General features: G+C 36.2%; 4 protein-coding genes across 7 annotated transcripts; 3 read left to right on the forward strand and 1 right to left on the reverse strand.

The window, feature by feature from the left end:
* Positions 1-427: 427 nt before the first annotated feature.
* LOC121323021 (myosin light chain kinase, smooth muscle-like) lies at positions 428-97,338 on the forward strand. The gene is made up of 32 exons (XM_041263738.1): positions 428-660; positions 21,383-21,564; positions 45,403-45,610; positions 47,032-47,080; positions 48,262-48,427; positions 48,793-48,958; positions 51,146-51,167; positions 51,702-52,249; positions 53,764-53,967; positions 58,098-58,232; positions 61,457-61,609; positions 72,228-72,362; positions 73,597-73,794; positions 74,560-74,806; positions 75,433-75,513; positions 75,804-76,645; positions 78,199-78,435; positions 78,826-78,909; positions 83,088-83,138; positions 84,255-84,382; positions 85,098-85,251; positions 88,705-89,007; positions 89,329-89,364; positions 89,461-89,557; positions 89,665-89,868; positions 91,156-91,373; positions 92,051-92,174; positions 93,351-93,503; positions 93,920-94,043; positions 94,774-94,897; positions 95,133-95,264; positions 95,624-97,338. Exons 2-32 carry the CDS (start codon positions 21,397-21,399, stop codon positions 95,881-95,883), a joined length of 5,751 nt encoding a protein of 1,916 aa, XP_041119672.1. The 5' UTR covers positions 428-660; positions 21,383-21,396; the 3' UTR covers positions 95,884-97,338.
* A 13,177-nt stretch (positions 97,339-110,515) lies between these two features.
* LOC121323257 (formin-like protein 2) lies at positions 110,516-178,455 on the forward strand. The gene is given in 28 exon segments (XM_041264209.1): positions 110,516-111,156; positions 144,889-144,972; positions 146,601-146,681; positions 150,501-150,577; positions 152,064-152,147; positions 153,068-153,220; positions 156,073-156,181; positions 156,774-156,850; positions 157,614-157,707; positions 159,400-159,474; positions 160,508-160,618; positions 161,310-161,459; positions 164,698-164,799; positions 165,103-165,400; positions 165,657-165,709; positions 165,712-165,754; positions 165,757-165,834; positions 167,600-167,724; positions 168,307-168,506; positions 169,545-169,779; positions 169,982-170,050; positions 170,357-170,437; positions 170,537-170,666; positions 171,196-171,359; positions 171,451-171,552; positions 173,213-173,311; positions 173,482-173,605; positions 176,526-178,455. Coding segments are annotated over 28 exon segments (3,222 nt in total). The 5' UTR covers positions 110,516-111,039; the 3' UTR covers positions 176,633-178,455.
* Positions 178,456-179,768: 1,313 nt separating this feature from the next.
* On the reverse strand, positions 179,769-200,890 carry LOC121323259 (pre-mRNA-processing factor 40 homolog A-like). Of its 4 annotated transcripts, XM_041264211.1 has the most exons (27): positions 200,822-200,844; positions 199,454-199,516; positions 199,218-199,355; positions 198,935-199,018; positions 195,869-195,899; positions 195,741-195,763; positions 195,295-195,369; positions 193,530-193,640; positions 193,122-193,242; positions 192,891-192,915; positions 192,103-192,306; positions 191,352-191,469; positions 190,649-190,713; positions 190,356-190,520; positions 188,207-188,315; positions 187,948-188,098; positions 187,145-187,278; positions 186,589-186,703; positions 185,879-185,991; positions 185,130-185,246; positions 184,579-184,716; positions 184,240-184,335; positions 184,063-184,149; positions 183,861-183,954; positions 183,487-183,548; positions 181,524-181,703; positions 179,769-180,421 (listed from the first exon to the last, which is right to left on the reverse strand). In XM_041264211.1, exons 1-27 carry the CDS (start codon positions 200,822-200,824, stop codon positions 180,332-180,334), a joined length of 2,712 nt encoding a protein of 903 aa, XP_041120145.1. In that variant the 5' UTR covers positions 200,825-200,844; the 3' UTR covers positions 179,769-180,331. The 4 variants fall into 4 exon arrangements, with proteins under 4 accessions (XP_041120145.1, XP_041120146.1, XP_041120144.1 ...); XM_041264212.1 differs by lacking the exon at positions 199,454-199,516 and having other exon boundaries at positions 185,879-185,970; positions 200,822-200,890; XM_041264210.1 differs by lacking the exon at positions 199,454-199,516 and having other exon boundaries at positions 200,822-200,890.
* A 414-nt stretch (positions 200,891-201,304) lies between these two features.
* LOC121323022 (ADP-ribosylation factor-like protein 6-interacting protein 6) lies at positions 201,305-213,840 on the forward strand. Its single transcript, XM_041263739.1, has 5 exons — positions 201,305-201,409; positions 201,514-201,637; positions 202,141-202,194; positions 202,746-202,878; positions 212,948-213,840. The coding sequence occupies exons 1-5, from the start codon at positions 201,305-201,307 to the stop codon at positions 213,039-213,041; spliced, it is 510 nt and encodes a 169-aa protein (XP_041119673.1). The 3' UTR covers positions 213,042-213,840.
* Positions 213,841-272,560: the final 58,720 nt, after the last annotated feature.

The raw sequence follows: 272,560 nt of genomic DNA on the forward strand, positions 1-272,560 counted from the left end.
AGATATCACAGATGGGAATAACCCTACGATTTGTCTGACATTTGACATGCCTGCTTCGTTATACTACCCTGTCCTAGTTTGTGGGGGTTACTGTAGAGATATACAATACAAATAAAAACCAAACAAACAAAACACACACAAAAGAGAACATACACATTTAAAACATGCATTCTATTTTTTTTTTAATGTAATATACCAAATTGTCCCAGGGGGTCCCCCCCCCCCCCCACCCCTCCCAGGGTGGGTGCATAGGTCACCCTGTGCACTGTGTTATACAGTAGGTGAGATTCCTGCAAACCTCCGAATTTCCTCCTTCACTTGGTTCGCGTTAACCGAGCTCTGATAGGTCACAAGTGTTTGTTGTCAAAATAGTTTCACGCCAGCCAGCTTTGAAACTTAGCAGCAAAAAAAAAAAAAAAAAAAAAAAAAGAGGATCAAAACATTTCCTAATAAGGTCGATGGTAACGCAAACACGAAATCGTGCATATTTCTGTCGTGGGGGCAAAAGATCCCAAAAATGTTTTTTTTTTTTTTTTTTTTTTTTCCCCCTCCTTGGGCTGCACGGTTTTAGAGTGAAGCGCAGTTTATGACCAGAGAAGCAGTTGCAGTAGCTGAAAGACGTTGGACTTTTGCAGAACAGCGTGTGCGCTCACAGTTTGGGTAAGTTAAATAAAACTTTATTGTGTCACATAAAATGTTTTATAATAGAGCCATGGGACGTAATTGTATTTCTTCAAATGTACTAACATTTACAATCAATGAGTAAATGCAGCATTCTCAGCATTCAGATTAGAGCTGACTGCAGCACCACCAGTTAGTTGAGTTGGTGATGCGTTGCAGTTCATGAGACTAGTAATAAAGCCAATATCCAGCATAATAGACAAAATCTCTGATAAAATACTTTATTTATCATGCTTTATGAAGAATTTTAAACAACGAAGATGTTTTTGTTTGTTTGTTTATTTGTTCTTGCAGTGTCATTCAAAGCACGTTTAATTAAATGCAACCTTTTTATTTTTTGCAGTAAAAACGGCTGGTGTTTATAGCAGATATAAAATTGATTTACACGTTGTCTAAATTAAAACGCCTCTGCTGCTTATTACATTTACGAGTTATCTAAACTAAGTGAACAACAATGAGCCGAATGTCATGTCAAGTATTTGCCAGACAAACAGCTCCTAAGTAGATTGTTATAGTAACTTTCCATTAACGTTTATTTTGTACACAGTAGCAACGTGATGTCAGGCAATTAAACACGTAGTACATTCTGAACGTTAATGAAAAGTTACTACAACAAGTTCTGTGAATGTAATACGTGTTTAATTGACTGACAGCACATCTTACCGTTGCTGCTGTGTACAAAATAAACTTTATGTGCATGTAGCAGTCTACACAACTTATTTTAATAGATTGATTCAAACCTGCCATGTATGTTATAATTGTGAATGACAAGAGCTTTACCTAAGCCAATTGTGATTAAATAAATAAAAACCAAATTGTACATTAATGTATGTATTATACTGTACATCAGTGAGTCCAGTATGTATTAACTTTCAATTGACCCAAGTAAGTTAAGCCTCCCTTCCTTTTTTGTATGTTTGGGGAGCTGCCTGTACAATATAATATAACCTATATTATATTTGAGAAGTATGCATGTCTTCAGCCTTCTGCTACACTGTGTATTCCTGGTACAATAGGACATAGTAGCCATCCATTAAGACTTGTGCAGCAGAAGTGAGGCAAGGTCTGGAGTCCTGCAGACAATCATAATTCCTGGACATTTCCTTCATATACCCAATTAGTCCATATCATACAAAATAAACCACCCATCCATTATGGAATAAACCACAGGAAAAAGCGAGTTGCTTTGTACATTTTCTGTTTTGTGTAAATGTTTTTGTAATTGGTTTAACTAATGGAAGGCAAGGACCATAACAATTATGATCTGCAAAACATGTCCAGCTTGTCATTGTAACTCTGATCTTAGTGGGTCACCAATTCAAATCAAAGTAAAGCCTGAAGAGGCTTTAACCCCATTTGCATCAGAAGGCTTGTTCTCTGTTACACTGTACTTGCTACAGTAGGTCTGCTTTACAGGGATGTTCATAGGGGTGTTCATCCAGGTCTGGGTGATTTATTTAAGTCAGAATTTCCTTGATATGTTCGGGAATGTATACTAAGTTCATTCCCCCGTTGCTCAATACTAGGCTTTGCAGGATTCATGACTTACGGTAAAGTGTGTGTGCATATGTGTGTTTGCACATGTGAAAGTTCCTCACATGAATGTATTTTGTTTTTTTTGTTTTTTCTTTTTTATCATAAGAAATAAATCAAAACCAAGCTCAAAATCTTATATTTATAAAGTATAAAGAAAGAAAAGGAAGTACACTTCTTGTTTTTTATGGCTTAATTAGCATATACCGGTACTGTAATTATATTTAGGAATTTTTATTTTAAAAAAAAAAAAGCTGCATTTAATTCACTTCACATTAAAATCATTTGTTAGTAGTTCTAAAGGCAATTAAATAAAGATGGCTTAACTGGTAGCACTCAATAGTAGGAAAAAAAAAATCCCTTTCTTCCAGCTGTGTGCTGGCAGACAGCTGCTTTGCTGGCATCCATTTCTTAAAACAGCCCTGAACATTGCTCAGTTTCACTGCAGTGTGTCAGACCTCAGTGTGCTGTTTCTTTTCCAAACTCTTCAGAACTATGCTGAATCAGCATCAATCAATGAATTCAGTGGTGTGAATTTCTAGAATACCAGTACTGATTTATGTTACAATAATTTTTGTAATGTTCTTTTTGCAAAAATTACTTTTAAAAAGTTGCAGTCAGGGTTATATAAAATGAATGCTGATGTTTTTACAGTTGCTGAAGGTTTTTTTTTTTTTTTTTTTTTTTTTTTTTTTTTTTTTTTTTTTTTTTTTTTTTTTTCCAATCAAATACAATTAATGGTAGAATTATTAGAATTATTGCTGGCAGTGTTTGGTAAGTTAAAAAACAGGCCATACTGTTAAATCGCTAAGGCTGTGTTTGCTGTAAAAGTAATTTATTGTGCTGTATGATCTTTTTTTCCACCATTTGATGTTGTTAATGTATTTCAACAACCTTCAGATTTCCACTGTAAATGAGAAGTAGCATGTCAATAATGTTAAACTGTGTGTTATAACTTGGAGTTATATCAGCAGGCCACATAGCAAGGTAGATGAGACAGCTATAAGGAAATTAGCTCCCCTCCAATACAAATTGAAGTGCCTTTTCAATTTCAGGAAATGTACATACAAGGAGACACCATGGTTCCTACCTTATTGCCTGGGTACCATAGTGGCCTCTAGCCTGGACCAAAACTTGGGCATAAAAAATTGACTAAGTGCATCTGACCCAGCATGTGTGCTAAAGGACACTTTAAATAATGTAAAGCTGTGACAGTGGAACATTTATTACAGGATGCATAGAGATTACTGCAAATGATGAGGGATGACCAAGTCATTTCCACAGGCACGCAGCAGGTGAGGTAAACAGGCAACATACACAACACCACAGTGCAGTGTCAGTAACAGAAACATGGTTTAAATCAGTAGACTTGGACCGTAGATTCGTTGCTTTGGTTGTGAGTATAAAACCATTGCTTAGGGCCACTAATACTCTACTATCACAGCAATGTGATACACTGGATCATTCAAAACAAAATACAAAGCTGTGCCTGGTGTTTCCTAATAAAATGTGAATCTATGAACTATGATCTGTGCTTCTTCCCTGGAGGGAAGATAATTATGACTTTCCTGGCACCATATTCAAATTGATGGTAACTTGAGCATTGGATATTCTAACATTTGTATGGCTACATTAGCATGCTATGCCTCTAAACAATATTGGCACAGTAATCATAACAGTAAAATAAGTTATGGAAACAGACATGAATAAACTAATATCTAAAAGCTGTCTGGTAACTTTAACACAGTACATTATGTAAAGGCTGGGAACGAAAATAAGAGAAGGAAGATTTTGAAGAAGACCTATCCACCATACTGAACCAGTATAGGCATGCACTGTAGCTTCTCCACAGCTTTTCACTATATGTGTCACTTTTGAGGTAATAAACTACTTTCATGTGCTGCCTTATAGGATGGTTTGTGAGCTGAACCCATAAAATCGCTTATATTTTACCTGAGTAAATGCATTTGTTAACAGAAGCTACTTTGCTATGCCAGTGCTGCTATTGTTTAAATGTTATGTTTACCATACCTTTAATGCTAGCTCAGGAAGACAATAATGCATTTAAAAATCAATGTTAGATTTCAGTCTTTTTGTATACCTGTGAAATCAAAGTATTCTTATACAGTGCACGCTCGCTGTTTCGCTATTTAGTAGTTCACAAATTCAGTTAATTCAGATAGACCATGCCAACAGTAAATTGTCATGTGCAATACTTTACTGTAAAAGGGCCCTTCACTAATTCAGTTTTCAATATTTCACACTTTTTTCATGTGATGGCAAAATGAAAAGGGAGAGCTTTACTATGTTTGAAGCTTAAATAACTGAATACATTAATGCGCAGTATGTGAGAACTGTTTTTCTCATTATTACTTGTTAATTCAAATGTTAAAGAGGAATTAGCGGGTTTCTGAAAATATAACGTCACACGTGCCCACGTGTTGCTACAACTGTTTAAATAACATACCTTTCATTTTTCTTTTCATTGTTAAAATCCTGACAACTTTTTACACTTATAACTATAGTCTATTTCAAAGCTTTTTTTCAAAATGTTAGTTCTAGTGCACTGGAGTTTGAGATCTGTCTTCTAAATCACTGCAGGAAGAGTGATAAACAAAAACAAAAACATCACAGCAAGTGCTCTGGCTTCTCTGTTCCATACCACATCATGGATCGTTATTGCTGTGTTATCTGCTTGACAATATAGGCAATAATGCTTAACAGTGCACTAGAGTGGACATTTTGAAAAGAGCTTTGAAACCGACTTTAAAGTTGTAAGTGTAAAAAGTTGTCAGGATGTTAACAATACAAAGAACAATTACAAGTACGTTATTTAAACAGTTGTTGCAACACATTGGGACGTGTATGGCTATATTTTTAAGTCCCATGCCAGAGCCACATTTACAGCAGGATGTCTTACGGAAAAACCTGGCAGACATAACTACCCTTATTAACCACCAAATTTAGGAGTGTTTCACAGTGTCTTGTAGAAAGATGAATAAAACTACTTTCACCATAGGGAACAGCAATGCTGTGGGACATAATGGTGGTCAGCACCCCTAGTGTACAATACAACTTCTTTCAACAAAGTCCTCATTCAGTGGCTTTTCTCTTTTTACATACAAAGACTGCACGAAGAGACATTCTACTGGAAGAAAAACAGGACTTCATGTTCTGTTTTCTGACTATGCTATCCTCTCTGTAATATGACCTTTCGTCTTTTGTCCTGAAGACAAAGAACTGCCAGAAAACAGACTTCAATCTAAGCTATGGCAGACATATATATATATATATATATATATATATATATATATATATATATATATATATATATATATATATATATATATATATATATATGTTGGTTTTGTTGACTTGATACAATGTGATGACTCCATACTAATTAATTTGTTTTGTCTACTAGTGATAGGGACCTGGACTATCACAGTGTTTCACTGATTACACACACACACACACACACACACACACACGAAACTGCTTTTCTTTTTTTTGCTGCTTTAAATTCCACCCACTGCTGGTAAAGCTGCAATGACCTGTAAGAATCGAATCAAAACTTGTTTATTGGTTTCTTATTGAACCCAGCTAGCCTGTTAAAAAAAAAAAAAAAAACTGCAAAGGCTTACAGCAACTAGATCAATGTCCTCTTGAACCAGAGACCAGCCCAGTGCTGGCTATATGATTTTGCATACATGCTATTCACTGTTTTACTTTCTGTTCTTAGAATAACACAATTTGGGTTCCTACTGTACAGTAAGCATCATTTTCATATACCGTTAAGTCTCCACAAATGCATAGCACAGTGCTAGCTTCTCTACGGTTCGTTTGCTTTTCAAATATATAAAGTTATTGCTAATTTCATTAATTCATTTAACTTCCAGCACTCATTTATGAATTCAAATAGATTAACAATTTTGGGTAATTCCTTAAAAAAAACAAAAAAAAACAATCTGCGCTTCTAATAAATATATAGTATACTGTAATAGAAAATACTTAATATAGTCTGCTGACCTTGACCAAACTAACAAACAATTTCTACTTGTATAGCAACCTTTAAGGATAGGGATTGCACACACAGTGTAACAGTAGTTTCTGTTATCAGTAACAACACAGAATAACTCTATACTTGGGTAACTCCATGTACAGACAGCACATAGTACAAGTACTAATTAAAATACAGTGATTTCTATTAACTGTCATATCACTGAAAACGCTGTCATGCCAGTCATACGTTTCATTGTTAGTTTAAAGATTGCCTAAAGCTTTACAACTGAGAATATGATATTTTGGCTCTACAGTTACTTCAGTATCTAATGCAATTTCATTTTTGGGAAGTTAGGAAGTGTATGGGTCTAACTGTTACAAAGCAACAAACACACCACTTTCCACACTCCATTTCTGATATTACACTGCTATGGATATACCTACAACTTCTTCTTTGTAAATATCAAGAAATGTGGAAAACATTTAAACATTTGAATATGGTATTTTCAGCTACATCACCAAATATCATTCTTATTCTTTCACTAGACTCCATATACTGGACATGAATATTGCACATGTGCATTACTGGTAATTCTTCCCTTTTTCAGACCTCACGTATTGTTTAGGAATGTTTTAAATGTGACATTTTCCTTGGCTCTTTGCAGAAGAAGCTCTCCTGGTAAAAAAATAAATAAATAAAAATACTCTGAAACTGCTGGTTTATTTTATACCCCAGTCCATTTAAATTCAATCTGGTACATATTACTTGCATATTAGTAATGTGAACTTAATGGAACAATCATCAACTGTCTGCATTGTCTTTTAAGTTGTGTTGTCTGCAAATCATCAGTGGGTGTGTAATAAAGAGGATACCATGGAAATACATGTAGGAAGAATTGCTTTGGGATATTCAAGATCCCACCAGTGATTGTGTTCTGATGTGAGGACATATCTCAGCCCCTTCCTTGTGTGATCTATCATGGGTTGCATGTAATAGAAAGACCATAGAGAAAAAATTACAGGGGGACATGTATCAAGCGTTTGCGACGGCGTTAAGTCCTTAGCGCTGAGTTTACACCGGCCTTAAATTGCCTCGTATGTGTCATGACTCTTTTGGCATGTAAAGGCCGTGTTAGCACCGCCAAAATGTGCTCCGCTGTGCAATGTGCTCCGCCGCTCATTAGCCATGCATTTTAAGGCATGTCAAGCCTTAATTATATATAGGACTTCTGATTTTCAGTTTTAACTGATAAAATACCTCCGATACAAAAAAAATTTAATCGGTGGCTAGCCAATAAACAAAAAAAAAACTAACAAAAACCTGTGGAAATTGTCACGAAATGTACAAAAATACACACAAAAATCACAGAAGAATGTGCCCGTGAACATAGGGATTTCGTTGTGGAAGAAAGCAGAGAAAAGAAGGTACAAATTAAGTGTGCAAGTACTGTCGCATTACAACTATACATATTTTGAAATTAAAAAAAAAAAAAAAAAAACACTGAAGCATTTTGGAAAGTAACTGAAATCACTAAGTTCATACAGTGTATCAGAAACAAAAGCTCCAAAAAACAATTTACATAAAACTTGCAAATAGCTAAAAATAAACACCAAAAAATACAATTAATAAAACCTGAAAAACAGAAATCCTAATTATATGCATGTGAAATTTGTAGGTGGGACTCATTTGTAAATTAAGTCTGTGATATTAAAATGAGATTTATGAAGCAGCAGAACAGCAGCGATAGCCGGCCCTAAAAGGGTCCACAAATAAAATCGATTTCAAATTAGTCTTATTTGGGAGCAAAGAAAAAGTCAAAAAACAGCTGATGGGAAAGAGCATTATGGCAGCAGTCATAGGGACCCAGAAAATTCACAATATTTTTTAAATAAATTTATAAATGACAATTAAAAAAAAAACAAAAAAACAACGAATGTCAGGAAACCGACATTTTATTTAAAAAAAACAAAAAAAACCCCAAAACATTACATTATATTCTACAGATGTAAATTGCCTAAAATGTGTTATCATTGATAGTTCACCAAAAACATCATCCAAAAATGAAGGCTGAAACATTTTAAGATTTAGCCTAGCTACTGAGTCAACGCTTTAAAAGTATACACTGTAAGTCGATTCACTATTGAAACAATATAAATGTAACAAACTTCTGCAGCAAACATGACGTTTAAAATGGTCTGTGTTTGCTGCAAAATAAAGGAACAAAAATATATTTATTAAAAACAACCTTGAATGACAAATTCAGCAACATTTTTGAGTTTTGTAAACCTTTAAAACTTATGTTAAGACATCAATTAAAATGATTAATTTATAGCCTATTTTGCTGCTTCTAATCCCAAAATATTAAACACGGAAGAAACGTTAACTGCAAACCTGAAATGACAAAACTGAAGCCTTTGTGTTTTTTCTTTTGGCACTATACACTGTACATTAGTAGTATGTAGAACTATCACTGACAAATACCAATTATGAAGCCAGTATTTGTTTGACCCTGTTGCTTTTGTAAGCAAATGTACGGCATTGAACCGGATCGTGTACAGCTACTGTAGCGTTGCTTCTACTTGATACAAGTATGACATGAACAGAGGAAGTGAAGAGTACAGTAATGTAAAATACTTTAAAGAAAATAAAATCCATATTTTTAATGGTATGCAGTCAACATGATTTTCGTGAAATTCATGATATCGTGAATTTTCTGGGGGCATTTCTTACAACAGAGAGTTCACCAGAGACTCATTTCATAAAAGCTATCGCAGTGAGGTCGCAAGTGAAGGTGAGGTTGGTGTTTCACGAAGCAACCGCAAGTGCCTGTTTTCATCGCAAAATGAGAGTTAGCATAGAGAAAAAGAGAACATTTGCAATGGCGTTGATTTTACTTGCTCGTCATTGTTACAGTAGGGAGATTAGATGGGATTGGGTGTTAAGGGGTCACTCGAACCCCTTTGATCTATACACCGATGCTGCATTGATAGGGAAGTATAGGCTGCCTAGATTAGAAATTACAACTATGCAATTTGCTGGAATAAAATTTAAGGCACGAAACCAGACAAAGTATGTCACTTTCCGCGCCACTGCAAGTGCTAACAACATTATGGTTTTATGCCTGTGGCAGTTTTCAGGAGATGGTGGGGGGTTGTCATGGCATAAGTAAAGCTACCATGGCAAGGTGCATAACTAAAGTGTCTAATGCTTTGTGTGACCTCGTCACACAATACATTAAATTCCCTACAGCAAGTGGAAGGAGCAAGGTTATTAATGACATAGCTGAAAGATTTGGTGAAATAAGCAGTGGGTGGCTCTTGGGAGACAGTGGGTAAGCTGGTTTTATTGTGTTGTTTTATCGTGTTTATTTCTGCTCTTTCGAAAAGCATTCCGTTACCTGAGGCAGAAGATACCCCAGCAGATGGCGAAGATGATGAAAAGTGACACTTTGCCAGGATTAGATCTTACATCTACCCTCATTCGACAAAGATTTGGTGCAAATTAAAAAACAAACAAATAAAAAAAAAACATTGAATTTGCAATTATATCCCAACACTTTGTTATTTCTGTTATTATTATTATTATTATTATTATTATTATTATTAGTTGTTGTAATGGTAATGTTGTTCTTCCTGTTTTATAGTAAAATTTGTGTTTCTAATCATTAAGTTTAATGTGTTAATTTGTTGAATCTTTCTTTGTATTGCATACAGAAGTTGAAATTAATGTTTCCAGTTTATGGAATGTTTTTATTATTATTAAAATAAATGTACATACAGTTCAAAACATACCACAATACATAATAAATTGCAATAACTTACACTGGAACAAATTAAATAAAATGTGCAATTAAACAGTAAAATCATACAACTAAAAAGTGCAAATAAACGGTCAAACAGGGAAATATAAATGCAACCAGAGTAAAAAACAGAACGTAATACCTAACAGCAAGTACTTATATCAAACCTTATAAGTTATAATAAACTAAACTTTATTTTTGCTGGCAACTCTGCCCTTCACAAAGATAAACTTAATTTCATCTAACTCGAGTCTTCTCTCCACCTACAAACGCTTCTTCTCCACAGCCAGGCGACTCTTCTCCACCTCCAAATGTGCGGCTTCTAATTGAAAAAGGTCTTCGTCAGAAACTCTTTTCTGTAGTTAATTCTTCCAATGCCGATGTTGTCAGACTTCTGTAGAATGTAAACTCGGGGCTGCTGAGGGGTCCCTCGCTGGTATATATAGTATTTTATATACACACACACACACACACACACACACACACACACACACACACACACTATTTTACAGAGTTTATTATGTTATTATATTTTCATTTATGTGCGTATATTATAGTATAGCAGGATATTTACTTACTCGACATGGATGACATTCTAACTTCCATGAAACTTTGTATTGTGCTTCAACTGCTTACATCCAATCCCTCTTGAACTCCTTCAACTGCCACTTTGCCGATAACTTCCAAAACCATCTTTTCTTCTTCTGTCAGATCTTTTGGCTGCCCGCCTCCTCCTGTATTTCTCGACTCCTTTCTTTTAGCCTCCTTCGGCTTTGTCCGGCTACCGAGGTCTGTCCAGTTTCTCCGCACATCACTAACGCTTCTCTTGTTCTCCCAAAAGCATTCACTTTGTCTGTGATCATTTGCCACAATCTTTTCTTGTCTTTGTTGGTTAAATTGGTAGTAAATTTAACAAATAAGGTTTGTTTGTTTTGTCTCACCATTTGAATTAAAACTTCAGTCTCATCCTCCGAAAAGTTGCTCTTCCTTGTTACGCCGGCCATGTTTTCTAGCGTTAACACTGACTTTCTAGCCAATCACGCTGCTTCCTGAAACACTTGCATCGCAGTCCTGTGTGCTCTAGCAAGCAGGTCGCAGGTACCTCGCAGTCGTGCAGCGTTGATGAAACGAGCCCCTCTTAACCTTCCTGAATAACCCAGGAAGAGAGGGGCAGTGCTGAGAAGAAGGGAGAGTATTTAGGGCCTGCTTTACCCTTTCTGATCATCCTGAGGGTGACATTATAGCTTGATACAGACTATTTCTTTATTTACCATTGTTTGAATTGGTCGTATGATATCATATCCTTTTCATTATGTATATTTGGTTTTATCCATCTGTGGCAGGCTGGCGAGTGGAAAGAGGCCCAGAGACAGACTGCAGTTCAAAAAAAATACTAATTTTATTATCAATAACACAAAATAAACACGCACAAGGGCAAAATAAAAATCTTTAAACACAAAAAGAAAGACAACAAAACAAAACTTACAAAATTAAGGTTTCCAGGCTGGGCAATGCCTTCACTGGATCAAAAAATTCAGAACCAAGAACCAAGAACCAAGAACCAAGAACCAAGAACCAAGAACCAAGAACCAAGAACCAAGAACCAAGAACCTACTTCCTCAGCTTCCCTCCTCCTAATGGGAAGCAGAGGCCTCCTTTTATGTCAGGTGGCTGGGCGCTGATTGATCGTTAATTAAACTAATCATCTAATCAACTAATCAACCCCAGCCAACTGAACATAATAAACCCAGGCAGGAAGGGGAAATTAACCCCATCCCTGCCAATTTAAAAAGGGCAGAGTTTTGCTCTGCCACACCGTCGTATAATAATAAATAATAATAATAATAATAATAATAATATAAAGTCAAGACACTTAGTCAGCACGGGTTGCCTCTCCAAATGACTTACCTATTGTTCAATTGAGGTAGCCCATTTGGAGGGGAGGCGCTATTTTTCAGATTAGTCTGTTAGTCTGTGCTACCGTATCTCATTTTTTAGGGTTTCAGAACACTGGTGCAGCAGAATTTGCACATTTAAATATGGCAGCTTACACTGTGCCTCATTTATTTTGGGCCAGTGAATACATTGAGGATTGGGTAAAGTTTTTTCCATGTGCAGAGCACTACTTTTCACTCCGCCAATTTCATTTAGCAATTTAATCTTGGTGCGTGTCCCCCACAGTGTATTCTACAGGTTGAATTCTACTTACATTGACTTTGTCACATGAGGAATAGGCCATTAGCATTCCTACTGGACATCGAATCAGGGTTTAGACAAGGTTAACCTGTGAATATGAAGGCATGCCATTTTAATGACATAACTGATGTTGCTACATTCCTTTGCAGGTAAATGACCCCTTTGCAACACAACACAGCTTTCTTTGTTTGTATAACAGTAACTAAGCTAACACAACACAGGTACAAAGTGTCAGGCGTTGTTTAATCAATTTAAAACCGTTTTGAAGATGGTTGACATCACTGAATAGTGAACTCTTTTCTGGCCTTGAATGGTAGGGAATTAAACATCAATCACTTTAACTAGGCTGTTTAACTATAAAGTGAAATTCTACCATATGTACGAACATCAGGGTGCATAATATTCCATTAAACATTCTGTAAACTTTTCACTGGGTAGATTGTGGGTATGAGACTTGTGTTTATAAAACTAAATTCAGTGTTACAGTTGTGGAATGGATTTACATTGATTGGTTTGGCCAAAATAATAGGTAATTTAAAGCCAATCAGTTTAGCGTTTTGGCCATAATTAACACCCTCATCTATATTTGTGATGACCAGCATCCATGGTTTTAGTGCTTCAGGACAATCTCGTGTAACCCTAATTAAACTGTTTTTACATTACATTGAGTGGAGTAAATGGGTGCCAGATGTTTCATTAGCCAACACTTGATTAAAGTCTTTATTTCTGAATGATGAACTAGAGCTGACCTTGTTTTAACTGTGCAACTGCAAAATCAAAGCATCACAACGTATTCTGTATAAACAAGGCAGGTAATGTTATGTTAAAGGACTGAATTGTAAAGGTGGACATATTTTTTTGTATTCTAAAGACAACCCCTATGAAGTCTGAGTAACCAAAAAGTCCGCTTGATTTTGGTAGAGTTTTTAACTCAGAGTTGTCAACAAACTCACATAGGAGTAGATGTTACACAACTGTTTGCTTGGAGTAAACCTGAGTTCTATTCTTCAGCAATCATCTCTGGAATAGCACTTTTCTTCTGAAGACATTGGGAAAGACTTATATAAAGACATATCATTTTATAATTCTCTTTTAGTACACTACTGTTCAGTGTTTTATAGTCATGGGTGGTCAGTTTTTCAGGTTTGAGGAGGATGTGCTCAAGAAAGTACTTTAGATGTAGGGGAAATTATGTATAGGCTTGTAATGCCTCCAACTTAATGAGTCACACCTCAATTGCCAGCTGCAATGAAGACACAAAACCTAATGGGAATATTGTTGAATCTAAAATGGATGAGGTTTACACATTTTTGGATGAAATATATATATATTTTTTTAATTGGGTTGGGGTACTTAGTATCAAGTAATTCGGCTTTTCTATCTGTTTGGGCCATATTTAATTAACAGTAACTCGCAAATGTAATTTACACATTACATTACTACACTGTGTTATGCTCCAACTACAAGCACACTTTTATAAGCTGCTTGTCTTCCTTATCTTCTATTGTTTTGGCTCAGGTCTGAGGAAAGTCTGACACTGCAACTTTCCCATATAATATAATAATGTAAAGATTGTTTTGTTAGAATGAAAAGCAACTTTTGGAAGCTGCAAATCAGATTTCCTGTCAGAATTATCTGAACATCTTCTATAAATCTGGAAAGTCTTTTTAGTTTATATACTTTCGGCTGTTAAGATATTTCTGATGTGTTTAGATAACAGATGTGTTTAATATGCACAATACAGGTCATGTGGACACATGAAGACGTGTTCTTTCTTGTACACCCTGAATTAAGGCCAGAAAAACAATACATTTCCAGTCTAGAGTATGCTTGTGAAAGTCTCAACGTGGAAGATAGACTGAGTTATGCATGTCGTATTTAACTAACAGGAAAATGCTAAAGGTAACATATCTTTGAAATAACATCTACAACGCCAAAGAAAGGAAGCCAAATTCAAAGCTAGGTCCAAAACAGGTGTTAGGTGTTAACTTGAGGTTAAAGGACTGGAATAACCATACACTACAGTACTTGATTTATGTGTCTGGTTGACTATGAACTGCATACCCCTATGGAAAGGAATGATATAATACCCAGGTGCGCTCATATAAAACAGAATGTGCTTTAATGTATTATTTTATGAAAGCCTGTGGCTGATGTCTAACGCTTTCATGTTCTATTCTGTTGGCTGAAATACACTGATGAGTAAATGCACTTTTTTAAATCATAACATTCAAGGACAAGAGAGAATAGACACTTCAAAGAAAGCTTGACAATTTTATAAGTTATTTTTAAAAAAAAGTATAAAACCAAGTATGGTTGACTTATGCCTTTTAAGAACTGTTTGGGACTTTCCATGAGGTAGCCAGTTAAGATGCAATTATTATATGTGCATGCAGGAAATCGGTACTAGTCTATAACAAACTGGCAAAGTGCCCGCCCCTGTGTGTATTTTGTGTTGTATGTTGTGTGTTAGTGTTGTTGTATGGTCATTGGTACATGGGATATAAACGGGTCTGTTTAACAGACACGAGGATTGCACAGCACTTCACGTGCAAGTAAAAAGTAATAGTATGTGAGCACAGGGAATTGCACTTTATTAATTCATGTGCAGTTGTACCGCGACTCCAATTGAATGATTGATTAGCAATCGAGTCTCGGTACAGCTGCATAAAAGCAGCGTGTTTACACTCACTCGGGGTTGTGTGTTCGGTGAGTGGGGAACGGGATTGGAGACGGAGGTAATAAGAATAATTATAATAATAATAGTAATAGTTAAAATATCTGCTCACCGTATTTTGTTTAGTGTTAGTCCGTTTTGTGTGTCTGTTTATTTTGGCTACAAGTGCCGTGTCCTGTGTTTTTGTTTGTCTTACAACCGTTTATTTTCTGACTGTTTATTTATTAAATGCTGAGCAAGACCATTCGCTCAGCTCCATCAAACTCCACCTCTCTGTCGTTTATTTCCTGGTTCCTGTTTCTGGTCTGATGTCCCCTACTCTGGCCGTCTTTGTGACACAAACCTACAGATCTAACACACACACACACACACACACACACACATGTGCCTCATAACAAGAGTTAAAGTAAGACTTGATCAATCTCAGTTAAGATTGTGGACTGACCAAACTCGATCACCCAACTTGCTCTGTTGTAGGAAGTCACTAATGAGTGCCCAAACTGTCTTTTATACATTTTTTTTTTTTTTGATGTTTGGGTGTTTGTTTATTTCAATGAAGCTTGTGAGGCTTATAACTTCGGAACATCTGAACATTTTTATACAGTTTCATAATGGTGGCAGAACCACACACCCACAGACTAGCTATTAATAGATCTATGAGCATAAAAATTTGCGAACGTGATGTGATTTGCCATGTTAAGAAGAGAATAGTTAGCAAGTTAATGAAGATCATCTGAAATACCCCTGGTAAGAAGTATATTTTCCTTCCAATTAATCCTAGGAATGTTTAGTGTATCAGAAGATATTTGACCAGGAAAGTTCCACTAAGATGCGGAATCTCCTTCATGATAAGTCCTGGCCTTGTGTACAGGAACTGAAAAATTTCAACCTTGCTTACGAGAATTAGGCAAGAGGGAATTTACCAAGCCAGAGTTTTCTTGACGTGTACTGGAACGTATTCATGACACACCGGTGACCTGCTCTTGAAAATATGTCAATGGCATCTTAAACAAAAGACTGGACTTAAGTTTAACATCCAAAAGATGTGTTTTTATTATTTGTACTATGTTCTGTTTATGTACTGTTCTATGTACTGTTTGTTTATCAGATGGGAGTTGGCAATTTTAATGTTGCTTGGCACCAGAAAGTATGCTGGTACTGCAAGAAAGTAAAACCAGCTTAACTTTAACTTTTAAACCCTACCAATTAATATAATTGGCTCTATTCCCTAAAATCTTTTTTCTATAAAAACCTTTGTTTATGGGTTAATGTATGTCAAAAGAAAGTTCACAACTAACTCCCAGTCTACAGTTGACACTCACTGATAGCCAATAACATTTAACCCTTCAATAACCCCCCCCCCCCCCCCCCCCCCCCCCCCCCCCCCCCCCAAATCCCCCCCCCCCCCCCCCCCCCGGTCAAATCTTTGTTTTGTCAACAGTAATAAGAAAGTTCAAACAAAATTTTTTTTTTAAGGGTGGAACACAACAAAACATTCTGTCTATAATCAGTCGTTTTTATTTTTAAACACCTTCAGAATCCACCTAGTGCATCTGAAAAATGTATCACTGGTATTCTGTTGCTGGAATCTTGTTTGGGCTGCCCGTATTTTGTTTCTTCCTTTAAAAGAAAAGTTTCTGATAATCACAATTGAAATCTACTGTATGTAGGTGTTTCATTTCATACTCCTGATATAGGGACATTAGACATAACATTGATACTATTCTCTTTATGACACTTGTGATTATTGATGGAGTGTTATCATTCTGTACTCCTCTGATCAACATCAAGGCTACAAGTCATCAGTAACTTATCTATCCTTATATCCAATGCTGGTTGTGTGCCTTGTTTTATTCCTGCAAGATCTGCTCAATAACAATTTGGACCAGTAATGTGGCGTTTTTATCCAGATTTACAATTTACAATTTTTTATCATGATTTACAATTCTAAAGTTAACAAGAAAAACTTTTTTTTTTCCTCACAAATCCTTAAATGTAATGTCTGAGTTGATTATTTCTGATTTGGTAAATGTATTGTGTGCGTTGATGCTACACGCTGACCATGTTTTAGACTAAATACTGTAGCTTTAAGAATCTACCCGTATGCGTCTTGTGTGATCGCTGAAGTAAAACATTTTTAGAGACTGGGGCTAAAAAAGATATTAATTTATAACGACGTGTGTGACAGGCTTTCAAAATGTGTGGTATTTGAAAAAATAATACCACATGCTTAACATTTATTTTATGATTCATAACACATTATTCTTATCGATTTCTTCATAAATTAATTCAGTAATAGGGACAGTTTTTTCTTTTTATTTACCTAAACTAATTAGAGTGTATAGTTGTGTACACCATTATTTAATTTTTTTAAGAACAGTTGTTGACCTGTTGGGTCTGGAGACATCTTTTACCTGAGCGAAGCACTTCCGAAGGCCGAAAATAAGTATTTTCCCATTGACAAGCCGCCTTGGATAAATAACTTCTGTGTCTTTGGTCAGCCTCTCAGTAAACATCTGGTCTTACAAACGGAAGATAAAAAAGACTAGCACTGAAAAAGACAGCTGTTTTAGTAAAGACAGTCTATGCTACGTGTAACTTTTAAGCATATTGATATTTTGGCCTTTTTAAAGAATGCTTCTGTCAAGAGGAGAACGTCCACCTTTTGAACTCTCTTTACTGTCATTATCAATCTACTACCTATAATATTCTTTACTGTGTACATCAGTAAACACATTGCTGTAGAACTGTAAACGTTAGGTTATGGACTCGATTACAAAAACATTCTTAAAAAAAAAAAACTGTTTCAAAGAAGTAGAATTATAATTGAAGGATTATTTAGATTTTGGAACTTTTGATTATTTAAAAAAATGATTTACATTTCCTGGAAAGATTAATCAAGTAACTAGTCTTGCTGTAATAACAAACAGGAATGATATTATAGTCAGGTTTCTATCCTGTTTCTCGGTTGATACACTCTAGGGATAGGGTTTCTATTCCAAAAAGTGAATGACTGAAGCATTTATGTTTGATGCAGTGACCACAGCAATAGTTAGGGTTTCAGAGCTAAAGCTTCATGGATGATGGGGTCCAGTGAATATTAACAGTTTTAGTGACAAATTTCTTTAACCTTTGGCCTTTACAAAGATACAGATCTTTTTCACATATACATTTTACTTCGTACAAACCATTTGATCTCATATGACATTGCCTTTAAATTATTCTTGCAGGGATAGTTTGTTATGGTTCACAAAAACTCACATTTCTAGCTTAGTTAAAACTGTATGTCATGCTTGGTTAGATGTATTTGTCCAACTCTCATTATTCTGTGAGGCAGTTACTACTGATTACTGTTTTTAGACACTTTTCAGGGTATTTTCTGTAGATTCTCAACAGTAATTATTTCAACTAAAACTCACTTTAGGTACTGGTTATAGAGCTTATATATATATATATATATATATATATATATATATATATATATATATATATATATATATATATATACACACAAACACACACACACACACACACACACACACACACACACACACACACACACACACAGGGGCTTGCGAAAGTATTCACCCCCCTTGGCATTTTTCCTATTTTGTTGCCTTACAAGCTGGAATTAAAATGGATTTTTTGGGGGGTTTGTATCATTTGATTTACACAACATGCCTACCACTTTGAAGATGCAAAGTATTTTTTATTGTGAAACAAACAAGAAATAAGACAAAAAAACAGAAAACTTGAGCGTGCATAACTATTCCCCCCCCCCAAGTCAATACTTTGTAGAGCCACCTTTTGCAGCAATTACAGCTGCAAGTCTCTTGGGGTATGTATCTATAAGCTTCGCACATCTAGCCACTGGGATTTTTGCCCATTCTTCAAGGCAAAACTGCTCCATCTCCTTCAAGTTGGATGGGTTCCGCTGGTGTACAGCAATCTTTAAGTCATACCACAGATTCTCAATTGGATTGAGGTCTGGGCTTTGACTAGGCCATTCCAAGACATTTAAATGTTTCCCCTTAAACCACTTGAGTGTTGCTTTAGCAGTATGCTTAGGGTCATTGTCCTGCTGGAAGGTGAAACTCCGTCCCAGTCTCAAATCTCTGGAAGACTGAAACAGGTTTCCCTCAAGAATTTCCCTGTATTTAGCGCCATCCATCATTCCTTCAATTCTGACCAGTTTCCCAGTCCCTGCCGATGAAAAGCATCCCCACAGCATGATGCTGCCACCACCGTGCTTCACTGTGGGGATGGTGTTCTCGGGGTGATGAGAGGTGTTGGGTTTGCGCCAGACATAGCGTTTTCCTTGATGGCCAAAAAGCTCAATTTTAGTCTCATCTGACCAGAGTACCTTCTTTCACATGTTTGGGGAGTCTCCCACATGCCTTTTGGCGAACACCGAACCTGTTTGCTTATTTTTTTTCTTTAAGCAATGGCTTTTTTCTGGCCACTCTTCCATATAGTCCAGCTCTGTGGAGTGTACGGCTTAAAGTGGTCCTATGGACAGATACTCCAATCTCTGCTGTGTAGCTTTGCAGCTCCATCTGGGTTATCTTTGGTCTCTTTGTTGCCTCTCTGATTAATGCCCTCCTTGCCTGGTCCGTGAGTTTTGGTGGGCGGCCCTCTCTTGCCAGGTTTGTTGTGGTGCCATATTCTTTCCATTTTTTAATAATGGCTTTAATGGTGCTCCGTGGGATGTTCAAAGTTTCAGATATTTTTTTATAACCCAACCCTGATCTGTACTTCTCCACAACTTTATCCCTGACCTGTTTGGAGGGCTCCTTGGTCTTCATGGTGCCAATTGTTTGGTGGTGCCCCTTGCTTAGTGGTGTTGCAGACTCTGGGGCCTTTCAGAACAGGTGTATATATACTGAGATCGTGTGACATATCATGTGACACTTAGATTGCACACAGGTGGACTTTATTTAACTAATTATGTGACTTCTGAAGGTAATTGGTTGCACCAGATCTTATTTAGAGGCTTAATAGCAAAGGGGGTGAATACATTTGCATGCACCACTTTTCCGTTATTTTCTTCATTTCACTTCACCAATTTGGACTATTTTGTGTATGTCCATTGCATGAAATCCAAATAAAAATCCATTTTAATTCCAGGTTGTAAGGCAACAAAATAGGAAAAATGCCAAGGGGGGTGAATCTTTCACAAGCCACTGTATATATATATATATATATATATATATATATATATATATATATATATATATATATATATATATATATATATATATATATACATCATGTTAGAGTACACCCAAAAAGCTGGTAGTAATGGCTCTTTGTGTTTCTGAAGAAAACCTTACATTGAAATTTAAGACCACTTCCGTTGCACCCACTTGCAGATAGCAATTTGTTTTTGCGCATTAGTCAGTGCATTTTTCAGTGACATTGTTTATTAAACATCTGATATCTGAGGTTTGCTGCAGTAGGTGGAATCTGGAAGTCATCTTTATAAAAGCATTAAAGAGTGAGTAGAGCGGTTCCGAAAAATATAGCTTTACATGTCCCTACATGTTGCTACAACTGTTTAAATAACATACCTGTAATGTTTCTTTTCATTGTTAACATCCTGACAACTTTTTACACTTATAAGTGTGAAGTCAGTTTTAAAAGGTCTTTTCAAAATGTCTGCTCTAGTGCACTGGGGTTTGAGCTGCAGGACGAGCGATAAAATAAAATGTAACAACAAGTGCTTGCAACAACTCTTCCATATCATCACATCCACATCATGGATAGTTATTGCTGTGTTACTTGTTTGACAATGTGGGCAATAATCCTTACACTGTCGGTCCACTAGAGCACTGTCATCATTCCTTAAAACACATTACCTTGGTATGCATTATTTTCTTAGGTTATAATATTTCTATCCTTCACTCATGGGCTGTCAATCAAAAAGTAACTGCAGCCTTTGAATTTTTGCTTAGCTGGTTGTCTAAAAAGTCTAAAAGAAGTTTTACTGTCAAAAACAAAACACTTACAGTAGGTAAAATAGTAGAAAACAACAGCCCCACAACCTTGAGTTGTACACCTTGTCTTTCTAATAGCGTTTGACAGAAGGATTTAGCAAACTTTATCCACAGTGTTGTCTAAAGGTCATTCAACAAAATCCATTTACATTTGCAAAGTGTCACAGGAGTAACATTTAAACATGTAATCAACTAGGAATAAGTGAAGTATGGACAGGAAAGAAGATAATGTGTTGGCATGACTTATTTATTTACTATGTAACTGTTGTGAGGATTTCAAGGTTTAGTCAGAACAAGCTTAACATACCATTAACATCTGCATCTGCAAAAGAACATTTCGATTTCAGATTAAACTAAAATCAGACAAGTCATTAGCTGTAGGAATGGTATTGAATCGAGGTCCTGTCTGCATTGTTTTAAACAGGGATGCATGGTATCAGGCAAACTTTTTATTATTATTATTTTTTTTTAATAATTTTTTTTTCTACTTTTATCAGTGGAAAAAGGAACCATGGGGGATGTTGAACTTGTAACTTCTACTCGAGTCTCAAAGACCACCCTTACCCTGGGGAGACCATCTCCAAGCAGCAGTGCTCTCCCCACTGAACCTCCAGCCTTCACTCTTCCTCCGAGGAACGCCAGCATTGCCCTTGGAGGGACAGCCAGGCTTGATGGAAAGGTTAGAAATGCCCAGCTACTATATTGTTGACACTGGCTTTTTTTAGCATAGAATATTCTCAGTGGATGTCACTTTAATAGTTTGTAATTGACCAGTTTTTCTTCATTTGGTTGTCTTCCGATTACTGGTGACACAATGGAGTTTTTAACTCTTTAATCTTGGATGTCACTGTTCATTTTGAACAATGTTGTCTTGAAATGGTGTGACATCATGATAACAGAGCTACAACTACACATTATACTGCTTGAAAGCACCAAACATATGCCAAAAATGTTCCAAAGCGAAATGTATGCAAAAATTATGCACTAGGGCTGGGACCAAATCAAAACTTCGACAACCTGCTAATCGCACTTAACAAAACTGTCTTTGATAGACTTTTCTTTTTTTTTTTTATAAGTATCTTATTTCTTCTACTCATAAAAAGAAGACACTATTAAATACAGTTTTGTTAAGTGCGATTAGCGGGTTGTCAAAGTCTTGATTTGTTCCCAGCCTAGGTTTCATTCCATCTCTGACAATCTTTTAATGGGGTAGGTGTCAATTTGCAGTACATTTTATTTCTTCCTTTTCTGCCTTGAGGAACACCCCAGCTAACAAAGAAACTTTTAACCACTTAACACTGAATATGCCATTGGAATGTACCAATTTTTCAGCTAGTGTAACACAGGGGTGGCATGAGAAGGTGTGGGGTTGATATTACATGCATCTCAACAATTCCGCTGTAGTACATTGTGTAAATATACAATGGGAGAATTATCAAGAAGAGCAGAGAGCTCATTAACATCTGTAGCTCCTGTATATGTGTAGACAAATATTAACCGATAAGTAATTGATGAATTAATTGGAGTTAATATACAGTACAGTTCAAAACAGTATTCACAAACATTGACCTCCAAACAGGTTACGAGTATAACATTTAAGTAATATATAACCGAATATATATATATATATATATATATATATATTATATATATATATATGATATATTATATATTATATTTATCTATATTAATATATATATATCTAATATATATAGTCTAACTTTAACTTTACTTTCTGTAGATTCAGATTGAAACTGAAAGACATACTGTATGTCTTCACTTGCTAAATGAGATTATAAAGCAGAAAAGTAAACAACAATGTAAGTAATACATGAACTAAGAGCCATTAATTTACCACCTTATCTGATCATGACCATTACAATGGTTGCTTTATTATCTCAGTAAAATGAAAAAAAAAATCACAGCAGATTCAAACACTTTATCTTCTGTCAGTTTTTTCCCCCCCAGGACATATCAGATCTGATTAACAAAAAAAAGAATGCATTTTAACATATTTCTGTATCCTGTTCCCATTGTTGTGTTACATACTGCACTTACATTTTTTCGTGCATCAGAGCTGATTCATTCTAAACAATTTACTAGCTACTTAGAGTGACCTTTAAGCTGTTGTTAGCTGTGTTTTTGCTTCATATTTGTTATCTGTAAATCATTACCAGTAAGCGATCATTTGTTCAGTCTTATGTCCTTTTGTTTTCTCAAGATATTTTTTATTTAAAAAAAGTTTATTTTCTATCAAATGAAAGTGGAAAGATAGAATGCTGTTATACACCATCGCTTTATAGAAAAGTACATTAACACATGGATTAAATAATAATTCTATAATCAATTCTGAATATAACACCCAACTTCTGTATAATGTTGTATATGATCTGCCTTGTGTAATATATTTTTTATAATGTACACCTCTTGTATACTATGTTGAATCATAATACTGGAGTATACTGTGCATACAGTGTTTCATTGGATAGGAGCAAGGGCTGCATGGAGGAATAACCTCAGGAATTGAAAGGGAAGGAAAGTAACTTGTGACCTGGCTCGTGGCCTCCAAGGCTGGGAAGGGAGTTTTGCTTGCCGCAAGTGGAATACGAAAAATAGGATAGCAGGAGAATCGAAAACCTAAAGAAGTCTAGACATCCTCTTTAACTAAAACAAGCTAAGAAAATTTTGGTTGGGGGTCCCCTTTAGGTGAGGGAGAACCTTCCCCTCAGAAGACAAGGCCAGCGTGGCCATAAGGTTGGGAAGTGAGCCTCACTTGCCCCTAGAGGGAGATACCCCTTCCCCCCTGAACCACACTTTAGGATACAAAAATTGCTTTATGACAATGCCATGAATGCTAGATGAAAAAGAGTAGGTAAATTCAGCAATTATTATATCGGGATTCTTATGCTGTGTTGATTTTATTTGAAAAGACAGACGCTAACTTGACAGTTCAGAGAAATGGATCAGAACTAAGTCATACACTGTGGGCTGTATAAATCAGGATCTTGGCAGAGGTCTTGTTTACAGTCCAGTACTTAAAGAAACTGCCTTTGGTTACCAGCTGTGAAGTTCTGACTGAGCAATAAAAATTGCCTGCTACAAGTAACAGCAGAATCCTATATGCTAAAAACCCATCATGCTGATTGTAGCAGGCTGGTGAGTGGATAGAGGCCCAGAGACAGTCTGGAGTTCAAAAAAATAACTATTTTATTATAAACACAAAAATGAAAGGGCACAAGGGCCAAAACAAAGCAATTTTAACACAAATAAAGCAAAAATACACTCACAAAAATAAAGGTTTCCAGGCTGGGCAATGCCTTCACTGGATTCAAAACATTCAAAAATCACAAACACCAAAACACCAGCCTGCTTCCTCAGCTCCCTCCTCCTAAATGAGAAGCAGAGGTCTCCTTTTATGTCAGGTGGCTGGGTGCTGATTGATCGTTAATTAAACTAATCACCTAATCAACCCCAGCCACCTGAACACAATGAATTTAACCCCATCCCTGCCAATTTCTAAAGAACAGAGCTGTGCTTAACTGAAGATCAGCCAGCAAAGTGAAATGCACATTTAACAAACAGATGAAAATCCAAACCCTCTTCAATATGTTTTTCATATGGTTTTAAGTTTAAACACCCAATGTGGTTATCTGTAATGAAATGGAATTTGTATATGCATATGGGAATCCCTAATACTTTTATTCTGCATTAATGTCAGCAACATTATGTTTTTACAGTGCATCGTAGTAATGTTATTCAAACCACAATAATGGCACTTATTTTGACCAGTGAGAAAACAGGATGAAGAAGTTGGGAGGGACTAGAACTAGGCAAGTAGATTTCTTAGCAATTATGTTGTAGTGAAAGTAAGAAAAAAATCCTGATTTGTTAATTCGAGAATGGCAATAGATTGTATATATCACTCATGTAAATCCTTTTGAGGGTTTGTGGTTTTCAATGTCCTGTAGCTGTTTTGCAAATATTTGGAATCCATCAAGAGTCCTCCTTCAAACATTGCTTTTTGAGACCACCCTCACAAGATCCCTAAAAGGGAATACAAGCAAATATCAGGGATAGCCCATGGTAAACATTGACCCCTTCCCTAGTCCCTGACAAATGCAGCAAACTGATTAACAAAGAACCACTAGCAACGCACATAAGAAATGTCCCACCATACAAACAAGATCCATATGGTCACTCCCATCTGCTTTTAGATTCTCTGTTTATACTTCCCCACTTGAAAACATTCCTTTGTATGATGTGGAACAGGCTGTGGCAGCAGATTTAATTATTTGTATTCAATTGATTTGGTATTATGCAAATTATCCATATTGTTTTTATTATGAAAAACTCAAGTCATCAAATAGAGGGGTTGTTTACTGCTGTAAACGACAACATTTTGCTTCTTCTGGGAATGTTTTAGATGCTGTATCCCTAGCCTGCTGCTCATATAAGGAGAGCTCTGGGGCTTAGAAGGAACCAGAGGTTATTGAAGATCACCAAATACCCTATGTCTTGTGGTAGACCTATTAGTTTGAGAAGAGAATGCTTTGATGCCAAAAGAGGAAACAAACTGAAGGCTGTAAAACCTGGGTAGGAACAGCAAACTGCTTAATGCAGGGGTCATGCTCTTCAAAAACAAACATGGGGATTGATTACCTTGGTCTGGCCATCTTTTAACCCTAATTAAAGAGCTCTATTCTGATACAAGGTGTTTTCTTTTAAAAGCCACTCTGATAAGCTAGTTAACCTTTGAACCCATTTTAAAATGATGCAGAGAATAATCCGTTTCAGATACATAGCTGTTAATGGTAAAGACAAGCTCTTCAAATAATTTATGAAAGTGTATTAGATATTTGAAACTATTTGGAATTCATAGTAAAAAAAAAAATGTATGTACACTTTTAAAAGCTGATGTCTGACATTTAATTCATTAAAATAGACTATAAAGTTATGCTGATATATACAGACTTCTAGGGTGCTAAACTTTCTTATTATTTTGTATAATGGTATACATTTCAACTCTTAAAATGTAACATGTACTGTAATATAATTAAGGAAAACTATATGGTTTAAGATTACTGTAAACCTATCTTGCTGCCCTCTCAAGGGTTATGACATAATTGTAAGTTCTCAATTATATTACTGATACTTCAAGCATCCATTACAATATAGATGACTGGGGTGGATTTCAAATAATTCAATCAAAATATTGAGGTGATGTCAGGCACTTTGTAGTCATCTGAAACCTCTGAAAATTGAATGCAAATTACTGCAGTAGTCAACTGTTACAGTTTAAACAGATCATGTCAGAATAATGTGAACACCCAATGCTGAAGACACTGAAGACATACATCTATTGTGGCTGCTAATGCTGGTACAGAACTTGAAAAGGACCACATGTTTTGCTGTGCTTAGTTTTGGGTTGACCCCTGTCACACCTTGGTTCAGGTTTTACCAAGTGTACAGAAGAACATTCCATTCCAAGCTGAAACTCGGAGCAGCTGATTCAAATTCAGCGCCGTTTTGAGACACGGGCGAGGGGAGGAGCCAACAGCACAGCAGAACAACGCAGTTAAACGAGGCAGTCTTCCCAGCGACAGCGAGTGGAAGAAGTACAGGCGTGGAAAAGTACAGAGCAGTTTCGAAGCAGAAAGGAGAAATTGCATCTTGAATTGCTTTAATCAGAAAACAGAGGACATTGGGGAAACACAGCAGCAGCTCAAAGTCAAACAGCCGCGTGTGTTTTTCTGATAACAAACAAGCTGAAACTCGGAGCAGCTGATTCAAATTCAGCGCCGTTTTGAGACACGGGCGAGGGGAGGAGCCAACAGCAGAGCAGAACAACGCAGTTAAACGAGGCAGTCTTCCCAGCGACAGCGAGTGGGAGAAGTACAGGCGTCGAAAAGTACAGAGCAGTTTTGAAGCAGTTTGAAAGCAGGTTGACGGCTGCAGAAGAAACTAAACTTAAAAAAAAAAAAAAACTCAACATGGTCTTCAAGCCAGTAATCTGTGACACCTGCTTGATGTGGGAAATCCGAGAAAACCCAGCGGAGCTAAACCAAGTGTGCATAAAGTGCCGCGTAATCCAGGATTTGCATAAACTAGTAAGTATGCTAGAAATGGAGCTGGAAGAAGTGAGACAGCAACAGGATCTTGAGGAACTGGCACACCCACAATTCATGGAAGTCTGCATCACCCCTAACAGACTGAAAGCCACCAGGGAGATAGAAGGTCAGAACAGCTGGGTTCAGGTAGGCAGAAGCAGGGAAAAAAAGAAACTTCGTCAAACACAACCACCAGAAATCAAAACAACCAACAGATTTGAGTCACTTCAGAATTTTGATGAGCAGAACCAACAACAAGAGAATGAAAGGAACAACATCCAGGACCCTATTGACAGTGGTGACCAGACAGCAAAAAGAAGGGAGGTCATGATTGTTGGGGACTCCATATTGAGAAACACAGCAAGTTCAATTCGCAGTTTGGACCCCCTTACTACAACAGTGTGCTTGCCTTCCGGGAGCCTCTGTCAAGCACATCACTGAAAACGTGGACAGGCTCCTAGAACGAACAGGAGACGACCCGGTAGTAGTCGTCCACATCGGTACAAACAACATTGGAAGAGACAGACCAAAATCCCTGCAAAACAAATTCAGAGAGCTAGGAAGGAAATTAAAAGAGAAAACCAAAACTGTGGTATTTTCTGGTATACTACCCGCACCTTGCAAAGGACCATATGGACAGCTGGAAATAATTAATCAAAACGCATGGCTGAAGATGTGGTGCACACGGGAAGGCTTCACCTATCTTGATCATTGGACCACATTCTACAACGAGGACTATCTGTATAGACGGGATGGACTGCATTTAAATAACAAGGGAACTAGTCTACTCGGAGAAAAGATCCTCGAGCAGGTTCGGAAGCATTTAAACTAGAAAGGAAGGGAGGAGAAATCAACAAAAAAACAGAAGGGAGACCGCATCAAAACAAGAACAACAACTCAGGTAAGACAACCATTAAATGTATTTATCTAAATGCTAGAAGTATCAGAAACAAAATTCTAGAACTTGAAGCTACTGCACTAACAGGTAACTATGATGTGATAGGTGTTACAGAAACGTGGTTGTCTGAGAGTGATGGGGACGAATATAATATTTGTGGGTATACACTGTATAGGAAAGACAGGCAGGACAGAAGAGGAGGAGGGGTAGCGCTATACATAAGAAACAGTCTTGAAGCCCAGGTGTTAAACCTGGACAAAGAAAATAAAACCGAATCAATATGGGTCAGAATAACAGACAAAAATTCAAAAGGCATAATAATAGGAGCATGCTATAGACCGCCAGATTCAGACGGTGAGCACAATAATCTGTTATACAATGACATTAGAAATGTGTGTAGCAAAGGAGAAGCCATACTAATGGGGGATTTCAACTTCCCCCAAATAAAATGGGAAAACCCGGTGGGTAGCGCGAAGGATGAAATAGAAATGGTGGAAATGACAAATGACTGCTTCCTAACACAATTTGTCAAGGCACCGACTAGAGGGGAGGCATGCCTTGATTTAGTCTTTTCAAATAACGAAGATAGAATAACTAAAACAGAGGTCAGAGAACCACTGGCAAACTCAGACCACAACATGGTCTCATTTGAAGTGTTTTTTAAATCCCCAAAAGTAAAGACTAAAGCTAAGGTTTACAATTTTAGAAAAGCAAACTATGAAGGTATGAAACAGAGACTAACAGAAGTAGATTGGAGTAAAATAGAGAAAACACCCACAGAAGAAGGATGGTTGTTCTTCAAAAATGTAGTACTAGAGGCGCAAAACAATTATATCCCTAAAGTAGACAAATCTAAATGTAAAACTAAATTGCCAAAATGGTTTAATAGATCAATTAAAAAAAATATTCAGCGAAAAAAGGCACTTTATAGAGCATTAAAAAAGGACCAAAAAGAAAGTACGCAGAAAGAGTACACAGAACTGCAAACACAAGTCAAAAAGGAAGTTAGAAAGGCCAAGAGAGAAATAGAAATGAACATTGCTAAGGGAGCTAAAACCAATTCCAAAATGTTTTTCCAATATTACAACAGCAAGAGAACATTCAAAGAGGAGATTAAATGTTTAAGAGATACAAATGGCAAAATCGTAGATGAAGAAAAAAAAATAGCAAATATGTTAAATGATTACTTTTCACAAGTTTTTACAAAGGAAGATACTGACAACATGCCCCACATGTCATCCAGTTCCTATCCAGTTTTAAATAACTTTAGCATAACTGAGGCAGAAGTGTTAAAGGGACTAGGAGCTCTTAAAATAAACAAATCCCCTGGGCCGGATGAGATCCTCCCAGTAGTACTCAAAGAAATGAAAGAAGTAATTTACAAACCGCTAACCAAGATCATGCAGCAGTCTCTTGACACAGGGGTGGTACCGACAGACTGGAAAATTGCAAACGTAATACCGATCCACAAAAAGGGAAACAAAACTGAACCAGGTAACTACAGACCAGTAAGCCTGACTTCTATTATATGCAAACTTATGGAAACTATAATAAGATCCAAAATGGAAAATTACCTATATGGTAACAGGGTACTGGGAGACAGTCAACATGGTTTTAGGAAAGGGAGATCGTGCCTAACTAACTTGCTTGATTTTTTTGAGGATGCAACATCGATAATGGATAATTGCAAAGCATATGACATGGTTTATTTAGATTTCCAGAAAGCTTTTGACAAAGTCCCGCACAAAAGATTAATTCTCAAACTGAACGCAGTTGGGATTCAAGGAAACACATGTACATGGATTAGGGAGTGGTTAACATGTAGAAAACAGAAAGTACTGATTAGAGGAAAAACCTCAGAATGGAGTGTGGTAACCAGCGGTGTACCACAGGGATCAGTATTAGGTCCTCTGCTATTCCTAATCTACATTAATGATTTAGATTCTGGTATAGTAAGCAAACTTGTTAAATTTGCAGACGACACAAAAGTAGGAGGAGTGGCAAACACTGTTGCAGCAGCAAAGGTCATTCAAAATGATCTAGACAAGATTCAGAACTGGGCAGACACATGGCAAATGACATTTAATAGAGAAAAGTGTAAGGTACTGCACGCAGGAAATAAAAATGTACATTATAAATATCATATGGGAGATACTGAAATTGGAGAAGGAATCTATGAAAAAGACCTAGGAGTTTTTGTTGACTCAGAAATGTCTTCATCTAGACAATGTGGGGAAGCTATAAAAAAGGTTAACAAGATGCTCGGATACATTGTGAAAAGTGTTGAATTTAAATCAAGGGAAGTAATGTTAAAACTGTACAATGCACTAGTAAGACCTCATCTTGAATATTGTGTTCAGTTCTGGTCACCTCGCTATAAAAAAGATATTGCTGCTCTAGAAAGAGTGCAAAGAAGAGCGACCAGAATTATTCCGGGCTTAAAAGGCATGTCATATGCAGACAGGCTAAAAGAATTGAATCTGTTCAGTCTTGAACAAAGAAGACTACGTGGCGACCTAATTCAAGCATTCAAAATTCTAAAAAGTATTGACAGTGTCGACCTGTGAGGAGAAGCATCTGGAAATCTGGAAGGCTGGCCTGACAGTTCGTTTCCGGGTCAGGGAAGTGGGTCAGCCTGGATGGAAGCGCGACTCTGTTGTAAGACCGTATTGATTTGAGAGATAAACGAGAGGCAGCTGCAAGTAATAAGGCAGCTGCAACCGTTTACCTAGATATCATGCGGGATTACATATAGGGGCCAGGGTAACGCTGGTCTTTTCCTTCGTTTGGGTAAACGTTTGGAGAGAGAAGGAGCGAGAGAGGAGCTCTCGTTGTTGCAGAGAATTACGTGTTGTGTTTTGTTGTGTTTGTTTTGTAATTGTCTGCGTTTTGCACCACCAGACAGTTAACTCACCTATCCGGAGCTGTCGACCAGGGTCAGCACAATCCGGATCACCACTGCACGGAACCGTCACGAAATACAGTGTCTTCACCCACCACAAGCACGTCTGCACTCACCCAGGACTGGTGACCGTGTGTTCGTTTTTGTTCGGGACTGTGTCCTGTTATTGCTATCCCCGTGCTTTACACATTGTTGTGTATAGCCGGGGATTTATTATTTAACGGTCACCAGACCTGGATTATAAATAAAAGCACCTTTTCACTGGAAACTGTTGTCTGCCTGTCACTCCTGCATCGCATCACCGTTATACCTGTTCCCCTCCACTAGCCACTTTGCCACACGTGGTGTCAGAACACGGGATTATGGACCGCAACGCGCTGGCGGAGTTGCTGCAGGCACTGGAGACCAGACGGGATGCAGAGGAGAGACGGAGGGAGGAGCGCTATACGGCGCTCATTGAACGGGTAGGGCTGATCGTTGCTGCAGGAGCGACCCCTACCGGAACATCATTGATGTCGGCCCCGAAGGCACGGGCCATGAAAATGACGGCGGAGGATGATCCGGAGGCATTTTTGGTGGCGTTCGAGCGGCTGGCAACCGCGGCGGGATGGCCTCGGGAGTTCTGGGCAAGCCAGCTAGGACCTTGCCTGATCGGGGAAGCGCAGGCAGCTTACCAAGCCCTGAGCGACCAGTACGCCACTGACTATGACCTAGTCAAGCAGGCTATCCTCCGTCGTCTCAACATCACCGCGGAGACCCACCGGACGCGGTTCCGCGAGTACCGGAGAGCCCCGGAGACACGCCCCAGGGTGGTGGCACAGCGGTTGTGCGACCACATGGTCCATTGGCTGACCCCAGAGAAGAAGACCGCTCAACAAATGGGGGAAGCCATTGTGGTGGAACAATTCTGCCATGTGGTCGGCGCCGAAACTCAGGCGTGGGTACGGCGCCACAACCCTGACACCCTGGAGGAGGCGGTCAAATTGGCCGAAGATTTTGAGGACTCTTTGACGTCAGCCCGGGTCGGGATCCTGTCAGCCCCTGCCCTGCTCAGGAACCAACCTCTCCCTCCCTCTCCTCCAACACCACCACCATCACCCTCGGTCCCGGCACCCAGACCTCCCAGACCGCCGACCCCGTTGGGCCCCCTTGCCTCCCCCCCATGGAGACCGAGGATGGCCCCCAGCTGGGGTAGAGGTGTTGCCCCTGCCCCGTTGCCCTACCAGCAGCGGGACAGATATTTAACCTATGCCCCCTCTGTCCCTCCACTCTGTTTTAGGTGTAACCAGCCAGGACATAGGGCCAGGTCATGCCCCGCTGCTATGGAGTGTGACGTGGCTGCATGCAACTGGACACCTGGAACGGGTAAGCAGGGGGAAAACGGTTGGGAGGGGCCCTGTCTGATTGACGTGGTTTTAGGGAATGTGAAAACCCACGCGTTAGTGGACACAGGGTGTGAGCAGACCTTGATCAGGACAGCTCTCTTGGGCGGTATGTCGTGGCGGCCACAAGGTCAGGTGGCCATCTCCTGTATCCATGGAGACACGGCGGCATACCCCACCCTAAAAGTATATTTATCGGTAGGACCGATAAAACGTCACCTTGTAGTCGGGGTGGCGGAAAGGTTGCCGCACCCAGTTATTCTGGGCCGAGACTGGCCAAAATTCAAAGAATTGGTGCAAATAATGGCAGTCTCAGCCACACACGTAAACGTGGCAGAAAAAGGGAAAAAGGAACGGATTGGTGATGTGTTTCCTTTTCATCCTGAAATGTTTTCCCCTCTGTTCCGTCCTAGAAAAACAAATAAGGAGAGACGGACCGCGAAATGGGAGGGAGCGTCTTTGAGACAAGGCTGGGGTCTGGTGGGAGAGTGCTGTAATGGGAACAAACGCCAGTCGAAGGGAGTGGGAACGCAGTGCGACCGAGAGAGCGAGGTTACTGGGCCGACTAGGGCAGAGGTTATTCCAGCCCCTCTCAATATACCGGACCCGTGGTACTCAAGCGCGGACCTAGTGTGGGGCCAAAAGAACGACCCGTCACTGGTGCACGCTTGGGGGCAGGTCCGGTCCATTGAAGGTAAGGATGTTGATGGCGCTGGGCCGCTAGTATATCCACATTTCAGTATAAAGGGGCAATTACTATATAGGGTAAACCTAGCCGCGGGCACAGGACAGCCTGTAACACAATTATTGGTTCCCCCGTCTTGTCGGACCGAGGTCATGAGGCTGGCGCATGATATCCCTTTTGCGGGGCACCTCGGAGCCGAGAAGACGAGGGAGCGAATATTGGCTCGATTCTATTGGCTCGGTCTTCATACTGATGTGTCGAAATATGTAGCCACATGCCCAGACTGCCAGCGAGTAGCGCCAGGTCGAGTGCGCCCCGCTCCTTTGGTCCCACTGCCGATTATTTCCACTCCGTTCGAGCGCATTGCAATGGACATAATGGGCCCGTTGCTACCTTCTGACTCTGGGTATACGCATATATTAGTAGTGGTGGATTATGCAACGCGATACCCAGAGGCAGTTCCATTGAGGTCCACTAGTGCAGCTGCAATAGCCACCGAGTTAGCGCAGATTATGGCTAGAGTAGGGATCCCCAAGGAGATTTTGACTGATCACGGAACCAATTTTTTGTCCAATACGTTACAGCAGGTGTACAAAATATTAAAAATACGTCCCATCAGGACGTCCGTTTATCATCCACAATCGGACGGTTTGGTTGAACGTTTTAATCAGACCTTAAAGTCGATGCTGAGGCGATTTGTAACACAGGAGCAGAAACATTGGGCATCGCTTCTTCCCTACCTCCTTTTTGCGGTGAGAGAAGTGCCGCAGAGTTCAACGGGGTTCTCCCCCTTTGAGCTCCTGTACGGCCGGCAGCCTCGCGGCATTCTCGACCTGCTGAGGGAGGGGTGGGAGGAGCACAAAGGCTCGTCTAAAAATGTAGTGAAGTATGTGCTCCTACTACGAGATCGCCTGGATTTGGTCGGTCGTTTGGCCCAAGACAACCTCAGATCGGCTCAGCACCGACAACAGCAGCATTACAACAAAAATGCACGGATTCGAACCTTTCGACCAGGGGACAAGGTAATGCTGCTACTTCCCTCATCTGAATCGAAACTGTGTGCTAAATGGCAGGGGCCGTATGAGGTGATTCGGGCTATAGGGAAAGTAAATTATGAAATTAGACAGCCCGATCGCCGAAATGAACGTGAAATTTATCATGTCAATTTATTAAAGCCCTGGCAGGCAAGGGAGGTCTTATTTATAGCCCCAGGCAATATGGAGGATGATTTAGGTCCCTGTCCAGAGACCCCGAGCACAAGAGCGATTTCTATGGGGGAACAATTGGTTCCGGATCAGCAAAGAGAGCTGCGTAAGCTTATTGAGGAGTTCAGCGATGTTTTTTCTGACGTGCCCGGCAGGACAAACTTAGTTGAATATGACATTATCTCTCCACCAGGTGTCACAGTGCGAGAGAGACCGTACCGGATCCCGGAAAGTCGACGAAGTGGCGTTCGCAAAGAGGTATGTGATATGCTCGAGCTTGGGGTGATTGAGCCTTCCAGGAGCGAGTGGTGCAGTCCGATCGTCATAGTGGCTAAGAAAGACGGCACCAACCGCTTCTGTGTGGATTTCAGAAAGGTGAACGCTATTGCTAAGTTCGATGCATATCCCATGCCTCGGGTCGACGAACTTTTAGACAGACTGGGAAAAGCGAGGTTTATTTCCACTCTGGACCTGACGAAGGGATATTGGCAAATCCCTTTAACCCGCAGCTCCAGAGAGAAAACCGCATTTTCAACACCAGAAGGGCTGTTCCACTTTAAAACCATGCCGTTTGGGCTACATGGTGCGCCCGCTGCCTTTCAGAGACTGATGGATCAGGTTTTACGCCCACATCATGAATATGCAGCAGCGTATATTGATGATGTGGTTATTTACAGCTCCACCTGGCGAGAGCATTTGGCTAGGGTTGCAGCCGTTCTTCAGTCTCTAAGGGCAGCCCGGCTGACAGCTAACTTGAGGAAATGTGCGTTTGCCAAAACAGAGACTCAATATTTGGGATTTTTAATGGGGAATGGAAGGGTGAGACCTGTAGTCACCAAAATCCAGGCTTTGGTTGATGCAGCGATCCCCAAAACCAAGACTCAGGTGAGGTCACTACTGGGCTTAGCCGGTTATTACCGCCGCTTCATCCCCGAGTACGCCACAGTGGTTAACCCGTTAGTCGACCTCACCAAAAAGAGTGCTCCAAATTTAATTAAATGGTCAGCTGAGTGTCAGGGAGCGTTTGATACTATTAAGCGTACACTTTGCCAGGCCCCCACTCTTATCACACCAGATTTCACCAAGAGATTCATCCTCCACACCGACGCATCGAATGTAGGTTTGGGTGCAGTCTTGTCCCAAAAAGTAGCTGGAGTAGAGCACCCGATATTATACCTCAGTAAAAAAATGTTACCTCGGGAACGCAACTACTCCGTAGTCGAAAAAGAGTGTTTGGCCATTAAATGGGCTACTCACTCTTTACGATACTACCTGCTGGGACACTCATTTGATCTGGTCACAGACCACGCCCCACTCAAGTGGTTAAGCACAATGAAGGACAGCAATGCCCGGATAACTCGGTGGTATCTGGCATTGCAGCCCTTCATGTACCACATGGTACACCGTGCGGGGAAAGACCACCAAAATGCGGATTATTTTTCCCGGGAGGGGGGAGTAATGGGAAAGGTAGATTTAGCCGAGTGTTCCTTCGGCTCCACTCTGAGCGGTGGGATATGTGACGGAACGATGAGTTCTGGTGATGAATCTTCCTCCCAACCTGTGAGGGCGCTAAAGAACGGGAGGAGAAGTATCTGGAAGGGCTGGCCTGACAGTTCGTTTCCGGGTCAGGGAAGTGGGTCAGCCTGGATGGAAGCGCGACTCTGTTGTAAGACCGTATTGATTTGAGAGATAAACGAGAGGCAGCTGCAAGTAATAAGGCAGCTGCAACCGTTTACCTAGATATCATGCGGGATTACATATAGGGGCCAGGGTAACGCTGGTCTTTTCCTTCGTTTGGGTAAATGTGCGGAGAGAGAAGGAGCGAGAGAGGAGCTCTCGTTGTTGCAGAGAATTACGTGTTGTGTATTGTTGTGTTTGTTTTGTAATTGTCTGCGTTTTGCACCACCAGACAGTTAACTCACCTATCCGGAGCTGTCGACCAGGGTCAGCACAATCCGGATCACCACTGCACGGAACCGTCACGAAATACAGTGTCTTCACCCACCACAAGCACGTCTGCACTCACCCAGGACTGGTGACCGTGTGTTCGTTTTGTTCGGGACTGTGTCTGTGTTATTGCTATCCCCGTGCTTTACACATTGTTGTGTATAGCCGGGGATTTATTATTTAACGGTCACCAGACCTGGATTATAAATAAAAGCACCTTTTCACTGGAAACTGTTGTCTGCCTGTCACTCCTGCATCGCATCACCGTTATACCTGTTCCCATGCCAACTAGGCCACTTTGCCGGTGTCGACCCAAGGGACTTTTTCAGCCTGAAAAAAGAAACAAGGACCAGGGGTCACAAATGGAGTTTAGAAAAAGGGGCATTCAGAACAGAAACTTTTTTACACAGAGAATTGTGAGGGTCTGGAATCAACTCCCCAGTAATGTTGTTGAAGCTGACACCCTGGGATTCTTCAAGAAGCTGCTTGATGAGATTTTGGGATCAATAAGCTACTAACAACCAAACGAGCAAGATGGGCCGAATGGCCTCCTCTCGTTTGTAAACTTTCTTATGTTCTTATGTTCTTATGTTCTTATGTAGATTGCTAGGGAATGGTTGCTAGGGACTGCATGTTCTAAGATGTTCATGTGGGGGACTGTGCAACTTTAAGATCTGAAAGCCATTCTTGAAAAATAAATGGTGCATCTTCCACCAGCTGGAGAAGCTGCTCAAACTCAATCTGGTGTAGGCTGGTCTCTAGGATGGATATTATCAAGCTTCATTTAGTCTTTGTTGATAAGCACAAGCTTGATTCTGCCAATATACCAAATGGATAACACATGAAAATATTAAGTAAAACATTATGCTGCTGGTCCCACAATATAAAAAGTATTTATCTCACAGAATTCTATCAGGACAGGTCAAGGTGAAGACAACGAACCGGCACACTGAATTAATAACACTGAGAACTAGTTGAAGAATACATAGTAGTTTCAGATTGTTGGTGATATCTGATAAACATAGAAAAGAAACAACCCAGGACAAACCAAATGAAACGCTGAGACTACAGTAAGGGTTCTGGCCTGTGCACGCAGTAGGTACTAAAGTACGCAAAGAAAACATACAAGGCACACTTCATTCTCCACTTTTATTTTTCTAACATTCAAACGATATCTAATTACATTGGAACCCCAGAAGGGTACTGTGGAAAATTGCTAAAAGAAAAAGGAAGTAAACAAACCATTTTTTGATTTAAAAAATGGCAAAACAAGAGAGCATTGTGAAGGAAGTATAAGAACAGCATTACCAATGTTCTCATAATGCCTTAAAGCCATTTAAATAACGCTGAGTATGCACTAATGCTAGTTTTTAAAAACCTCATAAAAAAAGACTATTTTGATTGAAATTAAGGCTGCTATTATTGTTCTAAAGAGTTGCATTTGTCCTGTCAAAGAAACGTGGCCTCATTTTGTTCTGGTCCATTTACTGTGTAGTTAAATACAAAATTATTTACAAGGTTCAAACATAGACAGCTGTGCCTCTTTTACTGACATTCTTGCAGTCAGATTCAGGCCAACAACAACATTACCTCCAGCTCCATGTTTTACTTTGTCTAGCTGTTTCTGTAATTAGTTACTGTCTGGAGCTTTTGTGCATTAACAGATGGTAAACAAAAATTAGGCTGTTCGTTATCAAATGAGCTATATTGCTGTTCTGTTTATGCAATATTATTTCTGAGGAATATAACAACTACGAAGGAGAAACTATTTCTTTATTTGACAATTAGACTTTTTATGGACTGATGTTGTAAAAACTAAGTAAACAAAGAGGTCATTTCGAAAACACAGCCATCTCCTAAAAATCTAACATGGAGTTTCTTCCTTCCCATGCAAGTAAGAAAACAATCCAAACAAAAAAAGTAGTGTAATTTACTAAACATATTGAGCACCCTGTTATACATTCTAGACGAACATCTGAGGTGCGCAGTACACATTTTTAATAGTATTTTATCTAGTTTATTTTTTATTTTATTGATAGAGCAATATATTTTATTAAATGACTAAATAGTTATTAATCAAAATATAATTATCAGCCCCAACACATACACACATGCACACACACGCACACACACACACATTTTACTTTATTAAAGAAAGATTTGAACCTGCTGATCCATTTATTTCACTAACATATCCCATGATTTAAAAATCATCTTGAGAGGACTTGACATTTTTAGGTGTTTTGGAGATTACATGTCCTGGCTAGACAGATGTTTTTAGAAATTGTTACATTTTTTTTGCAGTCTACCTCTTAACCTAGTCCTTTAGGTTTTTCCTTGTACTAATTCAACTCACAGTAAATTACATTCAGTGATAGCTTCCTCAGTTTCCTCCACATTGTTTTAATTCCACAAACCTTTACATCGATTAAATAGCAACAACACTTTTTGTACACACCAAATAAAGAGTTATCATTTTTTTTTTACTTGTATAAATGTGATATAGATGATAATTGCCATAAATATAATTGTAGTTACATTGTTATAAACAAGTTGATTACTTTTATCCCCCGACATGACCATGACCTACATCCACCAACAGCAGATCTAAAAATTGAAGAGTGACACGTTCCTCCATACATCCCCACATTCTTATACTGTAAATAACTTCTGGTGAGAAATGCCGTAACCAAGTTTTATCACAATTGATTAGTTCATTCTCTATGTATATGAAAAATGTACATTTGCTCGTACAAACGCTTCCACAATTATCCAGTCACTGGGGATAACCTTCCCAGAATAACTTGTGATGAAACAGCCTGAAGCAATTGCTAGCTAAATATTTGTTTTAATTAAAATGACCGTGATAGAACCAATGCATTTTCAAGCATCAACATTATTGTTTAAGATAGTGTCAATTAAACCTTTTTCTTAAAGTGTTGAGATGTACACTTGAGGTGAAGAAAGGTATAAGGTCTGTTTTTAGAGATCTCATAGTCAGTGCATGTTGTATTGAAATGTCTGCTTACATCATGCCACAAAATGGAAGCCAGGCAAGTTGCAGGCTAGGGTTAACACAAACTATTTCCAAAGGGCCCATTAAACAGTTGTACTGTAGACTGTAAATTTGGATGAACCAGGATAAACTTCTGAATTTTTATTTATAGCAAAGACTGCAGCAGTTCACGCAACAGTTCACGACCCCTGCTTGTTCTTTACGCACCAACAAAAGAATTCAAGCAATAAGTTATCTACTACAAATGAAATATGGATGATTTTCCATTGAGCGAAGATTAAATATGTTTGCAGTGCCATTGGGCCTTTAATTGCCTAATATGTTTCCAATTATTTAAAGCTGTTTTGAAGTAATTAAGGTTATTTGAGAGCGTAAAACATAACATTCTTCACAAGCCTTGAGCTTTGTTGCCTGCTCTTTGTTTAGTAGGTTCTACATATGCTATAAATGGTATTATAAGTGGTTTTATTAAGCTGTTTTTTTGAAGCACAATCCAGCGATTTAGTTATTAATGAGTAAAGTATAGTCTTTTTTTTCTGAAAACGGGTGCACCTTTGCAGGAAGACAGACATAGAGTATCACAGGCTTCAGCTGTTTGGATGTCTGTGTTTGCAATTACAGCATGAGAGAGGCTATCTAAGAGCCATAAACACTACTGTGTAGGAGCCTTAGGAAGATTAAGTATCTGCTAGCTAACTGAACATTTCAGTTTTAACTTTCTGTGTGAACACCAGTGCTGTAGAAATAGTCAGGGTAAGTGAAAAAACTACAACGTTGTGAGAAGAACTGCTAGCAAGAAAATCCATGCATGGTAGCTTCCCTTCATGCAGGGAAGGATGAATGAGCCTGTTATACTCTTGTGAGTAATTTTGTACACATTGATGGCTGGGAAATAAATCAAGCATAAAGTGATCCATTCTTTTAGTGAAATCAGTTTTATGATATTTTTTGTGATTTAAATAATTACCTTAAAAAAAAAAAACCTCTTATTTCTTCAAACAAACATTTTCACATTAATAAAGGAAGGTGAAATACCCAGAGCACTCCGTGAATTTCCTAATGTAAAATATAATGTATATAAAAAAAAGTTTAAACCTCTATGATTGATTTCACAGATCTTTCTTTTTCTTTAACTCATGCTCTGCATCTTCTTAGCAATGCTACGTAATTTGGAACTGTGCAATTCGGTCGGTCATTCTGTCGATGGATTTTAATGGACACAAGATGGATTCTAAAATAAGATCCAGTTAAAATAAAACCGAGGTCAAATACAAAATGCTGTTTCCCAATACCTTAATTCCATCTGCTCACAAGGCCTGTGGCCCAGCAGTTATCTAAAACCTTATCATTATAATAAAGCAGACCTGCTAGTAGCAGCTTCTACTGCATGACTTTTAAGTCGATCTAGGGTTCTGGATTTGTTTATTAAACTCCAAGGGCGTGTATTGAATGCAAGTTGTAGGAGAATGCAAGTTCAGGAATTTTTATTGTGCACAGGTATTCAGCAACGGTAGCATAATCTGGGCTGCAACAGTCTGTTTTCTGGTTTGCCAGGGTCAAAATATCATACATTTGCATTTTAAAATAAAAATATACATATATTACATAATTGTATGTTGGTTGGAAAATTAATGGAAAACGTTATTTGTGGTTTGTTCTGAACTTTTCATAAAGGTATACCAGAGACCTCACTGTAAGCGGAGTTTTATTGGAAACAGAAGATGAGCACAGCTAGCTAAACCACACTTGTCATTTTACCTGGGATTTTTGGGGTATTTTCTTTTCCCAGTGAAAGCCGCAATAACCCAATAGGGGAGGTTAAGCCATAGAATTAGCTGTGTTTCATTTTATTACTCTACCAATGTTTGTAGACTGTGAAAAAGATTTATCAAAGTAGAAAATGCCTCTATGGGTAGTCATGACGGCATAGATTCAAAATGAGTCTTCAAGATGTTTACATTGTTCCGGAGAGATTTGGGACTATTCCTCTGTGATTAGCACCGTGTTCTAGAATGGACTACAGAGTCTTTTCATTTCATTTTGTTTCTCTTAAATTTGTGTAGTCTCGGATACAGTATTATTTGCCAAAAATGCAAAATATGTCAACAGGGAGATGTTTTTCCGTATTACAAATATCATTTGCATAAGAAATTAATCTAATCTGAGTGAAAGGCTTGTAAGACTTTACAGAAGAACCACAAAAGTTAGGATGTTTGCTGTCCTGATGCTTGGCAGTTTAAGATAGGGGTATGCAAACCTCAAAATATTTGCGAACTTTGAACTTTGAACCAGGAAAAGTGTGGCAAAGTTCTCATGAATGTGAACTAGTTTGGCTCTGCTACTATTAATTCAGTGTAATGTTTTGTACTGTGAATGGTTCAGAAAACCATGGTTATCATGTTAAAATGTAGAAAAGCTTAGGCAAACATGTAAAAACACAGAGAAATGTGGTAAAGCATAGTTAATGCATTATATGTAATGTACTATACAAGGGAAAAGTAAACTTTGAGCCAAATCAGCAAGACTTAAACATGGAACTGTTGTCAAACGTTTTGCATGGACACCAGATATTTACCATATGGTACTAATGACACTGTTGACAAAACAGCTGGTTATACTTGTTTTTACTGCAGTACAGTTTATGTATATCAGAAATCACAGTTGTGGATTCAGTTGTAAACAGAGAAAAATCTTTCACCAGATGTATAACATAAACTAAAATAATTAAAACTAATTTATTTTTAAACTACTGGTATATATTTGCTCTGATTTTTCTAAAGATATTACCTATTTCAGCTGGTTATCATCAACACAAAGGATGAAACAGAAGGAAAAAAAATAATCTGGGCCTGTATTGGCAATTTCCCTGGCTGTGACGTTGACATTGATCTAGAAGGTCTCAAGTGCTGTGTGAGGCTGAATTATATTATAGAGAGGCAGGTTAAGTAGCATGCATTTATCCTAAGCAGTCCTTCTCTGCATGATGTTTTGGCAGTAAAGGTAATTCTTAAAGAATTCCAGTTTGAGGCCAACATGTGCATAGAGTAGGAAGTGTAATCATCACCAGATGTCGCAAGGCATGTGATAACAACAGACCACAGTTAAAAAAAAAATTCTTAAAAAAAAAATAAAAAAAATAAATAATAATAATTTGCAGCAGGATTTCTCTTTGAAATAGAATCCTTAATGTGGCTTACATTAACTGATGGCAATTTAATCTATTCTAAGACCAATGTTACTCCGAGCAATTTATGAACAGCCAAAGGGCATACAGAGAATGACACGTACATGTCTGTGTAAATAAGGTAACACTCACATGATTATTTGTCCAATAATGTACTTTGTTTGAAACACGATGTGAAAGAAGGCTGAAAGCGCGAGGTCAGGTGGCTTGTAGTTCCAAATCGAAAACTGCACAATTTACTATTGTTTTAGTCTTTAAAAAATAAGAGCTAATCTGGAGAACAGACTTTGCTGGAGATTTCAACCAGCAACTTCCTTGAAGGAATCAGAGTCACTAATCATTGTAGAATGGTCAAATACTGTATCACTTCAGCAAAATGTTTTGCAGGCTTTTTTGCTGAGTCAGTACTTTCCGGTCGGCCGTCCTTCACTCTTAACTGTATGTTCTTCCCTTGCACATAGAGCACATTTGCTTGTATACAACAATACTATTCTTGATCCTAAAAAAACAATGTGATGTAATTTACGACTTGTCTTTTTGCAATGATTTAATACTGGAAGCAATTGATAAACAAGGTAGTGCTTTTAAACAAAATGATGGATTGACATAATCGTAAAATCAGATGTGTATTTGTGACAGACTAATTGAACCTCTGTGATTTAGCGCTAATAAGGATCAATAAACTGTTTGCAGTGAGTTCTAAGGAAGTCAAATGTAAACCAACTGCAGGCCTGGAAATGCTCAACTGACATCAAAGGCATTTTAGAGAACTGCTCTTGCTGACTTGATATGTTCTTGGTATGTTCTGAGACAGAGCTGCAGAGTTATAGAGTCACACCTAAGACTAAAGAAAACAGCTGGGGTGTAATGACAGAAGTTATATATAGATTATAATAACTAAATGATAGCAGTACTTTTTTTTCTGGTAAGTTAAAATTCTGAGATCTTTTAGTTAACCACTATTTATTTATTTATTTTTTTAACAGCAGGTGGCGACATGCAATTACAAATCATCCTTATTTTGCCGTTTTTGTGGGACTGCTTCAAAAATTGCATTACTAGTGTTTTTTCCACTTCAGACTTTGCAACTGGTTTCACTGCCCTCGATTTTCAGTAATCATAAACTAACTTACCTACGGTAACATTGGGTAGTCCAAGACAAGTGTGCTAATTGGAGGCTATGAAACCGGACACCGCATTTTAGACAAGTGCATGCTTTTTTTGTTGACATTGCAGCGGAAGGGTTTTGCAGTTAAGTTACTGACCACAGTCATCGGATAGAAGAGGCTTTCTCTAAAGTGTCCCTTTCCTTTAAACACATATGCCAGTAAATAATGCATTTTAATTGCATAGGAAATACCAAAGAACATGTAATATTAATAAATACTTTTACTATTTCTGGGTAGGTCTTTTGTAATGTGACTTTCAGACCAATCTGTGATACAAGCAAAGATAGCTTGACAGGCTGGAATGTGTGACATACAGTACAAAGTATTATTCAGTTTTTACATTGCTGTCTCCGTATGGTATTAATCTTTTGTCTAAGAACTGTCAAGATGTGTTAATATTCTTGTGTTAAATTGAAAACTCAAAGCAGCTGCAATGATCAGTCTTCCTTTTTCTTCATAACTAGTTGATTTCTTAGTAAGTCTGCTGCATCTGCTCTATGGGTTCCATATTAGCCTTGCTCCTTTTATCCTTTGGAGTCTTTAGAATAGCAGTGTCAGGAAAGGGGAAACAATATTGGTGCTGGCATACCAGCAGTGGGAAGAAAGAGGTTCGTTTAGTCTCCTTCTTAGCTGTGGCTTCTGCTTTGAGATTTGTAATGCTTCAGAGATTTCTGAGAGAACAAGTGTTACCCTATTAACTAACTGACCCGGAACTCAAGGGAATAATGTGTAATAAAGGAATGCAACCTGCTTATAATTGAAATATGAATATCAAAATGGTAGAGTGAGAGTTTGTGGTAAAATGTATTTGTAATTCTTTTCCACACAGTAGTATTTTACCATTGCTTTCTAGCAGAATTCAAAGTGTTATGAGTGCAGGCAAGTTTATTTATTTATTTATTGTAATTTGAGTAGTGCTGGCCTGTGGTGCCCTCTTAAAGCAGAGAAGATTAGGAACAGAAAGAGCAAGACTTTAATTGCTGCAAAGTGTGATTGGGATTAAAGATGAAAGAACCCCTTAAAGATTTAGGAGTGTTTGAATTAGAAACAAGAGCATGGGGATTGGAACAACGAGAGGCCCAGGATTAGAGAAGACTTGGAGTGACAGGGTTCAGTGCATAGGTAGAAAATCAAATCTTTTGTATGGGCCTCACAGTAGAAAAAATGTTAGATCTGAAATGGAGAGAAGCTGCTTCTAATTAATATGCCTCTACTTGGCCATTTATGTTAAATGGATAATCCTTAAGTATAGGATAGCTCTGCCCTAGAAACATATTTATCGTTGTTATACCAAGTTTATAGATTGCAAGGTTACATTAGGTAATGCAAACTACCACTCCCAAACACAAGTCTAAGGCAGTCTTTTAACAAAACCAGCAAGCTGATTCAGATTGCAAAATAGCTTCCTTGTTGTGCCGTTCCTTGTTTTGTTTTTTTCATTTTTGATGACTGACATTTTTTGGACAGCAGCCAGATTATTATACCATTTCATACCTGTAATTTTCTGAGTAAAGGGAGTATTGGTTGGGGAATGCTTGAATGTTAGGTATGTATACTGGAGTTTTAGTATTCAAAATACTGTAGTGTATTAGAATATCAGAGTGCAGATATACAAGAGTAAGTTTGGTGGTCCAGAGGTTAAAGAAAGGTTCATTCCCAGCTCAGCCACTGACTCACTGTGTGTGACCCTTAACCACCTTGTGCTCAGTCCTTAGGATGAGATGTAAAACCGAGGTCCTATTGTGACTTTGAAGCAGCAGTTGTGATGCCTAGTTCACCCCCAAGTCTCTGTAAGTCGCTTTGGATAAAAGCATCTGCTAAATGACTAAATAACAAGGGATGTGACCCAGAGATCCTAAACCATGTGTTGTATACAGTGGATGTGACCTATACACGGATACATGTATTATATTTAGACAATTACAGTTTGCCATTTAAGATACAGGAGCAGTTTGCCTCCATTTCCACAGATGAGAATCTTTAAGTTATGCCTTAAAAGCTGTGCTGTGTTCTTTCTTTCAGGTCCGAGGGTATCCAGAACCTCAGATTACGTGGTACAAGAACGGTAAACCAGTGACTGCAGGAGACCGCAATGGGATTGAACAAAGTGCCAGGGGAACTTTCAGTCTGGTAATCAAAGACGTTCAAGAAGATGACGGTGGAAAATACACCTGTGAGGCCGTTAATGATGGGGGCGTTCGGCAAGTGACTGTTGAGCTGACAGTAGAAGGTAACCAAAAAAAACATGACCTGCAGTTATAAGAATAACTGCCTGCGTCAAAATAAAAGCTGATTTTTAGTATTGTAAAGCTTTTATGTAAAAACATTTAAAAAATGTTTGTTTTTTTTTCCCTTAATGCTCTTCAATGGGCTTTTTGATTTAGTTCTTGCTGTACAGTGATCTCTGTAGACGTGGCTAGCTGCAGTTTCTATAATTCTTTCTCTGGCTGCTGTTGGTCCAAGCCAGAGACATGGGACCACTGCTCTGGTCCTCCTCTCTTATTCCTATGGCAATAATGTGGGTCTGTGGAGGAAGAATAGTTTACAATTATTAGGGATTTATACCAGTGTAAAATAACAGCTTTTGATAATTTGAATACTATATAATATTTGTTAGGTTGGTACATTCTTATCTGTTTCAGCTATAATCTGAATAACAAGGCAAGCGGAAGCTAAATCAGAATATAATTATTAAAAAAATGCCAGACATTTTGACGTTTCCATGGATTTTTAGGGTGGCAGTTCAAAATCAGTTAATCCTCCTCAAGGTAAAGGAAGTAAATATTTATTTTATACAAACTGGGGTTGGAGTACATACTTGTCTAACTGAAAGTGATTTTACAGCATGTACTGTAAGTGTTCATTAGCTAGGTGAGCTCTGAATACTTGTTTAACTAGACCCTCCAGTTAGGTACACATCCATACAGTAAAAGGCCTTTAACACACTATTAGTATTGGAATGTGTTGTTTTGAAATGAGCTGAACAGCTCAAAGGACATATTAATATGACTGCTGTCCAACAAGCCTTTATTGCTGCACATACTATACTGCTTTTAGTTTTCTTTCCTTGAAGTGTTTATAAAAGAACATTTCGTTACACTGTTTATCATGTATAACTGTATTCCTTGCTGGCGAATGTGGCACATAATTAATCAGCCACATGATCTTATGATTGTAAACAATTATTAAAACCTTATAGAAACAAGACGGAATGCTAACAGTGCACACACAGCCCTATATAATGGTATTCATTAAGTAATTCGAGGAAATATTGCTTAAATGTAGCTTTTAGATAAATAAACATCCAGCCCTTGATGTTTAATTAGCAACAGTAAAGGTCATCTCCCACATCTCATTGGCATGCCAGTGTGTTGTCCCACAGTTCCTGACCCGGTAAATGATCTAGTCATAAGAAAAGACAATTATTTACTTATGTTTCTGCTTTCAGATACATTGCAATGCTTACTTGAACGCCATGAGGTGGCCTTTGAAATTAAATGTAATAATGTACGGCAGGTAGGGCAATCGGGACATTATTAAACTCTTCATGTTTTCCAGTGCAGTACATTACCTCGAACAGTATGTTTCCTACAGCACGTGCAAAGACACACATCATAATACATATGTGTATTTTTTTTTTTTTATTAGCAGGTAATGCAAGGCAGAAATATAATCTGCTGTCCACCAGCAAATCATCAGGGTAAGTAATTTAAAATGGTCATTATTATTTTGGAATCAATAAGCTGTAAAAGCATATCACCAGGTAATAACTGTAAACATAACTGCAGTGCTTCCATATTATAATGCTGGTTGGGAGTCATAGCTAGTGATAGCACTATATGTGTGTTTACCTTGTGAGACAGTAAGTGCAAGTAACTAATGGGACAGATGGAAGCCACGTGATACCTCTGCAATACCTTTGTATAGCTAACGTTTGGCATAATATTGTGGAAGTGTATCCTACTGAGAATCAAAATCAAAATGCTGATATCAAAATCAAAATGCTGATATATCCTTTCAAGATGGGCTCAAAGACCTCACGCATCATATATATATATATATATATATATATATATATATATATATATATATATATATATATATATATATATATATATATATATATGTGTGTGTGTGTGTGTGTGTGTGTGTGTATATATATTACTATTCTGAACCTTTTCTAATGATCAGTATTAAACAAAAAGGTTATTCCCTTGTTTTTATTTCTCAGTAGGAGCAGGAGCATGTATATCTGTCCCATGTACTGGAGTAGTGACAAGCAGGTGGGGGGGGGGGGGGAGCCTGAGTGCCTGTCCTGCTAAAACTAACTTTGGGAAAAGTAAATGGCTCAGCCTGATTGCACATAAGGCTAGACTAAAGAAGAATGTGGTAAAGGGACACAAAGTGTGAAATTCAGAGCAAGCTTTTTTCTGATTTTTTGCAATAGATTATTTCCCATAATCCCGTATTTAAGTTCCTTCAGCATCTTTTTCCAACCAAGGCAGTGGCATGTTTTTATCCCATTGGCACTGTTAAGGTGAAATGACCTCAGCTAAACAAGTTTAACAGACTACCTGAAAGCAGGCAACTTTAACCTTACAGGGTTACTGTTCATCCATCAATGAAATTATATCCTTAAACCTCAATTAATCAGCCAAATTCAGAGTTACTTTATATCAAGCTCTGCATGTTCTTAGCATTGCTGCGTAATTTGAAACAGTGTGATTTTTACAGTATGTTTAATACGAAAATAACGTTAATAACTAAATAACTTAACAGGAATAAATAGTAACTAACTTACTGTACTGTTTCTTGCCATGTTTTGCTTTAAAATAATCCTGATAGTCATGGAAGAGGTGTCATTTTTGTGTGTGATTTCAGTGGTAGATTTGGTGTCCCGTCAGTTGATAGCAGGCCAAGCATCTGGGGAGAGAGTCCGCCAAAGTTTGTCACGAAACCATCACGGCTTATTCTCAAGGAAGGTCAGGGTGGCAAATTCTCAGCTAAGATTACAGGGCGGCCTCAGCCTCAAGTGATCTGGCTCAAGGTAATTAAACGGTCCCTTGTTTGCTATTAATTACAATTGACAAGCAAAACCTTGAAAAACACTGGGCTGTATTCAGAAATGTAAACGTCTGAAAATAAAAACTGCCCTGAAGTGTTGTTGGCTTCTTTGACAACAGTTATGATCAGACGGCTCTCTGGTTTGAATCTGCTACGTTGCACGGCATGGCTGGGGACCCTCAGAGAGTACTGCTTGACCTTTGGGCTTCCATGGGTTGGGAAGTTCAGACTCATTAGTTGAATCTTTGTCAGTAACATTCAATATATATTATAATGTCTCTGAATACAGTTCACATAATCCTTAATGTCTGGTAAAATAACAAAATATAAATGTCAATTATGTTTTAGGATGATGCTGAATTGAAGCAAAGTGATCATTTTAATCTGTTCGAGAAATCAGGGATTCACTTTTTAGAAATCCAAGATGCGCAACTAGAGGATTCTGGAATGTATACATGTTCCGTGGTGAATAGTGCTGGAAAAGCTTCAGCATCGGCAGAGCTTACTGTTCAAAGTAAGAACTTGTCACTATAAAACTGACTTATTATTCTGGTTTTTAATGTTGTTTAGCTGTACATATAATAGACTCTGTTTAATACATGTTAAGGATATGTTAGCATCTGAGTGTCCGTTAGTTTTCTAGATGAACTAATAATAATAATAATAATAATAATAATAATAATAATAATAATAATATATGGCGGCATTATTATTAATAAAATTTACGGGGAAATGGAAACATACTACAAACGTTAGCAAGACTCAACTGAGATTAACGTTACTGAATTTTATGACAATGGAAAAAAAACTGTGGAATAAAACTTTTTTCAAGTCCTCGACATAAGGACAGGATCAAACTAACGACATCTAGTATGATTGCTGTAAACGATTAAGACAGATTATATATATATATATATATATATATATATATATATATATATATATATATATATATATATATATATAGATAGATATAGATAGATAGATAGATAGATAGATACACACACACACACACACACACACACACACACACACACACACACACACACACACACACACACACACCCCTCGTTTTATTGCCCCTCGCTATACTGCAGATTTGGATATATCACGGTCCTGGAGTTGGCTCCCCATTTTTACAGTCTAACTGCGCATGCCTTAGTTGCACTATACATGGACAAATATACAGACCAATTAAAAACAAAGCATTAATATTGTACTGTTATCATATACACACACATTTTATAATAACACAAAGCAAATTAAATATCTGCTTGCTGAAGCTTTTTTTTAAGCAGTGCACTAGCAAAAGTCATAGGGCAGTGACATCAGCTCCGTAGCAACAAGCCTTCTATGCTGGGAATAGATTCTTTCAATGCAGACGGTTTGGGCATTTGAGAAAGGAGAGGAAGATTCATGAAATTAATTGGAGACTTAAGTTGATGAGAAACAATTACCCTCCACAGTATGAATTAAAACAGTGTGCTGCTTTTTTTAAATGAAAAATGAGAAAAAGCAGTTTGCGTAGAGGATTTATACTGGACCCTGCCGCACACGATAAAACAAGGGAGTGGTTGTACAGTATTTGTTATTAGCCTGTTTGTTTTTCTAGGGGTCTCTCTCTATATTGCGTCCCTCGATATATAGCAGATTTGTATTGAACCCCTGATACCCGCGATATATCGAGTGTGGTGTGTATATATATATATATATATATATATATATATATATATATATATATATATATATATATATATTTTGTAGCGATCTCGGTTCCCGCGCAGGCAGGCGCATCACACAGGGCGAGGCAATCCGCACACATGCTGAGGGAGAGCGTGAACCCGGGACCTCACGCACTAAAGCATAGTGCTGATACCACTGTACAAAAGAGCTGGCTCCTTTGCAAGGAGCGTATATCAGGCTTATGTCTTTTTATGTGATTACGTCACCTACCATCCCTGCTGCTGCCTTCCCCCGTGCACACCACACTATATATATATATAGCCAGCAAAAACAAAAAGAAACATGTCCAGAATAAGACAGGGCACCGTCTCTCACTGCTATAAATACACAAGCTAATTCTATAAAGACACCAGCTAATCCAGCCTATACCTATTGCAGACAACTAGAACTGAACTGAAGCCGCTGAACTGAGATGAAAGCACGTCAGCACAGACTTGCTAACATAAAACAGCATCTGAGTAATAGCAAGAAGAGCTGATGGATTGTAAACCATCTGAAAATTTACTGGGACAAAATATAAATAAACTACTTGCTCTTTAGAGTAAAGAACATACATATAACGCTGTTACCAATTAAGTCATTTATCAGCTATAAAAATAAAGGGAGAAGTGATACTCTATGTCTTCACATTTAGATTTAAATTACACAAATGTCTTTATTATATAACTGAGTTAGGAGGAGGTTCGATTACTGTTGTCACAGCTGGCTTACCATCAGTCTCGTCTGTCATACATTTCCCACCATTGCAAACATCTTCATTACTGAGCAATATTGCCTATATGAAAAGAAATGCTTTAATATACAACAGCACTGCCAACGATCATATAGTGTGCATGTGTCTTGGCAGTGCTGTAGAATCTTGTTGTATTTTTTTAATGTATATAATTTATACAATTTTGTTCTGTGGTATTCTTAAAACTTAAGTGTGCAAGACTATTCTTTCTTTATTCTTTTTCAGGTTCAGATACTAAATCAAACATGTAAGTAAATTTTTCTTACATTAAAAAAGTAGTAATAGAATGGTTCCTTCAAGGTTATTATTCAGGTATATACTAATTTTATCTAAAAAAAGTTCATAGTAACCAATAGCTTAGGTTACATGACAATGTGATTCTAGAAATAAACCCACCACCTTCATGTTATGCAAGATTTTACATAGGGAAATGAATTCTTCCATTCTGGGTATTTTCCAGAAAGCATGTTATGCAAGATTTCTGCTAATATGTAAACTTCAGTAAATCTGGTCCTAAATTAAACAACTGTAAGGTTCGTACTTAAATCATAGTGCTAGAAAACAAAATATATATTCACTTAAAATAATGATCTGGTTATGGAACCCAGCTGCTTCAGACTACACAGCATAGAATAGTGTGCCGTAAACTATAAACAGCAAGTCTGAAATATACATATTTTTTAATATATTTTGAAACATGTCTCTTCAAGTAAATGTTCCTAGTTACCAATGTTGAGGCTATAATGCATTTACGTACAGCCTAAGTTATGTTTTCTTTCAGCATTTCAGCAAAGCCATCTGCCACAGTCATAAAAACTGAGGAAACATCTGAATCTCAGCACACAACAGCAAACGGCATAATAAAGCAACAGAAGTCCACTACAACAGCAGTGAAGACTGAACCCAAAGAGACGCTGACCACAATGAGAGCTATCAGCAGGGAGTCCAATGTGCTGACACACAGGAAAGCAGAGCCAGTGAAAAAAGCCTCTGCTGTTGACCCAAAGGCAGAGGCAAGAAGATCTGAGGTTCAGCAGAAGACAACGAGTACCATTACACTTCAATCAGTAAAAATTAGTCAGAAAACGAGCCCAGCCCCCGATCCAAGGGTTGAGGCTGCCAAGCAGGTGAAGCAGCAGGTGACAGTAGAAAGCAGAGTAACTTTCCAGGCAATCCAAGGTGTGACCAAGGAACCTGAGAAGCTGAGAGAAACCAGCAAAATAACAACAAAACAGAAATGGGAAACCAAAGGGTCTCCTCCAAAGTTTGAGATTCAACCACAAAGCCTGGATGCTTTGGAAGGTCAAGAGGTCACATTTAAAAGTAAAGGTAGGGGGTCACTGTTTTTATTTTTATCAAACCTTTTTTAACTGTTATAGTAAATGTTGTAAAATTAGAGTCTTACTGTTTCTAAACACGGAGCTCTGTTTAGCATGCATCAATGAGATTTTTTTTTGCTGACAGGAAGGTCCTTACCTCAGTTTACTTTTTAGAATGTTAAGTAAAGTTAAAAACAAACAGCTCTAGGTGCTTTTGTGAACTTGAAGAATATTAGTTGTTTTAATCTACTTTCATAAAATGTGGTGTTTTCTGTCTTTAAAAATAAAGAGTTAATTAAAGACTTGGGTAAACACTTTGTGAAAAGTCCCTGAAGAAAGAAACACGTTGATGCATGAAAATACAATATATTGCTCTGTGGCAAAGTGGTTAGCAAAGTGGAGGTTTGTTGTAATTCCAGGTCTTTTGTGACCACAAATAATAATCCCAGGCAGTACACAGCAATGTGTATTGCACTCTTAAACAAAGGGTGACAGTCCCAAAAATAATAAGCACAGTATTAAACACACACGAGACACACACATGATCACAAGTCCACAGTGAGTGCTAACATGCAAGAGGTGAAATACAATTTATCCGTAACTATTGTGCCCTCACAGGTCGGGAGGGAGATTTATCACCAAGAATCATTCTGTCTCTGCTTATACTGATTTTTTAAATTCTGTTTTATGTGTGCATTTTTCCCCAAACTAAATACTGTTAAGCCTTGATAATCTGCAGGTCCTTAATGGGTTTATGCAGCCATTCATCTTAAGTATGAGATGTTTGTATAGTTCTTCCCCTACAGCTACTGTGCTGTATTATTGGCAAGTTTCAAAGACTCGGATCTCAGTAGTGCTGGTGTGAGAGGAATGTATTATTCAGTCCTGTCCTGACCAAAAACAAGCAGGAAAGTTGTACTTGACACCTATTTAAATTAAACTGGGCAGGCAGCGCCTCCCACAGCCTCAGAACTCAGAGCCTCATAATTGTTCTCATTTTAATAACCTTTTTGTACATTTATCAAAAGCATACTATCTAAGACACCTAATAGCTGTTTAAAATAAAAATGATAAAAAATAAAATTAGGTAGGTTTGCCAGTAAGATTTAACACAATATCACACCTTTGTTGTTTTTTGGCCTACTGCATACCTCCAATGTACCGTTTCATATTATGTTGTCTTTTTGGGTGAGTAGAACTTTTCCTACATAAAATAAGTATAAATCTCATTAAAATGAATTTTGATGTGAGTAATACAACCAAGCTCGAGATTAAGCTAACTCAAACTGAATAAAATATTGATGAGTTGGCTGATTAGCAAAGCATATTTAGTGCTTAGTTTTAAATCTCAGTAATGCCAAGAAGCCCAGTAACATCTAGTGGAGGTGCAAGTAACAGAACTCGTAAAGCAAATATCAAACACACAGAAGTTAAATAAAGACAGATATTTTTAAGTAACTTCTTATTTATCTATTATTTATCTACTTATGTTATTGTTAGTATAAACAACCTTGTTTCGTTCAGTTTCAGGAAGTCCACAACCTGATGTCAAGTGGATTAGAGATGGTATTCCCATGAGGGGTAAAGCAGGTGTAAAGATACATGAAGAAGGCGGCATGTATTGTCTTTCCCTAGCCAAAGTCCAGAAAGTTGATTTTGGGCAATATAGCTGCACAGCAATAAACAGCAGAGGACAGGCCTCTTGTACTTGGACTCTGAATGTGAAAAGTAAGTCATCTTTATGAAGTTTAATTTTATTTTTTAGCTGTATTTTCTACAAAATGAAAATGACAGGTACTGTCACAATTTAATCTGAAAATATTCTCAAAAAAGATATAGAGCAATATTAATTTGGTTAACAAAAAAATAAATATATGTATATCTATGTATATCTATATCTATCGATCTATACATCTGTCTATCAGAAGTACCTTTCAAAGTAAGCTGTTACAGTGATGCCAGGTATAACGAGTATCTCCACCATTCAAATCATTAAAGCAGAACCAGGTGGATTTAAATATATATATATATATATATATATATATATATATATATATATATATATATATATATATATATATATATATATATATATATATATATATATATATACAGTTCTGGAAAAAATTAAGAGACCACTGCAAATTTTTCTTAAATCAGCATCTCTACATGTATGGCAGCCATTCCATTCCAGTGTCTGTTGAATTCCAACACAGGCACACCTCATTCTACTGAATGAGGTACTGATTAGGGGATCACCTGAACCAAATCTTATTTAATGAGGAAAAGTATAAAAACCACTCCTGTGGTCATCACTATCCTCTTGCAATAGGACCAGCTGGATGGCAAAACAGTGCTAGTAGTACCTCAAAAGTAATTGGAATCAAAAAATAACTATTGACCATGCCCAAAGAGTTGAAAAGGAAAGTTTTGAGTGAGGAAAAGAAGGGTTCAATTCTGGCTTTACTGGCAGAGGGATACAGTGAGCGTCGGGTTGCTTCCATCCTTAAAATTTCAAAGACGGCGGTTCATAAGAACAAGGTCAAGCAGCACACATTGGGGACAACAAAGCTACAGACCGGCAGAGGGCGAAAACGACTCTCCACTGACCGGGATGACCGCCAACTCATTCGAATGTCACTCAGCAACCGTAGGATGACATCAAGTGACCTACAAAAAGAATGGCAAACGGCAGCTGGGGTGAAGTGCACAGCGAGGACGGTTCGAAACAGGCTCCTAGGGGCAGGGCTGAAGTCGTGCAAAGCTAGAAAAAAGCCCTTCATCAATGAGAAGCAAAGAAGAGCCAGGCTGAGGTTTGCAAAAGACCATAAGGATTGGACCGTAGAGGACTGGAGTAAGGTCATCTTCTCTGATGAGTCCAATTTTCAGCTTTGCCCAACACCTGGTCATCTAATGGTTAGACGGAGACCTGGAGAGGCCTACAAGCCACAGTGTCTCGCACCCACTGTGAAATGTGGTGGAGGATCGGTGATGATCTGGGGGTGCTTCAGCAAGGCTGGAATCGGGCAGATTTGTCTTTGTGAAGGGCGCATGAATCAAGCCAAGTACAAGGTTGTCCTGGAAGAAAACTTGCTTCCTTCTGCTCTGACAATGTTCCCCAACTCTGAGGATTGTTTTTTCCAGCAGGACAATGCTCCATGCCACACAGCCAGGTCAATCAAGGTGTGGATGGAGGACCACCAGATCAAGACCCTGTCATGGCCAGCCCAATCTCCAGACCTGAACCCCACTGAAAACCTCTGGAATGTGATCAAGAGGAAGATGGATGGTCACAAGCCATCAAACAAAGCCAAGCTGCTTGAATTTTTGCGCCAGGAGTGGCATAAAGTCACCCAACATCAATGTGAAAGACTGGTGGAGAGCATGCCAAGACGCATGAAAGCTGTGATTGAAAATCAGGGTTATTCCACCAAATATTGATTTCTGAACTCTTCCTAAGTTAAAACATTAGTATTGTGTTGTTTAAAAATGAATATGAACTTATTTTCTTTGCATTATTCGAGGTCTGACAACACTGCATCTTTTTTGTTATTTTGACCAGTTGTCATTTTCTGCAAATAAATGCTCTAAATGACAATATTTTTATTTGGAATTTGGGAGAAATGTTGTCAGTAGTTTATAGAATAAAACAAAAATGTTCATTTTACCCAAACACATACCTATAAATAGTAAAACCAGAGAAACTGATAATTTTGCAGTGGTCTCTTAATTTTTTCCAGAGCTGTATATATATATATATATATATATATATATATATATATATATATATATATATATATATATATATATATATATGTGTGTGTGTGTGTGTAAAATAATAACTCAGTGACTTGCTACATTTTAATATTTATTCGGCCCACTGTGATTTGTTATAAAGTTACTTAGCATTTTAAATGAGGTAAAATATCCAAAAAAAAAAAATTAAATGAAAGAATGAAGTACAATAGTATTTTATTTTTTTTTTTACACATATGGATTTTTGTTAATTGCAAATCCTTATGATAATAGTTTATTATGTGTTAATTTGAACACATATTGGTTCTGGTGCAGCCATTCTGAAATTGCTGTAGTAGTGGCAGCAAAAGGCTGGGTTCGACAGCTGATCTGGCAAGTTGTTGTCCCTATACAGAATTAAGAGAGCGGAGTTTAACGTTGAGAAGCTGGTTTGATTTAATTTCAGTGACGGTTCCACCTTCTTTACACAGTCGTTTAATAACAAAAACAGTGATAGCATTACATGATAACCCACTTTATCAGCCCAGGATAAAGATTTGATAAAAATAACAACTGTAAAACAAAATTGCATTTTTTGGACTATAACTTGGTAGGAAGATATATAATATTAAGCAACAAAAAAAAAAAGCCTCTGTGTTAGCCTGTGTCAATACCTGATATCCAGGACGAAAGTATTTAGATATCAAACCACATTCAAAATAAATCAGTTACAAAGACTGCACTGTCATTAATGAAACCTTTAACACAGCTATGAGGTTGGCGTGTGGTTAGCTGTTGTCACTTATCTATGAAAACGATGCAAACATAAACCACTTATAACAGTCAATAAATCCTCATTGGTTTTTAGCTCAACCCCTTCTGCATGTTGTGCAGTCTTAAAGCTTAATTGATCAAAAAAAAAAAAAGTAAAGGCTTATACTTAAAAGTGATAAGATACAATTGTAATGGAAAGCTGGTCTAGTTCAACAAATAGTAGTATCATTTTGAAGCTCCTTTTAAGGGCTTTGCATAAATAAAATAATACATTTAAGTAAATGACAAATGGAATGACCCAATTGCATTGCTTTGAGAATAAGAATACTCAGCTTCTGGAAATTTCCACAAGGCTGGCAAACTCCATCTACTGCAGTGTGGTTGATACTGCATCATGGTACCTATCCAAGCAGCAGGAGTGCTAATGAAAGCCACTACTATTTCTAATAGTGTGTGACAGCTGAAAAAGTGAAACCACTGGCTCAGGAGACAACTTGTCAGGTTCCCTTACATAGGAAATACTGTTGGACTTACTTCTTTTGAAAAACAAAGCTTTTACAAATGCACACGCTGTACTAGCCAAAGACATGTAACAGCAGTGAAACACATGCCAAGTGTCACATAGTGTCGCTGCTGCAGTAGCCAGACTGGAGTTCACTCCATGGTCTTTATTAGGCAAAGACTTGAAGTTCTTTGTATTGAGCTGTGTGTGACGGGGGAACAGAGCAGAGTTTATTAAACTAACTTCTCTTCTTAAGCCATTGCCGTTTGAACAGCTGAAACATGATTTTTCTACTAAGTGTCTTTTGTTTTAAAAAAAAAAAAATAATAAACAATATTCTATGAATGTTATGGGCAAAGAGCAATACAGTATCTGAAATTGAAAAATATCCAAAATGCAGATTTCATTTTGGAAATGTACCTGGTCAGTTTCATCATTCACTGGATTTCACAGAAAATTCAATTTCAACATCCTTTCTGCAGCTGCAGCATATGGGCACCTGGTGGCATTGCCTTTTAAGTTAAAGTCTCAAAATCTCATATAGAAACCACTGAGGTAACAATGTACTGAACAATTCTGTTTAGTTTAAATAAAAACAGTGCTTAAGAGTATTGAATCCTAGCAATTCTATACATTACAGTACTCAATCCTACAGTGGTAACTCAGAACTGTATTAACAACAAACAAATACATGAACATCAGTAAGAAAATACTTCTCATTGCTTTAAGCAGGGTAAATATATTGATAAAAAGTGAATTTCATGGTAGTAACACTCAATGGACAGTATAGGTACAGGAATACACCAACATGGCAGAAAATGTTGCTAATTGCATTTTTTCTTAAAAGGCCCAAAAGTGGAGGGAATTGCCCCGTTTGTCACCAGTCCGTTGAAGGGATGCACAGTGAGTGAAGGGCAAGATTTTGTGTTGCAGTGTTCTTTTGAGGCCAAACCCTCACCTCAGATTACCTGGTTATTAAATGGTAAGTTGACTGTATAACTAAAGCAAATCCATGCATTTTAAGTCTAGGCCACAATTCAGTATAAACATTAAATCAATATTCTATATATCATTGAGTGCTGATTTATAAAAAAGTATTAATGGGGACCCCTATTGGTAGATGCAGTAAATTAGCCGAAAAAGAGAAGTACATTTCCAGAAACATGTTTTTTTCATGATCATTTCCTTTATACAGTCTGAAAATGGAGTAAAGCATTAATATTGCAGGATTGTGAAAATAGGTTATGAATAGTGATCGTGACTATATAGTCACATGATCAAAAAAGCTAATGCTCGAAGAATCTTTCATAATTGGCTGTAGCAAAATGCTTGCAGTCTACTCTGAGAAATATGTTTCAGTATGAATCTCTATTGACACCTCTGAACTGGAAAGTGAGAGTTTGTTCAGCCCTCTGGTATAAATATACATGGGCTTCCAGGTGCATATGTTAGGCCATCATGTGCGCCCACCCATAGCTAATCATGTGTGTGTCACCGTAGCAACAATAGCAGACAGGATAGGTGATAGATGATAGACTCATTAAGAACCAGAATTATTGATGAAACATCAGAACAGAGCAGAATAATGGCAACTTTTAAAAGAAAACATCAAGTATTGAAGTTTACAGACCATGTTGCTGACTCTGTATTTAGAACAACAAACAAATTGGAAGTTTGTATATGCGACATTAGTGCAACAGAAATTAAGAAAAATAAAGAGTTTCCTTGTCCTACAAGATCAGGATACAAATGAGATATAACATAAGGTTTTGGGAATGTAAAAATAATATATTGGAAATTTCTTTGGAAGTTGAAGCAAGAAGCATTAGGAACTACTGAATGTATTTTTCTTATTTTGATTGGATACATTTTACAACAGTCAACCAGTCTGAACCAGTTAAATTGTATCAAATAGCTGATCTGCAAATACTTGAATGGTTTCCTGTAATTTTGTTAAAATGCTTTTGTATTTAATTCAAGTAAAAATGTACTGTCTGTAAAGGTTGACCTGCAGAGTCAGCTCAAGTACAAATACCTAGTTCTTCTGCTTGGCTGGAAAATATAGCTGGTGCTATTAAACAAATATAAGAGTTACAACCATATAAAGGAAAAACATGCATTGCTCTCCCTGAAATATTACACCAGGCAGACTTGGCATTAGTTTGTACTCCAAAAGCAGACACTTGAGACTGTTATTGACTCATGTAAACACATTGGGAAATACCTACTTGCTGAAAAACAGTCCTCTGGAATTAAAAGGCTATGCTGTCGTATTTAACAAGATAATAGAGATGATATATTTTGTGTTTGTTGAGGATAAGCAGCAGTCAGAGGTACCCAGGTGTAAATATCTTAGTATATTTTACATATGTCATGCACTATAACCCCCGTCTAAAACCAAAACTGCATGGGGGCATATCAGCCAGAAGCAACTTACATCCCACCCAGTTAATTCCTGTACAAGTCTATGGAAATCCACACATTTAAAGGTTTAAAACGACAAGAGTATCAAGGGCTTTAATATTGTGTAGATCTTTAAAATACAATAAGCGTTGTGTAAGCTATATCTACCATAAAGTTATCGAAGTTTGTTCACACATTGTGCATGTAGCTCGCTGTGCTACACCTGATTGGCTGAGCAATTAAAGGATATATTACAATTTCAAATTCTAGTGGTCCGTAAGTGGCTCACTGGTGAAAGTATGGCCACGTGGTGTGCAGGGTAAGTTATACAGTCAGGGGAGTGCCAGTTCTGCGTAGTCAGCGGTCTTTGTTGGGAATTACAGAGGGTCGCATTGGCTATGGCTCTCCTCGGGTTAGGGAGGCAAAGTCGGCAGGGATTGTCTCTCTCGCACTACAATGAACCCTACCGGCCAGGCACCTAATGAGCTCAGAGCCACCCAGAAAGCACTGGCATCCACTCTCGAGTTCCAGGATGTAAAAGAGGAAACTGACTCGGTCATGGGATTGGAGGATGCCCACTGAACCTTCTCCTGAACCTTCTCCTGAGTCTTCTCCTGAACCTTCTCCTAAGCCTTCTCCTAAACCTTCTCCTGAACCTTCTTCTGAACCTTCTTCTGAGCCTTCTCCTGAACCTTCTCCTGAACCTGCTGCTGAGCCTTCTCCTGAACCTTCTCCTGAACCTTCTCCTGAACCTTCTCCTGAACCTTCTCCTGAACCTTCTCCTGAACCTTCTCCTGAACCTTCTCCTGAACCTTCTCCTGAACCTTCTCCTGAACCTTCTCCTGAGCCTTCTCCTGAACCTTCTCCTGAACCTTCTCCTGAGCCTTCTCCTAAACCTTCTCCTGAACCTGCTGCTGAGCCTTCTCCTGAACCTTCTCCTGAACCTTCTCCTGAGCCTTCTCCTGAACCTTCTCCTGAGCCTTCTCCTGAACCTTCTCCTGAGCCTTCTCCTGAACCTTCTCCTGAACCTTCTCCTGAACCCTTCTCCTGAACCTTCTCCTGAACCTTCTCCTGAACCTTCTCCTGAACCTTCTCCTGAACCTTCTCCTGAGCCTTCTCCTAAACCTTCTCCTGAACCTTCTCCTGAACCTTCTCCTGAACCTTCTCTGAACCCTGAACCTTCTCCTGAACCTTCTCCTGAACCTTCTCCTGAACCTTCTCCTGAACCTTCTCCTGAACCTTCTCCTGAACCTTCTCCTGAACCTTCTCCTGAGCCTTCTCCTGAACCTTCTCCTGAACCTTCTCCTGAACCTTCTCCTGAACCTTCTCCTGAACCTTCTCCTGAACCTTCTCCTGAACCTTCTCCTGAGCCTTCTCCTGAACCTTCTCCTGAGTCTTCTCCTAAACCTTCTCCTGAACCTTCTCCTGAACATTCTCCTAAACCTTCTCCTGAACCTTCTGCTGAGCCTTCTCCTGAACCTTCTCCTGAACCTTCTCCTGAACCTTCTCCTGAACCTTCTCCTGAACCTTCTCCTGAGCCTTCTCCTGAACCTTCTCCTGAGTCTTCTCCTAAACCTTCTCCTGAACCTTCTCCTGAACCTTCTCCTAAACCTTCTCCTGAACCTTCTCCTGAACCTTCTCCTGAGCCTTCTCCTAAACCTTCTCCTGAGCTTTCTCCTGAACCTTCTCCTGAGCCTTCTCTTGGGGAGAAAATTGGGGTTGAGATAACTGGGCACTCAAAAAATAAATAAAAATAATAATAGTTGAAATTGTTTATTGCATTTTTGTTCTTGCCATTCCTAGATAACACTATCCAGTACGCACATGCAACTTTTGAAAATGGAGTGGCCAAACTGACTGTTCAGGATGCGTTACCAGAGGATGATGGTCTATATACCTGTGTGGCGGAGAACAGCTGTGGAAGAGCAACTTGCAGTGCCAAAGTAGTCATAAAAGGTATTTTTAAAATATTGTATTTATTTTTGGCTATGTTCTAGTTACGGTGAAAATCAGCCCTAATGCTTGTTTATATGTATCTTATAACAATGCAATGTTTATAGGAAAGGCTAAAATAATCTTAATTTCTGAATGACATTGATTCCATTCTTCTATATTACTGGTTTAGACCACCACAGTTTACACCATGTAAAGATATGCTGAAAGTAATCAGTCTGTATCTAGATGTTTGATGTTTCTATTTTTGTTATGATTATTCTACGCCGCTGACTGCAAACACTATTCTCCATTTTTTGCAACTTTGTTTGCAATATTAAATTAAAATAGATAGATTGAGCATATAGGACTCTGAAACAGATTTTCTTTCATCAAACAGATAAAAAGTAAATTACAGAAATGAATACTGTATTTACATTTTTTCTGGTAGATTGATTTGGAACATAGTCTGAACTATACCATTTGATAGCAATAGAACCCTCGTTTAGGGCTTTACCGTGTGATTAGGCACTTGTCGTTATGTTTAATGTCACGGTGTACTTGTGTTTTTAGTATTTCTACACAAAGCAGGACCCCCAGTTAGCAACAGTTGTGACAAGCTGATTTAACAGGTGGTACTGCTGAGAATTTTCAAAAAAAATCTGATATTCTTTTTGGGGACATTTTCAATAACCGCTTCACTACATACAAGCTAATGCTTTCTAAATACTAACCAAATCTTGTGACATTGCAGCTGTGCAATTTACAGTATAAAAGATCTAGTGAGTGCTTATTGGTCAATTATCTTTTGTGTACAAAAGCCATGCAAAAAGGAGCAGTGTACTGCACACACAGCTCATAAGATTTGTAAAACTAGAAGGATTTATCATTGCACCAGCCAGTGCACAGCACCCCTGTACTTCAAGCCAGGGGGTGCTGCCACACCTCCAGCTACCCTAGTTCCCGTGCCCCTGCATCTAGTCATCCACCAGTCTCAAGTTCTTCATAGCTTAGAGGTGCTGAGTCAGTTTTGTCTTTGATGTCTCTTAGGAGGCTGCTGAAAATAAATGTTTTTATCTCTCCCTTTCTCAAGGTGATAATTTAATGTATAAAAAAAAAATCTCATTCTTTCATGAGCCACACTGTTAATTGAGGCTGTTATTTATGACTTCCTTTAAGGCCATTTTAAGTCATGGTCAATGGCCTTCTTGGCTAGAAACTGTATATAGTTTATAGGACATAAAAACAGGAATCACTCTAAAGACCAAATGCTAAAACCTCTGTTGAGAGTATTTATTTTTATGTTCTCTGATGACTTTCGGTATTATTAAATTAAACATCTGCTTTCTACATTTTTCATAGAATTTTTTTTTTTTATGGCACAGATTCAGTTTTTTATAGCAAATGTGAAATACCAACAGTTTCCCACACAGCTCTTTAATGTGGAGCTCTAATGTTGTTTCCATGGAAACAAAAAAAATAATCTTAAATGAGACACTGTTTTATGGTGACATTTGTCAGATGTTTGTAAATCTTCCCTGACAAAGAATAGAAGTATCGCAAAATTGAAAAGAAGTCAGAAAAAGACAAGAACAATAAAATAAATGAAAATAAATATGGTCAGTTGATTAAAACAAAATAAAAAAAACCCTTTTCTTTTAAGGAGCCATCATAAACATATGTGTCAACTGCACAACCAACTTCCTTCCAAACCAATAACACAGAACTTTCTGGTGTTTATTTAGTCCTATATTACTTTATGAAAATGGGATATGCAGAAATATAGAAACTGATCTTTACACCAGGGAAATTCACCCACTTGGACACAGTGGTTTTGGCAAAGCTCACTGTTATAGAACCGGTTTCTCTATTCAAACTTTACTTAGACTGATCTTGTGAAAACTGTTCTATCTCAAATCAATGTGAGACCTGTTAAACTGGTCTCAGACCAATCTGAGGGTTAGTCTGAACAGTGAGATTGGTGTGGAATCAGTCTCAATTAGTTTTTTAAGCCTAGTCTGAACACATCTGATCTTGTGTGTTTACTGTTTTATTATTCTATTGGAACTCATTAAGATTTAATGCCTGGTATTTCACTGGTTTACTTAGCTTTGTAATTTAAAAAGAATCCAATCTAAGCTTAGAGGAAGGTCTTCTCAAAAGTGTGGTCTGGGGTTATGTGTGACATCTTATAAAAAGATGATTACCACAGGATGTTCTGTGCCAGCTGTTAATGAACATAGGATATTGTTAACTTTCAAAAGAAGATACATAACCAAGTATGTTAGTGGGAATGCCACACTGATAACACTGTGTAACAATTTTTTTTTTTTTTTTTTGTTCCTGGGTAGTAAGTGTTACTTCCTAATTGCTTATGCGTCAGAAGTATACAAACTTTGCTTTTGTGACCAGGACAGTGATATTTCAAAATACCACTGTTTCCAATGGGAAAACGGGCAAATGTGTGACTTTTCATTCACATAAAGTCAGAAAAAAACAACATATGAATCCAAATTAACATGTATTTATACTAAAGTAATACAAAAAATAACTACAAAAGATTTAGAAGTGAGTAGTTTTTGCCTGTTTTCCCATTGGAAACACTTACTACCCAGGAACAAAAATTGTGTTACATAGTGTAATATGTAGAGAATACTGCTTAAGCTTCATGAAGAAAGCCCAGGCTGCGATGGCAAACTGTTACAGTGCCATGTTGGGTTTCTTTTGGACGTCATTTTAAATCTGATTAACAAAGTCAGTCATTACAGTAAGTCTGCAGACAAGTAGCTTATAGCTGCAAGAAACAGTCCAGGGCTTCACCCAATGTAGTCGTGGCCTTTTCAAATGAAGAAGGAATGTTTACAGGCAACATTTTTTCATGCTGTTGAAAATTTCAAACTTTGTTCTCTAGCGGTTACTAGATGAGGCCCCAGGAGGTAAGACATACCATTGTGATCTCAATCTATTTTATATACAAAGTATACTCAAAGTCAATAAGACTTCTGGTTGCAACTGTAATGTCAATGTTCAGTGCTGGCAGGTTTGATGAGGAAAAAACAAAAACAAAAACTGTAGTTGGGGTTGTAGGCCCCATTGTTATCTTTGTAATTCACTGCTCGTCCATTTGGCTCCTGCTGTAGTATCATATGTTTTGATTTGGGACAGGTTTCCGTTCTGCAAGTTAGTGACAGCAATATAGTGTAAAACCAGATAAAGCTTCCAAGCTTTAGCCCATAAAATGTAGGATCTCAATTGTGTTTGATTGTAGAAACTATGTTGTCTAACTCGTAGTTGTTGTTCTTTAATTACCGTTATCCTGTAAAGATTATTGGAGCTTTTCACAGATGCAAAACAGTTCACCATTAAACCATGAAGGATCTACTATGGGGTTTTATGTAAAGCTGTCTAAGCACTTTTTAATGTGTCAGTGTATCAGTATTTAAAATATATCTGAATAAGTTTTAAAAAGTTAAATTGTATTTTAAATTAAACTTTGTGCTATTTTTAAACTGCAAAAAAACCCTAAAAACTGCTGTCACAGAAGATAAGATCATTCTGATTGGGTTAGGCACTTCACCGGAGAATAGCCAATGCAGCTAAATAGTACAGGGAGAAAGTTCTGGTAAGCAAGATGGGCAGGGTCAAAAGGTTAAAAGGCCTACATCCCTGGAACAAGAGTGCAGCTGGGTATGTAGCCCCAGTGGATCTTTTTTACCAATGGGAACCAGTGAAGAATGGACATCGCAGGGGTGACATGGGTGTCTAAGGTTTTTTTTTTAAAGTAAAGAGTATTTTATATGCTATGTGTTCAGAATATACTACAGGGTGTATTATTAGCATTTTCATTAAAGCAAACACAATACGCATACAGAATTTCAAAGTCAAGATCGGTGTGTTTTTTTGGCAACTTCAAAGTTATTTAATTGCAGTTACAAATACATTTATGTTGAATGTCACATTTTTATAAAGGGCAAAAAACAGCAAGGCACTTATTGTTATTCATGGCTCGTTTGACAGGTCAGAGTTAATTATTTGGAAAAGATTCACTGGAATACATATTTAAGGTTTGGAGAAAAAAATCCCATTAATTCTGTAATAGGGTTACATAAACTGTCAAAAAAAGAAAAAAAAAGACTACTAATGCTTTTCTGTTTAAGGTAGACATTGTGGAAACATATTTAAAAAACCTTAGATCCCAGTCTGTGGCATGCCAAATATGTATATACAAAATGAGAATTGTTTAGGAAAACAACTTATCTTGTCTGTTTGGTTTTCTGAGTTCTTTATGAGTTAAGTTCCCTGTGTTCAGCCAACAGATGTATTAGTCTTGAGGCACAAACTGTAACCAAAGGCCATAAATGGTAAATGTGAATGAGGGAGGATGGAAACAAAGCCCTTTCTTTTGTTCATTAGCTCTGGCAGTAAAGAAATGTGGTAACAAAGTCTCTGCTGATTAAAATGTTTGAAGTGATTTAATAAAATTCTTTCAGACAAAAAAAAACAAAAAAACAATTGACCCTGTAGGTTTTGAAGCTCCCTGTGGCAGTGTGCCCTGCCCTCGTGTGTATCTTATGGCTATATGTTGCGTGTGGTCTATTAATGTTGGTGTATATGTATTGGTGCACGAGATGTGGGGTTATGTAGCACAAGTGTTATAAAATGTATATTTGTATTTAGACACAAGGATGGCACAATCAGTTCACGTACAGAGTATAACGAGTATTTGTATGGAAGCATGAGAATTGCACAAAGTAGTTCACGTGCAGATGTACCGAGATTCCAATTGAATGATTGATTAGCAATCCAATCTCGGTACAGCTGCATAAAAGGCTGACTGTTTCACTCACTCGAGGTTGGGTGTTAGTGAATGAAGAACAGGAGAGAAACAGAGGAGAAAATTTATAAAGTAAAAATAACAATTGCTATAGCCAGCATGATATTTCTTTGCCTGTTCGTCCACTGTTTGTTTGTTTGTTTGTCTGTTTGTTTGGCCAACGTGCAGTTTGTTTTGAATTTGTTTCTGAATGCTGCAGCGTCTCAGTTTCGCCTCCAGTTGCTTTGTGTTTTGGTTTAATGTGGTTTCATAAAGCAGACGTGTGGTCCAGTAGTTAAAGTCCAGGGCTTGTAACCAGAAGATCACTGGTTCAAATCACACCTCTGCCATTGACTGACTCACTGTGTGACCTTGAGCAAGTCACTTAACCTCCTTGTGCTCAATCCTGCAGATTAGGAGTTAAATCAATGTCCTATTGTAAGTTAAATCTGTAAAGTGCTTTGTGAAGGTGGTCTATGAAAGGTGCTATATATGTATATTATATTATTTCCTGGTCTGACGTCACACCTACAGCCAGCCTGTTCACACTCCCCCTTGAAGTTTATTAATGAAACATTAATTGTAGAATTCATACACCCTCTTGGTGGTGAGGTTGTGTCCCTGTCTACTTCTGACATCACCCAATGTTGTGATCCATATTTTTATCTGCTAGAGACAGCTCCATAATTAAGTAAAGAAAATTAAGGGAATGGTGTTGTAGCTTGTATTCACTACTGTTTTATAATCTTTACAAATGTATTTGCTGTAGAATGATTAGGTTTGGTATCCCTTATTCTTCTTAACATTCCACAGTAAGGTTGTTGATGTAACAACATATTGACATTTTCATTTTTGTTTCATCCTATAGTCTTAAAATAGTACCAATCCCCTCAGCTCTTTCCCTCAAACACTAATTTGTCTGGTTCTTTCCTTGTTCTCTTGTTTATCTAACAACAGTATCTGTTGGGAGTGCTCATCCTGTCTTCTAAAACTTAAGGTAATACTGCAGTGCTTCACAGCTTGCTTTTTGAAATCGTCCTTGCTAAATCGTCCATACCTTAACCCTTGTTAAAGATATTGTACACATTCTAATCCTAGTAAATGACACAATGACACTTGATCTCAAAAAATCTGCACATTTCTGACTGTGCCTGTTCTTCTGGCTTCCCATAATGATATTGCAACCTTAATCCTAACCCTGTCCTATATGGACAAAGTCTATATACAGGGTTAAAAGCTTGCATTTCTCTTTTGAAACCAGTCTGGATTTGCTTGGTAGCATCTCTCTGCGTTTCTGATTGGGGCAACTTCCAGTTATATGTTCGTATTGGTAAGATAATTTAATTTACTAACTATATATCACCCCTCATTTCTGACATTTTCAGTTCAAAATGAGTCCTTCCCCTCTTCCTTATAACCCTAAGTACCATAATTTCTTTCCTCAGGGAATAAATGATAGCACTTTTTACCTAGTAAATGCTTTCTTTAAGCACAGTCTTAATTTGTTGGCAAAAGACCCCGGTTTGATCCAGCACAAGAGTGAGGAAAGTCGGTCTGTTTAGTCCAAGTCTTTAATTGGTCGAAATATGTTCTAAATTCTTAAATTGAACCAATTAACCATTAATTCAATTTAACTGGTTTGCCTGGCCAAGAGGGTGGCTTGGTCTGGCGCTTTTACTCAGCTAGGCAATCTTGTTCACCATTATGAAACCTTTTTTTTATTTGTTTGATATTTTTGTCATTCTTTTTTGTAAAATAAATATATTTGCGGAAAATGTAATGTTTTTAAATACAACTAACAGCAATGTTGCAAATTGACTAAACAGTATTCAATCTTGACATTTCTGTAGTCTGTGCCTATCTTTATGAAGGCTGTTAGTTGTTATGGAGAGGCGAGCCTTTGACCTGCTCACGCTCACATTCCAGCTCTGTTGGCATGGCTCAAGATCTGCTTCAGATCACTAAGCAGTGTTTCCTCAGAGCTGGTGGGATTCAGAGAAAAGTCAGAGGTATTTCTGACAGAGATTCAGCTAAACCCAGGGAAAATAGAAGCATTCTCCTCTTCTTGCTTGATGTTTTCTTTGCTATGTCTGAGATTTTTTCAGTGAAATTGATCTGATTCAAACATGTGACTAACTGACATGTGGTAACTGAGCAAGCTTGCAAATTAGTGCTTCTCATACAGTATTATGATGAATCGTTATGGTTGGTTTAAAGTGAAATGGATGCAGCAGTGTTTAAGAATATTATCAAAAACATTTTATAAGCCACTAAAATGTGATTAATGTGAATCACGGAACACGCCTACTGAAAACACAACCTTTTTGTACTATGTCACACGTGACGTTGCAAAATGGAAACCGTTCTCAGCCTGCATGTCTGGCCTACAGGTTTGTGAGATTAAAAAAAATAAAAATAAATTATTAATTAATAATTAAATTAATTAATTAATTAATTAGTTAATAATAATAATAATAATAATAATAATAATAATAATAATAATAATAATAATAAGGTTGTGAATTTGTGCATGTGTGGGGGTTGCATGAACTCCAACCTGTCAGGGCATCGGGTGCATGCCTTTCGAGGGTAAAAGAGGCCGTATTTCGCTCCTGGGTGTGGTTTGTACAAGTCAAAAGAGAGGACTTCACCGCGAAAGCCATTCAGCAGAAGAATTCTGTTGTTTGTGGCGCGCACTTTCTCGACAGTGATTATCTGGAGGGCAACTTACTTGAATATAGCATGGGATTTAGTAGCAAGCAACAAAGTCAGATGCGGTACCTTCAGTGCACGTCAGATGTTTTTTTGTTTGTTTGTGTGTTTTTTTTAATAAATATATCATAATATATCAAAATATATCAGTTTTATTTATAAGAAAGCACCATGACCCCCCCCCCCCCCACACACACACACACACACATAAGGGGTCAAGCATCAGGGGGATTCCGAAGAAGTAATAATGCAATTTTTAAGATCTTGGTTTTCAGAAAAGAACAGTAGGCCTACACAGCACAGTTCGCTCATGTCAAACAAATACACAGCTAAACAAGTTTTAATCACATTTAACCATCATTTATGTCTCCTTTATTGTAATAATACATCTGAATTTAAAAGGTTCAGTCCTTAGGGACTGTTTTTACCCTTAAGAAGACCATAATCTTTCTGCCACACTGCAATATAGTCACCAGGGCTATCGTCATAGTTGTAGTGCTAAGGTCAGATCACTGAGCAAATTGTATAAGAGGATCAAAATAAATTGCTCAGATGAAACTAACAGAAGTCTCCAGTCACATTAATATTTATGCAAACGAGGACTGATTTGCGTGGTTTGTTGTTTTATTTATTTGTTTGTTTTAGTAATAATAATATAATAATACATCAAATGTAAGGCATGTTACATTTATTTTAAATTCAGTTTGCCTTAGGCCTATATTACTCAGGCTTTTTTTTTTTAAAGACAATATTTAAGAAGTTCTTAAGAAGAAATTTCGGACGATAGTAGGAAAAATTTAAGAATTGAACTTAAGATCAATCTTAGGAAGAACTATTTTCTTACAAACTTTAAGTTTTGTCTTAAGAAGACTTTCAAGAATACAGCCCCTGGCTCGCTGCTCCTCTGTGGGCTCTACCATGATTGATTAGCATTATCAGATACACAATACTGTTAGCATATCATTTGTATATCATTTGTATACGTTAGCATTAAGTGCAGTTTAGTTCAGTTCGCCGCTGGAGCTCCTTCTGAAGCCAAGGTGCACCAGAGCCATTCGGAAAGGCAGAGGAAGACGTGCTAGTATCAAAAGAGCGTAGAGGTGAACTTAATTGTTTCAGGCGACGCTCCACTCATGTACTTAATTGGGATTTAAGGCTGGTTCACACCGTGCATTTGATTCAGATGGTCGCTATGAATTCACCACCTTGCGTTCAAATCTTAGATGCTGCGGATGAGTTGGTAGATTTCATTTGACGTCAAGTTGGTGACGTCAATCGTGTTCAACCAATCAAATGCATTTCTTTTTCCTTTAGAATTTTACAAGTAAAATACAATTTACCATTTATTATTTGAAATAAATTATACTTGTATAGATGTAGCAGAAAATGTCTAAAGAACTAATAATAAAATAATAATAATAATAATAATAATAATAATAATAATAATAATAATAATAATAATAATAATAAAGTATGCACAGTACCATAAACAGATAAATAATCAAAATGAAAACTAACAACTCAGGAATTTAAACCTTGTTTGATGTGTATCTCTCAGAAACCTACATACAGTGTTTACAGCTCAACAAAGTCTGAGCAAATGTCAGTGATTTTACCATGAAACTGAATGGTGGCATTTTTTTTGCTGTCAATCACACAATAATTATTTTTTATTTTTTTTGATCAGCTGTTTATAAAAAAGAGGCACTGCGGTTAAGTGTGGCTGTGTGTATGAGTCCCCAAGTGTTGTCTTTTTTAAACCAATCAGAACAAACTAACGCAGGGAGAAGATTGCTCATTGTGAACTACAGCCGACATCCGTTCATAGCGTCCATCTGAATCGTACGCCCAGAGTGAACCAGCCTGAGTTATATTTAGTCAAAGTGTTCTGCTTGAATTGAGTTTGGCACGCCTCTAGAGCATCCATCTGAAACTGGCATAAATTACTCAGGAACAATGCCAACATCTTTTTTAAAGCTAAGAATGTGTTTTTAAACATGCCATCAGTGCCCATGAAGTAATTTGGACAAAAAATATTTTTCTTACTGTTACTCTACAATGTCATTTAATTGTAAAAGGCTAAAGAAAGAATTAAATAGAATGACGAAGCTGTACTTTTAAAAAAGCAAAGAAAAATGGGTAGTGTTCTGTTCTAATGACAGTGCAAAGATTAAGCTACAGTTCTGTACAACTGCCTGCCTGCTCCCTTTTTTAACTGTCTGGTTAAGTACATAAGGATTTTAAAATGGCTGCACTAAGGGATTGGACCTTTGATCTTTTGTAATCAGTGATATTCCTGTAGGCAAGAAACAAAATGAGTTTATTAACTGAAAATGAGGTTCCCTCCACAGAGCCCCCACAAAGAATCGTACACCACACAACTTTGTTGTAAGCAGTTCAACAGTTTTATATTTATTCCTTACTCATAATTAATAATTACTTAATGTTGTGCTGACATCTGGAGCAGAGCCTACGTTTTACCCATGGTATTACTGTATGTTCTCTCAATGAGAATGTATAGTTTCCATGAATGTATTTGGGCTGGTTTTGTCATTAAATTTCAAAGAATCTGTGGAATGATTTTGCCAAACTCTCATTCACTCATTCACTTTTCCATGGGATTGTTCCTGATCTGGCACTCCCAGACCACCAAGGAGTTTATAAAGAGACTAGAGTTTGCATAAAGTAGAAAAAAAAAAAAAGTCTGCCAAGTTTTGTTGTTGTTTTATTGTGAGGTGCATAGAGTTAGTAATCTTAAAAAAATAAAACAACTAGATTGTATTCAAATATACTGTAGTAATAAAGAACAAACCAGAAAAAAAATCAACATGTCATTGTGTATAATGTAATAAACTGGTTGAAGTACTAGGTTAAAATCCCACCTTAAAACCCTTAATGTTACATATGTTTTAAAATTCATTACACTCTTTAAGAATACAAAAATAAATAAATAAATAAATAAATAATGACCTTTGTTAATACAAATTAATTTGTTCAGTTCAGTTTTTATGTTTTTTTTCCCCATTTCTGATATTTTTGGTACAGTGTGTAGAACAATTAAACCAGCTGTATTGATTCATTATATAAAAAAGGAAATTGCCCATGTTTTACTTTCAGAAAAGAAGGCAGCTAAAAGGGATGAGCACAGAAATGCTGAAGCAAGCAAGACCTCCCCTCCTGTGTTCTTGAAAGCTCTGACTGATATGAGAGTCATGGATGGAAGTCAAGTCCGAATGACTGTTGAAGTGACAGGTAAGTCTGATTTTGATTTGCCTTTGCGGGAGGCGTTAAAATAGCAATGATTTCACCCAGGTATAGATAGTTTTTCAGATAGTTTGGACCATCTCTTCCTTTAAAAACATTAAGGGGGCGGGTCTCAGTCCTAGTTATACTGATGTCCTAAAAAAAGAGAATCTGTTTGGAATTAGATAAGCGAGGTTAGTAAAGTATTTTTAAATATACATGATGAGGAAAACAGCCGTGCTGTGTGACTCTATTTTTTCATGCTTTTCATCCTTCCTGACATTTAAAGCTGCTTGTTTTTGATAACAAGCCAGAAACCAGATTAAGTTTCTTAGTTGTTGAAATAATCAAACACAACTTTAGGTTTAAAATATTAACTGTTTTCTTCCCTTGTAACTGTTCTTTAAGATTAAGATCAGCGTGAGTTTATTTTAGATTAATTTTGTTTTAAATGAAAATGTAAAATACCTATTCACACCACCTAAATAAAGTGCAATTGACGAGTGTTGAAAACATGATTGTGAATGAAGTGGCTTTTTATATGTGTTGGATTGGTCCTTTGTGGTTTTGTGTTCTGTTTTGATTGTCATCTTCAACTGTGCACTTTAAATGTGCTTTAATACTGTTCTTCTGTTTCATTTCGGTCTGTTTCATTTTTCCGTTTTGAATATTGTGAACACGTTTAATCTTATCAAGCCCTATTTAATGGCAGTTTTGTATTCAGTTTTAATGAAGCCTCACTGCTTCAACCAATCAACCAATTAATTAATCAGGAGGACTGAAATCTGAACAAGCTGCTGAACCAGGGCACCAATCTGGGAAGTCTTCTCTTGGACTCATGAGCCCCCTGGCCAGTAGGGGTCACTGTAGCTCAATGAGGTGGATTAAGATCTAAGTCTAAGGACAATGTAGCACTCCATTTGGGCCCTCAACCAAGTTCGACAGCTTAGTACGACCAGGATTCAAATCAGCTCCCACTTGTTGAGTGTGTGTTTTTGATGAGATTTGAAACTCTGAAGCTATTTTGCATATCTATGTCACTGTGCTGCTGACACATGACACTGAAGGCTGTGTTGGGAACCACTCGTCTGGTTTTAATGAAGCTATTAATGAGCAGTTTGTTCGATTTTGGATGCAGGTCATGGTGAACTATCTTTTATGGTACCAACACTTGTAATGCGTTATATCCTTTATCTTAGGCTCTGTATGTCACTGACATACCTTCCTTTAATATATTGTTCAGGTAGTCCACAACCTGAAATTGTTTGGCTTCATAATGGAAAAGAAATACAGGAGTCAGAAGACTTTCATTTTGAAAAGAAAGGGAATGAATACATCCTATACATTCAAGAGGTCTTTCCAGAAGATACTGGGAAATACACCTGTGCGGTTTGGAATGAGCTTGGAGAGACACGGTCTGAGGCAACATTAACTGTGCAAGGTACCTAATGGTGTAAAGCTTTTCGACGGTGCTGCTAGCAAGCTTGCCAATGTTACCCTAAACCCTACACTTTTCACATAGCAAGAGGAAACTATGTGTGCATTGTGTATATTTCCTTATCCTATTCTATTATTATGGATATCTAGTAACGAATGCAAATATCACAAGGATGTTTAATTGTTGTAAAAAGTAAACTGACTCAGAACAAAGTAAGCTGACTTAAAACATGGTCTCATTTCAATATGATACATTAGCTTACAATATATAGTCCGTTATGAAAGAATCACAAACAAGATATTCCAATAACAGAGCCAGGGGCCAACTATTGTATACAAGCCCTTTGCCACTGCAGAGGGCCTGTACGAATTGCACATAACTTGGCTAAGCTTTTTAAGAATGTATGCTAAATACATACATATATTCTTTAAAATGTAAAGTTTATTACATAGAAATTACACCGTCTCATAAAGTTGTGTTTTTAAATGTAGTCTGTCATTCACTGAGAAGTATTCATCCTCCATCTAGATAATGAAAACATGGATAAAGACTTTATAATTATGGACACAAATTCGTATGAATTCCAATGCATTAGCTACTACTGTTCCTGTGGTGTTTAAAAAAATTCCTTGAATAGCTTCAGATGTCAGGGCAGGATAATTTGGCAGCCTGTTGTTTAAAAAGCTCAGTTGATTTGTTGTTTTAAAGAAGTGTAGATGATTTCATAACACTGGAGTTTATGTTGTAGCTCGTATTGTATTTTTACAGAGCCTCAGGACGGTGTTCAGCCCTGGTTTATTAGCAAGCCGAAGTCTGTAACAGCAAGGCTTGGCCAGCACACTCTGCTCTCCTGCGCTATTGCTGGGGATCCTTTCCCAGATTTCCAGTGGCTTAAAGATGGACAGCAGATAGTTTTGGAAGAAGACTGTGAAATCCTTCAAAATGAAGACCTGGTTACGTTGTTATTCAGGAACGTTCAACCTCACCATGCAGGAGAATATGAAATAAAACTGAAGTACGTGCTCAAGTTTAAACAAAGCACTTGTATTTAGTGATTACTATAGCTTTTGTGTCATATTGATACATTTTTTAAACACTTTATGAAATACTGTTTTAAACGTTATGAATGAAGTTTAAGCAATATTCTCAAACCATTGGTTAACAATGTTTAATAAATATCCATTTATGCACTGAGGGGAACTGAGGGAAGTACCTCAGCAGCATTATTAATGACAGTTGTAAAAGCATCTGAGCTATTCCTTGCTGAAGGAAGAATAAATGTTTAGCTCCATATATGGTTTGCACATTTAGCATTATAATATAAACTCTTGGTAGCCTTTGACGGATGGTAATTGGTTGCATGCAGTTCAGTGAGATGGCTGTATGAAAGGGGCCTAGCTAGTAATGTTACACGTTCTAATAAACTGAAAGCAACACTACAAAGCCTAGAGTGGTTCTGAATATGGAGAGCTGTGTCACTTTCTTGTGACACCACCTAGTAACAGGACCTAGATTTCTATTTGGCATTAGAGAAGAAAAGCATTTTTTGTTTATTTTTTATAAGCTATTTATTTGCTCTTTGTTTATTTGCTAATTACGTTTGTTTGTGTTCTCATGCTAACTGCCTGCACTTTGCTACAGAAACCCCATTGGGGACTGCAGCTGCCTTGTGTCTCTGTTGGTCAGAGAGGGTTTGCTGTCCAGTGAGGAGACTCACCAAACGTAAGTAAAATTCCCAGGCACTCCTTCCGGGGGTTCTGTTTGTTCACTGCTTGTTCTCTTGCAATGCCAGACCCAGTCCCTAAATGCGACCAAACAAATTGTTTATCTCATACAGCTGTGCTATTGTTCAAAGAATATGGCCTGTCTTTGATTGTTCCCTTATATGGTTACTGAAGTCATCACTGATGCAATACTACAATGAACTGTTCCTCTAATTAACATATTTTAAATGAAGGCTGTTTGCTCTCTGGATAAACCCAGCCTTTTTTTCTTTTTTTTGCTTTTTACAGAGATCAAGAGAAAGAGGCTGATCCTTTCGGAGAAGAAGGAGAAGAAGAAGTCACTCATGGGACTTTAAGGCTTGGTAGAGCTGGTACTGCCAGAAAGAGCCCTAGAGATCTCAAAGACGCAGGATACGAGGCAAATGTTCGAGGGCTGCTGAAAAGGAGAGTGGAAACCAAGGAACACTGTGAGGATAAGATCAGGCAGCAAGAGGCTGAGCAAGTTGATTTCCGCACTGTTTTGGGAAAGAAAGTCACAATCAAAAGCATTTCTGAGGAGGACTTAAAGGAATTATCAGCTGAGCAAATGGACTTCAGGGCTAACCTTCAGCGACAGGTCAAACCCAAGACCTTGTCTGAAGACGACAGGAAAGTCCACAACTCACAGCAGGTTGACTTTAGGGCAGTACTGGGTAAAAAAACAATTCCAAAGGTTTCAACTCTGGAGAAAAGTCAAGCTAACAATGCAGCACCGGATTTTAGATCTGTGCTGGGATCAAAAAAGAAACCACCTATTGAGAATAACAACAACAACAACAACAATGACGACAAAGATACAGGTAAAAAAGAGGTCCAGAACTCCCAGCCTGACAACAAGGAGCAGAAGAACGATGTGAACTGTGAACATGGATGCCCTGTGGTAGATGGTGGGATTATTGGAAAGAAATCTAACAATGTTGGGAAGGGACCTGTGTTTACAGAGCAATTAGGTGACACTCATGTAACTGATGGGGAACGTACAATGCCAGTTGCCTGTCCAATCGTACCTCTCCGTCCAACGTGTTACCTGGAGTTTAGATGGAAAAATCATCAAATCATCGAAGTTTTAGTGCTCCTGGCCCAGGACCTTGGTAATTCCATAATATTTATAATATATATATATTATATATATATATATATAATATATATATATATATATATATGATATATATCCATATTAAGGTTATGAATTATAAAGTGCTAGAATAGATTAAGCGTCTAGAGCACAGAGTACTGCATGTTTTCCTGCAAATATAAATGTTGTATTAAGTTAACAGAAAAAGTGTATTTTAATATACTGTAAGTATATGTTATTCAACTGTTTATGAAATATTGTTTATTAATTACACTTTTTTAGGGTGTAGGTATATTTTTTCTATTTGTATATTTGCTATGTTGTATAATGTTCTTCATTGACTGCAAATGTAATGCAATCACATTTAAAGGGATCTAGAGTAATCATACAGTGATACATGGAGGGTATTAGAGTAGAGTTACTGAGTGATTATATTTAACAATTCAGAAGCCTTTCAGAACATAAGCTCTGTTTATAACAATTCATTGTGGATTGAATGTTCTCTTTTAATTTTTTTTTTTTTTTTTTTTTTTTTTTTTTTTAATAAACATAGCGTGGTTTCTGAAAAAATATAATGTTACACATCCCCATGTGTTGCTACAACTGTTTAAATAATATACCTGTAATTTTTGCTTTTCATTGTTAACATCCTGACAACTTTTTATAACATTAAAATCTCTTTTAAATCTCTTTTGAAAATGTCCGCTGTAGTGCACTGGTAGTGTAAGGATTATTGCCACCAAACAGGTACGGCAGCAATAATGATCCATGATGTGGTTCAGAACAGACCAGCCAAAGCACTTGTTATTATTTTTTTTTATTTATTTTTTTTAAATTGCTCTTCCTGCAGTGATTTAGAGGACAGCTCTCAAATCCCAGTGCACTAGAGCGAGCATTTTGAAAAGAGCTTGGAAACAGACAATTGTAAAAAGTTGTCAGTGTGTTAACAATGAAAAAAAACATTACAGGTATGTTATTTAAACAGTTGTAGCAACCAGTGGAGATGTATAATGCTATATTCAATGGATATTCAATTAATTCAATGGATATTTAATTCAATGGATATTAAAATGGCAACATTCAGCAGATATACTGGATTTACCAGTTACCTGCATACAGGTGTGGCTGCAAAATGTATTTTACAGTACCAACATGGGTGTACATTGACCTGTCTGGGCTGATTTTAACCCAAACAGCTCAGTCTGTCTTTGACCACCCTGAAGAAACTCCATGGCAAATACTTAAAAGTTAGCCTTGAGTCAAAGGGGTTTTTGCATTTCTGTTACCTTGACAATTTAATAAAGTGCTGTATTATAATAACTGCATTGGACTGAGCTGCTCAGTAGCTAAACCTCAATCCAATATACAACATATTGAACCTTTTTTTTAAAATTAGAAGCTGATAACATTGGATGGAATGTGTGCTAGTTTATAGAATGCTTAGGCTGCTTTTGCTCCATACTCTCCATGCACTATACTGTGCATGCTGTTCTTTTTGCAAAAGTGCAAAGTTTGTACCAATGGTAAAAATATGGCAAACTTTGCATTTATGCAAGCAGAACTAAAACATGTGCCAGTGTTTTAAAGCACCTGCAAAGAACAATTCAACGAATCAAGTTCATGTTTTAAATTTGATATGGAAGGGGTGTTTAGCGGAGGATCTTCATAACTTTTTTACATTTACATTAGGAGGTGTTTGCTCCCTCACAATCGACAAGGCCCTGCCCGAAGATGAAGGCCAATACAAGTGCATAGCTGAAAATTCTGCTGGGAGAGCCGAGTGCTGCTGCTTTGTCCATGTAGATGGTAAGTGCCTCCCACAACACAAGAACTCACTATGGTACAGAAATTCCCCAGTGACCAGCTTAATCTTAACGTCTTCCTGTTGTTAAACTGTGAAATGCTCTCTTGCATTCCTCAACAACAAACAAGTGCTGTAACTCAATGCTTGCGTCTCATAACAAAACCATCCAGGAAAAGATGTAAAGGGAATTCCAGCCTTGACATTGTTTCATTTTTTAATTACATGCTTCCATCTGCCGTCTGGGTCTTGAAAGCATTTTAAAATCAGTCCATAGAGATCAAACTGAAATGAGCATCTATTTCAAAAGTTACAAAAACAGAACTATAATTCAAAATGTAAGTGTTTCTGGACCAAGTAACTAACTCCTTTTTAACTAATGCATGTTTTTTCAGATCCTTCCGATACAAATCCTTCTAAACTATCTGATAAGAAGGCCAAAAGAAATAAAAGCACGCCTTCAACTCCAACTACAGAAAGTAAGTTCCTAAAATATTTGCTTCCTCCTTTTCCAAAAAAGGATCTGTTTAGGAATTGTGAAATGTTCCCACTGGTGGTAGCTGTCCATAAGAGGTCTCTTTTTATAGCATGTGAAAAAACAGTGTTGTTATAACCCTGGACTCCAACTTGCCAGTGAGCTGCAGATTAACCGTGCTTCAGCTGTCTGATGGTAGAGTATTTATGTAGAGGAGTGGTATGTGCTCACAATTCACTGTAACATCTTAGTATCAATGATCATTTGGTTCCATAAATGTTAACTTGCAATGCACTTGGGACTGACTGTAAAAAAAAAAAAAAAAATATTTGAAGTTGTTATTAAAAGATAGCTGAATCTACTTGATTTGCTTCATCTTAGTCTTTGAAGTAAATGTATTAAGTCTTTTTCATCTCATATATGCAGCAATGTACTGGGAACTGAAATGGATGTTAATGTTAAATGCAGTTACATTCAGATATTTGTTGTAGAAAGATTTACTCACAGGTGTATTGTCTATAAAAAATTTGGTTAAAAAACAGTACATATGTAAATAAGTAGGTCAGTGGATAGGTTTTTAACAAGTGACACCTTTACAGGATAAAAAAAAAAGTCCAAAAGAGTTTCTGTTCTATATTTCTAGCATTACTAATAAGTAAATTCCTCTGTAGCTGACTGGGACTTTCCTGAAGTATGCAGAACAGGACTACATGTATGAATTCTGGATTTATCTACCCATCCATTTCCTGGGCTGACACCTGTTAGAAACAATTATGTCAGTTGTGATGTTAGACAGAGCAAAGCCTATGACATGGCTTCATGTTAATGAGAATTAAGGTGGAATCACGCCACTCAAAAAGAAACCCCACAGATATGGTGAATCCCTCAATGAATGCCAAATTTTTATTTTATTAATTTGTATGCCGTTCAAAGACAATTTGCTGTTAGACAGCTTGTAATATAATTACTGTATTATGTGTTCAAGTTCCATTCTTTGAACAAAAAGAAACTTTGTATTACAATTATATATATTCTGTCCAGTCAGTGCTGAATCACTGAATATATATATATATATATATATATATATATATATATATATATATATATATATATAGATAGATAGAGATAGATAGATAGATAGATAGATAGATAGATAGATAGATAGATAGATAGATATGTGATATATGTGCATACAAGAGCTTAAGGATGTTGTAAATACATTTTGCTGCAGTATACACATTTATTGGTTCATATTTATGGGGTTTAAAAAATAAATACAACTGTAGCTATTAATAAAAGGTCTTGGGTAATAAAAGTGTCTGATTTTATAAGATGGGTCCACAATGCTTTCTGGGAATACTTTAGCAGCTTCCATAAATGTTTTCTTCATGCATGGACTAACAGCTTGATGGAAAAAAAAATCGATATAGGGCTATGTGGTGTGGTGATTAAAATATTCAACTCTGTGCCAGCTCATCTGCTTTAATGTATCTGGTGAATGATTTGGTTTCTCATATCCTTGATCCATAGCAACTGGTAACATACAGCAGCGGGTAAAAAAAAAAAAAAAAAAAAGAAAAAAGATTGAATCTCATAACAAGTATGTTACTTCTCATTTACCCATTCTAGATGTTCTCAAAGGTGGTCACTTACAAGACAATGCACCTGCTAACCTCTTCTATCCAGTGTTTATTGCTCTTTGAATATTAGTTGGACATTTATATTTTAAAAATATCCATGGGAACTTGTAGACAACCAGCACACTGATCCCCTTTGCAATGCAATACAAATAGTCACTCCTTCATCCTCTCCGTTATGGAAAACAGTAACCCTTGTGGGTGTTGCTTTTTGGAATTTTGGAATTACGGTTAACAGTAATGCCCAGTGAAGCATTTACATCTGGACACAGAGCTCTACAGGTCAATATTTTCCAGTTATTTTATGTTTACTGTTTCAAATGTTACAGCACTGGTTTTATAGAACTAATATGCAACGTCTAAACATGTTGAGTGTGTAAAATATGTAGGCATTTTAAAGAAGAAAATATATATCCAGTATATATATATATATATATATATATATATATATATATATATATATATATATATATATATATATATATATATATATATATATATATATATTATATAACGTTTTGGATGTTGTAAGTGTTTGCTTCTGTGCCTGTGCATTGCTTCTGTGCCTGTGTGGGGTCCTTATTGCATTCTTACCCACATTAACTGCTGTGGTAAAAATGACTTGTTTAAGGTCACTCTAAGTAAGAGTGTGGTATCAGGAGACACAGTGTCGACTAGCTAATATAAGTAACAGTGTGATGGCAGCAGACACAGTGTTGACTAGATAATCTAGCTGACAGTGATACTGACGTTTGTTAGATCTAATTAGCAACTTTAAGCTTTTAAATGCTGGCATGGATCCTCTAAACACTTACTATACATGACTGATAATATAAAGGTCTGGAGTGATTTATGAATTGATGGGCACCACTTCGAGATATTGAAATACAAGGATCAGAATTGAAATCAGGACACAGTTCTGTGAGTGGCAAGATGCAGTTTAAGATTGTTTTTGGGTTTTTTTGTTTTTTTTTAAGTGTTACGGTCCTTGAGAATTGTTAATGTACTACAGGCTGATACACACCAATTATAAAGCGGTTGTTTGACAGTGAATCAATTCAGTACTATAATTAATTATAGCTACAGTTATTTATTTATTTATTCTTTCTTTCCTCATGATGTATAACTCTGGCCTACAGGCTGTTCAGTTATTATGAGTGATTGATGGAAATCCCTAGTAAATTGTGGTCTATGATAAAATAAATATTTTAATAAACAATAATATGTTATATTGAATCTTATTATATTTTACCCATTCAACACAGTTTCTTAAAAGTTTTTAGTTATGGCCTTCAGGCTGTTCAGTTTCCATTATAAAAATGATTGGTGGAAATCCACAGTAAATTGCCTAGTAAAAAAAGCCAGCATACTCTTCATACATTCTATACAGTTTCAATACATTCCTGCCAGTATATTTGCCATGGAACTTTAAAATGTCCCTATGAAAAATATGCATGCAAGTACATACATACACTGTGAAACCAAAGCTAGTTTGGAGGACAGTGCATGTTTTTGGCTGGGAATCAGTGTAATCCTCCAACGTTTCTATTTGGGGCTAATGCAGAGGTGGTCAAATTGTGTTAGTTAGCTAGCTAATATCAAACAAAGCTGAATCTGCAATGCATTTTGGCTTTTTCAGTTGTACCACTACCTACCACAAAAACATATACTAATGAATATGTGGCCCTTGTTTTTATGAAATCACATTTGCAGTCTTCTGTGACTCTGTTTCACTTGAAGCAGTAACTGTTTTTACTATAGACTGCTTATTGACAGTGATCGAACAGGAAATAAATAGTGCAGAAAGCCACTTCCTGGGTAGTTTAGTACTATATTTAGTATTACCAAAAAAGGAAAACTCTCAAGGACATAAGCTGCAGGGAATGCCTACTCCCACGAACATTTAGCAGAGAACAGTTAACAGTGCCTCCCTAAATAACAGAGAACTGAGACGAATGTTAGACTGTTCTTCTGACTGGGTTCACAGTGCTATTTAATTGCAGTTCCAATGTAGCTAAAGTTCAGTTGTAGTAACAGCATGTCATTTGATAGCCTACAGTGGAGTTATGAGTTATTGGCCTCTTACCCTTTTGAGTTAAACTTGAAGCACGACCATTAGTCCTGTTCCATTTATTTATTTATAGTTGGATGAAAAAAAAAGACTTCCCATAAAAGTATGTGTGTGTATATATATATATATATATATATATATATATATATATATATATATATATATATATATATATATATATATATATATATATACTTTGTAATTCTGCCAAATCATACTGACCTCAATTTGATATGTAAAGTGTGCACAGGAAAGATTAATTCAAGTACAGTACATACTGCAGCCACTGTTTTCACTTTGATTAAAGACACCCCCATAAGCAGGAAAATTTATAACTATTGCTGTATTTAATTCTGGCACTTTCTACCATTCTGATTTAAAATGAAATGAAGAAATCTGGAAGATCCAGCACTTTAGTACATCATAAGATACCTGTTAGTTATATATTAATGTTGAGTCTTTGTTGTTTTACAGAGGAAGCTACAATAAAGAAGAAACCAGCTCCAAAGACACCTCCTAAATTAGGTAAAATTGCGAATCCCTTTAAATAAAAGAATACCAGTACCAGTGTGTCTCAAGTACTTTGACTCCAAATCCAATTAAATACATGAATAAATGCTTTTGTCTTTGAGGGTCTGATTGGTTCCTTTCCACTTGCATTTGATTCTTGGAAAGTTGCCTAACCATATTCATATCCATATTCATACCCACATCCATATCCATACCCATACTCATATTCATATTCATATACAGACCCATACCTATACCCATACCGATATCCATATCCATACTCATACCTATACCCATACCGATATCCATATCAATACCTATATTCATATCTATATGCATATCCAGATCCATATTCATATTCATACCCATACCGATATTCATATCCAGACCCATATTCATATCCATACCCATATCCATATTCATACCCATACCCATACCCATACCTATACCCTTACCGATATCCATATCCAGACCCATACCAATACCCATATTCATATCTATATTCATATTCATACCGATATCCATATTCATATTCATACCCATACCCATACCCATACCCTTACAGGTATCCATATCCAGACCCATACCAATACCAATATTCATATCCATATTCATATCCATACCCATACCCATACCCATACCCATAGCTCCTTCTGACTGTTATGCCTGTCTTCCCCAATTTAAGAACTACAGCAGGAATAAAAACTTTGCTTTAGGCTAAAGATTTAGAAGTGTAACTCCAGGCTACCCATGACGTTAGACATCCTCACTAAGGACCCTCACCCAATGAATCATTAGGCATGTGAAATTGTATAATGATACCTACATACTGGTACATAGTGTTGGTGCAGACATTGGAAATTAAGATTTTAAAAGTATGACTGATGACCAGGCGTAAAGGTTACATTAAAGAAATAAATAAGCACAGTAGCATATCGGTGTATAAATAGATCCCCTGGCCTTAAGAACATTGCATTATAAGGTGGGAGATATTTCTGGACAGCTATATACAGTGTATTGTATGCTGTCAAACTAATTTCACTGATTTAAAATGTATAGAGGTGAAGGGCTTGTGGGTTAACCTACTGTGCCTCCCTGTGCAAAATCTAACGCACAGCAATTGTTTTACAGCTATCCCTCCTCAGATACTTCAGTTCCCTGATGATATGAAAGTTCGTGCTGGGGAACCTGTGGATTTGTTTTGTAAGTTCGGGGGAACGCAGCCCATCACCTGCACTTGGCTAAAATTCAAAAAACAGGTAAGCTTACCTACATGCTGGATTGATTCTGCATACTCAGCTGAAGTATTTATTAAACACTCATGGTTACCAGGACACAAGAAGGAAGACTGGGGTTGTCCACCATCAACAGTTATTAAAATCATAGATAGTTTACTGATATAGAGACTAATTTAGAAAGATGTGCAAGTGAGCGCGTTTTTGAAAAACTGTCTATCCAAAATGGATTATGGTGTGAGTTGATTTGGGTGGTGTTCACATTCTGCATAGATCATAAGGTTTGGATAGGGTTTGCTTATTACTAGTTGTGCACATGTTGGTGTAGTATTTGCTTGAATTCCTCTGTATACATAGAAGATTTATTCAAGATAAAGGTTTACCACTGCCCCCAGATTTCATTTCTATTATGTAAACTGTAGCTGGAACTTTTGAAAATCCGAAACTTCTAAATAATACACTTGCATTGCAGTCTGCCATAGCTTTTTTGTCTTATACACTATTTATAAATGACTGTTACTGTAGCAGTGCAAAACATATACATGCTGTAAATAATTATGAGAAATGTGTGTGTGTGTGTGTGTGTGTGTGTGTGTGTGTGTGTGTGTGTGTGTGTGTGTGTGTGTGTGTGTTTTCTTAGTCATTGTATTTTTAATTTTCTTTTTTGGCTAAGGGGTTCAGGAGTTCGTGACTGTGGAAAGCCATTTGTTAAAGAAGTATCACTTTTTTAACTCTACAGATTGAAGAGAAAGGACCTGTAAAAATAACAAATACAGAGACCACCAGCAAACTAACCATCTCTCCAACCAAACCCGAACACTGTGGATTTTATATACTGCAGTTAGAAAATAAGCATGGCAGCCGACAAGCGCAGATCAACATCACAATTGTTGGTAAGTTTCATAAAAGTACAAATTTAATGTAATATTGTAGTTGTAAATGTAGAGAATATAACTGTAACACATTTTCAGTCTGGTATAGAGCATATTGTTTTAACACGGAGTTGTGAAGGGTGAGTTGTTATAGAAAGAGGACATTATTTATAAGCAAATTAGGTTTGCCGCCTTTTTTTCAATGAATATTATAAAACTAGCAAGAAACAACTAAGTTTCAGATTAGCTGTTATTCTTTTCTTTTTTTATTTCCTTTTGATTCAAAATGGAGACACACTTTGCCCTTGCTTAAAGATAGCGCCCTGTGTATCATAACACAGCTGTGTTTTTTTTTTCATTTCATAAGTTTAGCACAGAATACCGTACTGACAGGTAGGGTTTCCTAAGCCTAAAACTGTCATATTTAATAGTCCAGCTGTTCGTTACTCTTTCTGACTAGCATTCTACTGTAATCTATTATATATATATATATATATATATATATATATATATATATATATATATATATATATATATATATATATATATATATATAGCTCTGGAAAAAATTAAGAGACCACTGCAAAATGATCAGTTTCTCTGGTTTTACTATTTATAGGTATGTGTTTGGGTAAAATGAACAATTCATGTTCATTTTTAAACAACACAATACTAATGTTTTAACTTAGGAAGAGTTCAGAAATCAATATTTGGTGGAATAACCCTGATTTTCAATTAGGGCTTTCATGCATCTTGGCATGCTCTCCACTAGTCTTTCACATTAATGTTGGGTGACTTTGTGCCACTCCTGGTGCAAAAATTGAAGCAGCTCGGCTTTGTTTGATGGCTTATGACCATCCATCTTCCTCTTGATCACATTCCAAAGGTTTTCAATGGGGTTCAGGTCTGGAGATTGGGCTGGCCATGACAGGGTCTTGATCTGGTGGTCCTCCATCCACACCTTGATTGACCTGGCTATGTGGCATGGAGCATTGTCCTGCTGGAAAAACCAATCCTCAGAGTTGGGGAACATTGTCAGAGCAGAAAGAAGCAAGTTTTCTTCCAGGACAACCTTGTACTTGGCTTGATTCATGCGTCCTTCACAAAGACAAATCTCCCCGATTCCAGCCTTGCTGAAGCACCCCCAGATCATCACCGATCCTCCACCACATTTCACAGTGGGTACGAGACACTGTGGCTTGTAGGCCTCTCCAGGTCTCCGTCTAACCATTAGATGACCAGGTGTTGGGCAAAGCTGAAAATTGGACTCATCAGAGAAGATGACCTTACTCCAGTCCTCTACGGTCCAATCCTTATGGTCTTTTGCAAACCTCAGCCTGGCTCTTCTTTGCTTCTCATTGATGAAGGGCTTTTTTCTAGCTTTGCACGACTTCAGCCCCGCCCCTAGGAGCCTGTTTCGAACCGTCCTCGCTGTGCACTTCACCCCAGGTACCGTTTGCCATTCTTTTTGTAGGTCACTTGATGTCATCCTACGGTTGCTGAGTGACATTCGAATGAGTTGGCGGTCATCTCAGTCAGTGGAGAGTCGTTTTCGCCCTCTGCCGGTCTGTAGCTTTGTTGTCCCCAATGTGTGTTGCTTGACCTTGTTCTTATGAACCGCCGTCTTTGAAATTTTAAGGATGGAAGCAACCCGACGCTCACTGTATCCCTCTGCCAGTAAAGCCAGAATTGAACCCTTCTTTTCCTCACTCAACTCTTTGGGCATGGTCAATAGTTATTTTTTGATTCCAATTACTTTTGAGGTACTACTAGCACTGTTTTGCCATCCAGCTGGTCCTATTGCAAGAGGATAGTGATGACCACAGGAGTGGTTTTTATACTTTTCCTCGTTAAATAAAATTTGGTTCAGGTGATCCCCTAATCAGTACCTCATTCAGTAGAATGAGGTGTGCCTGTGTTGGAATTCAACAGACACTGGAATGGAATGGCTGCCATACATGTAGAGATGCTGATTTAAGAAAAATTTGCAGTGGCCTCTTAATTTTTTTCAGAGCTGTATATATGAAACATGACATTTCTTGTAAACAAATAAGAATCACTTCCAAGAAAATAAACTGTATTTCATAGCCATTTAGGTCAACCCTTCCAAAGTTTTTCAATTAACAAAAGCAGCTTCATCTAATCTACAAGAAAATGAATACTGTTTTTTGCTGCTCATAGACCAGCTTCTTCTATTTTGCATGCATACTGATCATACCTTAAAAGGCTAACTAACCGATTGTTTGTTTTCTTGTTGTTAATATAAAAAGGGTTTTATTGCAGTTCTATTGCTGAAAAAATTTGTTAGAAGAGGTAAATGGGAACATGTTGGATTCTGCAGCTCTTCACTGTGGAGCTCTGCAATGGCCTTTTATGGCTTCATTTTCTTCCAGTGATTAATTTAAAATGAAAGGCTTTGCCATTGCTGTCAGCATGGATCGCGTCCAGCTTGGCTTAAAGTAATATTAAGTGCCTACAATAACTAAACAGCAAGAGGGATGGGATTATATGGTTACTTTCCAACTGCTATGTATCTGCAATGGAAGTAGCTGAACAACTCACCATGCAAACATCATGCAAACATCATGCAAACACCATGCAAACACCATGCAAACATCATGCAAACATCATGCAAACATCATGCAAACACCATGCAAACATCATGCAAACACCATGCAAACATCATGCAAACATCATGCAAACATCATGCAAACATCATGCAAACACCATGCAAACATCATGCAAACACCATGCAAACATCATGCAAACACCATGCAAACATCATGCAAAATGCTTTTCTACAAATTTTGAATTTATGAAGACGTTGTGAATTGAATAAATAAATACATAGCTTGTTTAAAATATTTATTAAACTAAAGACCAAATTTGTCTACTCAACCTTGAAAACAAAGTGTGTCAAGACTGGTATCACATTGCACTGATGCTGAGACCCTTTTTTTGGTTTTGGTTTCCTGCTGAAATATTGTAGTGATATATTTATGAAAGGCTGATTGTATGGGTTCAGTGCTAGGCCTCCCTGCTGGGCCTCAGCCCTATCTAACACAGGTCCTTAGTATTTATAATCACATGCAGCTGCTTTATGCTCATCAGTTATGTAGCAGAGAACAAAACAATAAAATCATGGGTAATTATTATGGCATGTCATTAAATTTGTATTATTAATTAGTCATTTAGCAGACACTTTTATCCAAAGCAAGACTGACACTGCTACTCTGTTATATTTTATAATGTTCTTCCAAGGCGTTTACCTACTCAGCCAAGCATTAATAAACTTGCTGAACTAAAACCTTTGCTAATGTCAGTTACATTTTGTGCTTGTTTGTTATTAAACGTTGTGTACTTTTAGATTGTATTTATAAACTACCGACCACAGTGCTGTGTTTTTCATTTTTTATTTTGCTATTATTAAAGTATCCTTACCAGTATTTTATATATTATGGCTGTTTTTTTCAGATAAACCTGAGCCTCCAGCTGGAGTCCCATGCGCATCAGATATCCGAAGCTCTACCCTGACCTTATCATGGTATGGTCCCACATACGATGGTGGAAGCGCAGTGCAGTCATACACCTTGGAGATCTGGAACTCAGTGGACAAACAATGGACAGACCTGGCCACTTGCTGTAGCACATCTTACAATATCCAGGACCTTCTGCCTGATAGGGAGTACAAATTCCGACTACGAGCTGCTAATGTATATGGAGTCAGTGAACCAAGCCAAGAGTCTGACTTGGTTAAAGTGGGGGAAAAGCCAGCAGGTGAGCACCATCTTGTGGTCAACAATATGAACTGCAGTCATGTTGAGTGTGTATGATAATTACACTGTTGCATAGTAATAACTGAATGATCATAACATTATAAAACACCATTTTTAAATCTACTATACAGTAGTAATATACAATGCTGCAAAACATTATTTTCTACTGTTTTGTGTTGTAGGTAGAACTGAATTGTTGCAGTATACTTTTTTCAATGATGTAAGAAATGTGTAAAATCAGCTTTCTCAATATTATTATTTAATTGCCTCAACATATCAAATTGCTTTTGTTATGTGTTCATTATTTTATTTTTTTTTGTAGAAACTAAAGCAGAAGAAGCAGAACTTTCTGATGATGGTACCTATTTATTTGTGTTATGATTTTATGAGCTTTAATAAACTTTACATAGTAATTGACAGCCATCTGTAACCAAAACATTACTTTTATTTCCAGATGCTGACATAGAATCTGAGCCAGAATATCGAAATGTTACTATTAATACAAGTCAAAAGGTCAATGAGTTTTATAACATTGAAGAAAGACTTGGCACGTAAGTACCACATGTCTCATGCTGCCGTTTAATTGATCGATTCACAATATGCTTTGTATAAACTCACTGCATGGAGAAAAATAATCTGTATTTTGTTTTTTCTTTAGAGGAAAATTCGGACAAGTATTCAAACTGTCTGATAAGAAAACTGGAAAAATTTGGGCTGGAAAATTTATAAGAGCATATTCAGCTAAAGATAAAGAAAATGTAAGACAAGAAATACAAATCATGAACGACCTGCATCACCCAAAACTTGTACAGTGCATAGATGCCTTTGAAAGTAAAGCTGACATTGTCATGGTTATGGAAATGTGAGTATTCTGTACTGTACATTCTGTATAATGTTTGCAGAATATCTTGAAACAAACCTTTCGGACACAAGCTTTTAATAATTAATTAAATAATAATACATTTTAATAGAACCGAATAGATTAAAATTAAATGTCATTGTGCTTTATATAAATAGGCAAGTCTCCCAAAACGAGGTTTCTGTTTCTGCAACTCAGCTTGAACAGAACAGAGTGAATTCCACTACTAGACCATATATAGAAGACCGTGTCTAGATAAAAATAGAAAGAAATGAAGCATTTCCTGGCATGCCACATGGAAAAAAATGTGATTTGGTATTGGTACATAGTTATTCACAGTACTAAAAACACAGAAACTTGCAGATGTCTGAGAAATGTATTTATAGATTTATCTGTTATTATGATTGTTACATTTTTTTACATTACTAATTTTTATGATTTATTTTATGACGTACCATGTCAAAGAGTCTCCACACTATTTTAAATACATATACACAGGTGTATAGTTAGGTTTCACTAACAATTATGCATTATTAAGTTGACAAACCCCCTTGGCTGCTAGGAACTGGGTCAGAGATGATGAGATACAGGCCTTGTTTAGTAATACTGTCAACACACGTCTTTGTCCAGCGGTGCAGGAGATGGGATTTTATTAATTCAGCCTTTTAAACCTTGTATTAGGTCTGATAGTGCCGTCTCTGATTCCTACAGCCTGTTGCAGTAGAACATTTCATTTTTATGTTTTTTTTAACTTTTCATTATTGATTTTTAAGACATTTCCAGCCACTGCTGTGATCCTACTGCTAAAATATTTTTTTTGCATTATACTCCCACAGATTTTAATGTCTCGTTATGCCCTGTGCTTTTCAAGAATTTGATTTAATTTAAAAAAAGCACAAAACAAACTTGAAGTAGGATTTGATACAAAAACATAAAAACAAAATAGTTAAAACCTGTCTAAAGTGTCTCCAGCACAGAGCATAAGGGGACACAAGTATCTGTGGAACATGACTTTTAGGTGGAAGCCAGCTGTGGTGTTGCAACTTAAGAAGTTAGAGTGAAACAGAGACTTCTAAGTATTTTTGGATGGATTTTTTTGTGCATAGTATATATATATATATATATATATATATATATATATATATATATATATAACTTTTTTTTTTTTTTAACTTTTTTTTTTTTGGACATGGTGGATGTTCTGTTTCAGCTTCTTTTCCGCATTCCTGTTTGTTTTATAGTATGTGATGGATGTTGTCTTTTTTGATACCTGTTTTTACCTGATAACAGTATTTCTGGAGGAGAACTCTTCGAAAGAATCATTGATGAAGACTTTGAGTTAACGGAAAGAGAAGTTATCAAGTACATGAAGCAGATCACTGATGGGGTTCAGTTCATCCATCAGCAGGGGATTGTGCATCTGGACCTGAAACCAGAGAACATCATGTGTGTCAACAAGACAGGATCAACAATCAAGCTCATTGATTTTGGACTTGCCAGACGATTAGGTATATATAACTATAGTTAAGAAGCCATTTGAGGTAGCACATGCATTTACATGTGATCTTTTTAAAAATTGTTTTCAGTCAATCGATGGACTAAATAAAGTTTTGTGTTCATGACAGTCATATACTTATGTTATTTAAAAAAGTAACACCATAGAACAGTTTCATGAATATCAACCTATATTTAATCAATCAAAGCAGAATACAGCTCAAAGACTTACGAGTAGTTTCACAAACCCAGGTTTTCACCAATATTGAACTACCTTACTGAAAGTAACATGTAGTCCAAGATTAGTGATAATCAGGGTCTATTAAACTAGCCAATGTGACTTAATATGGCTGGCAGAGTGCAGTCATGTGACTTTTTGTAACATCTGTATGATGATTGTTGGGAGATTTTTAGTCTTGCTTTTGGTTTGTGTGGTGTTTTGAAAGACAGTCTGGAATCCTTTATTCTATTCTCATAAAAAAAACGATGGTGCTTTAAATGTGTGTCTTGCCCTTTATTACTTCATCCCTGTGTATTTTGTACACAGAGAATGTAATATAACATATATCATTAAAAAGTCAAACTGCATATACAAAGGGTTCTGCCTTTTTGATATTAGTTGTTATTTACTTGGAGCACATTAAAATGACTTTTCTTTTTCCTTAAAATTGGCTTTTCTTTTTCCTTGCAGAAAACTCGTCATCACTCAAAGTTCTTTTTGGAACTCCAGAATTTGTGGCTCCAGAAGTTATAAACTATGAGGCAATTGGATATGTAACAGATATGTGGAGCATAGGAGTCATTTGCTATATCTTGTAAGTTAATTCATTTATAACCCTGCAGTCCACTTACCTTAGTGATCTGAGATACAGGGTGTCTAGAAATGTTACATTAAACAAAGCAAACAAGCATTTCTAGCTGCTACTCTTTTTACTCCTTAATAGTGACATGTTGAACAGTTACATGACGAGATATTTGTTGTTTTTCCCTTCACTAAAATAAAGTAGTATTGCCTTCCATGGTTGGCAGATAGGTTGACATACAGTATATACTTTGACCTAAACAACGGTAAACTGATTATAGTCAAATAGAGTAACACAATCCAGGCATTATAAAATGAATTGTGTTCAATCTGCATTTTTGTGTTTTTGCTATGCATTATACTTTCTGACCATTATTTTCACTGTGCACCACCCTATAAGCCCTTCAGTTGAAAGTTATAGAATGTTAATTGAAAATAATGCCTGACTGAGACTACAAGGATGTACTAGACATCAGTACTAGACATCGGAGTTAGCTGTTGGCTGATTGATGAAGATAAACCTGATGAAGCATAACAAGCACTGCAGCAACAGATGAACACTCCCAGCAGTTAACTTTAGCGTTGATGTAGTCGGGACAATATGGGCAACATCCAAAATAACTTCTCCGCTGGCAGATTTAGTGTAATAATTTAGTTTTTTATGCTCAATAGAAATTGTTTTCATTTCAAGACAAATGTGTTAAAGTTCTATTATCACAAAGTAGCTTCACATGAGTTTGTAAGTGGGAGCTTATGCCAGCCAAGCAGTGATACAATAAACCTGTAATGTAATGTATATGGAGATGGATGAGTACTGCATTATACTGAATACTGAGTAATGAATACTGCATTATTATATTTCTGTGGATCAAGTATACTCTGTATACTCATTTTTATTTTATGTGTTTTTAGAAGCCTTATCACAAATGTAATATATAAGTACAAGTTATATATCAAGGTCATAGCCAGCTATGAGGCACCCAAGGCATGAGCCTCGGTTAAAATCATACTAATAATTATTTATTTACGCTCTCTAACACATTGCTTAGCCACAGTGTGTGTGCGTATATATATATATATATATATATATATATATATATATATATATATATATATATATATATATATATATATAGCACACAGGTTAAATAAACAACTCCTGCCTGAACTGTGTCTTATTTATTTTCAGGGTCAGTGGACTTTCTCCTTTTATGGGAGATAATGACAATGAAACCTTGTCCAATGTTACATCAGCTACTTGGGATTTTGATGATGATGCTTTCAATGAGATCTCAGATGAAGCCAAAAATTTCATAAGCAGCCTATTAAAGAAAGACATGAAGTAAGAGTTATAAAATAGTCAAACATTGAAAGATTAAATACAAAGCATTTGTGAATTAGCAGAATTCTTTGTTCTTTTTATTTAAACAATATAATGAAAATTAAAACAAAAGCTGTTTCTCCACTCCTAATTGTACATGGCAACAGACACTATCCCATAACAGTGCTGCACTTTTTAAAAAAGTAAAATAACATGCAATAGTCACATAATTGTACAATGGATACCGATGTCGTTTTGGTTGAACCACAAAATAACACTCCACAGTGAATTGACATCATTATTGAAAGTAAAATGGTTAACAGAGTTGCCAAATTAGACCAACAGCTATCTTCTGCCTTTCTTTTTGATGTGAGTCCACTTTTCTCAGTGAATGAATAAAGAACATGACAGTAATGTACTGTTTTCATTCACAACAGGCATCGTTTGACATGCAGCCAATGCATTCAACACCCATGGCTGCAGAAAGACACAAAGAACATGGAAGCCAAACAACTTTCGAAGGAGAGGATGAAAAAATATATCCTCAGAAGAAAATGGCAGGTAACCCTGAGTTTCTACTTTTTAAAATATAAATCGTTTTTACTAGACACATCAACACGTCACATCCACCGTTAAAAACACAAAAATGAAAGGGCACAAGGGCCAAAACAAAGCAATTTAAACACAAAGACAAAAAGCAAAACTTACAAAAATAACAATTTCCAGGCTGGGCAATGCCTTCACTGGATTCAAACTTTCAAAACAACCAAAAAACCACCTGCTTCCTCATCCTAAATAAACACAGGTGGCTGGGCGCTGAAGTTAATTAACCTAATCATCTAATCAACCCCAGCCACCTGAACACAATGAACCCAGGCAAAACATCCCTGCCAATTTCTAAAGAGCAGACAAAAATAACAATTTCCAAAAACGTAGCTGAATGTTCTGCACATTGCAGCGCTATCTCCTGGTTACAGCATCTGTTCCAAGTTAATACCAAGTGTAGTGTTTTACAGTGAACAGACTAATATTTTAAATAGATTCCATTAGAGGCAGCAGTGAGAGGGAGCAATCCAGCATTTGTGATTATAATCACATAACATACTCCAAATAGTTTTTAGTTAAATATTATCCATGAATTTCAGGCTGTTAATTCTTTTGAATCATATGTGTCAGGTATTTCTGTGTTCAGATGTGGAGCTGTATGAAGTGCCTATTTAGCAAGCACATTTTGCTCATTCTAGGAGACAAAAGATGTCAGAACCTCAAGATTGTTCTTGGTCTTTTTCAGAAAACCGGTCATGCAGTAAGAGCGATTGGAAGACTCTCATCTATGGCAATGATTTCAGGCCTCAGTGGGAAAAAAGGAGGCTCTCCTATCAGCCCCCCAATCTCAGACAAGCTTGTAACAGAAGGTACTATCCACAGAATTAAATAATATTTGTGTACTCAAGGACCCTGCAGCACTGTTGAACATACAGTTGGTGTTATATATGGAACCAGTATTCAGCTGGATAATAATAACATGTTACTCAGGCCTGTTTAAGTACCTGATTTGTATAGAACTTGCATTCTCACCACAATTTATTGTCTGCCACTCTTTAAGGAAATGTAATGCTTTTATTCACAAACTCCTTTTTGTTTGTATAGATGATGTTTCCAATCAGTTTCTTGAAGCCCTTGATGAAGAAAGAACTAATGCCAAGCCATACTTCAGCACCGTCATTAAAGATGTGGAAGTGGTGGAAGGGAGTGCGGCGAGATTTGATTGCAAGATCGAGGGTAACTTTTCAAATCCAGAAGTTTTAATGCTATACATTCTAGAACAATGATCATATTGTAATCAAACTTGCATTCCCACATAGTGAAACATAATAATATGTTTATAGCTACAGAAGAACAACCTCTTACAATTATAAGTGTTTGTCTTGCAAACTGTTGGTGACCAAACCTACTCTTCTCTGCTTTGCCTTGCCTCACAGGTCTTGACATTAACACAATGTGAGAGGCGACACAGGAGATTGTTCCACCGCATGTAAAAAACACCAGTAAAATTAAACCCCAAATGTGGGAAAAATGTCAGTATCAAAACATAAATAGATTGAATAAGTCAAAATATTAATGTGTATTGTTTTTTCTAGGTTTCCCTGATCCTGAAGTGGTGTGGTATAAAGATGAACAGCCTATCAAAGAAACTCGCCATTTCCAGATCGACTATGATGAGGAAGGAAACTGCTGTTTGGTCATCTCAGATGTCTCTGGTGAAGATGATGCCAAATACACTTGCAAAGCTGTGAACAGCCTGGGAGAGGCAACCTGCACTGCTGAGCTCATAGTAGAGGTCATGGGAAAGGAGGAGGAGGAGGAGGAGGAGGAGGAGGAGGAGGAGGAGGAGGAATAAGACAGGACTGAAGCAAAAGCACCAAATTTACTTTCATAAGACACTCACTGTTTCGTGGACTAAATGTACTAAGAACACCCTATGCTATTTTTGGACACTTTCTTTGCTATGAAATGGTTATAACAGACATTAGGAGCCTGGTTTTCCACAGTGGGCAAATGCCCATTTAATCGTGAGTGGGAATGTACCTTCAATTTGCCCATAGTAGAAAATATCGGCAGATGTTAATATGAAAATGGTGATGTCTTTAACATCCCAGCTATTGTTTGATTGCTTGATATAGTTACATCTATTTGAGACACACTGGTGTTAGGCAACCAGACTAAATGAAAACTATTTTATAGAAATAGGAAAACTGTAAAACTAAAGATTATTATTATTATTTATTATTATTATTATTATTATTATTATTATTATTATTATTATTATTATTATTATTATTAATCTCAACATTGTGGTGTTTGGTATTAGCAGAACTTGCATTTGCATTTCTTTTTTAATGCTGTAGTCCACACATACTATACTTTGTGCATCAGTTGTGAAATATGCAATCATGCAATTCATTTTTCAAAAAGTTTTGCTTTTTAAATGGCAAAATATTATTAAAGGTATTGAATTATGAAACACATTATACTATTATAGATGTATGAAGACCATATTGTTTTTTTTTTTTATTTCCTTAAATGTGAGTATGACAAAATGTGTTACTGATGTTATCACTCACTGTTATTATATCACAAAGCATGTTGTTTGCACAGTGAATTGCAAAATATTTTATTATATGTGTAGCGGTAACAAGGAGGTGGACCTTTGGAATCACTTAGAATCCAAAGCAAACATGGCTTTTTAAATATAAAACAAAAGATAAAACACAGTGCCCCTGCTGCAGCTGAAAAAAGGATTACAGAACTTGTAAAAGTTCCACTTTGTCTGAAATGTGTTTTGTGAACAGCAAAAAAAAAAAGGGGGACTTTTCAAAGAGTGCATATTTACTTATTCAGCTTTTGGAACTGCCTTGTACATTTCCTTTATTAGAGACATAGTGGAAAAAGCAAAGTGTACTTACTACAGCATAGTAAAAGCAAGGACAAACAAGTTGTTTATTTTTTCCGCGATTGCCTGTCCATATACTGCGCTTTAGTACACTTTGCTTTGCTCTTACTACTGTACACATCAGCTTACTAAACTATAAAATTAACCTTTAAAAGGCTCTGATGAATATACTGATTACATTACATTTTTCGTTTTAGGCCTTCTAGATACAAGTTAATAACTTCACTTTACTTATTGAAGTGTAAAGCTGTTATTCACGAACTGTTCTGCATGTAACCAGTGTCTTTATTTATATGCAGTTTTTTGCTGTTAAATGCGTGATTTGTCTTGCAAATGGGCATTTATGAAAACCCTGTTCATTTGGAGCAATGGAAGATTAAACTGGTGTGTTTTTTTTTCACATAACACATTATAAGATTAAACCTTTATTCCTATACAGTGGTTTGCAGAAGTATTCACCCCCCCCTGCAAAGTTTTCACATTTTGTTGGCACCTGAGCCACAACGCTTTCAAATTAGACTTTACATGTAGAATCTATACAAACTACACCACATTGATAAACTTTAAAAATGCATATAGAATATAAATAAGTAAGATTTACAGAGAATAAACAGATTAATCTCAGTTGCTTAAGTCTTCAACCCCTTTGCTACTGCAGCCCTAAATCAGCTCAGCTGTAAATGATTTGTTTGAAAGGTCACAAAATTAGTGAAATGGTTTCAGCCTATGTGTAATCAAAGTGGTTTAACGTGTAAATAATTTCCCTCGGGTATATAAAGACTTTCAAGCTGCAACTCACATAGTGATCCGACAAAGCAACCATGAAGACCAAGGAGCTTTCAGATCAAGTCAGGGATAAAGTGGTAGCGAGGCACAGAGCAGGAGAAGGGTACAGGAAAATTTCAAAGGCGCTGGTTATCCCTCTAAGCACAGTGAAGTCCATCATAAAGAAGTGGAAGATGCAGCATACCATCCAGACACTACCCGGATCAGGTCGCCCTCCCAAACTGAGCAGCCGGGCAAGCAGGAAACTGGTTCAGGATGTTACTCTGAAGCCATCAATGACCTTGAGAGATCTGCAAAGTTCTGTGTCTGAGATGGGAGTCAGTGTTCTCACATCAAAAATAAGCCAGTCCCTACACAAAGCTGGCCTGTATGGATGGATGGTGAGAAAGAAGCCATTACTCAAAAAGCCTCATCTTAAAGCACATATGGAGCTTGTGAAAAAGCATGTTGATGATATTGTAGACATGTGGAAAAAATGTTTTGTGGTTAGACGAGATAAAAATTGAACTTTTCGGTCAAAATTCCAAGTGTTCTGTCTGGCGCAAACCCAACACTGCACATCACCCAGTCAACACCATCCCAACTGTCAAGCATTGTGGTGACAGCATCATGTTACAGTATGGGGATGCTTCTTTTCAGCAGGGACTGGGAAACATGTCAGGATAGAGGGGAGAATGGATGGTGCAAAGTACTGGTGAATCCTTGAGGAAAACTTGTTTGAGTCAGGAAATTCACATTTCAGCAGGACAATGACCCGAACCACAAAGCCAAAGCCACACTGGAGTGGTTGAACCAGAAGAGAATTAATGTTCTTGAGTGGCCCAGTCAAAGTCCTGACTTGAATCCAATTGAAAACTTATGGCGAGACTTGAAGATTGCAGTCCATCGATGATCCCCAACAAACTTATCAAAACTGGAGCAAGTTTCCTGTGAAGAATGGGCAAAAATGTCACCATCCTACTGTGCAAAGCTAGTAGAGACCTATCCAAAAAGACTCATAGCAGTAATTGCTGCAAAAGGTTAAGTACTGACTTAATGGGCTGAATACGTACGCAACCAGTAAATTTCATTATGTACATTTTCTTTCAGTTTAACCACTACAGCTTTGAATAAAAAAAAAATAAAAAAAATGTTTGAAAAACTGCATAATTCAACAAAATGTGACATTATTTGTAGGGGGTGAATACTTCTGCAAACCACTGTGTGTGTGTCTGTGTGTGTGTGTGTGTGTATATATATATATATATATATATATATATATATATATATATATATATATATATATATATATATATATATATATATATATATATATATATATTTATATATTATATATTAACCTTTTTTGACATTACTTTTTTTTTTAGAGGTGAATTATCCAAATCTAATTTTAGTTCATATTTAATTTCAAATAATTTGAGAGACAATGGTGAAGGGTTGGTTATGTTCTTGGGATGTCTTTAGTAATAAGGTGTAAGAGGGTCTGTAGTAGTAATGTGTTTCTTATGCTGCTTTTGATTGCGTCCGCTATTCATCCTGTAGGGCCTTGTTAGCAGCACAGTCTTAAACTAAGTCTGACCTATTCTGTGCCTATGGCGCACCGTTTTTATTTTGTTGAGTGAGGGTCTTCAGAGATAATATTGCTTTATCCATAGAGCTCCTACCCAACATAAACCAACATGGTCCCTGTTTCTCTCATGGCAACATGATTGCTCCTAGATCCAGAAGCAGGTAGATGGAGAAGCAGCTTTTGCAAAATGCATATTGTTATTCTTCAAACCCATAAAGAAACCAGTTAAAACACAATGATTATATTTAGGAGTAGTACTAATTATATCAGTGTAATCATTTCCCATGTTCAGCAAAACACGCGTGTGAATTTTGTTCTGTTTCTTAATGTACAGTTAAGGACAGGTGGTACATATTATAAAAAAACACTTACATGTTTGCTGTACTGCAGATTAGATGTATCGGATACAGACAAAATGGTGAACGTATTCACTGCTACATATAAAGAACAAAACAGTTAATATCCTCATACCGCAAACAGCTGACCAATTATTTTTTCTTTTCAGTTTTTTTTCTTTGCAAGTACTTGAATGGTAAAATGCCTCCTTTAAATCATAAAAGCCTTGCATTTGTATTTAAACTGGATTGACAAAGATTTTGTACACAGGTCACACTTTGTAAAAACAACTTCTAAGCCAAAGAACCATAAAGAAATATTGATATGTTTTCCTCATTCCTTTTCACGATATCCAGCTGACATCTTGTGTTTTGTATCATCTAGACATAACAAACCTTGCTAACATGGCCCTGATCTTTGAAATGCACCATAGAGATAAAAAACAAAGCATATGAGTGTACTGGCAAAACATGGCTTCTAGCTGTTTATCATTCCAACCAGCATCAGCTCTGCATGCAGGTTACAGTCAGTCATTTGAGCCACACTATGAAGCCATGAGACTCTGGTTCTGAAACAACCACAAAATGTGCTGGTGCAGTCCAGTCAGGCTCAAAGAAAATCACTTGGTGAGTCATGTGATCAAAGTGTAGGTCTAATGGGGTATATTGTAATGATTTAAAAAGAAACATGTTCTATTTAACTATCCATAACATAGCTTAGGGAATAGTCATATTCACACGGATGTGTTACAGATTCATTTTCTTTTAAACTTAAACATAAATAATGATTATACCATTATTTTTGCACTCCAGGTTGTTTAACATATTGATAATAACTATACTGGCTGCTTTGAAGAAGTTTCAACATTACAACTGCCACAGATCTCATTATCCCCATGAGTAATTTAGGGGATAGAGGCAGGCAATGGGAAACAACTGATACATAGTTATGATTAATATATGATAAATTTGAGTATACAGCATAGTTCAAATAGAGAAGGATGGAAACTGTTTCTTTAGATGTTTAGGTGTGGTTTTATATGGTTCACAAAATGATCATCGAACAATTAGACATAATTTAATAGGACTAATGGAAAGCAATATAAAACGATATGAAAAGTACATCGACTCAGTGACCCATATTGAAAAAATGAAATTAAGTGAAGGCAGTATAGATTCTTGGGCTACAGAGGCAGAAGTTCTGGCAGCTGCAGACCTTCTAAATAGGCCCATACACATATACACAGACTTAAAGAATAAGGATTGTTTTAAATATGAAGGCACAATAGAAACTACTAAAAATAAGAACAATCCAATTAATCTTTTATACAACAATAACCATTTCTCAGTTATTGTATTGAAAGACACTGAAACCAGAGGAACGTCTGAAAACTGTGCCATTATTAAGAAAGACAATCAAAATACATTTAAAACAGTAAAAATAAACCAGTTTAAAGTAAACAATAAAATGCAAAATAGAGAACAGGACTAGGACAGATAATTCAGAACAGAAAGATAGGAGACCCAGAAATGGAAATGGTACCAAATACACTAAAGATAAGACAGAAGACACAGTATTTAATTTATCAAGTAAAACTTTAACCATATCCCAGAAAGCAGTATTGAGTAAAGGACTTAAGTTTATACTGACTAAAAAATACATTGATAAAGATCAACTGGCCACTGAATTAAAGGAGTGGGAGAGACGCATGAGATTAGCAGAATATTTTTTCAATGAAAATATCTCAGATTCAGAGGGTAATTATGAGCATGGGATTAAGGTTAATAGTACAAGCACGTGGACTCCTCCGGATGGAAGAGACAAGTGGTTAGATATGTATATTGAAGTAGTTAAACAAGAAATTATAGTAGGACTAAAGAAAAAATGTAAACTTAATTTAACCAATATTGAAGAACAAGCTATGACTGAGTTGTTAAGTGATGATGATATAAATTTCAGAATTAAAGAATACGGATACATATGAAGTTAAAAGCAATATGAAGTTAAAAGCAATAGGATCAATACATTGGTAAAAGAGGTTAAGGAAATTGTGGAGAGACTGTACAATAAAGGCATTGTGTCAAAAGAATTTAAAAAATACATGCAGCCACATAATGCAAGAACAGGCCTAGCAAGAGGAAATCCTAAAATGCACAAAGAAAATCACCCTATGTGAATGATAGTCAGCACGATTAATAATAACACACATAATAGTTGAAATAGCAGAAAAACAACGTAGGTCACACGTTGAGAAATTATTAAGCTATGTTAAGGATACAACACAATTTTTAAAAAGCCTTGAATCACTAAAGCACAACCTTCCAGAGAACACGATTTTATTTTGCATAGATGTAAAATCCTTGTATCCAAGTGTCCCTCGTAAAGAAACTTTAGAAGCTTGTCAAAAAGCACTAGATAACCGGCTAGATAAATCAATACCCACAGCAGAGGTGCTGAACATGATCGATGTAGTTTTAGAAAACAGTTATTTTACATTTGTTGATAAAAATTACACACAAAACAATGGTACAGCAATAGGATCTAAATTAGGAATGCATTTTGCCAGTACATACATGGGGAAATGGGAAGAACAATTACTTAGAAAATCAGAAAGAGAACCTTTAGAATGCATTCGGTTTGTAGATGATATTTTTGGGATTTGGGCACATGGAGAAGAATCTCTTTTCCAATTTCATAAAATGGCAAATTAAATATACAGTAATATTAAGGTGGACCTTCGATGGACAAGAAAATAAATAGAATTTTTAGATACCATAGTAAAACTTGAAGAAGGTTCAATTGAGACTGACCTCTTCCATACTGACATGTACCAGTATTTACACATGTCCTCTGCACATCCAAAACACACTAAAAGGGCAATCCCAAAGGGTCAGAAATAAGACTACGAAGAATATGCTCTAAAGAAAGTGACTATGTAAAACAAAGACATGTATTAAAAACAAATCTTAAAAAAGATGATACAAAGAAAGAATTATAGAGACAGAGTTAAGAAAAGTGGATAAACTAAAAAGAGATGATCTTCTAGATTATAAAAATAGAGATAAAAAGTCAAGAGAGTCCCATTAGTAATGACGTACTCTAACCTTTTGCTCAATATTTCTAAGATAGTTTGGAAACACTTGCGGATTCTAAAAATAATTCAGAAAAATTGAAAAAAGTATTTCTTAAGGCCCCAGTTGTAGCATTCAAAAGAGAAGCTAATTTAGGTGATATTCTAGTTCACAGTAAACATAAAAGAATAATTGACAGAATAAGTTCTACAAATACTTGCACTAGTACATGTAAAGTTTGTAAATACATGGACAAAAGTAATTAAACATAAGAACACCACATAGCCACTAAAAACTAATATCTACTGTAAAAATAGCAATGTTGTTTATGGAATAGCCTGTGAAAAATGTGATGAAATAAAATATGTTGGAGCAATTGGAACAACTTTATATAAAAGAATTCAGAACCACCTTTCATTAATTAGAAATAAAAAAAATTAATGAACCAATAGTACAGCACTTCACCAGTCAAGGACATGACATAAATGATGTAAAGTTTGTAGTATTAGAACAGCTAAAATTAGACAATGCCACATATAGAAGAATAAAAGAAAGTAAACGGATAAATAGACTGAACACAATTATGCCAGTGGGACTCAACAGAAAAGAATGAACTAATTAATTCCAATAGATATATAAAAGTTAAAAATAATTAAATAGACAAAATTTAATTCAAAAGTTGTGCATGCTGATGCGCTGGGGAGACAATATCAAGGCTGATCCTCAGAGCCAGCATTGCATGATAATTTAAATATAAGTTTATATAAAATAATGTTAATTAGAATTAATATAGATTTAAAGATATAAGTAAAAGTGATGTCACATATAGAACACCATTACATCCTCAGCATATCTACACTTATATCCACTGTTATTTAACCTGAAACTTTACGGTAGTTTTGTTATTGTACATAAACAGTACGGTAGGTTTTGGGATTTTTCTGGAGGTTAAAAAAACTAAGCTTGTGCCGAGGGAACTCTTGTCTGAACACATGTTTGTACACTTATCAACCCGTTGGTCAGCTGGCTTTTGAGCTATGTGTGTGTGTGTTATAATATAATACTCTTATATATATATCTATATATATATATATAATATATATATATATATATATATAGTATAGTGTGTAAAATTTAAGGTAATACTATAAACACGCTAAGGAATCAGCCATAAATTGAAATACATATTTCCATATTTTGCAGCAGATTGATTTGGAGATTGATTAAACTTAGTTTGAAAGATAACAGTGACAGTATTCTACAAGCCACCAGTAAAGATAAGAGACATCTCTGTTCTATATTCGAATATATGGAAATCCAGTATTATTACAATTTTGGTACTTTCATACAGTCTTTTATCAGGTGATGACGCTGATAGGCACACCCTGCATATTTTAATAGATAACCAAACACCGCTGATCTAAAGCTTTTAAAATGAATTACAGCACCATAGAACACACTTTCATTGGATGACAAGTTCTCACAGTAAAGGCTTGTAACTGCTCAAAGAACAACATTTCAAACCTCTTGTGTTTTATTTTATTTAATCAATTTCTGACACTACAACAAATGGATCGGTTTCTGCAAATAAGATTTATTACAGTCCCATTTAATTCCACATAAGGTTTTAGAACTTTAAACTTTTTTGACAACATGATCTTAATTTTCACATCTGCATAGTCTTGTAAAGCAAGATTGGTAAACCTCATCTATATAAGAACATCAAATATTACTTTGTCTTAGTGAATCATGTTTTTATATTTTATTCACATTTGTATTTAACATCAAACACAATCTATTAAGCCAAGGAGAACCAAGAGAGAACCATTGTGTAAATACAAATGAAGAGTTACTTAATAAGACCTAGGAGTTTTTGTTGACTCAGAAATGTCTTCATCTAGACAATGTGGGGAAGCTATAAAAAAGGCTAACAAGATGCTCGGATACATTGTGAAAAGTGTTGAATTTAAATCAAGGGAAGTAATGTTAAAACTGTACAATGCACTAGTAAGACCTCATCTTGAATATTGTGTGCAGTTCTAGTCACCTCGCTATAAAAAAGATATTGCTGCTCTAGAAAGAGTGCAAAGAAGAGCGACCAGAATTATTCCGGGCTTAAAAGGCATGTGATATGCAGACAGGCTAAAAGAATTGAATCTGTTCAGTCTTGAACAAAGAAGACTACGTGGCGACCTAATTCAAGCATTCAAAATTCTAAAAGGTATTGACAGTGTCGACCCAAGGGACTTTTTCAGCCTGAAAAAAGAAACAAGGACCAGGGGTCACAAATGGAGATTAGACAAAGGGGCATTCAGAACAGAAAGTAGGAGGCACTTTTTTACACAGAGAATTGTGAGGGTCTGGAATCAACTCCCCAGTAATGTTGTTGAAGCTGACACCCTGGGATCCTTCAAGAAGCTGCTTGATGAGATTCTGGGATCAATAAGCTACTAACAACCAAACGAGCAAGATGGGCCGAATGACCTCCTCTCGTTTGTAAACTTTCTTATGTTCTTATGTTCTTAATTGTATGTTTGTTGGCTTTATTTGGGGATGAGGAATGTCAATTCAGACTTCTATTTATCTTTCAAAATGTGACTTTCAAACTATTTTATGGGTACACAAATTCTTAGAAAAATTTTGGCAAATACACAGTATATATATATATATATATATATATATATATATATATATATATATATATATATATATATATATATATATATATATATATATATAGTGCCTATAGAAAGTCTACACTCCTTTGAACTTTTTTCACATTTTGTTGTATCAGTGCCTCAGAGTGTCATGCATTTAAATGAGGATTTCTTACCAATTATCTACACACCATAAAAATTATATATTAAAAATACAAAACTGAAAGATCATAATTGGAGAAGTCTCCACCCCCCTGAGTTAATACTTGGTGGAAGCACCTTTGGCAGCAATTACAGCTGTGAGTCTGTTGGTTTAGGTCTCTACCAACTTTGCACACTTAGATTTTGCAATATTTGACCATTCTTCTTTAGAAAACTGTTCAAGCTTTGTCAATTTCCTTGGGGAGCGTTGATGGACAGCAATCTTCAAGTCATGCCACACGTTTTCAATTGGATTGAGGTCAGAGCTGTGACTGGGCCACTCAAGGACATTTGCCTTTTTGTTCCTTAGCCACTCCAGTGTAGCTTTGGATGTCTGCATTGGGTAGTTGTCATGCTGAAAGGTGAAGTTCCTTCCCAGTTTCAGCTTTCTTGCAGATGGCAGCAGGTTTTCCTGATGGACTTCTCTGTACTTTGCTCCATTCATTTTCCCTTCTATCCTGACAAGTGCCCCAGTCCCTGACGATGAGAAACATCCCCATAACATGATGCTGCCACCACCATGCTTCACAGTAGGGATGGTGTTCTTTGGGAGATGCGCTGTGTTGGGTTTGCGCCAAAAGTAACGCTTTGCATTTAGGCCAAAAAGTTCAATTTTTGCCACATGGCTACAGAATTTCCTGAGTGTTTTTTTGCATACGTCAAACAAGATTCAAGGTGTGCTTTCTTGAGTAATGGCTTCCTTCTTACCACCCTACCATACAGGCCAGATTTGTGGAGTGCTTGAGATATTGTTGTCACAGACACACTTTGACCAGTCTTGGGCATAAACGCCTGTAGCTCTTGTAAAGTTGTCATTGGCATCTTGGTAGCCTCTTTGATCAGTCTCCTTCTTGCTCGGGCATCCAGTTTGGAGGGACAGCCTAATCTAGGCAGGGTCTTGGTGGTGCCATACACCTTCCACTTCTTAATAATCGTCTTCACCATGCTCTAAGGGATATTCAATGCCTTTGAATTTTTTTTATACCCATCCCCGGATCTGTGCCTTTCAGCAACTTTGTCCCGGAGTTCTTTTGAAAGTGCCTCGGTGCTCATGGTTGAGTCTTTATTTTGAAATGCTACCCAGCAGAGGGAATCTACAGGAACTGCTGAATTTATCCTGAAATCATGTGAATCACTAAAATTTAACACAGTGGAGGCAACTTAACTTGGTGTGTGATTTTGAAGGCAATTGGTTACACCTGAGTTAATTTAGGATTGCTATTACAAGGGGATGGACACTTATCCAAACTAGCTATTTCAGTTTTGATTGAGTTTTATTAATTTTCTACAAATTTCTAGAATATTGTTTTCACTTGGATGTGTAGATAAATGGAAAAAAAATCTATTTTAATGCATTTTAATTCCATGCTATAAGGAAAAAAAGGTGAACAAGGGGGTGTAGACTTTCTATAGGCACTATATATATATATATATATATATATATATATATATATATATATATATATATATATATATATATATATAGTGCCTATAGAAAGTCTACACCCCCTTGAACTTTTTTCACATTTTTTTGTATCAGTGTCAGTTTCATGCATTTAAATGAGGATTTCTTTCCAATTATCTACACACCATAAAATTTTTATATATAAAATACAAAACAAAAGGTGAACATTTTGAAAGGGGGTGTAGACTTTCTATAGACACTGCATATATATATATATATATATATACACTATATATATATATATATATATATATATATATATATATATATTGACCAGTATATATATATATATATATATGTGTGTGTGTGTGTGTGTGTGTGTGTGTGTGTGTGTTTGTGTGTGTGTGTGTGTGTACTCCAAGACCCTTTTTTAATTTGCATGTAAGAAATCCATAACTCCACTAGAGGTCATTGAAGGACCTTAGTACACTTAACATTGAATTACAAAAAGGACATTATTTAAACTACAATAAATACAAAGTTACAAATAATGCAATGTCATTTTCCCATGTATTTTGTATTATTATTTTTATCTAAAAAATATAGAAAAATATAATCATCTTCATTTGCACTGCTTCCAAAAATCTAATTAAACAAACTGTAAAATCAGAGTTTGAATAGGGTAGTGGGGTGCTTTTCCTGCCAGAACATGCATCATTTCTAAATAACAATCATCAGTCTGCAGTCATTGTTCTACAATACATCAAAGACTGACACAGTACCTGCACAGTGAAATGGAAAATGTGTTTGTCAATAATACAATTCACTGATGTGTTAGAAGCCTTTGCTTTTGTTGAATCTGAATTGAGGTATTAATTTAGTAATAATTCTTAATTTTATGCACCTTTTCGTCCTAATTTAGAATGTTATTGAGACTGATATGACACTGCCATCTGCAAGTTATTTAATACAGTGCAATACAATGATATAGCATCCTGGTCAAATATCATTTTATTTTCTCACAGAAAACTATGTACTTTATGTGAACATTTGTTTAATATAACTCGAAATGCAAAACACAAATATATTTAGCAAAAAATAAACAAAAAAGGCAGATTGTGCGCTTAATTATTCACAAAGATATAAGGAGACAGTGGAAGGAGTTAGAATGTAACAGTCTAGCTTTTCCATTACTGCACTGACCAAGCACCTGAGCCCCAGTTCACTCTTCTCAATGTCATAAGCTTCATATTCTTACTCTGTCTTGCCCACGCCTGCTGAATTAGATATGAATTATTGTGTGAAATGTTGAAGTGGCTACTGATTGCTTGAAAGACTAATCAAATTCATTAAGCATTGCTTGAATACAACAAAGCTACCGAAACCACGAACTAGAAATGGTCATTGTAGAACCCTATCAAGAGAGGGGGCAAATAACAGGATTTAAAAAGAGAATGCAACTTCATGGCTGGACAAGATAAAGAAGCCAGGCCAAGAACCAATCAATAAGAAGATTGTGCAGATAGATTAATGGATTTCTGAGGCCGTCACCATGGAGATAAGCAACCAGTATTCGAAGTTTGGATTGGGTGTTGGCTTAATGGGATTCTACTCCTTTTTTGATGATCTTGTAATAAGTTACTTATTGATCTGGTGCATGATTACGAGTATAATTCTAGTGGATCCTGTTGTATTGATGGAAAACTCAATTTTAACACAACTAACAATGTGATTTTTCTTTTCTTTCTGATTTGTTGTTGAGATAATCAGGACCTTGATTTACTCAGTACTAAAAAAAATAAATAAATAAATAAATAATAATAGGCATGCCAGAAAACTGTTAGAGGTCCTGGGAGCTTCTTGTGAAGTAAGTGAAATATACATGAAAAAAGAAGAAAAAAAAACACTGCAACATAATAAAATTGCTAAAGCTAAAAATACAATTAAATAATGATAACATAAAAAATATAATCTTCTTGAGTGATAAAGGTTAAAATGATTAAGCATAAGTTTTATGTACCAAGTATGTCTTCTGTTTTATTCCACAATGCATTTTCTCTACCAATGGTCACTTAGGTCAAATTACATATCCCTTGAAAACCGGAAGTGATGCTTTACTTATTTTGTTAGAGAGAGATGGGTTGGCAAAACACCTGTAGATTCATCCCTGGCAGTCTCAGATATGTATGGATCCCCTATAGACATTAAAGGAGGAGCAGTGGGCTTTTCCAAAAATAACTATTATAGTGTAAAGAAAAGAGCATTTGAATAAGCAATAAGATAAACAATCAATAAGTATTTTATATACTCCACTTTTTTGTTTTTTTTAACTGCATTTCTAATATCGGTCCCCTTAAAACAAAGAAAGATCCTTACTAACTAATCTGTACAAAACATGGTTGTAGAAGATGCTGGAGGCTGTGTAGAATCAGAGTGTGTAGAAGATGCTGGAGGCTGTGTAGAATCAGAGTGTGTAGAAGATGCTGGAGGCTGTGTAGAATCAGATTGTGTAGAAGATGCTGGAGGCTGTGTAGAATCAGAGTGTGTAGAAGATGCTGGAGGCTGTCTAGAATCAGAGTGTGTAGAAGATGCTGCAGGCTGTGTAGAATCAGAGTGTGTAGAAGATGCTGGAGGCTGTGTAGAATCAAATTGTGTAGAAGATGCTGGAGGCTGTGTAGAATCAGATTGTGTAGAAGATGCTGGAGGCTGTGTAGAATCAGATTGTGTAGAAGATGCTGGAGGCTGTGTAGAATCAGATTGTGTAGAAGATGCTGGAGGCTGTGTAGAATCAGATTGTGTAGAAGATGCTGGAGGCTGTGCAGAATCAGATTGTGTAGAAGATGCTGGAGGCTGTGTAGAATCAAATTGTGCAGACGATGCTAGAGGCTGTGTGGAATCACCGTGTAGAAGATGCTGGAGGCTGTGTAGAATCATCTTGTTAGAAGATGCTGGAGGCTGTGTAGAATCAGATTGTGTAGAAGATGCTGGAGGCTGTGTAGAATCAGATTGTGTAGACGATGCTGGAGGCTGTGTAGATTATGTTGTGTTGTTGTAGTTTTGCTAAACGACTACTGTGAATATGGCAAAAAAAAGTATCCAATAGGTCTACATTCGCGCAATGTATAAGGTGCTTCTCATCTGGTGTGTAGAGGCAGCATCATCACAATGTTTATATATATATATATATATATATATATATATATATATATATATATATATCTATATATATATATATATATATACTGGTATACCACATACTGGTAAGTTTTGTTTTGCTAAAAAACAAAATTAAGACAAAACAAGAAATGTTATATTCTTGAAAATGCATATCTGTATTTTAATATAAATAAAAAATAAATAACTACTGTATATCTAAGGTATCAAAATTATACATAAAAATATATAGTTTAAAATATCTTTGTTTTCTTTAGTTGGCTAACATTCAGTGCTGTGAATCTAGCATGGCTATAAAACACCAACGCCCATAATGCAATACAAGAAAGCCCCCTTTTCCCGACACTTTTTGTGTAGACACGCCCGAGAAGAAGGCCAGTCTGAAAGAGCTCATTGTGTTGGATGTGAGTAAGGTTGGTGTGAAGTGTGCTGTGCTTGTGTGGATGATGTATTTAGTGTCAGCATCAGTAGGATTACACATATCGTAGAGGATCGCTAAGCCTGAATCATCATGCACATCATCACAATTACAACAAGCTGGGAGTGGTGCGGAAATTGTGCAAGATACGGATAGGGCACACGTTTATGATAGTTTGATATCAAGGATTGCGCGATCAGTGTTTAATTCAATTGAAGAAAATGAATGAAGAGAACGAGAAATACCCCATATTGTATATATCATGCTAGAGGGAGACGTAGATCTTTGGATACGCGTTTTGCTGGTGTCACCTCGGTTGTTTTGCTGGAAACTGACCAGTCTGGAAAGCAGGGAGGTGGTGGTGGCACTTTTTCTGACAATAACGGATACTACTAGTATTGTGTCTCGTTTGATTTGCTCTCGTTTTAAAGTCGAAGAGTAAGGGGGTGGAAAATCGCTGTTAAAGGACTGTCTACAGTTACATCATGGGAAACGCAGGGAGTATGGATTCTCAGCAAACTGATTTCAGAGCGCACAGCATGCCTCTGAAACTACCAATGCCAGAACCAGGTGAACTGGAGGAGAGGTTTGCCATCGTTTTGGTAGGTTGATATTCTAATTCTTGAGACATTTTGGTGGTCAGTATGCAATCTGTTTTTGAAAACTGTTGTTGAAGACATCAACACATCGTCCGTGTGCATGTAGCACTGCTGGTATAAAGGAATCGATCATGATAAACAACAGCGATCTGTAAAACTTTTGCCTTGTTTTGTCCGTTGGAAATTGTAAATAGACATCAGTCGTGTGTTGTATTTTAATGTATTCAGCTTGGTGTTTTTGATGGGAATGTTAAATAATCCTTATTGCTATTGTACCAGTTCTGTATATCGAATGGTTCTTTGTCGGTGCTCAATGTGTATGGAATTAGTTCTGTGATATCGGCGATTTGAATACCCACAAATGGACATCACATGGATCTCAAGCTCATTTGCAAGTGTAAACCCGCATTGAAATAGGAGTTCGAAGAAGTCAAAAACGACATTGTAGATCAGGTGAAGATGACATTGAATGTCAAAGAAAGATAACTGTATTGCAACATAGGTTCAAAAGTTTAATAAGAATTGCAGTAATTATTCAATAATTTTGTTGCTTTTGCAATATTTCGGGCCTAGTATGCGCACCCAGTATATATTGTGGCAAAGGTTCCAGACAATCGGTTCTCAACGTGTACTACTATATATATTCGGTGTTTCTTGAGTGGGTGTGGTGTCCACGCTTTAACTTCTCTGAGATTTATATTTCGTCATTCTAGACTGTTATCATTTCAACGGAATTAAGTTCTTTATTTACTTGTATACACTGTGAAGCGTTTTTTTTTTTTCCTTCTGTGTATACATTTGTTTAACTCGAAAAATAAAATGTATTTAAAATCGATGGCATGAAAATCTGGTGAAGTTGTTGAAATGTAGACGTAAAACTTTAAACGGACAAACTTTTTTTCAAAGATCTGGTTACTGGTGCTGTAACAGGTGGAGAACAAATATTTTTTTCGGTATGTAAACTTGAAAAAAAATAAAAATACAGTTGCCTGCCTGGTCACTTAACTGATACCTGTGTTGTCAAGGAGATTTATCTCGTATCCCTGCTGGGATGCTCAGTACATAGGCAGTAGAATTCAAGATTGTTTCAGGCGTTAGGGTACTAAATATGGGAGACCACTCAGCCTACAAGTAGGCTTGTTTCTGATTGCAGCCATACTCAATGACCCTTATGGTGTTTTCAAGATTAAAAGAGCTACATTTAAATGGGGAATGGATACAGGTAGCATTGTTTGAAGGGCCAAGTCTAAGACCTTCATTTTTTTTTTTTTTTTTTTTTTTTTTTTTTTTTTTTTAGGGGCTGTTGCGAAGCCCATTTTGTCAGGGGTCCTTAATACCGCAATGTATGCCAAACATGTGTGTCTGTGTAGGAGGACGTTGACACATCTGCTTTTATTCTACCTGCCACCAAGGTTAAATTGATTTTTGTTCTCTTCTGGGCAGGAGCCAAACAGGCAATCTTTATTAGTGTTATTCCGGAAAGAGAGAAAGCAAATATCTTGGGACTGGTTCTTGACAGTTGTCAGCAACAAAGATTTTTGTGTGTGGTTTATAGATTTCAGATGGTGGTTATCGCTACTTTATTGCTTAATAGCAGCCCATGGATACAAATAAGACTTCCATTTCATAGTTTAACTGGGAGTGGCAACAGTATTGCCATTGATGATTGACTCTATATTAGTCCCAGCTCGATGAGAACAGGCCAGCAAATGCTTCTGGTGCAGAGTTCAAATGCAAGACTTTTTTGTTTTGGAATATAATATTGCTAGCTGCTGTCAGGATATTTAAAAAAAAAAAAAAAAAAATGAAATAAAAATAATAAAAACACATGCACAATAAGTAACAGCAGACCTTACTGTGTTTATTTGACAGATGTACATGGTTAGGCTGCTGAGTAAACAGCATATGGTTCTCAGGCAGTGCCAAAGAGGAGTGAATAGGGCTAGATCATGTCTACTCTACCTCTTTTATACTTTGGATGAGTGAACCCATGAGGTATCCAGTATAAAAACACCAGAATCTTTTTTGAAATGAATGAATCTTAAAGGGATTAAATTATGATCCATGTACAGTAGCTCTGTTGATGTGCAAACATGCTTAAGTAAAATGGACGACCCGTAATTGTGCTGAAAGTCGGTGACCCACATGCACTTGGAGTGTCATAGTTTGTGCTTTAGACATTTTGAAGTACAATATAAAAAAGCTATTTTATATAAGAATAAATAAATACTAATTGCAAACTTAAGCTGTATAATAAAAAATATTGTATTACATTTCATTTGTATACTTTTTATCAAGTAACAGTCTAAATGCACCGAAGGAGACATGCACTCAATCTGTCACTCTGCATGTGCCACTTGTTTTGCCTTTGGTGTGCTTTGAATTGGCTGAAAGGAAGTCGTACTGTTGCACTACAAAGGTTTTAATGAAACTATTTATGTGCATTGTTACTGTTCACATTTTGAGGAGATATCACCAATTCTGTGTTTTCATCTCAAGTTGGCATCGTCAGACAAATTGAAAAACCACGGTCAGCAATTTTGTAAACATTTTGTCATGCATTGTGAGAACCAACAGTACATTTATAAACAGCACAATATTCCTATACTGACAGCAGAATCCAGAATGGCTATTTGTACACTTGTGTTTTGCTGTCGGTCTTGTCTCTGCTTATTACATTCTTCAAGTTCCACATTAGCCTTCTCTGTGTCTACTTGCCACTTGGTTATTTTACAGTAGAAGTCAGTTATACTCCTGTACATACTGCGTATTATGCAAACCTTGAATACCCCAGCAGTCAAAACACACTTTATAGGTAGTTGACATTTATGCTATCAATTGTATAGAACTCATTACACAAAATAAGTAGGCATTACAGTTGCCTGGACTTTGTGTACTTGACTTCTTGTTTTGCAAAGTTTTATCATCGCATTGTAGTGGAATTACATTTATGTGTCATAAAATAAATGTTATTACAGCAGATGGATGTTTTTTAAATGTGACTCTTAAATGAAGACCACGTGCCACTGTGGATGCAAACCTAATGCTCTTCTGATGGCAGCCGGTGACTGGAGTTCGTGGATTGTTGTAATTAACACCAGGCAGCAAGAAGCCTGTGCAAATGCAACGCAGTCACGTGTCATCAAAGCTTTTGGAAACCGACACAAAGAAAAGAAAAGCGTGTTACTGTACTGTACGTGCTGTAAATAAAGAAGTCATTGTGGTCTGAATTTAAGATGGTCCATGGCTGAATCAATATGGTGAACCAGTGAGTTATTTATTGTTTCTGTGCAGACTGAATATTTAGTGTTTGCTTTACATTCTGTTCATGCTGATTCAGTTGAGGACAACCTGTCAGACTTTCAGGAACTCATATTGAATCAGTTTAATCCCATGGAAACCACACTCTCCAGTTGCAGTACAGTGGAATATAACCAGCAGACAGTGGCCATTGCTACAGTTTGTTTTAGGTAGTACACTTTGCTAGTGTGCTGCCAGTATGAAGCCGTCTTTTTTATTTTATTTCATTATAATTTTTTAAAATTTAATAGTCATCAATTATTTTTATTGTTTTCTCCCCAATTTAGCAATATCTGATTGTATTTTAGGCTCAGTCCACTGCTACCACCCTTGCGCTGACTTGGGAGGGGCGAAGACGAGCACACGCTGTCCTCCAAAGCGTGTGCCGTCAGCCGCCCGCTTCTTTACACACTGCAGACTTGCCATGCAGCCACCCAGAGCTACAGCGTCGGAGGACAACGCAGCCCTGGGCAGCTTACAGGCAAGCCTGCCCTAGCCCGGCCAGTCCATAGGGGTCGCTGGTGCACAGTGAGCTGAGGACACCCTGGCCGACCTAACCCTCCCTCCGCCCGGGTGGCGCTCGGCCAATTGAGCGCCACCTGGGAGCTCCTGTATTCGGTTGCCAAAGGACTAGCCTAGACTCTAATCGGCAACGTCCAGACCACAGGGCATTTACTGAATGTGCCACTCGGGATCCTCTTGAAGCAGTCTCTTTCAGTTATTATTGAAATGAACAGTTTCACCAATTCCATCTGACTTTTTATAAGCTTCACTAAACCAGAGTCAAGGGACTTCTTACTTGTGCAAAAGTGATGAATATCATTTAGGTACAATATGTACATTCAGCATTAGGATGTCTAGTGTTTAATCAGATCACTTACTGTTATTTGCTTCCATTTAAGCTACAGTGCGATGCATGTTGATGCCTTGTGGCAGACTGATCATTAATTGCCTGGGGAAGTGTATATTCAGGATGCTCTTTTTCTTTAACCTCTCTGGGAAAGGTTATACTATAAAGTAGATTTTCCTTGTGTGTGGTTTTCTGTGTTGGTTTTGCTCTTTTAGAACCTTTTTATCTGTTAACCATGGGTAGGACATGGCACATTACACATGGCCTTTTGATTACTCTTGTCAAAACAGCAGTAAAACAATAATTCAAAGGGATATTCAGATGTCCTGCCTCAACATGCTGTATATTATTTTCTTTGTGTTCTCTTCTGACTCTCTTCTGATAGTGGTTGCTGTCCCTGCTTGCCTCCTTCAACTAAAATTCTCTGGAAAGCTGACTTAATATTTTCTGCCAAAGACCTGGAAAATGTCGTTTGACTGAGCCCCAATAGAACCATTTCCCGTATGTAAATACTGTATGAAAAGTAGACAGGAAATGCAGCATAACCTGATCCCTCCCTCGCCAACCATGACTATTTGCGCCACAACCTGATTACTTGCACGTCAAAACATGACCCTTCACTCACCCTATTTTGGCACACTTTTGTCTGAAGCGGAGCCCTGTACCTATGGACAGTCCTAATTCATGGTTTATAATAAATCTAGGTTTAAAACATTTTAGCACATTTTTGTGGTCATACTGTAAGCACAGTTTCCTTAAAGTTCAGGTATATGTTAACAGTTCAGAAGTCAGTTCCCCCCTTTGCTAATATGTCAGCTTCCAGCACTTCTGTATGCAAAGATGACCTTGTGGTTACCCTGTCAATTACGTTATACATGAGCAGATTAAAGCCCCTGCATGGCTAGGTTTTAGGTCCTTGGATTTTTATACTGTAGTGGTTGATATTGAGTGTAAAACAAGATAAGTTGTCTCAATAAGGAGCAAGACAGACACCACTGTGCAAGATATTGCAGGCAATATGCATGAATATATCTTTCTGGTTTGTGTTTGACCTGCTTCAGATACTTCTACAGATATCACTACTTACTACAGTAAAACCTTATTTGAATGATAATTCTCTGAACATATGTTATCAAGCATATATTAATAATTTGACAAGAAGTGCTCCTTGGACCCAATCCAGATTTTAGAATACTTGGACCATGGCTATATTAGTGAAAAACATTAACTATTCACATGCCAGTTGAGCATCTGCCTTTCACTATAGGATTGGACTTTGATTCTTGTGTTTAGGTAAAGTGGTTTGAAGAGGAAGAATTATTGAACAAACAGTTACTTTGAGGTGTTCTGCTTACAAAGGAATTATTTATAGCTGTTTAAGAGAACCTGTGTTTTAATTTAAAGATTATTACAGTATTATTGTATAGTAAATTCATGGTTTTCTTTGAGGTTTGTACTGTAGTTTGTGATTTGTGATTATAAGAAAACAAGTATTGTTGATAAAATGAGATGCCCATGTGTAGGCTGCAAGTATCCATGCCCGTCTTACTGCACTATGTATTACAGCATATAAACAAAGAGATGTGGTAATGTAAAAATATATTCTGACTAAAACAAAACCAGTGTATGCTACAAAGCAAAATAGGTACAGGATCTGGATATTTACACGAACTGCAATACTAATACATTAATTTGCTAAACTTTAGATACCTTCAGCACTTAAATGTATCCTTAGACATTGTTGTAATTCTGCTGTCAAAGTAAGAATATTTACTGTAGTCCCAAAGTTTTTTTTTTTTTTTTTTTTTTTTTATGGTATGGCTTATGTTTTCACTTACATAATTCTTCACAGATCACAGAATCAATTTGCTTATTTCAGTTCCTTGAGAGGCTAGAAAAACAATGCATTGAAGTTCTTGAATGTCTTCTTGAATGTATTCATTACTTTTGCTTTAGGCTACCAGTTGAGGCACGTTTTTTATGTGTTTGAAAATGAAAATGAAACCATGCTTGTTGTCTTTGTTATCCTACAGTAGAATATACAATGGAAGTTTGCCTTCTGTTTTCAGAAGGGTACTGTACAGTATGTTGTGTGTTGACAAGCCATACAAACAGAAGCAATTTAATGTGGAGGTCAGAAATGTGATATAGCACTTGAAAGTGGTTATTAAACAACATTCAAATCATACAGTTCTATAAATGTTAAGGACTAAAATAAATTTGTTCTATTCTATTGTTGACAGTTTTCTATTTATTAATTTTTTTCAAAACTTTACCATTCTTTAGAATATTGGGACTGGTATTCTGCTGTACTGTATGAACAGGATGGCTGCAGGGGTGACTCGCAACAGACCAGGGAAATAAAACCAAAACAAGTAATGACGGGGCGAACTGAGACGCTACGGTGCTCAGCTTTTTTATAAAGATTTATACAAAGCAAAAATACTTTAACAAACAAAAGGGCACTTTGGCCAAACAAACAAACAAGCGGAACAAAATAAGTATCGGGACTGTCCGCCACAGTTAGGTTTGAACAGATTTAGACACATCACATGGGTTCCCAACCTCTGGAAACCAGTACTGTACAGTACACATCTATAAGAGAGGCTGCATTAAAAGTAAGGCTACTATACTCTCCAATTGTATGTGTAATTCTTCTCTATCAACCAGTTAGGCCAAATGAATTAATTCCTTGCCTGTGGTGTAATTAGAATGGCTTTTACTGGTGCCATTAACATCACATTCTATGGCTTGGTACTTAGGAAGCATCATGAGCGTTGGAGCCACAGTTTTGTTTATTTTGTGTTGAGATCAAAAAGGGATGTAAACACAGGTATTTCACTGCATGATCACATTCATTTACAGTATAACCTTGCTGTTGTACTTTAGATTGTTATGAGTAAATATGGTGTAAAGTACTTTAAATAATGTGTTCATTGTGAATTCTACCATGTGGCAAGGCATCACTGTAGGTCAACAGTCTTTGGTAGCTGCAGACTACAGTTATCGTACTAGATTTGTTTGAACCACACTACTGTAGGCTATACTGTACTTTTTAGTTCCTTGTGTCTTATTAGACATTGAAGAAATGAGATGTAATATCTGCTTTAATCCTTTTGGTCTTTTGGATAGGGAATTGTAAACAAAGCAGTGGGAGGTCAATATCCAGCTGCTGTATGCAGTATACCCACAATTCCAGTTTAAAAATAAATAATTGTTTGCCTGTTTAATGAGCTACTAATAAAATATATAGATAGGCAGTTTAGGCAGTCCTAGAATTATTTTACTGCACCTTATCTGCGTGTGACAAATGAGAAACCATATTAAGAAGGGTATTGCAGTGGTCTTTTTTGTAGTCACTTTAAACCTGGCCACTTTGTAATCAGTTATGGTGGAGTTAGTAGATGTACCCTGTTTTCTTTATTTTCTTCTTTTCTTCCAATTATTCATCAGCAACTATGAGGCACATGTGCTTACAGTTTATGACAACAGATAATTATTATTTTTTTTTTTTTAGGTTATATTTTTCTAAATTCTTTTCATCAATGTAGTCCATTGCAGATTCCAGTGGGAATTACGGGGGTTTCAAATATAATATATTATTTTGGCCACACTAATACTAAAAATCCATTTATAAAATGAGCCTGGTGTGTAAAAGTATTGTTTCAATTAAAGGCTGCTGAATGGTAAGCATGTGTTTGCATTAAATAGCCCCTTTCACACATAAGCATGTTTGTATGCTGAGGGCTGGTTGCCATGGTGCTGTGACAGGACTGTTGACTGAGACCACTAAAAAGAAGTCAAAGGGGTGTTGGCACTTGGGATACAGATAATCAGTGTCATCTTCGCCAACATCTTTTGGGGAGAATTGCTGAATGTATGTCTTAATTTGAAACTGAATGAGGTTGTGTCCAGATTTATTAGCAGAGTGATAGTGTTACAGTAAGATAGGGTAAAACAACTTCCTGTTCATTTTGTGGTTTTAAGATTGTGTTTTGTTTGATATTTTGAGTAAATGTACATTTTTCTGCACTGTGGGACCATAAAAAATCACTGCACGTACAGTATGGACCTGAGCTTTAGTTCCTTACAAAAAAAACAATGCATACTGTACATTACACAAAAAAAAAAAAAAAAAAAAAAAAAACAAAAAAAAACTGTTTGGTACTGTGCTTGTCAGTTCTATTGAGAATCTTGCAAGGGCCTTTGAGGGGCCCTTGAGGGTATTTTTTCTCAAATAAATGCTGTGATTTGTTTATTTGGGCAAAAGCATAACATTATTTGGAGAAACAGTAGCTTTATCAGGTTCTAGGAAATTAACTAGTTGATTTGTTAATGCCATATTTCACTAAATCTCAAAACATTGCTGTGATTTTTAAATTATGTATTATGCTTTCAGTGTTGTAGTTATCCCTCATATTGTAGTACCCAATGACTCATATATCCCCTGAACGGTTTCCATGACAACCCCTGTGTGTCCGCCTCCGGTGGTAAGCTGTTGCTCCATTGATTTTTGGTTTAAATGTATCAGAGGCAATTGTAAAATGATTGGCTGATAGATCCAGACACTTCACAGGCTCACACTACTGTGTTTAGTAATTTTGTTTTTCAATGTTTCAAACATTTCACAGTTGCGTCCTGTGCCTGCTGTAAAAAGATTAATATCCAACTGGACCTGTATTTCAAGGGTATTGAACATGCAATAGTGTGAAACTTGTTTTGTTTCCCTACACAATGGCAAGATCAAAAGATTTTTTTTTTCTCTTGCACTGTATTGAACCTTCAATATACTAGGCACTGCACACCACACTGTAAATTAGATATGATCACAGTAGGACAGTTGGGAGATTTACCTTTGGCTGTACAGTACGCCATGGGAGTGGTTCTTTCTATGGATACAATATTTTAAAAGTACAGGGATTAATGGGATTATTCAGAGTTGTGTTAGTTGGGTTGGTACAGTCTCTTTTAAAGCTGTAACTGTACCTTATGCCTTGTAGTAATGTGGAGGGGTGGGGGGTCTTGTGATTTGTCTAGGTACAGTACTGATACAAAGGGAGCAAAACAATAGTAGAAGTTAAAGCATACATTTGTAAATCATTTAACAGTGAAATTGATTTGTGAATTGAACTGTATGTTGCTAACATTTGCCTCGACCATACCATCGTTTTATTCATTTTTTGTCTCCAAGAACATCCCTATGAGATGCATCACCTTAATCATATGAGTCCCAGAGGCAGGGACATGCATACATACATACATATATACACACACATTAGAAACAAAAGATAGTTATATACAGAGCTGAAAATTTAGGCTTGTGGTTCATAAGAAGTATTCCATGTGAAATGGTATCCATGAATAAAATACATTTTAAGAGGCTATTATTTTGGCAGGGCTTGAATTTCCATGCGGGATTGCAGGAATCACGTTTTTTCCAAGTTGCTCCTGCATGTCTGCAACTTTCAGTGTGGAATATCCCGCAGATATATCTTAAGAGACCAAGCTACTGTATTTTTCACCCAATTTAGAATGCCTGAAAGACTACAACAATCTCTAAGGAAGCGGGTGTCAATGACGAAAGCACTATGAGCTGCATTCTGAATAGTTCTGGTTAAAATAAATAAATAAACAAAAGTAGTGCTGGATAGTTTAAGTGCCGCAAGACTTTATTCTCTTGTACGTGATTCTCTACCGCTATCTTTAAGGTTTATAGAAACTCGGTACACTATCTAGGTGTTGTTTTGCAAGTGGTGACTCGCTTTAACTCTTAAACTCGGTCCCATTCATTTTGGGGCACCAGCGCACCGAAGTTTACACACATATTACTCGGGCACTGTAAAAGCCACCTATCTGCTTCGTGGTTTAAAAGTACAGACTTGGTGCTTTCCAGAGACATATTCAGTGTGTGTATGTGGTAATCCTAGCCGGAACTACGACTGTCTGAAGTTAAGCCTCTCATCATGTGACAGTTCACAGCTTAGGTTTTGTTTTGAGTGTATTGCTCCGTCACTGTAGCTGCTAGACTGAAAGGGGCGGTATCGTTAGAAAGCTTACAAGCGCATTTATTATTTTTTTTTTAAATAGCAGTGACCAAACACATGATTTTTTTTTTGGGAAAGTGTTTTTTTTTTTTAAAACATATGTTCTCATCTCTACCACTTGTAGTATGCCTGATCCTGAAGCAACTTACATAATATGAAAGTGCATTTTGTGGTCTTTCTTTTGACATGTTACATGCATGCAGTACAAACTATCCACTAGTTAAAAATATAAATGAAAACAGTGAGAAACAGGCAGAAATAGGGCTGAGTTTAAAGAGTTAAATAAAAGAAACTGAGAGCTTATTTATAAGAAAAGCACCCTTTTTTTCTGCTGCATGCAAAAACTTCACGTCAGGCAATGGCAAAAGCAATGGAGAGTGCTCTCTTATAGTGATGAACAGCTGTTAGGTCTCCTGAAAGCAGCATATTTTAAAGCAACACCAGTGAGAATGATGATGCAGTCCCCTCATTATATATATATATATATATATATATATATATATATATATATATATATATATATATATATATATATATATATATATATATATATATATATATATATATATATATATATATATATAATAGTTTTTTTTTTTTTAATAAAAAAAACAAATTATACGTTTTCACGGAAAAAAAAAAAAAAAAATCCGGCCATCCCCCCCACCCAAGGTCAGGGAATGGCCTGAGTGGTTTGAAAAGCTGCCATATGGGAATTGAAGACTAAGCTTTTGCTATAATTGGAGCCTCCCATTGTCTGTTGTGATTCTACTGTAAGCTTATTTTTGACTACTACAGTAAGAACTGTACCAGTTTTGTTATTAGTATTCCCTGTGAGGGTTACTACAGTATGGATTGTGTCTTATTCTTCCTCTACTACCAACTTTTCAACTGTGACCAATTTTTTCATTCAGTGTTACAGTATCCCCAGCTCGTCAACCCTCCCAGCGATGAATCCCGAGCTAAACAGCCCAGGAAAGTGGTGGGCTGATACTGTATTTCCTGTCACAATAGCTGGGAACAATCCAAGGTGGAACAGTACTCAGCTGAGCCCCATCCAAGTTGTCCCAATTTAAAGTCATGTCACATGTACTGTAGCATGAATATGTTTATCTGTGCTTGCTGCAATAGCTACAGCACCCCTTAGCTTATTTTGCCTGGATGTAGTGCACCATAGTACATGCTCTGGTCATCAAGTTTTACAGAAAGTTTAATATTTATTTATTTTTTTCATATAGAATTGTGGGACCAATGCTATCCTTATTTCTAGTACAGTACATAATAAATAGATTGCCCAGTGTTTTTGTTTTCTGGGTTACTGTAGTTCCGCTTTGAAAACCAGCTTTTTGTGCATCGGTGGGAATGACTCTTCTTCCCAAGGACTGTAACTTGGCAACTCTGTGCTTCCTTTGTGGGGTCGCTCATGATGGGATGCTTTCCCTTTAAATTGCCTGAAGATGCTCTCTGGAGGAAAACCTTGTACTTTTATTATAATTGGTTGAATAGCAAGTATCCTGGGCCTCGAGCCAGAATGTATAAACTGATTGTTCAATAGTGATTCCTTGCATGGGCACTGGGCCAACAACATAATTCAATATCGGTTTGATTTGTTTTTACATAACATACATCTACTGTATTGTACCCTGTAGTGTCTCTACTATGGTACATGCCATTTTTCATCTCTGCTTCTTGGTTGTGTTTGATTAAAATAAACTGCCTTAGTCCAATTATTTTATTAAACGGAATCAGGTTAATTATGAAAATATACTTCCAATATATATATATATATATATATATATATATAATATATAATATATATATATAATATATAATATATATATATATATTATATATGATATATATATTATTGCAGCCATACTACATCATGCTATGGAGAACCTAAAGATGGAAAAGAAACGGGGCAATTAAAATAAATACTCAACAGTAATTGCATGCACTATAATATGAAGGCCTTATATAGCCTACCTCCCCTGCATACTGACTTTCTGTAAAAACAGTACATTCACTTTAAACGACTTCTACCTGATAGCTAAGTTTGAGGTTCTAATGACATTTTTATAAATGTCTAAAATAGTTTCGCAAGAGTATGCTGACACGGCTTATTTTATCTAATAGAATCATTTATTGCAATATAGAATTTCATAATTATTTTTCAAGAAAGAATTCTGCACTTATGCTTGAGGTTTAATTGATGATTTTCAGGCTGTACAGAGTTTAAAGAACCAAGTCGTTTATATATATAATATATATATAATATATATATATTATATATATATACATACATACATACATACATACATACATACATACATACATACATACATACATACACACACACACAAACACAGTACTGTGCAAAAGTTTTAGGCAGGTGTGAAAAAATGCTGTAAAGTAAGAATGTTTTAAAAAATAGACATGTTAATAGTTTATATTTATCAATTAACAAAATGCAAAGTGAGTGAACAGAAGAAACATTTAAATCAAATCAATATTTGGTGTGACCACCCTTTGCCTTCAAAACAGCATCAATTCTTCTAGGTACACTTGCACACAGTTTTTGAAGGATCTCGGCAGGTAGGTTGGCCCAAACATCTTGGAGAACTAACCACAGTTCTGTGGATTTAGGCAGCCTCAGTTGCTTCTCTCTCTTCATGTAATCCCAGACAGATTTGATGATGTTGAGATCAGGGCTCTGTGGGGGCCATACCATCACTTCCAGGACTCATTGTTCTTCTTTACACTGAAGATAGTTCTTAATGACTTTCGCTGTATGTTTGGGGTCGTTATTATGCTGCAGAATAAATTTGGGGCCAATCAGATGCCTCCCTGATGGTATTGCATGATGGATAAGTATCTGCCTGTACTTCGCAGCATTGAGGAGACCATTAATTCTGACCAAATCCCCAACTCCATTTGCAGAAATGCAGCCCCAAACTTGCAAGGAACCTCCACCATGCTTCACTGTTGCCTGCAGACACTCATTCGTGTACCGCTCTCCAGCCCTTCAGCGAACAAACTGCCTTCTGCTACAGCCAAATATCAAATTTTGACTCATCAGTCCAGAGCACCTGCTGCCATTTTTCTGCACCCCAGTTCCTGTGTTATTGTGCATAGTTGAGTTGCATGGCCTTGTTTCCAAGTCGGAGGTATGGCTTTTTGACCGCAAGTCTTCCATGAAGGCCACTTCTGATTAGACTTCTCCGGACAGTAGATGGGTGTACCAGGGTCCCACTGTTTTCGGCCAATTCTGAGCAGATGGCACTGCTGGACATCTTCTAATTGCGAAGGGAAGTAAGCGTGATGTGTCTTTCATCTGCTGCAGTACATTTCCTTGGCCGACCACTGCGTGTACTGTCCTCAGCATTGCCCGTTTCTTTGTGCTTCTTCAAAAGAGCTTGGACAGCACATCTGGAAACCCCTGTCTGCCTTGAAATTTCTGCCTGGGAGAGACCTTGCTGATGCAGTATAACTACCTTGTGTCTTGTTGCTGTGCTCAGTCTTGCCATGATGTATGACTTTTGACAGTAAACTGTCTTCAGCAACCTCACCTTGCTAGCTGAGTATGGCTGTTCCTCACAGAGTTTTATTCCTCCTACACAGCTGTTTCTGTTTCAGTTAATGATTGTGTATCAACCTACTTACTGAATTGATGATCATTAGCACCTGTTTGGTATAATTGTTTAATCATACACCTGACTATATGCCTGCAAAATCCCTGACTTTGTGCAAGTGTACCTAGAAGAATTGATGCTGTTTTGAAGGCAAAATGTGGTCACACCAAATCTGGATTTGATTTAGACTGTTCTTCTGTTCACTCACTTTGCATTTAGTTAATTGATAAATATAATCTATTAACATGTCTATTTTTGAAAGCATTCTTACCTTACAGCATTCTTTCACACCTGCCTAAAACTTTTGCACAGTACTGTGTGTGTGTGTGTGTGTGTGTGTGTAATATATATATATATATATATATATATATATATATATACACAACACACACACACACACACACACACACACACACACACACACACATATATATATTTATGCGCGCAGAAGTGTTTTGTAGGAACTGAGACATCATGCTGTTTACCCTGCATTCTTGGCGTTCTTTACAAAGGATTCTGCAGTTTGCTGTGTACGGTTGATGTAATGAAAAAGCTTGCGCCGGACAATGGTTCTGTTCCATGAAATAGGGTATTGATACTCACTGAGCCCACGGCTGCCAGCGAAACACTGGCTGTTTTTATTTACCCGCTGATGGAGCCTGGCACTTAGCACACATTGATTGGCTTCCAGCACCAACCCTAGGGCTGAACACAACAGACTGGGGAGGATAGTTTGAACTTTTATATTGGGTCCGATTTATGGGTATGATAGGGGGTGGCCATTGCCTTGATTAATGTTCAATCTCCAGGATTCTATGAACTAATTAGCCATAGCAGCAAGAAACAGGAACTGCCACTTAGAAAAGCAGCAAGTGCGTGTTAAATCTAACTGAAGTTGTTGGCTTTCTTGACTTTGTGTACACAATATAACAATTTGCTTATGAAAGATATGCATCTGGGCGCTTTTTATAATTTCGCACAGTTGGCTGCCATATGTTTTTGTTGAAGCAGGCCTTTGCCAAAGTGCAATGCTGAATTTGTCATTTAAGTTCATAATAAAGAAAACTCTGCTCAACATAGCAGATCGGTCTTAGGTAGAATTTTTGTATGTATTTCCAAAAAACATATTTTCTTAGTTGTAGTTTCTGTAGCATTACCTAGTTCTGTAAACGTACCTTGTACTACTGTACAGTAAGGTATTGGACTATGTAGCGCATAACCACAGTAGGTACAAAATGTTACATTATATGCTGCACTGTAGGTTTTCTATATCTGAAATACAGAAAATAAACTGCTTCAAGGACTAACTACATTCTGTATGAGCTGTAACAAGTGATTTTTTTATTTTGATAAAAAGTCTAACTACAAAATTAGATTGTACTGTAGGTTTTAAATAATTCTAAATTTGAAAAATATAATATTCAAACAGGAATATTACCTCATAGAAAGAGACTGAGCACTTAATTTGATACTGTACTTAAAAGCAATATTATTAGTACAGTATGTAAAGTATAATAGAGTTCCTTCTGTAATAACCTACAGTAAGTGTGTTTAACTTTCTTTTACAAGCTGTTTACAATGAAGTAGACTCAGACCAGCTGACCTATAGCTTTGTTTTGCCTGCCATATGTTTTCAATGAATGCTGCTTATTTCAAAATGATATCATGATTTTCCACTGGCTACGTACTGTAAGAAGTTTGTGAAGCAAACCATGTTAATTGAAACTTCACACCAGTAATTTTCTGGCTGTTTCAGCTAGTGGCTTACTGACCTACTGCTAGGCGTCCACAGTGACAGCCTTGTTTTTTTCCCCTGTTGCACTGTGTCATTTTAAGGGTAGGGGTGGAGTTTTCAGGAAACTTTACATCTTCTAGATTGCATCCATGATTAAATATTTAAGCACTTGATACTGTACAGATCTGTACAGGCTGTTTTTTTTTTTGTTTTTTTTCCCCTAAAATCACTGGAAGTCTCGAGAGTGCATTGCTATTTGAATAAAAATAAGGTTTTGTAGAGTGTGTTCTTGCCAGTAGTAACATCTGCAGGAAAAAAATGGAAGTAGACTCTTGCCCTGTCTGGGTTTGATAATAGCGTCTGTGTCAACCACTTACCAGGAAGAAAAATGCATCAGTGTGCTGTTACAGGTTTATTGGACCAGCTTGCAGTTCTCCCATTTCATCCATCAAGTGAGTGGATTGTTGTAACTACAAAATGCAAGATTACAAGGGAAGATTGAAGCTACTGTACAGTGTGTTGGCTTTTAAAGCTCTAGCCATAATTAGGAAGCCCCAGCATTACTGGATGTTAGGGATAGCTTGCTGTATTATTGTAGACGTGTCGAAATATACAGCTGTCTGTACTGTACAAGGCTTAGAATAGAGAAGCAAATTGCTGTACATTCTACACTATATATTGTACAGTGGGAACCTGATTTAGCTTTTTTCTATAGAGAATGACCATGTTCTGGTGTGTTTTTCATTCAGAAAAGCTCTATGAATGTTCATTTATTGACAAAGTACATTACTGCAAGCGATATTAAATGACTGGCAGCTTAATATAGAATTTCGTATAAAAATGTTTCACATCTTTGTGGTAATGTACTTTAGTTTAGTGTAAAACAGATTTACTTAGTAGGCTGTTTTTATGTTTATATTATTCCAGCAATATGAAGATGACACTATATAGCAAGGGGTCTGCAATTAAATTTCATGGTGGGCTAAATCACCCGTGGGCAGCTGCAGAGCGGGCCCCTTGCATCCCCAACCCCCCCCCAGCTCCCCCAAAAATGAGCTCTACAAATGTTTTGCTGTGTGGCACGTGGCATAGAGAACACACACTGAACAATTTTAATGTATTTTGACCTGTCATTCATATCATAGTCCAGGACGCACGGCACATTTTAACAACCTATATATGGCTGCTGCTGCGTTTTTGATGCGCGTACATTATGTGCCATTCACCCTGGACTACACAAGCTTTAACTGGAATCCCGGCGACAATGCTGCGTCGATATCTTCACCTGTATATACGACCCAATGTATCGATACCTGTTCCATGATGGAAAAATAAACGGCAGATTTAAATTGTTCACTAGCAACTGGCTCGCAATAAATAAAGAAGAAAAAAATCTCCAAATGAATATCAGTAAAAATAATATAGCATCTGTGTTGCTTTATTATTTACTTTAATTCTTAATAAAAAATGTAGTAGCATGTGTTGCCTTTTGTCCACTTTTTTTTTTTTTTTTTTTAAACCCTTTAAGCAAAGCTGAAAGGGATGCTGATCACTGAAATAGTACTGTAGGTTAATTAGTTCTGTTCTTTTAAACTCCCCACCCAGCACATATGGTAATAGTCTGCCTGCGGCGATGTTCAGACACTTAAAGTTAATGTAACTGTCTTCATACATTTAAAAGACCTGATGTGTTCTGACAATTCAAAAACTACAAACAAACAAACACCTGGTTTTCTTTTTTATAACCAGGGTAAGGTGTTCTTTAAGAATGTGTTTGTTTAAGAATGCTAAACTTGTTAACCTAGTTCAGAATGCTGACTATAAATGAAGGCTTTAGAACGATTTTTAATTTAGAAAGCATTATAATCCTTTGGGTTTAAATGGTTGTTGAGTAGTTAAACTATTGCATCCTTAAATGTTAACATTTTAAACGCACACTGATGTTTTGTACTAGTTGGAATGCTACGTTAGTCTTCACATGCAGTATTTAAATACACTGGTGCGCAACACTATAAAGTAAGATACTGTATCATGACATTTATGTACAGTAGTATACTTTTTTGTAAAATTGCCTTGAAATGGTTAATGATTGGGTGTCTTGTGCACAATTCCTCAAGACGCTCTCTAGTGATGTAATTGAATAATGTGTGAGGAATGAAGAAAGCCTTTGACCTGAAAGCAGTTCTGAAGGCCTCAATTGGACAACTGTAATACAATAACAAACATGAATGTGGATTTTGTTTTTTCCCTGTGCCGAAATAAAGTTTACAACTACTGTATTAAACCAGTGTAAAACATAGCACCATATTTCAGAAAAGAAAAACAAAGAAATAACTTACAGTAGAGGTCCTCAATACAGTACGTAGTCCATTTGCTATTTAATTTTGCTTAGACAAAAACAAAGTACTTTAAAAATCAGATCCTAAAATGTTGAGCTGTCACTGTAGATATGTCTAGGCTAGACCTGTTGTTTTAAACTAAACGCTTAAGGAATTGTATATAGTACCTCTGTTACATGTTGTCCCTGTATAGTATCATAGCGGCAGGGTCTTATGTACTGCAGTAAATGTACTGTATACAATATTATCCCTGCAAGTCTGCTGTGTATTGTGATGGGTGTGTGAAAGAAGTGCTGGCAAGATGTCAGAAACAGAATGCGAAAAATATTATCTTCAGGGAAAGAAGACTGGCTAAACATATGGTGTACAGTAGGCTAAGCTGCATGAAAGGAAATTAACTGCAATGAACCAAAGTCATAAAAGATGTATCCAGCACACAGTACTGATCTGCACCATGAAATGATTTGGGATGCTGCATATTTAGCAGTCCAGTCCTATTATGTTAAATTACAAATATACGATCAAATTAATTTCCCTTTCTACACTAGCTGATCACTGTGTGTTTTCAGTTTGTAAGAATGAGGCCAAATGATAGCAAATTCTGTTCTATTCTGAATCATTCCCACCTACAGTTTAGGAAATTGCAAGCATTGGCTATGCAGTGTATGAAATATCTTGGCTCTTTCAAGTTCAATAATGATTCCCAGGTTTCGCTTCATAAGTACATCTGCCCATTGTAACTGAAGATTAACATCATTCCTCTACTTTTATTTGCTATATTTTATCAGATATCGCTTCAAATCTTCAGATCTTGTATCATTTCATAGTAATTTTATTTTCATTTGTAGCAGGGCAAAAGCCCTGCATGTGTAAATAATGTATTGTTTTATATGTATAGTTTAAATAGAATATTCAATGCCAGTGTGTACTAGATATGTTGGGTTTGTGCACTTGTAAATAAAGTTGAAAAGTTTTGAATTTAAGTTTGGCAGGGATGGGGTTCAATCCAACTCTGAAATCCATGTGCGGAATGTGGCTGGGGCTTAATTAACTAATTGAAGATCAGTTAAGCCCAGCCACATGGCATAAAAAGGAGCTGGAATGCCAGATTTGGTTGTTTCAGCAAGTGTGCAGCCTCACTACTGTGTGGTGAGCCAGGGTGAGTGAGTTGTGTAGGGATTCATTTAGGGGATTTTGATCCCACAACAGTTTATTTTAGTGTGTCAGAGTAGGTTCAGGAGCGGGGCCTCCCTTTTAGTGGGAGCAGCGCTAAGCCAGTGTTTGGCAAACTTTTCTTTTTAGCTGTTTTCTCACTGTGTTTTGTTTTGGAGTTATTATTTTGATTACAGTCTGTTTGTGTATGTCCTCCTGCACTAGGGCTATCATTGCTGGTACCCTAGCGGCAGCCACCTGTTGTTTTATTTGAAATACAACCTGGAGGCCTGAGTGGTGTTGTCAACTGCATCCCTCTGTCTCTCTCTGTCATCATTCAACGGACACCCACAACAAAAGTAGCAGGTATTAAGACCCCCTGTTACATCATTACATAGAAAATATACAACAGTGGTCTTTATTCAACTACTAACTCTAACTCTAGTCTACTAACTCCAAGTGAACAACATTGTGGCACAAAGAATTTAATAACTGTTTTAAAAATGTAATGGTGTATATTTGCATGCGAGTAGAAGTTTGGCGTCCCAGACAGTTCTTGCTTTTATAGACGTAACATGTTTTATAGTTTATAAAAATGAGTACTTTTGGAAACTGGTTTGTGTTACTGTATGAATCATGGCTGTACCAAGGATGTTGATTTACAGAATCGGCTGTATTCATTTGTTTAAATATTCTTAAATAAATATCAGCCAGTCTCTGTTTAGTTCATGTCAATGTACAGTAGACATCCTAAATTACAGTATTTATTATTTCAGTGTTTGACCCTGTGTGGCAGCTGCTGCTTCAGTTATTCATACAGAAACACCTGAGCAGAAGCTTTTTTGATATTTAAGAAAATAAACTTTAGTTTATTTTTGTTCTGTAAACAAATAAGTACTGTATTTCTAAGCCATTACTTCATCCATCTTTTATTTCTGCCTTTGGCTAGAGAACACACTCTAACTGAAAATGGATGACTGAAGTACAGGGTAGCAGGAGGTAGTCTTTATATGTAATTATAGTGGCTAGTGCTGGCACTTTTGCCTTTTAAACCCTATGCAAAATTATACCTGTTTTAGAAACTATGTTTGTGTCAAAAGTTTAAAGACACATTGGCTTTTGCATGGTCTATAAACTTGGACAGGTGTAACCACTACAGTACCTAGTGTGTTTTACTGTAGATGACTGTCATTGAAGTTGATTGCTTGCACTGTGAGCAGTCTGTATGCAGTGCTGAAGGTATTATAGATTGTATTCTTAACAAGGTTTTAAGATGTATGATTTTTAATAAATTGCTACAATCGCCCATCATACTTCAAAAATCAACTTCAAAATGTACTGTGTGGTAAGTAGGGCTTTTAATTGATGTTAATGATTAATCAGTTAATCACACCTGTGGGCTTTGGGGTTCATCTAAAGACCTTGGCAAAAGGGAAACTGGAAGGTATACCCAATTTTTCACAATGAAGAAAAAACAGACTATAACTTGCAATATTTCCTCATTGTTGAATAGTTTTTATACTGGCTATTCCAATGCTCTGACAGGTGTGCCGCCATCTTTCCCTGTGGGAGTGGTTTAGGGATTTCATCCTCTCGAATTCAGTTAGCCAGATCTAAACATATGAGGATGTTTTCCTTAACATCTTAAGGGGTAAGTTCTACTTGTTAACAGCTGAAATTGAATTTCTTTCTGGCTACACCATCTGAGGATGGATTGAAACCTATCTGGAAAAGGATTGCATCATCTCCACATGCAACTCATGTTAATATCTACAAGGTGGATCACCTAATATCAACACAAGCTGGGGGGAAAGGCTGTCTGCAGTCAATCAGACATCTACACCAACTAGTATATACTAGCCATTTTACCTAGAGGCAACATTTGACACTAACGTCACAGCTTTTATCAGATGAAGACATCGACATTACTCCACAAGTCAAACTGCTGTAATTTGCCCCTCTCCAAAGTGATTTCCTCTTGGCACTGGTTTGAAGGATCTCCTATTCCATATGAAGGAGATGAGACCGGTGATCTATCCTGCTCGGCAGCTGTGAGAGGCACATTCCCCAGTGGGGGATTCTTAACAAGCAGTTGCCTTTTAGGCATCAGTGACTCTAGAACACTTAGGAAAGTGGGACACCACTGTCATCAAGGCAGTCCTCCCAGGAGACTAATAGTTTCCAGTAGATCTGTAGGACCTACAGTGGAGCCGTGATCTGCTGTCCAAAATAGTACGATGATGTTTTCCCACAATCTTTTTGCAGTTGATTTGTAGCTGCCTGAAGACTGAAAGGCAACTACTGAAGAGCTAGGGCTAGCTGAACAAGTACAAACCTTACTTGGTCAAAAATAAAAAAGGGAAGGGAAACCTTCAATTTTCAGGTCCATACAGATGGAAAGAAGTTGTCACCTTTCTGTCTGTCTACATTTATTATCATACCTCAACAATCTGTTTCACAGCAGTTCTACCTACCCTCCATCAATGCAATCAGCGGTTCTACCTACACTCCATCTCTGCAATCTCCAACACTCTGTAAAAATCTCACTCTGTAGGTCCCACCCTAGGGTGGCGAGAGTGTTTGGGGTTACCACATCCCCCCCCTGCCAGATTGAAAAATAGATTGGGAAAAAAAAAACGAAATTATTTCTAAAATAAACTTTATTAATCTGCGATTGGGCAAAAAAATAAAAATGGAATAGTAGCAAGCCTGGTTATGACGTGTTCTTTTATGGAGGAAGTGACATGGGCTTTGGTGCTGAAAAAAGATTACATCAGTGATCTCTGGGTAAAAGATCAGTTTGTTCCCTTGTGACCAAGCAGCATGGAGACCAGGAGTTTATCATCCTACAAAGAAACCATGTTGCAGATAAAAGTGATTACTTGTGATTTGTCTTTCAATACAATTTCATATCGCTAGCAAACAGGTTTGATTTAATTGAGCTTAGATCTGATGACTAATCGATCAGTATGTTAAGGTTAAAATTTTAAAATGATTTCCTAAAATTCTGTGTCATATTTTGGTAATAAAAAAGGAAATGCAGGGCATGAAGTTAAGGTCATGAAGGGCAAGGCAGTGTTGCGTTCATTAGGCGTGAAGATTTAGTGGCACCAAGGCAGTTCTAGGGGGCAAAAAGACCAAACATAAATCCAGCCCAATAGCACCAAGGTGATTTCATACTCAAAGTAACAAAAAAGAAAGAGAGCCTATTATGTTGATGAAATTTGAATTGGAAACAAACACAAGTCAATGTTTTCTGAGTGATTCACACAAATTGTTACAGAAATAAAATATAGGTCACTTTTCCATTGTAAAAAAAAAAAAAAAAAAAAAAAATGGTATAAAAAGATTTACCCATGGCTGAAGTTCAGCAACTGTAGTTTGCTGATCGCTGTAACCTGTACAAACAATGTGGCTTTTAAAAAAAAAAAAAAAAAAAAAAGAAAAGAAAAAATAGAAATAGAAACTTCATGAGGCAGTGGAGAGTGATCTGCATCGCAATGATGAACAGCTGGATGGACATAATGTTAGATGTTTACATTTGAGAGGCTTTATATAGTTTCACAGTTGTGAAGGATTTGCTGTTTTGTTATGATGCATTGTTGGACACTCAATTCAGCTGAAAAAACGTGTTCTGTTTTTGGGCATAGATTCTAACCCCTTTCGTGCAGTGGCGGCAGCAGGATTTAATTCCTGGCTGGGCCCCAAATTTTCATGGATGGGCCATAGATGACTTAATGACGTAAATGTAATGATGTAATTAGCAATACTGAGGACACTCTGTACAGTCAGAAATAGCACCGTATTCTCAGACTGTCAACATTTTGACAGTCGGACATCCGATTTACCACCAACAGGCATAGCAGCACAAGTTCTTTATAGTTAACGAGCTACAAGTCACTACCACACGTAAAGAAAATGTGTGTTCGACTTCCCAAAGTGAGCTTAAATTTAAAAAGCTGTCATACAGTGACTAAAAGTGAACGTTAATATTTCCCTTTGAGCTTTAGAAAAGTGTCAGTTATATGGGAACAAAAACAAAACATGAATAGAGGCATGTTGATCGTCGGTTTGTTTTCTTTTTACAAAATGTGTCGGGACATAGCTAATGCGGAAGACACAAATATATCTCTGGTTTACTGCAAAGTTGGCTAAATGTTCTGTATTATATTTCTTAGCAGACACCCTTATCCAGGGTGACTTACAATTGTTACAAAATATCACATTATTTTGTACATACAATTACCCATTTATACAGTATAAATAACTCTTTCATTGCTTGCTTGCCTTGCAATGAAAAAAAAAGTTCCTGTATGTTTGCAGCCGACGCGCTTGAATTCGATACTATCGAAGATATCTCAGCCGTCCAATCGCCAATCTTTTTTACATAACCATGACAATGGTACTGAGTTGGGTGGGAAGGATATATATTGTTGAACCACGAGGATGAGCTAGACTCACAGCAGCGAATTACAGACTTATACGGGTTGGTATGAAATGTTTTTAATTGTCAATCACTCCATAACTGGGTGGGCCCATGAGCAAAATGGGTGAGCTCAGGCCCAAGCATGGCGCTGCCCCTGCTTTCGTGAAAGCACACGTTTTACTAGTTAAAAAGAACATTAGGTACATCCTAGAACACTTCGATGCCGCTTTAGACAGCTCATCTTACTACTTTCTTTTTAAACATTTTTGAGTTGGCAATGGGGCTCACAGATGGAAAAATCACAGCTCAGTCATATTGGGCTTAGTCTAACAGCGTCCCTCCCTCTGTTTGCCTGTCATTAACCAATGATACAGTACGTTTTTCTCGTGGGAGGTGCACAGTAAAAAGAATGGAAACCGTAAAACATTATGATAATGAGTCATTTTCTCTTAGGATGAGATAAGACAGAATGAAATTGAATTGTGACAGAACGGGCCAGCTGACGCTGAGCAAGTTTGTGAATGGGTTGTAGATCAGATGTGCTGGTGCTGAGAGACACTGGCGACAGTGATGGGTGGGCTTACAGGCAACTTTTGCAGTATTTATTTTTTATTTATTTGAGAGGCTTTGAAGCAATTGCTGCCGGTGATGTCAGTTATTTTGTGCCCTGAAAATGCCTTGCCGCATCACTTGTTGTCATTGGAACAAAAATGCAGTAAACTTTGGTATTTGCCAAACTAGCTTGTAATACCCAATTACTTCTCTGTAAATGTCTTTGTCTCCTTTGTAAATGGAAAATGATTTGAAATGGTTTCTTTTAATGTTTAGAACGGATTCAAGGCTGACAGTGGAGGTGTGTTTTTGTTGCAAACAGGAACAGTGTGATGTATACTATACAGTTTGGTTATTATTGTACTTCTATTGGCTGTCAGTCAGTTGTTGGTGTTAAAAATGAATCTTGACAGGCTAAATGAAATGTAAGCCATAACTGATTGCCCAAGGAATACATAAACAGTAATTTATCAAAAGTCTTTAAAAGATGCAAAATCTGACAATTTTATTTGCATGATGCCATTGTATGCATTTTTCAATCTTTTTGTTATAAAAAAATAAAATAAAAATACCGTAAGCCATATTGGTTGGAATTTATTTTCTTATGTTGACATCTGCGTTTGTCTGTATTTTAGTATGTACGATTGTAGGCTATAAATAAATCCGTTTGAAGTGCCATTTGTGTTTGTAGTTGTTAGCTATAGTATACATGTATTCCGTGTATGTAACTCTTCATTATTATTACGCTTTTAAAAGAACTCCCTACCCAATACACAATTTGTTTATGATGAATGGTTCGGTAAATCTTCTAATCATGCATTTTCACTGGTACTCTGCTTGCCTCCTCGATAAATAAACTCAACATGATTAGAAGTAGCCACTGAACACGCTATCTCGCTTTTTTTATTGGCCCTTTTCTCTGTGTTTTAAAAGTTCAGTTTCTCTAACTACTAGCTGCAAAGAAAGCCTTTATTTTTATTTTTTTGTTTAGGGAAACAAAGACTAAGAAGGAAACCAGTAATCTGGGAAAGAAGCCTCTGCAAACAGGCAACTTCGGCCGAGAAGGTTCTTTAACAGCTGGGCAGAGGATTGACATTTTCCAGCCTTTAAAAAAAAAAAAAACAATAGCGCAACTGTGTTTTTGCAGTTTGTGCCAGATTACTGTGAGTCGTATATTATTCAGGGTGGGGGTAAGGCATAGTTACATATAGCCAAAGTTATTGTGGGCCACTGGTGGTGGGTGGAGGTAGTGGAATTCTCTTGGGAATTATCAGTCTAGGTAGGCTGAGAGAAACACAGTGTAGGAGGTGGGTCCACCATACATGGAATGCTTGCTTAAAATAGCACAAACTGGCTCATACAGTTTTAATAAAATGTACAGTTGTAATCCGCATTTACATTATGGATACAGTACACTTTCATTGTTCAGTATTCTGTGGAGACATGGAAAATATACTTGCTTACTTAAAATAATCCCTGTAGTTCTGAAGTTTCTAACCTTGCTTTGCCAGTGTAGCATAATGTGGATTTAGTTTCTTCTTCTCTACAGTATGCCTAGCCTTCCAGTAGAGTTTTTAGGGGAGATTTTCTCATGGTGATGTCATATTGAAGTAATGCGTTTTTGCGACAACACCATTTTTCCCCCAAAAATTATTTTTTTCCCCCCAATTTAGATGTGGTGTCCGAGCACTGTTTTTCTTGATAATGTTTTGCTGCTAATTTGATTAAGGTCTGTAATTCGGCAGCATACATGTCAATTTGACTGATGCAAATGGACTGATGCACCCTGGGTCAACTCCAAAGCTAAAGATTGCTGGCATTCATTGATTCCGTCCAGTTATTGAGCATGACAGGTGTGTGGAAGGTAAGCCCCATTAAAAGGGAAATATATGCTACACTACCATGTGTTGGCCATGACCTGGCACGTATCGTGTTAAGAGGTACTGTAGTTAGATTCCTTTTTAATGTATTATTTTTAGTTCTGTACAAACTGGTGACGGGATGCTTTTACTTCCATTAGCTACATAGGTGGTATGTGCAGTTTTATAATACTATAAACCTGTTATCGCACACATGTATTTTAATTTTAAGACATGATTTCTGCTACTACTTTAGGTTAAAGAAAGCTTTTAGTTTCTATGCCTTATTCCTAGGTCATCTATTTGCTGTTGGACTCACTGGACCATCTCACCTCGGCAATATCTTCTAGGTCAAAGCATATTACTGGCTGAAAACATGTCTGTCAATGTAGAAAGAAAATGATTGGTTATTGGCAGGAAAGAAGCCAGTGAAGTGGTGGGGACAGTTTCACTCTCCAGGTGAAATAACCCAGGAAGTACAGTACAAGACGATCTAAAAGCGTGGCCTGTGAACCAGTTTTCTTGAACCAGATATCTAGTTTTGAAATGAAAATACATGATTGCTACGTGTTTCTTTCAAAACTGCACGTTTGAGATCTGTTCAGTATATACCGGTAGATGAGCAGAGTGGATATTTTGTGGAACTATTTTGTTAGCTAGTAATGCAGTGGCAAAGCTGGTGAAGATTTCATTCCGCCTGTCAAATTTGAAATAAACAAGGGGAGACCTTTTGGTTGTGTCTCATTGTCATTCTGTTCCTTGCCTCTCCTGTAATCACCCATCACTTCCTCACAGTCAACAGTTTATCCAAATTATTCATTGGTTCCTTTGAGATGTAGCCATTTTATTTTACCTAAGGGATTCCAGATTCTAATTATAAATGAGAATCCTCATTATCCCCAATTCAGCGTAATCGTGTATTTCTGTCAGTATTTGAACCCCTTGACTGATGCTTGATTTTAATTAAAACATGTTGGAAAAAAAAAAAAAAAAATATATTGTTTTTATATATATATTATATAATATATATATATGTTTATGTATTAGCAATCGTGTTCAGGAACTCTTTTCAAATGGGAGCACTGACCTGTTTTAGATTTGAAGTACTATCAACAGTACTGTAGCACTCCACACATATCAGTCAACCACTCAACCTCCTGATCCAACATACAGAATATTCCTGTTGAAGAAAAATAATTTGTAAAGGCATATTTCTACTTATTCCTTTCTTGTTTGTTTTTGTAATGGTCTTGTTGCATTTAAAAAATATTGTTACAGTACTGAAATATAACTTCTTTAAATATAAAAGGCCTGATATTTTAGTTTTTTTAATAAAAAGTTTGAACACAGCATGAATGAATTATTTTATACGTTACGCTTGAAATAAATATTTTTTTTCAAGCAAGGCAGTGGAATAAAATGAGCAGAGTTTATATGTTGCCATTAGCCAACCTTTTTTTTTTTTTGTTTTTTTTTTGGTTTTAAAGAATACATTTTAATCTGATAAAGTTCCCAGAAGGAATAACTAAATAAATCTGGGAAGTTTAAATGGATAGAAACCAGCACACCACCTGCAGTCTAATCCAGTAAAGGGGAAATTCCTTCTTTAACATCCAGGAAATAAGGCTTGCAAATGAACAGGCAGTCTCTTGTGATTTTTTCAGGCAATTTTCAGAGTACAGTAGGACTATAACCACATGAAAAACAAACACAACATTATGCATTTGTACTGAGACACACTTTAGGTCTGTTGTAAATAAACACTATGTTTGTAAAACCTTGAATTTACATTATATTCAAAGTGGTTGTTTTTTTTTTCTTCTGTTTCTTCATTTTTTTCTTCAAGTCTTCATTGGAGCCTGATTACATATCCCAATGACCAGTTATTGGAATTTGGACTAACAATACATTCCATTATGCCAACCTGTTTCTTTTTCACACTTTTTTGGTACCTTGAAAAGCTTTTAAGAGGAGGCTCCCACACACCAAGTAACATCACAGTAGCAAAGAACTATTAAACAGTGGGCAACTTCATATTGCTTTGCAGAAAAACATATGTGCTAGTTAATGAAAAAGAATCTACTATTAAAGTAGCACGCACTGCTTATCCTCTTGACACCCAGGGAGACTGTGAATAGAGCATCTGTGCCAAGCTGTTAATGCCAGTTCCTGGTGACTCATTCCTGGTATTCAGGCAGAAACAGGTTGGGGCTCCCTCTTTTCCCAGTGGAGATATCATACACACGTAGGGTTTAAGTTAATATTTTCATTGTTTAAACTTGATTTTATTTAAACTAAATGATGTCTTTAGTCTGTGTGTTAGTGCAGTGCAGGTCCCAGCTGTGGGTGTTGTCACGGACAGCTGGAAGGCAACATTGGCTCTGTATTAATATTTGCTGCATTTATATGCAGTCACTCACCCTCACCTTTTATTTTTCTAATATATCAGATGGGAGCAGGTTATTTCATCGAAATATGGTGAGCTATATTCCTTGGCTGAGTTTATAAGAAACTTAACTTTTTAGTATTTATTTCTCCTTTTACATTTTCATTTTGATAAATGAATAATACATTTTTGTTGTGGCCCAAACGTTTTTTTTTTTTTGTTGTTGCTAGTTTGTGTTTTAGATTTTTGTATATTGTGTACATACTGGTGCATTGCTATTTGATTAAGGGCAGGATAAAGCAAGGAGGTTACTGGATGGGTAGGCCTGTACAATTTGGTGTCAGAATTACTGTGGGTACTTCATAAACTGTTGGTACTGTAGAATGAACAGAACTGTCCACTCCACTTAGCAAGTTACTGAATTAAAACGTGTGCCTGCCAACAGTTTGCATTATCAGTTCAAGAAAAGTTTTAATTCTGTTCATTCCATTTCCATTACTCCTAGTCCTTAATTTACTAAGACATCAATCTTCCTAATCAGAATTATAGTATTTTTTATTAGTTAACTAAATCCTGAAAAGAGTGCCCTAGTGCTTCACGCAAAAGCTGGATTTGCTGTTTTTCTGTTTAACACATTTACAGTTGTTCAGTAGGTGGTAGGTTAACAAGCCATATAAAAATCCTCTCTTGCGATCGTGTAATTATCACTACCCTCTGCTGGTCTAAATCTTACCACATTTCTTTATTGAAATTGGCACCGTGTGTTGGTTTCAATTTGGAATCTTGCTTGCTGTAATGGAAAGGGTATTCCATATGGAAAGAAATACACTCTAATTGAATGCCCTTTTAATTACTGGTGAATAAATTATTTATTAAAGAAAGAAATCACAATGACTCCCTTGTTTGGAATGGAAAAAGAAGTTAAGATAATTTTTAGGATATTTTCCACAACATTCTAGATAATACAGTAGGTACTGGTACCACAGTGTTGTTAAATGATTTATGTATTTATTACTTCAGCATATTCTAAAGTGTTGTAGAAGTGTTCATACTTTAGCTAAACTGACAGTAAAGGAAACGAATATATTTATGAAAAAACCAATGAAATGGTCTTCTCCATTGTCATGCTTTCCGGGGGTCTGCAGACATGATGCTATGTTATGATATTATGTACTGTATATTTGGAAATTGTGAATCATGCCATTTTGCCAAAAATATCCACGTGTGAAATTTGAATATTGTGCACCATTGTGACTTTTCTTGGTTATGGTCAATGCCTATATATGACGAGACTCAAAACTCAAAATAAATGCAGCAATACTGACCTGGGATGTCCTAGTCTTTCATTCTGTGTTCAAGTATACAGAATCAGGAATGTAATTTAGGAATGCCCTGAGATTAGCGACACTAATGATTGATATTCTGTAGTATGAACTGTGATTCCACTTTGTAGTTTTTGAAAGGACATTTTCCTTTAACCTTGTCTGGGAATGTGACCTTATGTCTAGGAGCTAAAAGACACTGTCATTGTGATATGTTAAGAATTTAACAAATTAAATGCACAGTATCACCTGCCTTTAGTTTAATTAATTGAAACCTGTACTTAAGGTAGAACATAAGGTAATATATAACATGTTACTTCATACAGAATTTACTGACACCTTTTTAAAGTGCCAAAGTTGTTATCAAACTACTTTCTATGCAGTACAATAAAACCAGTTGGAGGGGGTGTTTGTACAGCCTTTGTTTGTTATCCTGGTCACTGAGGAGGCTGGTTCAATGTATCTGGCCAAAAACATCCCATGTCAGCAGAGTCTGTTCTGAAGTTGTTTTCAGTGCTAATGCAATCTTCTGAAAGAACAGTGGGTGTGCATTGTAAAGATCACGAGGTCTAATCAAGACTCTGTGCTGAATCAGCCCTGAACTTTAATTTCAAGTGTTTAGCTTAGTGGAGACATTACTACAGTGTATCCCCTATTTTGTTCTGACATTATGCTGTACAGTAGATACCTCACTGCACAAGTTGTTGTTGAATGACTGGTAAATTTCAATACTGTACTGTAATACTGAAGTGCTATCACTGTACATTCCAAAAAGTTACCATTAAATGAAGATCATTTGAAATAGTGTACTGTGTGTAATAGTTAGATAGTTCTGTAGTAACTACTGTCAAACCTGCAACGTCTTTATCTGAAACTGCTTTCCAGTGTCCTCACTAAACTGATGTTTGAACCCACTTAATTGGTTAATCTTGCATTTACACACCTTATATGACTCCTGGCTACTTATCTTGTGTTTTTATAGTTACCTACTGTACAGTAGATTACACATGTTGAAGAACTCTTATACTACTCAGTCTACTATAAAGTGCATTTATGTAGGACAGGACTGAAAAACAAATATGCTGCATTGTCAGTTGTTTTTAAACTGGGGTCTGCATAGTTTGCCCAGGAGGCCCTCAGAAAATGATAAAACGTGGTCTTTGTTGTGCTGTGTGAGGGGCAGGGCTTCATACCCTACGGACAATGCAGTACATAGTAAACATTAAACTGTCTGGGGTCCCATATTCAAAACTGTTTTTAAAAAGTGGTCCCCCAATGAAAACAGTTTGAGAACCTGTGCATATAAAGTAACAACATTTTTTGTTAGCAGTTGATTTGTTAAATATTTACAATATGAAGCAAATGTTAATACATTGCATTTCAAATGCTTTATTAATAATACATTTTACACGACCAATTATGCAGCTACAAAGTGTTACTGGATAATGTGTTTACAGTAAATCTATGTATCTGATTTCTCTGGGAGTAAAGCATTTCTATTGCACAGGTTACATATTTACAACTGGCCATTCATGAAGTATTGCTAGGAAACTTGTTCTCCAATAGAAACTTTATGCCAACTGCTGTGTTTAGGTTTATCTACAGTGTTGTTTTTGACTCTCGACTTTCTCACTAAGTAGGTACAGTACACTAAAGTACTACAGGTAAAAACAGGTTAGAAGCTAATACAGGAACACTGTGGTAAAGCTACTGCAGCTGTTTGTGTTTTAACATTATTTTTAGCTTGCTTAATAGCAAAATATTGTTGGTGTTTATGGAAAACTACTGACAGAATCTACAAAATGGGACGTGATGGAGGACGGGACACTAATTAATTGTTCCCATCCCCACTAAGGTACTTAAGGGTGGAGTATACTTAAGGGTTTATACTACAGTCTTTTCCAGTTAAAAGGTTATATGAAGCAGATGTTCTTTTAAATAAGCCAAGTGGAGAATATGAAATATGTGTAGCAATCGTAAAAGAGATTTTATTTGTTTATTTTATTTGTTGTCTTATGTGGAAGTTGAACCGAAAGTCATAGTGTAAGCATTTGATTCTCCAAGATCTGTATTCACAAGCAGATGCTCTGCTAAACATACAGAGGTTAAAGCGCTAGACAGCTTTACCTGCCATATTATTGAGAGGGAATCAGTACTTTGAAGAATGAATGGTCGTTGTAGCTCATCTGTGTCAATGTGAGTAGATAATAAAACATGATTAAGCAGCAAAGCCTTTTAAGAAGATTTCTCATCCACAATAGTGGTGACCTACACAGCCTCTTGAATGACAATTTACAGGAGTTCTGCATGGAAGCACCGAGTCGTCAAGACTTCACAACCAAATATTGCAGTACCAGTAATATGCTCCAATAAATCGCTGCAACACCTGAGTAGGTCTCTCACGGCAGTAGTAGAGGTTGAAAGTGTTTTTTTAAGAAGTACACAGTATAGTGCAGGTCCTTTTTAAAAATAAATAAATAAATAATGTAGTCTACTGTATCCACCATTTTATAAGAAACCACAATAGATTTAAGCTCATATGTTTATTATAACAGAATATATTTTTAACACACATTCCCAATTAAATGGACAGATATACAGGATAACTTCACCATAATGAACCCCCATGGGACCTGGAGAAATGTTTGTTATATCAGGGTTTTCACTATAATAGGGTTTGGCATCTTTCTGTATCATGACTCCTGCTTCTTCATACGGCCTTGGCTGGGCATTGCCTTCACAAGTACGTGTTGCAGTGCAGTCTGTAAACAATCATTTGATCAAACATAACAACTCCAAAAACCACACAAAACAACCCTTTTTCCACATAAAAATTACACCAACACTATTTTCCCCCAATGCAGGGTAATCGCCATGCAACAGGTATATTTAAAAGAAATGAAAAAGGAAAGAATGTACATTTACATGCAGAGTACAGTGATTACATGCCCTTTCTCTTGAAAAGCCTATCCAGTGTAGACTGCTCCTCACGTCCATTGGCTGGTTGCAGTTTGTGTGTAGATGACTGGATAGGCAACAATTGCATTCATGATTCGTACTACAATAGGCCATCTTTAAATCAGTCAACCATGATCTTTTGTTTTCACTGAGAGAATAACACACTCATTGCCTCAGCAATATTGATGGATCATAGAGAATGCAGAGGCTGAATTCACTTGATGTTGTTCAAGTGAATTCAGCCTCTACATTCTCTATGATACATCAAGTGAATTCACTTAATATTGTTCATAATGTGGACAAAGCTTCATTCCTAACAAGGCTTGAATGAAAACAGGAATAAATACCATATTCGAGTATAACACAGGGAAAACTTCAGTTTAATTAAAGTGTGTACAGTGCTATTCTGTAATAACTTATTTAAAAAAAAGAAAACAACGTAAATTACTTTGTGTACTCTAGCTCAGATAATCCATTCCTGTTCTTCTGCAGAGTTCAGAATCCATGTGGTTAAGTTAGAATTACAGTAGTTCTGTGGAATTGTTTACTGAAGATACTGTAGCTTTACACTGCTCAAGTGCAGCATATTGATTAATTCTGCTTCAAACAATTGGGTGGAACTAAGGAACAAAGGATGGTAAAGAAATTTGGCCAGTGCCTCTGATTGGGTCATCACAAAAGCATGGCTCAGGACTATAATGATTCTCTAGATCTACAGCTATGGCCAAATGTTTTGCATCACCTAGAATTTTAAGGATCAAGACATAATAAAAATAAAATAACTAAATGAACATAATTTAGATATTTTAATAACATCATGTGATCAAAGAAACTACAAAAGTCTACTGGAAGCCATAATAGTAGTACAGTATTTCATGTTAGATTTTAAAATGTCCATTTTATTTTTTTCAATTTTGGTCAGTTTTTTAAGTTAAATATATGGGAAAACTATAACATGTTAATGCAACATTATTCAGCAGGTTTCATTTGACTTTATGAAGCAAAATGTAGTTATATCTATAGGGTGATGCTGAACTTTTGGCCATAGCTGTATATTCTCACACAAAATATAATGACTTATTTTTTTAATACAGGTTTTGGGAGAATGTTTCCCAGAGAATTCCCAAATTGCACATACACAAATAGAATATATGTTTGCTTTTTTCTGTTTGTTTTACAGAATTCCATGAACCTTCCTCCAGACAAAGCAAGACTACTGCGCCAGTATGACAATGAAAAGAAATGGGAACTCGTATGTGATCAGGTACAGTGTGTACGTTTCTGCCTTTGTGCTGTGCAGTATGTGTGCCATTTGTTCTCTGCACCTACTCTCAGCCAATCAACATGGCAGCTCTGTGACTACTGCTCTGATTACTTTTACCAGTGTTTTGGTTAAATCTACAATAGCACAAGCATTACAATTATAGTATAATGTTGTCATCGTGATATTTCATGACCATATACAGAGAGTCATATTTCTTCCAGATGTTTACTTTGTCTCATCCCCTCAGATGTTGTGTTTTGGTACATTTTTTTTTTTTTTTTTTTTTTGTTAATAGTGCAAAACTGCCATGGTGCTTACAAACCCCCCCCCAAAAAACAGAACAATAAGGTTAGAAGATATATTCTTCGTTTCAGTAATACTCAACAATTGCTGCAGTCAATCCTGAGGCACAAAAGCTAGCTTTTCTGCTGAGAGAATTATTTATTCCATAGAAGTGCTGCACAGGAAATGCCCTGTTCTTTTGCAGGCCGTAAAAGGGAAGTCAATGCCCAATTTATAACCACAGTATATAAGGATTATGACTTCATTGCAGTTTGGAGTTGATGGGGTGCATAATTGCAGCATCAGCATCAATCGATGCAGGGCCAGTAAGTTATGTTCCTCAGACAGAACTGAAAGTGACATGTTCACATGGCACAGCTTATAGTTTAACAGAAATAATGATAGCAGTAGGTGGTTTAGGTGACATGCTGAGATTTAAATTTCCCTGTGGAGCACATGCAGAGTGTTGATTCTGTTTATACTATAGCTGCTGAACGAAGATGGAAAGTGTAGTTTTATCGTTTTGATGAGGAAGAGAGAAATGTCTTAAGTGTTTTGTCACACAATGATGAAGCCTGTTTTAAATGTCCCAATGTATAATGAAAAGGATCTGTAACACATTTCCTCTAGCTGACTAATAAAAATGGTAAACTTCCTACCGTGAAACATACCCACACCTGGGTAGGTAAATTGTTGTCTCAAGGGATGTTATTTCATTCAGGACTAAATTGGATTTAGAGACTGGGATGGCCATTTGAAGATTTCTAAAATCTCTGTCATGCTCCTCAAAACATAAGCACCATCACAATGAGAGAGAGAGAGAGAGAGAGAGAGCTCATGGACTAGAGACTGGGTGCGCCATCTTCTAAGATTTCACTCTGTCATATGCCTCCTCCTCAAGCACCATCACCCATGAAGCTCGAGAGAGAGGAGAGCCTCTCCTATCTCTCTGCTCTCTCTCTCTGTCTCTTAAATAAAAGGGAATACTGAGTTACTTGTTTATACACGAATCAGTGCTGTGTACATTTTTAAACACAATGTGGGTAAGACGACTGCTGCTAATTGTCATTACATTTAGTATTGACATTCCTTAGGTCTCCCAGAGTCTTCAGAATGTCTACACGTACGCATGCTATTTTGTTATTTAAATACTGACGTATCAGGGGTATATATGTATTGTTAACAAAAAAATTTTAATAGTATCACTTTTCAGTCTTTTAAAAAATTGCAGATACAGTCACATGTCATGTATTAAAAATAATTTTATTAAGGTGACGCATAGTAAATGCAATGTGTTGAGTTTATTCTAGATACTGAGTTTACATTTCGGAATTGTCTTTTTGCAGGAGAGGTTTCAAGTGAAGAATCCTCCTCATACCTACATTCTGAAACTGAAGGGTTATCTGGACCCAGCAGTCACCAGGAAGGTAAGCCCTACATTGTTTGCGATAACACATGTAGTTTCCATATATATTTCCGAAGTTGCAGCCTGTTCTTTTGTTGACTGCAGTGGACTCTTCCTTCCCTTAACCCTTTGGAACTGGTTTCCTCATAATAGTGTGACACGTAGGCTGTGTTCCGAAGATAAAATGAGTACAAATTAAGCTATGCTGTCCGGAGTCCTGTTTTAATCATGTAACCAGTTTGAAATGATATTAGTACAATTTATAACCCTTGTTTAGTGGTTAAAGGGGGTGTGCAGATTGGTGTTCTAACCTTCATCCTGGCTTTGTCGATTTCTCCATCTCTATGCTGTTCAATTTTCTGTTTAAAGCACCATTTCGATTTAGCTTTGCTTTCCATTGGAACGCCTGTGCCCAGGTGTTTTCATCCAAATGCATTGCTCACTGAACAGAACAGTTGAATCCGTATAGTTATACTATACTTGAAAAACAAAAGTCAAGTCCGAATTCAAATGCTAGCAACACAAATAATATTCTAATTAAATGTGAATCTGTTGTATGTGTAATAACCCTTTCTATGCCTAACTGTCCTAAATTTAAAGCTACTTTATGTAATTACTGTGCCACGACAAATGCAAGTGGTTGGGTACTGTTATCACCTACAGCATTAGAGGTTTGCTACATTCAAAATGCTGTAATTGTCTGAATATTTGACTTAAAGGTCAAATGAAAAAATGTCAGTCTCTTTTTAATAGATGTAACTGATTTGAGAAAGCAGACTTATTTATTGGTGTTATAAACATGCAGGGAGTGGTATCCTGCTCAATCGGATTCTGCACTCTGCTCGGGAACTCTCTTTGGCAGGTTAAAAGGTTGCATTGACAACAGAACTAAATAAACCTCTAATTCTGTGGAGGACAGAAACCGTATAAAAAGAATTATAAGAAACTTATAGCAGCAGGGGAGACACGCGTGTTACATGTTTGAGATTTAGTACAACAGTATGTTCATATTCTCCCTGATGCAAATACTGATACAGTTACACACATTTTGAAGTGGGCCTAAGCTGTTTGTAACTAGTTTTGTGATAATAAATAGTTTTCCAATCAAATATTCAAATTGCATTTTGGAGTAAAGGCCTTGATAAATGTGTTTCTTTATATTCGGTCTCTCTGTAGCCATGTTAAAAATCAATTTACAAACAGAACAAAAAATGCAATGTCTTTTTTTTTTTTTTTTTTGGTATTGGCTTCATAAATAGATAATTGCTATTCCCCTGTTTAGACATTAAGTTGTCACATTCTAATTCGATTCCAGCTTTATGGTAATTAAACTGAACTGCCCTTTAGAATTGGTTGATACAAAACAGGACTGAAAAGTGATATATACTGTAACGGTCAGTTTCTTTCATCCCTCAGAGTTTCAGGTTAAAAAAAACAAACAGTCCCTTAGAAAAAGAAAATGTGTGGGAGCAGGAGGCAGTATTCCAAAAAGGGAGGCTTCTGGCCAAACAGGAAAATGTGACAGACATGCTAATAGTGAATACAAGATCATTCACCTTGTCAAAAGATGCTGTGGATATCTCTCTTGATTCAGAGGTTAATATTGAAACATCTTCCACAGATGGGTCTCCACTTTCTTTTAAGCATATGGCAGTGTATTGGCTTGGTAAGTTTTAAGACCAATCTAAATACATATGAATAACATATTAGGTGGCCATATCTGTAGTATAGGCTACCCCTTACACAAATACTTTTGCAGTATTACTACCATCAACTGCAGGACAGTACTGTTTACGCAGTACATGATAGCTAAAAATAGGATAGTGCTGCAGGTACTTTGTACAGCAATACTACTACATTGAAAATACTCTCTTATTTCTGCAGTAGATTTTTGGAAGGGGTTGATTATGAGAATGCATTCCACTATATTTGTTTGTCTGTACACTTAACACTTTTTATTTGAAATGGTACAGCAGTACATCAAATAGACGTTGCAGATAAACAAATGCAGTAACCCAGCTTTTATACTTCCCCGGTTTGCCAGTGTTCCCTTTTCTTACCCCAGTCATAGCAAATGCATAGTTACATGTTTTCTGTGAGAACTGTACTTTCCCCAGTGCAGCAAAAGCACAAATGCCGTTGTGTCCCTTGCTAAGGTCAATAGCTGAGATATTTTTGCACTGTATGGAGAGAAAAACAGAGATGGAGAGAAAGGGAAAGAGTTATGGTTTTGCATTCCTGTTCAGACCTCCTTTTCTTTAGGCTCAAACAATTGCCACTTTGTACTGCTGTGAAATGGCTCTAGGCCATTGCCTCCTTTTTTACATATGCAGGCAAACACATTCCACTAGCTCTTGCACCAGTGAGAAAACAGAAAAGAAAGAGAAAATATGAAAAAATGTAGAAGGATGTGTAATAAATCCTAATTTGTTTTCATGATGTCCTTTTTCTGAGGAGGCTGTTACGATTTCATAGTGTTCATTTGTGAGTTCTGTGAGGCAGCTATAGCAACAAAACGATGTCCTTTTCCAGACGTTTTGCTGCAAAATGTTTCCTGCTAATGAATATGAAATTTATATTACAGTATGAATGTGTTTTTGATTCAATAAACAAGCAGGGCTTCATTTATCCTGGAGTTGATTTATTGCTGACTTATAATTTCCTGACAATCCAAATTTATATTAATGATGCCATGTTTTAAATTTATATTATTGCTTACGAATTGTCATTTTTATTGGCTGCTTTAAAAAAAAATCTCCAGGTAACCAACCAATCTGACTTTCTTTTTTTTTTTCCCCAACCACCAAATCTAGAGTTAAAACTTCTACTAGCCATCATAGCAGCTCAAAGCTGATTTCGAGGCCTCTTTCTGTAAACAGCTGCCATTTCTACTGGGAAAGAAGGAAGTTAATTGACCGTATATTTTAAATACCTTTATAGTTGGGGTCACAAGGGTCTTAAAAAGTGTAGTGTTCTGTAATTATTTCAGAATTGTTGCACACTTTACTAATAAATACATCCTAATTTGCATTGTTCGGACTGTCAAAACAAACAAGAACATTACCACCACTGGCTGTCCTGTAATTTAATTTATACACATGGAAGGGAGGATTCATCTTTTTAGTGGATTTGCATAATCGCTGGTTACAGTTTATTTAAATTCAGTTACCAAGGGAACAGTTCAGAAGGGAATCGAACCTTTCTAATTGAACTGGGCTAGAATTTTTGGGAATATTGCACAGGACAAAGCAAACATACAGTATGTGATTTTAAATACAGTTTTCACACTAGTCAAACAATTTTACTATTTTTTTTTAGATCTATTACTCAAATTAATGTGTGTAACAGATGGTTTAGAACTTTTAAAATTCTCTCTGAAGTACAGTGGCTTGTTAATGGGACAATTGATGTGCAATTAATATAATTCACACTTGAACTAGAAACACAGTTACTGGTTAAATGCATGGTTTATTCTTAACGTCTGCATCCGTATATACTATATGTATGTTTATTCTCTTAAACTATGATTTTGAAAAAAAAGAATAGGTTAGATGTCTAAAAGCAAACAACCTTTAACTCTAAAAAGCATATGCAACCATTTTGGGTCAGAGATACTGAAAAATATTTCAAACAAGGATTAAGGATCTGTTACATACAGTAGAATGCTAACTTTACAAAGGTGTAAAGATGTTTATATTAACAAGGATGGTTCTAAGATGGTTTATATTAACAAGGAATCAAGCCATTGTATTTTGGTAGTATGCAGTCCCCACTGTCTTAGTAATATCATAAGGAGAATGATTTATAACTTGGCAGTATTTTTCTAAATATCCTTTTGCAGAAATTCAGAAGAAGAGTGCAAGAATCAACACAGGTCCTAAGAGAACTGGAAATTTCATTAAGAACAAATCATATTGGGTGAGTAATCTGTGTCTAAATCTAGATATCAGAAGAAATGAATTTCCTGGATAGATCTTTTCATTCTGGATTAATGGAATCCCTCCAGGCACATACTTTGTCATTTATTGGGAATATAATAATTTTTTGCTTGATGCATGACATTTGTTGGAATACAGCAATGCAGTTTATTTCTAAACATATTTTATTGTTATAAGCTGTGTTATGCAGTTCATCATATCATAAACAGTATTTCAGTAGCTCATTGTCATGCAATATGCTTTCATAGGTGGGGTGAGAAAATCATTAAAATACTAAGTTATAATTAAATTGCTATTAATATTGTAATGTGGCTAATGAAACTGCCATGCAGTGTGAGGCTCTGTAAGGTAAGGCTTATGACTTAAGCTGGTTTAAATGGAGATGTAGCACATCTTGGTTTGGTTGACATAATGAAATATCCAAATTTTGTAATTTTTCAGTTATGCACTATACAACTGCGACACATTGGTTGGTTATTATATTGACATGGGTTAATTTTACAAGGGACCTTGCATATAAATAAGACTATTCTTTTTGCTGATGGGTGGAGCAGAAAGGAAACCACTTTTGTTAACATATCCCCACTGAGCAACATGCTCTCTGCTGACCCGGGGACCAGAAATGGACTAGCTGTGTTTGTCCCACAAGCCTGGAACAAGCAGGCGTTGGATGAACCACAGCTAATCAATTAAAAGTAATTGACAGTATTCGTTTCACAACTGGAGTAGACATGTGTCTGTTTCTCGGTGCTTCTTTGTGTGGAGGATTAGGTAGTCGCTGTATAAGCTGATTTGCCAGAAGGAGTAGAGATGGTCATTTTCTCACGCTATTCCTGTCTTATCAGTTTCTGTCATCCCCCTTTTAAGAAAACTGTTTATGATATGATGAACCTGGCCCAGCACAGCTTATTGTTTTGCAAGAACAGTGCAGTAATGATGCCAGTGTTATCTTCACAGATGCTTCACAGGAGCAAATTGATATAATTAACAACTTGATTGGGTCTGAGCTAGTGTCTTATCAGATTAAAATGTGCTCAATATTGGATAATGATCAGCTTTGAAATTTGAATATCAGTGGTTTACTATAGAGACCCTATATTCTTGTGGCGATCATATTGGCTTATGCTTTGAAAGTTTAGAGCAGTAGCATCTGCCAGTGGAGCTTACATCCATGACTAGCTTGTCTAATCTCCAGACACATTTTATATCAGAATGTAAAGATTTAGTGCCACCTCACTCCCACAAGGATCCCAGCTTAGAGTAGCACTTGCAATACTTTTGGTGAGCATTAGTGTGCGAGAATTCTCTTCTAAACTTTGATTTCTATGTATTTATGCATTATTATAAAGTGTGAATCTGTATCAAGTTAATTTTTTTTTTCTCAATCATTCTAAAAGGCATCATGCCCTTTTAGAATGATATGTTTGTATATATTCATATTTTATCATCTAATTTATTTTATGTAGATGGGTTAGAGAATTCTTAAATGAAGAGAATAAAGGCTTGGACGTACTGGTGGAATATCTGTCTTTTGCACAATACGCTGTCACGTAAGTTTTTAATGGATTGATGATGATGGTTATTATTAAGGCATCTACTTCTGTGCATGATATTCTAGACCTAATTATCACTCCCATGTGTGATTTTTTTTTTTCAATGCATTTACACATCTAAAAAGAGTTTAGACACGCTGTTACACCTGCTGATACATCACACTTCCCTTCTAAAACTGCTAACCAGTGCAATCTTTGATTTTAACGTTTGATCAGCTGAAGTCATGCACTTGTTCTTAGCTATGCCTCTATACATAGTCTGTTTTTTTTTTTTTTTTTTTTTTTTGTATAGAAGTGGTGTAGGGTTATTTCAGTGTATTGTTTGGTTGCCTGATTCAAACCATTCCCAGTGGTAAGGTTGCTCAGCAAGAAAATGTCCATTGCACCACTTCAGATTCTGCATTACTGAAAATGTATAATCAGAAAAAGGCCATTTTAAAAGGAGAATGTAAAGTAAATAATATTTTTCCCCCCTTGCAGTTGCAATAACAATGTTCAAGCAAGGTCACATCCTTTTGGCTATTTTTTGTGTTAGCAGAACTGAAGACAAACGTGTCTTCCTTTTTTCTTTTGGGTGTAAACATGAATAATAAACAAGTGGAGCAACTTTATAAGAGTATACATTGCCCTCTTTCAACAGCAGCTTATTGATTTCAGATGGGTGTAAATAAAAATAAGTATATAATAAGTCTTGAGGACTGTATGTGATTAACTGTGGTATTTTTTATTCCCTTGTACTATTTTCTACGTAATCACTTTGTGAAAATTTGTGATTACTGTACAGGTCTATTAATATCCTGAGTATGCTATGAAATGGTAGTGTGTGTATGTTTGTTTCCTTTTTGTCTTCTGGGTTTCCTGAATACTTCTCTGGAACCTTGAAGGCTAGACAATCTTTTCTTTTGGTTTCCTGCCAGGCTTGATTTCGACAGTTTGGAGAACAATGTGGAGAACTCTGTGGAAAAGTCCAAGCCCTGGAGCAGGTCCATTGAGGATTTACACAGAGGAAGTAACTTCCCTTCTCCAGTTGGAAGCAGCATCTCCCGGTCTAGCAGGCATTCTACATTACGGTAGGGATCTGACACACGGCAAACTTCTTTCATACAATCTAAATATATATTCAGTAACACTGCAGTACGCATGACTCTCAGAAACCTTTTTGGAGCTCATGTGCTTTTCAAGTCTTTAAACAGTCATTGAAGTCATTTTATCCAGAAAAAAACAGACACTGCCTATTGTTTTGCTCAACATGTTGTTGGATGTTTTATATGTATATTTAACCTTAATTGTCTTTCCCTGGTCTGCCAACACACTTCATTGAAAAACAAACACACACAGTGTGGCTTTATATCCGGTGTATAGCAGTCGAAGGAATTCATTTCATAAGGGTTTTTTCTCTGACAGACTTTCTTTATTAATGTTTCATACAGCCTCTTTGTAAACTCAAGACAAAAAAATGTGTGAAGCAGAGAATTGTTTTGGCAAGGATCAAGCAGGAATACCTAATGTTTAAAAAAAAAAAAAAAAAAAAAAAACCTACTGCTGTACTGAACAGAAAAACACAACTGTACAGAATTGCACTCTGCAAAATAACATATCGGGTTAGATTGTGTACACCACATGTTAGGTTTCGGAAGATTAAATATAGTTTATTTCTAGGAGTTTGATTTTTCATCTTGGACTGATTCCAGTTTAATTTCTTCCTCTTCGAAAGAGGAAGAAATTTGGTCATGTCGCATCAGTTACAGTAGGAGTGGTTTGTGGTACATATTCAACTTGTCTTAATAGACCTACAGTGCCCCTAATTTGTGACTTGGATAGTGTGCAGCCCAGCATCACTCATTGTCCACAAGATTAAGGATGGTGCTCTGCTGCATACTATATCTAGCTTTCTCTAACAAAGGTTGTCTGTTAGTGTCAATAGAGAATTCTAAGCTGATTTACATCAACAAGGAATCAAGCCACTGTATTGTGATAGTATGCAGTACCCAATATCATCTTAATAGCATGAGGATGATTTATGCTCCTTTTATGTGTCCGATTAAAAAAAAAAAAAGCAAATCAATCTAAGGGTCTCTGTAAACTCTATAAACTTTTCAGCAAAGTGATTCTTCAAATCTAAAAAAACTTCATATCTAGAGTATGTTTTAAAGTAGTGTTCCAGTTCCATCACTGATGATTTTTGACTCGGTAATAAGCCTTTTCAAGTGCATTTACATTTCAGAACATGAAAGACATTAACACCTTGAGAAATCCCTGTGACTCACACGATGATCAATAGCACAGGAAGTGCAGAAAACCCACAGGGAGCGTATATATGGTGACACATAACAGCACAATTTACCTTTTTAAAACTGTCAAAATAGTTAGAATAGAAAACGTCATGCTTTAAGTAAATACACAGATCAGATACACTGTCATAAATATGCTGATTAGATATGAGTGCTTTTAAACACTGCCACACACTGTTATCAAGTATTCGGATTGACATTTTAATGGTCTCCTGTAATCTAATACTGCATGAGTACACAGCACTTTCTGTTCAGGGGAAAGGAAGGAAGCCAGTAAAGGTTTTATGGAAGAAATATGAGGTGCAGGAGATTCAAAAGAAGTTGAATTATTGAAGATAACGTAAATCTGCTCAATAAGAAAGGGTCAAAGGTCACAATAGTATGTTTACATTCCAATTATGTTTATATAGACAATTATGTTAAATATTCACACCTTGACAAGTCATTTTGAATCATTCTGTTGCCCAGTCACCCAGAGAACTACATGGCGCCCACACAAGCATTCAGAGAACACTTTTCTAGCCTGTCTTTTTTTAATCAGGTCGTGCATACCTATATCATGGTCAAGGATTGGTAAGTCCATTCTTGAAATGCTTCGTTTCAAGTGTGTACATACAATAGTCATAACATACAAAACTGACTGGTTAAACAGTGAAACAGTTTTGTTATTTAATTGTGTTGATTTCCATTGATAATTTATACAGTTGGAAGTTTGAATTGAATGCCATATTTGTTATTGGCTGAAAATGGTAGCCACACATGATTTAATTTGCACAAAAAAAATTAGCAGAGTGTGAGTAACTGACTGGGACTAATTCTAGGTATACCTGCCTGTGGTTGGAAGACAGGATGCAGAGATTATGAAGTGTGCTGGAATCTTTAATGTTGTTCCTTTTTTTTTTCTTGGATGTATTGAATATTGTACTGATGCCAGCAACATCTTGTAACATTCTAGAGTTTAGAGCATAACTTTCATTAACAAAATCGCGCTGAGAGAGAGAGAGAGATTTTACGGAATACTGAGCTACTTGTTTATACAAATCAGTGCAGTGTTTAAGAAGTACATTTTAAAACACACAATGTGGGTAAGTGCATGTCTTATGTGAATGCATTCAGTAAAATATAGTTGCTATTTCAATAAAGAGTATATAGTTTAAATAAAATAGCCTTTTGATAGGGTTACGTTCTAGAATAGGCAGGCAGGCCTATTCTCTTCTGATCTGCCAGCATTATTCCTGCAGGCCCACTAACATTTCCTGTTGTCTCACTGCCCAAATAAAGACTATGTGGATTGTTATACACAGTGTGGTTGGACTTGCAGCTTTTTACTGATGGGACATAATTGTGATTTGTTGGAATTTTAGTAAATCAAATGTGCTGTATATATTTAAAACCCTAGTATTTATTTTTAGTTGGTTTCACAAAAGTGAAAAAATATATACTACCAAAGAAATAGCATTGACAGATTACTAATTTATCCCCCTTTTTTTGGCATTTGAAAGATGGCGTGTTCCTTGTGGTTTGAAGTAAAATAGTGTCAGGGTTGTGGTGTGTTTTGAAAGCTGAAAGTTTTTTACTAGAGAGCAAAAAAAAAAGACAATTAAACTGTTTCATAATACTTGGATTGACAGGTGTAATACATTGCCAAGCCGAAGGACACTAAAGAACTCCCGGTTAGTGAGCAAGAAGGATGATGTTCATGTGTGCATCATGTGTTTAAGAGCCATCATGAACTACCAGGTATGAGAAATTCACTGTCTAATTTTCTTTTAGCCAGCACATGTGACGTGTTTTTTTTCTCTGACAGCGTAATAAAGAATGTGCTGATTGCAATTCCTTAGCATCTGTAGAGCTTTGTAGATTGGGGCCACCTTACCTAGAGAAACTGGTCATATACGTTCCGTACAGCCTTTATTGAACTAAGAGCCTGTGATTGGGCAGATGAGATATTTGTACCTGAGTATCATGGTAGATACCCATCTTCCAGCAATGCTGCTTTTTGTATGAGGATGGGCTTGTCCCTGTATCCAGGACTGGTTTGAAGATCGCAGTCTTGATCCACATCCCATCCTTGTAACTGCCTAATAACAGAATCGCAGTCCAGTTGAGGACGTATGAAATTAACTTAACTCGCTGACTTCTCTGGGAAAGGTGACCGCAAACCTAATTTCTTGGCAAAATGTGTATTTTTGGTATGTTAAACGCTTACACCTAATGCGAATATTCATTTTTAAAGATTTAAAAAGGTGTCGGTACCACAGTAACATGTTTATATTTGAATCCCAATAATTTTGTCAGAATTAATAATTAAATGTATTGTTTTATGTTGCAGTATGGTTTTAATTTGGTCATGTCGCATCCGCATGCCGTAAATGAAATCGCCCTTAGTCTGAACAACAAGAACCCCAGGTGAGTCATTGTTAGTTGGCGTGTGTGAAAATGTGTCATGCTTAATGAAATGTGCCTTAAATGATGTACAGTAAGCTTCTCTGAAAAGACTATTAACATTTTAAAATTATACACATTTCATATTCAGCCACGTGGTGAGTGAAACAGTTCTGAACAGCTGGTTGTTTTTTTTTTAATCACCTGCTGTTATAACAGACCTGTGCGACTTCCCAGGCTCTTGTGCCCTTTATTCTTTGATTATCTGGTTTTTGGAAGCCTATGAAAAAGACCAGCTACACTACAGGTTGCTTTATCCCAAATTGCTTTATCCAACTGCAGCCAAGAAATAGGAAAAAAAATAAAAAAAATAAAGCAAAATGCTCAATGTAAGCATCCCAACATCCAAAAAAGTGCTGGAAGGCTCATTATATAATCAACCAGATTAACCAGATATAATCAACCAGGCGTAATGCAGCGCTTTGCAGCAGGGATACACAGGGCTTGTGTGGTACAGCTTTAAACATAGTCCTGAAAACCTACTGCAAGATGCAAAGAGAATATACATGGCAAATTCACGGTTCTAACCAACTGCGTTCCCCAGTCTTAGGAAATGCAATTTCAATGTCAGCATTTCATGTAAACTGTTAGGCCTAAGTGATTGATTACATAAGCTTTTAAATGTATGAATGATGTGATTTGGTAATTTGACGACAGCAAACTCCTGTGCTATCCCATCCATCACGCACTCAATTCCTCATCATTGATTTTGTGTTTTACCCTGCAGAACAAAAGCTCTTGTTTTAGAGCTGTTAGCGGCCGTTTGTCTTGTCAGAGGAGGACATGAAATTATTTTATCAGCTTTTGATAACTTCAAGGAGGTAGGAGCCTATCATGATGTTATTGCAAGTATGTTATAGAATGTGTGTATTATTAACAAGGGAATAGGTGATAATGTATAAAATGGTGCTTGCTTTTCTTTCTTTTGAATTGAATCAGTTTTACAATTTTTTTTTTTTAAATGCTATTTTTGCAACAAATATCTGACCCACTTGTGTGCCAAATTTCACTTCCAAAAACAAACGAGTCGAGTGGGTGTTTGAAAAGTTGCTTCATATGCAGCTGGAAGTAAATTGTGCAAATGGGACTTTGCAGGTTCATACAATATTTATAACAATTTGCATCAAACATTTATTATATCCTGGTATCTACCATTTATTAGAGGAAATAGTATGACAAGCAGTCTTACCCATCTCGCACTCATTTTAATTAAAAAGAAAAAACAGTTGCTGTTATAATTGGATATAATTGAAGCATTTATTAAAGTTACTAAACATGGCATTTAATTCAACAGGACCAATTTCATTAAATACATTACATTTGAGGAAACAGAGCTACGATTTCAGTATTCTGGAAATGAGAGAACATTCAGACCAATTGTTATAAAGTGCCCAACATTTTTTTTTTGGTTTACACATTGAGGTAATTTCTTTCTGTAGAGCTAATAACAAAAAAAGTTATTTGTAGATACTTTATCCAGCATGGTATTTTATTTAAAAAAAAAAAACAGCAATCTCTGTCAGAAATCTCCTTCCTGTGCGTTCGACCATTGCGAAATAAAAGCCACTGTTCCAGTTTCTTAAAAGTCCTTTTTGTTTTGTAGACTTTGAGGTCAATAGGCATTGTGAGACCTGCCTGGTAATGCAGTAATGTTTTGGCAGATGAAAGATGCCTCGTTGTTTTTTTTTTTTTTTTTCTCTGTGCCTTCCAGTCATAAATGTTTTTAAGAGAGCTAGCCACATGATTCCTTTTGGGTATGCCGTGCCTTCATCTCCACTTACCGCAGTGGATATGTTAATCACACTGAATGAAAATAGGTCAAGCAGATTACAGAGTATAAGGGATGCTTCAAATAAATAATGGTCTGTGTATTTAAAATTGAATAATGCTAATGTACTACAGAGAAACCTTTCTTTTTCTTATTCCAGGATTGTCCATTAACATCTACTTTAAAGTAGAACCAAATATCTAGCAGACCACATGTTAAGCATGCCGAATAGGCTACTAGCAATATCCTTTTTTTGTATTTGTTTATTATTTATTTGATTATTTTACTGTTAAATTCGATACAGCCCTTAGATATTATTTTGTTTGAAATTGGCAATTGCAAATCTCTCTTCTATGGTGATCTAAAAAACACTTGTTCCTTTTATACATCCACGCCGAAAGTACTGGTATGTTATCTATAAATAATGCCTGTCTTCCTTGGTAGACACTTTCATTTTGTCTGTACACTACTGTCAGTTTCACTGTAATTTATTGATTCCAAAGGCTGCTTTGATCTAGGAGTCTAGGTCATATACCCTAAACATGAGGCACCAAGATGATTTATATATCTAATACACTAATCAGAATTTTTAAGGGAAATTACACTTACAATATGTATTTCCTGATGTTTTGAATGAGATGTGTTTAGTACTGGATGGCATTTGTAGTACGTTTCCAAAGCTCCCACCAGTGTGAGCATGTCAAATGTAATCATCTTTTTTTTTTTTTTTTTTTTTTTTCTTCAGGTTTGTGCTGAAACACAGAGGTTTGAAAAATTGATGGAGCATTTCAAAAATGAAGACAACAATATTGATTTTATGGTACATGTACAAAAATTGTGATGTTTTAAGGCAGTCTGTGTGGAAACATGTGGAAACTCAATTATTCTGCCTATACAAGCTTACATATACTCTTTCAATTGTAATATTTGCAATACAAATATGTTCTTAATCTTGTATGAACACCTGCTTGCATAAATAGCCTCCAGTGAAACTCTGTATTTGAAAGTGCTTGACAAAGGGCCTAAAAACATGGATTTTTTGGATAGCTTTCTTGGTGGCGCCTGTTGTGCAAAACCCAGAACAAAAATGGCTTAGGCGACATAGACATTCATCATTTAGCAGCAGTATATGTAACAGCATTTAGCCAAAAGTAGGAAAACTCCTGGTTTCTTTACACAGTGCTTGTGTGTGACATTCCTGAGTAAACTGTGAGGTCTTCTCCGTGACTTCCAGATATTTGACAAGAATATAACAACAGACTCCAGATGCTTTTAATGCTGGGATCTCCCATGTAGATGGGTTTCGTCTGGATTCTGTAGTTGAATATGGTATAATTCTGTTTTGTGGACAGAAAAAAAGCTGTGATAATGAACACCTGGTAGATTAAAGATATGCATAAATAGACAGTAACAGCAAGGTAATTATTCCAAAAAAATGAATGCTTTTGTTTTCCTACTACTGAAACATGAGAGAGCCTTCCATATTTTATTGCCCCACATACACATTTTAACTACATGTCTCTCTGTATAATAGATAGGTTTGTGGTTTATAAGATTGTGTGTGTGTGTGTGTGTGTGTGTGTGTGTGTGTGTATAGTGATTGGGCTCCTAGATTGCAATTGAGTGAACATTAATAATATTTGAGTATCTAATTGCTTGATTTTTTTTTTTTTTTGGGGGGGGGGGGACTGAAAAGGAAGATTATGTAATTATCCAATAGAAATCTCATTATTTTTCTTGTGCTGTAGGAGAATATGTGTCAATATTATTCTGTCCTTGTCAGCGTTTTTGGGCAACTGTGTGACTATTCTGATGAACTATTCTAATTATTGTTCTAATTATCTATCTCTTAGGTGGCGTGCATGCAGTTTATTAATATCGTGGTCCATTCTGTGGAAGACATGAACTTTAGAGTCCATCTGCAGTATGAGTTCACCAAGTTATGTCTGGATGAGTATCTGGAAGTAAGTATAGACAATAATAAATAGATGGTTTATATTTATACAGTCATCAGTTTTCTTAACGTGGACAGTGGCTGTGCAAAATACTGTACCTGTCATTCCGTAAATATACATAATGTTATTCTATTTCAAAGTAGGTTTCATTTCTACTAACCATAATAGTTCATATAAAAAAAGTAATCTAAACTTCTAAACAGTTTATTCTATTTCAACAGTGAGCACTGTTTGTCAATGGCTCAGCTAATACAGCTCCTGGTATTAGAGGTGGAGGCTGTACGTAACTACAAGGTGTTAGGAATACCTTCAGTTCTCCGTGGGGATCTATCTCCATACTCATGCCATCATAACAACAGGAAGGCTGGTTTGTCCAGCCACCAAGTGTATGACAATGGGACGTTAGTCCGGGATATAGATGATTCTGTTATTTGAAGTCACTGCCACGCTTCTTTTCAAATGTTTGCTTCTGCCAATTTTTTTGCCAACTTACAGCTAACTGCTCTCAGCAGTAGATACTGCATGCTGATCATGGGACATGTCAGTTGATTCAGCTGCTTTGCAAAGTGTTTCACACTCTGTAAATTCAAGTATCTAGTTTTTACATTAGAAATACAATTTTAAAAAGGTATATTTTTGGATTTTGTCACGGTTTTTCATGCAACAAATACTAGATATCCACTCCTATCTGTTCATCTAGAAGCTGAAACATACAGAGAGTGACAAGCTGCAGGTTCAGATCCAGGCATACCTGGACAATGTGTTTGATGTGGGGGCTCTTCTGGAGGATGCCGAGACCAAGAACGCTGCTTTGGAACGAGTTGAAGAGCTGGAAGAAAACATTTCTCATGTAGGTGTACTGGTCTTATAGGGCAGTAGGAGATAGGAAAGCTCTTTGTTCACCTTTTCAGAAGAGTTCCTGCAATAGGCACAGTTCTGTACTGTATACAGTGCACAGATGGTAATGGGGGACTCTTTGCATTTTGTAGGCTTTTGTGGAATAACGTATACCTGTTTATAAAACAAATTAAAATGGTTATATCACAAATTTAAAATACCATGTAAAAGAAGATTTTGTGCAACCCTGGGCAGCCATATACAGCCTGACAATGTAAAAGCTAACCCCACCTTTTGCCCCATATATGTTGCTAGGCAGAACTGTTGGGTTAAGATTGAATATAGTGTTGCTCTTTCATGTTTTTAGCAATGCTTTCTCATTTGATATTAAGAACATAAGAAAGGTTACAAACGAGAGGAGGCCATTCGGCCCATCTTGCTCGTTTGGTTGTTAGTAGCTTATTGATCGCAGAATCAGCAGCTTCAACAACATTACTGGGGAGTTGATTCCAGACCCTCACGATTCTCTGTTAAAAAAGTGCCTCCTATTTTCTGTTCTGAATGCCCCTCTGTCTAATCTCCATTTGTGACCCCTAGTCCTTGTTTTTTTTTTCAGGTCGAAAAAGTCCCTTGGGTCGACACTGTCAATACCTTTTAGTATTTTGAATGCTTGAATTAGGTTGCCGCGTAGTCTTCTTTGTTCAAGACTGAACAGATTCAATTCTTTTAGCCTGTCTGCATATGACATGCCTTTTAAACCTGGAATAATTCTGGTCGCTCTTCTTTGCACTCTTTCTAGAGCAACAATATCTTTTTTATAGCGAGGTGACCAGAACTGCACACAATATTCAAGATGAGGTCTTACTAATGCATTGTACAGTTTTAACATTACTTCCCTTGATTTAAATTCAACACTTTTCACAATGTATCCGAGCATCTTGTTGGCCTTTTTTATAGCTTCCCCACATTGTCTAGATGAAGACATTTCTGAGTCAACAAAAACTCCTAGGTCATTTTCATAGATTCCTTCTCCAATTTCAGTATCTCCCATATGATATTTATAATGTACATTTTTATTTCCTGCATGCAGTACCTTACACTTTTCTCTATTAAATGTCATTTGCCATGTGTCTGCCCAGTTCTGAATCTTGTTTAGATCATTTTGAATGACCTTTGCTGCTGCAACAGTGTTTGCCACTCCTCCTATTTTTGTGTCGTCTGCAAATTTAACAAGTTTGCTTACTATAGCAGAATCTAAATCATTAATGTAGATTAGGAATAGCAGAGGACCTAATACTGATCCCTGTGGTACACCACTGGTTACCACACTCCATTCTGAGGTTTCTTCTCTAATCAGTACTTTCTGTTTTCTACATGTTAACCACTCCCTAATCCATGTACATGTGTTTCCTTGAATCCCTACTGCGTTCAGTTTGAGAATTAATCTTTTGTGCGGGACTTTATCAAAAGCATTCTGGAAATCTAAATAAACCATGGCATATGCTTTGCAATTACCCATGATCGATGTTGCATCCTCAAAAAAATCAAGCAAGTTAGTTAGACACGATCTCCCTTTCCTAAAACCATGTTGACTGTCTCCCAGGACCCTGTTACCATATAGGTAATTTTCCATTTTGGATCTTATTATAGTTTCCATAAGTTTGCATATAATAGAAGTCAGGCTTACTGGTCTGTAGTTACCTGGTTCAGTTTTGTTTCCCTTTTTGTGGATCGGTATTACGTTTGCAATTTTCCAGTCTGTCGGTACCACCCCTGTGTCAAGAGACTGTTGCATGATCTTGGTTAGCGGTTTGTAAATTACTTCTTTCATTTCGTTGAGTACTATTGGGAGGATCTCATCCAGCCCAGGGGATTTGTTTATTTTAAGAGCTCCTAGTCCCTTTAACACTTCTGCCTCGGTTATGCTAAAGTTATTTAAAACTGGATAGGAACTGGATGACATGTGGGGCATGTTGTCCGTATCCTCCTTTGTAAAAACTTGTGAAAAGTAATCATTTAATATATTTGCTATATTTTTTTATTCATCTACGATTTTGCCATTTGTATCTCTTAAACATTTAATCTCCTCTTTGAATGTTCACTTGCTGTTGTAATATTGGAAAAACATTTTGGAATTGGTTTTAGCCACCTTAGCAATGTTCATTTCTATTTCTCTCTTGGCCTTTCTAACTTCCTTTTTGACTTGCGTTTGCAGTTCCTTGTACTCTTTCTGTGTACTTTCTTTTTGGTCCCTTTTTAACGCTCTGTAATGTGCCTTTTTTCACTGAATATTTTTTTTAATTGATCTATTAAGCCATTTTGGCAATTTAGTTTTACATTTAGATTTGTCTACTTTAGGGATGTAATTGTTTTGCACCTCTAGTACTACATTTTTGAAGAACAGCCATCCTTTTTCTGTGGATGTTTACTCTATTTTACTCCAATCTACTTCTGTTAGTCTCTGTTTCATACCTTCATAGTTTGCTTTTCTAAAATTGTAAACCTTAGCTTTAGTCATTACTTTGGGGGTTTTAAAAAATATTTCAAATGAGACCATGTTGTGGTCTGAGTTTGCTAGTGGTTCTCTGACCTCTGTTTTAGTTATTCTGTCTTCGTTATTTGAAAAGACTAAATCAAGGCATGCCTGCCCTCTAGTTGGTGCCTTGACAAATTGTGTTAGGAAGCAGTCATTTGTCATTTCCACCATTTCAATTTCATCCATTGTGCTCCCCACCGGGTTTTCCCATTTTATATGGGGGAAATTGAAATCCCCCATTAGTATGGCTTCTCCTTTGCTACACGCATTTCTAATGTCATTGTATAACAGATTATTTTGCTCACTGTCTGAATCTGGCGGTCTATAACATGCTCCTATTATTATGCCCTTTGAATTTTTGTCTGTTATTCTGACCCATATTGATTCGGCTTTGTTTTCTTTGTCCAGGTTTAACACCTGGGCTTCAAGACTGTTTCTTATGTATAGCGCTACCCCTCCTCCTCTTCTGTCCTGCCTGTCTTTCCTATACAGTGTATACCCACAAATATTATATTCGTCCCCATCACTCACAAATATTATATTCATCCCCATCACTTGTAGGTACCAGTGTTATGGAGAGTTCTGTGTCTGTTGTCATGTTGAACTCCACTGCCTGATAAACTTGGCTAAGACCATCTGTTTCACTTGGGCTTCAAGGGCCAAACTCAAGGATCAGGATGTAATACTTTTGTTTTTTAAACAATTTCCAACCTAGATGTCGGAGAAACTGCAGGATACGGAAAATGAAGCCATGGCCAAAATTGTGGAACTGGAGAAGCAGCTAATGCAGAGAAACAAAGAACTGGATTCTATTAGGGTGAGTTCCTTTCAGGGTTTGTTGGATGATGAATGAGTCAGATAACCACCTAAAACCGTTACAATTGCTATTAGGCTTTGAATGCCAGTAAGAACTCATAACAAATGTATCCAGTTTAACCATGCCAGCCTTGCCAGATTTTAGATAACAAAAACATATGTAACGTTCATAACTAATATATTTGTTTTGATAATGCTTTGGATTGAATATTTAAGGATTTCCGGCTTGGTCTGTTGTGCAGAGTAAGTTACTTTGCAGAGACGGCTACTATTTTGATACACTAGTGATTATGGTTATTTATAGGATGGTTATAGGGATGCAAGTTCCCAGGTTCACACTCTAAGGAGGATAGTAAAAGAGAAGGATGAAGAAATCCAAAAGCAGTCCAACCTGGAAAAGAAAATCCACGAACTGGAGAAACAAGGGGCACTAAAAATCCAGAAGAAAGGGGATGGGGACATTGCAATCCTTACTTCAGGGCAGCAGGGGGTGCTGTCCATTGGCTCAGAAGTGGCTACTGGTTCCTATGTAGGTCCAATGGGCCCAGATACTGGTGCTATTCCTGGAGTGCCAATGTTGCCATCACCAGTGCCAGGGGCAGGTAGGCTAAAATACAAAAATATTTTAAATACTTTGATATACTGTAATAAGTGGCATTTTCGGTACCTGTATGATTTAGCTAATGAAGTTAACTCCATAATTCTTACTGGTTTTTCACTTCTCATCGCTATGTAGATCCCTGCTATTTTGAAAAGTACACATTATAGCAAATATTACAGCAGGTCCAATACAAACCTTCCATTTGCCTCATTCATTTTCTTGTCTAAAAAATTGGGATGCCTTTTTATACTTTTCAGTGCCAAACGGACCGTCCGTTTCACTTGAGCCTCCACCACCGCCACCCCCTCCAGGCGGGTGAGACCTCTGGGACCCCCCTCCCCTCCTCCCCCTCCCCCCTCCCCCCTCCTCCACCAGCAGCCCCGCCTCTTCCTGGCTCAGGCTCTGCCACCGTCATCTTCAACTCAGGCTTAGCAGGTGAGGCAGACACATACACTGGTGATACATGTGATGCAAGGGTTGCAGTTCTTAAACTTATTAAACCACTTCCCTTAATACAGATAGTTTTAGAGCCCCAGGCTGTTAACTTGATTATGTGACCCTATAGTTCCAGATTGCTGAAGCACTGTATTAAAACAAAAAAAAGCCATTTAAATTTAACTTTTTTGTTTTACAAATTCAGTGATCATGTCAGACTGATTCTGCCCTAGGTGATTCATGATCATTCGTGTGATATTTTCACACCATATGGAGTATGAAAGATGCAATTAGATTTCAGTAGACTTGTTTTAACATACATACAGTACAATACTATGCAGAATTAACATTCATAAGCGGTATACTCATTGAAATGATGCATTTTAATAATGGAAGTATGTATATTACTCAGTGCAGTTGTTTAACTTAATGAATCATTAAGAGCATTAAATTACTCATGATTGAAGGAAATGTAGTAATCTTTAACACGTCCTTTTGAAACGGTGTAATCCGGTCTTCTGTTTTAATGCCCTGTTATATGCTGTTGTATACTTGATTTCTGATTGTTTCTCTTTACCTTTTCTGCAACCATAAAGAGGGACCCATCAAGCTCTTCTGTAGGTTTCTCCCTCTCTTTTCTCTTGTGTTTTGCTGCCCTTATTATAGCACTCTGTTATACTGTAGTTAATGGCATTTTCAGTACAAAGCACACAAATTGGGGAAATTACTAGGTAATCTGTTAGGTACACCTTACTTGTAATCAGTTACAGTAACTTTTTACTTTGAAAAAAAAAAGTTAGTTACAAATAGTTAGGTTACATTTTAGAGATTTATTAATTTAGTTTTTTTTTCGTCAAACTGCAGCTCAAGATCTTTTTTAAAGATCCAGCTATCGAAACCTACTTGTTGCCTCCTCTGGCGCAAGATGATGTAAAAAATGTTTTGTTTTGACTGTTTTTAAATGTAACGATAAGTAACTCCTGTTGTTTTTTTCACAAAGTGTAATGCGTTACAAAATGAAATCAGGATAAAGTAATGTTACATGCAAGCCCCCACCACAGTATACAAAAGTGAAATATTTTTTAAATCCATTAGATAATGTTTGTTGTATCATTTTTGGGTTCATTATTTAGTGTAGGTTACTTAATTATTATTTTACTATAAGTTTTCATACTGAAAATACCATGTTTTGGTTAACTGCTAATGCATGCAACATCTTTACAGATGTGGACTTATTTACTGTTGCATGTTGAGACATAGTCTTTATGTTAATGACTTCTGTTAGATATTAAAATGGAGTGCATAAAAATCATATATTGTTGCCAAAACTGAACAGTATGCTCCCAGACAGACTCGCATGAGAACAGACGTGTATTCTCTGAGGACGACTGAACTGTAATATTCTATTACCTATCGTGATCACGTTAGAGACAAAAATCTATAAGAATATTGCATATAAAAGCATCTTTAAATGATTTTAACAGTGTGTGTGTGTGTGTGTGTGTGTGTGTGTGTGTGTGTTAAGAAAATAATATTATTTCTGAAACGCGCACATCCACCATACTTGTGTGTTTTGATGTTTTAGTTAGAGGATTCCCCTAAACACAATACAGAGTTGCACTTTAACCTCTAGCAGACACCTTAGTGTTCTGCAGTGTATGTCAGAGCATAGCACATCAATATCTTCCCACTTAAAAACCTAGTCCTCAATCCATACTGCTTCACAGCTGTGAATCTAAAGCTTTTGTGGTCTGATTTTTTGCAGCAGTAAAGATCAAAAAGCCAATCAAGACTAAATTCCGATTGCCGGTCTTTAACTGGGTGGCATTGAAACCCAACCAGATAAATGGGACCGTCTTCAATGAAATAGATGATGAGAAAATCCTGGAGGTAACAACATGTATTTTCTGTAATAAGAAAGCAAAATACTTTTCTCTTTTTATCAGAAGAAAATTTGATTAGTCACACAACATTTAATCTTTTACAATTCTTTATATTTTGGTAGTTTTCTATCATGTACTTGTGTTATGGGCAGTGGCCTTTGGACTTCTTGGGAGTTCACGACTACTAATATTCATTGCCAAGCAAAGAATTTAATATCTATTTTCTCTCCTTTTATTAGCATTTTCGTCATGATCACTGGCCACCATTTCTTGTACTGTGTCTCTACCTCGCTATCTCTTTATCTATATCATATTAAATGAAAGGTACTTGTTCACTGTTTGTGCTATTTGTCCATTTCTGTCCAATGGTCTGGCTGCAATCAGACCATGTGACATTCAGCAGAGGAAGTACATAGATACCAAGACACAGACATGATTATTTTGATCTATAGTGTTGTACTTGAACAGTCCATATATACTGAAAATGAAGTGAAAAGAAAAGCAAGGAAAGAATCAACAGATGAGAAGGAAACACTGGTTTAATGCAGGCACATGTCTAAACCAATCATTTGAACATTTTTTTTTCCAGGATTTAAATGTGGATGAGTTTGAGGAAATGTTCAAGACAAAAGCCCAGGGTCCAGCTGTTGATGTGACTTCTACCAAGCTGGTAATTCAAAAGGGACCTAATAAAGTCACATTACTAGAAGCCAACAGAGCCAAGAATCTAGCCATCACCTTGAGAAAAGCTGGGAAGACATCGGAAGAGATATGCAAAGCAATTCAAATGTAAGTAAAAAAGGATTGGGTGGTTCATGGCTAATGTTAAGTCACTGTTAAATAAAGTATGTCCAAAAACATTTTATTTTAAAAGCAGCTTGTGCGTTATATGCATTAATAAAAACAAAATACATTTAAAAAGACCACTTTGCAAAAACGTGTGCTATACATGGATGTGCTTTATGTATTGATGAGTAAAATAGTTCTTCCTACAGAAAAGTGTTGAATTTAACCTGCTTTAGGCTCTTTAGAGAATATTAAGACAGTGCTTCATGCACATTGATGTGTGGACATATGGAATTAGAGTTCACTTGTAATTCCTAAGTGGTTAAGTGAGACATTTTTCCTCTACAAACACTAAAATAAACTACGTTTTAGATAAACAAACAATTACACTTGAAGGTTTCTTCACTTCCATAATCTAATTTTTATAGACCAGATTTTCTTTGCTTTTACAAAGGTAGGCAACGCTAAAAGAAAAAAAAAACTTTTTTAAGTTTTAAAACGTAAATAACTCCTCATGTATGTATGTATGTATGTATTTATTTATTTATTTATTTATTCAACTGTAGAACATGACATTTATATATTATATAGTTGAAAAAACATATCAGGTTTGAAAACTTGCATTTTATAAATGCATATAGTCTAAATCTGTGTTTTATGCTATATACAGGGTGATTATTTTTTGGTGCATGGATGTCTAAAAGTCTTTTTAAATCACAGTATATACAAAATACTTTTTTTTTTTTTTTTTTTTAAATCTCTTGTTTTTAATTAAACCATCAAGGAAAACAGGGCCTCCTGCTGAAAAACCTGCAGACAAATAAAGCTCTAACTAGCTAAAATATTTCACCTGAAAGAAAAATGTACATGGCTGCAGTCATGCATAGTTTAACAGTCGCTTTCAAGTGGTACACTATGTTCTGTTCCACAGAAGGGAGATGCTCTTCAGCAAGAGATGTACCTGTGAGGATGTGTTGCCTTTCTATCATCAATTACAGCTTTTCACTCCCCTGCTTACAGAAGTCTGTTTGTCTCCTCCAGGTTTGACCTAAGAACTTTACCGGTGGATTTCGTTGAGTGTTTAATGAGGTTCCTGCCGACAGAGAATGAAGTGAAAGTTCTGCGTCAGTATGAGAAGGAAAGGAAACCACTGGAGAGCCTGACCAATGAAGACAGGTTCATGATGCAGTTCAGCAAGATTGAGAGAGTAATGCAAAAAATGACCATTATGGCCTTTATTGGGAACTTCTTAGAGAGTGTTCAAATGCTGACACCTGTAAGTATTGCTTCACACTGTCTTTCCTACCTTATAAAGTATACACGCAACACAGTTTAAGTTGTAAGACTGTTCCAGGTCCATCATTAATGGAGTGCTCAGATAAATGCAGATCTTACAAAGCTACAAATTGCCACAAACATGGTAATTTTTACTTTTGTTACTCAAATACTTTTTTCTTTCATTTTTGTTTTTTTTAAAGCAACTTCATGCAATAATAGCAGCGTCCGTGTCTATAAAATCATCGCAAAAACTGAAGAAAATGCTTGAGGTAGGTATATTGACATTTTATGCAGTGGGTATGCAAAATGTTATACAAATAATAGGATGTTACATTCTTGAAAGCAGATAGTTCAGCTCGAAAAAGGCTTTTACTCTATTCTTCATAATACAGTTCCAGTTCAAAATAGCAGATCAATAACAGATAATTTTTGAAATGTAATTACTAAAAGTTACAATAGTAGTTTTGGAATAGCGGTATACATTTTTTGATGTTTTTTTGTAAACCTTGAAAGAGTGACAAGTTTGAGTTGAAACTTGTTTTCAAGTTGAATTAGTGTGTTGTTTTCTATTGCAGATTATCTTGGCACTTGGAAACTACATGAATAGCAGTAAAAGAGGAGCAGTATATGGCTTTAAACTACAGAGTTTAGACTTGGTAATGAGAACTCAGTTGTGTTACCTCTTTATATGACATTGTGTACAAACAGGTAAACATACCTGATGTGATTTTGTTCTGTTCATTTCATTTCCAAAGCTTTTAGATACCAAATCAACAGACAGAAAGCAGACCTTGTTGCACTACATTGCTAACGTGGTGAAGGAGAAGTACATTGATGTCTCACTCTACTACAATGAGCTCCACTATGTTGAAAAGGCTGCAGCAGGTAACATATATACCACCTTTGACAAGAGTTATATAATGGATTGACCTAGTTTAGTAAGATGTTTTAGCTTTAAATGTTTTAGCTTTACCAATTAGATAATTAGACATGATGTTGCATAAGGACACATTTTAAGTTTTCCCCAGGTGACATGAGTATATTGAAGTTGTCCCATTTAGTGTATCATACTTACAGTTATTCTCATAATGATCCATGACCCAGAACTGGGTTCCTCTGTGAAAAATCGAATCAAATATTGATATAACTGTATGTAATTTCAATCATGAAGAGCCTGAAAGAGCTGATGTATATTCACACTCAACAGATGAAAGAGAATTCTTCAGGTTTAAGTGTCTGTTACAAATGAAGTACTTCTAGAATTTTTCCAGGAACTGTGGGTGGCAGTTAATCTGAACAAATCCTTGTGAATGTATTCTGCAGAACCAAAACTTGGTCTGTTTTGAGCAAGTATATCAGCTAACTGAAACCATTTTAAACTTAGATGTGACCATGCTGTTTGTCTTTTTGTCAGTGTCCCTGGATAATGTTCTGATGGATGTGAAGGAGCTGCAGAGAGGAATGGATCTGACAAAGCGCGAGTACAGTATGCACGGCCACAACACCATTCTTAAAGACTTCATCAACACCAATGAAGGAAAACTTAAGAAGCTGCAGGACGATGCCAAAATCTCACAGGCAAGTGGATTTCTCTTAATGCCATCTCATGTAGGGCATTGTCTTAGTCTTTCTTATTTAATATTGTTGTTCTTCTTTGTATTCTTTACAGGACGCATTTGACGAAGTACTTAAATACTTTGGTGAAAATTCCAAAACAACACCGCCTTCAGTGTTCTTCCCAGTCTTTGTCAGATTTGTAAAAGCCTATAGGGTAAGTTTACTGTTTTACTAGTCGGGGTAAAGCACTGACCATAGCATTAACTTTATGACTTGGTCGCACATACAATATATGTTATGTTAAAAAAAAAAAAAAAAAAAAAAAAAAAAAATATATATATATATATATATATATATATATATATATGTATTACAGAAAAACTAGTATGATTGTACTTGTTTACATGAACATTCTTTCGAGTTTAAGATACACTGTTGGATAACCTATACGATCCAGTTCTAGGTCAAGACCCTTTTGGGAAAAGAACGAATTAGTCTTAAGGGTATATAGTTTTATTGCTTGTTGTTTGGTAACCTTAAATCAGAATTTAAAACCCAATAGATTATATAAAGGTCTGAAGTAGCTACTTCCAATGATATAATTTGTTAACTAGTGGAAATATAAAAAAATAAATATGTAAGCCACACCCCCCATAAAAAAAAAAAAAAAAAAAAAATATATTAATAATAATATATTTTTAATAACTGCTAATATCAACCACTTTCCAAGTTAGGTAGAAAAAAAAATCTGGATATTACAGTTATGAAATTTTGAGGATTTCAAATAAAAACAGTTTTCAAATAGTTTTTACTGTTGACAAGCTACAAGGGTTTGCCCGAACCATAGTCTGAAAATGCCCCAGACAGCGCCATCTTATGGAAGGTGGCCGGACTAAGGAAAATACCCTAAGTACTTTGTCAAGTCTGATGCAAAAGCTTTTACACTGAAAATATACAAATACATACAAGTGAAAATGCAGTTGTTTTTTTTAATGTTGTATTATTATTATTAATAATAATATTCATAATTACAGTAATATTCATAATAATAATTATAATATTTCTTACATTTTCTAGTGCACAAAAAGCACGTTATTTTTATTTTCAGCATACACTGTAAAATAACTAAGGATGCAGCAAACAATCGTAGAAAAAAGTTCAATACAACCACAAATAGTACAAACAAGTATGCAAACAAGCAATTTTATGTAAAGCAGAATAACATGGCCTACATGTTGCAACCACGGCATGTAAAAAATAAATAAGTATATATTCAGCAGAAGAAAAAAAAAAGTCGATAGGGAAAAAAAATAACTATGATGATAAAGCAATACATAGTTATTGCAGTCAGTGCAAGCAAATAATGTACTGTCACCGTCAAGCACAGGCAGCTCGTCCATTTTCAAGTCTATAAAAAAAAAATATATATATATATATATATATATATATATATATATATATATATATATATATATATATATATATATATATATATATATATATATATATATATATATATATATATATAACACAAAAAAATTCAATATTACATATTGAATCGAAACACGTATTGAATTACAAGTTCATGAGATAATTACCTTCAAGAACATCTATAGATGAGATGTCTTCGTGCTGTGTTTACATGGCATATCTCAAACTTCCTATGTAACTTGGCTTCAAAGTCGGTGCTGCCGATCGCATTTCCTGTACACGATTTTCTTGAAGTGTATCAGTTAAAAATACACGGAGGGAAACATGGGATTTTTGTTTCTAGGGCCTAGACGTGTCATTGGTCAGCAATGCACAAAATTAAAATGGTCCGGCGGCAAAGGGTTAAGGGGTTGGTGGTGATTGTTCTTTGTTTTTATGAACAGCAAGCGGAAGAAGATAATGAACAAAGGAAGAAACAGGAGCAGGCTCTGATGGAGAAATTGCTAGAACAAGAAGCCATGATGGAACAGCAAGACCCGAAGGTACTTCTGTTATCTGTTATGGAAATCAATTTTGCCTAGCATGCTGTTATTTTGATTGATTGATTTTTTTCAAAGTTTCAACAAAGTGTACAATTAAATTGTGCTTCAGTTTTGGTAGGAGGTGTCTTTTTCAGTTATGTTGTAACAGTTGTTTCTTCTCTTTTTGTCAGTCACCTTCACATAAAAATAAGAGGCAGCAGCAGGATCTGATTGCAGAGCTGAGGAAGAAGCAAGTTAAAGACAGCAGACATGTTTATGAGGGGAAAGATGGTGCCATTGAGGATATTATTACAGGTAATAAGCTGTCAAAAAAGCTGTCCCAAACACTTAACACAATACAATCTGTACTGACACATACACTCCCACACCACATAGTGTGTGGCATTGCAGACAGGCACACCATTTAAATCCTCTTCAAATTTTAAATCCTAAAATTAGTAAAGAACCCAACAAATGGACATTCGCTCTCACATAAGCGCACTGCATGATTTGACCAGTGTTTTTGCTTTTACATCAAATTAACATTTACTGGGCTCAGTAAACTAACAGTATTTCTGTGTTTGCACATGTAACAAGTTAGCAGATCCTTGTTTGAGCCTCATGCTAATGTGATGATTTGTTAAGGCTTTTCTGTAGTATAGACACGGCGCACAGTCCACACTAATACAGTTTCCAGCGAAGTTGATTAATCAACTACTGCTTGTTTTCCTAAGAAGGGCTGGGCTATATAAGTATGAAAGTCCAAATGACACTGCGACATCTTTTCGTTGCAGGTTTTTCAGAACTAGAAAATGATTAGGACACATTTTGCATTTAACCTTTCCTTTTAAATGAAAATACAATGGGGTAAATTCTGTTGATCTGAACAGTCACTGCCCTGTTTAGATGTTAAAACAGCGCCCTTTGTGCACCAAAGTTAAAACATCTTAACAATGCATGTTCTGCCAGTAAAAATATGTGGAACACCAGTAAGGATTTAAAATGGTAAGATCATAGTCCCCACTTTGTACCGATTTATATATGAGGGATTTAAGTTAAAATAGCCCACACAAAAGTGCCCTTCCTAAACTAAAACCTGTGTGTCACCAGTGGATGTTTAAGAGCTCTAGTTTTCAGTTTACCTGTAGATTGCTAACCATGTACTAAACTGTAGTTTTTTGCTTCTGTGTCCTGTTTTGTTTGGCTGTTGTTTTCATGCAGTGCTGAAGAGTGTGCCCTTTACTGCCCGAACAGCCAAGCGTGGCTCTCGTTTTTTCTGCGAGCCTGTTCATACTGAGGAGTTCCATTACTAAAACTAAACGCTTTCACAGCTGCTGTTCTTAAAAGTTTGCTGTAGGTTCAAATACTATTTTATCTCTCTCAATGGGTTGTATGTGAACGACCATCCTGGGTGTTAAAACCATTTGTGTCTGGTGTTCCGTGGGAGTTGTTCATTCATTGTTTCTGTCCTGGCATGCTGACCCGGAATCTCTTTTACGAAGTTATTATTTCCTTGTGTGTCTGCATGATGCACTTTACCATCAATCCACTCCAACTCCACTCAGTGGTGCACATTCTAAGTACTTGTACTTACATTGCATTGTCACATACAAAAGCAATTTGTAATGTCACCAGTCTTCATGTCAGCTCTTAGTTTTGGGCACTGTCCAATACTGTATTGCTCTTGTTGATAAAAATAGATATGATGGATTACCAGGAACACAGAGATACATACAATTCAAATATTAACAAGCCTGGTAGTTTTATGTAAATGTGGCATTATACTTTGCTTTCCAAGTATTGTCTTCACTGAGAAATAAGTGTTCATAATTCAGTAAAATGCTTTGGCTGGTTTTGCATGATTTTTGTTGGTTTGATGCAGAATAATTCTTTAATTGCACTGTGGCTTGTATTTTGTCTTTTTTCATAATATGAAGAACTTTCCTGTTTTTTGTGTCTGTTTGTTCTTTTTCCATAACCTGAAGCATGGATTGGGTTTTCATTATTATATGTTTTGTATTTGCATGTCTTAATGTTGGAGTGGAGTAAACCAACCCTCCAAATCAATGTCTAATACATAGACCTATAGTAGCCAGTTCTGTGATCACTTGAATTATTTCCTCATATACAAATTAATAAAATACAACTTTTTTATAAGTCAATTAGTTGAAAGTACTCATACACAGAATTATTTAAACCTATATACATTTTAATGTATATACCATACTGGGGTAAAATGAATCACAAGGGAGATGAAACTGGCTCCAGGTATGCTTTGGTTCAATGCAACTCTAACAAGCATGCGTCTAATGAAGTTCTTTGAAATATTCTGTTATGAAGTTCAAATCTCTATATCTTTATGATAAAATGCTTCTGATGGTCTTCTGTATATCTTTATGCTGTTGATTTCTGCCTTAGTCTTATTTCTGGAGTCAATCTCCAAAGCAGCTTGGGTTGAGTTTCACAGTAAGCGGAATCTTATCTTGTGCTCTTGCTGTACCATTAACACAGCTGTCAGCCCCACCTCCCCTGCCTGATCTCTGCCCTGTGGCTGTTTTGCTCTGATAGCTAACCTGCAGTGAGGTCTACTTAAGTATTGCTTGAATGATCATTCCATTTTTCTTTAACCATTGTTTTGTGTTTTCTTCATTTAGCCCTAAAGAAGAATAATATAACTAAATTTCCACATGTTCACTCGAGGGTAAGGATTGCTTCTAGCACACCGGTGGTGGTGGTGGATGAAGCACAAACCTGGCAAGCATCACTTTTTTCCTAACTACATGGTTTAAATTTGAACAGAAAGCCTGTTCTGGCGAGGGCACCACCTGCAATACTGGCTTTTGGTGCCAGCGCCTATCTCCTATGGATAATGAAATATAGCATATCGTCTTCAGTATAAACATTTAGGTTATTCTCTAAAATAAAACATGTGTTCCTCTGCCTTGCTGCACAGAGAGCTATTGACTGAAAATCATGCATTCAAAAAAGAAATCAATCGCATATTCCTCATTCTATTTCACTTGACAGTTTAACATGTCAAGGTTCCTTTCTGTTTCAAATATGGTATTAATAAACCATTCCACACTTAGTATTTTTCTGTCAGTTTTTAAATACATTCAGATCCTTGCTGTATCTAACTCAAGCTGCTTTGCCTGACTTGACTCTCACAAAAAAAATCCTCCGAAACTGATGACTAAAGTAATTGTTGGCCCTTGTTTTCCTTCCCTGAGCGCAGATCTTAGAAACCAGCCCTACAGGCGAGCCGATGCGGTGAGGAGAAGTGTCCGACGGCGTTTTGATGATCAGAACTTGCGCTCAGCGAACGTGGAAATCACTCTGTGAGCAAGGGAAATGCATGTGTCAAGAGGGTGTGTGAATGAATGTTATGGCGTCTGTGTGAAGCGTGAGTAGCAGTTTGGACTCTACAGGCTTGACGTCAATGGTAAAATGGGCTCTCCCTCAGAAACTGGGAAGCTCTTTGAGCAGAGAAGCCAAGTGCCTAAATTTCAATTATCTGTTATTTACTAAAAGCAATATAACTTGACCTGGCTTTATTTTTTATTCCAAGTATCTATTATCTATCTTGCATTTTTAAACAGGACACACTTGTCTGTACAGGTGTTCAGTAGTCTTTCTTATGAAAGGAAAGTTTAGAATGTAAGGTACGATGGTTTCCTGGGTATTTGCAGTGAGGATACTTTGTGAAAGTGATCTACTATGGAATGGTATACTGTAGTCGTTTTTAAAATAATCCGGTGATATTGTGACTAGGAATAAAAAGTGTTATCTGCACTTTTTCATTAGCTTTTTTTGTTGAAGGGCTAAGGATATGTTTGTTTTTGTTTTTTTTTTTAAGAAAAGGTGTCCTAGTTTATTGTTTTAACTAACAGTACAGAACTGTCACAAAGCAGCAAACTCAAGTGTAATGTTGGAAAGAGTTTGTATGGTTCTGTTTGAGTACCATCAATATAGTTTCAAGGTGAAAGTGCTGTGAATTCTAAGAGCGGAAGGAGCGTTACTATACTGGGCAAGACCAGGTTAATGTGAATTGTATATAGGACACCGTACTAAGGTATTAACATCTCATTAATCAGTGTTGTCATTATTGCCAAGGACCAATACTACACAACTGTCACTGTATAGTGCTAGATATTTTCTACTAAAGGAGAACTTAAGTGCCAATCCAACAACATACAAATAATAAAAAAATATATATAATTTATGTAAAATATGAATCCAGGGAACTGGTTTAAAAATGTGTTTGGTGATTTTTTGTGGAGTTGTGAGCATCCATATCCTATCATGCTCATTTATACTTCAAACAAGTTACAGTAATCAGACAAGGCACTTCAGGCTACTTTTAGTTTATCTAATAAAAACTGGATTAAAAGAAAATGTTATTCTCTAAAAATGTGTGCTTTGCTTACGACTAAATCTTCTGGATTGTGTCTACTTCGCTATCTTTATTGTAAAAGTTTAATGTATAGTATTTAACCATTGAATACATTTTCATTGTTTTGCTCATGTAAACCACTTGGTGTTTATGGCATTTCTTTTTGATAATGTTTAGTTATTAAGTAAAAACAACTTTTTAAATGTACAGATATTTTGCTACAAAATTGGTGCAGTTTGTATTTTTTTTTTTTTTTCTTTACTCTTAATCCACATATTAGCATATGGTTAATATTGTACATATTGCTTAAAGGTTTGCAACAGCCTGTGCTACACAATCTGAATGTTATTTTAACTTAGTTTTATTTTGAATTTAACTACATGAGCGTGAACAAGGTTTTGGCTTATTAGACTGGAAATAGTTAAAATACTCATTTTGCTTTTTATCATTTACACAATGATGTAATTTGTGTGCTAAACGGAACATGCCAAGATGTTGTCTTTCTTGCCTGACAAACAGGCATTAAACCTTTGCCATTAAAAATTAAGTTATTTTACTTGTTAACTGGCCCTAAATTATAGATTTTATATAGCATGTTCATTATTTTCTTTACTTAACAAAAATTGTGGTTAAGTAAAAAAAAATAATTGACAGCTGCAACACTTTCATTTCTTAAATCAGATATTGGCATGTTCTTATAAATACATTGTAGGTGATACCTGCTTATTTGCAATATTAAACTAGTTTTTAATAAAGCAAGTTTCAAGTTAAATCTCTGGTTTCTCAATGGCTTTGAACAAAAACTATTTACAGAACTCTAATGCAATGGCCTGCCATTTCTAAATAACATCTTGACAGCAAACCTTGAATTATGATCTTGTGAAACTACATTTTCACATAAGCACAAATGTTATATATAAAAATGCTGAACAACATTACATTTTTACACTAATTTGCCTTGCGGAAGTGTTTACTTATAAGTTACTCTGCTGTGAAGATGTTTTTGTAAAACTAAGTTAGTCCCATATCTACTTTGAATGGAGCAATTGCATTTTTTTTTTTTATTGACAGTACATTTATAAACCTAAAATGCATGTTTTAAATTAATGCCAATAAAAACAAAAATGCTAAGAATCAGGAGATACATCAGGAATATCTTCACAAAACAAGTTTGGTTTATCTTGTCCAAAGTAGTCAGTCAAGTTCATATTACATGGCCTCAACTGGATATGCCAATGAGGTGTGTCACGTGCCTTCTGGTTTTGTACTGAGGCACTGACTGCAGTACCCATCCAAAATGATCTGCATAAAAAAAAAAAAATAAAAAAAAAAACAGGACTGTTCCTTGCCAGTTTAATCACAACTGGCTAAGCAGGCCTTCAGTCTTTATATATATATATATATATATATATATATATATATATATATATATATATATATACAGATACTTACACAATTGTGATCAAATTTGGCAAGTACACTACGCATTTGACAGTGTGCGTCCCGTATCATAAACAGCTAATTATATGGCTGACATTAGTAAAGAAATCAAGGGTTTCATTCAATGACTTTAACTCTGCACAAATACTATTAAAATGCACATTTGCAGATTTTCCCCTTTATATCATTCCAGACTCCTGTATATGATTTCCCATTAGCACTTTCACATGTTTTATCTTAATGCACACAAGTAGTATCTTAGTACTGTATGTAATGACTATTTTATTCAGCATATTTAAAAAATGCAGCTCAAGCTGAAAACATTAAGAAATGTCCATGCCCTCTAGAGCTTATTAACTGTTTACATTTCAGTTTTGTTGCTTTTATCAACTTTATAATCTTCCAGACACAATCTAGCTGTCCTTATGCTCCCGTAAGTTTGTTGTATATGTATTCCATATGCTATAAATCAGTGTCATAGTATTTACATAACTTTAGTTTTCATGGCTGTGCACATTGTAATACTATATTGTGAAGGATGCCCCATTTTCACTAAACTGTTTATAATTTTGCTCCACAATTTTGAGCAAATGTAAAATATTTTGAAGCCAGGTTAAACATCACAGAATTAGGAAAAACAAAATAGAAGTTTAATTGCAGTTTACTCATTGCATTAAACTCACAGATCAATTAAATATCCTACTCTGAAGTACAGTACAAGGATTTTGACAACTACTGGTAAGGTAATGTTTTTATAAACGTGTAGCAAATTCTATAAGTGGTTCTGAAATTAACCTTTAGTGCAATTTGCAGGAAACTATACAAACATACTGGTATACAGAAGGGAAACTGCTTCAATTGTATGCATCTTTCAGTGTCAAAACTTAATATTTGATCAATTCCTTGGGAAATCAGATTTAATATTGGATTAAAAATGTACAAAAGTTTCAAATTCAACAGTTTTAACTGAAAATAATATTGACTGCTGACATAGTTCAAAGTTTATTATTAATAAACTCAACAAGACAAAGAAAGCCCCAGACATTTTAAAAACACAAATCTCCCCCTGTAAAGGAATGTTACAACTTATTTGCATTAGGTGTATGCATTATTTATCAAATTCAATTTTTTGGAGAAACTATCAAGTTTGATGGCACAATCTTAATCCAAATAATAAAAATACAAGGAATTCAAAATGCTATATCAAGTTATGGTGCATCCAGTTGTTCCAGAAGAGTTCTCCTTCGTTTTTCTAGTTCTCCTTCACTCAACTCACTGCCTGATGTGTCCCATCCACCCTGGAGAGGAAACACTTGCACAGTAAGTGAAGGATTCAGATGAAAAAAGCAAAAATAATTACAGATCACTTTAGTTATTTTGCATTGCGTGGTTTATTTATATACTTTTGAAAAACACACACAATAATACCCATTAACATGTTCTAAAAAGCACCATCTAACTTTTTTTCAATGTGAAACAATGGTCAATGAATTTAAAGCTGACCTCTTAAGGTAGACAAGCATTTCCTTTTTTTTTTCTGAAAAAGGTGATGCATGTATAATCTTCTGAAGTACTGACTGATTTCCTAAAACCAGAAAGGCTAGAACTACAACTGTATTAACTTTCTTTTAATGCCAAAAAACATTATGTCCTAATGTCTCTACCACTGAATCTGCAGAGTACATTTTGGTAAAAAAAACAGATGGTCTGTTATTTATTACATGGCATCATGGCCAATTTCTTACTTCACTATTATAGTAATTCTTACTACAAAAAAATAAAAAAAAGTCAGACGAGAGAGAGATATTTCAAAAACAAAATTTTAACCCTGCAAACTTTTGAAGCACATTTCCAATCTCTATGCAAAGACATAAATTTCTATCAATATCATTCTTCTTTATGTGCACAATAATTGTGTAATGCCCTTTCCTTCCATCTTCATGGTGTTCCACTGAACACCCCTGCCATCTGACCTGGGAGTTATAGTTGCTGTAATAGGCATAAGTGGACTGTTAAGTTATCATGTGAAAATTAATAATACATTGGCAAATAAGGATTTCCTTCCTGCCTCCTAAAATTACATGCCATATATAGTGGACACTTATGTTAAATCAGCTACTTGGAGATTATTTTATTTACACTGGGAAGAAAAGAATAAAGAACCGAGTTAAGAATGCTTTAGTGATCAACATACATACACGATTATTTTTAACATCCAAAGATTTTCTATGGTAAAAAAAAAATAAAAAATTAACACAAAAATGTAATGCAGGTTAACTTCTGTTATGGATAAAATCGAAAACTTTCTAGATAAACTTTTTGGCTAATGCCTTAAATTAGGTCACCAAACATAACCAAGAGCCTTTTTTTCTTAAAAAAAAAAAGTACAAAATCACTTACTTCTTCCTTCTCCCTTTTTCTTTTTGGAGATTTTTGCTTAGATTCAGTCCGGGATTTGCCTCTGGATTTCTCACTCTCCTTCTCCTTCTCCCTCTCCCTCTCCCTGTCCTTCTCACGCTCCCGGTCTCTGTCACGATCCCGCCCTTTTCTGTCTTTGTCAGCATCGGATTCTGGGGATGCCTTTAGGAGAAAGGAATTTAAGCACTGGGCAATCAGACATTTCATTTTAAGATGCATTTAGTGTTTAAGAAGAAAAAAAAACTAAAACATACATCCAAAAAGAAAAGGGGAAACCAAGGATGGAAACAAGACTTCCCTTGGATAGCAATTTGAGACATTCTGAGTTTTAATGTTGTCTTAATTGGGTTATCTGAGTTCTTCCTCTCTAAGAATTTGAACTCGGTAGTTATTCATTTAACCCTTTGTAGTCCTATGTCAGACCAGGTCCATTACAATTTTGCCTTCCAGTCCGACGTCGGACCCTTTCCGACATCAAAAAGACGTAAAGCACAGGTCTCCAGTCGTTTTCTCCAGCCGAGAAAACCTTTCAATGGCTGAGTGAGACCGATAGGAGCCAAATGAAGCCGAAAAAAAAGCGGGGCGTGTGAGCAATAGAGCTAGCAGCTGCACCACAGATATGAGATGGACACAAACAAAGGAGATAGCTGCTTCTGCATACAGCACTCAAAGAATATCACGGACATTTGCAGAGCTTTTTGTGATGTTATAGTAATAAAATAATGACTTGGATCACATTACTGGTGATATAACGAGTGACCAGGAGAGAATTTATTAGTATGCATCTCTATAAAGAGGTTTGTGAAATACAGCGAACAAGGGGTGGGGCTTGGCTGGAGATGCAGTATTGATGTCGTTTTGCCATTCAATGCGTTTTAAACCTGTTTTACTCGTGAAAATAAACTGGACCTGACGCGCCTGACAAGCGCTGAATAAATGGACTGCAAAGGGTTAAAGAAGACACAAATACTGGATTCAGCAGAGCCAAAGGCCTCTGTTTGAATGATCACCCCAGCCCAGCTTTTAGCTGAAAGTAAAATTCACTATTAATTTCCAGTTTTAATAACCATGCATAAATAATGCCTGAGGGGAAACAATGCAGCTCATGTGAACAGAAAAAAACTGCCTAGAAGTAGTTGCTGCACACTGAAAGATTCAGGGTCAGGGTTAGGGTTATCTTCGGTTCAGGTGACGGAGACGTGGAATTTGGCCGTTTCTGATCAGATGATACAGACCGCAGTCTGACTGATTACACTTTTCTGTTATGCTACAATCCATATTTTGGAATCTTTTTTTTTTTTTTTTTTTTTTTTTTTTAAAAGACATTGCAAGAGCTTATATCTCGGGCACCATTTTTTTGTATTTAACATGAATACTATAGTGCTACTTTGGATGTTAATTTATTATTCTGTGTTGCTACACTTGACACCGCAATTTCTTCCTGGCAGAGATTATGTAAAGCCCTTTATTTTAGTGGACCGAAAAGTTCACGTTTATATATTTTTTAAATCTTTGCACAGGACACTGCAGCTTTACAGTTTGTTTTGTGAAAAGATTTAAAATGACAACACAGTGGACATAAGTCAGCAGCTTTGAATTGTATTTCACCAGTCATTAAATACGTTAACGCCACTTCGAGTCTTTAGCGTGACTGTGTGCTGTGCGCCTTCTACATTTGAATTTTAAGCATGCCTAATTGTAAATGTAATTTATCTACCTAATGTTAAATACCCCCTATGAATAATGCCTGTAACTTCGTCCCTGCCCGAGTCAATGCCCCCCACACACACACTTTTGCCTTGACAACCCAGGTACTGACTCGGCAGAATCCAGCATATAATACATACTGGCTTTTTTTTTTTTTTTTCTTCTAGAAAACCTCATAAGAATACTTTTTTAAAGTGCTCAGGGTTAAATATAAAAACAAAAGAAAAACATAACTTACCGACTTGTGTCTCCTCTTCTTGCCCTTTTTCTTGTGTTTTTTAGATTTCTTATAACTGTGCTCTGTAGGCAAACAAGGGTGACACTCACTCATGTAAACAACATTAGAGGTGTAAAATAGGTTCTTGTTCCTCATTAACAATTCTCAGAAACGCCTTGTTCTGATATTTATCTTTTTGGTTTGTTGTCTTTTTGTTTGCACCCCCCACACACACAATGTAAGTATATGGTTGTAAGTATAGGAAGGTAACATAGCTTGTGGCAAGAAAAACTCACTTCACACATGTGAAAAGGAAAACGTTTGGAGAACATGAAAAGCTAAACTAAGGGTCTTAGTGTTATGCAGCAGTTGGTTTAAATTTACTGAACACTAACCTGTTTCTGCACTAGAAGAACGCTCAGATCCAGATCTGGATGGCGATCGTTTCTTTTTCTTGGAATGGTAGTCGTCCTCCTCTGAATCAGAGCCCTGTATATATTTTACACACACATACATCAAAAGAGTTATTTACTCAACTAAAGTTCACATATTTTATTAAACGGTACGATAGTAAAATTATTCACAATTAGACCTTACCGAACGAGAACGGGATCGCTTTCTGTGGTGCTTTTTTGACTTTTTGGAGTGCTTCTTGTTCTTTGAATGATGATGCTGACACTCATGCTGTCCAAAATAAATAAATATATACATTTACTACAAAAACTATGTATTCCAAAGTAAAACACCCCCGGTCGAAAGTCACTTTTCTTTTACCTCTAGAACATGTACGAAGTCCTTGAATATCCTTTTTCTTTCAGATTCTAATGTAATGTCTTCAAAGGCAGATTCTTTCAGGAATCTCTCTCGAACCTGGATACAAATCAAAACCAAGTCAGTAGTGGATACACTACAATTCACTAATCAAAAAACTCAATGTTAATGCTATTTATAAACCTGTTACCTATTTTTGTAAGTATGTCTTCATGCAAGACTCATAACTGAAGCCTATACAATGCTGAAGACTAATGGCTATTGGTAGCCTAATTTGACACATTAAAAGCAGAACATGCTAGCATTTCACTTTGGAATTTTTTTTTTTTTTTTAAAACTCACACTATCCCATGCTGAATCATGTTCGAGTGGGGGAGCAGCCTGTTTTAGCATGCTTTTAAAGGCAGCTTCCTTCCTCTTCATCTTTCGTGTTTCTTCTTTTTCTCTTTCCCGCTCTCGAGCTTCTGCTTTCTCCAACAACTATGCAGGATAAATATTGGGTGTCTACAAATATCCATCCAAGTCAAGTAGACAAAACACTTAAGGCATAAGGCTTAATATCCAACTAAATAAAAACGTAACAGCCAACAAGGGTACATAAATAGACCAGGTTTATATAACGAGTGCAGACTTTTAGAAACAAGGTTTTGCTTGATAAAATTGGAAATGCACAGTGTCAATGGATTCTTCCATTATAATGGAAGCCTAAATGACTAAGTGGTAAAGAAAACTGTTGCAGAAATAGGAAACATTTAACTGAACACCTAATGCATTGAAATTATTATGATAAAGTACATGTTGTTGAAATAGATCATAGAAACAAACATTTAACACATTTTTTTGAATAAATTACCACATACCAACTTTTACGTATTAGGTAATTATAAGCTTACACTGTTGAAGGCAAGTTTGATGTTTCCAGCATCCAAAGTTGTGGCTCTTTTATCAGAGCTGATAACAGTCCCAAAGTCTTCAAAAGTAGTATTGACTTCAACTGTAAACCCTTTGTCCTGTTTATGCAGAGAAAACAGAAACAAAAGAAAACCATTTGATATAAAATTAAATCAGCTAGGTTTTGCAGTTATGGTAAATTTGAGCTTGAAGATGAATACCCTAGATTTAGTGGAATCAAAAGTGACACATGTCATATTTAGTTGGGTAAAATATAATAATTTGAGTTGTCTTGCCGTTTAAATATTATGCATAACAGTGTTATTGGATCTTCTGATAAAAATCCTAACGTTTGTTCTGATGCATCAATTATTGTCAATAAATGCGTATGTGGTCAAAAGATAAAGAAATTAGGTTCCTGATTGCAGCACTAATAATACATTTTGGTCAGTGACAAATGTTGAACGCCTAGATTAAAAAATGCTGTTACATAAGCGAATTATAATATTCACAAAAGCTGTCTTAGGTAGCAAGACCAATGAAAAACAATTGTAAATTACATGGAGACAATTTAACAATTTATTAAGTTCTGGGATCAATCATCTAGAATGCACAGGAAAGGTCCTGATGGGCTAAACAGCCTGCATAACTGAAGTTATTAGGATAATAATAATAATAATTCTTAAATTGGTGCATAAGAAAAAAATTATATTAACCTCAAGACATGATGTTTACAAGCATTTTGTTTTACCTTAAGGATGTCTTTAATGATTCTTTTTTCATCATGATATCGGGCCTTCAAATCTTCAACGTAAAACTTAAAAAGATCCAGAGGTGTTGAACCTACAGAATACACACCAAAAACTAAGATAAAAAAATGTTATTGAAGTATCTGCACATGCAATACAGGTTTACAGCCAGTAACATTAAAGCACATTTGTAACCGTTTAGTAAAAATGTACAATGAACCCTGTCATTCAATACAACTGATGCCTCTTGAATGAACTTTTGATGACAGGTTATATGGGGTTTGGCAATTTCAACAGATAATCTGTACTAGGCCAACTTGTCACAATCAAGTTATGTTTAACAATGTAAAAATGCATTGCAGTTCAGTAATAACTATAAAACTCTTACAGCTGGTTTCACTGACCCAGATCTTGAACTAAACAATGTTACTTTAGCAGTCCAAGATTAGTGTTTATAGCAGTCTGTGAAACCAGACATTAATCTTAATATATGTAGCAATAGTATACATAGATAACCAACATGCTTGTTTAAATTGGCAGCAACACTGTCTCATGTGAATAGACCCTAGATAAATTGTTTTATATTGCATTTTACTGCTTCAGATAAAGACTAAACCCAAACATGCATTTATTATTAAACAAGGCTTTTTTTTTCTACAAACGAATGTGTTAGACAACTATCTGCAAGTCCTGTGCAAAACAGTTCCCTTACCAGGTTGTCCCAGCATGTTGGCAAATCTTATGTTGGAGCTAACAGTAGGATACATTTCCATCCACGCAGACATTGAATGTAGTTGTCCGTGATCATGTAGCTCATCCAAGAATTTCTTTAAATAGAAAAAAACCCAACAAGAGAAACTGCAATTATTTTCATGGCCCCAAGAAGACCATCAACTAATGCAAACTGTGTCTGTCTCTGTCTCCGTCTACAGTTTACAATCCAATCTTCAACTGAACATGATTGACTAAATGAAGAGGAAACAAGAAGCTGTCCTTCCTACAAAAATGGTTTATTGAAAAACAATTTAATACATTTACAATACATTAACAACTATGAGTTACTGTCCTTTTATACAGCTGAAACCCATTCAGTTAAACTCATTCTATCTTAAATATTTCTTTATTTGCCCTACAAATAGTACTGCACATAAATTAATTTTGTATTTCAACAGTTGGCTCAGGTCAAGCTTCCCAATTACAAGTGAAAAGCTCTTTCTTGATCAATCAATTTTCTATTGGTCATTAGGTTTTCATAGTAATTGACTTACTTGAAACGACTCTCTGTTTTTACGATGCCTCCTTCGTTCCCTTAGTAAAGATTTTTGTTTTTCCTCCTCCTCTTCCTTCTCCAAGGCTCTTATATGTTCTTCAAAGCAGATTAATGCATCCTCCTTATCCATATCTAGCGAACAAAAGTGCAAGAATATGCACTGCTTTATCTTTGTTATACATTCTTAGCTTTTTAGTAGAGTAGCACTAAAAATAAACTTAGTAACATGTAGACAAACAGATGAGATTTTAACATATAAAACCATTGATATGACTGGTTTCACATTCTCTTATCACGGATCTTCACCTAACATGCAATTTTGGGTAACAGTAGTCTAGTACTAATCAAGGTCTATAAAACCAGCCGATCGACTTCATTGTTTGTCTAAATGTATTACTACAATATCTGACTTTAGTATTTAAAGTAATAGATTTTTTTTTTTTACATTTTACAACATGACTTATAAAAAGTAGCGTATTTACTAGTATTTTGATTAACATTGTGCACTAGGAAAGACATCCAATGTAATTTTCACAGTATTTCAATTGAACCTGCCTCAATGCCAGGTGTTACTTTAAAGTGAGATCAAGGCTCAGATTTACTAAGGTTATGTACTTTTTTTCTAAAAGGAATAAAATGAGCTGTTCATTTTGTATTGTATTTTGATTATAAATTAATTTATTCTGAAATGCTGATAATAAAGAGTTATTCACTGATTAGGGCTAAAGGACCTGGAACCAAGTGATCCAGAGCCATAGCTCAACCAAAAAAAATTGTTGTGGTTAATTCATTTCAACCTACTCTGCAATTCTTCATCCTCTGCAAATGTAGGGTTGTCCAGAAGATACTGCTGTGCCTCTGACCAGGTTGTCCTGTACGTTACATTAGCCATATTGTCCAAAATGTTCTTCAGGGCTTCCCAATTTCTTTTTCTCAACTGTTTGGCTTGTTCCTTCCTAAAAAAACAAAAAAAAAAAATAGTTTGCTTTGATTCAATTTTTAAACTTCCTTGTTCTCATTCATTCAAAAGCACACAACGAAAATTTTGTTTTACACTCACCTTTTCTTTTTTTGCAAGGTAAAACAAGACATCTTCATAGATTTCTAATCTATCACGTTCAGGAACTGCTGTCCATACCTCCATCTCTCCAAACATCTGTTCAGCTTTCCTGATAGGAAAAACAAAACAAAATACTTTACCAACAGCAGTTAAATTAGCCATCATTCCTAAATAAATAATTCCAAAGAATTTCTGAATAGTTTGTGTACAAGGCAGAATAAAACTTACTGCATTCACCAAATCATCCTAGTCGACTTTTAATTCATGGCATTTATTAATCTTGCTGCTGGTTTCACTGACAATGGTAATAATCCTGGAATACATTATGTAACCTTAAGTAGTGATAATATAAACCTACATATATGTTATACATACTAAAGTGTTACAGATGTGTACAAGAAACGCATTTCGTAACCACGGGTGTGTCCATATCTCAGCATTATATTTACATTAAATAATAATAATAATAATGTTTAAGAATTGCATTGCATCCCAATCAAGCTCCCTCACACAACATTGATGTTTTTCAGTTGCCACAATATGTCATTGGCAATTTAATCAGTGCACCATTGTCGTAGGAGGGAGCATTAATTGGATACACTGGGCTGTTTAGAAGAAAAATATATTGCTCCTAGCGAACGTTCGAGAGTTTTAAAAAATAATTCCCTTGTTTATTTGCCTATAATGGGTGAATAATAAAATACCACAACAAATCAGGAATTTGTGTTGCAAAAAATATATTGTACTAGGGACTACAGCAAATACAGCACAGGAATGTAATGTGCCTCTTGTAAACACTGTAAGGGGGGGGTTCTGTCACACGAAACACTCAGGTTAGAACTGGATTGTTCAGCTGCACAAGCATTCCACAAGGTGGCATTCATCTACCAGGAAATATATTTATCTTTTGTAAACCAGGCTGTCCCAACAGATGGCTCTAAAATATGTTTTAACCTTAAGTTTTGGGTATAGCCGATGGAATCACTACTATATATAAATCAAAAGACAAACCAGATTTACACCAGTGACAGTCATATCATTTAATCAACAATTAGGCAAAATAATTAAATGTGTCTACTGTTACAAAATTAATAGCCTCCTCAGTCCCCGTATCCATTTAAATGGATGTTTGTATAACAGGGTAAATTACAAAGGGTGTGGTTGAAACAAAGTCCTGCAGTGCAATAATTTGGAAGAGCCAAGGTTGCCTACCCCTGACTTAAAGCGATATCTTGCCCCAAAAAAGTGAATGCAGAAATGTAGTGACACATCTTTCAACACACCTAAGGTCAAGAAAATACCATTTACTGGAAAAAAATTTAAAAATTACTAAAACGGGACCCTCGAGTCCAAGGAGGATAAAATATGACATGCACTTTGTGGTGCTGGCAAACCAAGGGAGCGAGCATAACAGAAATTGTACACTAAAGGTATTGCAGTTAGAATATTTAAGACAGGAGAAAACGTTACAGAAAAACTGCACACATCAGAAATATTAGTCACGTTAAATTAGGTTTTCATGCTATACATTATAATAGGGGTTGAGGGGTACAGTGTGAAAGAACAAAAAAAACTATTTGAGTTCTTGTGCAAATTAATTGGAGATAATAAATGTTTAATCATATTTGTAATAGAATCTTCGATCGTTTCAGTGTTTCATGTTAATATTAAACTAAATTGTATAGACCTATCTATAAAGCAGAACTAAAGGGTAGGGGAATACCAGACCTGTTTCCTTGCTATAGGAGAGAAACAACTGTCAAAAGGATTAAAATAACAGGTTTCATGAATAAATAAGAGAAATCTGTACAAATAGTTCTGATAAGGTTTCAAGGCTTCATTGAAAATGTCAACAGGAATTACACAAGACAGAGTTCCCAAACTCTCATAACAAAGACTGCACTCAAAATGTTTCTAGATCCTATAACCTTAAGTTTGCAGTATTCAGTTTATCTGATGCAGATATTTACATTTCTTCTGAGTTTAAAAATAAAACCTAGACGGTGTAATTAATCCTTTTTTGTTTTCTATTATTACAAGACAAATAATAATAATAATCACATGGGATAATTTGTGTATATGCTTTATAATATAGGGTGGCCTTTAAATAAGGTCATCTTTTGCCTTAATGTCATGACCTCATACTTACTTGTATCTTGTAGTTGATGTCATTTTCTCATGATTTTCCAGATATCTCTGATAGGTTTCTTTGGCCTCCTTGTATTTAATTCTAGCTTCTTCCTTTTCTTCTTTTTCAGTCTGTACCTTGTAAGCATTGAAGGCTTGTTTCTTCTCACTCAGCTTAGGCAATGCACTTTATTGGAAAGCATAAAAAAGTCAAATAAGCACCAACCCACATTACGGATATTAGCACACATAGGATTGTGTTCAATTTAAATACACGCACAAATATACATATAAATAAATCAGAAGCACACCTACCTATATCTAGGGTCATTGATAATCATTTTCATAGCTTGTTCCCAAGAGGCATTGGATGAAACACCCTACGAAGAAAAATAAACAGTATGTTCAAAGGTAAATAAGTCATTAGGTTGAATATATATATATTTTTTACAATTTCTACCTAACTCCTCCTTTCTTGCCACTTATCAAATAATTGCCAACAGATAAGAAACTACTTCCATTACTGCCCTTTCCACCAGAGTAACTGGTCTCCAAGTCAAGGGTGAATGTATTAACTTTAAGGTGCATCTCACTGGAAAGTCTCATTCCTCTGTTCTAATTTGCTTCAGTGTAGCACTTCATAGAAAAATATAAAATCTGGACCAGTCCATAGCTAATTAAAAATAAAACAGGTCAGGGTCTTTACTAAACTCACAGCATTAGCATCACTACACATTTTATTTTACATTCCAACAAGCTATGTAAGAAACACATAAAGATGAAATACCACATTAGTTTTTACATCCACTAGGTGCACTGTAACAAGAAGACAGCTTAATGGTTACACATTGGTGTATAACATGTAGTTTGAGGCAAAACCTGATTCTGCAATGCAGTAATAAAAGGAACTTGATCAGCTTTTTTTTAAATCATACAATATCCCTAAATATACTGTTGCATACATTACAAAGATGGATGCATTTACTATCAAAATAGTGCTGATATTTTTGACGAGTACCTTTTCTTTTAACAGTTCTTTGAATGCTTGTTTGGCTTCTTCTTTAGTGTTCCACTTGTATACTTTCTTGACCAGTTCCGGCCTCTCTTCCTTTTTAACAGCATCACTGGCAAAAAAACTAAACAAAAAACACGGATTTATCATCTAAATATTCATCAAAATGTATTTTATCAAAACAAAGATGTGCTTGGGTCACAAAGGAAAAACCATTCTGTTTAAATATATATAGGGCTTGAACTTTTTGCTATTTTAGCTTATTAAAAATAACCACCACTCAAACACATCAATTTTCAGTTTCTATAATAGTCAGCACTCACATATCCAAACCTCTTCTACTGCCCACCCCAGTGTAGGACTGTAGTGTATTGTAGTAATTAATTTCAGCATACAATAAGTTATTTACATTTTTTCCTAAAATTAAACATTCATCCAAACATACTCCAACTAAGGTTTGTATGTATGTAGCCATAATAATAACAATAATAATAATAGCAGTCGTTGTACACAACAGAAACTTAAATATGCATTAGTAGAAGCATAATTGTACAGCAGTTACATATTTACAAAAACACTCTGTTCATTACAGAATAAAACTGTAAGTCCATAAAGTCACTGGCAATGCCATACTGCTGGTTTGTTTGGGTTAGTAACTCGATCCACCCAGCCCCCACCAGCGAGCTGTATTTTTACTGTAGGTCTGTTAAGAAATAGTAATGGGCATAAAACAAACAAAGTCCCATCATCTACATACTTCACTGGAACCTCTTGATTAGTAGCCTCCTCGACTGAATTCAAAGAGGCTTCTGTGGGTTCCTCTTGTGCCTGGACAGGAGTTTGGACTGGTTGTTCTTCACCGACAACAGGGACTGTGGCCTCAGCCTCTACAGCAGATGCATGAGTGATGTCTGGAACAGGTACTGAAGTAGGTACCGAAGCTGCTGAAACATCTGAAGCCCTATTAAAAAACAGAATTAGCTGCCAGCAAATATAATCTGTTTATGTAAACGTCTTCTTTAGAATAATTTTTCAAACTAATGAGCCGCGTTCAAGGATATTACCATATACCAACTACCTCTGCTGTTGTATCCTGAACAAAAAATGGATAAAATACTAAAATGCAACAAGTCATAAAAAGGTAAAGGTTATGTTTTAGCTGTAAGTACTTCAATCAAATTAATGCAAATATTACTAAACAAAGTGACGTAAAGTCTGGAAGCACGCATTATTGTATAACCATGATGTATAAAGCTAACACTGGGCAGTTGACAATTCTATATGATTCATCTCTGGCTTCTTTTGTATTGAGCTTCAATTGCACACTACTGACTTTCCATTCCATAATTAATCAACCAATCCTTTTCTATATTTAGACAATTTCTTCTGCATTATGGGCTGAAAACGCATCTTTTTACACCACTTCTGTGTGTTTCAGATAAATTTACTTGTGATTATCTTTACACAAATTAAATACTGTGAAATTGACTCTCATAGAAATAGACACAGTATCAGAACAAGAAAGCTATGGAACAGTGAACATACCCATTTTCTTCAGCCTTGATCATAACTGCAAAACAAAGAATTACTCCATTATTACAGAGTACAGGACCATAAAACTATGACATGCATGTCAAGCTAGTCATTTATCTTCTTTGTACCATCAGTTAACCTTCTATTACAATGTCTGTATAAACGATTCAATTTAAGACAAAAAAAAAAAAAAAACACCTTCATTAAACTTTTAATGGAACTTTAAATTATCCAAGATTTTACCTTCAAGATCCTCCAGCTCTTTAGGTTTTGTCCAGCGAGACTCCTTTGTTTGAGAGTTATAATAATAAGGCTTTCCCGTATCCGACTTGAATTCTTTCCAAGGACACTTTGACAACATTTGCTTGAAGACAAAAAATAAATTAGTATTTAAATGTCATGTACTTGCACAATGTCTATGAATTGAAAATAAATTGAATTGCAGTATACTGCTTAATTGCTCAAATACGATTTCGAAATGTATGCATATATTAACAGGTTGAATTCTCATCTGATCAATAAACGCAGCATCATACTTAAAAACAGGCATTTAAATATCCTTCAAATTAATATTCAACCCACAGTTCCCACTGTATTTATAATTCTACACTTTGCTCTAGAAGGGTTATAACTTTTAACACAAGTAGTTACCTCAGCAGGTGATTTAAGTTCATCTGGCTTTTCCCAAGAGGACTGTTTAGTTTCTGTATTGTAAAAGTACGTCCTTCCATCAGGAGACTTGTGCTCAGTCCACAAAGATTTCTGTCAGATATAAAATACAGTTACTAAAAACAAAGAGACAGATTGCTGGGTCCTGGGTCTCTTTTCACTACCCGGGTATTGATTATTAATTTGAGAACTTAAAGAAAATGTAGCAAATATGACAATGCAATTGTAAGCACGGGTCTCTGGCCAGTGTAACAAAGACAATGTTAAAACAAGCTTTGCATTAGTGGCAAGTACACCTCAATAATAGGAACTGCGATGTCTATTCTTTTCAAGAACTAAATCGGAAAGAAAACAAACATCCTTTATGTCAGTGATGACTCTTAGTTATCCTTTAATAACCACCATGTGGCTTCCAATATGGAATGCTTTATCTACAGTTACATGCACAGATAAAGTTTCTTACCAAAAAGATTAAATAAGTAGCCTTTATTTAAAAATAAAAGTATTGTAAACTGTGTACCCCCAAAAAAACAGACTGAAAACAATAAACATTTTTTTTTTATTTTAAACAAAGTAGATTTGCCAAGAAAAAGCATACCACTCCAAAATGCGTAGGTGCAAAGTACAAAATTAAATCCGTATTTGAAAAACATTATTTAATGCTTTGCTTGGATGCCATGTTAATGTAAGACTGAAATATTCACATTTATTTATCAGTTTGAATTTGAAGGACTGCACCTTTAAGTTTCGTTTTGGATGATTGTGTTTGCCACAGAAAGACTGGTGAATAATAGTTAGAAAAAATGGATGTGACAAAAAAGGATAAATGGGAAAAGCGAGAGAAAAAAGACAGAGCAGTAAAATATACTTCATACATTACATATACTTTTGTTTTGTGTAAATTACGCTGTGTTCTGATTTGAGAAAATAAATAAAACCTCCATTATTGGAATCTTTGCTTTGTCCTGAATCAATACAAGTACAACATTACATTAACAGCGGAATATGGCCAATAGATGTCACAAAGAATCCCGCAGCATGAAGCGTATTTATAACTATATTCAAACGGATGTTTTACTATTATTATTATTATTTCGATGTTTCCAGTACTGAAAAAGGTTACACAAGTCTACAGATCTGAAGAAACTAAATATGTGTACTATATAGTATTTAAATATGTATCATGCACTTAACAGTAAAATAAGTGTTTCTACCCGTGCCGAACTCATACACACATGCATATATCTATAAATACATATGTACACACACATAAAATAAAATCTTCAATATCTAACACTCAATATTAAAAAAAACTATGCATTTCTTTATTTATAAAACTCTAAATTTCCTTTTCTTTTTTATCCTCTTATAAAGGAGTGCCAACCAAGGTTTTTAAAACCAGACGAGCATGAGATATATAACTGGTTCTCTTTTTCAAATTTATAAAATCGACATATAAATCATCTTTTTTCCTCAATGTTTGTAAAAAAAAAAAAAAAAAAAAAAGATTGCCAGAATGTAAAACATGCTCTTTCATTGGTTGGATAGCACTCCTTTAAACTATGTTAATGCAATCGTTCAAGGTGTATCCGTTTCAAGTTTGACCAACTGTTTCAATTCTTGTGTTGTGTGTTTATTCAATATGATGTCTTCTATTTGACATACCACAATACCTCAGAGCCAATCAATTAACAGATCCTTAAAATATATAAATTCTATTTAGCAAAAATTTAGAATATTGTTTAACCTTTGGTTGGTCGTCTTGTGGAGAGCTGCTGGCCGTGGTGCCTTGTTGAACTGCAGAAACTGCAGGATTTGTGGCCTAATTAAAGACAAATTATTAAAATTGCAAGTTATATCATTTTAAAACTTTGTCCTTGCATTTTGTATTGCACACAGTAAGCTGTATGAAAAATGAAAAGGAAACAACATATTCTCAAAAAAGTTAATTCCACAATAGGTTATCCCAACCCTGCTGATATGCGTTACCAAAACAGCGACGCACTTCAAAACTACCAAAAAGAGTCTCACTTATAAATACATGTTTAGCCTTTAATTGGTATTAATTTTTAAAGGTAAGTACCAAAGCCTAAAACAAAAACCAACACTAAAAGGTACTGGTGAAGGCTAACATGAAAATACACCACAACAAAATAACAACCAACACACTTATTTATTACTTTTGCTACTTACCAAAGTTCCAGGCACTGATGAAACTGAGGGGGAATGAAAAAAAAAAAAATTAAAAATGTAACCTATGCTGTTAAATTCAATACAATCTAGACATTGTAACCAAAAAGTCAATTAAAAATAATCCCTACCTAAGGTAGCATCTGAAATGCTTACACCAGGCTGTTTAAAAAAAAAAAAAAAAAGAGAAGGAAATAGTTTAGAAAATAAATACAACTCAGTATCAATGTCCTTGACAGTTTTCAACATAGAAAGTGACAATGAAAATAATCAGAAATGTTATGGGTTTAGAAAATAATAAACATTTTGGATTGTGTTGCTTTTGGCTGTCTTTAATACAGCTTAATCTTAACAAATCAACCTAGTTAAATAAATAAGCAAGCTATCTTTCTCAAGAGTATAAAGAAATACATACTAGTACTAATGGGTGAAAAAATTATTTTGCCCAAAACAAGACATAAGTTTCTACAGTAGGGATGTGCTGATACTCGAAATCCGTAGCAATTTCCTTTAACGTGTTTTTTTTTTGCAGGATGGTATTAAAAAATGTGTTCATTTTCACAAGAAAAGATGCCCTCATCTACGCAGTACAAATCATTGGCAATGAACTTGAGCAGTGAAATTGAAATGAGCAAAGTGAAAAACAGGAAGCAAAATCTAAATGATTTTATATCAAAATGGATACAAGAAAGGTAAGCCAAATAACTGCCATTTAGTTTTTCACCTTGACTGGTTCTGCATGTTATTGACTGGTACTCAACAATGATGTTGACAAGGGCAAACAAGACAAGCTTTTGCTTTGTATTAACATGTTTTCAATAGGTTTTATTTCATTTTATTTTAATTCCTAAAACATATTAGGGGAATTACTCAAAATTTTCAGAGCACTTGCACACCCAGATTCAGGAACTATGCTGACAGGCACTGTGAAAGCTTTCCCTGTCAAATTATTCATGGACTTTTAGAGAGAGCTACACATTAAGTTCCTGTGCTGGATCTGAACCCTGGCTACCAGGGGTGAAGAACATAAAAGTCCAGTGAATTGCTTGCTGTGCCACCCCAAAAAAGATGAAAAGCTCCAGTTTAAGCTATTGTATAATACTGAATGTGACAAGGAGCGAGAGAGAGACAAAGTTAATCCTTTCTGATTACTTTTTTTATTGTCTTTACTAGTGTTCAGTTTACAATGACGGTTGGCTCATAGGTGATGCAATTTTGTTCTGTTTTATTTAAATATACAGCAACATTAATAAAAGGAGGAGGACTGGGCATGGTAAAAAGACAATCTATGTTGCTTATCTCAAATAAAATTATAAAACCCACATGACATACTGTTAAATGTTGACAGAAGACATGATTGCTTCAGCATTGGTTTTCCACTAATAGCTAAAAGATCCTATGGTTAATTAAATCAGTCGGTCAGAGATGTAGGGAATAGAAAATACAAGAGACATATTAAAAAATATATATGACTTATTTAATAAATATAAACTCAGCTATAACAACTGTGTACTAGGAATGAGTATGCCGGTTTACCTCAGTTCAGCTACATTACGGTATTGACACTATTCCTGTTACACTACACGTACCGTAATTTCAGTATACAATGGTTACTGTTTGTGTTTCTAAGAACAAAGTTAAGGAAAAGACTATTTTCATTTGAATACCTTTTTTTATTCAACGTTCTGTACAGAACAAGTCTACAACATTCTCACCAAACCTCACACTTGAACATTCTAGCTACTTCTACCTCACTGTAAACCACCATAAGCACTACCGCTTTTCCCCTTCTACTGCAAACATGCTTCTAAAACCAGCCTTAGCAAAATCAAAACCTCTCTGTTCTTAAATACCAACCTGTACTAGTAAAGGTTTGTTTTTGAAGCAATATGACCAATAATATCCTAATTGTGTTTACCATTATTTAACAAACTGCAGCACCACATTGCTTTGAGCAAAGTATACATCTTAATTGTTAGAATCTGTGTCAGCATAACCTATATTCTACAACCAATGTTCTTTTCAAGTTTTTGATTGTCTTTAAAAATTGTGCTGTCTTTTTACAGCTTTTGTTTTTTTGTGAAATGGTGAACGTTAAAAACACTAATTGTTGTGTTTGTTAATTGCAGCAATTTAAGTAACTTAGTATTTCTGTTTTAAGTAAGCCTTCACTTTTACGGTTATAATACAGTGAAAATGTTATACCAGCCCACACCTAGTGTGTAATCCCCTTAAATCTTAAAACGTAAAAAGCAGTTACATTAGAAATACATTTCAAAGAAACATATAGGCTGATTATATAAGTGTTTTCCCTTATAGAACACATAGTAAATTGAACACTTAATCTTTCAATACTCAGAAAGCAGAATATATAAGTAAATAGTCTAATCTGCCAAGGAAGCCAAATCTGTAGTTTAACATAAATACAGGGCATCTGGTTGGTTTATAATAATAATAATAATAATAATAATAATAATAATAATAATAATAATAATAATAATAATCATGATTCAGAGAAAATCATTTCATAAAGATTAAAATATATTTTAACAGTTCTACAGAGTACAGAGAACTGTATGCTTTTTTCCCCAATTCCATTATGGCCATTGCATTCTGAGCACATCACTACAAACTGCTCTGATGTTTGTTTATAAAATTGGCACACTTGTACAATAGACACCAGAAGTAACTTGAAATCATTTACTGATAAAAGGGATAAGATCCTGCAACTCAATTCTGACCATGTTTAAAATCTGCTACCAGAACATGTGAAAGACAGTGTACTGTGTAATAAGACAAAGTAATGTGGGAAAAGGTGCCTGACAAGGAAAAACAAATAAACAGGTTTAAGATCCCTTGATTTGATTAAATAAAACAAAAAAATTGAAATTACCCATAATACTGAAGTATAGACTTTAGTAAGTCACAGATAGATTAGTACTGCAGTAATCTTCGATTACCTAATATTAAATGATTAGAGCTACTGACAAGACAAAGTTGTTTGTTTATTTGTTTTTGTTTTTTTTTTTAATGAAAAGCTTTGAGAATGACAACAGTGGCTGCAAAAAGAAGATGCAGTAACATTATGATTTCTGCCTGAAATGTGAGGGACAGAGGTTTTGCTTTAAACACAACAGGGTATAATGCGGTAAATTAAGAGGCACATCGAAAATCTATAATTAAACACAGTTAGTTACCGGTCCTGTAGGTTGCAGTGCAGCAGCTGGCATGTGAGGCGGCATCATCATTCCTGGCATCATTGGCGGCATCATGCCTGGCATCTATTAAAGGGCATCATGAAATATACATCTGACACACTCATTTGCACTAATACTTTGTGACAAACTACAAAAATGACATTGTGTTGGTAATCAACTGCCACTGTACCCTCTAGTGTTTTAATGAAGTAAAGCCTACAAATACATAAACTAGGTGCCTACGTAACTAAATAAAACAGTGAGTTTTTTTTATATTTTTTACCTGTCCCATTGGTCCTCCCATAGGAGGCATCATTGGTGGCATCATGCCAGGAGGCATTGGGGTCATGTTTGGAGGTCTCTGACCCATGGGTGGCATCCCCATTGGAGGAAAATGAGGTGGCATCCCAGGTGGTCCCATCTTTTAAAATAACCAAAATATACACTTGTATATTTAATAACTTCCACACAGACAGAAATAAAAGCCACTTATAACAACTTGCAAATGATGGCACTTACTGAAGGTAGGACGCCTGTATAAGGGGACGCTTGGCTTTGGCCATTATTATCGCATGCCAAGGACTGTTATAAACATGAAAATTCAGTTACAAAGTGCATGTGAATTTAAGGCAATTAGGGAAAATGTAGCATGCTATTTTGAAACATTCCATAATCTTGCATTCCAGGCAGTTTGGGTTGGTCATGTTACTTGAACTTTGGTAAAGAACTACAGCAAGCTATATATATATATATACACAGAAGACACTTAAAAGGTACATACACACACACACACACACACACACACACACACACACACACACACATTCATGTCTGAAAGGTTATCAAACAATGTACTGCAAACAGAGTTAGAAAAAAAATCTATGGTATATGTAATTACCGGTATGTCAACAAACTGCCTGTTAATATTGTTCCACATACTGTATATATTTGTTTTCAAATATATCATAGAACTGCATACAGCAATACATCAGTCTGGGTTTATGTCTGAAAGGTTATCAAACAATGTATATATATATATATATATATATATATATATATATATATATATATATATATATATATATATATATATATATATATATACACACACACACACACACCTGTACTACTCCGATTTGCAAACAGTACTATCATGATATTCGAAAGACAATTTTTATTTTTTATTTATTTTTTTAAATTCTGAATGTTCAATTCTAAAGTGGAACTCCCTTCTTTAATATGTGCTTATTTCAAGTACATTGCTTGAATGTTCCTATTTTTCAGTTAGCTTGTTTTAATCAAGAAGTAATGAGATAGTACGGTTTGATATGATAAGGCAGAGTGACACAGTTGCTTGCAAATTGAACTGCAGTAAATAAACACATAAATGAATACTGAACTAAACTGTTTAAGAGTCCTGATAGCAATAACGAAATATTGAAAAAAGAAAAATGGTTATCGTATGAGTCCCTCTTTGCCAACCTGGAACCGCGGAAATACAAAATTACGTTGATATCAATTGAGAAAAACAAACGTCTTCTGTACTTTTATTATGTATAATTTACAAACAGTCTTCCCAATACCAAATAAATAGAATGGAAGAACACAGGTTACAACAAAACAATCTCGCGTTCAAAACACCGAGGGTTTAAATCAAACAAGGCTTCATGAAGAAAAGATGAAAAGGTCCTGACTAATCAATACATTTCGCACCGCCACGCAACTTCATGCCGCTCTCTCAACCTCCATATTACAGGTCTGCTAAATGGTTAAGCGCTCTTGAATATTCACTTGCTCGTTTAAAATCGCTCTTACGTAAAATGCACCTTCTTATATTTAAAATGAAGGTTAAAAATCCTTTAAAAACTACCAGCAAACTTTACTCACCATGTTGCCTAATATACTCGGTAACCCAACTTCACCACCCCGCAACAAGCTACAATCCGATAGGCTCATTCGCACAGGGTTCAAAAGGCAAAGTTAAAAAGCAGCATGTCGTTAGTTTTTCCAGCGTGTGGCTCAACCAGACTTTAAAAAAGAAGATTGACTTGAATTGTAGCCTATTATAATAACGCGTTGAAAGACAGTTGTGACGAGGGATTGGATACATTTGCTTTGGTTGTGGAAAGGGGTTGGTTACAGATTGAAAGGATTCTGAAGAAGCGGCGGCGTTTTGAAAACCGTGTTAGGAAGTATTGGATCATTTTTGTTTTGAAGTGTGTTACATATATATATATATATATATATATATTATATATATATATATATATTATATATAATATATATATAATCAGTTCAGTGGCATATTGTTATGTTGTTTCAAGTACAACTGACTGGTTCAGTAATATAAAGGTTACGTAAGGTATTAAAATGCCCAGAACTGTACGCATTAGGACTCGGAAAATAGCAACCGATTCACCCCCACTTATTTGGGACCCAGATATTAATATTATTCGAAACCTCGACGAAGACTTGGTGAGAGAAGACGATCCTGTTGATAGAGGCAATTCCCGAGGCCAGAAGCGCAACACTGCAGAGTTCGGAAACACATCAGAAGGGAACATTGAGTCACGTAACAATATGTGTTCCTCCACCAGCAAATCTACAAGAAGTGGCCAGCCAGACTCTTTGCAATGCTTTGTTGCGTTGTAATACTTTCTGTTGTTGCATTTCTGTTGGCATTCGTCTATGCCTTTTTAAAAGGTAAACTAATCAATATTAGGGTAAAGTCATTATATCTCTGCATAGTGGAAGGTGGCTACGCTGAATGCTGTACAAGAAATGAAAGCACCACCACTGTGAAAAAGTTATTTACACCACTTATTTGCACCATAATGAAAGGCTGTTATGCTTAAGGTTAGCTTGGGAGCTACGGATAGGAGGGTGTGCAAGCCGGAGGTCTCCGGTTTACTCGCTGTGTGACCCTGATCAAGTCTTTCGGGTAAGACGTTGTTGTAAGTGACTCTGCAGCTGATGCATAGTTCACACACCGTAGTTTATGTAAGTCGCCTTGGTTAAAAGTGTTTGCTAAATAAACAAATAACACGAATGGTGGGTAATCATAGTATGTTTGTGAACCAGCATTCCACATTGCTTTGTTGAATCCGTAACCACGATCTCAGTATTTTAACTTAATAGTGTATTTATTTCTCGCCAGACACTTCCTGAATTATGAAGCTACTTATTTTTTTTTTTATATCTTACAGATTTGCGTTCAGAGAAAGAAAGAAATGAAGATGGTACAGAAATAAACATGTTGGGTAATGCATAGGGGCCTATACTAAAACTGCAAATTAGTATGATGCAATATTATACTACAGTTACTATCTGTTGGATAGTTTGTTGGATGTCATTTCTGGGCTAATATATAACATTATTGATTATTCAAATTAGTATCTTGATATTCTATATTTATGTACTCAGGTATTCTATAATGCATAATCTTGAATCCAATACAGAGCTATACAGTATAGTCCATGCAGAACATAGCTGAAGCAATTTCCAGGACTGAGTTGTAAATCTCTGCCTACCCTTAATGTAAAAGGCTGGGGCTGTATCATTCAGTTAAAACCTTTGATTTATATTGTATATTTTCTGTCTCTTTTAATTGGAATGCATTTAATATGCTCTGTGCAACAGTGGTACAAACTAGCGGACACATTTATAGAATACAAGTTTTGGATGCTGTTTTTCAGTGTGATAAAATGTTGTATTTCTAATTTCATAATCTTCGCTTACCAGCATACTTTTTTTTTTTTTTTGCCTACTGCAACATTTGAGTAACAGTTCACGTTTCTACATGTTTTTCCAGGATTTTGGAGTTTGCTTGTTTTCTCCTTGAGTGCTGGGCTGGCCTGTTGCAGTTTTTCCTGGACCTTGACTTACCTTGATTCGTTTGAACCTGGAATGTTTCCTCCGACTCCCCTCTCCCCAGCATGCTTTAGGTATGATATCAGTGTTACTCTTCATTATTCTCTTTGCCTATTATTGTACTCTGGGTTTATTACTTTTTGAAATGGGAAATTATTACAGTATTTTGATTCAAACATACGTATTAAACTTTCTCAAGCATTTTGCTTAGTTTCTAAAATACTTTCTAACATGTTTTTATTTATTTAAATTTGAGAATAGTTATGAAAGTTAAAAAATTCTACAGAACATACTGTTCAATTTACAATAATACTGTGCACACCATGTTGTTAATATTTTTGATCTAAAATTGCATTGTCGATATATGTACTTAGATATATATGCTTACATATATACACAATTTTGCAGAAAGAGGCTGACCAGAATTGCCCTCTTTAAAAAACTGAATTCATGCTACACTGTTTGCATAAATATTAACCACTAGATGGTACTACCGGGTGATGCCTATTTATGAACATACAAAAAAAACCACACATCATCTTGTAATCTTGCACAATAGACAGAGTGAAAAACTCAGTTAAGCCTGGAGTTTAAACCATCGTGTCCCTGTTGAATAATCTGTACTTTATGTATACTGTAGTGCATGAAAGCTCCATAAAATCTATGACTGTCATGTGATGAGTTTGAATCCCAGCACTGGGCAGTGTGTGCAGGAGTAGTATGATGTTTTTAGCCCTCAATAAAATGTACTGTACAACCAAACTTGCCTGGCTGAAGGTTAAATAAGTTGAAATATAAATGTTCATGAAGCTTTTAGGCAGGGTAACCTACCAGGATGGATCAAAACCAGGCCCTACTGTACCACTATACCATCCCAATAACAGCAGAACTAGCTATAGGTTATTATTGCATGTTTTTGTGATACTATGTTGCATATAATACTATACTGTTAAATGCATGTATTTTATAGCTGCACTTAATTGTTAAATGGGGATGTATTTATCAGTACACATGTTACATATCAGGTTTTTTATTTATTTATTTTTTTGAAAAAAAAAAAAAAACACTGGGGTATTTATCAGCTAGTGTACATTTAAACATGACACCAGGTTTACCAATGTAATATATTTACATTTATCTAGTTCAAAATGCCCTTGTTAATTTGTCGAGACACATTTCTGAACTAGATGTTTCTTTGTGTGTAATTCTAAGTGAATAATGTAGTGTACTGAAAAGTCAATGTGTGTTTAATCATTATTGACATTCAGAGCACAGAAACATGTTGTAATGTTCTGACATTGACTATGAAGTCATTGGTGTCACATTTAATATATTGAAGTTGCATAATAAGCCCTTGCATGCATTCAGTAAAGTGCATCAGCCCTGCAATAACGATTTACATTTAAGTAAATTGTTTTTAGCGCTTTAAAAACGTGGTCAATAAATGATCAGTTTAGTGTCCACAAATGCTGTCGTTAAATACAGGGCTGCCTCTTCATAACACTGTAGTCATGCTATTTGTGTTATGCGTTGTAACTAGTATAAATGTTGTGCCTCACTAATAATGTCAAATAATGAGGTGTCCATTTAAGTAAATAAATAAATCACATACACATTTATAGATCTGTTTATTTTAAATGTGTAAACCATTGCACTGAAATACCATTCAAGTGTAACATTGTCTAGATATCTTTTTATACTGTAGTTATTACTACAACCTAACCTTTTTATATGCAGGTGGCATTATTTGTTTTGTGCCATGAGCAAGAAATCAATGCTACTGCCTACAGCACAGGAATCTGCTGATGTTCAGGAGAGAGAATTGGAAAGAAGCTGACACAAGATCTATACATAAAGATCCACTTGGCATCTTTGGTAATTAGTTTGTCTATCAAATGCAGACTGTTGGTGGTTCTTTTTTGTATGTAGCTTTCATGATGTTACCATGTTTAATATTTAATGCTTGATTTAGGAATTTAAAACCATGCATTTTTTCCTATTGTCAAAAGGTTTGAGGTAATATAATTAAAGGAGATGATGGCTGAAAGTATGAGGATTTTTTTAAATAGGAAATTGATGTCTGAAGTTGAAAATATTCAAGTTGTGCCTGCGGAGTATTTCTGGCATTTAATGCAGAATTGGAAGTTAATATTTGGTAGAACCGCCTTTCGCTTCAATAACAGTTTTAAGTCTTTTGGGGTAAGTATGTACCAGCTTTGCACACAGTGTCGGAGTGATTTTGGCCCATTCTTCTTGGCAGATTTGCTCCAGGTTGTTCAGGTTGGTTGGACGACACTTGTGGACCGCAATTTTCAAATAGTGCCACAGATTCTCAAAGGGATTGAGATCAGGACTTTGACTGGGCCACTGTAGGACATTCACCTTTTTATTCTTGAGCCACTCCAATATTGCTTTGGCCTTGTGCTTGGAATCATTGTCCTGCTGAAAGGTGAATTTCCTCCCAAGCTTCAGTTTTTTAGTAGACTGAAGCAGATTCTCTTGCAGTATCTTCCTGTATTTTGCTCCATCCATTCTTCCTTCAATTGTAACAAGATGCCCAGTCCTTGCTGATGAGAAGCATTCCCACAGCATGATACTGCCACCACCATACTTCACGGTAGGGATGGTGTGTCTTGAGGCATGGGCAGTGTTAGGTTTTCACCACACATAGCGCTTTGAGTTTTGGCCAAAAATCTCTATCTTGGTCTCATCTGACCACAAAACCTTTTCCCACATCGCAGCTGGGTCACTCTCATGCTTTCTGGCAAACTCCAGATGTGCTTTCAGATGGTACTTTTTGAGTAACAGCTTCTTTCTTGCCACCCTCCCATACAGGCCAGTGTTATGCAGAGCTCTTGATATGGTTGACTGGTGCACCATTACTCCACTCCCAGCCACTGAACTCTGTAGCTCCTTCAAAGTGATTGTTGGGCTCTCTGTGGCTTCTCTCACAAGTCTCCTTCTTGTCTGAGCGCTGAGTTTTGAGTGATGGCCTTTTCTTGGCAGTGCCTGGGTAGTGTGATGCAGCTTCCACTTCCACTTCAACTGTGCTCACTGGGATATCCAAACACTTGGATATTATTTTGTACCCTTTCCCTAATCTATGCATTTGTATTACTTTATCGCTAACTTCTGTAGAATGCTCTTTGGTCTTCATTTTCCTTCAGATTCACAGCCTTACCAATGATCCTTCAACAGTGGGGTTTTTATCCAGAAAATGTGACAGCAACTTTAATGGTTCACAGGTGGAGGCCAATGGTAAGGTAATTGTGTCCTCGTTAGGGCAACTTCTTTCATCGATGCAAACTGGGAGCTTCCACAGCACAGAGATTGAATACTTATGCAAGCAAGATATTTAAGTTTTGTATTTTTCTTAAAAATATTTCCCAACATAAAACCAATGTCACCTTACAATAATTGATTCTGATTTTCAGTGTTTAAAAATAAAATATCAAACAGAATGAAATTTCAGTATACCATTTGTAATTCGGTAATATGAGAGAATTGGTCAGGGCTCTGAATACTTTAGCAAGGCACTGTGTGTATATGTGTGTGTGTATATGTATATATACATGTGTGTGTGTGTGTGTGTGTGTGTGTGTGTATATATATATATATATATATATATATATATATATATATATATATATATATATATATATATATATATATATATATAAAATGGGGTCCAACAGTATGCCTGTTTTGAAAGCAATCATCTATAGGTTACAGAATCCGTTGGGCAACAATATGAAAAACATTGAAAAACATTGTAAAGAAACTCAAAAGGAAAACTAAAAACAAGACAGTAATGTGCATAATTTACTTTACAACCGTGAACAGTCATCTAAAGATTCCACACCCCTTGTGAAAGTGGTATATTGTGTTGCTGTTAGTACTGTATTTACGGTACTGTATGCGCGGCATACATACAGTATTTTGTCTTTTCAAACCATTCATCTGTTGTTGTTGAACTTCATACTGTCTAGTCATTATGACCTATTTATGATTGAGATATATTTTCAAAACCATGTGCCTGATGTATCATGGTACTGTACAATTGTAATGCATGCATTTGGTATTGTATATTATATCAATATATTCCAATATTGCTTATTAAATATCTTGAGATTCATGAATATACAATTATCTCCTCTTCAAAAAGAGGCATGATTTTAATAAGCAAGCCCCACAACGAATCAGTGGTAGGGAATGAAGTGTAGTTCGTCATCTCTTCACAACACAAACTGAAGTTAGGCATGTGCTTATGGTACATTGTTTCTTGGAACATTTGCTTGTAAGGTTTGTATCAAAACATCCAATGAGTCTTTATACCGTATATTATACAATACATTTGTGTTCTTTCAAAAAAGAAAAGAATAACAAATGCATTCATGTAACCAGTGCTTGTGACTAGTCAAACATGAATCCCAATTTTAGGTTATCTTTATTTGGCTGTTCATAGAAATCAAAGAGGAACCATTCACATTAATATACCGCTTGGTAGATTTATTTAAATAAGGTTTTAGTTTTATATTTTTCCATTCAGATTATTTTAATCCACTGTTCATGCATGTCATTTTTAGTAAAAGATCATTAGTCACAAAGACGGTTCTTTTGCGAATACTGTTAATATGTATTGCACTATAATTACTGAACTCTACACAATTACTCAGCAGCGTATAAAGGACTACCTTGGCTGTGTTCGTTGCAAAGGGAATTATAGTTGGTTAACAAAAACTTATAATAGCAGTTTGTTCACAATAAATAAAACAAACCTTAACTTTTCAAATAATAGCTTCACATTTCTGAGAGAGAATAATTACCAAAGCATGAACAGTAAGTTAATGTAAATGTCTTCTAATAAAGACAAAGCTCCATCTCCCATGTAAATAGAATTAGATATAAATATATCTTTGTTGTGATTAAGCAGGAAACAATAACATTAGGGGTGGAATGCAGTTCTGGCCGGAGGGATAGCTTATTGGTGCAGGTCAGGCAGAGTTCATTGGTTAGTATGTTAAAATTCTTCAGAAAAAGATTCAGCCAATGTACCCAGGAGGTATTAATTGAGCGTGACTGATTTACAGAGCGATCAATCAGCCAATCACAGCAAACTACTGCTCACATTAGATCCAGACAGAAAGGATTCATGTCCTGGGTACTTGTAGAGCACAGAATGTAGACCTATAAAAAATTTTTAATTCAGTGGAAAAATGCAAACTGCTTACAAAAATAATTTGTACACACTATGAAGTCATTCGTGTCACATTTAATGTTGATAAAGTTATAGCATATATAGCATATTAGAAGCTTAAAACAAATATAATGTGAAGATTAACCTTTTTTATATATCCCGAACATCAAACGAAACTTTTCACTATTATAACACATTTATTTTTGAAAAGTATATAAATCAAGGACATTGAAATGTTATTGGTTTCTTTTTAATCACTCAGTCATTCACCCTTGAACATGACATGCTTGAGTGACTAAGACTGAAGCATATGCACTTAATCACCTAATTAGTGTGACAGTTGATTGGACACTGGAGATAGCGTGATTTCTGCTGATGAATTGCAAGCAATAAAAAAAAAAAAAAATCGCAGAAATAAAAAACAATATGCCACATCTGTCAAGAGAGCGGCGCCTTCGTGCAATCGGCATGTTGGAGGCTGGATTAGGGCAGCGTATTGTGGCTCGCCGCCTTGGGTCTTCACAGCCAGCAATTTCAAACCTGGCGAGACGGAACCAGACACACTCTGTCAATGACAGGCCACGAACTTGGAGACCAAGAGTCACAACGTCTGCACAAGATCGACAGATCATTTTGCAGCATCTTTGTGATGTCAGTGGTCAGACAGCACAATAAGAAGTCAATGCACCTGCTCTAAAACAGTTTGTCGTTTTTCGATCGCATCTAGTGAATTTTATCCAAATATAAGTGACAAGTTTCTTCTGATGTTCAAATGTAAGTGATCCGTTTCTTTTGATGCTTATATATATACACACACACACACACAGTACCAGTCAAAAGTTTTACACTTGCTGGAAACTAGGTTTTTTTTCATAATTGACAATGTTTTACGTCGTATACGTTTCTGTAAATACTTGAAAATGAAAACACGTTGCAATATACAAAACAAGGAGTATCAAAGCAATGTTCAAAAAAATTGAAAATTGTCTTTAAATCTTGGATTCCTCAAAATAGCCACCCTTTGCCTTAATAACAGACTCACAAACACGAGGCATTCAGTTAAGAAATCACCCAACATGTCTTCCCAGCTCTTCTGCAGCAATTTGTAGGGATGTAGGGCACTTGTGGGTAGCTTTTCCAGTTCATCCCATACAAGTTCTGTGGGATTGAGGTCTGGAGACTGGGCAGGCCAGGTCATTAGATTGAGTTGTCCTTCACTTTCCTTCTTTGCCAGATAGTTCTTGCACAACTTTGAGGTGTGTTTCGGGTCATTATCTTGCTGAAGAATGAAGGACTGCCCAACTAGCCGTAATCCTGATGAAATGGCATACCTCTGAAGTATGCTATGATAGCCATGCTGGTTGAGCTTGCCATGGACTTGGTAAAGATCACCAACTCTGTCATCAGCAAAGCAACCCCAGACCATGACATTGCCTGCTCCATGCTTGACAGTGGGAACCATACATGCAGAACTCATGCGCTCACCCTCTCTGCGTCTTACAAGTATTCGGTGGTTGGACCCAAATATTTCAAATTTTGACTTGTCGGTCCATAAGACCGACTTCCACTCCTCAGACGTCCAGTTGCTGTGTTTTTTGGCCCAGGCAAGTCTCTTCCTCTTATTCTGCACTCTTAACAATGGTTTCTTTGCAGCAATTGTTCCAGTTAGGCCAGCTTCACGCAATCTCCCCTGAACAGTTGATGTTGAAACATCTGTACTTCTAGTAGCATTTAGCTGAGCTTGTATTTCAGGGGCAGTTAATGGCTGGTTTCTCAGACTTGTGACTCGAATGAACTTGTTCTCAGATTCTGAGGTCACCCTTGGCCTGCCTGACCTTGTTTGGTCCTCAAATCATTTGATGGTCTTGGCCACAGCAGTTACAGACACTTGCAAAGTTCTTGCGATTTGTCTTAAAGATTGACCTTCATTTCTTAAAGTAATTAGTCTTTTTTTCTTTGTAACTGAGTGTATTTTGCCATTTTCTGCTCCCTTACATTCAGGGATGACAAACTTGTGCCTATGCTACCTATATTTATAGTAATCATGGACCCTCACCTGTTAACAATAAGGTTAATTGGGTAGCATGCTAGTTAACTCAGAGAACATCTTACAAAGACACTTTTATACTTAGGCCAGTGTTGTAACACCGTGTTACACATTTCAGACTTTTAACTAACTTGGGCTTCAGACTGAAATCCCCTTGCTTTGGGTGACCATTTCTTTGAATCATATAATGAAATCATATAATGAAATATTAAGTGTTTATAGACAAGTTTATACAGTTAAAAGCATAGATAATCATTAAAAACCTGGTTTCAAGCAGGTGTACTCAAACTTTTGACTGTGTGTGTGTGTGTGTGTGTGTGTGTATATAGGGGGGAGATATTTTAAAGTGTCTAATCAGAAATTTTCCCACCAGTTTATTTTGTCTCAGAATACATAGCTGGGTTCTGATCCTTCTGTATCTTAGATGTTTAATGTATTGATTGTTCTATTTACTTGCAGTATTATACACTTGATATGACAATGTATATCTTGTTTGTAGAATCGTAAGGATTTGGTAAAGGTGTTGTCAAAATAACAAGTTCTTATAATGTCTTTAGCTCTTTTTTTAATATATTTCATTATGCAAATGCTTGCAATTATAAAACATGTCTGTGGGTTTATTCAAGATACTAAATTTACAAAATAAAAAGGTATTTCAGTTCTCAATTTAAAAGTTGCTATTTATATCCTGTTAATTAGTAATATATAGCAGTAATTTACATTGACTCCCAATTAAATAATAACACTAATCAGGTGTTCACACTGTCTGGTGTCAGGAATAGTGCACAGATGAAATTGAAATGGTGGAAATGACAAATGACTGCTTCCTAACACAATTTGTCAAGGCACCAACTAGAGGGGAGGCATGCCTTGATTTAGTCTTTTCAAATAACGAAGGCAGAATAACTAAAACAGAGGTCAGAGAACCACTAGCAAACTCAGACCACAACATGGTCTCATTTGAAATATTTTTTAAAACCCCCAAAGTAATGACTAAAGCTAAGGTTTACAATTTTAGAAAAGCAAACTATTAAGGTATGAAACGGAGACTAACAGAAGTAGATTGAAGTGAAATAGAGAAAACACCCACAGAAGAAGGATGGTTGTTCTTCAAAAATGTAGTACTAGAGGTGCAAAACAATTACATCCCTAAAGTAGACAAATCTAAATGTAAAACTAAATTGCCAAAATGGTTTAATAGATCAATTAAAAAAAATATTCAGCGAAAAAAGGCACATTACAGAGCATTAAAAAAGGACCAAAAAGAAAGTACACAGAAAGAGTACACAGAACTGCAAACGCAAGTCAAAAAGGAAGTTAGAAAGGCCAAGAGAGAAATAGAAATGAACATTGCTAAGGGAGCTAAAACCAATTCCAAAATGTTTTTCCAATATTACCACAGCAAGCGAACATTCAAAGAGGAGATTAAATGTTTAAGATACAAATGGCAAAATCGTAGATGAAGAAAAAAAAATAGCAAATATATTAAAGGATTACTTTAAGTTTTTACAAAGGAAGATACTGACAAAATGCCCCACGTCATCCAGTTCCTATCCAGTTTTAAATAACTTTAGCATAACCGAGGCAGAAGTGTTAAAGGGACTAGGAGCTCTTAAAATAAACAAATCCCCTGGGCCGGATGAGATCCTCCCAGTAGTACTCAAAGAAATGAAAGAAGTAATTTACAAACTGCTAACCAAGATCATGCAGCAGTCTCTTGACACAGGGGTGGTACTGACAGACTGGAAAATTGCAAACGTAATACCGATCCACAAAAAGGGAAACAAAACTGAACCAGGTAACTACAGACCAGTAAGCCTGACTTCTATTATATGCAAACTTATGGAAACTATAATAAGATCCAAAATGGAAAATTACCTATATGGTAACAGGGTCCTGGGAGACAGTCGGCATGGTTTTAGGAAAGGGAGTTTGTGTCTAACTAACTTGCTTGATTTTTTTGAGGATGCAACATTGATAATGGATAATTGCAAAGCATATGACATGGTTTATTTAGATTTCCAGAAAGCTTTTGACAAAGTCCCGCACAAAAGATTCAGAACAGAAAATAGGAGGCACTTTTTTACACAGAGAATTGTGAGGGTCTGGAATCAACTCCCCAGTAATGTTGTTGAAGCTGACACCCTGGGATCCTTCAAGAAGCTGCTTGATGAGATTTTGGGATCAATAAGCTACTGACAACCAAACGAGCAAGATGGGCCGAATGGCCTCCTCTCGTTTGTAAACTTTCTTATGTTCTTATTTCAGATTTTACAAGGGTGTTGTCTAATGTTGACGTATAAACAGTACATTTTTACATCCTTATCAAAATAGTTACTTTGAATAATGGTTGCGCAGCTGTAGTGCAGATAACAAAGGCCCCCAAAGTCAGCTCATGCTATCAAACTGAAATATGTAGTTTCACTTGTAAATGAGTGATGTCCTAATTGTAAATGTATCATAAGAGTCAGATGGTGCTGTCCTGGCAAAATCGAGCACCCTGGCAAGAACTGACCGAGATACTATTTACTGTCCTGCAAGGTTCAGTGTCTACAATATGCACGGCACTCTGCCTAAACTGAAAGCAAGATTTACGGTGCCAGGGTCTTAGCCGTAGTAGTAAGCAAGCTTCTGGGTAAACATATAGTACACCAGCAGTTGCAGTTCACATTATTACTGAACATTGATTTGGGAAACACTCGAGTGCCATTCCATTACAAGCTTAATACAATGAAATCATTGAAATATAGACCTGGAATCAAAGATGAGGCGCCATGAAAGTTAAGATCAACTACTACACGGTAGAGCCTTCATCGAGCGGGCACTATCGCTATTTGTTGTGTCTTGCTCTTATTTTCCATATGTATAATATCTTTTTTTGTTGTTTTTCCTTTTTCAGGAAGTTAACTGGCCATTCCTTTCACATTGGCTACAGCATGGCAATACTAAATGGAATCATGGCGGCACTGACAGTAATTTGGTGTCTAATTTGAACAGAATCTGCACCGACTAGCCTACTTTCTTGAAGCCAGGAATCTACAGCAGTCACTTGTCTAGACATACTGTATAATGTTGTCTGAGTTTGACCTATGGAATTGTGCTATTAAACTCCATGACATAGAAGTGATATGGGTAGAATACAGCTATTTAAAAAATACTGTCCCTTTGATTAGGTTGATAAAAACAACCCCATTGTATTGTAAGCTATAGTTGTACTAAAACACTGCACTAATTTGACTGTAGACTTTTTTTTTTTTGTTCTAATATTCTTGCAAGGAAAAACATCAACTTAAATAGGGCACAAGGGATCACTAAGTTTCTCAGCATTGATTATCTCCAGTCTGTGCTTTAACTTATCACTTAAAATAATCTATCCATAACTATAAACACCCAATTCTGAGTTCAGCAGTAATGCTAACAACTAAAATTCAATGGAAAAAGTTTATTTTATTATTTCTAAAAAATATGAACCTGTACTTTAGCATTTTCATTGTATGTGGGATAAGATAAGATATTACAGTTCATGAACTACTTTACTGTATCTTGAAAATTAATTGTTGAAATGTACACTTGCAGGCACATTACGCTTAGTAATTGAAGCACACTAATATATGCATACATTTGCACTGTGTTTTAAATTGTTTTTTTCTTTTAAAGCGCTACATGTTTACCTGTTCTCTCTCCTACTACAGAATCTGCTGATTTCGTAGACCACAATAAGCACAATTGTTGAGGTATAATTAGGGCTTCTGTTTTTCAGGTTTTATTAATTGTATTTTTCGATGCTTATTTTTAGCTGTTTAAGTTTTATGTAATTCATTTTTGATATACTGTATGAAATTAGCGTTTTCAGTTACTTTCCAAAATGCTTGAGTGTTTTTTTTTGTTTTTTTTTTTTTTTTCTGTCAAAATATGTAGTAACCAACAGTACTTGCACACTTAAGTACCTTCTTTCCTTTGCTGTCTTCCACAACAAAATCACAACAACGGGCACATTCTTCTGGGGTTTTTGTGTGCAGGCATTTTTGTACATTTTGCCGCAATTCTGTTTTAAATCCTTGGTATCTTAACTGTAATACATCTTTAAATCCTGCTAACAAGCCTCCATCCTGATTGTAATCTCATCTCCAATAGAAATTTAGGAATGTGCTGACACTCTGTAGTTGGGGCAGGTTTAAAGTATTCAGAACGAATCAATGATAGATGCAAGTCAGGAAGGCGGGACATTGCCCAGCAGCACTGGGAAATGTATTTATTATTATTTTTGTAGTAAGTTTTATTTTTTAATGGGAAAAGGGTAAAGTCAACGTGAATTGATTAACCATTTCCACAATTTTTCCAGTGTTTATTGGCTAGCAAGCGATTTCATTTTTTTTTTTGTCTCTTGATTGTTCATTTAAACCATTTTGACTGGAGCATGGTACTTCCATTTTATCAGAATTGCCTCCTCATTAGCCTTTTCTAAAGAAAGCATGAGATCAATACTCCTTTTATCCCACCTTGACTGTTATGTAGTTGTGATGTTATTGTTAAATTGATTGAACAAGACTTCCAGGATCCACAGAAAATGAAAAGATCACATACCAACACTGCATAATCCTTGTGTGGGAACCATTTCAAAGTAATGTTCAACATGGAATTCAAATTTTAAATAATTTATATATTTGTTCTCTTTGAAAAATTCAATACCACCGGAGGCTTTTCAGATTTTGAGTACAGAATAAAACAACTTCATCAAAAAGATGCAGGGCTGTTTCTATGATAATGGTAATGCACTTCAGTTCATTATGAGATCTGTCACACCACAACGTACATTTACCTTTCTTTATATTGGTACAACAGCGGCAGGTTTGCTCTCTTGAGGATTAAGTAAAGTTTTATTTTTCCCAAAATGGTCTGAATATTTGACTAATAATAGATAAGATCCTATTATTGCTTCCCTGAAAAAAGTTTCTATGGCATTTCATATCATTCTTTTACACTTCCAGGCCTGTATAATGTAACTTTGAGAGAAGGCACTATCATTATAGTAAGGTTAAAAATTGAAGAAGTCTTACCTTTCTTATATAAAAGATGCACATATTTAAATTTAAACACTAGAGTAAACACTTTGAAAATATGTTCCTACATGTCTTCAAGACCTAAACCTATGGAGAAGAATTCTTCAGTTCATGAATCTACACAGTGCTGTTAACAAACAGATTATTTAATGTATTTCTGTTTACACAATATAGATGCTCCTTCCTGTTTTACATCTGAAGCTGTTTAGATTGCTCTTGTAAATCTCTTGCTCTGCTGCTCCTATTATGTACTGGACTTGTCTGACCTCATCACCACACTACTGGGTCCTCAGCTAATGCACTCTCCTTGCACTACAGCACTACTTATACTTGTATAACTTGGTGCATCCTAGTTCATAATGTATTTTAGTAGTATTATTTGCACTTACTGTAAACTACACAAATATTAAGCTTGTATTTTAACCCTTTACTGCCCTGTAACACCTGCAAGTCGCCTTCTGCTTTACCTTCCAGTGACTCTTGAATCCAGCTGTGCTGAGCCTGAAACAGGAGAGGGGCAGCTCAGACTCCAAATAATAAATGCAAGTTAGTTCTATTCAACTATCTAATGTTTTGTTCTGTGCATATTATTTTTTACTAAATGTGTGCTATAAAAGTCTGTAATACACTTATATGCCGTGTTTTCTATGGGTTATTTGAGACCATTTTGTAATTTGTGTTGAATCTATATCTATACAAGGTATAGCTCTGCTCTGACCAAACATTATTTAAATTAGAATGTTGGTAGCCATGGTTTTGTTACATGTTGAATATGATAAAAGGGGTTTCCCTAAATAAGACGTTTCTCAATGGCATAAAAAGTATGTGTTTTTTTTAAAGCATAATGTCGATTTCGCCCAATCTCTGCTTGAATGGAGAATAAAGATAAAAAAAAACGGTAAATTCTTTCTAAAATAAACATTGATATTAATTGTCGATTTGGCAAAAAAATTAATAAAAATGAATAGTATAAAGCCTAAATATAACAATTTCCATCAGAATAAAATGTACCTTGATGTAATATTAAAATGGTTGTAGCTAACAAAATCATTCCATAAATCTTAACTGGTGTGCACATCCATTCACTAAATGTCTTAAATGTGCAGTTTTGAAAGAAATACATGCTAAAGCAAATATGTATTTTCATTTTAAACCATGGCAATAGATAAATTCCCATCGCTGGGAAAATGCATAGAACTATTTTATTAGCTACAATTACGTTACCTGCTGAGGGATTGCTGGGTTCCTTTGTGTGTTCCTTTGTGTAGATATATTTCATATTATTAACATAATTTTATTTTCCTCATGTTTTCATTTCCAGGATTCATCATGTTGTAGTGGTGCTAATTACTTTAGATAACCAAATCTCATGAGCTGGCAGTGATCGCTACTTTGGGCTTCGGATTTCCATACCATGCATTTCCATTTGTCATTGCTTTAATTTGTGCTGACAGTCTGTCAGCTTTGATTTATGTTTCAGTAGTTTCAGGTACAATTCCCAGACTTTGCACAGTGAACATGCTAATCTGGATATCTCTCAGTATTTGGTAGATGTAAAGTTAATGCATTCTATTACCACTAACATAATTCCCAAACATTCATTCAGTACTATACATATAAATCATTGTTTGACAGTTATAAAAAAAAACAGCATTCCCTCTGTTAGGGTGATGCGCTATACAGTAGTGTTGTCACTTGTAGGAATTTGCAACTTTGCCGTGATTCAGGATGTAGAGGGCTAGTGACCTGCCTTCCACCTCGGAGGCTTGGTCACTTCTAAGCCTTACCTGTGCCACTGGGACAGGTGGGGATCCTGGGGCCAAAATGATTCAATTGCATTGTAATCTACTTATACATTGCTCTTACCTCATGGATACCTATATAGTTAAATAATTTAATTAAATTTTTCACCCTTACACACTGCTGTTAGCATGGTTTACCACATTTTTATAAGGATTATATATTGTTTGATTGCCACCAATGTAACTGGTTATATGCCTAAGTGCTGTACCGCATTCAGTCATCAGAGTCCAATATAATCAAGATTTGTCTTATTTTTATCTATAATGTAGTGCTATCATTGTCCCACTGCCTCAAACCCATAAGGGTCATGTCTTGTTGATGATGTCTGCGTACAGCAGACAAGTGTTCTGTAAATCTTATTCATTTCAAATTGATTTACACATTATACCATTACACAACTGTAGCTACTTTGCTGATTTTTATGTATTATCTCACTTTTTTATGTTGCCTTGCTCCCAAATTAGCAGTCACAAATTGACTGCTGTACACTTCCGGTATCTTATTGCTAAATCTTGAATAGTACATAGTAGTTCTTAACACAACCCAAAAAAAAAAAAAGCCCTGAAGAGCTTTAAATAAACAGAGATGTCAGAAAAAATAACAAGCAACCAGCCTCAAATCACTGCAGGGAGAAAACAAAATGTAACAATTACAGCAACATGTTTGAATAGAAAAAAGGGGTTTCTAATACCTGGAAAAAGCACTACTGCCTAGAGGAATACCAGTAATAGGCAACCTCACTGAACTTAATCAGCACTGTGAAATAGCTATTTCAAAATCCAAACTTTACAAAGTCCTAACATGTCATTCAAAATGTCTCATTCAGTGCAACTCATTACTGCCTTATCAAAAGTGTATTTCTGTGTCTGCGAATAAGCCTATGTTGAGTCCTACACGATGTACCACATTTTATAGAAAGCTAGTGATTTACTAAGGTCACAGATCTTTTAGGCTGGGGACAAATGTATGCATTCATGCATCAAACAAAGAAACAGTTTATTTTTAGTTTTTTTTTTTTTTTTAAATCAAATTCACACTGATATTTAAAAATAAAAATAAAATACTGCTCAAAAGTGTCTTTGTTTTCACTCATTTCCACATTTTGTTGATGTCAACAGGTTAATTTAAAAATAAACCGTGAGCAATAAAACAAGGACATTTTAAATCAACAACACATTGCATAAATTGATTTTTAGAGCTTTTCAATCGTAGATAGCAGATGGTCTGCCTGGAGGGTTCTATTCCTGTCCCTGAATTGGTTGGCGTGCCAGTGCTCATAGGTACAAATGTGCCACTAGATCCTGGGTAACTGGCATGACACAAGGTCAGGTAGCCCAGAAACTCTCAGGAGCGATGGATTGTCTGACAAAACACTGCATGCAACACCAGATCACTGGAGTCATCTGAGTTTTTCCTAATATTTGTAGCCTGCACTGCTATATATTAAAAACAATATAGTGTAATATATAGATTATTTACTGTAATAATATCATATAGTGTTTTAAACCAATTTATAACTGAAAATGTAATAGAATGGTGGATTATCTGGTTGCCAACAAATTGTAACTTTTTAAGGTACAAGGTCACATAACTGATATTGTGTCTTTGGGAAGCGAAATCCATAAACTGGGTGCTTGCTTACATTACTCATTAAATACCCTGGAGCCCATGTATGGACAGACCAGACTGCAACCATTGTCATATGTCATTCAGTGCATTTACATGAGCATAAGAATTCTGATATTTTTCAAATATCAATATCAAAAGTCATGTAAACACAGTTTTCGGAAAATGTATCAGAATATTCCAAAAGTCAGTTTTCGGAAAACAGCACCTAGCAATTTCCGATTAAATTAGGAAAACTAACAAAATCATGTAAACACACTTTTCGGAAAACTTATTGAAATAGCATACTGTGAATGTGCACACTTTGACCCTTTTCTCCTGCACGTGGTTTTAGAAAAGAGACAATATTAATAATCTGTAGTCAGTCTACATGCATCCATTTGTCTAGTTAGGGATAAAGTAATACATTTGTTAAAGTGTGTATGTATTTGGTAATAGCCCATAGTGAAGCAGCAAATGTTTTCCAGTTTTAGAATGACGTGGTAAGTTAAAATAATGTCTGCAATAGAAACTGGTAATATACAACAGGATGATCTGTTGGAAAGGCTGATTGCACATTGTGGGGAATCTGAATAGAGGTACAGTGTAGTAATCTTTGAATTTAAGACCTAACACTTCGATAAAGCACTTGAGTTATTGGATTGGTCTCCGTTCTGTCGCAGAAATGTCTGGTCTGTTCAAATCGTACTTAGGCTACAACAGTACTTTGCATGCGAAAATATCCTGCATTTTCCGAAAACTTCAATCTATGTATACAGTTGAATTTTAATTAAATTTTCAATCGTTAATTGTGTAAACACAGAAAAGTGACATTTTAAGCAAATCAGTTTTCTGATTCAGTTTTCCAAAAACATTAGTTTTCGGAAAACGCTTTGTCATGTAAACGTACCGATTGTTATACCATCAGTATGAAATTATTTATATACAGTATAATAATGTTAAAAATATATATTATCTCTAATTAACCAGTATCCAACTCTAATACACCTAATATGATACTCATCTCTATTTAATCTTAATTTATATTTTGGTCAATTAAAACTGAAATAATCACCCAAAATGCTGGCTGACCACCATGGTACACTAGCTCTCATTGCAAGTGCTTTGCTCTCATAGGCAACATTTATTTATATAAATAGCTGACTTAATGTGGGCATTGAAACACATTGTTATTGCAGTCACATATACTGGTATCACACTGACTTATATCAATAGAAGACTGTCATGTTATAATTGATTACACTTGTCTTTTTTTTATAAAGCTGGAAAATTATGAAGCCCCTTTAAACATAAAGCATATAGCTGATATGCTGTATCCATTCTTTAAATTTAAAATAAAAATAATTAAGTTTTAGTTTGAAAATTGAAAAAAAAAGTTCATTAATTGCTCATTAGGTTTAAGATGTTATTGGAATGTGATTAAGGACTTTTCAATGACCTACAAAAACACAGTCACATGCATTCCTACAACAGACTGTTGCAGAGTGTGAACTAGTTACCTGTGGTGTTGTCCAATGAGCCGAGGTTTGTGCGTTGCTGGAGAGGTAAGTGAACAGGGCTGTGATGGCCAACCTCCTGCTGAAAAAGTTGATTCAATGTTAATAAGATGACTGTTTGACTACATAGGCCTCCCAGATAGTTCTGAAACTGTGTAAAGAGAAATTCATGTTCACATTTTGGTTTTACAGGCTGATTCCATAATTATTACCGGGAGTCCTGCTCCATATTCTGGAAAATGATCACTTCAAGACAAATGTTCATCTTGATATTAGAACATAATACTTGGTAGCAATATTACATAAAGACGTACTTAACTTTCCATTAGCTTCTTGTTGGAATCAATTCCAGTGCTTGTGGTTCCTGAGGTAAATTACATCAATAGCGAATTCTAGGTGTAGTCAGGGTGGTTCAGTACTTTACTGAATGACGAAGGGCTGAAGTCAGTCGGTGTTGGAGGAAGACGGTTGGTTTGTGAGCAGGAAATGGAAAGCTAGAAGTTTCAAAACTCCAAATCCTCTGAAATTCACATTGAATTATGGGATTATCTCTAGTCAGTTGGTATAGTTATATTTAAAAGACTACATTCACAGTACAGCAAGTATATACAGAAAGTGCCATATTAAGAGTGTCCCTGACAAAACACACTCAGACAATTGTGTTGATAGATTCACAGAAACAGATATGTACTTCTGATTTTAAATTAAATGAGGTAACAATACCTATGTCACTGTGAATCAATAGGAATTATGTATATTTTTCTACAAACAAAAGTCAATCATGGCAAATAATTGTAGTAATTACAGTATAATCGTAAATCTCGAAAAACTACTCACTTCTAAATCTTTTGTAGTCATTTTTGTATTACTTTAGTATAAATACATGTTAATTTGGATTCATATGTTGTTTTTTTCTGACTTTATGTGAACGAAAAGACACATTCGCCCGTTTTCCCATTGGAAATAGTGATATTTTGAAATATCACTGTCCTGGTCACAAAAGCAAAGTTTCTGGGGAATAATAGCCATTTTCTATACTTTTGAGGCATAAGCAATTAAGAAATAACACTTAATACCCAGGAACAAAAAAATAAATAAATAAATAAATTGTTACACGGTGTTATCTTATCAGAAAGATATTGAAGGTAAAAGGTCAACAGTTTGCTCCCGGTCATGTTCTACATTGCAATTGCCAGTTATTGCTTTCCTGTTTTTCTCTACACTTTCCTGCAACCATTGTGATAATCCATGCAAAACATGAATTATAGAGAATAGGCTTAGCTTTTCCTGATCGAATTGAAACATGCCCACCTTTTTATTTCTTGAATATATTTAATAGAAAGTAAACTGATTTAACAAAAGACTGCAATCAATAGGTATCATTAACCCCACCTGTACCCCAGTGTGCTTATATTAACTGTTGTTGCCCCAAGAGGATATTTTTTAACTTGCCTGGACAGAAACAGCTGTTCTGTTTGAAACAAAATATTGACACTGTAGATGGCCAGACATAATAGACAAGGAATGACGTAATTTTTATAGACTTTTTTAGTTGCTTAGCAACTCAGTGGTAACACTGAAAAGTATTTTAAAAAAAGAGCCTGACTAAATTGAGTTCATCCAGACCTCAAGGTAATTAACATGAGTCTGCTAATATTAGAGTACACATTTTTCAGTTCACTGATTTAAGACAGTGACTCTTAGCCTATAATAAAAAATGAAATAACTTATAACATATAATCCACTAAATTCCATTCAGAAAAATGACCTCCATCCTGATTTTTAATTTCCATAAAGTAATAAATAAGTCTTTAATTTATCTTTAAAATAACAAGACGATACATCAATCGTGAAACACTGTATGCCTTTTTTTTTCTGGTTCTGTATATCAATGGCAATAAGCCTAATATATGCTGGCAAACATACCAGCAATAAACATTTGACGTAAAACCCGAAATAACAAAACCTGCAGCTGAAAACTCCTCTTTGCACCTTATCTCGACACACAGATGCAGCACATTTTGTAGGAAAGGTCTCTCCTCAGCTTCAACATTGCATTAGTAGCAGATTGTAAATTGATTTCATTTCCCACTGAGACAGTAGAGATGCTGTGATAAGGTCAGGCAGACTGGGCATGGTTCATTTATATCAGTTTCTTAAGCTGCAGTTAAGATGGTGAACAACTTATAATTGAAAATGTTTAATATGTGAAAGATATTCCAGTTCCCTTGATTGCGTCCTGTTAAAAGAAGAAATACATGCTACCTGAACTGATTAGATATCCGTATAATTTCACTCACACCACAAGCCTTATTAACAGGCAATATAAGTTGGGATTTATAAAGCACTATTATTAAAACCTTTCATAATATTTTTGTAATTTCACTTTATGCTTTATGAAATAATACTTGAAGTGATTAAATTACTGCAGGTGAATACTGTAGCTCACTTTCAAATAATATTTGAAATGTCAATTATATTGTTAGTTAACATTAGCCATAAAAGTCAATGCTACAAGAGGAGGGTTTTATTATATCAACAGAGTAAAATGTTGGCTTGCATTGTTGGGAAGAGCGTGACTCAACTTGATCCATTTCGACTAAATAATGTGTTCTAGCACATAGAGGTCACTTTTATTTCAACATCTCGTTCCACTGTTAACTTTGCCTCAATATACAGGTAACAATATTCTTGACTGGACTGTAAGAAATTTGGGAGAACACCTTATGATGTTTTTGTTTTTTTCCAAGCTGTTCATACAATAGGCAAAATATTGCTTTTAATGCACAGGAATCCAGCAACAGTCTAAAATAGGTTTTTATGAATATGGAATGTTGTTTCCAATTTAAATCGACTTTGAAAGAAATTTTCATAACATATGTGGATAGGCTCTATAATGAATAAACCATTTGCTTGTAGGCATTTGAGACATATCTGTCAGTTTACTGTCAGAGAAAATCACTGTGAAAATGACATCTCAGTTTCCAGTTTTGTCTGAGAATAATTCCTTTTCTTCGCATAATTATCATAAATGAATACCTGTCAGATATTTTGTGCACTTATGAATATAGGCTTATAATACAAGTATGGTAAGTTGACCAGTGATAGTAATTAGTAGACTACAGTTGGGGAGGAAAACTTGACAGTGAAGTTGATGAGGTTTGAAAAATTCCAGCTACCGGTATATTAATTCTCAATTATTATTAATATATTTTTTTTAAAACATATACACAGAACAAGACACTTTATACAAGCTGTGCACCCACAGTCCTGAAGGATTCCAGCATCAGTGAAGCTGAAGCATTTAAAGTTAGGATAGGGAAGCTAAACAGAAAAACATACTGTCTCAAATGTATTGTTCCCTGGGTGCTAAAGGAGACAAGGGGGACATCTGTAAAGTACTACAGTACGTAGAGATATTAGTACAAAATAATTTCAGCTGAAAGGGGCATTGGAGTGGATTACACTATAACACATTTCCAAAAATGAGGAATACATGTATAATGAAATTAACTCATATTTAGGGCTTCTGTTTTGGGGGTTTTATTAATTGTGTTTTTCAGTGCTTATTTTTTAACTATTTTCGAGATTTATGTAAATAGTTTTTTTTTTTCGGGGCTTTTGTTTTTGATATACTGGATGAAATTAGTGATTTCGGTTAATTCCCAAAATGCTTGAGCGTTTTTTTTTTTTTTTTTTTTTTTTTTTGTTTTTTTCTGTCAAAATATATGCAGTAGTAACTGGACAGTGCTTGCACACTTAAATTGTACCTTCTTTCCTTTGCTGTCTTCCACAATAAAATCCCTACAGTCAAGGGCATATTCTTCTGGGGTTTTTGTGTATATGCATTTTTGTACTTTTCGCCACAATTCTGTTTTAAATCCTCTGTATTTTAACTGTAATACACCTTTAAATCCAGTTAACAGGGCTCCAGCCTTACTGTAATCTTGTTTAAAATCTCGCAAGCGGGGTATCCAATAGAAATGTAGGAATGTGCTGTCACTCAGTAGTTGGGGGGGGTTTAAAGTATTCAGAACAAATCAATGACAGATACAAGCCCAAAGGTGGGACATTGCCCAGCAACACTGGGAAATGTATTTATTATTATTTTTGTAGTAGGTTATATTTCGTAATGGATAAAGGGTAAAGTCAATGTGAATTGATGAACCATTTCCACAGTTTTTCTGGTGTTTTCAGGTGTTTACTGGATATCCACCGATTTCATTTATTTTGTATCAGGGGTGTTTTATTGGTTAAAACTGAAACTCAGAAGCTCTACTCATATTATATCACTCTCATTGTGGTTTCTATTTAGATTACTGAATACTCTGTTCAATTATGGTCAACTCACAAAAAACAGGTCATGCTAGCACGCCAGAAGATTAATCAACCAGGGTAATCCCAGGGCTTAATGGTAAGGGCTAAGTGCTATTATTACACTGGCCTTTTACTTTGTCAGTGCTTCATGAAGACTCTTTCTTACATTCCTGTACCAACAAATGGCTTTCAGTGCAAAGGCACACTGAAATTATTTCTGCCAGTATAGTTCTGCATTTCAATTATCAATGAAAAAATAAACTATTGACTTTTGCACAATCTTTTCTTCTACATTATAACTATCAGAAGACCTTATTATCCCATTTTACCTAATGTGTTTTTATTGATTTGTGTTCTCAGAAGTCAATATTTTTCAGTCCTATAAGCAATAATATTAGACACAATATTTTTCTTTACTGACCCTTGGCATTTCTGTAGTCCCACCTGTCTATAGCTCATTCAATAGGTTCTATATATTTGATTCCACTGGCAGAATAATGTTGAACTGTTATTACCTGACAGTCTAATCTTATATAGACAGAACTATGTTTTTTATTTTATTTTTTATCTTTGCTACTGCCATATTATGCTTACTCCAAATGGTTCCCTGTTGTTTCATTTATTGGCTCTTGCTTTATAAATTCAATTTTCTTGTTTGTGTATGCAAACAGTAATGCTATTTCAATATTGCTAATATGGTTATTTAATTTCCCCGACTCATTTGATTATCACAACATTCATAAAGAATTCTGTCCTGAATATGTAACCATATATATATATATATATATATATATGCTATATATATATATATAAGTCTTAGACAGTGTTGCATTTTTCTACTCTGATGCATTATGAGCATCAACAATTTACTCAAAGCCTCCACTAGTGTTTTCTACTATTATAACAACCTTGACTTGCATAAAGAAGGAAAAACATTGAGTGAAATAGCTCGCATCACTTGATTTTCCAGCTGTGGTATCAGAAACATAATCAACAAATATAGAGAAACATCATCTGTAATTGACAAACCCAGAACTGGAAGACCCAAAAGCTGGCTAACAGGGATGAGCAATACTTGAAGACAATATCCTTAAGGAATAGAAAAAAGCAAAGTGTTGAATTGACAACAGAACTGGCAGAAGGCACCTTTGTCATTGTCCATCAGATCAACAGTATGAAGGACACTCTTGAAACCAGGACTTAAAGGATGTGTTGCAGTAAGAACACCTATGTTAAAAAAGGGGAACAAGACTAAATATACACAAGATATATGCACAAGAACACAGAAATTGGACTATGGAACGATGTTCAAAGGTGCTTTGGACTGTTGATGAATGGACAATGACACAAGTTTTATATAATAACAATATACAACACACAGATGATAGAATCCCTCTGGTCCTCACTTACCACCCTACCAATAGAAAGATACAGACAATTGTGCAAAGAAACTTTAACATCTACAGCACCTATTTTCAAGACTCCCCCATTGATGTCATATAGAAGAGACAAGAATATAAGAGAATATGTGGTACACAGTGATATTCATCCTTCTGGAGAACCTTTGATATCCATGTAATAGACCATGATGTAATACCGGTAATTACATTCATTCTGAAGCAGAGATTAGAGGCATTAAATCTTCATTCAACATTCATGCACATTTTACCTGTCCATCTAAAGGTATAGTCTACTGCATTATCTGCAAGAAATGCAACAAATTGTATATTGGGGAAAATAAAAGCAGTTTAGCAGACAGGTTTGTAGGACACTTAAGTAGCATTCACATTAACACCACTGCATTTCCAGTAGCCTGTCACTTCAACAGTGATGATCACACTACTGAAGACATAACATTCTCTGTGATCAATCAGTGCTATGGAACAAATGGAAATAAAAGGAATGGAGCCATTTTCTCTTGTGAGTGGTGGAGATGAAAGGTGTTCCTTTGAAATGGGGTGGGACTGACAGTGATGTGAACCAATCACATGACAGATGGAAACTATTGTTCCAGTGATTGCCCCAGGGCTTCTCATGGGCAGAGGTGGGACGTGTACTTGGGAGCTCCCACTCTGAAGCATAGCACTGATACAGCTGTACAAAAGAGCCTGCTTCCTTGCAGGAGCTGGTAACAGGCTTAAGATTTCATATTTGATTGCATCAACTGCAAGTCTTGACTCCTACCACCTTGGTCACTACTCTCTCTCTCTCTCTCTCTCTCTCTCTCTCTCTCTCTCTCTCTCTCTCTCTCTCTCTCTCTCTCTCTCTCTCTATATATATATATATATATATATATATATATATATACAGCTCAGGAAAAAATTAAGAGACCACTGCAAAATTATCAGTTTCTCTGGTTTTACTATTTATAGGTATGTGTTTGGGTAAAATGAACATTTTTGTTTTATTCTATAAACTACTGACAACATTTCTCCCAAATTCCAAATAAAAATATTGTCATTTAGAGCATTTATTTGCAGAAAATGACAACTGGTCAAAATAACAAAAAAGATGCAGTGTTGTCAGACCTCGAATAATGCAAAGAAAATAAGTTCATATTCATTTTTAAACAACACAATACTAATGTTTTAACTTAGGAAGAGTTCAGAAATCAATATTTGGTGGAATAACCCTGATTTTCAATCACAGCTTTCATGCGTCTTGGCATGCTCTCCACCAGTCTTTCACATTGATGTTGGGTGACTTTATGCCACTCCTGGCGCAAAAATTCAAGCAGCTCAGCTTTGTTTGATGGCTTGTGACCATCCATCTTCCTCTTGATCACATTCCAGAGGTTTTCAATGGGGTTCAGGTCTGGAGATTGGGCTGGCCATGACAGGGTCTTGATCTGGTGGTCCTCCATCCACACCTTGATTGACCTGGCTGTGTGGCATGGAGCATTGTCCTGCTGGAAAAACCAATCCTCAGAGTTGGGGAACATTGTCAGAGCAGAAGGAAGCAAGTTTTCTTCCAGGACAACCTTGTACTTGGCTTGATTCATGCGCCCTTCACAAAGACAAATCTTCCCGATTCCAGCCTTGCTGAAGCACCCCCAGATGAGTCCAATTTTCAGCTTTGCCCAACACCTGGTCATCTAATGGTTAGACGGAGACCTGGAGAGGCCTACAAGCCACAGTGTCTCGCACCCACTGTGAAATGTGGTGGAGGATCGGTGATGATCTGGGGGTGCTTCAGCAAGGCTGGAATCGGGCAGCTTTGGCATGAATCAAGTCAAGTACAAGGTTGTCCTGGAAGAAAACTTGCTTCCTTCTGCTCTGGAAATGTTCCCCAACTCTGAGGATTGGTGTTTCCAGCAAGACAATGCTTCATGCCACACAGCCAGGTCAATCAAGGTGTGAATGGAGGACCACCAGATCAAGACCCTGTCATGGCCAGCCCAATCTCCAGACCTGAACCCCATTGAAAACCTCTGGAATGTGATCAAGAGGAAGATGGATGGTCACAAGCCATCAAACAAAGCTGAGCTGCTTGAATTTTTGCACCAGGAGTGGCATAAAGTCACCCAACATCAATGTGAAAGACTGGTGGAGAGCATGCCAAGACGCATGAAAGCTGTACTTGAAAATCAGGGTTATTCCACCAAATATTGATTTCTGAACTCTTCCTAAGTTAAAACATTAGTATTGTGTTGTTTGCATTATTTGAGGTCTGACAACACTGCATCTTTTTTTGTTATTTTGACCAGTTGTCGTTTTCTGCAAATAAATGCTCTAAATGACAATATTTTTATTTGAAATTTAGGAGAAATGTTGTCAGTAGTTTATAGAATAAAACAAAAATGTTCATTTTACCCAAACACATACCTATAAATAATAAAACCAGAGAAACTGATAATTTTGCAGTGGTCTCTTAATTTTTTTGTATATATATATATATATATATATATATATATATATATATATATATATATATATATATATATATATATATATATATATATAGGCAAGGGGGGTGATGAATAAAACATTTTTGTTTGTCCTTTTTTTGTTGTTTTGACAGTTTAGTCATTTAAATGTATCCCATTTATAGCTTGTTGAAAACCATAACATTTGTCAAAACAATGATAACTTTGTTGGCAGCAGTAACATCTTCATCTGACACTATCATGTTAATGTTCTAAACACAACACCTGGGACTTTAACGGTAATCACATAGTTGCTTTACTTTGACATTATGTAGCTGTTCCAAGTTATGGCACAATAACTGAGTCCAACCTTTTTTCAACCGTCACTCTCCAAGCAATTAAAGTTTGAATGAGTTTGGTAGGCAAAAGTCTTTTCTTTGATTTCTCCAAGGGTCATATTTTATTCTGTTACAGAACCTAAGGACATGTAGCTGTGGGAAGTTCCAGGCGACAGGTCTCTGTAATCTTGCACCTTTGAGCACCCATGCTGTTTTTTTGCCAATTCCACTCAACATCGCGCATTCACATCACAGTGCGTAAGTAACACCTGATGAATGGTCTTCTCACTGGTGGAAACAAGTGCTTTTTTGTAAAATGGAAAACACAGTTGTTCACTCACTCACAAGTTATTCCAATGATACTTGCTCAGCAAGGCTTTTGTGATCTTTTATTTAAAAAAAAAGAATCCACTTAAAATGCTTTTAATCTGCTTCTTTTCTAACCAGTCATGTATTTTCAGCACAGATGGGGTGTGAGCCAATTGAATGTGTGCTTTTAAGATGAAAGAAATTAACTCAAGCCAGGTGCAACTTTGATGCCAAAAGCTTTAATCAAAAATTGTAATTAGTAGCCTTGTTCAAATTGACTCAAACATCTCGAATACAAGGTATACTTTCATCAGAGCAGCCACTGTGACAAACAAAAAAAAAAAAAAACGAAATGCAGCCCAATTGGATTCTGAACACTACTTGCCTTATTGTCTATCTGCCTTATTCATTGATCTGACTGATTTTTAAAAAGGCATGACAAGGGTAGGTTAAGTGGTGCAGTGAGTTGATGCTCAAGCTTTGATTCTGAATCCAGTTTTCTGGCACAAAGAAAAGCCTTCTTCTTCTCTGAGGTTTCCACCTCGTCTTTGGACCACTGTTGAACTGTTTTTTCAGGCAGAATGGCATCAGATTTTAACTGCTTATAGCTTCATTGAAGGATTTAGAACTGTTCTTTTATATAGGGCATGCCTTTTGTATGGTCATTGGTATACTACACATCTCTAAACAATTTTCGTTGACAATTGTAATTTGACAATAAATGCATATCCACACAGCTGTCCTCATTAAAACATGTCTTTATAATTTGGTTCTGCATTCATGACATCTATTAATAAGAAGATGTGCTCTACAATAACAAAATTGCACTCTTCCCAGCAATATCTCTTGCTTTGTAGACATTCATTGCATTTGACAAATGCACATTAAAAGTGTGGGACCAGTGGCCTGCACATGAAGCAATCTAGAGTACATTTCACTCAATATCCATTCACAGACACAGCAGTGCTTCTTACTGACCTATTGCTAAAGCAAAAGCCTGACAGGAACCATTAGTGTGATGGTAACAGAAAATACCAGGCTGATTTAAAAAAAAAAAAAAAAAAAAAAACAACAAAAACTGCACTAGATTTGTGCAAGATGTTCTACTGTGTAATACTTGGGAGGACCAGTTTAATAAATAAATACATGTTTTCCTGATTTAAAATATAACATATTTAAATATGTTTTTGTATCCAGAAGAGCTATAGAATCTATGGGGATCTCTTCCAATTTCTTGATATAAAACAGGCCTAGTAAACTATTTGTAACTAATGCTTACTCTCCATTATGAATGTGTAACCTTAATGCTGTCCACATTTGTAATTGTATACCTCATATGATCAGTTTGCACATAATTCATGTTTATTACTTTTCAACAATTACACAAACCATGTTTTTTTTTTTTTTTTAATACAGTCAACAGCCCACATTTTCCAAATTGATCAAATTTTGTGTGTGGTGTTGTTTCTAGTCCCTTCCTGGGAGAGTTCGATAGTTTCTGAAAATTATTGTGCAAATGTCAAATATTTTGTTTTAGGTCCTAAAAATGTATAAACGACTATTAAGGTAGGTACTGTAGTGTTAAAATAGAGGGTTTTATGTCTTCTCCCTGCATGTCTTGCTATTCACTCTCACTGCTTGTATTCAGGTTTTTCCCAGGTGGATTTGGCCAATGGAGTGTATTTTTTCATTCAGTGAAATCATGTTGAGAGTATATGCTTAATATATAATATCAAATAAGTATTAATATGTGTTTCTCATAAATATTGCACTATTTAAATATGTTCACGGAATGTGTAATGAATGTGTAGTTACAATGTACACCCCATATGGGTTCTGCTCATTAATGAACAGTTTGGCATCTATGCTTATAAGAAGCCTAGGAAGAAACTGCATAACTTAAAGGGTTAAGTTACAATTTACCAAGACCTGTATCAAAACCAGATATGATTACAAAAAGCTAAAAACAGCAATGACGCAAACACACAGAGTACAATTCACACTCAAGCTGTGTTAACTACAGAGCCCTTACACAAAAAGCAAGATTAAATAGGGCAGCTGCTCACAAACACACTATATCAGTGCACCCTGTATATCTTGTGGTATTTAATCTTATTTTGCAAATCATGCCTCGTGATTTTAATTAATTCTGTTGCATTATTACTATTACTATTTAAGCAATAATGCCCAACACAGCCATCATTACCTGCTAGATACCTGACCACAGCAACAATTGGATAACCTGAGCCAAAAGCGAGTGCTCTTGCTGTAAATTTACTATGGAGTGGGCAATGTGCCTGCCTGGGATTCACTATGACTGCAATATGTGGGCCGAGGTCATTTATCTAGCAGGTCCCTCTGCGGTGTAAATGTATTTGTTAATGTCAAAAGAGATTTCTTTCTTTTCCCCCCCACCAAAGAGCAATCATTAAGCAGCATTTCTCTCAAAACTAATAGTATTTCAAGGGTATTTATAAAAAAAAAAAAAGAAAACTTTAAATATATTAACACAATTATTTCACTATCTCCTGCTGTTTTCAAGATGAAGCAAAGCAGACTTCCAAGAAAAGATAGAAAGTTTCCTTGAGTTTAGAGCTAGACAAATATAATTTAAATGATAAATTAAATGTATTGAAATATTTCAAAGAATATAAATATTATATTTGGTGTACATATTATTTGCTTTAAAGTGTGAATAGATTCTAAAGGCACGCATTGCAGGTAGCAATATCGACCGTTTTATGTAAAGACATATTGTTTATCTGTGGTAATATCTATAACACATGGTTTTAATGTGGCAAGGCATGTTGTCACCAGATAAAATTGTACACTAGCTTGTTTATTGAGCAACATCAACCTGTCCTTTTAGATTTAGTGAAAGAAAATCCAATTATACTGTATTTTCAGATTTGCTTTCCCATAAACAAGTTAAAACTTGACTTTTCTCATGGTAAAATTAGTGTCATATTTTATTAAATTAATTTGATATTACCTGCAAAGTAAGGCTGACAGACGTTATTGTTGGAAGGAAATGTGGCTAGTATGGCTGTAGCTGAACTCTGCTGCTAAGCTTTACAAGCTTGTCATGTTTTGTTGGTGATCTATTTTTTATTTTAAAATAGTATTACAAAAATGTAACCTGTCATGGCCAGTTTGCACTGAAAACATTAAAATGTACCTTTTTAACACTTTTTTTAAGCTTTCCATATCAGTCACAAACAAAAACTATTACTATAGCAACTCTTGGACAGATAAATACAAACAGATTGAAATACCAAAATACCACTTTAAGGAGGAGCTTTTCTTTTCTCTTTTCTTCCTAGTATTCTCATCGCCATACTTAATTATAGAAAGGATTATGCTCCTCCATGGGTCCATAAAGAAGCTGAAGTCCTGTAGGGCTGTTCCATGATTTTTTATTGTTCTTTTTCTTACATAATGCTATTCTTTAAAATTAAAAAAGGGCTTAAATACTTATACAATGTCTAACTGCTGTGTAGAACTGTAAATGTAAACATGAATTATTTTAAAATGTTCACCTTCATGTCACAACTGTGATTTTGTTTAGAGGTTTCAAAATGTTTTTAATCATGTACTTGAGTCTCATGGATAGGAAGGATAAAATACCCCCAGGGATAAATATCTGTTCCAACATGAAAGACAGCCCAAGGCATTTCAAACAGCTGGGGAAAACGCTGATTTTAACCATGTGGTGAAGAAGAGCATATGGCAGTGCAAAGTGAGATGCTGCAGGAGATGGAAGGACAAATGAGAATGTATTGGTAGCTTCCTTTCTGAAGCCCATGTAGTTACATTCATGTCCCTTGAACAAATCTTGCAGCACCCTTGGTAAAACAAGATCTTTTTAAAACACCTTTGTCACATCATCCGTGCCTCATCTATTCCATTTGCTCAGTTCAGAAAACTTTCCAACAGCATGCCAACATATAGAGTTTCTGTGTTCTTGTGTCTAATGTGGATAATTTGCCTCTATACTGTTATTGTGGGATAAACTGCAAGCATTGGTTGCTTTTGTCTCTGTATCTTGTTTTGCTAAGAATTTGTAAAGGTTGCTTGCAATATTTAGTAAGAACATTCCATTTTTATGCATGCAGATATGATCTTCACCTCAGATATAATGTACAGTACTAGTGTATATGGCATACATGTAAGAATGCTAGCCATAGCTCAAATGAAGCATATATTATTTCAAATCAGAACTATTTAGGCACAAATAGAATTGTAATATATATCTGATATATCAAGGTTTTTACATCAAAATGCAGCACCTAATATTGCAAATTGAAAATTACTTTCATTAAAAATGCTGCAGAATTGACTTAGAGACAGGTTTATCAAGGCTTTAACGCCAATGAGCCAATTACAAGATGGATGACTAATTAAAAACAATGACAGCTTGCTGGTCAATTTCGGAATTTCAGAAGAATACTGCTAAATGGGAAAAAAGCTAGGAAATGCAATTGGAGATTTGTGTTTGGTTGTTTCCCAAGCTGATCTTTGACAATACAGTGTGATTGTTTTTTTTCAGTATACTGGTATTACCTTACTCAACAGCCCATATCTATTTATTTTAGAAAATGTCAGCATTTGAACTCAAACCCTTTGTCTGCACATAAAAAGTGTTATCTGCTGCATTTATTTCAGTTAATGTCATATAAGTGATACTGTTGAAATTCTTGTTAGACTTAAAACTAAAATTGTCCAAGCTAAGTTGCTTATGATGCACTGGAAATGCTATTGAATCTCAGCTAACTCAATCTATTTGAATTAGCAAGTGCTAGGCATAGCCATTGCCTATTGTGCTATTTCACTTGCATTTGGCACAAGTTAATTTTCTGTTCAGGCCATAAAATTGTTAGTGTGTACAGGTTATTTCATACTGACAAATGATAACTGGTTCATACATGTCAGGGGAAGGACATATTAAATATGCTTTAGCCGTCCCTTCTTCCTTTATACAGTAAATGGGATCTGCTTCCTTTTCTCTTCTGTTAGACATTGTCTGTCAAAAAATGTATATATTTGAATCAAATGGTTATTTTAGCTCACCCTTACCACCTTCTGGTTGTTAAATAACTGGGTGCAATGTCATTTCAACACAGTTTACAGTATAGGTAATTAGATTTTTTTACAAATAATCTTCTACTATACTATTTCAATGTACATTTAAAATTACAAACACATCAACTCATATACATAGAAAATAATTTCACCAATCTTTCAGTTTGGAAGCAGTTTGGAAGAGATTAAGATTGAATTGAATTCAACTGAATTGTTGAATTAATGAAAGCTAAGTACTACACTAAAGGCAGCTGCCATTGTTTTACACACCAAATATTTTTGGAACTAATTATGCTATTTATTTCATTATCCATGTCCTCCTGCTGTCATAATATCTGGGTTTGAAATGTTCTGTCCAGTCAGCTTGACATGATACAACTGATAGTAACTATCTTTGACATTGGTGCGTGCTAACTTGTGATAAAGTCACAAGAATCCTGGAAAGCATTCATGATGCACAGGACTGTGGAGTAATCAGAAACAGACCATATCAGAGCTAAAAAGATCATGTTTGTAGCTAAGGAAAGAACACAGCCAAATATAGGCTTCAAAAAGGCTAAGTAAATCCGGGTCATACATTCAGGTGACACCATTTAAACCTATGTGTCTTTTTGTTCCTGCCAAAATCAATTTCCAAAGCATTACCAGCAGTAGAACATTCTTTTAAAGAAGTAAACAGATGCCCTTGAGTTGTGAATTATTGTAACTGAATTAAGTTTATATATATATATATAGTAAACAGGAAAAACCTGCCAGCAGAAAGTACAGTACATTAGTGGATCCATTTTCATTTCACTATGTTCTGAAACAAATTGATCTGTTATACTCTTTGCTTTGTGTACAAAATTGTTACATGTCAGTGTTTGGTGGCAACATTAGTAGTTGGCAGAAGTCTCATTTGTTCTTGCATTTCAATATACATGAGATGAATACTGAAATTGTACTATGTATTATAAAAATAGAAAGATTATTATGGAAGCCTTCCTTATGTATTAGAGTTTCAAGTTTCTACAGTATGTCTAGAACATTCAGGCCCAAATTTATAAAGGAAAAAAACTGACCGCAAAAAGCCATGTAATGTGTGTGTTCGGTACGGGCGCACTCATTGTCAAAATAACGACCTATTTTATAAGACTAATTAGGTAAAGCAGGAGATTCCGCAATCAACCAATTTAAATACCCCTCACTGCAATTAACGGTGAAGAATTACACACCTCTCACAATAAATAATGGTTTTGGGTTAACCCTGCATGTGTAGGCTGCACATTCCAAAAGAAAATGAATGGCACACAAAGACCTCAGCCCGGTACTAGCCATAGTGTTGAGGATGCTCAGAAGTGAAAACTGAAATTTACCAATATGGAATTGAAGATTTTTGATACAAGCAATACTTATAACACATGAAGATGTGTCACAAGCTTGAAATACATCACCAGGACAAATGAATAAAATATGGAATGTGTGGTGGCTTCTTAAAAAACAAATATACCACTTCAGAGTTTGTAGTAGGTTGCTTATACATTACAACTCATCACCCAGTTCCTGTGCTTCACATATTAGTTCAGCTTCTTGTTTCGTATAGAATAATTCCAGGCATATAGACTCTTCAAACTTCAGAAAAAATAAGTTTTATTTACTTACATCCATAGCAGTCAAACGGGTGGATAATCCTTCCATTGTTGTACAGCAATAATTTTAGCAACAATACAGCTGCATATGAGCAGTCTTCAGTTTAAATATGACTTATATCTTCTTAAAGTCTTATGCAGTTACAGCTATCCTATTTCTTATGTTTGTCTGTATTTCTTACTCTATGTATGATTTGAAAGCATATCTGTTGGTATATATGATTGAAAAACTACTTGCTGTAGCTACAAACTAACTGCACCATCTGTCCATCTGTTCTTTTTTTTTAAATCTTGAATTTAACAATACTGCCTGAACCAATATTGTTAAATAACAGAATGTCATATTACAAAAATTGCATTCTGTGGGCATTACTAAAGTAATGGTGGAGGATGAGCCCTCATTGTAATGAGACTTTTTTTTTCCTGCTCCTTGGAATATTGTTCCATCTTTTCTTAATCTCCTCCACCGTTCTTTTGCTTTCACTCTAAGAAGTAAAGGCTCTTGTTAGAACCTTACTTTGCCACTGTGGGGAGACCTTTTTAGAAGCTTCTAAGAACCTTTTTTACATGGATTCTGTATTCTGTATTTGCAGACTTTTTGTTTTGTCATGTAGCTATGTAACATGTACTGAAAATTGGAGTTTGCAAAACAATACGGTACCGGTATTATAAACTATAATTTACAGACTGACTTGATCAGAAGGGTTAAAAAATGAGCTCTTTGCAAAATGTTATTAAATGTTTCTTTGTCCTTGAAAACGATGTCTCCTTCTTGCTGCAGACAAGTCTTCCACATCACCTTGCTTTGAATATAACCTACTGTCTGACTGCTGCAAATTAACGCCTGCTTTTCAAAGTTCTTAAAATAATCAAGCAAATACGAGGACCGCAATTACCGGCAGCTATAATAAATTAGATGGAATATTTCATAGACCTCATTTGCAAAATCCCCTCTTAATTTTAGCGGTTTTGTTCAGAAACGCCCCAGAATTCTATATGCATATACAGAATTACATATGCATATACAGAATGACATATACAAATACAGAATTACATATGCATCAATGGACAAAGAGCACAGACACATTACCCCCACAAATCACGTATTAATTGCGTGTTTATGCCATTGCATGTGTATTATAAATCCCATCCAAGAATTCAGAACCCTTAGCGCCCATTTTATGGTCATAAAACATGGGCAATCCTTTTATAAATCGGGGCATCAGTTGCCAAAATGTTCTCAGAATAGCGGTTTCATGTAAAACTTCCACTCTTCTTCTATTCAAGGAATAATAATACTGCTACAAGATTAAGTACTGTAACAAAACAGACCATTTATTTTGCAAACTCTGACTGTCTTCTTATGAAAATGATCTATTTCTTTTTGGTAACCTTAAAGGGTGGCAGACTGACATGCAAGGTTTGTGACGTACATTAGTGGGCAATTTCCTCTACTTATTTCAGTCTGTTTCAGCAAAAATCAGTCTGTTATGAACATATGGTGAGCTGTATAACACATTCTTCAAACATCAACATCAGCAGTACAGTCACTTGCCAAAAAATGTAATGCATTTCACAGATCTGTCAAATATGTTAATATGATCTTGAATCTATTGCTGGATGTGTTGCACTGAGAGTCAGCAGCATTTTTTAAATTAACAGGTATATTTATAAAGGCTTATTATTATACACAACAAACAGGATAAAGTAGCACTTTTATTTAGTCTGTACCACTTAAATTAACTAGGTTATGATAAAATCAATCAAGTGTGAGTTTTTATGACATAGATAACCTCGTTAGTTGTGAGTTGATTGGCTCAGTCAATCTGTTTTGGAAGTCAACTCACTGTGAGTGGAGAGACATTTAAAATGGCTACCTGCTACTAATGGATTTTAATAACAGGACGTGATGCTGAACACAGTGTTCATTTGAAAGGCTATATATGTGTTCCTGTGGTCAATTTGCATTTACATGTATTAATGTTAACATTATTCAAACCTTTTTATAAGGATAGGCTGGTAGATATGCAGATCCAAATGGCATTTTATAACAAAATAAAATGTATTTTAGCCAAAAAGACCCATTTGGTTTTCTAGATATTATCTAAAACTGTACAGCATAGTGTCAATCAGTATCTGATTAACAAACACAAAAAGAAGAATTGATGTGTACAGCACCATGGCAAAATGACATACTGTGTTTGATTTTAGCAATCTGAATTGGGATACAGTAAGATAACCCTCAGTGCAGCACTCTGTAATATTTTTTTCTTAATATTTTATAAGACTGGATAAATTGCCTCTGGCAACAGCAGTCTAGACATAGCCATGGAAGATTTCTTGTCAGAGAGGCTTAATACGAAATACAGCCTTGACGTTATTGTTCAGATATGTTGGGGCTGATTTTGAAGTGAGTGCAATGCTTGCCCCCTTATAAAACTAGCAATGCTTTTTGTACTGTGTGGGAGATATATTTTAATGGCTATGCCGTCTGGTATTATATTCCATCTTGCTGCTCCTGTAAAAAAAAAAAAAAAAAGAAAAAAACTATCAGAATGCCTTAACTACTTTCCTAATCAGATATGGGGAAAGTTTTATTAATTTAATTAGTAACAATGTGCATTAATTGCAATAACACAGAATATGATTAGAACCTATTGATGAGTGGGTTGTACTGAGATTTGGCATCTGCTTTAAATTAACAAGCAATACCCTTACAATATATTAACTGCTAAACACAATGATCATGATATAGGAAGAGTAGATTAATTGGTCAACTGGATATGTGGATGTGTGCAAATCCATGGAAAACTAATTTCTTTCAATTTATCCAAAAAGACAGTACAAAAAATAAACTTATAATTAAATATTTACAAATGAACATCTAAAACCTGGTACAATTGCATGCCTGAAATATTCTGAATAATTATTATAATCTTGTTTTATTTATTAGTATTTTCTTTTATTTTTCCCAACTGCCTGCTTCACCATGCTTGTAATTTTCCATAAGAACTGTGCAAGGTCATCATAACAGGCTTAATACTGTATCTGTCTGACCAAACAGAAGAATAAGATTTCCAGAGCAGAAATAATTAAACCTGTGTGTGTACAGTCAGTTAACATCAAATACAGAGAAAATTGAACTTATGAGAAATAGAAGAGAAGCACACTGCCTAGAGCAAGCCAAGCCCCAAAGAAGCTCAATAAGTCATGACCTTTAACAATGTATAATGGTGCAGGCTAAAATGAATTCTCATTTGGTGAGACAGAAGAAAAGGCAAAGAACCATTAAAATGAATATTTCAAAATAGGCGTTTTAAAATAAGAAACACATTGCTACCAAATCACATAAGTGGGTATCGGAAATCATAACAGCCCAATGCAGAAAAAAACCCAAACAAGTGGTGTTATTTATTGAAGATTGAAAAGAATTTATACGTGATTTGTGGGGGTAATGTGTCTGTGCTCTTTGTCCATTGAAAACATGCATACATACATTCCCACCACAGCTGTTAATATCAAACTGGAACTATCAGTATGAGACCACTGTGAGACATACAAATTAAGAATTTATACGTGATTTGTGGGGGTAATGTGTCTGTGCTCTTTGTCCATTGAAAACATGCATACATACATTCCCACCACAGCTGTTAATATCAAACTGGAACTATCAGTATGAGACCACTGTGAGACATACAAATTAATGGAACTGACTGATTCCTCTATATATCCCATGCTATATCCCCTCAATAACTTTCTGGTACTCATAATCAAGTTTTATCACAATATAAATGTCGCATACCTACATCTGATGCACTGCAAATTTTAGTTTATTTTTTTTAAATGGTCTGAAAACAAAACCTGAAGTGTTTTGGTACAAATCGTACAATTTTCTGAAACAGCTCTTCCCTTCAAAAAGGCCATTTCCTTCAATTGAAAACAAATACTTTTTTATTTTATTTTTATAAATGAGATAAACACGTGTATTGGGTAAACCTTGTAGGGGTATAGCATAAAATTATTGTATTGTACATCTTGTATAGTGACAAAAACAGAAGCAGTATTTGCCCTACAGTATATTGTTTGAACAGGGAGATTGCAGTACAGTACTCATAGCGTCAGTGCAGTTCATTCTACATTATTTAGCTGCCTTGTTGGGAAATACACACACACACACATACACACAACCCTTTAAATGTTTCTGCTCCAGGGTAGTTTTTAATTTGTACAAAGTCTCTTTTTTCTGTATCTCAAAATCTGTCTTTAACAAATTCACTGTGGTTTGAGAGCTTTGGTTCCACCCAGTGAGAATCGTCATGCTTTCACCGTTCGCGTTGACAAGATCTCTAGCAGGTGATTTATGGCACAGGGATTTATTCTTCGTTTTCTCCCTGAAGAGATTTCAAAGTTAATTACGAGTAGAAAATTAGCTAAATAGCTATCGCCCACTGATACGTCAGTGTTGTGAAGGAGATGTATTTGTTTTGAGCAACACATGGACTAATTGCCATTGAACTGCACTGCACAAATCCCACAACCCATTACATTCAGGACTGATGTTTCCTGACAGAATCGATGTGCTCCAGCCAATGTAAATAAAACCCTGACCTGATACTGGAAATAAAAGATACATGAGTGCAAATTTTCTAACACTTATATAAACAGAATGTGTTCTGACCCTGATTGTAGTTGAAAAACAATTAGGTAGTTTTTAATGCCCTTTGTGTTAATGCAATATGATTTTCCTCTAGCATCCAGTCTGAGATACCCTTACATTGTTGCAACAGCTTCGTTTGAAAAACAAGTCTGGCCCTTATGTACAGTGGATAAGTTGATGGGCTGGGAAGCAAAAGTGGTGCGCATCAGAACGTGTTAATATTTCAGCAGTAAGATATTTATATTCTTGTGGTTTCATTGGAAATTACATTTGTAATACTCTAATTCTTATGCATTGGAATTGTGTACAGGTTGTATTTAATACAGATTTGACAAACTGTATTAGTTGTTGTCAAAAAGGCTGACCATTGTTTCCAGGAGATGGGGAAGTTAATTATTGTATCTAAAGCAACACTTTGTCCTTGTACTAGGGTAGTGGTAATCCAGATAGGAAAGGGACAGTTAGTTGCCATCGCAAATGCTGCACAGGTGCTCAAGTTTATTTACAACATGTACAAAGGGTTAATCATCTCAGGGAGGCATTGTGCTGGTGAAAACCATGTGCCTATACCAATGACTGTATAGTACACAGGCACGAATACACACAGTGTAAGCTAAAACAAATACAAAAAGGCAAAACAAAACACAATGGGAAAACACAGCTAAGAAAATTGCTACACAGTCAACTGAGAGCTGCTCCTACTAAAAGGGAGGTCCAGCTACATACTGTATACCATCTCACTGACACACCCTCACTGCACATTAATTAGGATTTCAAATCCCCTTAACTATTCCTTGGAAAATGTTTTCACTCAAACCAAGACCCTGGCTCCACATATGGTGGTCAAGTGGTTCGCTTGTATTACTCACAGTTCTGTTTATTGCAATTCCTATCTTACAGGCCATCATGCTGTGGTTCATCAGCCCTTAATGTGTCAGTGGCTTCTTTTTAATGTGAGACACTCGCAGGACACGTCTACTGGCCCCGCCACACCATGTTAGAGGTTTGCTTATAGTTCTAACACATTCAAATGTATTCCTTTTTTTTTTTTTTTTAGCTTTTTTTTTCTTTTCTTCCATATCCATTACCCTGATAAATGCTGGGGGTCTGTATGTATTTTAGATCTCTAAATGATTTGCCCTTTTCACTTTTATTTTTTTAAAAAGCACAATATTAGTTATAATATTATTATGTTTATACAGCTGAAAAGATAGAAGAGTATGATGTAAACATAGCATGATGCCAGATATAAAAAAATATCTTTACACGTTCATTATAGTGTGTGTGTGTGTGTTTTTTTCAAAACTGCATGTGTGAGGCCTACACATCGAATAACCTTAATGCATCATTGTGATAGAGATCGAATGACGCTTGGTGTTAAATCTCCTTCCCACCCTGTTAGGGCACTAGAAAGAAGGTACAGAGTAACCTTAAGCTAATGGCAAGACAATTTATTCCATAGGGTAGGTGGAAGTCGGCCATTTAGAAAAGGGGCAAAACTATGGCACCCAAGCTCACTGACCCGGACGGTAGATGGTGTGGCATCCGAGGATTGGAGGAGTGGATGCCCTTGTTAACCTAGGGGACATGGGCGAGGGTATAAATAGGGGGCGTAGTTTCAGTGATTTGTTCCTTTGCATATGGTTAAGCCAAACAACCTAGAAGGTGCCCGTATTGTGTGTACCAAAAACCGTGAATGTCTGTATATTAACACTGTTTGTCTTGTGTGTCGTTTCTCACCAAGAATACGGAGCACGATCCGAAGCTGCAGCCTCAGGCCAGCCTAAAACCCAACATCACCACTCACCTTCCCACTACAGGAAATTTTTTCACCACTAGCACTAAAATCACGCACTGTTGGAATTGTGTCTGTGTTTTGTGTTTTGTGTGGGTAAAAGAACCGGACTTTGGGTTACGGGTCAAACCCGTGGGATTATAATCAGATGTGATACACGCCGCTGTACCACTTCCAACACTATTATTATTTGCAGGCTTGCTGTAAGGCTCTGGACATTACAATCATTTAATAAACACCCTTGCACCTGAAAATCATTCGTCTGTGTCATTAATCGGCTCTGCACTGCACTCACCTGCATGTTTTCACCACTTTGCCACAATCATAATAAACAATCGTATTATCTAGAATTGCACTGAATTTATGACTTTAATGTAATAACCCAAAGTGTAATGCTAGGACTGTGTTATAAGGGCATCTTTCAGCCACACATGTGGGCTATTGGTTAGCTCAACAGAGTTAACACATACAGAAGCACTTGAAGAGTGAAGTTTTCTATTATTATTGAAGGCCAGTGGGGAATCTTCCACCGAAAGCTAAAGCATTACATTTAATTTCCACCTGCTGTGATAGCTTTCATTTCAATGCATACCAATATGCCTGAACTCAGCAGTGCACCATTATTTTGGATGTACCATTACATATGCCAATCACAAAATGCTTATATAAAGGATAAATTATTCATAGATACTGTATGTCTAAAATATATATTTTGATAAAACCTTACATTACGGCACAGAAAACATTTCTCTTTTGGCATTGCTTAAATTTAACAGTATCCGTTATTTTAAGGATCAGTGCACTAAAACTTGAGAATACTGTTTCCTGTTTGGTATGGGTAACAAAACTTGACATTTAAAAACACCAGAATGATACATAGTCCTGTTTAATCCAAAGGTGTTTGTCACAGACGGCTGGAGTGGGGGACATCAGACCAGAAACAGGAACCAGGAAATAAACAGAGGTGGAGTTTTGGGGAAGCTGAGCACTTCCTTGCACTCAGCATTTAATAAATGAACAGACAGTAAATAAAAATGTTGTAACAAAAACAGCACACGGCACGTAAGGCCAAAATAAACAGACAAACAAAACAGACTAACACTTAAACAGTAGACTAACAATAAACACACTGAGTCAAAACAACGGTTATATATTTTACTTTGTTTAGTTTTCTCATTTTTAATTTTCTCCTTTCCACACCTGTTCTCCACTCACCGAACACACAACCCCGATTGAGTGAAAACATGCTGCTTTTATGCAGCTGTACCGAGACTCGACTGCTAATCAATCATTCAATTGGAGTCGCGGTACAACTGCACGTGAATTAATAAAGTGCAGTTCCCCATGCTCACATATTATTACATTTTACTTGCACGTGAAGTGCTGTGCAATCCTTGTGCCTAAATACAAATATACATTTTAAACACTTGTGTTACACAGACCAGTTTATATCCCGTGTACCAATGACTATACACCAACATTAACACACAACATACAACACAAAATACACACAGGGGTGGGGCACTTTGCCACAGTGCTTCATCTGCATTATCATGAATATTTAAATAAATATATAGGTGCAGTAAAGATCTTCTAGAAAAGCAACCAGTTCTACTTATAAACAGCCTGTTTGTGCCTTGTAGTTGCTGGACTAAAATGGAAACAGTGCAGAACCGGTTTCAATGTCATCAGTCATCCTGTGTGTATGATGTTATGTTATAAAGGCATAGAATAAAATAAAATAAAATGAAAGCTTACAACAGTAGACTTCTGTCAAGCTGACTTTTTTTTCTTACAACAAAAACACTTTGGAGTGTCTTTATTTTTAAGAGACAGCAACTCAATTCTGTGTAAAGGATTTTGACACAAAGCCACCAAGGCAATGATGTAATATGGATGTTGCTCTGCTATGTATGCATTGTGACACAAATGAATGGTGATATCTGTAAATGCAGCCTGCAGCACTTTAGCAAGCAGGTGAAAAAGCCACATGAAACCCAATACTGGCCCTCCATTGATCGTAAAATTGATTGTAAACCCTGTAAGATACAAAATGAAACGCAAGAATCATTAAATGTCATTTTATAATGATTGACGTTAACTTTAAGATTCAGCATGGATTCACACCTGAATACCTTTCTGACCTGGTTAAAGCTTACAGTATATATGTTCCTGGCTGTTCATTGCATTCTGTACATGCCAACCTTCTCCCTATACCATTCTCTTACCATTTCAATTCTTGGAGGACTCTGGTTTAGCCATAACACATACTTCTAACTGCGGGAGTGATCTGTTAAAACATTTAAGATATTCCAAAACTAGGACTGCATTTGAGTTTAAAATCACATTGAATTTTCTCCAAGGTGGAGTTTGTGAATTCTGCTATTTGTAAATTATCTTGTGACATCAATTCATTATGAATTACATAAAAAAAAAAAATCAGTATATTTCCAAAATTTCTCCAGTGAAAATAAAATTATAGTAATGTAGCACTGTGTATACTGTGGGCTACATTAGCATATCTGTAGAATATATTTAACATATTTGTTTTACAAATCTGTTTGTATACTTTTACAGCTACTTAAAAACAGTATTTTTAGCTATCTGTTCCATACAGATTATTAGAAGAATGGCTTCAAATATTTTAAAAACAGTAGCGCACATTTTCTTTTGATTGGCATTGCTCCTGAAAGGTAGCACAAGGGATTAACACTTCAGTAAGAAATGTCATATCTTTCACTGTTGACAACTGTACTGACAACAATAAACCTCAGTGCACAATGGAGTTGTCTATTTATACTCGCATACAGATACCATGCACTCTGTATAGACTATCTGGTGGGTATTGGAAATGAGTTGCATGATAATCAAAAGATGACATAGATGTAGGATCATTTTGGGTCTTTCAGATTTTCCAAGAATCCTGCATAATGTTTTTCAATTCCAGGAGACTGACAGTGTGAATTGTCCTGTGAATTGTCTACTTGTCCGACAGCTGATGTCATTGCTGTGCCTGGTGAAATAGCAACTTGGTATGGGTAGAAAATGTTAGTTATCTTTACCAGTACATTTTTTGTCTTGTATACATTCGCTTTGTATATTTTTAAGTTTCCAGTCATCCTGGTGACTTTTCAAGCTCAGACATTTACAGCACCACCAGTGCATTGGGCTTCATTAACCTTTGATACTTTTATAGAAACGATAATTACGGTAGATGTTTTCAACTGGGGGTATAGCCCATAGCAACAGGAGTGTTTTATGAAAAGATAAGGTATGTGGGGCTCAGTACTCTTATTGCAATATAAAAGCACATTTCTAATAAACAAGGTATGGTAATACAATATTACTTTATTTTTCTTAATTAAAATACAAACTGCAAAATATTATGACAAGACTATACACATATCAAAAGGGAACTGATGGAGATTTAGTGAAAGGCTCTCCATTCTGAAATATCAGTTGTCATGTTCGAAGATTGTTCATGAAGCTATGAAATATTAACAAATGGACTGCTAACTCTACCAATTAAATGGAAATTAAGTTTTAAAATATGTAATAATGGACAAATGAATATTTCACGGCTACATCAGCCTGAGATGTTAAGAAATCAATGTTTTGTTTACTTCTTATATCTAACATATTGACTTAAAATAGATAACGTAATATCTTATTCTGGAATATTCTTTGATAAGCAGACTGTTGATTAAAGAGCAGAATGTGTTACATTGATAATATAAAATGTTTTAAATTTAGGAACATCAATTAAAGCATTGAAAACTGAGGTAATTTGTGTAAACCCATATAGGGGTAAATGTACATATAGACGTAGTGCAAATAATTGTGGATTTCTAATTGCATTGCAGCCAGGCAGTTATCTTGCAATGCGGCCTATATAAGCTTAATAGCAATGCAAATTACTCAACACGCACAAATAATGATCCGCATTTATGAAAATGAGAGCATCAGTCTATTTACTTGCAGCCCAGAGGTGATGGAGTTAGGAGTACTAAGAGCAGAAGGCGCTGTATGACATTTGTGGAGCATGAAAATACAAACCAAAAAAACATGTCAGAGGAAGGGCAGCACAAGTCCTCTTGGCACACAGAAAAGAAAAGTGAGGTCACTGAACATCAAAAACCCTCAGCCAACATCAGTTATGCTAATATCCTTAGGAAATGATATGTATTGACCTGCCCTTTACAGCATGACAGCTATAAATTTGCCTAGCACTCTGGAAAAGGTGGATTGGCCTATGAAGTCATTCCAACTGTGGTCTGAAAGGAACCAGAGGCTAAGTAGGGTCCAAAACACAGCACTTTTACATGTACAGGGATAGCGGTCACTAGATTGATGCTGGGGTCCAGGTCATCCCTCAATTCAGCTATTAGGTCAAGAATGACCTGTGAAGCGAGACTATGACACTTTAGCATCGCATCCTCCAGCATCCCAAACAAAGTTATTGTCTAAGTGCAACGTGAAATCCTTACATTACATTATAATGTTTGCACCCACTTAGTATCCAGATCCCACCCAATTCCATGCTTTTTTCCCTTCATTTGAATGCATTTCTATATAATTTAATGGATTAATGATGGCAAAGTGCAAATTTGATAAACGGTGCAGAATGCCAGGTGAACACCATTCTTTACATACGCCAGCATTTTTGCGGCAGCCAAAATGAGACTTTCTGACTGCTAAATATGACTTACAGCTGCATATGGGGGTAGCTGCTATAGCATTTTAGACATTTAAAACATATGCATTGTGAGAAGTTATTTTCAAAAGGTGCCAACACCTAAAAGCACTCACATGGTTTATGTCAGATATCAATCAGGAACATTACAGTTTTGTTAATAGTTTCCAACTGCTGCCAACCGAAATTCAATTGAGCTCATCTGTATTCTGCAGCTATACATTATGTTGGAAAAGTGTAGTATTTTTATTTGAATCGTGTATAAATCTCTTGTCAGCTTCACAGTTGGTTCCTGCCAAAGGTCATTCATTACTTCTGGACTGACTGAATCTTGATGACAGCTTAGGTTACACAAGCAAGCAAGATTAGAAGGAACATGTTGTCAGCCAGGTCCAAGCTGTCGGTGGAAATTTCCTGGGGATGAATCTGAAGACTAAACTGTATATACCGTCCTCTTATAAAGTACTGTGGATGTTTCTAATATATTGTACCTTAGTAAAATTATGAGTCAGTTAGACCAAACAAATCAAATGTGAGCTTCTACCATCATGTGTATCAAAAATCCTTATCAAATTACCCCAAAGCATTTTGACAATTCATTATTTTTGGATTATATGTAATCCTTTTGTTAATAAAGCTATACTGATTTGGAAAACATATTCCTTTAATTACCAACTTGTTTTGCTGGTTACAGGATAACCCTTCTTAAAAGGCAACCCTTAGAGCACCTCCATGTGTTATGGTAGTCATTTTGCACTTTCATTCTCTTTTAAACACAAAGCACATTGTTGAATGAATAAATATTACAGGTATGCTTAAAACACCTTGATTTATAATTGTAAGAGAGAGGTGTTTGTGGTATTGGCCTCATATTTTTCCTTTAGTTGTGATTTGTCATTATGACAGAAACAGGGATCATAATAATACATTTAAAACTGAAATGGATATGAGACTTCTTTAATCAAGCATGTCGTTCTAAAAGCTATTAATAAACATCCTACTCGTACTTTGCAGTACCATTGCAGGAGAAAAAGACTCCTCTGATAGGAAGTGACAGTATTGTAACAGTACTAATGAAAACCCACGAAGAGGAGTTGAAAGGGGCTTTAATATTTTCTGTTTGTTTCTGATTAAGACAGCTCCCTAGTATAATGGAGAAACAGTTCCATACACTAGTTTCATTATCATGGGAATTGTCTAAAGCGCTAGGTCTCTATAACATCCTGGTGGCTTCTTCCTTTGTTGTTTTACTTTTTTTGCAGCAAGAATTTGATTGTACTTTAATACTATATACTTCATTATCAGAATGTATTAATATGTGATTCATCAGCTTTATATCATTGTTAAAACTCATTGGCCCCTGTTTGCAAATGTTAGTCCCCCATGCACAAAACTGGTCTAGACTGTTGTTAAAAGCATACAGTTTTATGAATAGTGTATCAAATTAATTGCATTCACCTGCTTAGCCCTCTTCCATTTTGGATGGCTTACTAATACTATGCCACGTTTAAGTACAATAAAAAACACCACCTTGTTCATTTTTCTATGATGACCAATTTCCTGCAACCTCCACAATAATACATTTATTAATGAGTTATGTTATCAATTTAACCAAGGTCGTTTACCTCTGTAAGTAACACTGGGTAAGGATAATGAGTTTGCATGTTACACAAAACAGTGAAATATACAGTGAAACAGAACTTGGTTTAAATGTTCATTCTTCTTTAAAATATGCATGTAAAAGTAAAAATTCACATCATGGTTTTGAAACAACCTTGTTTTCCGCCACTGTACCCTTGGGTTATTGGCCACAGATGATTCAAAAGATGACTGTCTTTCTTGCGCGTTGAAGATCATTTTACTGGTCAGTAATCCTCATTCCCCATGAGATAGTGGATAGTGTTTAGTTCTGAGTTGTACATTTCCATTTCATGGCCTCAAGGGGTTCCCTCTGCTGAAAGAAATCATAGAATGAAGGAACGTATTTTAAAATAAAAATGCTTATTCATGAGTAAATGGTAAGAATACATTATTCTACCAAAGCTGATATTAGTACCAGTAAAGCATCACAAATAAACTATTGCTGAGGAAAAACAAAGCAAAACAACAACAAACATTTGCTTTTTAAATTACCTTTAAAATGGCTGTAGTGAACAAAAGAAATTCCACAAGCTTAACCATAATGCACTTCCTTTCACTAGATCGTTTTCAAATAGGCAGTTTTGTCTGTTACAGGTTGTTTCACCTCAGCAGTGTTTTCCAGGCCAAAGTAGGACATTCTCTGCAAAGCATTTCAATCAATGGGTTGCTGCTGGTTTGTTACGGGAATTAAGAGGTTGAAGGAGTGGGGACAATTGTACTCTCCAGGTGAACTTACTAAGGACGATCAAGACTTGACTGAAGAGTGAAAGTCAAAGAGATTTATTTAACCTACAGTGTTACCAGACAACACGTTTTAATACATACATTATTTAATTAAGGGAACAGAAGTGCATGGCAGGTAAAATCTATGGCAGTGTTCAGTTAGCTACAAGAGCTTTAAGGTGCAAACATATTGTATTCTAAACAAACCATCAGCAAATTGCATTTCTTAAAGATGAATGAATATCTACCAACTTGTAGATTGAATATCATCCAGCAAGCAGAACACAAGAAAACCTCTAGGAGTCTAAGGCCGAGCATTGCCTTTCCTTCTGGCTCAACAGTGTGATCTGGATCTATCTGCATACATGACTTTTAGAAATTGAAAGCTCATTGTCATATAACAAAGAAACACAATGTGTACACTTGTTTTTTTTTCCTATTTTTTAAGAACACAGTGTGCCTTTTATTTTGCCGAAAGTCCTCGTGTTCAAAGGTCTTTTAATAACGTGGGCTGTCTCATTGCGAAAGTTCATGTCGATATGTTTTCATTTCACTCATCTATATAAGAGGAGCATATTCTATCTGAAAAAATGTGTGATCTGGAATAAACAAATAAATACAATATATGTAAAAATGCAAGATTTCCAGAAATTATTTACGTGATACACATGGAGAAAAAAATGAATTTTACCCCACAGTTTGATTTATAGATAACCTAAAACCAGATCTATTTTACTCTGACTTAGATATCCTGAACTATTACCAGAAAAACTAACCTTTCAGTCACATCCAATAGTTCACCAATGGCTTACAGCAAACTTCATGTTTGGCTTATGGTGAAGTAGCAGAGATATTGTAATGTTTTGGATCTAAACGACTACCAGGAACCAGGCATAAAGGTCAACCCAATCTTGCTGGTCTAATTGGTCTATTTATTGGGTTACATTTACTAAGCTTTTCATTTTTTATTTAAGTTCAAGGAAAAAATCTAACCACAAATGTTACCTTAAATTAACATTACTTTACTATTTCTGTTAGAACCACATTTTTAACTGTAGCAAAATTTATAATAAGAATAAAGTTTGTGGGGTTTAGAAACTACTGCTTATTTTAGTAATGTATTACTACAGTGTAAATAGATATAATTAACTATAAAAAAATAGGACCCACATGTTGACTATTATCCAAGTAGAAACCTCCAGTATACTGAGTTCATATCAATTCTATTGTTCTTAGTAGTTGTGTATTTTGGGATCTGAGGTTTATTTGTTAAATTTCTGGAAAAACAACCAACCATCTTTTTAATGGAACAATATACTTTCCTTTCTGCGCCTGACAAATCAATGGATGATAGCCATATGTGACAGAGAGGACCCTGTCGCTGGTTCAGCTGCGCTGCTGCTTAGTAAACAGGAAGGCTTGCCTGGAGCGGGGCTGATTGGGAGGTCCTGATTGACTGGGGTGCCGTGTCCGTGGAGCCAACGCCTGTTTAAGAACTCAGGCTAATGCAACGCCACAGCTACACAGATGGGTGCTGTGTTCGTGTACACCGAGGAGGAGAGCTACTGCACAAAACCCATTCGCTCCAAGACAGTGCTCGTGAAGGCATTGCCCAGCCAAGGCCGGTCCCCCTTGAAAAATGGTCCCCTTGGAACAAAGGTCTCCCCCATGAAAAAAGTCCCCACCCCACACGAAATTCGGTCCGCAATTATGAAATTGCTGTAATTACATTTTTTTTTTTTTAAGTGAGCTTGCCTTATGTTATTACAACAAAAAAAAAATAAATACTTTGACAGCTGTTTCTATGCTTTATCGATACATTATTACTGAAATAAATGCTATGCTTAGGTTAGTTTAAGGGATTTGATCCTAACAACTGTATAGCGAAGGTTTCGTAAGGTAGGTTCCTGGAGTGGGACTTCTCTTTTAGTGGGCTTGCACTCGATGTGTGTGGCAAACGTTTAAAAACTTTTTAGCTTTGTTTTGTTTGGTTTTCTTTATTAAAATCTGACACTAGGGCTATCATTTCTGGTACCCTAGTGGCAGCACCTGTGTGTTAATTAAATCTGCGCGCATGTGCGGCGTGTCAACACCCAACACCCTGTGTCTGTCTTATTATTTTTCAGTGTCGACCCATGTAAGTAACATTTCCCTGTTACAGCATGTGATTAAGATTGAAATGGAAATCTACACTACTACAGTGTACACCTGCTGGGAAATGTGATCCAGCATTTCAATGCTCTATGCCAGTGGTCCTCAAAGTGGTCCTTTCCAACAAAAATGTCACAGCAGTGTGTTGATAGTGCTGCTCGCTTATGCTGTGCTTGTACCTATGCAACATTTTTTTTTTTTTTTTAATGGCTTATGCGATACGATCAACCAATTGAATATCTGCATTGTCTCTGCGGTAGCCCAATCATAAGTTAGCTGGGTGGGACATAAACTGTGTCTGTTTCAGGTGCAGGAACTGACTGTAAGTTTAACCAATAGGAGAGTCAAATATCTGCCAAGTTTTATGCAGCTGTCTGTCATAAGCAAGCAGAGGCTGTTCACGATATTCTGCATGAAAATTGAAGGTGAAGGGAAAGATCTGATAGCTGTCCAATCATTTGTGAGCAGAGGCGGGGTGTTAATATGCAAGGTGTTAATATGTTAGTATGCATTGAATTTTGTCGATTGTTATTGAGAAAAATAGTACATTTCAGTATTTACAATTTAATTTTCTATCGTTATATTCTTTTTATTTCACCAGACAGGGGAAATACCATAGTATATTTAGTTACAAATCCACTTTCTCTGAATAATTGTAATGGAGATGATCTTTAAAACACAGTAGTGTTGACAAATTTGTTAAATTGAAACAAAGTGAGACGCTATCTACACTTTTTTATTTTAGTTTATTCATGGTTATCTGTGTAAAAATGCTATTTAAACATATTTGCATTGCATATTTTATGTTAATTAGTTAAAGAATAAGCACAACACGCACAATTACTGCCGAGACTTGACCTTATCAGAGTGAGCCAAGAATAACCCCACTAAAACTATATATATATATTATTATATATCTATATATATATATATATATATATATATATATATATATATATATATATATATATATATATATGTCGCAGGAAGGCAGTATTTAAGATAAGAACCTGTGCAATAGTCAGTGTGCCCGCAAACAGCCAAGTAAGGTCAATTTATGCCCGTGCCCAAATTACTTTGAGGACCACTGCTCTATGCGATGGGGTTATGCCAGAGCTCAGGAAACAGGTCATAAGTGTTAAACAGAAATAGAGAAAATGCTAGAGGTGATCCATTCTAAAAATAAATCCTTTCACACAGTGTGATGAAAAATGCATGGATGCGCTCACTGACTAATGATGACAGCTTCAGAAAAGACAATGCGGGGGGTGGGAGGGGGGGAATTCTGCCATCAGAACTGATGGGGCAGCTGTTGATTTCAATGTTAAACTGCTTGGCTACTATAACAATGTGTAATGATTAACGATTTTCATCTACTTTTCTTGGTGCTTATTCCCTGAAAATTAAAGGGGAAATGTTGAGAAACAATGTGAGGAGAGCTTTATACCCACACATTGATATGATCAACAAAAACGTGTTGTTAACCGCTTATTCAATAACATCATTGTAATGCTATGTTACAATACTGCAGGTTTATACTGTGTTTGATTGTATGGATACTATTAAACCGGCCGTACTTAGTGCTTTAAATTGTAGGTACAATCCATAAACATATGTTATTCTTTATATAAACAGCAGCACAGCACACCTAGAGCATCTAATACGTATAGCTTAAGTAATAATAATATTCAGTTTCAGCACAATAATAATGGAGTCTAAGGTTAAAATATAAAAACAGAAAGTCTGTAATTTATTTTCCAGTAAAGCTTTCCACTTTATTTTTGTATCAGGTTTTCACATATTATGTAAAGCTGGTACAAAAAGGAGAAAATAATGAGATTACATTTCTGTTAATCTACCACAGGATAATGACTGTTTTGGACAGAAACTGATTAGTCGAGACAATCTGTAGCAAGCCTTATCTACTAGAAGCGTGTCATAAAATTGCTTTTTGTGTTATTACTTTACACCAGGAGCAAAACTGTAAGAAACAATCTATATATTCAGTAAATATTTGTATTACATATCACCTTTATGCATCACTATATTACCTGATAATAGATCTAATCAGTAACAATGACTAAGTACAGGTTTAAAAAAAGTGTGAGAACTGAGTTTTGAATGAATCATCAGACCTCTCGAGCTCATTTATTTGTTATTTCTAGCTTTCTCTGAGACCACATCATACATGCGAATAAGCCAAAATGAATTGGCATGCCTCCCATAAATTTATTACCTGCCGCTACACCGAGCAAAGCTCAATATACTAACATGATTCACCTACCTGTCCGTATAATAAATATCTTACAAATGAAGTAATTCATAAAGATAAACACAGATACTAACTAGTTAAGTTAGAACTAAGTGGACTGCAAGGAGTGTGGCAACCCTCTAACCTTTGACTCATAGGTCAGTTTTATGGATTACTATGCCATTCCACTGTTTAGATGGAATAAAATAGAGGATCCTGTAAGCGGAAATAGGTCATGACAGAATATCTTTTTAATTTCTCAAAACTGGAGTAGGATCAATGTTCAATTTGTTTAAAATTGTGTAGAAATGCATAAGTACAAACGTTATATACATTTTTAAGGAAAACTGTTGAATCAAAGTAGCTATGATGGTATTGTCTTTAGAAGAAAATGACGACAGAAACCAGAATACATAATTCTCTTTACTATAGATTGTTGCTTTTTGGTTGTTCCTATCATTATACAGTCCTAATGTGTCATTATGTTCAGATGGCTGTGTCTTTTTGAGTGATAGGTATGATGGAAACACTACAGTCAACACCAACAGTGTTGTGATGCCGATTGTGATGTACCAATTTCTACTGTAAGTGTGTTTAATGTGTGTTAATGACCCAGCCTTTAGTAAAAGAAGGTTTCTCTGTTCGGCGCACTTGGAATTGTTGCAAGTGTTTCTAATCTTAACTAATTTTGCTGAAATTTAAGCAGCATGTAGAAGCAGTGAGCAGAAAGCTACTGCTGTTAATTAGCTAATTCTGTATTCCACAGGACCCAATTATAAATCATTTTAATTCTCACTTGGGTTATGCTACCAAATATAGCTTGAAGAAAACATACTTTTAAATAGTTCTGGGGAAAAAACAGAACAAAATAACGCATTGATTTACCTTAGTTTAACTTTCCATGAATTTCTAAATATATTAATGATTTATAATACTGTCTAGTGGTTACAACAAAAAGAAACTTGTTTATCATACAGTGAAAATAATGAAATTATTATTACTAATTAAAGGGTCATTAAGATGTCTTATAATGTAGATAAATTAAAAGAGTCATAATCTCCAAAACTATTATTCTTACCCTGGGTTACAATTCACAGATCACAAAGTTGGCTTGATCGACCTATGAGAGAGCTCATAACCCACTGCATTCTCAGCTAAGCTTAGTTAAGGTATCCAACCGCCATAACTTCAGACAACAAATGCCATAGTGACAGTTTCGCAATATTACAGTATAGATTTTTTTTTTTTTTTTTTTAGTTAGCGGTGGAAAATGGTGAAAAGGTATGCCTGGAGGACTTGCAACAGCGACACAAGGTACCCAGAACGTTTGGAAGGGGGAATATATTTTATTCCTTTCCCAAAGCCAAAGACGAACTTCGAACAACGTGTGCTTTGGATTACGCTTTAAGACCAGCTGCAAATAAAACGCATCAGTAAAGACACCAACGTCTGCTCCAAGGTATGACGCCTAAAATGGATACTGTGTGGTGAACATTTCAAAGTTATTCAAACTGCCAAGAATTTCTCGTTTTCCTAAATCCTGGAGTGTTGTTTGAATGCTATATGTCTGGATATCACTGTTCACTGATCCACTTTAAATAAAGACATTGCAGTTTTTGCACTTTACCTGCCGTTGCGGACTTGCTTTCAAAAGCTTGTTTTTTCAAATATATATATATATATATATATATATATATATATATATAATATATCTATAACTTATATATAGTCTTTGACAGACCTTTGGTGACACCATTGTATTATGTTAATTTTTTTTTTAACAAGTGAGTGTCCACATTTGGTTTGAAACTGTTTTCCCCTCAAGTTGGGATGTCTTATTAATGTCTTATTATTTTATTTTCTTTAATTGAAAAGGGGCAACGAGATCATGAAGAAAATCTATTGGATATAACCAACGTTAGCTTATTTACCGTAACCCTGATTCCCTGAAAAAGAAATGTCAACCATCACAAGTTGGGAAATCACCCTTGTGTCACATGAACCAGAGCACATATTTAAAAAGCTGCCTGATAGGCCCGGGTGTGACCACACATCTGTTGCATTCTGGAACAAGACGCTACATCACACAACAACCTTCGCCATTTGATTCCTCAATCTAACTTGAGCAGACGTGTCTTCACTTGGTCCGTTTTCATGAGAATCTCTTTCTCTTCTAGGCTGTTTTTTGTAATAAAAACACCTTGCTATTCCTCCTTGGAAGCCGGCTTGCTCCTTCCTTTGGATGCGATGATAGCTCTCTGTCACAAAGACGGCTGTAGTGGGTGACGTCAGACCAGAAACAGGGACCAGGATAGGACAGGCAGAGAGGTGGAGTTTGGTGAAACTGAGCACAAAGCTACCTTCGCCATGTGATTCCGTATGGCAATGAAGGTGAGCTACAGACCTATCAAATTTAATGGTTGACATTTCTTTTTCAGGGAACCAGGGTTACGGTAAGTAACATAACATTTCCTTTCAATCTCGAAATGTCAACCATTGCAAGTTGGGAAATGTATACCCAAGCCTTGCCCTGGCGCGAGCCTAACTGGAAGGCTGCTACGCAAGAGGGCAAGCTACATCAAGGACTGGACCCCAGAGAAGGCGCTGCTGAAGTAGCTACATTCAGTCGGTAAAACATTATAAACGTGTGTGCTGTGGTCTATCCCGCAGCATTACATATGTCAGGTAGGGCTGCTCCATGAAACACTGCCCAAGACGTCGTAGTCCCTCTAGTGGAGTGAGCTGTAACATCACTTGGAGAGGGTAGTTTAGCCGGCTCATAAGTCAGCCAGATCGTATCCACTATCCAATGCGACAAACGCTGTTTGTAAAGTGCCTGACCTTGAGTACGCAACCTATAACACACCAATAACTGGGTTGTCTGTCACCGTGATTGAGACCTATCAATGTAACACCTCAGCACCCTGACAGGGCAGAGTGTGTTAAGCCTCTGATCGGCTTCAGAAGATAAGGGGGCTGGGTGGAACGCCTCCAATTCCAATGACTGGTTTAAGTGAAACTGCGAAACAAACTTAGGCAGAAAAGCAAAGGTAGTGTGTAAAGCAACGCTATCACTGCTGCTGGCAAAGCGTAAACAGGAAACCTCTATGGAAAGGGCCTGTAACTCACTGACACATTTGGCTGACGTGACGGCCAGGAGAAAGGCTGTCTTAAAGGACAAGTATTTAGGGTCCACTGAATGCACAGAATGCGTAAGAGCCTCTGGAACCAAGTCCAAATGCCAGGAAGGAACCATCGGTTTAAGGGGATGGTGGAGCCGTCTAGACCCTTTTAAAAACTGCACTGCCAAAAAATGAGCTCCGGGAGACACAGAGTCAGTTTTGACATGGCACACAGATATATCAGTCAGGTACACCTTCAATGTAGAGGGGGATTTACCCTCCTCTAGGAGGTCCTGTAGAAACTACAAACAACCTACATGGGGCAGGAGGTGAGGTCATGATCTCTCGCCAAACACCACTCCTGGAAAATCCTCCATTTATAAGAATACTGAGACCTCGTTGAAGAGTCTCTAGCATTCGGCAGTGTGGTTATAACAGAGTCTGAGAGTCTGAGGGCACTCAGACTCTCCTGTTCAGGGGCCAGACCCACAACTGAAGTGACCCATGGTCCGGGTGCCACAGATGGCCCTGAGCCTGACTGAGAAGGTCCCTTCACCATCAGTGGACTGCTAGGAGCCATATAAGTCTCCGACGGGGAGTCCTCTAAACATGAGGGATCTTTCGTTCCCCCTTCGAATTCGTCTTCCTCCATGGAGGCAGGCAGGGACACCACATCATCTTGCTCCTCCTCAATCAGCTCAGACAGGTACTGGACCAGTACCAGGGCTGAGGGAGTCTCTAGTACCCCAAAAGCTGGAGTGGGTGCAGGGGGAGCTATCATATTGACAAGGTGCTTCAGCAACCATTACTGATTTGCAACCATGCTTGACGGCTTTGTCATTTGCGTCTGCAGGGCTAACACATCCTTACTGGGAGAGTGCCGGCGCTTCTTGGGCTTCTTGATCTTGTGCTTGGGGGTGTGAGACACAGAGCGAGCTCATGCGAGGGGCTCATTGAGAGTGTCAGCAAAGGTCGCGGAGAGCCAAAGGTGGTGGAACCTTCAGCACTTTTATCCCTGGACCTCTTTTGAAAGCTAACACACACCGTACAAAAGGTGGGATCTACCAGCGCTCGCCGGGCTTGACATCTCACGCAATCATGGAATGAAATGGTGAGGAAGCCATGTACAGATGGATAAATGTGCAGGGTGCTCTGCACGGGAGTGCTATGATTTAGTTTGAACTATAAGAGAGTGTGGCAAAGTGCCCTCCCCTGTGCTATTTATTTCTGTTCTATGTTGTATGTAGTGTGTTAATGTTAGTGTATAGTCATTGGTACACAGGATAGAATATGGGTTACGAGCATGAGTGTTTAAAATGTATATTTGTATTTAGGCACGAGGATTGCACAGCACTTCACATGCAGGTAAAATGTAAAAATATGTGATCACAGGAAATTGCAGTTCATTAATTCATGTGCAGTTGTACCGAGACTCCAACTAAATGATTGATTAGCAATTGAGTCTCGATACAGCTGCATAAAAGCAGCATGTTTTCACTCACTCGGGGTTGTGTATTCGGTGAATGGAGAATGGGTGTGGAGAGGAGAAAGTAAAAAAGTAAATTAAATTCAAGCCCATAATTTCTATTTCATGCTAGAAGGACCAGCACGATACTTGTGTGTTTGTTCGGACTCACCTTGTTTTGTTTGTCTGTTCGTCTGCTGTTTGTTTAGTGTTAATCAGTTTTGTTTGTCTATTTTGGCCTCAAGTGCCGTGTCCTGTGTTATGTTTGTCTTTCAAACCTTTTATTTTCTACTCTGTTTAATTATTAAATGCTGAGTCCATCAAAGCTCTCAGCTTCACCATACTCCACATCTCTGTCTGTCCTGTGTTGGTCCCTAGATCTGGTCTGACGTCACCCACTACAGCCGTCTTTGTGACAGAGAGCTATCATCGCATCCAAAGGAAGGAGCAAGCCGGCTTCCAAGGAGGAATAGCAAGGTGTTTTTATTACAAAAAACAGCCTAGAAGAGAAAGAGATTCTCATGAAAACGGACCAAGTGAAGACACGTCTGCTCAAGTTGGATTGAGAAATCAAATGGCGAAGGTTGTTATGTGACGTAGCGTCTTGTTCCAGAATGCAACAGATGCGTGGTAACACCCGGGCCTATCAGGCAGCTTTTTAGTATGTGCTCTAGTCGTGTGACACGAAGGTCATTTCCCAACTCGTAATGTTTGACGTTTCAAGATTGAAAGGGAAACAGCACATTTGTCTTTTGGAATAAAAATGCAATTATGAAACATTTTTCAAACAGTCGGTCACACTCACTTTATGACTGTAGATTAGGTTTAATTTGTTAGAATACTAACAATAAGTAAATCGGCTGTTGCCAACAACTATAACAATATAACTGACAACAGCAATACTCTTTTATATTATTTAGAAAACGCTCCAACCACGTACTTTCTTCCTATGTTCTCTATTAAGTTAAGACCAAAAATTAATTTACGTTAATTTATGTATGTATGTATTATTTAGCACAATAAAAAAAAATAACATCTGAGCAACGCAGAAGTCCAGAAGTTGAACACTTGAATTTGGGGCTATCATTTTCATCTTGGTAGCTTGTCCGACGTTGCAACAGTATCAGCGAGAAAAGTGGACGGGGCTAAAGTCGGATTTGCAATCGGTGGATTATATATCTTGTCATGGATAAGCATGATTTAGATTGTTTCTGAAAAGGCTTCTGGCACTACACATTTTGGTGTTGACTTCTTTTCTATGGATTGCCTCTGACATTAACTCCATGATCTATGACCATCTATATTACTGTCTAGTACAATGTGTCAAAATTTGCACCAATTTATTTCTGTATTTAAATTATGTGAATTAATTATATTTAAAAAAAAAAAATTTAAAAAAAAAACAAAACAAAAAAACCCTTTATTTATTTGTCAACAAACCCTGTTTGTCAAACATGATGACCAAGTTAATGACCAATGTTCTTCTAACTAAAAATGAATACATTTTTAAAAAAAATCAATGAATCAGTTTAAAAAATACAAAACCTCTTAACAGAATATGCAAGATGTTTGTATAATGTCCACTTTCTTACATTTTATTGAATAAATTCCTTAATTCCTTGGAGATAATAGTTTATCTGAAGTTTATTTTTTGAAAGGAGAATATCAGATTTTAAATGACACATTCCTGTTTTATTCTTAATTTAGGGCTACAGCTATGGCCAAAAGTTTTGCATCACCCTACAGAATAAACTAATGAAATCTGCTGAATACATTAACGTATTGAATTACATGAATTGAAAAATGTGACATTTCAAAATCTAACATGAAATACTGTACTACTATTATGGCTTCCGGTAGACTTTTATTGTTTTGTAGTTTCTTTGACTACATGATTTACAATACAGTTTTTTGGGTTTTTTTTTTTTTTGTCTCAATCATAAAATTCAAGCTGATGCGAAACTTTTGGCCGTAGCTGTAGATGTGTAAAATAACATCCTGATTCACATGACTATAATGTTACAAGCTGCTATCTGCATTCTTTCCTCAGCTGGGATACATTTTCAAAGCGTACACAAATAGATTTATTGTGAGCATATTGAACTGCATAAATATTTAGCCCAGATTCCTTGTTCATTTTGTTTGACCCTCTCTACAATATTGTGTTAGATTAAGGTTGAAGTAGGGTTATGTAGTGAGCAACTACATAATGAAACATCTTGTCATAAAATGTAAACACCCAGCTGAAAGTAGATAGCCTTCACCTGTATTCTACAGCAGGTTATTTATTTGGAGTTATATTTTAGAGATTTGTATAAATTATTGCTGCATTATTTACATCAGTAAAATAACCAGGTGTGATTTCTTCGTTGTACGTCTTGCAAGTTGAGCTAAAACTCATTTTTGTTGTGTTGCACATGGCGAATCGTAAACACTTCAGGGAAGAAATGTTTATATGAAGGATTACAAGAAATCGTTTCCAGAAGGAATGTAAGCGGAGACGTGTTTAAAAATGACAGATCTGTTTAGAGAAAGGAGTAATAATCACAGCATGTGCAACAATAATATGTCTTAGTATGGCTGATTCTGCTTTACATGTATTTGTGAGTGTTCAAAGTGATTCATGATATGATCTGCATTTTATATAATAATATTATATAATAATATAATATTTAATACATAATACATAATATTTATTGTAGGTTAATTGTGTTTTCTTTCATGCTGTTCCTGCTCAGATCAGTATTTATCACGCTTACAAACTATTTTAACCAAGACTACAGGGTCTACTTCTGAAAAGACACATTTCACTGAATTTCTGGAGTGAGGGTGGTTTGAAAATTAATCACCAAAGCTGCACAGCTATAATTTCTTTACCCGCCCTCCGCCTGTGTGTGGATTGGCTTGCCCTGTGTGATGAGCCTGCCTACGGGAACTGAGGTTTGCTACATTGGTGTCAGAAGTGGATGCAGGTACCCCCAGCATGCACTCGTCGGACTGTAGCCTAGTGAGCAAGTCCAGGGCAGACTTGAGGCTGGCAGGGGAGAGTGTAGCGTGCGCAGGGGAAGGCAGTTGCCTCCTCAACCGCCAACCACGCCATTCAACCCCTGCCTCCGGAAAACAAAGAACTAATGAAATTAAAGTTCCTTCAGTCATACAACCAGTATTTTGCACAATTAGTCTGTTTAAAGCTACAATATTTTAAAAGTAAAATCTGCAGCCTACTTACTACAGTACTTTGCTATCTGCACAAGCAGGATGACACCTGAAAGGGCAGACATTGTTTACTTTATCCTAAGATTTAACTGCGGAAATTTGTTACGAGTAATTACTGTATACAGTAGTAGTTTGACATGATTGAGCAGTTTAAATCTCAAATCCTTTCTAACTTAACTGAGAAAATATAACGATCTGTAAAATAAACGACTGCAAGTCTCAGACAGTCTTTTGAAAGTGCAGCAGAAATGATGTGCTCTGTCATGCTGTAATTTGGAGCTGTCGGTTACTATAGACATCACCAGGTACCCCCATTGAGCAGTGAAACATAAAACCAATCAGTTGTTGGATGAGCTGAGCTTTTAGGTGCTTGTTTGCTCCTAATTAATGCACTTGAGATGTTTAAGCCCAAGAGCAGTTCAACGTTGCTGTGGTATCTTCAAAAAAAAAAAAAGCCTATTACCAGGAGAAAAAGTTTTTAAAAAGTCACAAAACTACAACACATGGTTCTAGGGTGATTTGTTCTCCTAGACACATATTTATTTACTATCCCTACTGGCCACACTGCTGAATGTCTACCTTGTCGGAGAGGGCACCTTTTAAGTTGATACTGTGATCATCCAATGCTTGCATTGTCCTGGACTTGTTCAAAGCAAATGAGACAGATTCCATTATCATATTCAGAAGTCACATTCTTTTGCCAGACCGGTTCCTTAATCTCTATCTAAATGAGCATCTGATGGATGAACTTGCACAATCTTCTATTCACACGTTCGAAATGTACTGGTATTAAATCGAACAGGTGAAACAGAAGAAGAAAACAATGGGAGATGAAGCAGCATTGATGATCTGAACTAGCAACAGAATGGCTGTTAAGTGAATGCTGTTTTTAGAAAAAGCCTGAGGGATTTGAAGCCGCCTCTTGAGGGGAAAGAGGTTTCAACACTGCCGCTGCACTACCAGCTTACTGTTTCTCTTGAGCTCTTCTGATTGAGGTTCAATCTTAGCAATACTAATGAAATAAAACAATGTAGCTGCACATGTCCCAGAACAATATAAAGAAACAAGCAATTAACCAATTTATTTGTAGGCTTATACTTTACATTCCACTATGCAGCACACACACAGTTTGAGTAGCTAATTTAAAAGCAGCACGGTGGTATTGAAGCACTTCTAACTGTAGAGACCTGTTTTGTTTAGTTTTTTGTTAAGAAGACCAAAGGCCATGAGGCTTTTAACATGGATTACAGTTTACACATTATATGCGATTAAAACATTATTATCTAATGACAGAAGCAAATATCAGTTTTATTAGTAGTTGCATCTTTTAATCATGGACACTTAGCAACAGTGCACCTTAATGGAATGGCTTTTAAAAAATAACATACGACAGAAGGTGTTTAACACTGCAATTCTATTTTGGGCATCTCATGGGGATTTCTAAAAAGTTTTTGTTTATTTTATTTTATTTTATTTCTCCTTAAGATCCCCTAGATGAAATTATGCAACCTGAAAATACTTCTTGCTGTTTTTGCAAGATCCAGAAGTTCCTATATAAAATTGTTAAAAGAATTTGGTCATTAAAATATACTGTATTTCATGTCTTACGACTCTGCATGTAGAATGCATTTAAGACCACCAGCAAAAATGCTGCAGGAACTATAGAGTTACTGAGGGTGGTTGGAGAAGAAGATATTTTACCCGAAGCTAAAGAGAAAACAAGTCTTGTAACTACCATATGAACTTGAATTGTGTTGTGATACAGAATTATAAATGAATAATAAATACTTGCCTCTTTAATCAACAAACAACCCCATTACCTTAAAAATTAGTTGTAAACAAATGGCATTCAGGACATTTCCTTTAGTCGTAAATGGCTGTTTGATACACTTCCAAATACAGGTAAAGGAGGTGCACATACATGGTTTAGCACAATATGATTGTGAGGCTGGAACTCCATAAATTAACAACATGTATTCAAGTACTAGTGTAACTGCAGTAGTCAATCTATCTGTATTCTGAAATGTATACATTGTTGGTAAATGTATGGGATTCAAAAGCAGGCTGTTCTGGTCAGGCAATAAAATGGTTAAGTTCACTAAGTAGGACTGCTGATTTCAGTAATTATTGGGTTCACTTGGATATTCTACAGTGTTAATTTCTGATGTTGAGTTACATGACAACATTCAACACTGTGACAGATCAGTGAGCAGTTGATTAATGGAACAATAAGATAGTAATGTGAACACTCTGTAGGTCCCCCAATGAAAGAAGTCTGACAGAAAAGTGCAACTAATACCTTCATCATTAAATCATATTCGATAACTAAGCTGGGAGCAAAAATTGAAGATGTTTAAAGCTAATATTTTCATCCTCATTACAAATACTCACAATGTACATTGCTTACTCAAGGTTCCGTTATACCTGAACCCATTTTTCAAACTTTTTTTGTGAGTCTAGCAATGCTTCAAATTACAAAGAAACTGTAGTACAATACACCAAACATCTCTTCTGTACATGTGGTTCCTATGCTAGAACACAAAAGGTAAAAAAGGTCTTGTGAAAGGTATCAAATGTAGCTTCAAGCTATAATATTTTCTGACAATATATTTCAATGTTCAATACATTAAAATATAAATATTAGCCTGGAATGCAGACAGCACTTACACTACTAGCGATATAGCAGCACTGTATATGCAGTTGATTTTAATGGAGCTGTGGAAACACACATTTCTGCATCACTGTGACACGCTGACAGACACGCAGAACAAAACATGTCTACCCTCCACATTATGCAGTGTGATCACAGTGAATGTATTGATATTTCCATACTCTGTGTTATAAATAGGGTTTTGGTAACAGCTGTTTTCTCAAACTTTTATCACGAGGAATGCTCATTAGTAACCTGCAGTGACCACACCACAGTATTTAGCCCTGAAATCATACTATTTGATAGTCTATAATAAGCACAGTAGAATGCATCTGTTTTAAATTATTTTTATTTTGGTTTTATTAATATCTCTATGAAACATAAGCATGTGGTGTGTGTAAATACATGTGCTATCTTATCAGCAGTTTAGTTCCAGATGTTTAAAAACAATTCTGTACAGTACGTTCCAATGTGGCCTGTCGTTTAATCCATTGTCATCTCCTTAGAAGAAAGGCACTTAGCATTTCAGAAAGCAATTTCAGAGTCTTCAAGCGTTATAGGAATGGATCTAAAAATGGTGAAGGAAAGTATGATGTAATCACAAAAGTAAAGAACTATAGCTTAGTAGAAATTGAATCTTAGAAAAGCAATTTAGGGAATCGTAAATCTGAATGGACTCAACGCTCATTGAAAGGTGGTATTATAGGTAATTGCATAGCCTTGGATTAGTTCCTTTGAATATTTCTCCCTCCTTAACCCACATCCGGCTTAGGCTTAGTCAGAGTGCTTTTTAATTAAAAATATGTGGGCTCCGTTATGAAAAAAAAAAAACTAATGTAGGCTTAAAGTGTTTTCTGGAAGCTTACAACAGCAATACATATAGGCCACTGCAAAGTTTTGGTTTGCTGCTTAAAATAAAAAATTTATCAAGGTATTCACGACCAATAGCAATTTTGTCTGTTGTTCATAAAAGGAAACTGAATGCTGTTAATGTTATAAGACTAACAACAAACAACATTTTCAAGTGTTTTCAATTGTTTGCTGTTTTGTAATAACAGTTTTACTTTTTCTCTTTGTCTCGATCTGTGTAGCCTAACAGATAAAAAGAGAAAGAAAGAAAGACCCCGTTCACACTTGCGGTTTAGGCCGGCCCAGTTCTGATACTGCTATGCAAAAGAGCCGAAAAAGTATTCAGATCCCTGACCAATTCTCTCACATTACTGAATTACAAATGGTACATTGAAATTTTGTTCTGTTTGATATTTTATTTTTAAACACTGAAACTCAGAATCAATTATTGTAAGGTGAAATTGGTTTTATGTTGAGAAAATATTTGTAAGAAAAATAAAAAACTGAAATATCTTGCTTGCATAAGTATTCAATACTTACCCCAAAAGACTTAAAGCTGTTATTGCAGCGAAAGGTGGCTCTACCAAATATTAATGTGTGGGGGTTGAATACTTATGCAAGCAAGATATTTCAGTTTTTTATTTTTCTTAAAAATATTTCCCAACATAAAACCAATGTCACCTTACAATAATTGATTTTGAGTTTAAATGTTTTAAAATAAAATATAGAACAGAACGAAATTTCAATGTACCATTTGTAATGCAGTAGACCTTCTACCAAGGACTGCAACAGGGAAAACAGATGGTACAGTCAAAAGCAAAAAACAAAACCGTGACAAACAGTCTCTCTCTCCGAGCAGAAAGGAGACGTATCAGTGACTCCAGGGTTGATGATGCAGAGGTAGGAGTTCACTGTAAGGATAGTGTGTAGGAGTTTCCACTGCAAATACAACGCCCTCCAGCCCGGTTTGATCTCCCCCTTTACTCCCAGCCACTCCCTCCAAGGCGTGTCGGGAGGATATGGCGCTGTTCTCTGGGATGCACTTTGACATACATCTGGTTCAGTAACTTCCCCTCTGCGCTGCACAGAGGGAGATCAGTCAAATGTTTTACTTGGTAGCTATTCATGAAATCAGCCGTGGAGACAAGTAGGAGGGAAAAGGGGGTTTGACTCAGAGACTTTGTCGCAAGTTCAGTCTTGAACAAAGAAGAATACGTGGCGACCTAATTCAAGCATTCAAAATTCTAAAAGGTATTGACAGTGTCGACCCAAGGGACTTTTTCAGCCTGAAAAAAGAAACAAGGACCAGGGGTCACAAATGGAGTTTAGAAAAAGGGGCATTCAGAACAGAAAATAGGAGACACTTTTTTACACAGAGAATTGTGAGGGTCTGGAATCAACTCCCCTGTAATGTTGTTGAAGCTGACACCCTGAGATCCTTCAAGAAGCTGCTTGATGAGATTTTGGGATCAATAAGCTACTAACAACCAAACGAGCAAGATGGGCCGAATGGCCTCCTCTCGTTTGTAAACTTTCTTATGTTCTTATGTTCTTAAGTATTGTCATAGTTTAAATGCATTAGAGTTGTGGAACGCAATGGAAATACAATTCAGTTATGTTGATTTCTAATATGAATCATTCAAAATGAGTGTACATTTGTATAATTGGATGCCCCTCTGGTAACCGACTGTGCTTGTTAAAAGCAGGATTCATTTTTTCAGGATGTCCGTCTCAAGGCAGTAGACTTGAAATTAATGGCCTTTTGTGTGTACAGGAAGATTGATACAGTGCTTCACAGCTTGAGGAAACAGAGTGGGTCTGTAGCAGGGTGAGATCTGTGCTGACTCTGCTGGCGTGTTCACTGTGCTGCAGGAAGAGGGCAGCAGTCGTCCAACAACCGCCTGTGAGTCATGGCAGTGACACGGGGAGGTGGGAAAGCGGGTGTGTGGACTTTCCCCCTCTCTGAATGGCTGAGAGGCGGGTCTTGAAGGAGATTGTTAGCTCTATAAGTTAACGCTCTGTTGTTTCCTCAGGTCTGCCCTTTTAAACACGCCGAGAGTGCAGAAACGCTGGTCCACGACGAGAACCAGTTGGAGAGAACGGAACGGAGGTTCAGAGAGAGACAGTGAGGGAGGGGAACCCTTGGGCAGACCCCTGAATAAGTATAGCTGATCATGGCTAGTTAGCCGGCAGTGTAGGACGATGATCCGGGTCGCACGGGCAGCGGCGACCAGGATATTGCTGCTATTTTTGAATTATTGTTTGAAACACCTGCGAGTGCGCGTGCACCCTGAACTGTCGTACCATCATATGGTATTCTCGTGGTTCTGTTTACCATAGTTGGTAAGCAGACCACTGACCAACAGCGCCCTCTGCGGGCTAAAAAGAAATAAGGCACCCTACAAAATAAAACTGGGCATCTGTGTGGTGTTTTCAAGTACACCTGTCTGTCTCCTGGTCAGTGAATTACCCACAACCCTTCCACAGGGTCTTTAATCAATCATAGAGTATGCAGTAAGCTTATAAAACTAAACAGAAAATGAGTAGAGAAAACAATGTGTACCTTGCCACACTAAATAGAAATCAGGAAAAGCATCAATAGATTAGCAAAAATTCATTTTTGAAACAAACAATATCTAGATTTTAATATAAATTAACGACTACATTTTATTGTGTTGTCTGAGTGCAAAAAAATGGGATAGGTTTGCTTATTAGTATAAATCATGAATATTAACATTTTAAAAGTTCATATCTCAAAACTATAATTTTATTATTTCCATCATTCAGCAATTTTGCCTACAACACTATACACACACACACACACATATATATATATATATATATATATATATATATATATATATATATATATATATATATATATATATATATATACACACACACACACACACATATATATATATATATATATATATATATATATACACACACACACACACACACACACACACACAGTACCTATAGAAAGTCTACACCCCCTTGAACTTTTTTCACATTTTGTTGTGACAGTGCCTCAGAGTTTCATACATTTAAATGAGGATTTTTTTCCACTGATATCTACACACCATACTCCACACTGTTAAGGGAAAAAAGTTTTTATTGAGAAAAAAAATGATATATTAAAAATACAAAACTGAAAGATCATAATTGGATAAGTCTCCACCCCCCTGAGTTAATACTTGGTGGAAGCACTTTTGGCAGCAATTACAGCTGTGAGTCTGTTGGGATAGGTCTCTACCAGCTTTGCACACCTAGATTTGACAATATTTGACCATTCTTCTTTACAAAACTGATTAAGCTCTATCAAGTTCCTTGGGGAGTATTGATGGACCAATCTTCAAGTCATGCCACAAATATGTCGGGGCTCTGACTAGGCCAATCAAGGACATTTACCTTTTTGTTCCTTAGCCACTTCAGTGTAACTTTGGCTGTGTGCTTTGGGTCATTGTCATGCTGAAAAATGAACTTCTGTCCCAGTTTCAGCTTTCTTGCAGAGGGCAGCAGGTTTTCCTGAAGGACTTCACTGTACTTTGCCCCATTCATTTTCCCTTCTATCCTGACAAGTGCCCCAGTCCCTGACAATGAGAAACATTCCCATAACCTGATGCTGCCACCACCATGCTTCACAGTAGGAATGGTATTCTTTGGGTGATGCACTATGTTGGGTTTGCGTCAAACATAACGCTTTGCATTTAGACCACAAAACTTTTTGCCACATGGCTACAGAATCTCTTAAGTGTTTTTTTGCATACTTCAAACAGGATTCAAGGTGGGCTTTCTTGAGTAATGGCTTCCTTCTTGACACCCTACCATACAGGCCAGATTTGTGGAGTGCTTGGGATATTGTTGTCACATGCACACTTTGACCAGTCTTGGGCATAAATGCCTGTAGCTCTTGCAAATGTTGCCATTGGCCTCTTGGTAGAGTCTCTAATCAGTCTCCTTCTTGCTCAATCATCCAGTTTGGAGGGATGGCCTGATCTAGGCAGGGTCTTGGTGGTGTCATACACCTTCCACTTCTTAATAATAAATGCACTACCCAGCAGAGGGAACCTACAGGAACTGCTGACTTTATCCTGAAATCATGTGAATCACTACAATTTAACATAGGTGGAGGCCACTTAACTTGGTGTGTGATTTTGAAGGTGATTGGTTACACCTGACCTAATTTAGGATTGCTATTACAAGGGGAGGTGGACACTTATCCAACCAAGCTATTTCAGTTTTTATTTTTAATTAATTGTCTACATTTTTTTTTTCACTTGGAAGTTGTGGGGTTGAATGTGTAGATAAAGGAAAGAAAATTTTGAAATGGGGTATAGACTTTCTATAGGCACTGTATATATATATATATATATATATATATATATATATATATATATATATATATATATATATATATATATATATATGGTGTTTTGTGTTCCCCCTTTTGGACCCCATTTGCCCTATAATGCCATTACACTAAGTTTGTTATAAGGCGCAACACAAACAGCATGATATTTTTTATATTATATATCCTTTGCTCTGATGTTTTTTTTTTTTTTGTAGTTCAATAGAAATTCAAAGATTAAAAATTGAGATTTGAAACTAATATATAATTCAAGACTACTGACTGAATAGAAGAATAAAGAATAACGCTGTGTTTTTGCTCCTAACCATTATCATCGAATACACTTTACTGCTTTGCTCCAGTATATGTGCAAGAAATGAAGATAAGTGAAGTAGGAAAAAGAGTTGATTTCACATACAGACTTAAATAATAATGAAGGCTGACAATATAAATCAAAGCTGTGCTTCAGGCACATTTTTCATCAAATGATCTCATCCAAAAATATTACCACTTACTGCAAAGGTTCTTTGCACCTTTAAAATCACAGCCTATTGCCTGAGAGATCAGAGAATGAAAGAAATAGTAAAGGATAAGTCTTCAATTAATTGCAATGTGACTATCTATGACTATAGCTTGAAGCACAGTTTAAGCAGGATGTGTCCTATTGTCACCTATAGCACTGAACACAGGGAACAGTGCATTGACTTGGGCAATGCAGTACAAATACAATAAGACACATTGCTGAGATAACACTATTCCTGCTTGCTGAGAACAGGGTCTAGACTTGCATACTGGAGCTCAAATGAATGTATGGAATGGCTGGCATTAGAATAGACACAAGCTAGATTTAAATTGATTATACAAGGAGAGCAAACACCACATTTAAACTTGAATTACTGTAATTCATAACTGATTTGCTTATGTTCGGATCATCATTTTTTAATACAAAATATTTAATATACAGTTATATCTTAGTTATATTAATTGCAATGTAATTGATGAGCTATGAATTTATAATATGTGTAATGTTTATGTAATAAATGGCCAACACTACCAGCCATTGGTCCACTGTTGGTGCAGAAAGAAATCCATTGCATTGAGCTGTTTACTAAGTTTCAAGCAATTACATTAGTTATTAGTGGGCTGCATAGGCATTCTGTGCTTTCAGACATACAGTCTTGGATCAATTAACTAAAAGGAGTTCACCATTTTATCTGAAATACAAAGTCCATACATTGGGAACACCTAGCCCTCAAACCTACAGCCTAATCGCACACAATGTAAGTGTTATGATAAGCCTGTTGAATCACACATACAGTGGAGGCAGTCACATGTATGTCATAAACTAACAACTCATTTGCTTGCCTAAAGACATCTAAGGGGTAGATTAAATCTAATTCTCATGCAGATGTGCATTCTGAGAAGCTAAATGGTGTGGATTTAAAGTTTGTGGTCCCTCTTATGCAGCATAAAATCAAACAATTCCTGAAATGCAAGGTGTCTCAAAATGGGACGTGAGATATAACCCGGGGATATTTTGCCTTCTTGGAGGGATCTGGGGTTACAATTTCCAGGAAAGAGACTAACTTTATAGAAATAAAATAAGGGGTTTTCTATTTCCCTGGCTCAGCAGTCAGTTGTTGGTATGCCCAGTGGCAGTCATCCTTTTCCCCAGACCACCAGGTTAAAGTTAGTTAGAGTTAGGGTTAGGATTAGGGTTAGTGTTTGTGTTACGGTTAGGGTTAGAGTTAGGGTTAGGGTTAGGTGTAGGGTTAAGGTTAAGGTTAGGGGTAGGTTTAGATAAGGTTAGGTTTAGGACTAGGATTATATTTAGGTTTTGGGTTAGGGTTAGGTTAGAGTTAGAGCTAGGATTAAGGTTAGGGTTAGAGCTCAATTTTTACTGCAGATTTACCATACCCAATGGGACACTACACAGTATACTTGGTTATAAACTTATTTGTTAAAAAAACAAAATTGTTTTAGACAGTCAAGACTTAAAAATTATGCCTAATTCCAAAATGGTTCTGGATTGTCAAGCAATGTCAACAATACCATGACAACAATCAATCCAAACCCTCTTTTGTTTCCCTTATACTTGTTTATCCTGTGTTTGGTGTACTTTAGTATAATACAATGCCCATTTTATATGTTGTTTACATATTGTGTTATTGCATTTTAAATATGGATCTTCAAGTGTGCTGTATAAGATTAACTTTGAAACTATCTTTAGAAAAGGCCCTGCATTACCTAATATATGTTATTGACATTGTAATACATTATAGGTCGTGTACATTAAATATGCTCTATATCTTTACCTATATCATTGAAATATTCTATTTACGTATAAACCATTTATAATGGAGAACAGTTTGTTTTAATTTAGTCTCCTGCCATTGCTTTGAATGGATGATAATTTCATATTTATTTTAATTGTTTCAGTGCTAACTGGCCACATATTTCTGAAGAATGTCTTTGTTCAGAGAATGCTGTCTGGGATCAGGTGGACCAGTCTAATTAACATCTGAATCACAATGCAATAAGCTTCAAAGTGCATACAAACTACAGTCACAAACTAATGCACTATACTGCAGACGCCAGATAAGGATGTCAGCAACAGCAATGGAAACAAATCTGAATTCAAGGTTTACCTGTTTAAAAAAACAACACAAAAAAAATGCAAACCATATCAAACACTAGAATATTTATAAGTGGAATGACCGAGATGTAATGTACAAGCTTTGAGATCTAAAATCCTTGTTGACGCAATCCATTGTGTCTGCTGCCGCTGGATTCAATAAACTACATTGTCTTCTGATAGTTTTTCTCTTTAAAATTTGCTTGGAGATTATGCACAATCTGAACAAAGAGACTTTAAACACAGAAAAGAATAATAGTTTTGTCAAAAGCATCTCATATATTGTTTACATTACCTGACTTCTTTAAAACAAAGGTCAATTCTATTCCATTGGTTTTCAGAGAATGGGAGCAAACATTGTTTATATCAGCATACCAATTGCTCTGTGTATTCTGTAAAATCAAATGTAATAATAGGACTATAATTATTATTAAAAATAACAAAATGAATCTCTCTTAAATCAAGAGCCTCTGGCAAATATGATAGAAATGACCACACACTAGTAATCTATAATGTATTTTAGATGTCATAGTTGATAGAAAAATATTCTTATCTTATGCATTAAGCTATTTTGTGCCCCGACTCCTGTGTATTGAACAAAAAAATAAATATGGTTCACCTGACTGTACTGTACTTTCATACATAATAGAGCTTGGAAATTGATTTGTCTTTGAAGTCATCTTATAATTCTAGTGTACTTACTTCAGACCTTATTTGCACACACACACACACACACACACACACACACACACACACACACACACACACACACACAGAGCTGTCCAT

This window comes from Polyodon spathula, chromosome 11 (genome assembly GCF_017654505.1).
Source record: "Polyodon spathula isolate WHYD16114869_AA chromosome 11, ASM1765450v1, whole genome shotgun sequence".
NCBI classification, from domain to species: Eukaryota; Metazoa; Chordata; class Actinopteri; order Acipenseriformes; family Polyodontidae; genus Polyodon; species Polyodon spathula.

Excerpts from the sequence above, each read along its gene's own strand:
- LOC121323021 (XM_041263738.1), top strand. The coding sequence starts at position 21,397 with ATGGGGGATGTTGAACTTGTAACTTCTACTCGAGTCTCAAAGACCACC. Across the intron at positions 58,233-61,456 it reads GATTACCTGGTTATTAAATG|ATAACACTATCCAGTACGCA; the intron begins GTAAGTTGACTG and ends TGCCATTCCTAG. Across the intron at positions 78,436-78,825 it reads CTGCTTTGTCCATGTAGATG|ATCCTTCCGATACAAATCCT; the intron begins GTAAGTGCCTCC and ends ATGTTTTTTCAG.
- LOC121323259 (XM_041264210.1), bottom strand. The coding sequence starts at position 200,890 with ATGAGCCTATCGGATTGTAGCTTGTTGCGGGGTGGTGAAGTTGGGTTA. Across the intron at positions 195,764-195,868 it reads CATTTCAGATGCTACCTTAG|TTTCATCAGTGCCTGGAACT; the intron begins GTAGGGATTATT and ends ATTCCCCCTCAG. Across the intron at positions 184,150-184,239 it reads ACTTCGTACATGTTCTAGAG|CATGAGTGTCAGCATCATCA; the intron begins GTAAAAGAAAAG and ends TATTTTGGACAG.
- LOC121323022 (XM_041263739.1), top strand. The coding sequence starts at position 201,305 with ATGCCCAGAACTGTACGCATTAGGACTCGGAAAATAGCAACCGATTCA. Across the intron at positions 201,410-201,513 it reads GAAACCTCGACGAAGACTTG|TATGTGTTCCTCCACCAGCA; the intron begins GTGAGAGAAGAC and ends GTCACGTAACAA. Across the intron at positions 202,195-202,745 it reads TACAGAAATAAACATGTTGG|GATTTTGGAGTTTGCTTGTT; the intron begins GTAATGCATAGG and ends ATGTTTTTCCAG.